General features: G+C 46.8%; 1 protein-coding gene across 3 annotated transcripts; it reads left to right on the top strand.

Moving 5' to 3' along the window:
• The first annotated feature begins 78653 nt into the window (after positions 1 to 78653).
• Positions 78654 to 223423, top strand: LOC144766777 (glutathione S-transferase P 1-like). 3 transcript variants are annotated; one of them, XM_078650520.1, is made up of 7 exons: positions 78654 to 78658; positions 148395 to 148430; positions 182262 to 182374; positions 183120 to 183207; positions 183609 to 183712; positions 219826 to 219927; positions 223087 to 223423. In XM_078650520.1, coding segments are annotated over exons 1-7 (633 nt in total). In that variant the 5' UTR covers positions 78654 to 78657; the 3' UTR covers positions 223276 to 223423. The 3 variants fall into 3 exon arrangements, with proteins under 3 accessions (XP_078506646.1, XP_078506640.1, XP_078506651.1); XM_078650514.1 differs by lacking the exon at positions 78654 to 78658 and adding an exon at positions 84534 to 84628; XM_078650525.1 differs by lacking the exons at positions 78654 to 78658; positions 148395 to 148430 and adding an exon at positions 84534 to 84628.
• The last annotated feature ends 23214 nt before the right edge of the window (positions 223424 to 246637 follow it).

The raw sequence follows: 246637 nt of genomic DNA, 5'->3' as shown, positions 1-246637 counted from the left end.
GACAGCCTTCATTCCCTCGTGGAGGTTGGTTTTGGCGGTGTGCGGGTCTTTGATGAGGGAGAGGATCAGCTGGGTGTTGTTGGCGTATGATATGATGTTGAGATAGTGCTGGCGGGCGACGTGAGCGAGGGGGGCCATGTAGACGTTGAACAGTGTCGACCTGAGGGACGATCCCTGTGGAACACTTCAGATGATGTCCGTGGTTTTGGAGCGGAAGTGGGGGAGGCGGATGCTCTGGGTTCTGCCGGAGAGGAAGGAGATGGTCCAGTTCAGGGCCTTCTCTTGGATTCCGGCTTCTTGGAGGCGTGTCTTTAGTGTGAGGTGGCAGACCTTGTCGAATGCGGCTGACAGGTCCAGGAGGATGAGGGCTGATGTTTCACCGTTGTCTAGTTGGATTCTGATGTCGTACATGGCGGCGATGAGGGCTGTCTCTGTGCTGTGGTTTCTTCGGAATCCGGACTGGGATGAGTCTAGGATGTTGTTGTCCTCGAGGTAGCGGGTCAGTTGTGTGTTGACGACTTTCTCTGTGACCTTCGCCGGGAACGGGAGCAGGGAGATGGGCCGGAAGTTCTTGAGGTCCTTGGGTTCCGCCTTGGGTTTCTTGTGAACGGCATTGATCTCAGCGTGCTTCCAGCTTTCCCGGAATGTGGCTGTCTCGAGGGAGATGTTGATTACTTTCCGAAGGTGGGGTGCGATGGCTGCATTTGCTTTGTTGAGTATGTGGTGCGGGTAGGGGTCTGAAGGAGATCCCGAGTGGATGGAGTTCATGATCTTGCGTGTTTCGTCGTCGTTGACGTTGGCCCAGGAGGTCAGGCAGGTTGGTGTTTGCAGGGTTGGTGGATTCTGGTGTCGTTGCGGCGGTCGTGGTGTTGAAGCTGTTGTGGATGTCAGTGATCTTACGGTGGAAGAAGGTGGCCAGCGAGTCGCACAGTACTTAGGAGGGAGGTATGTTGTGGTGTTGGCGCTGGGGTTGGAGAGTTCCTTCACGATGCTGAAGAGCTCTTTGCTGTCGTGTGCGTTGTTGTCCAGGCGATTTTTGAAGGAAGATCTCTTGGCTAATCTGATGAGGTGGTGATGTCTGCGGGTGGCGTCCTTGTGGGCTTTGTGGCTGTCCGGTGTTCGTTCGTGTAGCCAGTTCTTCCCAAGTTTCCGGCATGTTCTCTTGGAGGTTTGGAGCTCTTCGGTGAACCAGGTGGCTTACTTGATGGTGCGGTTGTTGGTTGGCTTCTTGAGCGGGGAGAGGGTGTTGGCGCCCGCGTTGATCCATTGTCTGAAGTTGCAGGCGGTGGAGTTCGGGTCGGTGGGTGGGTTCTGAGCGAGGGTGGTGACCAGCTGGTCTGCAGTGATTTTGCTCCAGTTGCGGCGGGGCAGCTGTTGGGTGCGGTGGTGCATGGTGGGCTTCTTGTAGGTGAAGTGGATGCAGCGGTGGTCGGTCCAGTAGAGTTTGGTGGTGTGGTTGAAGGAGACGTGGGGGCTAGCTGAGAAGATGGGGTCAAGCGTGTGGCCGGCGGTGTGGGTGGATGTGGTGACAAGTTGTATGAGGCCGAGGTTGGTGAGGTTGTCCATCGGGGTGACGGAGTTGGTGTTGTTGTTGTTCTCGAGGTGGAAGTTCAGGTCCCAGAGGAGGATATAGTCCATGGAGGCAAGAGCATGGGTGCTGACGAGGTCATCGATGGAGTCGCTGAACTGTGGTCAGGGTCCAGGGGGTCTGAAGGCACGAGTTCCTCTGAGGGTGGTGTTGGGGTCGGTGTGGATCCGGAAGTGCAGGTGTTCGGTGGTGCTGAGGGTGTCATCGTCTGAGTGGGTGGAGACCTTGAGGGAGGATTTGTGGACGATGGCTATTCCTCCTCCAATTCTGTTGGTGCGGTCTCTGCGGGATATCTTGTAGCCGACCGGGATGGCTATGGCGATGTCGGGTGCCGAGGAGTTGTTCCACCAGGTCTTCTCGGTCAGGAAGGCGACGTCTGGGGCAGAGGTAACGAGCAGGTCCCAGAGCTCGACGGCGTGTCTGCGTGCAGAGCATGTGTTCAGGAGTATGCAGCGGAGGTGGTTGTGTCCAGTCCATGGTGGTTTGGAGGCTCTGTCACAGGTGAAGCTGCATTTGTTGCAGGAGAAAGGTCCATGGGTGCATTTTTGGGCGGCCTGGACGCAGGAGTGGTCCCCCGGCCCTCCCCCCGGTCATATAAATACCGTGCACACCACGAGAGCCACAACAAACGTACGATGACTCACAGTGCCAAAATAAATACACACATGTGGCCAGAAGAACGCGAAACAATCATACAGTAGTGAAGTAACAACCAAAAACTTTATTGAAACACAACACAAAACAGCAATGCGGAAGACTCCTGTCGGCTCTGCCAGGGACAATCTCGATGACACAGTCTGGAAGAGAAAGCACAAAATCAGGACGTGTGTCATGCGCACATCAAAAGAGCGAGACACCGAGAAACAGAGAAGGAAAGTGAGCCAGAGAGAGAAAGAGAGGGAAGGAAATGAAGGTAGAGAGAGAGAGATGGAAGGGAGAGAGAGAAAGAGAGAGGGAGGGGAGAGAGAGAGGGAAGGGAGAGAGTGAGTGAGAGAGACAAGCAAGGGAGAGAGAGAAGAGAGGAGGAAGGGTGAGAGGGTGAGAGGGAGAGAGAGGGAGAAAGAGAGAGAGGGAAGGGAGAGACAGAGAGAGGGAAGGGAGAGAGAGACACAAGGGAGAGAGAGAGTGAGAGAGAGAGGGAAGGGGAGAGAGAGTGAAGGGAGAGAGAGAGAGGGGAAGGGAGAAAGAGAGGGAAAAGAGAGAGAGAGGGAGAGGGAAGGGGAGAGAGAGAGAGAGAAGGGAGAGAGAGAGGGAAGGGAGAGAGAGAGTGAGAGAGAGAGGGAAGGGAGAGAGAGGGAAAGGAGAGAGAGAGAGGGAAGGGAGAGAAAGTGAGAGAGAGAGAGGGAGGGGGAAGGAGAGAGAGAGAGAGAGAGGGGAGAGAGAGAGAGAGAGAGAGAGAGGGAAAGGAGAGAGAGAGAGAGAGAAGGGAGAAGGGAGCGAGAAAGAGAGAGGGAGAAAGAGAGAGAGAGGGAAGGGAGAGAGGGAAGGGAGAAAGAGAGAGGGAGAAAGAGAGAGATGGAAGGGAGAGTGAGAGAGGGAAGGGAGAAAGAGAGAGAAAGAGAGAAGGGAGAGAGGAAAGGGGGAGAGTGAGAAACCACCGCCACACAAATTCAAGGAACCCACCCCTTCCACAAATGAAAAGGGGAGAAGGTCCAGCGCTAACATTTTAACCAGCTTTGCATTGTACAATCGTGCCGTTGAGTGGTTGTGTTCGTACTGACCCTCCAACCTAAGCATGCTGTCAATGGTGGGCTGGATTATTTCCCTTTGTGGTGCAGCTGTCTTCTTGTACCCTGTTAGGCTCAACGGCGACACACTTTTTTTCATTGCCGTACTCGGTTGCCTTGGTGTCTCAGTCTGACTCTGAGTATGACTCTTCTTACTGCGGTGCCACTGAGGTGTTGCTGAGGATGTGGGCGGTACCACTACATTGCTGGGGACAGGGCTAGAAATGTCTCCCTCTTGTTCACCTTCCACCGCGATCATATCGTCTTCTACTTCTTCATCCCCACCAACAGCAACGGGTGCAGTTTTACTTTGTTGTAAGTGAAGTAGGTGAGCCTCCCACTGGATCATGTGGTGTTTTTGAGATGACTTGTTTGGCCTCTGGTACCATAGTTTGTACCAAACTTACACCACCTAGCAGTGTCTTGACAAATTGAGCATCTAGCAATGTTCTCCTCCGTACTGCTGACCGAAAAGAAGTCCCAAACTGGAGAGGTGTACTTACTGGTGCTGCCGGTGCCACTTTCAATGCCAGATGAACTGGAGGGCGGGCATCGAATTTGACTCTGTGCACTCAGTAGCGGACCGATGTGCGAATAGGCCGAAGGCAGCACAACGCGCCAAGATCCGGATGGCACCGAGGTGGTGTCCAGCAAGTTGTCGCATTGGTGTGGCCATCCTACAATGCTGAAAGTCGGCGTGGGGCGCCCCGTTGGCCTGTGAGATGGCGGCAGTAGCGGACCGATGTGCGAATGGGGCCAAAGGCAGCGCAACAATATTTTCTGAATAGAAGACACCACAAGGCGCTGAGATGCCAAGATCCGGATGGCACCAAGGTGGTGTCTAGAAAGTTGCCGCACTGGTGTGGCCATCCTACAATGCTGAAAGTCGGCGTGGGGCGCCCCGTTGGCCTGTGAGATGGCGTCAGTAGCGGACCGATGTGCGAATGGGGCCAAAGGCAGCGCAACAATATTTTCGGAATAGAAGACACCACAAGGCGCGGAGATTCGGTTAGCACCGAGGTGGTGTCTAGCAAGCTATGCAGCTGAGTTGCGTGCGCACTTGCGGCGAATAGGTCGAAGGCAGCACAACAATGTTTTCTGAATAGAAGACACCACAAGGCGCTGAGATTCGGTAGGCACCGAGGTGGTGTCTAGCAAGTTGCCGTACTGGTGTGGCCATCCTACAATCCTGCTCCGAATAACGGCGTGGGGTGCCCGAAGGGGGGGGGGGAGGCGGCGTGAACGGGCCTTCCTAGGTGGAGGCTCGTCTGCTGTAGTGGGGCGCCCCTTTACCGTTTCAGTTGCCATTCAGCTGAGTTTCGGCCGCTCTTGATGCTACAGCGACAGGCGGCTGCAACAGGACTCTCAAAATGGCGGCCTGTTCTTTGGATTTGGGCCTGGTCCACTAAAATGGCCCTGGGACACCTTAGAACTCGGACGCTCGAATTTTTTTTCCTTTCCTCTACATGCAAAAAAAGGTAAATGCCCGGTACGTTACACGCTTCATCTGCCACGATGTACTCTCCAGAGGAACCGAAAAAAAATATAGTTATAGTAACTATACCATGCATCGTCATATGGAGAGGTGGCACCGATTAATTATAGTGCTGCATAAAAGAGAGATTTGGAGGAGAACCCCCGACCTGCCAGTACATTCATCAAAGAAGTGGCACTGACAGCATCAGAGGCAAGGGAAACGGTCCCAAATATTTAGAAGAACTTTGGAAAGATTAAAATGACATGTTTAGATTGTGGCAAACTAATTTCATGTGGACAGATGAGTGTTACTCTAATAAATACAGCATATGAACATCATCATAGTCGATGGTTGGTAGAGACATTTTGACTATATCCTGGACCTGCCCGTCCTCGCCCAAAATGGCGCCGGAATAAATGGGACTCGTAACTCCTTGTTGTGTACTGGTTGCACAACCTTGATATCACGAGATACGTATGCAGTTTTGAAGCACATGGCGGGCGGGGACGAGAATAGATTGAATATTTCGATATCCCTATTGATATTAAGTTCTGATGTGTTATTGATTACTGTACTATTGAAAGTTCGAATTAACGTCACCCATGGTACTTGCCCGCAAATGTATATCTAGATAATTTTATTGTAACTGGCCCTGTCGTATTTTAATTATAAAATGTACGTCCACCGATTCCGCAACTGTTAGACACTTTAGTTCTTGCAACCTAATGGCCCGCCCGTAACGTTTCTTTACAGTGTAAATGTCTACTCATCATATACGATTACAGTTTGCTCCGTGGCCGGCGCACGTGGTTATAGGCCCGTATTTGTATAATAACATTTTCACAATAAAGGTTTTTAAAAGAAAACATGGTAGTAGTATATACATTGGTAAAGTTTTTAATAATAGTCACTGTTTTAGAATCAGTAAAAGGCAAGTGAAATAAAGCAGACCAATTACATGAAGGGTAAAAGGTATAATACGCAGGAACGCAGTAAAGATAAATGGTCAAGGGCTGTTGTGTTTTCTACTCCTGCAACATAAAGTGATCGATAAGAATCTCATATTCAGGCGTATCGGCGATTAAGACAGCAGGCCGACCCTCTTTTGCTCGACGGCTCCGTCATGGGACGAAGAAACGCCCTTTTTCTCGAAAAAGGAATATATTTTACTTGCAGGACAGTTGTAAATTTTCCGGGAAAGTACATTAGCCTGGATCATTATAACATATATTTAAGAAAAAATAATGTTCGAAAGTAATAAAAAGCGTAATTTTTAGGTCATATGACCAAGCCTTTCATCATTAGAATAAGAAAAGTAAAATGAACCAATGAAAAGTTTTATTAACAAGTCACATGACCTGTTATGCTTACGTTACGCGCTGCGCGTCGCGCCCCGGATCACTTCCGGATGCGCTAACGCGGCGCGTCATATGACGCATTACGCGACAACGCAGGTCCAGAATATAGTCAAAATGTCTCCACCAACCAGCGGTCGGAACACAACCCCTTTCAGCAGGCTAAATAGTTCTGTTAAATGACAACAGAAGGGACAGGCAACAAGAACCATCAGTCAAAGAGGGGAGGGCTAGTTCTTCTCTACCGGGTCACGTTGGGGCGCTACCGGAACTGATCGAATTGGTAGTCTACAGTGTTTCTGGATGTTTCAGACTGAAGCTGGCGTTAGCATGAGAGCACCACCATTTCGTAGCTCCGTCGTGGCCATTCGACGAGCAATAATGCTAGCCGCTCCCCACCAGAAGCCTGCGGGAGTCGGGGACCCCCAAGACTTTTGTAGAATCTTCAAGGCTGAGGGGACGCTTTCGAGAATGGAGCCCAATCTCTAGCAGACAAGCGTCCGAGTTCCAAGGTGTCGCAGGGCAATTTTAGTGGACCACGCCCAAATCTGAAGAGCCGGCCGCCATTTTGAGAGTACTGTGGCAGCCGGCTATCGCTGCACCGCAAGAGCGGGAGCAACTCAACTACATGGTGAGCGAGACTCTGTAGTCGAAAGAGCGGGCGGTAAACAGCTGAATAGCGGAAGAGGCACAGTGTAGCAAAAGCGGGCGGAATGGCAACTGAAATGGTAAAGGGGCGCCCCACTACAGCGTGTCTTTAGGTGAAACGGATTGTGGGACAAGGTCAAGAATGGAAGAGTTACCAAAAGGCAAAAAGTTCCGCTTGATCCCGGGAGCCGGCCACCTATGTCGGGGGCGATCTCAGGCTACACCAGGAGAACACGACTTGGGGAGGGAGCCGGAGCCAAGCGCCCCCTCCGAGTCTGCGCCATCACACCGTCCCTCGGGGGCCTCCGTCAAGCGGTTCAGGGTGGCACCGCATTACATTGTTCACAAATGCAGTCACGTCCTCAAACAGCCCCCACTTTACTTTGAGAATAGTGAAGCTGAAGCAAGTGCAAATAGGCTTCAGACAGTGTTACAAGCACTCCTCAAAACTTTGAACCATCAGAGTGCATGAGTTTCATGCTCGATCGATTGAGCTAGCCGGATCGGGCAACAAAAAGTATAAAATAGTTATGTAAATAGTTGTTTAATAAAATGTTTTACCCTGTTACTTTGCTGGTGTGTTGTATATATTTGTAATATTTGCATAGAGTTTATCGTTATTTTGGGCGGGGTGGGTGGCGGAACCGAGCTGTATTGCAGCCATCATGGTGTGGAGTTCAGTTCATCTCAATAGTTTCGTGTTTGTCATGAGGGGTTGTTCCTAATGTTTCTATTTTAGCGAGGTCAAAAAGAGATCCCATTAGTGGCCTACTGATTTTGCTCGATTCCTTTTGTTTTTTTACACGATTTTTCGCTATCTGCAAAGACTAAACAGAGTATTGCGACTCTGTGCTTGTTTGTAAATAGAGAATGAACCAAAGAGAACCAATTCTAAAACAGTAAATGCTTGGATAACAATCAATCAAATGGAGAGAGAAGCAGGCACGACGGATTACAACGGGGGCAAAGGCCTGCGTTAACTACCCTTCACTATCTGCAAAGAGAGAGTACTCCTAATAGAAATGAGGGGGAGGGGGGGGCAGCATTCAAAGCAGATCAGTGTGCATAAACACGAAAATGTTTTTACTTACCACGTACTTGACATTCGACAGCTTATGATATTTGCTATTAAAAAACCATTGAAATTCACTGAAAAAACCATAGGTTATAGACCATATATAGTTAGGAATTAGCATTTAAAAAACCTTGAAAATTCACTGAAAAAACCATAGGTTATAGACCATATATAGTTAGGGATTAGCATTTAAAAAACCTTGAAAATTCACTGAAAAAACCATAGGTTATAGACCATATATAGTTAGGGATTAGCATTTAAAAAACCTTATTTTACTCACACAAAACCATTGAAATTCCATATATAGTTAGTTGCACTAACTATATATCGCGCACCCGCAATCCACTGCTGATGATGTCACATATTACATCATTCATGACATGGTCAGTGACATCACTGATGACATCACTGATGACATCTCAAATGACATCACTGATGACATCACTGATGACATCTCAAATGACATCACTGATAACATCTCAAATGACATCACTGATGACATCTCAAATGACATCACTGATGACATCACTGATGACATCTCATTTGACATCAATGACCACATCACTGATGATATCATTCATGTGACAATACAATGCATCTCCTCACACTTTAATATAACCTCTGTTACACCCAGTGTTAAATACAGAGTATAATTTTTGAAACCATTGACACACCAATACTAGTTACTACATACGCACTCAGTGATTCCTATGTTTACACACACATTCACTCATTTACCCATACAATCATTCATACATACAATCACTCATCTTTACAACACTATCATATGCACTCATACACCTATACAGACACTCACAGTCTGTCACTCATCCATGGAGTTACTCACACACCTAGTCAGTCCTGTAAATAATCAATCACACTTCCATTTTCTAATCTATACAGTTAAACATAGAGCACCTTACATTTTGAAACATATACTAACACATACTTACTCTCTTATACAATCATTGATACAAGTACACATTGATCTGCACAGAGTCACACACCTCCCAGCTAGCCACACACACACTCAGTCTCCCATACAAATACTTGGGCAATCAATCAATAACCCATTTAGTTACTCATATAGCTACTGACCAACACATGCAGCAGTTTACAGAACAACAGACATAATGATGCACAAATTAAGACAGTTTAGTCACTAACCCATGCACTCAGTGAGACACATTTAATCACTCACTCATACAGTCAGTCACGCACCTACTAAATCCTTCATCCAGACACTTCTACATCTACTCATTCTTCAATATGTAAAACATATTTAAACTTTACAGAAACATACAGTCACTGGATGATGCCATCAGTGATGTCATTTGAGATGTCATCAGTGATGTCATCAGTGATGTCACTGACCATGTCATGAATGATGTAATATGTGACATCATCAGCAGTGGATTGCGGGTGCGCGATATATAGTTAGTGCAACTAACTATATATGGAATTTCAATGGTTTTGTGTGAGTAAAATAAGGTTTTTTAAATGCTAATCCCTAACTATATATGGTCTATAACCTATGGTTTTTTCAGTGAATTTTCAAGGTTTTTTAAATGCTAATTCCTAACTATATATGGTCTCTAACCTATGGTTTTTTCAGTGAATATATATATATATATATATATATATGATTCCCTCATCTTCATTGCTTGATTTTGCTCACAAGAAAGTGTCACTCATATTTGTTGGAATGGCCGCTATGCATGTCGTCTTGAGGCACGCCTGCACGCACTAAGCACTAGCCAGCAGTCCGGCACAATTAACTGAAGTAGTAGCATGCCGTGCAGCGTGCAGCCGCAAGCCTGTTGAAAAAGGCATTAATCAAGTAATAACTAACTCTGCTTTTACCTGAGCGTGCCACATAGGCAATTGAACGGTGGAATCTGCTTGTTCCAAAATGTTTTCTGACCGTAGTTTCTTCACGGGCACCTGAAATGTGGCATCTGTTTATTTTGCAATGTTCAGTGTCTGCCATGTCGGTACAAGTCAATGAAAGGTTTGATTGGTTTGTCCTGGAAGCTTCGGTGTGCAGCTAGCGCTCGGTGATGCAAGTTCGTTTTGCACAATGTGACTGTCACAGACCAATTAGTAGCAAAGACAAATGCCCACATGCATCAACGTTTTTTGCATTCGCAAACGGTGCGATTCGGAAAAATCGGCCGTTTGCGAATGCAAAAACCGTTTTTGGGATGCATCAAACTTTTGTGCACAATTCGCATTTTTTAGCATTTCTAAAAAATGCGAATGCATTTAAGGAATCGCATTTGTGCGATTCCTTAAATGCAATGCATCATTTTTAAAAAATTTGCGAATTTGAAAATTGGAAGTGCAAATTAACACGAGGTTGACCCTCGTGTTAATTTGCGAAAATTGTTAAAAAAGCAAAAAAATTCATTTTTAAAACTTGCATGTTACAGACACACATGTCCATAGGACATGTGTGTGTGAAACATCCACTTAAAAATACATTTCAGGGGTGCAGGGGGGGGTCCTTTGGACCCCCCCCCCTGCACCCATGGAATGCATGAAGATTATGCGAATTCTAATTTGCGAATTCGCAATTCCCATTGATTCCTATGGGCCTTTTGGCCCATAGGAATCAATGGGAAATGCGAATTAGCAAATTAGAATTAGCATAAAATTAGCGATTCGGTAAAAAAATGCGAATTTTACCGAATCGCTAATATTATTAGAAAATATTCATGCATCCCGTTTTGCGAATTCTAAATTGCGATTCGCTATTTTTCGCAATTTAGAATTCGCAAACGGCCGGGATGATGCATGTGGGTGTACGAGCCTTATTTATGAAGGCCTTGCACCGCCGTTGCGTCACTTTTAACATGGGAAAAAGTGACGCACCGGTGGCGCAAGGCTTTCATAAACGAGGCCCAAAGTATCTAAGTGGTCTAATGCTGGAGCGAGATATTAAATTTATGTGCAAATTAATGGTTTCCGGCAGTTAGACCACGAGCCCGAAAAAGAGAGATATAAACAGAGTGATGGGAGGTGTAGGATGAGGACGAGTCCTCGCACTTACCTGGTGCAAGCTTCTTGTGGTACCCTCTGGTGCCAGCTTGTCACACTGCTTATCAATGCCAGACTAGGGATTATCCAGAAAATGAAAATACCTCCCTCTTTGACCATCCCTGTAAAGCGCCAATGAGCAAAGAGGGACCCCACCATCCCTTGAAGTTTTTAGGGGAGTTTGTGCTTAAGAAACCTTTTGTCGTAGTTAATGATAAAATAGGGTTTTAAAGAAATTCTCCAAACAAAAAATGGCTTCTGAATGCTTTCCCATAAAAAAATACAAAACGTATTTCCAGTTTGCTGAGGCTGACTGTTGGGGTTTCCTTCCTTTTGTCACCCTTTCTCCACTTTTCCTTTCATTAATGTTTTTTTTCCTTTTCTCACCTCTATACTTTTTGTTTCCTTTTTGAAAATTCCAGCCTTTGTGACCGCAAAACTCTTTCAAAATCAGCCTTATATGGGTAAATGTAAAGTCTGGAGTGCTAATAAAAACGAATGCTGACAGCAGCCGCGGTGCGTCCATTGGGGCGTAGCCCCTCAGGCCACATGGACCCACCGTCGGCGTGCATCGTGCATTAGCAATTTAGCAGCAATCCCATTCCCCTAATAATTTAAATTGCAATCCATCCGCCTGACCGCCGGGACACACCTGGCGATTTCGGAGTGCGCAGGGGGGGTGGCCTCAGCCTGCTGCAGCTTGAGTGACAGTCACTCAGTCACACCCTCAGGCTGCAGCAGACCAGTCCAGACCGTAGTGCGCAAGTGCAAGTTGATGTAAAACTTGCCCGCGCATGCGCACTGTTGTACATTCCCTTACAGTGCGTGACCAGAGGGTGCTGGTTTACCCGGCCGCAGCGCCCGGGGTTTACATGGGGCGACTGGGCGAGCAGCATATATGCCCCCCTAGCCAATCCTGGTGCTGCAGCAGTACTTTGATAACCAGTAACCGGCTGCCATGTACCCCTGCAGACAAGGTAAAGAAGGCTTACATTGTAATAATAAAAACCGCGGGAGCGCTGAAAACCCCTGCTTCTGGTAGACACTATATAACGACAAGAGCCCTGGGGCAGCGGGGAGGCAGGGCAATGACGTAGCAAGGGAGCCATGGCCCCTGTGGAAACAATGGAAATGTCTTCCCTTTTCTTCTGTTTGGATAATGAATACAACGTCATCAATGTTCTGTGGGCCCTGGTGCCACGGTACCTGCTGGACGACTGATAGCCGCATCCTTGAGGAGAAAAAAACTAAAAGCGTGGCAGGGTCTTTCGACGCACATTCGGCTTCCCTTGCCCGTTCCTTCACTGAGCATAGTCACCGCAAGGAGTAAGCCGGAGTTTATAGGCTCCCGTTCCCCTGCTCTTGATTTACAAGTCTAAGCGTCGGATCGTCTCCCCACGCTTCGGTGACGCCATTTATTCCACTACCAGACAATCCGATCTGGGCTGGAAGGGGTTGGCCCCAAACTAGAAGTCACACCAGGGAGTCATGAAATAACACGCACGGGGCACATCTGCCCATGCAATGATCGTTGGTTCTGAAGCACGGTCAGGAGACAGATACAAAATGTACAATTAGCACGTGCTGCGTGCAATCAAGCTAGCAGCCTAGTTATTTGGGAAGGTTATCTATAACGGTATAATACCTTGCCTCACAAGGTTGGCAGAGGACAAGCTAGGTTTTCAAGTCTAGACAGCTACCAGAGCTCCGGCATAAAACAGGGACAGAACATGCATTTCAGGGTAATTATGTCCCCATTACACAAGGGGAGGAAGGCCTAGTAGGGTGGGCGAGAAGCATTTAACTCTACAGCCTGATCTGAGTGTATTTCCTCATGCAAAAGGTAGGGTAGAGCGCCATCTGAGGCAGGCTAACTCCAAATGGCAGGCGAGCGAATTCTTTGCCGCCTAGCAACCACCGATTCTTCACCATGTTATGCTCACTGGCATTTTCCCTAGAAAGCTTGCAGGAGGCAGGAATATTTACGCTGGAGCTCCTGCGCAGAGGATAGCCCAATGTCACAGGACCCATCTCGCCTTCTGCAAGAGAAGCAGACTGTTACACTTAATTTAAAAACACACAGTATTTATTCATTTGTGTGCATTGTCAGCGTCCGTTTGTTTACCGTCACAACAGGCCACAGAGGAAGGGTGTCCTAAAAGGGTGGGGAGAGCGGCCCATTAGCTGTCTCCCCACGCCAGGTCTGTTAACACCTCTATAACACCGCTGTAAAAGGGTGTCACATCGCAAGCCATGAGTCATCATCATGTGTTCAATATAGATACATCCAATATTCAGGATGGCTGCGGCCCTCGATATTGTGTAGTACCACAAGCGAATTCGAAACGGGTTTATGGCCAGGTCTGCATCTTTGGTTTTAACTGTTTTCCTCTTTGGAGTGATATGCTAGTTGTTACCTGCTCTTGATGTGTGCACGACTGTCCCCAATTTGGTGGTATTGGGGTCTAGTTCGGTCTAATTACAAACAACTTGTTTAGTCAAAGGTTTTTTTAGAAATCTGAAGAGGTCGCGTCAGTGCGCTTCACATAAAACATAGAGCCAAGGACAACCGGAGGCGCTTTAAAAGAAATCTTTACAGTACTGATGTGTGTCACGGCACTGCCTGGCATCGAGGCATGGTGCTTACAACATACATGTGCTAGGCATGCATGGTCGGGGGGTCATGCCAGCAGGAGAAGGACTGGTGCCGCCTAGCCCTAGACACAACTCGCAGAGGTGGGTTCCGGGGTTCCTGGGGGAGGGAGTGGGGTCTTTCAATCCGGTGCTGGGGAGTTCTGGACGGTTTTAGCCGTCGCACTGATGGCTTGGTCTGTACTGTGACTGTCTGAGCTTGTGAGATTCTGAACTTGGGGTTCGAGATGCAGGAACGTCTGCTCCTAAGGCCTCTGCCCTCCCGAGAGGGTGAACAGCTCAGACAGGTAAGTGCCTGTGCCACCCTGACGGTGAGCCGCCTCGGGCGCACTTACCACCGTGACTTTCACTACAGCATCCAAGGGGAAGCAGTGGTGACATTTCAGTTTTGAGGTTTAGAAGTTTATGGCTTTTAATTTTTTAATATTTAATACGTTAATAAAAGTTATTGTAATTTATAATGGCAATAGCTTAAACTTTTGTAAATAACTTTTGTGAAGGTTATGTTCAGTGTATTTTATTGTGACACAAATCCAAGAACAGAAGTGAAATATTAACATCTTTTGGTGACATTTGTAATATAGCTTGAAACATTGAGAGAACATATTTGAACCAGTTGTTGTTGAATGGTTGCACAGATGGATGCTGTGGTGGCACTTGAGTCTTGGTTACCTGGTAGCGCCTTAGTTTGCAGCTCTGCAGCATTACTCAGGCCAGGAGTAAACGCCCCAGCTCGTCTGCTGCAGCTTTGACAGACTTGTCAGACCGCATGAAATTTATATGTAAATAATTAAGGGAGAGGTGCTTTGGTGGAGCCCTTTCACTCGTTTTTTGGTCCAGTCTACAATTACAATACATAAATACAGATTTCTAAGTATGCTTTCACCAAATTAGCTTGTTGTTTTCACAAGGTTTAAAACACCTGAGTCCTGTAAATGGTTTGAAATAAAGGAGATGAAAGAAGTTAATTTGTTCGTTGTGTTTTGCTCGGCCCATCACTAGATAGGTTTTCCATGCGCTCTGCTCCCTTAATTATCACACTGAATGAGTTGCTATTTTCATCATGTGGCTGAACCTGTAATCTGTGTGTAGCAAAGGGGTGCTATGCTGTTGGAAACCTTGCTGAAGCTGATAAGCTGGAGGGTACTTTTAATGCCAATATCGGAGTCTGTAATAGGACGGAATGTATGAAGCTCTGTGGTTATACTGAATAAGCAGCTACCTATGTTATGCCATCTATTAATGTAATAACTGCACTTTCACAATTGCTTTATTAACCTTCCTGCTTTCTCAAATTTGCTTGAACATGCACGATTTTTCTTCTTTTTTTTCAAAAATTTCTTGGGGGTTCACCCCCCAAAACCCCCCTTTTGGGGTTCGGGCTCGGTCGCTGCGCTCGCTCACTACGGTGCTGTATGCAAATCACTTTGCAGCCCACCACTTTCAAATGTCACCCACAGTATAACACCCGATGTAACGCCAGGGAACATTTCCAGTCCTCAATTCAAATATTCATTTGTTTCAAACACAAAGTGTTGAAGTTAAATTGTATTATATATTTAATGGCAATCGAACTTTGATACAGAGTAAACAACACATGTCTTGTGTTGGGCTGCAAATAATGAACATGGAGGGAGCCAGTAAGTGCATATTTTGTTACATTTGTCATCTCAAACCATCAACCTCCTTGATGCTTTTCAAATACATAATGATTAGCATTCACCACATTTTAACTCAGCTACCTTTTAGGTTTGACTTGATGACACCTGCACCATTCATGGCAGATGTTTCCATACGATATGCACGAATGGACTAGGACACAGGTTTGTAGAATTGCTTGCATTTGTTTGAAAGAGAAATGCAATTATGTCATCCAGGTGTTAGATATGTCAGCACGGACAAGCTTGAGGTAACATAGAACGTTGTGACAACTAACTTTCTCAACTAGGATGGCACTGAAGCCTTACTGGACAATCTATGCCACAATACATCACTGCTTTCTGCAAGTTGGTACCAACCAAAACAAGACCCACTACATTTGGCATTAAATCCACTAAAAATGGTTCCATGTGGTGCCAGTGGAGGTAAAACAAACCAGTCTCAACATGTAATGCAAGTTGCACAAGACTATTTTAACTGAAGATAGTCCCTCTCTAAAAGATACCTGTAAGGCCTCCATAGTGCCATAAGGAGAGCCAAAAAGTCTTAATTTACAAAATTCATCTAGCTGGTCTGACTGAATAAGAGAAATCTTCAACATCTTTCCAGAACTGTCCAACCCAGATACCCAGAAGAACAACCCCTGCGCATCAAAACAATATTGTCACAAAACTCCTGGATTCCTTTTGTTCAAAATTAGCACCATCAGTGACTCCAACATTACTGCCCTGTACCATCTGCCTGACGCTCTCTCTCCTTTCTTCACAGTTTTCATCCTTTCTCTGCCTTTGTCTATCGGTGCTATATTGCTATTGCTTCACTTGCAGCACTTAACCTTCATTGTTAGCTCTGGCATGGCATTTTAATGGCATTTTATTTAGGAGCGTAGGCATGAACAATAGGAAGATGGGAGCTCATAAGGGAGTAATTATAGGTGTCCCCTTTAAGTGCATTAGTCATTTCAGCCAAATTATTCCAAAATTGTGCTTTAAGTGCCTTTTTGATTTAATTTGTCTCAAAAAGTTTTCAGGCTTGGGGAACCTACTATCAAACCCTTACTTAAGGAAGGTTCCGTTGCTGAAAATTCAGATGCTGTATTACATCTGGCTTTCAGCAGTGGCAGTTGAGGATGTGGGTGGAGACATGTGGGTGGAGCCAGTGGAGGAAGTGGGTGGAGCCGGGTGAAGGGGTGTGGTCTACTAAAGAATTTGAGCACCTGCACTTAATATTTTACAAATTAAGCACTGTCAGAAAGAGTTGATTGCTCCTCTTCGTCTGCAGGAAGCTCGATTTCCTGAACTGCCCCTACTTCAGAAGGAACAACTACTATTGTGGGCTGTTGTTGCTGCTGTTGTTGCGGCTGTTGTTGAGGCTGTTGTTGCCCACTTATCTGCTGATTTTCCGCCTGTGTCGATTGGGTACTACTTTGCGAGAATGACATTTCAACATCACTGCTCGTTAGTAGACTGGCTACCTGTGTGGCACTCATGGGCTTGGCCCTAGGTTGGTGGGGCTGGCCCACTGATGCGGAGGTGCTGCTCCCAGCTTGCTCCCCGCCGGACACCGCTGCTGCAGGCGTACGTTTTCTTTCCCCAAAAACAACGAGGGCCGCTCACCAGTCTTGGAAAGCGCCACTTCCTTCTTCTGTTCCTACTTCTCATTGGCAACTTTCTTGGTACTGGAGAACCTGGTAACTTTCTTTGGGGCCATCTTCTTCAGATGTCAGCAGAACGCTGTTGCACAAGTTGCAGAGATGTCTGTGGTCACTCGTCACGTGACGCTGTGCGCAGCAGGACTTCTGTCTGGCAGTACAACGGGTGATGATGACACCTCCTCCTCTGTCTTTTTGTGCACCGAAAAGCAAAGAAGCCAGGAGAAGAACATCAGTGAAATGTTGCAGTTGTTGTTATGGTTCAATTAAGACCAGTACAAACAAATATATATAACTTAGTGTGTGGTGGTCACACTTGTTAGTTTTATATATTATTACATTTTATTAACTCAGTTTAAGTTATAAAAAAACATAACAGTGTAGCCATTTGTGAGACTTTGACAACGAGGGCTATCGTGGTGTACTGTGTACACTCAGGAAGGATAGGAAAGAAGAACAAAAACAAAAATACAAATGTAATGGAAGTGGAACCTGTTTGTTTGGCTTTAAATGATTTGCTCATCACGTCATTCCGGGAGCTGCAGCTGGCAAAGGGGATGGATGGAAGCAGTAAAACAAGAGGAACATGGGTAAGACATGCAACCCTATGTCAAAAGCACACTGCCTGGCTTCAAAATGGCCACCAGCCACATGGCCAAGCACAAAACAACAACGAGATAGCAAAGATAGACAATGCAGGCCTATGGCAAAAGCACACTGCCTGGCTTCACAAAGGCCACCAGCCACATGGCCAAGCCCATAACAACAACAAGCCTAGGCCAAAAAGGAACAAAGGAAACACATGCAGGCCTATGTGGCAAAAGTAGCACACTTGTATAACTACCACCACAAAATGGCGACCAGCCAAATGGACACTCACATTCAAGGTGACCAAACAAGGTGTGCAAGGAAGGTACACAACACACCACACACACACACAACAAAGGCATGTATTTAACACACACTCAAAAACTGAAATAACCCAAAAAATACACATTTTGCAATTCAATCCAATGCCATCCATGCCCTAAATGATGTTTAAAATAAATTCAACACACACCAAAGGAACAGTTGTTTCATCATGCACCCATGACTAGCTCTGGGCCTACTGGCTACCCACAAAAAATTGTATTAAAAAATTATGAAATGTACCAAAATTGTACTTGCCGCAACTGCTATGCCCCAATCAAACAAACAACAACACCAACTTACTTGTAAAATCTCAAATCCAAAAGTCTTCAAATCCAATGATAATGATGCAGAAGACACAAAGAGTCATACTTCCTGCTCCAAATCCAAATGAAAAATGAACAGGAGATGGACAATACACGGGGAGGAGCCTGCTGGGCAGGAACAGGAAGTTGTAGAAACTGTGGCACTTCCTCCCTTTCCCCCCACATTTATTTTAAAAATAGGACTCCTTGCATAAAAAAGTACAGCCAAATGTCAATCTGAGGAGTTTTTTTTATCCATATCAATATTTTAGAGAAGGTTGTATGCTGCTCGAGGTATTATTCGTCTCCAGATTATAAATTTTGCGTCTTCGGCATCTCGAGCTTCACCAAACTTCCGCCAGGTGTCCGATGGCGTGTCTAATGATATGTTCGCGATCTCACACTCTCGCGGGATCACGCGGCTGGCTACCAAAATCCCGTGGCGCACGCGAACGGATAGTAAAACTCATCGGTGAATGCAGGGATCCCAGTAAGTCGCTACCGTGCACGCAAAAATGCATTTTTAAAGCGCGAGCAGGTAAATATTTCCGTGACACCGCGGATCGCGGAATTTCCAGTAATTCCGCATACTCCGCGAAACGTGGAATTTCCGAAATTCCGCAAATTCTGTGAGCGGAGCGGATTTTACTGCCCAGGGTTAGTTTTATGAAAACCACATGGGCCCTGGGTACCTGATTAGCAGGAGCCCAGGGCACACTCAGCAAAGCACAGCAGCAATTCAGCAAAAAGTGGGGGCATACCATGCAGAAAGAGGGCACTTTCTCACATAACCCCACGCCCCCCAAACGAAAGAGGATGAGAATATCCTCTGCCTAGAGAGTCCACATTTTCTAACTGGAAGAACCTGGAAAGTCCATCTGCATTGGCACGGCCAGTCCCAGGTCTGTGTTACACTACAAAGTACATTCCCTCTAGGGAGATGGACCACCTCAACAGCTTAGGATTTTCACCTTTCATTTGCATTAGCCATCTGAGAGGGCTGTGGACAGTTTGACCTAGGAAGTGAGTACCAAAAAAGTATCGTCTCACCTTCTTCAGGGACCAAACCAAAGCAAAGGCCTCCCTCTCAATGGCACTCCAACGCTGCTCCCTGGGGAGAAACCTTCTGCTTATAAAAGCAACAGGTTGGTCTTGGCCTTCATCATTGGTTTGGGATAGGACCACTTCTATCCCTAGCTCAGAGGCATCAGCCTGCACAATGAACTGCTTTTCATAGTCTGGAGCTTTGAGAATTGGTGCTGAGCACATTGCTTCTTTCAGGGTGTCAAAATCCTTTTGACAAGAAACTGTCAAGTTTACCTTTTTGGGCATCTTCTTGGAGGTGAGTTCTGTGAGGGGAGTCACAATGGACCCATATCAATCAATCAATCAAGACATTTATTAAGCGCGCTACATACCCGTGTGGATCTCAAGGCACTGGGGGGTGGAGGGGGGGGGGGGGTGCTGCTACTGATCGAAGAGCCAGGTCTTGAGAAGTCTTCTGAAGGGCAGTAGATCTTGGGACTTCCGTAGGTTGGTGGGGAGGGTGTTCCAGGTCTTGGTGGTGAGGTGGGAGAAGAATCTACCACCAGCGGTTGTTCTTCGGATGCAGGGGACTGTGGCGAGGGCGAGGCCGGTGGAGCGGAGCTTGCGGGTAGGGATGTGGAAGCTGAGTCGTCTGTTGAGGTACGCTGGGCCGGCGTTGTGGGGGGCCTTGTGTGCTTGGATGAGGAGCTTGAAGGTTATCCTCTTGTTGACGGGGAGCCAATGAAGGTCTCTCAGGTGGGGTGTGATGTGGCTGCGGCGGGGGATGTCGAGGATCAGTCGTGCCGAGGCGCTCTGGTTGCGTTGCAGCCGTCTCAGGAGCTTGGTTGACGTTCCTGCGTAGTGGGCGTTTCCGTAGTCCAGCCTTCTGGAGATGAGGGCCTGGGTGACTGTTCTTTTCATTTTGGTGGGGATCCACTTGAAGATCCTGTGGAGCATTCGTAGGGTGTTGAAGCAAGATGAGGAGATGGCGTTGACCTGCTTAGTCATGGAGAGGGTGGAGTCGAGGATGACCCCCAGGTTGCGTGCGTGGTCGGGGGTGTCGGGGCTGTTCCAATGAGGTCGGCCACCAGGAGTCGTCCCAGGTTGAAGGGGTGGAGCTGAGGATGAGGACCTCCGTCTTGTCCAATCGCTGATGGTCTTCATTCCTTCGTGGAGGTTGGTTTTGGCAGTGTGAGGGTGTTTGGTGAGGGAGATGATCAGCTGGGTGTCGTCGACGTAGGACATGATGTTGAGGTCGTGCTGTCGGGCGACGTGTGCGAGGGGTGCCATGTAGATGTTGAACAGCGTTGGGCTGAGGGAAGAGCCCTGGGGTATGCCGCAGATGATCTCGGTGGCGGTGGAGAGGAAGGGTGGGAGGCGGACGCTCTGAGTTCTGCCGGAGAGGAAGGATGTGGTCCAATCCAGGGCTTTCTCTTGAATCCCGGTGTCATGCAGGCATGTTTGTAGTGTGCGGTGGCAGACCATGTCAAAGGCGGCTGACAGGTCCAGGAGGATGAGGGCTGCTGTTTCTCCATTGTCGAGCAGGGTCCTGATGTTGTCGGTGGCAGCGATGAGGGCGGTTTCGGTGCTGTGGTTGCTGCGGAAACCGGACTGGGATGGGTCCAGGAAGTTGCTGTCCTCGAGGTGGCGGGTCAGTTGTTTGTTGACGATTTTCAAGGTGACCTTCGCCGGGAACGGGAGTAGGGAGATGAGGCGGAAGTTCTTGAGGTCCTTGGGGTCCGCCTTGGGCTTTTTGAGTAAGGTGTTGATCTCGGTGTGCTTCCAGCTCTCCGGGAAGGTTGCTTTCTCGAAGAGGATGTTGATAACTTTCTGGAGATGGAGGGGCGATGATTGTGCTGGCTTTGTCGAAGACGTGGTGTGGGCATGGGTCAGACGGGGATCCGGAGTGGACGAAGTTCATGATCTTGATGGTGTCATCATCGTTGATGTTGGACCAGGCGATCAGGCAGCTGGTGGTCGTGGGGGTGGAGGTCTTGGTGGTCGGCGGCACGGTCGTGGCATTGAAGCTGTTGTGGATGTCGGCGATCTTGTGGTGGAAGAAGGTGGCCAGTGAGTCGCACAGGTCCTGCGAAGCGGGGATGCCATTGGTGTTGGAGCTGGGGTTAGAGAGTTCCTTCACGATGCTGACGAGCTCTTTGCTCTTGTGTGCGTTGTTATCCAGGTGGTCCTTGAATGCGGTCCTCTTGGTGGTTCTGATGAGTTGATGGTGTCGTTCTTGAGGGCTGTGTGGTTGTCTGGTGATCGTTCGCGTAGCCAGTTCTTCCCCAGTTTCCGGCAAGTATGCTTGGAAGCCTGGAGGTCATCAGTGAACCAGGTGGGCTTTTTGAAGGTGAAATGGACGCAGAGGTGGTCAGTCCAGTGGGGTTCGGTGGTGTGGTTGAAGGAGACGTGGGGGATTGCGGAGAAGATGGGGTCAAGCGTGTGACCGGTGGCGTGGGTGGGTGTTGTCACCAGCTGTCTGAGTCCGAGGTTGGCGAGGTTGTCGATCAGGGTGGCAGAGTTGACGTCGTTTTTGTTCTCGAGGTGGAAGTTCAGGTCCCCGAGGAGGATGTAGTCTGAGGAGGCGAGGGCGTGGAAGCTGATGAGGTCGGCGATGACGGGACGTGCTGCTGCTGTGGCTGTGTGGTGTGTGTTTTTAAACTGCGCATTGTACTTTTACTTTATTCTTACCACAACTGACTTAGAGCTGCTTTGTTATTTTTAAAATTCGCTCGCATTGCTCCCTTGCCTTTCCTGTGTGTGGTGTGCCGCTGGACTCCCCGTTCCACCGCGAGCTGACTACTAGCTCGATTGATGTTGAGGGAGCCTATTGGCCCCGACACTTGCTAGGGGTTACTCACTTCCGGTTGAAGGAGGTGAGCGGTCTAGCGCTCCTCCCTCCTCCCCCTCAAAAGCAGGCTTGAACAGACACGCGCCGGACGTGCTGCTGCTGCGGCTGTGTGGTGATGTGTTTTTAAACTGCGCATTGTACTTTTACTTTATTCTGACCACAGCTGACTTAGAGCTGTTTTGTTATTTTTTAAATTCGCTCGCATTGCTCCCTTGCCTTTCCTGTGTGTGGCTGTGCCGCTGGACTCCCCGTTCCACCGCGAGCTGACTACTAGCTCGATTGATGTGGAAGGAGCCCATTGGCCGCAACACTTGCTAGGGGTTACTCACTTCCGGTTGAAGGAGGTGAGCGGTCTAGCGCTCCGACCTCCTCCCCCTCCTTATAACCCGATGCAGTACACGAAGCGCAGCGGACGTGCGCAGCGGGCGCGCCGGTGGCACGCTGAAGGCGCGCCTAAGGCAAGCCCGTCTGCGCCCGTCCGTGCCCGGCCGGAACCAGGAGCCAGTCCCCCTGCCGGGCGGGCCTCCACCTGGGTATATTCGGCGGAAGAATTGCTCTCACTACGTTGTACAGTACCCCCTTCAACGTCTACGTCGGCTATAGACAATTATGCATGCCTCAGATTAGGACAACACTCCCCTCATCTCTCGGATACTGCCACGCCGCTTCCCGGGGATTTGGACTTGGATCCCTCACCAATTACTCTGCCCCCAGACTGGTCAGGTGTTAGACGTGACTGTTTATCCATCTGGTATCTTAACACCAGATCGCTGGTTAAACACCAGGTCGAGATATTCCATCTCCTCGACACAGTCAGGCCTGACATACTCCTACTGTCCGAGACTTGGCTCACTGCAGAGTCCTCGCCTGATATCTTGGCAGCCGTCCCTAATGGCTACTAAGTTCTTCCGGCTAACCGTCCCCAAGGGAAGATTGGAGGGGGGGTTGCTGCCATTATCTCCCATTCCCTTATATCCAAATCGCTCATTATGGTCCCTATACCCTCCGCCGACTATGTTCTTTTCAAGCTAGAGCTGGAAACCCTCCCCCTTACTTTTGCCCTATTCTACCGTCCCCCTGGCCAGGCGCCCAGTTTCCTGCACCACTTTGGTAGCATGATAGCTGAATTAGCAATAAATCATGCCAGCATCCTAGTAATTGGGTATTTTAATTTCTGGCCTAATGACCTGCATGAAAGCGCCCTCTCTAGGGAGTTTACTAACCTGCTAGCTGGTCTCAATTTTTCTCAGTTCATTCATGCTCCCACCCATGCCAAGGGACATATCCTGGACCAGGTCTGGTCACTGAATCAGGACATCTTTGATGTACTGATCTCCCCATGTGCCTGGTCGGACAACTTTTCCATCTCCTTTTTGGTCCCCAAGTCCTCAACCACGACTGCACGCCCCTGTAAACCCCCACTTAGTAGCAATTGGGGCAGAGTCGACCTTCCTTCGCTCTGTCTCTCACTTGCCACTACGACTCCCCCTCTGACTGGGGAGGCTGGTCTTCCCCTGCCCGTCAACGTTCAGGCAGAGAACATTCATAACTGGCTGGCAGATGCTCGTGACATGTTTGCCCCACTAAGGAAACTCAGGACTAAACGCCCCCATGACGCCCAGCGTTGGTTCACTGTTGACCTCTCCAACATGAAGCTTGCTCTTCGACAAGCTGAGCGTAAGTGGAGGGTCCATTATTGTCCTGACAAGAAGCTGACCTTCATTGCCGCACTGAAAGAATATAAAGCCGCCATTCTCGTAGCCAAAACAGAATATTTATCGCAGAACATCCTCAGCTCCTCTAACAAATCAAGAGAGATTTTCACGATAGTCAACGAGCTAGCTAAACCTGACCGGGTAACAATGCCCCCTCTACTCTCCCAGACTCTTTGTGACTCTCTCAACAACTACTTTGTCGATAAGATAGATCTTATCAAAGCTAGTATCCCCACCCCTGATCCGTAATTCGACACAGGTTGTTCCCCAATTAACCTCGCTTCTCTGTTGAATTTTCCCCCAGTCGCTACCGACACTTTCCCCCCGCTCCTCTGTAGAGTCCGCTCTGGCTCTCCCTCCAACAGCTGCCCAGCTCATGTTGCTCGGAAGGTTTTCCTTGACCTTCCCGAGGTTCCCCTCTCTTTGCTCAACAATTCCCTCAGCCAGGGTACGGTTCCCAGTCCCTTCAAATCAGCCATTGTCACACCTATCCTGAAAAAACCAGGGGCGGACCCGGCCGCCCTCAGCAACTTTCGACCAATATCTCTGCTCCCATTTCTGGGGAAACTGCTGGAGGCCCATGTCTCCAGCTATCTTTCATTGAGAGTTCCAAGTTTCTGGACCAACACCAGGCAGGATTCAGACCTCAGCACTCAACGGAGGCTGTCATGGTGGCTGTCCATGATGAACTCAGAAAGGGAGCGGATCGGAACATCTCCCAGGCCCTGGTGCTCCTTGATTTGTCGGCGGCTTTCGATACTGTTGACTATTCCATTCTTATTCAGCGGATCGAGAACGCCGGCATTAGGGGTACCCCGCTCAGGTGGCTCATCTCTTTCCTGAAAGACCGCAAGCAAGCAGTTCGCCTCGGCTCCTTCAGGTCCGAGACGAAGGACCTTGCTTGCGGGGTCCCCCAAGGCTCTTCCATTTCTCCCCTATTATTTATTCTTTACATCCTCCCGCTGATTGCTAAACTCAGAGAGAAACCAGTGGTCATTTTCAATTATGCGGATGACATGCAGCTCATCTTTGACATTGACACCTCCCCCTCCTCAATAGAGAACTTTCAAAGCACTATGTTGTTCATCAGCAGCTGGATGAGTGCGAACCAGCTTAAGCTCAACCCAGACAAGACTGAGCTGGTGCTTACTGGACCCTCGAACAACCCATGGAATCCCAGCTTCTGGCCACTCTCGCTGGGTGGAGCCCCTTGCCCAGCGAGTTCGGTTAAGAGTCTTGGAGTTACCATCAGTAAGGATCTGTCCATGAAACATCAAATTAAATCTGTGATGTCGGCCTGCTTTTTCCATCTGCGCCGCATCAGGAAGATTAGCAGATTCCTTACCCACGATGCCCTGGTTCACATCGTACTGGGCTTAGTAGTGTCTCGCATAGATTATGCGAATTCCCTTTACATTGGGATTCCTCTTTACCAGTCCCACCAACTCCAACTCGCCCAAAACCAGGCTGCCAGATTGATATTCCGGCAGCCGAAGTCTTGCTCTGTGAAACCGCTCCTGAAAAGTCTACACTGGCTCCCGGTAGTCCAGCGCAGTCTTTTCAAGGTGGCCTGCACCACCTACCTTGCCCTCACTAATCAAGGTCCCTCCTTTATTGGCTCTCTACTCCATCGATACACCCCCTCCCAAACACTTCGTTCGACTGGCCTTAATCTCCTTTCCACCTGCACGTTCAAGCGTAAAAGGCTTGGGGGCCTCAGATTTGCCTCACAAGCTTCCTGCCTGTGGAACTCCCTCCCCCTTGACCTTCGCCACATCTCTTCCTACCAGGTGTTCAGGAGAGCCCTGAAGACGTGGCTGTTTGCACAGGCATTTGATTAAAATCCTCCTGCTCTGTTGGCACTGTCAGTCAGTCCCAAAGCTCCAAGAAGCCGCTGGTGAACGTGTGCTGCAGCAAATGTCATTCTTCATTTGATTCTTCATGGAGTCACTGAACTGTGGTCTGGGTCCAGGGGATCTGTAGATGAGGGTTCCTCTGAGGGTGGTGTTGGGGTCGGCGTGGATCTGGAAGTGCAGGTGTTCGGCGGTGCTGAGGGTATCGTCGGTGTTGGTCGAGACTCTGAGGGTGTTCTTGTGGACGATGGCAATTCCACCTCCTACTCCGTTGTTGTGGTCTCTGCGGGAGATCTTGTAGCCTTCCGGGATGGCGATGGCGGGTGCTGAGGCGGGGTTCAGCTAGGTCTCCGTCAGGAAGGCGACGTCTGGGGTGGTTGAGTCGAGGAGGTCCCAGAGTTCGACGGTGTGTTTGCGGGCGGAGCGAGTCTTGAGGAGGATGCACCTCAGGTAGTTGGCTTGGTTGGTTGGTGGTTTTGCGGGTTGGATGCTGGTGAAGCTGCAGTACCGGCAGGTGAAGGGCCCTTGGGTGCGCTTCGGGGTGGCCCGGTAGCTGGTGTGTTCTCGTCCGGGGTTGAGTGCGTGGAGGGTGCTGGCATCGTAGTGCAGACGGGTGTTGTGGTGTCTTTGGAGTCCAGGGGTTCTGGTGCTGGGCGCGGTCCAGGCGCGGATGGGTGCAGACGGGCTTGCCTTAGGCGGACTTTGGCGCAGCGGCCGCCATAAGAAGGGGAGGTGGGAGGGGTGAGCAGCTGGGTAGGGTGAATGGACGATTGGGGCGGGGGGCAACAAAGCAAGAAACAAGGCAGCAAGCAAAAGGCATGATCAGGACCAATACAAAGTAAAGTACAGAATTTAAACAGTAGGGCACACAAACAACAGTGCGGGCAGAAATAAACCTACGGGCCTACCACTGGCCACCAGGGATGAGGTGCAGGTGGCAGCCTGCGGGTGGAGGAGGGCATCGAACTCAGCACTCAGCAGCCGCTTGGTCAAGGGCAGGCGCAGTCCGGTGGAGTGGCGTGGGGTGGGGAGCAATCTCCCTACTACAGGGTCAAGGGTCGCTCCCACTGCCGCGCAGTGGCCGTCATAAGAAGGGGAGGTGGGAAAGAGGAGCAGCTGGGTGGGGGGAACGGACGAATGGGGGCAGGGCCGCAGGGGACGCAGCAGCGGAAACGGGACTGGCAAAGGGAGTAAACAAGCACAGGCAAAGGCAGGGGAGCAGCGAGGCAACAAGGCAAGAAACAAGGCAGCAAGCAACAGCCACAATAAGGACCAATACAAAGTAAGGTACAGAATTTAAACAGTAGGGCACAAAAACAACAGTGCGGGCAGAAACAGACCTACGGCCCTACCACTGGCCACCAGGGATGAAGTGCAGGTGGTAGCTTGCGGGTGGAGGAGGGCCTTGAACTCAGCACTCAGCAGCCGCTGGCTCACGGGCAGGCGCAGTCCGGTGGAGCTGCGTGGCGTGGGGAGCGACGTCCCTACAACAGGGTCAAGGGTCGCTCTCACTGCTGTGCAGCGGCCGCCATAAGAAGGGGAGGTGGGATGGAGGAGCAGCTGGGTGGGAGGAACGCACGAATGGGGGCGGGGCCGCAGGGGACGCAGCGGCGGGAAGCGGGACCGGCGAAGGGGGTAAACAAGCACAGGTAAAGGCAGGGGAGCAGCGAGGCAACAAAGCAAGAAACAAGGCAGCAAGCAACAGGCACAATCAGGGCCAATACAATGTACAGTACAGAATTAAAACAGTAGGGCACAAAAACAACAGCGCGGGCAGAAACAAACCTACGGGCCTACCACTGCCCACCAGGGATGAGGCGCAGGTGGCAGCCTGCGGGTGGAGGAGGGCCTCAAACTCAGCACTCAGCAACCGCTGGGTCAAGGGCAGGTGCAGTCCGGTGGAGCTACGTGGCGTGGGGAGCGACCTCCCTACAACCGGGTCAAGGGTTGCTCTCACTGCCACACAGCGGCCGCCATAAGAAGGGGAGGTGGGAGGGCGGAGCAGTTGGGTGGGGGGAATGGATGAATGGGGGCGGGGCCGAAGGGGACGCAGCGGCGGGAAGCGGGACTGGTGAAGAGGGTAAACAAGCACAGGCAAAGGCAGGGGAGCAGCTAGGCAACAAGGCAAGAAACAAGGCAGTGAGCAACAGGCACAATCAGGACCAATACAAAGTACAGTACTGAATTAAAACCGTAGGGCACAAAAATAACAGCGCAGGTAGAAAAAAACCTACGGGCTTACCACTGGCCACCAGGGATGAGGCGCAGGTGGCAGCCTGCGGGTGGAGGAGGGTCTCGAACTCAGTACTCAGCAGCCGCTGGGTCAAGGGCAGGCGCAGTCCGGTGGAGCTGCGTGGCGTGGGGAGCGACCTCCCTACAACAGGGTCAAGGGTCGTCCAACACCTTAATTAGGAGACTCTTGTGGCTCCTTCACGGAAGGGAGTGAGGTTTCGCAACCCTTGGGTACCGCTCCACAAAATCCTTTCACAAAACTCCTGTAGTATCCAGTCAAGCCAAGGAATGCCCTGACTTGGGTCTGGGTTATGAGAGCTACCCAGTCGAGGATGGCCTGGATCTTGGGCTGTAAGGGCTGTACCTGGCCTCACCAACAAGGTGGCCCAAGTACACCACAGTCCCCTGCATTACCTGGCATTTGGATGCCTTGATAGTTAGGCCTGCAGTTTGCAGGGCATTTAAAACCTTCCCAAGGTGGATCAGGTAATCCTGCCAGGTGGAGCTAAAGACAGCACTATCATCTAGATAAGCTGCAATAAAGGACTTCAATCCAGCAAGGACTTGATTCACCAACCTCAGAAAGTCGCAGGGGCATTCTTCAAACCAAAGGGCATAACAGTAAACTGATAGTGCCCATCAGGTGTGGAGAATGCTGTCTTTTCTTTTGCTCCTGGGGCCATGCCAATTTGCCAGTACCCTGTAGTTAAGTCAAAGGTACATAGAAATTTGGCTGCACCCAATTTGTTTATCAACTCATCTGCTCTTGGGTTAGGGTGAGCATCTGTCTTGGTGACAGAGTTGAGCCCTCTAGAGTCCACACAGAACCTCATTTCTCTATTTCCACCCTGTGGATGAGGTTTGGGACTAAAACCACTGGCTGGCCCAGGGGCTCTCAGAGGGTTCAATAACCCCTAACTCCAGCATCTTGCTGACTTCCGCTCTGATGCTTTCCTTGACTTGATCAGAGTGTCGATAGATTTTATTATTGACAGGTGCACTGTCACGGTGTCCACATCATGGGTACACCAGTTTGTCTGACCAGGGGTCAAGGAAAAGAGCTTGGTATACTACTGCAAGACTTGCTTGCAATCGGTTTGCTGTTGGGCAGAAAGGGTGTCCGAAAAGACAACTCCATCCACTGACCCATCTTTTGGGCTGTAGGAGAGGAGACCTGGGAGAGGTTCACTCTCTGTCTCCTGATCCTAATCAGTCACCATCAGCATGGTGATGTCAGCCCTGTCATTGTAGAGTTTTAGGTGGTTCACATGGATAACCCTATTGGGTGTCCTGCTTGTGCCCAGGTCAACCAAGTAAGTGACCTCACTCTTTTTCTCTGGGATAGGGTAAGGGCCACTCCATCTATCTTGGGGATCCCTTGGTGCCACTGGCTCCAAAACCCACACCTTTTGCCCAGGTTGAAATTCAACCAGTGCAGCTTTTTGGTCATACCAGTGCTTCTGAAGCTCCTGGCTGGCCTCCATATTTTTGGATGATTTTTCCAAGTACTCAGCCATTCTGGACCATAGGCCAAGCACATAGTCCACAATATCTTGTTTGGGTTCTTGGAGCACCTTCTCCCACTCTCTTTTACAGGACAGAGTGGTCCCCTCACAGGATGGCCAAACAGAAGTTAAAGGGGGAAACCCCTACTCCGTTCTGTGGCACCTCTCTGTAAGCGAATAGCAGGCATGGTAAGAGGACATCCCATCTCCTTTTGAGTTTTTCAGGGAGCCCCATAATCATGCCTTTCAATGTCTCGTTGAATCTTTCAACAAGGCCATTGGTTTGTGGATGATAGGGTGTAGTAAACTTGTACTGCACTCCACACTCTTTCCACATGTGTTTAAGGTAAGCAGACATGAAGTTAGAACATCTATCTGAAATCATCTCCTTAGGAAACCCTACACTGGTGAAGACACCAATGAGGGCCTTGGCTACTGCAGGAGCTGTAGTAGTCCTAAGTGGAATTGCTTCAGGGTACCTAGTGGCATGATCCACTACCCCTAGAATTTGTTCCCTGATGCTGTGGGAGGTTCAAGTGGACCCACTATGTCCACACCTACCCTTTCAAAGGGAACCCCCACCACAGGGACTCATTGGTCCCTGCCTTTTATCTCTAAAGTGGAGGACCTTCTGACTACAATTAAAGACACGCCACAGCTCCCGTGTCCCCTGGAACCTATTCCCGCATGTTCTACCGTAGAGGAGGTCCTTACCTCATTTGCCCCGCTTGCGCCTGAAGCACTTGCCTCACTTCTGGGGCGTGTGAAGTCTGGTTCACCAGCAGACCCCTGTCCGCCCAGGACCTACAAGATGGCCCTCCCAGGGATTGAAGACGAGATCCTATCATTACTGAACTCTTCCCTCGAAACTGGAGTCGTCCCGAGAAACTTCAAGGAGGCGCGCGTGATCCCCCTCTTGAAAAAACCTGGGGCAAACATTAAGAATCTAAAGAATTTTCAGCCAATCTCCCAGCTCCCTTTCCTCTCCAAAGTCCTCGAACAGCATGTGCTCACCTCACTCACATACCATCTGGAGACCAACTACCTTCTACAATTCAACCAGTGAGGCTTTCGAGCGCATCATAGTACAGAACTTGTCATGCTATCAGTACTAGATGGACTGAGACTTAGGGCCGACTCTAAGGTTCCCTGTGCCCTGATCCTCCTAGACTTATCCGCGGCTTTTGATACCGTAAACCACGAGCTTCTTCTATCGCGGATGTATGACTTTGGGGTTCAGGGCATAGCTCTGACATGGCTCACCTCCTTCCTGGAAGAGCGCTCCCAGAGAGTGCAACTGGGAGATGCGGTATCCAGGCCGGGCACACATCCATGTGGAGTCCCGCAGGGATCCGCGTTGTCACCCCTCCTGTTTAATGCATATCTCCAACCATTGCTAATGGCACTGAATCAGATGGAGTGTCAAATATAAAATTACGCGGACGATACCCAAATTATTATCCAGATCGATAACTCCCCTTTAGCCCATACTAGCGTTCAGAATATTCTTAAATACATTGTTAATTGGATGACTGCCAACTCTCTGAAAATCAATCCAGATAAGACGGAGGTGCTGGCCGTCACCTCCTTTTTTTTTTTGTCCTCATATGCCATAAGGATATTCTCAGAGTCACCGATTCCTACCACCCTCTGCAGAAATACAGAAGGGCCCCTTCTTAAACTCTGACGATCTTTATGGATGCACTTTCTGCAGATACCCAAGTGCGTCCAACACAGAACTGCACAATATCCATTCAATTCAGTTCTTCCGAGTATCCAGGCCCATGAACTGATCTTAGGGTAACTCCGTCTGCAAAGAGGCATAATCATTGAACGTAGTTGTTCACATCCTATCCAACCAATTAATACACGGGTTCCAGAAATGCTTTCTTCTCTTCCAAAGTACCTTATCTAAATTAAGTGTATGTCTGATTGCTCTAATCCAATCAATATACAAAGGTGATTTATCGCTCACCCAAAGTTTACATATTTCTCTACGAGCAAGAATTATTAAATAAAGAGACAGTTTGTTAGTATCTAGAGAGAGTTGCTCATAGTTATCAAACAATCCAAAGAAAACTAATAATATACTAACCTGTATGTCAAAATTGAAAAGTGTTTTCATACCTTCTTCAATCTCGGCCCAAAAAATCCTTAAATTAGGGCAAGTTAAAAACATATGGAGGTCATCCGCCTTCTCCAACTTACACTTTGAACAGCATGGGAAAGGGCCTTTAGAAAACTTGGCCAATCTGGCCGGTGACCAATAAACTCTATGGAGGGAAAAGAGATGATTTCGCTTTAAATTGGCAGGTGAGACTGTCAGGTGAAGTAAGTCAAAGGATACTTGCCATATATTCTGCAAGTCGACATCTGGAACTAGATTTTCCCAAAGAAGCTCCGGTAAGCAGAAATCCCCATCCTCTGCTTCTAAGACTGTCCAATAGAGCACCGATGTTTTAATTTTCCTTGCTTTGTTCAATACGAGTTCTTCCAAAGCCGACTTTAGACCAATCTGAGCTAACTTATCCTGAGCCCAACTTTTGATTTGTAAATATTTAAACTTAGATAAGTTATTGTCTGTAAGCATGGAGATCTCTTCCCAGCTCAAAAGAACTCCTCCCGGGATTATCTGGCCCCATGCATTTAAGTTTGCCGCCCGTAGGGGCAATGCTAGAGAGTCTTTAGTCCATTCTGGCGAGCCCAGTGAATCTCAGATTGGGGCCATCGCAGAGTAATATGGGATATTCAGCGCCTTTCTCATTCTAATCCAAACATATGCCATATCCCTAAGGACTTTTAACCGAACTTTTTTGAAGAAGCGAATATCTCCAAACTTAAACAAAAATCCCTGAGCTCCATCCTGGATCTCAGAAAGCATAATCTGGAACATAATATCTATTTCTGTCATGGCTGGAGAGTCGAATAACCTGATTCCTGCCTTAATTAATAAAGTCCAAGCATACAGTTTCAGATCCGGGGCACACAGACCTCCTTTACATTTCCGTCTGCGCAACTTCTTCCATGCGATTCTTATGCCCTTTGAGGCCCAGATAAAGGTGTTCCATTTAGCTTGAATCTTATTGAGCCGGGCTTTTCTAAAGGCGAGTGGAATATTCTGGAGAATAAAAATGAATTTGGGTAACAACATCATTTTAATCATATTGACCCTGCCAATTAAAGTCAAAGGAAGAAGTGCCCAAGCTTTCAATGCCTCCTCACTTTCCCGCTCTACTTTAATAAGATTTGTTTCCGCTATTGAGTTTATATCCTGCGTAATTTGGATTCCCAAATATCTTATTTCCTGCTTAAAAATTGGGATATTTGATACCGTTATAACATTCAAATTCATGCCTTCTGTTTTGGCCTGATTGATCTGGTAGCCTGAAATTTGACCAAAATGAACTGCGGCACTATAGATAAGGGGAATAGCATTGATCGGATCTGCTGTACATATCATCATGTCGTCAGCATATAGAGAAACCTTTTTTTCCCAATTGTTGAATTTAAATGGTAAGATGCGCTGGTCTTGTCTTATATTTTCAGCCAATGACTCTATATATAAGTCAAAGAGCAGGGGTGAAAGGGGACAACCCTGTCTTGTACCTCTATTGATGTTTATGGGCGAAGATAAATTTCCATTTATTAGAACTCTAGCAGTCGGTGCTTGATAGAATGCTGCAATAGATCTACAAAAGTTCCTACCTAAGTTGCACCTTTCTAAGACCCTAGTCAGAAAAACCCAGTTAACACGATCAAATGCCTTAGTGGCATCTAATGTTATAATCGCGAGTGGAATTTTATGCGTGATGGCGAGATCAATTACGCCTACTAATGCTTGCGCCAAGTCTTGTATAGACCGCCCTCTAACAAATCCCTTTTGGTCTATATGTAACAGGCTGTCTGCTACCCCATTTAATCTCTCTGCCAATATTTTCGCCATCAGTTTGTAATCAGAATTAAGCAGAGAGATGGGTCTATACGAATCACACTGCGATGGTACCTTCAATGGCTTAAGAATAAGAACTACTGTAGCATCATTCCATGAAGGAGGAATATTACCCCCTTCTTCAAAAATATGAGCGAAAAGCTTTTGTAGAACAGGAATGATTATAGGAGCCAAAACCTTGTATATCTCCACCGGCAGTACGTCCGGACCTGGAGCCTTACTTTTTTTAGCGGAATTTATTGCCGCCGTAATTTCATTTGAGCTAATTCCCCTATTTAAATTCTCCGATCTCTGATCATCTATACGACGAAGAGCATATTTATCTAACCATGTCCGGATATTATCATGGCCAGGGACTAAGTCCTCCTTATACACTGAGTGAAAATGTTTGAAAAAGGCCTGTTCAATGTCAGTGCTGTTTTCTGAGACCTCAGCCACGGTGTCTGTCTGAACTCCCTTAATGGTGTTCCTCTTCTGCTCTTTCTTTGCTTACCAGGCAAGCAACTTACCGCTGGTCTCACCATACTCAAAGTGGGCCAGAGAACTAGCCTGCCAGCGTTGCCTAAGCCTTTCATCCAAGACCTGCTCAAGTTGTGATTTACAGGCTATCAACTCTTCCTTAATACTGCCTGGAGTTGCTGAGCTTAGGTACAATAGCCCACATTCTAAAGCTTTAATATTAGCCTCAATCTGAGTAATCTTCGCTCTATATGTTTTATATTTAGCAGATTGTAAAGCTGATAATAGCCCTCTCAAAAAAGCTTTATATGCGTCCCAGACCATAGGAAGCGTAGCTGTTTCTAAATTGGTTTTAAAAAACGCATCTGATTCAAGAAGCAAAGTCGCTACTGTTTCTTCATCCAAAAGAATACTCCTATTCAAGGTGTATCTCCTGACTTTCTGTGTGTCTGGTAATTTAAGAGTTAAAGAGACAGCCGAATGATCTGAGATATGAGCACCAAGGTGCTTAACCTCTTTGACGGACTGACAAAGTTGCTGTGCTACTAGGAAGAAATCTAATCTAGATTTATGACGAAGCTTCTTGTTATGAAAAGTATATTCCTTATATCTTCCTGATCTCTTCCTCCATATATCTTTCCACCCAAACTGATTTATTGCATTTAATAGTAGTAATCTGGTTTTAGGATTATGCAAAAATTTAAGTTTAAGAGATTTATCTAAATGTGGATCCAGAACTAAATTGAAATCCCCTGCAACAATTAGAGGATCATCAAAATCTAAGAGTTCCACCAAAAGCTCTTTCAAAGGGAGTGTGTCATCTAAATTCGGGCCGTAGTACCCTACAACAGTGAAATTATGTGTGTTATGTTTAATCTTAGCTATCACCCACCTCCCTTTTTTATCAACTCTTGACTTCATTAACGATATATCAAGGTTCGCCTTGATCAATAACGCAACTCCTTTATTTGAAGTCTGGTGCGTGGTCGTTATCACATGCTGAATCCATTTCCTATTACTACACATATCTCTCAACTCCTTTGCAGTAGAATGTGTCTCTTGTAAAATAAAGACATGTTCCGGCACGTCCTTCAAATATTGAAAAATCCTCTCCCTTCTATATTTCACTCTCAATCCATTCACATTCCATGATAGAAACTTGATATATGCTGACGAGGCTGCCATATCCTGTGACATTTTCTCCTACTAGATATAGACGATTTAATATCCTATTTGGCATGCTTGGAACTTTTTTGTTTTTTTCCCCAAATGCTCCCCACCCAGTGCCCCTTCCTCCCCCACCCCTGTCTAAAACTACTCCCTCCCGTGCTCCCCTGGAGAACCCCCCTCCTTTTCCTTGGCCAACTCCTGGCCATTAAGACTCCCTCTCCGATGTCCGGACGACGAATAGTTTGTTGATTTACACAGTCTGGCAAAACATAATGATAATAGAGTCTTTAGTAGTTCATTGCTCGCCCAGAGTGGTTTTACTATCCTGTATAACTAATTGGAGATATTCTTCAGCCTCCTCGACCCTTTTAAAAATTCTCATTTTGTTTTTATACATCACTTTCAAAGATGCAGGAAACTTTAGTTGGGCAGTGGCGCCTAGCTGCTTAAAGGGATCCAATAATTTACCAAGCTCCCACTGTCTAGAGGCTGTGATCGAGGAAACATCTGATCTGATCTGGAAGGTACTACCTTGTGCTGACAATGAATTTGCTTTCAATGCTCTATTGAGTATCTCCTCTTTTATCGTATATGTCAAAAAGTGAATGAATATTTTCCTAGGCCTAGTCTTGTTGGGGTTTTGTCTGAAAGGGTCCCTATGTACCCGTTGAATGTCTCTCAATAGTTCCTCTTCTGAGATCTCAATCTGTGTTGCTTGTTTTATCAATTTAACAACAAACTCTTTTATATTTCCCCCTTCTGCCCCTTCGGGAATCTTCAATAGGCGCAAATTGTTTCTTCTTTGCGCATTTTCGAGCGACTCCAATTTATCTTGGTATACTAATTCGCCATGGGTGAGAGCTTCAATTTTCCTGGTATGCTGCACAGCAAGTAGTTTAAGATCAGAAACAGTGCTCTCCAAATCTGCTGTTCGTGTTGAAAATGCATCAAATTTTCCTTCCAATTTTTCGAAGTACACTTTTATATCCTGCTGATTCTTTTGAGACTCAAGGAAACCGTTTCTAACCTCGTGACTTAATGCCTGTAGCATTAATAAAACAGACTGGTCAGAATTGTCTAACCCCCCTATATCAGGAGGTGTAGCAGTTAAGTCCTCTCTGCTGTTACTTCTTGCAGTACAATCCAACCCTGCCTCCTTACGGGCATCTTCCTCATTTCCCTCATTAACCACTCTTTCCTGCGTCTCCATCCTGGTCAGCTCTAAGACGTCTGCCTGCTCCAGCCCGAGGTCCTCTCCTAAATTTTCCAAAGGATGATATCTATTAAATGTCTGGAGGCCCCCTACAGCTCCCTGTGAAAAGAGCTCGCCAGAATGCTTAAGTTCCAATACAGTGGGAATCGTCTTAAAGTACGCTTTCAATGAGGGTGTAGGCTTGGTCCTTATCACTGCCTTCTGTGCCTTGGAGGTGTTCTTTTTCCCAGTCCTCTTAGGAGGCTTAGGGGGCTTCGCCTTAGATTTTGCCACTACCAATGGTGAGATATCTGTGACTGCGGTAACAATGGCTGGTTTCCCCCCTTTGCTCCTTAAAGTTTATCCGGAAGCCGAGCTTCCTTGCACCTCACTACTAGACATACGCAATTCTGGTACCGTAAGTATTCTCCTACCATTTGCTAAGCAGGCAGCTTTATTCTGATACTGGTTTAATACATTTTGTTGTCCAATGCATTGTGGTTTATGTGGTTTTATGGAGAGCTCCTGCAGGTTGCCTGACGACCTCCAAAAATTTGGAATCCTGTATCCAACCCTTCTTCCTCTTTTAACTTCCCAGGCCGCCTTAGTCCAATGAATTAAACCCCCAGAGAACTTATGATTACTCCCCTTTGTATTAGTGTCAAAAAAGTACCTTACTGCAGCAACAGCGGTGCCTCTCGCCGTATCTGCTTGTTGTGCCTCCTCCAGAATGAATGCTGTTGTGATTTACACTCCGGGGGGAGAAAACAATTCATCTGCCAAGGAACCGTTCCAAAAAGGGCGCAGGGAAGGAAGGCAAACGTTCTCCTGGTGCTACCACCGCCGTTTTGAGTTAATTGAAGCACTCTGCCTGCTTTCTGAACTCGTATGCCTGCAGGAAAGTCCAGCCGTACTCACTCCAAACTCGTACGCCGGGTGCCTGACACAAGTTTCAATCGTGCTGCTCACTCTGCGTTTCTTGTGCATTGCCCGACATAACAGCAGATTTCTTTTTTTTTTTACCGAGCAAACAAATGTCCAACTTAGCGGTATCTAACCGCCCGAGCACCCACAGCGCTACTGCTGCCGCTGCTGCTGCCGCTGCCGCTGAGTGATTGAGGCAGCCCCGCCTGCTTTCTAAACTCTTACACCGAGTGCCTCCAGGAAAAGTTCAACCGTGCTCACGGCGCCTCTCCCGTGTCTTCTCCTACATTTCCAGACACATTAGCGAACAACTGTGAGTGAAAAAGAAAAGACAAGGCAAAAAATGCCTAGTCTAGCAAGATCAAGCTGCCCGAACACCGGAGCTTCTTGGAGCCTTGCGACTAGCCGCGTCCGCTAGCCGCCATGTTCTCCCTCGCTGGCCGTCACCTCTGTCACCAACCCATGGAGCAGCCTTTCTTGGCCACAAGAATTGGGCAAATACCCCGAGCCAGCCTCGGCAGTAAAAAGCCTAGGCATTAAGATCGATGACAAACTAACTATGGCCCTGCAAGTCTCGACTACTGTAGGTGTCTGCTCAAACCTATTAAGGCAACTGCGGAAACTGGCCCCCCTTCTTACCTTGGATACTCTTAAACGAGTGGTAGTAGCACTCATCATATCCAGCTTTGGATTATGGTAATTCAGTCTACTTAGGGCTACCAGACTACCAATTGGCCAGACTTCAGACTATTGTGAACGATGCGGCTCGCCTGGTGTTCAAGGTCCCCCGCTGCACCCATGCCTCCCCCCTTCTGCGTCAACTCCACTGGCTGCCGATTAGGCAACGTATAAAATTCAAAGGACTTTGTATCGCACATAAAGCCATCTTTGGCCAGGCACCAAAATATATCAAAGACAGCCTAGCCAACTACGTCCGAACCAGAGTACTCCGATCCTCGGAGGCGAGGCTCTTAGTCTGCCCCCGCTCCCCTCTGGTTTCCCTTGGTGGCAGAGCTTTTTCCATCAGTGCTCCACAGATCTGGAACAGGCTCCACGCTAGTATCCGAAAGGAACGTGCCCTGTTCCCATTTAGGAAACAACTAAAGACCCTACTTTTTAAGGAAGCCTGGGCCTCACAGTAAGCACTGTCTCCTTACCATTAATTCAAAGCAGCTGCCTTCTCTCAAACACTTAGACACCGTTGGTGATAAAGCGCTATATAAATATAAATTACAATTTTACCTACTCGTAACACCATTAAATCTAGTATTTAGGGGCACCCCTGAACCTTGCTTCTTCAGACAAGAAGAAACTACAAGAAGAAGAAGGACCGAACAGCTGTGCAGCAGCTAACAAGAGGACGATGCCCACTGACATGGCCCCAGCCCTACCAGCCTGTCTCCACCTCAAACCTGCTCCTGCGAAATCCCGGTGTGTCCTGCAGCCAGCAATGTCAAAAACCCAAGAGGACCTGCCTGCCCAAAGACTTTGACTCCTGCGAACACCGGATTTGTTCATCTTCAAACTCTTGCCCTGGCCGGAAACCGCAAATCCGTACCACTCTGCATCCGCCGTCCACGACTCGAGCTCGAGTGGGCAAATACCGTGATTAGGTCTCCTGGCAATCCTGACCCGCGATCCAGTGACCCCTGCCCTGCCTCAGCCTCCAGCTGATGCCTGCAGTCTTAATACAGAAGGCCGCCCCAACCGCGACCAGGAGCTGGTAAGAAGATCTGACTGCAAAAGGCACCCATGCATCGACACCCCTAAGCCTTGTGTGCCCAAACCGACGGTGCCTAACCAACCCTTCACTTCCCAACTTACCTCTCGAAGTGGTGGTCGCACCCAGAAGACCTTCGTCCCCAAGCCTGCAGTCCTTTTTCAAACCAGAGGTTCCCTATTGCAAACAACAGGGCCCCCCACTTCGAAACAGCACCCTTCAAGGGTGATAGTGGGTGTTCGGTCTCATTGGTGTCTAGTCCCACGTCTGAACATCTGCACACTCTGGACCAATCCAAAGTAGTGGAATCAGCCTACAACTGGATGGCTGCACTGCTAGCCAATCGCATTGTGTCTCTCGCTTGCATTACCTCCTTGTGCTCTAGTCGCTGGAGGCCCTGCAGGCATCAACACCCGCACCCCAGCCCCATCGGCCGGCATGGGAAACATAGCAAACATTCCCTCTCTGTGGTGTCCTCAGACTCTTTCTGCTTCTAGTTCAGTGAGCTGAGAAATGGACATGGAGGAGGCAGAGCCGGATCAAGACGCATTTGCATATGGCTGGGTCCAACTGATGAGGCATGGTGGGAAAAGAATGAGGGTTGAATGCTCCCTCAAGCAAATGCCAATTGTTCAATGTATTGCAAGCTTCCCCCCACCACCTCCTGTGTGTTTGATTATATGGTGCGGGCCTTCTTTTTCATTTTTACAATCCTTCGGTTTCTTCTGTCGATTAACAGTTCTTTCTATATCAAAGGTACCATGTTCAGGGGAGGACTTCCTGTGCCCTCGTGAGTGATCCCCACCCACTCTCGAGTGTGTCATATTGTTGGTACTTACTATGGGCAGGACTCCCTCTAGTGGGGGCTGGCTGCATGAAGACGGTCCGCCCCCCGTGGCCATTTCTGGTGGTTCATTCACCCGCGGGTAACCGGGAAAAACCCTACAGCAGAGGTCTTCAAACTTTTGTAGGTTGAGCCCCCCCAGCTGATTTTTTTTAGATGTTGCCCCCCCCCGCCCCCCCCCCCCCCCCCGCCCCCCCCACCACCTGACAAATTTCTGGAATCGACCGCCACGCGTACATTTCGGGCATATCCAGCAAATAATGTTCAATACAATAAGAGTGTTTAGTAAACTGCAGGTTTGTGAGTGAGTGTGGTGAAATGACAGAGGCTTATTACATAGCTCAAAACACCACTTTCCAAGATAAAATGTTCACAAACTGTTTTTACTAAGATGCTTTTTACACAAGACATGGATTGATAATAACACCACCAACATAAGTGTGCCTGATTACTGTGAGTGGAGGGTAAGTGGGTGAATGGTGTGAGTGCAGGGTGATCAGTGTGAGTGCAGGGTGAGGGTGAAAGTGAAGGGCGAGAATGAGGAGTGAGTGGTCTGAATGCAGGGTGCATTACCACACACTTGAAGTAACTCAGCATGTTATTGGTGGCAGCGAAGGGTTTCAAATGTTTTAAACTATTGCTATTATGGCCGTAACCAGGGATCAGGGTGGAGGAAATAATGTACTGATCCCTCAACAAACTTCCAGTCTTATGATTACGGTTGCCAGCTCATTATTTTGATGTCACAGATAGTATAAAAATAAGCAGTCACCTAAAGCTGTATTTTCAGCACTTGTCTGAGCATAATTTGAACAGCAAATATAAATAGAAAGAACTTTTAATTGATTTCTAGAGCTGCCTAAATGATCCATGACTGATAATAAAAGGGAACGAAGATAGAAAAGTAACATTAAAAATGAATACATACTTCTTATTTATAACCATATTTAGCAATTTGCAGGCCGTTTAAACACATGGCTGGCTGGCATTTTGAGTGCCTGCCAATTTAATTTTAAAAGAAACTTTCAGGGACGTTATAGGGATTTTGGGGCCTCTGGGCCAAATTTATTTTGGAGTCCCCTGTTCGGACCAGCTTTGATTTAAAGATCCAGTCTCCGCTCTTTCATGCCTTCTTTGGTCAAATACTAAATGTGTGTACATCTAATATTCAGGGATAGTGATGTGTGTTTTCAGTAGGAAACACAACAGTAGTTCACTAATATTACTGCAAATAATCTGTCACACCCTCCCATTTCTCAACTTTTTTAATGGATGTTGCATGACACATAAACACATTTTGTCTGCAAAATGTCTGTAATAGACTCTTACATGTTAAAAATGAATAATAGTAAAACGCTATTTACAACATTGTGTTTGAAAATTATTCAAGGTAATGAGGGCAAGACTCTGTAGAACAGAGCTGACTCTTTCAACGACCCCCCCACCCCCCTCACCCCTCTGTGACAGGCTGGGGCCCTGGGCTGCCTTAAAACTTCTACGGAAACTTTGTCTGCTTTCTGGGAAGATAACTTTCCCAGGAGGGGGTTAATTCATACAGCTGAAATGCTTCAGCTGCAGTGGGAGGCAAGGGGTCTCCTCTGCTAATAACCCCCGGACTCCCCCATACCGTGGGAAGTATCTACCCCGAGACCAGTACCCCTGTTATCCGTGCGGCATCCCAAAATGAGTGGCCTACTTCTACACACCGCCCTGTTGGTGTGTCTCCTTAGCCATCCGTTGTAACAATTTCCGCCAATGCTTGTGTTGCTGTCCAGCACTGCGACAACTGCTGGTTCCTAGGAGTGGGTGGGTGGGTCCAAAAATTCAGGTGCGCCGCTTCCCCCGCTCCACGAAAATTAGGAGCTATCTGGGGGGAGCGGCGGCTTATATCCCCCCCTTCTGCTCGTCTGCTCCTTGCAGCTGCCCCCCCATTGGGGGGTTTGTACCATGCTGTCCCCCCTATTGGCTGGGGGTTCCTTGGTGCCAACAGGATGTTCCCCTGAGAGGTGTTGAGCCTTCCTGCCGCTTCTGGGCGCCCAGAACCGGTTCTTCCACTGGGGCTCGGCGTGGGTTATGGCGCCGGCCCTTGAGCCTCCCCCCCCCTTTGGGGGGGGTGCGGCGGCCTCTGCAATAACCCCCGGACTCCCCCATACCGTGGGAAGTATCTACCCCGAGACCAGTACCCCTGTTATCCCAATACACTTAGCCAACAAGGTCGTAGTTGTTGTGGTGGTTGTTGGCCGCAGTTTTCTTGGGGTCATAAATCATATCTGGGTCATAAACATGTCATACGTCATATCTGGGTCATAAATCATACATGTCATCATCGTTGTCATAAATCATATCTGGGTCATAAACGTGTCAATCATCATATTGTGCAGATCATATCGTGGTACATTCAGTTCGTAGATGGCCCGCCTACCAAACCAGTTCTTTTGTTAGTCCTTGGTAGTCCTCTTTGTCGTGTTACCTCTGGGATCACCATTTGGCTGGTCACCCACGCCCTTTGCGTGTAGGGAGGGGTAGCTTCTCCAAGGAGTTAGGCCCATCTCGCTACCTTTTTTGTGCCCTGCCGTCCGGCCGGGTCTGGGCCGCGAGCGCCGTCTCCATTTGCTACTCCCCTCCTTGGCCCGGCCACCTCACCCTGCCGTGCGGCATCCCAAAATGAGTGGCCTACTTCTACACACCGCCCTGTTGGTGTGTCTCCTTAGCCATCCGTTGTAACAATTTCCGCCACGCCGCAGGGAGGCGCACGTCTTCCTGCGGCTCCCCCCAGCTCTCGTGATTATTGTGGCTTACGTGCACAATTGCGGCACCAGAAGGCACTTCACTGACTCTCATCCTTCCTTCCGCCAGCTAGACTTGGTCGTGGCCAAATGGCTCTAGGCGACCAGGGCAAACCCAAGGCAAAAACCGCCATAGATATTCTGAGCCGGCCTTGTGCACTTGTCGTGACACCGGGCGAGGGTGAGGCTAATGCTGCGGACGCAGTGATTTCAGCTGCAACCTCAGAATGGGTACATTGTTGTGTCCTTAACCTTGAACGATTTTTACTCCACGGACACCACTGCATCACTGGTTTGTATACAAAGAGGAATGTAGAAATCTGCCCTTATAAAGTCCTTTGTATACAGCCGAATTCACTTAGTTACAGGCGATTCACTTTTATTGTTTTTATTTATTTATTTATTTATTTTTTTGCAGGATAGGTTGCATATCTAACTGGGTAATCGGGTTACTTCTTTCAGAGCGAGGAAGTGGAACAGGACAGGTAGCCATTTAAAAATAACTTCTCCAACTCCGTCACGCGTGACAATTATGTTTTAGATGTTCAATTACTTCTCTCAAACCCCACAAAGTCGGCAACCCTCAAGGACAAGATAATACTTTTACGCCCGACTGACTTGTGGATGTTGCACTTTTTATATTGGGTCTCGCTTTTTTATAAACTTATAAAGTTTATTCCTTTCGTCCTGTGTCCTGTGGATTATGTCTTATGGGTTTTTTTTCTTTTTTTTTTTCATGTAGATGGACGAGTAAAAAGTAGTTCACCACAGTTGGTGCAAGTAGTTACTCGTTATATGGGAGTCGGGCAGAAACCACCAGAGGAAATCACGGAAAGCATGGCTGACATTTTTCCATAGCGCAGTTTTAGAACTTGGATGGGATGTTACAACAGCCTTCACTGTGCTAGTTTTAAGCGGATACGCCAAGGGCTCCTGAGTTTGGTTTTTAAAGACAAGCTTAAATTTCCATAGTGTGTCAGCTCGGTAATGCCCGGGGCAGACCCGTGTCGCAAAGAAAATGATGCCCCCCCCCCCCGCAGGAAGTGGTGGGGTGGACCTGCCTCAATATCACAGGGCCAGAGTATTAATGCCAGGCACGGCCACAGTGCCGATCAAAATGCACCCGACCCCGCCCCGTAACGGAACCAGTTTGAACCGGTTCCAACTAACTGGAGGGATGCAAGGGGGGGGGGGGGGCTGTGCTCACGCAGTGGTAGGGTACAACACCAGCCACCAATCGCGAGTGGGACAACCGTTTGCTTGTGAGCCAAATTTGTTTTTCCGCTTGTAAGCTTCAGTCCTTAGGGTTGAAACTGGTCCTATGTACAGCGCTCTGACACCTTCGGGTAAAGTTCGCGCTATATCAAATCGCATAAATAAATAACTAAAATAAATAAATAATCTACACATTCGGGAGGGGCACTGGGGGTTAACTAATTTGCCCCGAAGCGCATGGAGTGTACGGGACCCCCCGGGGCTGAGCCCTGGCCGACCGGCCCTCCTCGTGGTTAGCCCGCGAGCCTCCTTATTTCCTTTCGTTACGTCTGCTCCGACCCTTCGGGCTGGTAGCTCTGGGAGAGAGGAGGATTCTGTGACCTTGCCGGAGAACGGGATTGATCTGAGAACCCTCCAATCCTCCGTCTAACGTCTCGCCACCTGAGCTATTTAATCCAAAGTAACTGGCGGCGCTGGCCCCTACAGCATGCCTCAGGAGAGACAGGGGCCTCAAACCAGTAGTTTTTTTTTTTTTTTGACCGGCAGGCCACTTTCTTTTCGACCTTGGCCTCCCATAAGGTAGTATGGAGTTTGAAGTGATAATTATTCCGTTACTATTCTCCCCCATCCCGCTTTGAAGTGGTCCGATTGTATGGGGCAAGTTTTACTGGCGTTTGTCACCTATTGGACGATGCCTCTCACAGTGTAAAAGACGAAGATACTTTTCAGTTTAGGGCGACCCTCCCAACGGGTATACCACCCATGGTAGGGACACACATTCGTTATGTTAGGCACGGGAGGATTGAGGACAAAAAGGTGCAGGTTTGAGTTACCTTTTGTTTAGCGTGCGCCGGCCGCCGCCCGCACCCTTCACCCCAAAACGAAACCAGATCTAATGCCTCTTTTGATCTCCCGTGTGCTCCTGTCTTTGATCCCTTACCTTGCCGGTCCGTGCCTTGTATTGACCGGAGCTTCCTCTTCCCCTTTGCGTGGGGAGCTGGTATGGGGGTCTTTAAAAACGCGTCCCTTGCTCCCGACCACCTTTTCACCTGCATTTCTCCGCTCCAGCGGCGGCGGGCGTGGCTAGCCGGTTCGCTGAGCCAGTTTGAGGCGTGGGGAAACGCGGGCATTCTGCGCCACTCCCGGGTGGAACCCCCGTTCCGTTCTACTGCCCTACGCCCCCGCCCATAACCTGCTTCGCTGCGAGGTTCGAGGGATCTTCCATTGTTGATAGGCAGGAGGGGATTACGAAAGGCTCTGCTGGAAAAACCTTGAGCGGGCTGTAAGCGGGCGCACCTCCATTGCTTCCGTCGTGTCCCCGGCAGCCAGGCTTCCAAAAATTCGGGCTTGTCTTCGGTCGTCCCCCGCAGCGCTTCGCCTCGTGACGATGATTTCACTGTCTCTGGCTTATATCCCCCCTTCTGCTCGTCTGCTCCTTGCAGCTGCCCCCCCATTGGGGGGTTTGTACCATGCTGTCCCCCCTATTGGCTGGGGGTTCCTTGGTGCCAACAGGATGTTCCCCTGAGAGGTGTTGAGCCTTCCTGCCGCTTCTGGGCGCCCAGAACCGGTTCTTCCACTGGGGCTCGGCGTGGGTTATGGCGCCGGCCCTTGAGGGGTGCGGCGGCCTCTGCAAAACCGGCGTGTCTGTTTCTTTTCTTTCGGTTTTAGCAGAGGAGACTCCTTGCCTCCCACTGCAGCTCGAGCATGTCAGCGAAGAATTAACCCCCTCCTGGGAGAGTTATCAAGACAAAAGAACTGGTCGATTTCCCCTCCCTCCCCCCTCCAACCATACCGGCTCTAAGAAGGCTTGTGACGGACGCAGGAAACAAAGATAAGGTTGGTGTGGAGTGCGCGCCCCCCTGGGATGGTGTCGCGCCCCCCCAGGGGGGGCGCGCCCCACAGATTGAAGAACTCTGCCTGAGCCTGCAGCGCGCTCCATCCAATGGAGACCTGACAGAGTCCCCTGCAGTTATGTTTCTTCCAACTGATCTCTTGGAGTGAGGGGGGTTGTATCACACACACACACACTGAAAGATCTCCTTGCAAAGAAGTGGGCTTCAATAAACACTTCGGTGGGGGGTAGGCGCTCATGAAAGGGTCAGGAGGGCCAGATCACAGGATCTCTTTATTTTACGAGCTCATCTGTATGTGCCGGTAGCGTGTGACACGTATGTTAGTAGGGCTATGTGCAGAAGTGGCCCGTGAACGAGAGCGATGACGCCCCACCCCTCCAATTTACATATCACAACAATTTAGGGCCTTATTTATGAAGGCCTTGCGCCGCCGGTGCGTCACTTTTAACATGGGAAAAAGTGACGCACCGGTGGCGCAAGGCCTTCATAAACAGGGCCCTTGTGTCTGCCTCGCAGTGATGCAGGCGGCCGCCCATTCGGTGTCTGCCTCGCAGTGATGCAGGCGGCAGTGCCCGTTCGGTGTCTGCCTCAAAGGGATGCAGGTGGCAGTGCCCGTTCCCTGTTGTAATGTAGCTCAATGACCACAGGCAACCAGTGGTTATGGTATAACTTCGTTTAATATGATATTTATATATCTGATCCGAGGAGCGCCGGCCGGCGCTGCTCTCCTTACAATTCCCCGGCGCGCAATCACTGCGCGCGCATCGCCGCCAACATGGCCGCCGCACGTCACGTCTACGTGACGTGCATAAACTAGAACGCTACATATCTCCCCCTTTTACTGAACTTTAAGCAGTCACTTACAATCGTTGTCCAATTCAAAGTCTCGAAATCTGGACGGCCTCACCACCTGTCTTCCGCTCCTGGTAACCCTGACGGGGTTCCCGAGAGTCCCTTGGTACTGCATACCAGTTCCTTCCATTTCTTCACTCACCACTCCGTCATCGTTCACGCTTCTCCCTGGCCGGTCCATCTCAGCTCCTTGACTCTCGCTCACTTCTTCACTTTCTCTCACCTTCTCTGTACTTGCTCCATCGCATTGTTCACTTCCTTCTTGTCCCCTTTCCATATTCAATTCGTCCACTTCTTCCCATTCTGTTTCAGGTCGTTCCCATCTCAATACCTTGTTGCACCGGGCCATGCGGTCCTGGGACCACACGTTTCCGTCACTCAGCAGGGCCGCTCGATCATACACTTCCTTTACTTGCATAGGCTTGCTATACTTGCTGTCTCCTTTCTTCTGTAGGGTGGCTAGCTTTACTCTCACCCACTCTCCCTTTTCCAGGCCTGTCCCTTTCACATTCCTTCGTTTGTTGTAGTGGTTGGTGTAGATTGTCTGTGCTCTTTCCAGATTGGCCTGTACCACTGCAGGGGACCATTCGCTGGTGACGACCTTTTCCTTCCAAATCCTGTTGTCATGCGTGAATGGTTCTCGCCCCCTCAATATTTGAAATGAGCTGTACCCCGTGCCAGTGGGGGTTATTCTGTAGGCCCACACCATGTTCTCTAGCGCTTCCTCCCAGTTTTTTTCGCTGGATATGGCGGCTTGTATGGCTCCCATCACTACCCTGTTAAATCGTTCCACTAGGCCATTTCCGGCTGGATGGTAGATGGCCATATGTTTGATAGTGATGCCATTTCTTTGCATAAACTTGCTCCACCTTTCCGACGTGAACTGGGGGCCATTGTCACTTAGGATGGATTTGGGGATTCCTTCCCTTGTGAAGGTCTCTGACAGAAACTTTAAGATGTTCTCTGTGTCCATGGACTCGTCCACTTTCAACTCCGGCCACTTGGAATATCGATCCATGAGTACACACACGTATTTCTGTGTGCCCTGGTCATCTAGGACGGGTCCCAAAATGTCTATAGATAGTTCTTCCCACGGATTTAAGGGAGGGTCAAACTTCCCTAGCGCTGGCCTCAAAGGTTTTAGGGTCTTGTCTGCTCCTTGACATGGTGGACACTCCCTGACATGCCTTTCGGCCCTTAAGTCCATGCCTGGCCACCAGTAGTTTTGTTTAGCTCTTGCCTTGAGTTTCCCTATGCCTAGGTGGCCCTCGTGTAGCAGGTCCAAGAGTTTTGTGGTGAGGTTCCTTGGGGGAATCACCTTGTCTCCTCTGTAAATGAATACCCCCTTGTCTCCTACCGACAGTTCTTCCCGCACTTCGTAGTATGGTCTGAGGCTCACCCTCACATTTCTTTTGTCTGGCCATCCTTGTATGATGTGCATCTTCACTTCCTTCATGTCGGTGTCCTCCTCGTATGCCTCAGCCCATTCTTGTTGGCTGATTAACTTCTCCTGGTCTTCTATGAGAGCTACCAACTCCCCTCTGCCTGCAGGGTCTTCCTCTCCAGGCTCCATGGCGGCTGCTCTACTCAGGTAATCCGCTACTCGGTTCCGGTTCCCGGGGATGTACTCCACATCATACCTGAACTCGAGTAACTTTAGAGACATTTTGGATATCCTGGGTGTGGCACTGGCGTGTCCGCTCGATGTTAGTACTTTTACCAGCGGCTTGTGGTCTGTTTTGAGTAGAAATCGGGTACCCCAAAGGAATTGCCGGAATCTCGTCATGGCCCTTACCACCGCCAGCATCTCCTTCTCAATCACGCTGTATTTGCTCTCTGTATCCGTCAATGCTCTGGATGCGAAGCTGATTGTCTCCATTTCCCCTCTTCCTCGGTCCTGCATGAGCACAGCGCCCAGGCCCTTGTCGCTGGCGTCAGTCGTGAGCACAGTGGTGCCTTGTGGATCGTAACCTTTGAGAGGTACGGCTCCTGTGACGTCCTTTTTGATGGTTTCGAACTCTGCTTGAGCTTCCGGTGTCCACTGGAACGCAGTGCTCTCCCTGGTCAGCAGCCTCATGTTGTGGGTCTTTGAAGCAAAGTGTACCACAAACTTGCTGTAGTACTCCGCCATCCCCAAGAACGACCTGACCTCTTCCTTGTTCTTGGGGGGCGGTGCTTCAGCGATGGCTTTTACGTTTTCCGTCTTAGGTGTGACGCCCTGTTGTCCAATTTCATGGCCTAGGTACGTTACCGATTGTAGGCCCAATCGGCACTTTGTCCACTCCGCTGTGAGACCTTTGTTTTCCAACGTTTGTAGCACTTTTTCCAGCTTCTGATCGGGATCCAGCCTGTCACACCCCATCACCAGGATGTCGTCCTGGAAATACTGGACGCCTTTGCAGTCTCTGAACAGTTGGTGCATCATTTTCTGAAAGACTGCAGCCGCCGAGGCAAGCCCAAACGGCATGCGACAGAATTGGTAGCACCCAAACGGAGTGATGAAGGATGTAAGGCTTTTGCTGTCCGGATGAAGTGCTATTTGGTGGTAGGCCGAGGTCAAATCGATGGTGGAGTACCACCTTACTCCTCTGGTCTTGGCCAACATCTCCTCGATTCTGGGGAGAGGAAATTTTTCCACTACAATGTTTTTATTCAGTTCTCTCAGGTCCACACAGAGCCGGACCTTCCCATTGGGCTTCATTACAACCACTAAGGGCGCCAGCCATTCGGCGCAGGTGATCGGTTCTATTATACCCTTCTTTTCCAATTCTTGGAGTTCCATCTGGACTGCCTCTCTTACCGCAATTGGTACGTTCCTCACTTTGTGAGCTACCGGGATGGCTCCTTCCTTGAGCACAATCTTGTGTTGGAATTTCTCCATCCTTCCCACCGTGCCTCCAAACACTTTTGGGTAGTTCTCCTTCCATTTGTTCAGGTCAGGCCATTCCTCTTGCTCTGTGAGTAGTATTTGCTCCTTCCCTCCTGGATCCAGCTTTATTCCTAGGTCGCCCTGGTCTAGCCATCCTAGGACGGAGGGTCCTCTCTCTGCAATGTACAGCTTGCACCATGCTGATCGGCCCCTAAATTCGAACAACAGGCGTCGGAACCCTACCATTGGAATGCGGTCGCCATTGTAGGTGACCGGCCGAATGTCTAATTTCTCCAACTCTGGGCCCAACTCGGGTCTGAACACTTCTTCCCACACTGCCCGTTGTACAATGGTGAATGGGGATCCGGTATCTGCCACCACCGTGATGGTGATCCCGCCCATTGACATGTCCAGGACGGGTTTTGTTGATCTCTTCCCTTCCACGCTCAATACCTGGCCATAAATGCATAAGACGGTGACCACCTCTTCCTCTGCAACCTCCTCCTGCTCTTCTTCGCCTTGGTCGACACATTTCACCATGCCTTTGGGTTGTTTCTTCCTACACACTTTCTCATAGTGGCCTAAGATGCCACAGTGTAGGCACTTGGCTCGAAACGCTGGGCATCTTCTATCATGTGCTTCGTGGGACCAACTTCCGCATCTGTAGCACGTTTTCTTGCCGTCATTGCTCATCTGCTTCCCTTGCCATCTGTTGGTTCCTTTGGTCACTGGATTCTTGCCTCTCTGGTCTTTGCGGTGGTCTCCCTCTTGTATCCTGTTCACCATGGTTGGGGTGGCTACGTCTTTCTTGGTTGCGTCAGCGCACCTCCGTGCGAGTTCCGCCCTCTTCACGATGACCAACACGTCTTTGAGTGTGGTGTCGCCGCTTGCCCATAACTTGTCTTGAACATTTGTGCTCGTAGTGTGCATCACGATCTGATCCTTGATGAACTCGTCTTCCCACAGTGTATACTTACACGTGGCCGCCAACTTCCTCAAGGCCGCTACGTATTCTTCTATGGTTTCTCCAGCCCGTTGTTTTCTCTGCTGGAAATTAAATCTGTCCACTGACACGCAGATAGTGGGACGATAACGTTCATCTAGGTCTTCCACTGCATGGGCATACACGTCGTCATCGGTGTCATCTCTCTTTTTGGGCACCAGACTCTTGTAAATTCTGAGTCCCTCCGGTCCCAGGTTCAGCAACAGGATACGTTTCTTTCTTTGGGGGGTGAATTTCTCTTCATTTTCGTCCTCCAGGACCCCTATGAAATTATCAATATATTCTTTCCAGTCCTCCCACTTCATCAGTGGTTCGCCGGGTTTCGGTAGAAATTGCACAGGTGCTATTGCATACCCCGCCGGTGCGCTCATTTTCACCTCCCTGGTGGATTTTGTGTTGGCGTCTTTGCCGGAAGGGCTACCTAGGGTGCTGTCCTTGAACCCTGTGCTCGTTTCTCCCTGGGGACTCTTGGCGTCGGTCCCCACCTCCTCCCCTTTGGTAGCCAGTGCTGTTCCTCCCTGGCGTCGTCACTCAGGAGAGTCGTGCGTGTCTTTGCAGCTGTGGGGTGTTCGCGCCGCCGCTCTGGCCTATTCGCCGCCTCTTTGTTTAGCTGTGGCACTGCCACGCTCCTTGGATTCGCCGTACCTCATGCGTGTCCTGCTGTGGCCTGGTGAGAGATCTCGTCAGCAGGGCAGTGCAGGGAATCTTGCCCAGGTCTGGATGAGCCCGATAGCTGTGTCCGGATTTGTGCTATCCTTAGAGGTTGCCCACGTGGAGGGTCCGTTTTTTTTTCCGTGTTGTGGTCGTCTGGAAATGCCTCCCGACCTCGTCGCCACTGTAATGTAGCTCAATGACCACAGGCAACCAGTGGTTATGGTATAACTTCGTTTAATATGATATTTATATATCTGATCCGAGGAGCACCGGCCGGCGCTGCTCTTCTTACAATTCCCCGGCGCGCAATCACTGCGCGCGCATCGCCGCCAAGATGGCCACCGCACGTCACGTCTACGTGACGTGCATAAACTAGAACGCTACACCTGTCTGCCTTACAATGAAGCAGGCGGTTGCCTGTGTGTTGCTCTCAAGCAAAATCTTGCAGCCTGCGGCCCCCTCTCTTGGGCAGTGCTCCGCTCACCTCAGGTCTTACCTTTCACAGCGCTTTGTTGCTGTACTAATGGTGGCACGTCGATGACGCCGATGGAATTGAGTCAGACAGGGCGCTGAGCGTTGAAGCCCTGAGTAATGAGGCACACGTAGAAAGAGGAAAAAGCCTCAGGCTATTGTCTTTGTGCAAGAAGGTGCCCCCTCCTGCACAGCCCACTCCTGGCTGCAACGCAGGCGCTGTGGTGCCAGGGGGCCTGCGTTGGCGCTGGGTGCGCTCAGTGCGCAAGCGCAGGGCGAGGGAAGGAATGCGCTGCCTCTCAGTGTTGATATCCACCCACCAACAATTAATTAAATCCCCCTGCTCGTAAAATCAGGGTTAAATGTCTTTGGTTTAGTTGTCCATTAAAAAATTAACTCCATCATCAGTTTTGTAACAGTAATCTGCAACATCACCTCATGTTTGTGTGCCTTTAAGTGTGTGCATGAATGTTACCTTTTCTGACTTTTGCGGGATTATTGTGGACAAGGGGTGTCCACCATAGGTCCAGAAGGGGCAGTTCAAGTCCCTGTTTTCTGGCTATTAACATGAGATAATATGTGCAAGCTAATGATCTGAATCAAATTGTGTGCGAGTGAATGTGTGTTTTTTTATGTGATGGATGAGTATTTGTGTATAAATGTGTTTAGTCTGGGAAGACGAGTTCACAACCTCCTAATGGAGTCCAGCCATGTGTGTGTGAACCAGAGGCAGCATGAGTCCATGCTACTTGGTTTTCCAAACAGATGGTGCGAGGCAGAGGCCCAGAACAACACAAGATAAAGATGCCCCATGCGTAGGAGCGCAGGAGTCACTGCACACAACAGGTGAGAACGCAGGTTGGAGTGGGGAGGGGGGTCACTCATGGATGCTAGAACTGAACAGACAGTGGATAATAAACATGTTTCCTGGGCTCTGAAATAGAGATGCTGAATACAGTCTCATGGATTTTGAGACCTAGAAGGAGCTGGCCAAGAAAACAAAGGGACATGAGTGGTTTGACAAACACTGGTCATGCACACTTCCATGATACATACTGACTTTGATCTTTGTGACTCGTGTGATTGTGTCCAGGTGTAACCATCTCACATGCTGTCTTCTTGTTAATGCACTTCCTCAAACCCCCTTTTTTTAAAAACATGTTGGCTTAGCTGAGCTTCTCCCACCGTAGGTGATCTTGAACTGTTGTGATTATGCATTAATTGTGGTGTTGTCTGATTTGTGAAAATCTGATGACCTCCTATCCCTTAAAGGGACTCTCTAGTCTAAGAAAAAACACCATTCTCTCAGCCCAGGCCAGCATCTCTCTCTAAAAAAAGGTGTGTTTGTTGATTTCAGGAGGGGTTTTGAGATCTAGTGTGCAGTATTCTTTAGACGGCCCTTTACTTTGTTTGTGTGTTTTTCAATGTGACGTATCAAGGCACAGAGGTGAGTTTGCCTGTGCTTCATATTGCAGTGAAGCAAAGCTTTAATTACATTTAGTGAAAAGCAACACAGTATTACAGTCAGAGTCTCTGTTGATGTATGAGGAGGTCAGACCGCACATAAAGTCCAAACCCCACTGTTTTAGAAAGAAGAGAATCAGGGGTGAACCCTTTTTTTGCACGCACCTTTCATATACAGCTCTTTTCTGAAACTAAAATGTTTTCCCAATGTCTACGCATGTGCTAGCTTGAGGGATGTTTTAGGAGACACCCAAATGCTAGAACATTGGACTAGCATCTCTTTTGCATCTCTCCAATGCTCAGGAGGCCTGGTCCACCCGACAAGATACACTTGAAAACCCTATGGTCTCCTGATCTTTGGGTGTCCACAGTATCTACAGTGCGCATGATTCATCCAGCCTGCACATCCCGTGCACATCGTCTTCTGCCTCATGGAAGCTGTGCTTGCCTCTCCCACAGACTCAGATCACTTGCTTTACTTCACCGGTCATTATCCAAGCCACCGTGTGCTCACCTCCTTTATTTACCCAGCCAGCCCTTGCTTACATCATGCAAGATGTGCTCGGCTCGTCCACTCTGCACCGACCCTCCTTGTTTGATTGACTCAACCTGCCTGAACTGACCCATCCTTTCTCTACTCCGTTAATTCTCGCTGAACCCAGCCAGCTCCAGGCACCTTCGCCCTGTGCTTGCCTTGCACACCCTGGTGTGCCTCGTTGTTCTTTTTATTTACTTTACTTTGACATATGCAGGCTCAACTCATCCCATTGCGTTCATCTCAGCCATTTACTTAAGCCCTTCATCACACGTGTCGCCGCTCTAGCGCCCTGTAATCCCTTCGCTTGCCCCCTGCTCACATTAGGTACCCTGGGGCAGATTTACAATGCGGCGCACCATGGGGCAAAAATGGACAGATGCGTGACGCATCTGTGCCGTAAAGGCAGCGCATTGCTGGAGTTGCATCACAAGCACGACGCAGCCCCAGCAAGGCTCGGGGGTGCCCTTTCCTTAAAATGCAGCGTCAATCCATACGCCTGCTTCAAGCAGGCACAGGGTTTTGACGCAGCATGGGCTCAAAAGTGACTGAGTGAAATCTTGAAGATTTCACTCAGCCACTTTTGGGAGGCGTTCCTGCATTGGAACGCCCACCCCCCCGTGCCGAAACGCCCACATGTGGCGTAGGGCTTTACATCTAGGAGCTGCAACAGATTGTAAATACCCTGCAGCATGGCGCTGGCGTTGCGCCGCCCCAGCGTCACAAAAGTGATGCAACGGCGGTGTAAAAGAGGCGCAAGGGGCTTGTAAATCTGCCCCCTTGTGCTCTCATTGAAGGAGCTGTGGATGATTTGTATTAACCGTAGTAGGCACCTGCTGTACAGTGATGGATGAGACAGTCTTGTAGGCTGCATTGTGTTGGAGGCCAGATTGAAAATGTTCCTTTCCTTTGGGCTGGTTCTGTGACTTCAGTTTTGATGTTTGCTGTATCAAAAGTGGGGGAGGTCTCAGAGAGGAAAAGGATGTAAAGATGCCCGGTGGCAGGTGCACCCTAAGAATGGAGGACAGAGGGAATAGGCTTATCGTTATCCAGGTCTCTTAGTCCAATGGCCTACAATAGCTGTAGTTGTGCGCCATGAGAAATATGCGCCTAGGCTCAGAGACAATCTGCATTGCTATCAAACTACCAAAATAATAAATGTGTCCTTTTGCACTTGGGAGGAAAAACAAATGCTCTGCAGATTGCAGAAATATTTCTGTATTATTAAGCACAATTGATAGCAAGGAAATGTGTCTCTCATTAAATGACTGCCTCTAAGCTCCGCCTCCGGTCCTGCCCACAATTGCCCCACCCCCTTTCGCTGCTTAAATTGATGAGTCCCGGCACTTATTTTTTCCCACTTAAAGCACTGGTTTGATATCACCGCGATGGTGAGCTTCACATAACTATGGACGCTATTACAAAACACGTATAAATCACAATCAATGTTCAATTGAAGTTTTGTCGAATGACGCAGGTGCCTCGTCTGACCAATGGGAGGAGGCTGGGACTGGAGTCGGTTTGTGCTTTGCAGACAGAGCTGTCATTGTCTGTGAGTGACAGGCGGCGCAGTCCTGCTGTGTTTTATATAAAGAAACTGAAGATTAATGAAGAGAGAGGGTTCACTGTGTCTGCGTCAGAATCTGTGGGGCTTTTCTGGGTCTGAGTGAACGGATCTGTTTCATGTTGATGGTTGGGTTGCGTCCCCTTGTTTTTGTTGTATCCTTGTGAGTCTGTGGGTCTGACCCATGGAGGTGGGACAAGTATATTGTAGTGACGGTCTAGTCTACGCACGTCATGTCGGTGACGTGACGTGCTGGCGGCCATCATTGGCTGCGCGCGCATCAGTGCGAGTGGCGCGAACAGCGCGAATTGCGAGAGCAGAGCCGGTAAGCAGCAGAGGCTCGGCGCTCTTTAGGAGTATCATAGAAATAAACGTGGTTACCGTAAACTGGCTCCTGCGTCCTTATTGGTGGCAGTAACATCACTACAATGGCGACGAAGGTGGGATGAAGACCCCCCAGCAAAGCAGAACCACCAAAACGACCACAGGACAACAAGGAGAGCACCAGTGGCACCAGGACCACCAAACAAAGAACACAAAGGACAGAAGGTCAAGAATACCCTTGAGCACAACAACAGGTACCCTAAAGAGCGCGGCAGAGCCCAGGAACACCCGAGGGGGCAGCACAGAGAAGCGGAAAAAGGGGGGACAGACCCCAGGGACAAGCAGGAAGTGCGCCAATCCACACCGCGGCCCGCAAGACAAGGGAACACGCGCTGGATAACTCACTGGGGACCGAGGGGGCTGACGCAGATAGTCCCCACGCCCAAGCAAGCGAAGAAGAGCAGGACGACGCACCAGGGAGTCCCAGAAGCCAAGGGAGTGCGCAACCCAAGATCAAGAGAGGGAAAATGAGCGCGCAAACTGGATATGCGATGGCGCCGGTACAGTTTTTGCCTCGCCCCGGAGAACCCCTAATGAAGTGGGAGGACTGGATAGAATATATAGACAATTTCATAGGAGTCCTGGAAGACGAGAACGAAGAAGTGTTCAAACCCCAGAGAAAGAAGCGCATTTTGCTACTGAACCTTGGCCCGGAGGGTCTCAGGATTTACAAGAGCCTAGTTCCGAAACAGAGAACAGCCACAGACGATGATGTGTATGCGCACGCACTCGACGACCTTAACGAACACTTCAGACCAGCAGTGTGCGTGTCGGTGGACAGGTTCAATTTCCAACAGAGAAAGCAGCGACAAGGAGAAACGGTGGAGGAGTACGTGGCGGCACTGAAGCGGTTGGCGTCCACGTGCAAGTACGACAACTGGGAAGAAGAGTTCATCAAAGACCAGGTGGTGATGCACACCACGTGCACGACAGTGCAGGACAAATTATGGGCCAGTGGAGACACCACACTGAAAGAGGTGTTGGTCATCGTCAAAAGGGCCGAATTAGCACGACGATGTGCTGAAGTAACGAGGAAAGAAACAGCGTCCAACGCTATGGTGAACAAGGTAGACGACGAAGAACCTCGCATTGAGTATCAGAACAGGAAGCCAATGGAGAGGGGGCCCAACAAGTGGCAAAGCAACGCAAGTACATCAGGGAAACAAGCAGGGAGCAACAAGAAGCCATGCTACAGGTGCGGGAGCTGGTCGCACGAGGCGCCCGACAGGAAGTGCCCCGCATTTCGCGCCAAGTGCATGTACTGCGGAATAATCGGCCACTACGAGAAGGTCTGCCGGAAGAAGGCCTCCAAAGGCACTGTGAGATATGTGGGTCAAGGCAACGAAGATCAAGACGACGATACAGAGGAAGAGGTGGTCACGGTGATCTACATCGATGACCAGGTGCTGAGCACGGACGGCCAAGTCCTGGGCAGAGACGGAAGAAGGACGATGAAACCTGTCTTAGAAATGACAATAGGAGGAGTCATGATCAGCGTGGTGGCAGACACAGGATCGCCCTTCACTATCATCCAGAGAGCAGTGTGGGAGGAGAAATTCGCACCGCATCTAGGCCCAGAGCTAGAAAAACTAGACATCCGCCCCGTCACGTACAACGGAGACCGCATACCAATGGCGGGGTTCAGACCTTTGAACTTCGAATTTCGAGGCCGGTCAGCATACTGCAAGCTTTACGTATCGGAGAAAGGCCCATCGGTCTTAGGATGGCTAGATCAAGGCGACCTGGGCATCAAGCTGGATCCGGGAGGCAAAGAACAGATACTACTAACTGACCAGGAGGCGTTGCCCGGTCTTGACAAATGGAGGAGCGAATACCCCAAGGTGTTCGGAGGCACAGTAGGAAGGCTGGAAAAGTTCGCCCACAAAATCATCCTGAAGGAAGACGCCGTACCTGTGGCCCACAAAGCAAGAAATGTCCCGTTAGCAGTAAAGGAAGCAGTACGGGAGGAACTCCAAGACTTGGAAAGGAAGGGGATCATCGAGCCCATCACATGTGCCGAGTGGCTGGCGCCCCTGGTAGTAGTTAAGAAACCCAGCGGAAAGGTCCGGCTGTGCGTCGACTTGCGGGAACTGAATAAGAACATTGTGGTGGAAAGGTTCCCCTTGCCCAGAATAGAGGAGATGCTGGCTAGCACCAGGGGAATTAAGTGGTACTCCACTATAGACTTGACCTCCGCGTACCATCAAATAGCTCTGCACCCGGAAAGCCGGAAACTAACATCTTTCATCACCCCGTTTGGGTGCTATCAGTTCCGCCGGATGCCATTTGGACTGGCCTCAGCAGCGGCGGTGTTTCAGAAGCTGATGCACCAATTGTTCAAGGATATCACCGACGTTCAATACTTCCAGGACGACATCCTGGTGATGGGGAGAGACAGACCTGACCATGACGTGAAGCTTGGAAAAGTATTGAAGATCCTAGAAAGAAAAGGACTCACGGCAGAATGGTCCAAGTGCCGGATAGGGATGAAGTCGGTGACCTACCTAGGGCATGAGATAGGAGTGCAAGGAGTGACTCCTAAAGCAGAAAACGTAAGGGCGATCTGCGAAGCACCACCCCCCACCAACAAGGAAGAGGTCAGGTCATTCCTGGGAATGGCAGAGTACTATGGAAAATTTGTGCAGCACTTTGCCTCCAAGACTCATCACATGAGACAGCTGACAAAAGAAAACACGGAATTCTGCTGGTCAGAGGATACACAAAGGGAATTCGAGGTCATCAAAAAGGAAGTGGCTGGAGCAATACCACTCCAAGGGTACGACCCTCAAGGAAAGACCGTACTGACCACTGACGCCAGCGATAAAGGATTAGGTGCTGTTCTCATGCAAGACCGAGGACAGGGAAGGCTGGAAACATTAAGCTTCGCCTCACGCACACTGAGCGAAACAGAAAAAAAGTACAGCGTGATAGAGAAAGAGATGCTGGCAGTGGTGTGGGCTACCACGAGATTCAGACAATTCCTGTGGGGCACACGGTTCCAGTTGCGGACTGATCACAAACCGTTACTGAAAGTGCTAACGTCGAGCGGACACGCAGATGCCACGCCCCGAATATCAAAAATGACACTGAAACTACTTGAATTCAGGTATGATGTGGAACATATATCAGGCAGCAAAAACAAAGTCGCAGACTATTTGAGCAGAGCGGCGGCTATGGAACCGAGTGAGGAAGACAAGGCAGGGACAGAAGAGTGGGTAGCACTAATGGAAGATCACAAAAAGGTCATCAGCCTTCAAGAATGGAAACAGGCGTATGAGGAAGACCAGACATTAGAAGAGGTGAAGGTATACATCACCCAAGGATGGCCTGATAAGAGACACACCCGTGGGGAACTCAACCCCTACTTCGAAGTCAGGGAAGAACTGTCCATGGACAACCAAGGAATATTCATGTATAGAGGCGAGAAGGTCGTCCCCCCAACAAGCATCATCCCCAGACTGCTGGACATGCTACACGAAGGACACCTGGGTATTGGTAAACTCAAGCTGAGGTCCAAGCAAGACTATTGGTGGCCAGGAATGGATATAAGAGCAGAACGGCATGTAAGAGATTGTGCAAGGTGCCAAGGTGCTGACAAGACACTCAAACCACTACGCCCAGCACTGGGTACATTCGAACCTCCGAAAAATCCGTGGGAAGAGCTGTCAGTCGACATCCTAGGCCCGATCCTAGACACACAAGGAGTCCAAAAGTATGTGTGTGTCCTAGTAGACAAATATTCGAAGTGGCCAGAAGTGAAGATAGAGGAAACAATGGATACAGAAACAATAGTTAAATTTTTGGCAGACACCTTTGTGAGGGAGGGCATTCCGAAGTCCATCCTCAGCGACAACGGGCCCCAGTTCAGATCGGAAAAATGGAACAACTTCATGCAAAGAAATGGCATCCTGGCGAAGCACACATCCATATACCACCCAGCGGGGAATGGCCAAGTAGAACGCTTCAACAGGGTAGTGATAGGGTCAATCCAAGCAGCCATCTCGGACAACAAAGATTGGGAGAAGGACATTTGGCACATGTTGTGGGCATACAGGATCACTCCCACAGGCACCGGCTATAGCCCCTTCCAGGTATTGCGCGGCCGGGAACCATTCACCCAAGACAATCGGGTGTGGAAAGAAAAGACAATAGTAAGCGAATGGTCCCCTGCAGTGGTGCGTGCTAACATAGAGAAAGCACAAGCGGTCTACACAAAACATTACAATGAGCGGAAGAACGTGAAAGACACTGAACTCAAAGAAGGGGAATGGGTGAGAGTAAAGTGAGAGTAAAGTTGCCCATACTACAAAGGAAGGGAGAGAGCAAATACAGCAAGCCTATGCAGGTGAAGGAAATTAAGGGCAGAGCGGCCAGATTGAGTGACGGAAATATATGGTCACAAGACCGCATGGCAAGATGCAATAAGATCCTAACGTGGGACTATGGAGGAGTAGACGAAGAGGAAGGAGAGAATGAGCTCGGCCAACAAGAACATCAGGAGGATGAACCTGCAACGAGAGGAGAAGAACAGGGACAAGTGAAAGCGAGAAGCATCGAGCAAGAGCAGAGGGCTGGTGAGAACCGGAGTGATATGAATGGACAAGGAGAGGCACGAGGAAGCAGAAGGAGTGGCGAGGAAGAGAACCACACCACCCCGGTAAGACTGACCCGGAGCGGCAGGGCGGTGATAAAGCCCACAAGGTTCAGAGACTATGATCTGAGCGACGGACTGTAAGTTACAAATGTTTGTGTGGAAAAAGGGGAGATATGTAGTGACGGTCTAGTCTACGCTCGTCACGTCGGCGACGTGACGTGCTGGCGGCCATCATTGGCTGCGCGCGCATCAGTGCGAGTGGCGCGAACAGCGCGAATTGCGAGAGCAGAGCCGGTAAGCAGCAGAGGCTCGGCGCTCTTTAGGAGTATCATAGAAATAAACGTGGTTACCGTAAACTGGCTCCTGCGTCCTTATTGGTGGCAGTAACATCACTACATATATGAACTCATGGAAAGTCATTGGATGGCGGGGTTCAAATGACCTCAGCTGTTCAATGTTTGATGAAGTCTAACTAGTGATGTGTTCACCGCGCCCCTGCCTGGTAGAGTCGAAGACACAGCAAATGATGCAAAATCTACTTGGGACGGATGGACGGGAGAAGGGAAGAAAGAGAGACCCCTGAATTCTCCCACATGAGGTCATCCTCGCTCGCATCACACCCTGAAGTTCCCTGAGGGTGTTTACGCCCCACCACTTTCAAGGATGACCAGCCACCACTGGTCCTGTGTGCAGTGAGAGCCTGAGGCCTGGGGCAGTGGGATCCTTTCCAGATGGCGCCTGGTTTACCACCGCACATGATGGGGAGCGTTTACAGCGTCCCCTTTGGCTGGAGGGTGGGGACCCCGCAAGGATATGAAGGGGTGGAGGCAGCGCTACCCTTATAAACTCCATGAAGACTTTGTCAACAAGGGGCCACTCGTTGGTCCTTCCTGGGCACTGCCCTTTGGAGAGTGGGAGGGACAAGAGGGGGACTGCAGTTTCGGTTGTTCATTCCAGCACAGCCTGCCCTTTGGCTTTTCTCTGATGATTGCTTGAGGCTTCTGGTGACTGTCACTTCAGTGTGCCCTGTGGGTGCTCCTGCTTGGACCAGCATCTTTGGTGAGAGCATCATCTCGGGCAAAGCCTGTATCGAAGGACCAGCCAAACATGTCCTGTTCCCGCGGGTGAGGGTAAGTACGCTGGTCAATACATCTCCCCTGAGTCCCCGGTCTCCCTTATCACAGCCCACAGCATCCAGATGTGTCCATCTGAGAGAGAAGAGCTTCCACCAGAGGTGGGGTCTCTGCAGCAGCATCTGCCCAACATTGACAGGGAGGCTGTCTTCGATGTTGTCACAATTTATAAACTCATGGCTGGAGGGACCCATCTTTATCCAACTTTGAAGGCTGAGAGGGAGCCTGAGGCCAGCAAAGCTCTGCTTCTTTCAAAAACGAGTGCCCTCCCCTAATGAAGACGCAATGTCTTCTGTCCAAGCGCCCTGCCTTCTGCTGCTCCTGGAGCGTGCACGCACTGCTAGGAGTCAGCAAAGGGTGTGTTGTAGACACAGTCAATACTTCTATCTCAGTTTAATCTACTTCTGAAAAATAGTCTAAGTTACAGAAACTACTGACAAGGGGCACACCACACAATAGCCATGGGGAACCTTTCTGCAATGGCCACATATAGAGTCAGGGTCTTCATATATCATCATAGGTGGTCAGCTGGAGGCCTTCTCATGCCTCTTCTGAGCCCCTTTTCAGAGGCAATCTAGACTTGGACAAGACTCCCATCGCTCAGGCTGGTCATCACTACATCCTTAAGAGCTTCACGTATATTATTCATCCATTCATCAACACCTACCGAGGCGTCAGGAATATAAGCGACAAGATTCGACACCGAGAGCTGCAGAGAAGATGAGCCGTTAACATGAAGCTAAGGCCCAGTGGGCGCTGTAAAATCACCGTCCTTTTGTGCTGCTCCTTGGGTAGTTATGAGCAGCCACATTGGCCGCTTCACCAGCCCCTTGTTGACTCTCTCCATCGATCAGCACACGCCATGGTTTTCTATTACGCGCTGGTTGACATCCTCCTGGGTAATGAAAAGACCTTAAGTCAACTCATCAATATGTATAGTATTATGTCAATTTGAGACAGTGGTGAGATGTTATCATCAGTCCCAATGACAGAATATTAAAGGATTGGAATAAGGATTCGTGCACGCGCTCATGACCAGGGGCGCGAGGAGGTCTACTCCTGGTTTCCGGGCACCCCTCCGAATGTTCAATCCCTTTAATATTGACTCTGTGTTCACTAACCCAGAAGAAGTTGTGCTTGGTCTGGGCGCCATCTTGGATTGGGAAACCCTTACTGGAGTAACGTCTGAAGGCCACCATCTTGGCAAAGGTTTGACGCCGTGGCTGAGGTGTGATGTAGAACTCACCCAACACAATTGCAATTCATATTTCCTTTTTATGAACTTTCAAAGTAATTTGTTCTGTTTTTTCATCTTGATATCACTGGTCCTGACAATATATATGAATGTAAATATGTAGATGGCATTTCTATAGCACTAATCAAAGCCAAAAGGCAGCGGAGAGCTGTCCACGGTCAAACACAAGCATAAAGTCAAGACGTAAGAAGAGAGGAGGCTGAGTTGTCGATGGTTAATGTATTGTGATGTAGTGTTCTTTAAAGAGGTGCGTCCTCAGCTCTTATCTAAATTGGAACAGCTCTGGGACAGTCCTGATTGAGTCAGGGATGTAGTTCCAGATCCTATCCTAGCTAGAAAATACCTGTTGTTTTGTTTTTTCTTTCTTTACGCTTGTTACCCGCAGTCAGATGGCGTCCTGGCTGCGGGTGGACGGAGACCCACCAGCGACAGTGAGCGGTCATGCAAGATAGGCGCAGGCGCCTGTCGTGATAACTTTGTAAATGATGCGGTCAGGTTGGAAGATGGGGCTGGATGGGACGTGCTGCGGCCTGTAGGGTGTCCCTGAGGGGTGCCCCGGTGAGTCTGGGAGGCCCTGGCGTTGGACATTACAACATCCAGAGTCAGAAAGCTTGAACAGCAGGTCTAAAGGTGCTTTCTGGAAGAAATGGTCTGACTTTCTTTGGAACAAAGAGCTAGTGCCTGGCTGTGTTTGTATTCTCGGCAATGCTTGGGTGAGGTTGGGGTCCAGGTTGAATCCAAGTGACTCGGCATTCGGTGAAAGTTGGGGTTTGACGCCATAAAGGTTCATTGAGCCTGGTTTTACTGCATCTTGTACAATACCTTGTGCAATATGTTCGATATTTTGCTTTTCTCCTCCAAGGACTCAGGTTGAGAGGCACAGTATCAGATTCCTAAAGCTTTAAACAGTTCATAGACTACCAATGACAGGAAATGTGTCCCTTTCTCACTTCCAGTCTTAAGCAGGATTCTGAACCTAGAGACAAAGGGCCGGTTTTAGAGTTTGGTGAACGCAAAAATGTGACGGATATCTTGTCCGTCGCATTAATGGTCGCATTAACGGTGCGTTATATCCAATGGTACTGGTAATACAGCGGACTGGATATCAGTCTTGTTTGGGTGGGAGTATCCCTTGCACCGAACTGTAAATCAGGTCCTAAGTTGCCGCTCAGTCTTTTCGCTGACCAGGCTATCGTAGGTTCCCACCCACATATACAAAATACAAGCTAGAACCAAAGCATAGAAACAAGAGAATCGTGAGGCCATCTGGACATTCACTAAGAGAATCAATGGAGTCGGACGGCAAGTTGGGGAGTGTTTGTGCCCTAACCAACACTGGAATGTCAAGAGCTCAGTTGAAGACAATCGAGTATCTCCGGGCTTACAATGGCTGGTATAAGCTCCAACATTCCAATGTGTGACTTCATGTTTCTCCCTTTTTATTCTAGAACATTCTACCCTTAGTGGGAGGAGTGTTTTAATAGCCGTTTACCCCTTTTGCCTCCGGCTATACCGGTTGTTAAAGGGTGACTCCCTCACTATAACTCAGGTTCAGGGCCTTTAACAATCGGTATAGCACTTGGCTGAGGGTTATAAGGCTATATTATAACCGGGACAGGCATTGCATGAGTGACAATATTGCTGGACAATGACTGATGTGTAACACTATCATACACATGGCCTAGATTGGGTAACCGTATTCCAGGAGCAACCAGCTTAGAATCCATTTAAAGCCGTAAGGTATCTGCATAGCGGGGGCACCTGCTCCATGTCTATACCTTCTTTGCACCGTCTGAAGGTGGAAGATCCTTTAGGGTGGGCTTCACGGGTTCATCATTCTTTGTAGAGTCACATCAGAACTGGATGGCAAAGCAGCGTGTTGAGCAGGACTGTCCTCCTCGACGCTTCACCTTGGGTGGGCTGATGAGCCGCGCAGCTACCAGTCTCTACCACCCTTGAGTGCTGGTGAGTCTCGGCAAACGGATTACTCTATCACAGCTGTGACAGAGATCCTGTCCAAATATAAATCCCCTAATGTCCTATGGCTTATATTTCTGCAGATGGGATATCCGCCACCGTTGTGATGGAGTAACCTGTCCACCAAGACCTAAATCAGGCCCTAGGATACAATAGCATTCATACTTCAGCGGACGGGATATGCGTCACCGTTGTCACGGAGTAACCCGTCCGCCGAGACCTAAATGAGGCCCTTAGTCCCTGTCGACTTCGTAGATTATCTCAGAAGCGCGTCTCACTCCAGCATTGCTCAGTACGTTGCCGGGGGTGCAGTCCAGCTGGCTTGCTGCCTCTGGTTGGCACATTGCCACAGTCCTAAGTGCCAGGGGTCTAGAAAGCCTACTTTGCGGGCTGTGTTCTAGAAAACCTTGGGTAGGATGTTTCTACGCCAGGGAGGAATTCTCTGATTGAAAGTGATTCATTCATGACTGGCCTTGCTTGCTTGGCTGCGGAAGGCACCAGGGGGGATATATTTGATGGCAGGGACTCCCACGTCACCGAGCAAGGGTGTTGATTGGCTTCTTTTATGATGAGTAGCTTGAAAGAGCAGAGATAAGGTTATGAATTATCAGGAACAGAATGTGGCCCAATTGGCAGTGAGATGTGGCCAAAGACCACCTTTATTAGGAAGTGGATGTCCAGATGTTTGGTCAAGTGTTCAGGAAAAGAGTTACAGAATTCCCCAGAGTGATTCCCTCAGGGTGAGACGCAGCTTTTTCTACTTTGCATGTGTGCTGCACAGTGCAGCACACATGCAAAGTTGGACAAGAAAGGCGAAACAAAAACATTTTTCCTGTTAGCTTCTCATTTGATGTGGCATTAAGTTTTGGTGCAAACCCCAGTCTGCATTTCTTTGTTGATAGGGTTTTGCGTCAAAAGGCATGGGTGGGTGCATGGGAACACCCATATACCACCCATGTAATACCCCCTTGGCGCTAAGTAACGCAAAGTAGTGCATCGTGCTACTTTTAGGGTACTTTACCGCGCAAAACAATTTTTGAGCTGGAAAGTAAATTCCCCCAAAAACATTTTGTGCTGGTTAGCGTCACTTCTATGATGCTAACCCAGTGCAAAATATTAAAAAATGTAGCGCTACGTTGTAAGATAATTTTGAAGACCTCTTAGGTAAGAAGTGAGATTGCATTCCTTTGTTGATGTCTGTTTTGTAGATTCTGTACTGTAGCTGTACAATTTTTTTTTCTCTTTTTGCATTTTTCTCCCACTTTTTGTCAAGGGCTCCGATTTTTCTTATTGTAGTTTTTGCGTCCGCTGTGAGCCTTCAACTTTTTCGTCCGCTGTGAACCTTCCCCTTTTTCGTCCGCTGTGAGCCTTCCACTTTTTTGTCTGCTTTGAGCCTTCCAGCCGCCTGGAATGGTTGCTTTAGAGAGAGCCACCATGTCAACGCCTTGGGTAGGCACGGATGGGCTCAGTTGATGACAGTGTTTAATTTGAGCTGGTGGTTTCCGGTGCTCGGCACCGGCACTTAAATGTCCACACTGGCACTTATGACAGCTGCATAGTCTGACTTGTCACACCTAAACTTAGAAAATTCCTAACTTTAAGACTTTCTGTATTCACAGAAGACATTTAGGAGTCCTAAAGTTAGGAGTCCTAACTTCTGTGAATACAGAAATGAGTAAGTGCCTTCTGTGAATACCAAAATGGGAGTAAGTTTAGGATTTTGTCTTAAGCTAGTTCTGTGAATCGGGCTCACTTTGCCACTGGATTCAAGTTAGCCTGGCTGATGAGGGGTGAAACCCCCAAACCGGTCCTAGGATGCTTGTTTCTGGTCCAGGGAGGACCTAGCTTGGCAGCTCGTGCTGGACTGTTCCCATGCGGCACAGGGTCAAGACTAATTTGCATATGGCCAGGTCTAAACTGGGGACGCAGGGTGAGCAAAAGAATGATGGATTTTACCCAGATCTCTTGACTGGGGGTGAATGTTTTGATTTGTTCTGCATTCCATCCATCAATGGTGTGTCTTTTGAAGGAATCTATTAAGCAACAACATTTTAAATCCTTTTTTGGAGGATATGGTCAAAGGATTAGATCTTGTATCAGGAGTAATTGCGTTCCATATTCTTGGGGCAAGCCCAAAAAAGGAGGGGTTATAAGTTTTCTTTTTGTTGAAATCCTGTGGGTTCAACAACAGAGAGTCAAAGCTTCTTAGAGAACGACTCCCACCTGACAGTTCAAGTTTTATGCCAGGAAGACTGGAGTATTGTGATGAAGAGCCTGATGGGTCAGGCAGGCTATCTTAAACTGAATTGCGGATTCAAATGGGGGACATTTGAGATATTTCACATCCTGTGCAATGTGATCGAGTTTACAGGATCCAGTGATGAGAATCGCAGGTTAGTTTAGAGTGGCCCTTAATGGAGCCCACCGACCTTTGGGCAGTCCTGCAAGAGTGGCTCTCCCGCAGACTAGGCAAGAGAGGTCTCGCGATTAGACTGCTAGCTGAAAGTCATCTGGGGTAAGAAGGGTTGAATTTTGCATAGAGAGCTCAAATGGTAATTAGCTCCTCTGGCAGCTGCACTGATGGGATCTTGCATATTGAGGTAATTGTCCAGTATAACACCTAAACAGCTAGTAGAATCAACAACATGTGGGGCGCAGTTGAGCGCTGTAAGGTGTTTGAGCATTCATTGATGGGAGAGGAGAGATTGTTGGGGCGAACAAAAGAAATTCCGTCTTGAGCGTATTTAGCACGAGGTGATTGTGGGTTGACCAGTGTTGGGTTTCAGTAGGACGAGGTTCAGAGTTTTGATATTTTCAGGCGAGGACATTTTCATATATAATTGTGTGTCATTCATGTGGTATTGTATATTTGAGTCTGTAAGAATTTCAGTAAGCGATTCCATGAATAGGTTGAATAGCCTGGGTGAGAGAGTGGATCCTTGAGGTACTCCAGTCAATACTGGAGTAATGTCTGATAGGGTTTGATTGATTTCGTTTCGTTGAGCTTCATCATGAAGGAAGGAGGAGACCCGGCTTAGGACCGGGCCACATAAACCCTTCCTTTTCGCCAAGAGATTTATTGAGTTGTCATGTTTGATCGTATCAAACCCAAGGGAGAGATCAAGGAGTATAAGCAGGCAGGGTTCATTCTGATCGAATAGTCTCAAGGAGTCATGTGTGTCAGAGCCGTTTCAGTGCTATGCCCCGTTCTGAAACCAGATAGGCAGTGGTCAAGGAGCTGAAACTGTTCGATGTGGTTGCAGAGTTGTAAGCGTGTACATTTCTCTAGAAGATTTGCATGTGTCATAATGTTAGTGATAGGACAGAAACTTTGAGGTCAGACAAGTCCGCAGTTGACTTTTTTGGGCTAGGCTTAACCTGACCTATCTATAGGCAATCAGGAATTGTGCTCTGGGATAGAGAAGCACTGAGTGGGAGTTGGGTAGAGGATCCTTGAAGTGATTAGAAGGTTTAATTGATATTATTGTTTTGAGTATCTGTTTCGTCAAGAGATTTGAAGTTAGACCATACAGCACTTTTTTTGTAGTGAAATCAGACAGAGGAGAGCCTATTTTAGGAGGGTTGAGGATGAGACGAGACTGGGCCTGGCTTAGTGGTTGTTGAGCAATGAATTGTAGATGCAATTAAATTCTGCTCGTTTTTTCAATGAAATGAGCGGAGAAATCATCACCACTTAGGAGTATCACATAATCTTCTTGATGAAGGTTAGATCTCCCACTAGCTTGCTCTTTGAGGATTTCGAAGAGCTCTTTGGGTCTGTTTTTGGTGTTGTCCACTTGCGTCCTGCAGTAGATTTCTGCAGAACTAAGCATGAGCTTATTATTATGACTTCTTATGGACCTCGGTGCTGAAGGTGTGTTGTGGAAGGAGAGATTGTTGCTCATGAAAGTTTGTTTGGTTATGTTGACTTTTCTAAAGTATCTGAACCAATATTTTGTCTTGCGGGGTTGGCCTTTTCTAATCAGTACATTATCCAAGATGAAGAAGGAGATTTGGTAGTGATCTGACAAGTCACAAGGTGATTTGGATTCTAGTTGTACGACATTATCCTTAGTGATTATTAGATCAAGGGTGGAGCCTCCATTATGGGTTGGGCCATCACAAAACTGGGTAAGGATGAGGTCAGCATGGACGGTTTTGAAGTTGTTCAGTAAGGGGTCATTTGAGTCATTCCAGTGAATATTGAAATCCCCAAGGAAGATCTGGTTAGGGGATTTTTATCTGTGTAAGATGAGATGGTCTCCATTAATTGTTCAATCAAAGGTAGCTTATTTACCAGGTGGGCGGTACATTTTGTGGAGTTTACATAACATCTTGTCATTGTTCCTGTTAGAAATGGGGGTCTCTAGTTGGCAGTGGTTTACACGTTTGTCCAAATAAGGACCCTTGCTTCTAGTCAGGGAAACGGGATACACTCCCAACGGTGCACAGACATAATATCGACTCCAAAATATCGTTTGGACATAATATCGACTCCAAAATATCGTTTGGACAAAATATCGACAGGACAGAATATAGACAGCCAAAATATCGTTTTTAAGGTAAGTGAAGTAATATCGACTGTAAATAATATAGAAAGTGAAAATATGTAAGTATATAATATAGATAGTAAAAAAAATTGTTTTTATTTTTAGGGTTCAGGGTCAGTTTGGGGTTTTTGGGTAAAGGGGTATTTTTAGGGTTCAGGGTTAGTTTTGGGTTTTTGGGTAAAGGGGTATTTTTAGGGTTCAGGGTCAGTTTTCAGTTTTTGGGTAAAGAGGTATTTTTAGGGTTCAGGGTCAGTTTTCAGTTTTTGGGTAAAGGGGTATTTGTAGGGTTCAGGGTCAGTTTTCAGTTTTTGGGTAAAGGGGTATTTTTAGGGTTCAGGGTCAGTTTTCATTTTTTGGGTAAAGGGGTATTTTTAGGGTTCAGGGTCAGTTTTCAGTTTTTGGGCAAAGGGGTATTTTTAGGGTTTAGGGTCAGTTTTCAGTTTTTGGGTAAAGGGGTATTTTTAGGGTTCAGGGTCAGTTTTGGGTTTTTGGGTAAAGGGGTATTTTTAGGGTTCAGGGTCAGTTTTCAGTTTTTGGGTATTATTTTTATTATATTTTGTTACTATATATATATATGTTTTAATAAATATGAAATAAAAAAATATTTATTTAACTTTCATTAATTATTTAATTATTATAAGTTAATTTAAGTAATTTTAAGTATATTTTAGTAATTAATTATTAATATTAATTTAATTTAACACTGTTTTTAGTAAATACGATATTTTTTACAACTATATTTTTGTAAACGATATTTTTAACTCGATATTTTTGTACTCACCTGTTTGTAGATAGAAACTCGATATTTTGACTGTCGATATTTTCTCAACGATATTTTTGATGGTCGATATTCTGTCCCTCGATATTATTTCAGTGATCCACTCCCAACATAACCCCTGCTCACCCCCTTGGTAGCTTGGCACGAGCAGTCAGGCCTATCTCAGAGGCAGTGTGTAAAGCATTTGTGAACACATACAGTAATACAGTGAAACCACTACAAATGAACACCACACCAGTTTTGAAAAATAAGTAATATTTACTAGACTTAACACAAGACCAAACAACAAAAATCCACAAAACACTATCAAGAATATGACTTTAAAATGGTAGAAATAGCTTAGTTCTATGCTGATGGTAAATGCAACATTTTACTCTCAAAGAAATTTAGATGCGTCATGCAAAAAAGACAAAAGGGTCGCAGGGAAGGACATGCACCTTTCCTTACACTCAGGGGAGTGGATGCGTCAGTTCCTTACTGTTGCGCAGGAGGTTTGACGTGACGCTTCCTTACTGCATGTGGAGTTGATGCTCGGTTTCTTACTGCTTCCCGGTATGATGCGACAAGATGGCGCCTCAATGCGATGCAACGATCCGGTGCGATGCGACAAAATGGCGTCTTTGATGCGATGCGACAACTTTGATGCGATGCGTGCACGCCGACAGCCCTGCAGAGATCCGGTGGACTCTTGAGCCGCACAGGCTCTGCGACATGCTTCTCCAGTGATGCAACGGCGACCGCGACCTCTGCAGTGGCGACACACTTCTCCGGCGATGCAACACACTTCTTCGGCGTTGCATCGGAAGACAGCTGCAGCAGCACGCTTCTTTGGCGATGCGACAGCAACAGCTGCGGCTGCGACACACTTCCTCCTCGTTGGGTCGCCCTTCCAGCTCTCAGCAACACGCAGTCCAAAAACAGCAGAAGTCACCTCTCTGCAGGCAGAATTCCCAACAAGTAAATTCAGGGGAGCTGGTGATGAAGTCTTTGTGTCCCTGAGACTTCAGAACAGGAGGCAAGCTCAGCTTCAAGCCCTTGGAAATCTTCCTCAAGATGACAACGTACACACATAGTTCCTTTTCTCCTTTCCTTGGCAATAACTAACCACTGCAGGCCAACCCCCCAAAAGCACACAGCACAGGGGCAGTCTCCTCCTTAAGCTTCCTTGTTTTCTCTCCTTGCCAAAGGTTTGTCTTGATTCCCAGAAGTGAGCTAAAGTTCTGGGCCCCAATATTTTTTTCTTCTAAATCCTTTGTTCTCTGAAGGCAGAGAGTGTCTGTACCCAGCCAACACCAGTTCTGTCCTCCCTGGTGCAGCTTCGTGGCAAGAGGTGTAGACAGCATTGTTGAAAGTAGACCTGGCCCAGGTAGCTGAAGGGAAATCTCCTCCCCCTACGCTCTATTCTATGAAGGCTCTGGCAAGTGAAATGAAATCTTTCGCTTTGGGATGAAACCATTGTGATCTCCATGAATCATGGAGCCAATGAGGGGCATAGTCAGTCTTCTAGGGTTTTGCTGAGAATCTTATTATCAAGGATCGGCACAGACAATGGTTTGTACAAGACTGCATCAGAGAGGTCTTTATGAGGCTTGAGGATGGAGACCGAGAGTGCCTCCTGAGCAGCGTCTACTAGAAGTCGCCCGTTATAGGCCTACGTGTATAATGCTGCCAGGCAGCCAACTAGGATTGCAGGGAATTGCTGGACTAACTCCACAAGAAGCCATCAGTACCCAGTGTTTTCCCTTTGTTAGGGGTTTCAGGACCACCCTTATTTCAGCCACTGTAATGGGTCCCACTTGAGCTTTGCTATCATTTCCCAGCAGACATGGCAGTGGTGTTTGGTCCAGAAAAGCCTCAGTCTTCATCACTGTGGCTGACAGAGCTTGCAGCAGTGCTGGGTAAAGACCTCATGTACATCTCCTTGCATTTGCACCAGTCCGCCCCCCTCAGCCATAAGCTATGCTATGGGGCTGCTCCTGTTCTCTGAGCAGACCAGCCCGGCCAGCAGGCTGCCCATCTTGCCTACTTCAGTGTAATGTGCAAATAGTGCCGACTTATATGTGTCCATAGTCTGTCCTGGTATCTACCTTCTTTATCAATGTGGGTAGAGGATGCCAGGAAGGGGAATCCAGGTTTAACCCAGACCATTGCCTCCCAGGTGAACGCTGAGCATCCCCTGGCATATACTACTCCCCTCCACCACCTCCTCAGCGTGGAGTTCCCGAGTGGTCTAGGTGTGCTTCTTGTAGAAGGGCTAAGTCAACCCTTCCACGTCTGAGGTATGCCTGCACTTGGTGTTGTTTTCTCATGGATCCCATGTCTCTCACATTCCATGACAGGATAGTGTATTTATTGAATGTATGACATTACAACGCATACATTTACAACGCATGCCTTTACAGCGCAGTTTTTACATCGCAACATCCATTACAACCCATGATTTTACATCGCATACCATCACAACGCATTTTTAGAAACTACATTTACAACGCATTCCATTACAACGCAGTATACCATTACAACGCTTACCATTACATTGCATGTAAGGTAGGTGTTGGATAGCGGCAGGGGTAAAAATGACTATTCCCACTCCAGTGAGTGCAACAGTAGGGAAAGTGTTGGATAGTGTAGGGGTAAAAACTATGCATTGTAATGGTATGCGTTGTAATGGTATGCGTTATAGTGACATGCGTTGTAATGGTATGCGATGTAGTGACATGCAATGTAATGGCTGCGTTGTAATGGCATGCGATGTAAAGGATGTTGCGTTGTAATGACTGCGTTGTAAAGGTAGTGCGATGTAATGACTGCATTGTAAAGGATGTTTCCCGTATTTATCTGGGGCAGTGTCAAAAAGCTATGGGTGTTGCTGGGAACGCCCCCAGCAACACCCGTTGCACGCCCCCAGCAACACCCGTGGAACGCCCCCAGCAACACCCGTTGCACGCTCCCAGCAACACCCGTGGAACGCCCCCAGCAACACCCGTTGCACGCTCCCAGCAACACCCGTGGAACGCCCCCAGCAACACCCGTTGCACGCTCCTTTCACGTAGTTTTCTGCGTGAGATGGGCACAAATTTATAAGGTCTTGAAAAGCCACGTGGCTTAACATGGCCTTATAAATATGCTAGTGGCACATTGCGACACCGGAATGTCAAAAAAATTATGTTCCAGCGCCGAAAAAGTGCCGGTAGAGCCTCAACGAGGCCCTAATTGTCAAATACCAGGACAGGTATTGCCGTTGAGAAGTAGTCACATCAGAATTTAAAATAATTGCAGCACTAAACTACTGCACAGGTTCAAGCGCCATATTGAAGTTCTTTTTGGAAGTGTGGTCTAGTCTTTGTGCAGTGATGTGTTAAGCTAAAGTCTTTTGGGAATATGAACAGAAAGGGTGCTCTGCAGGGTTACCAGATTGGGCTATTTCCCGCACAAATGAGCGACATTTTTCCAATTTGTACTGGAAATAACTCTCCAGGCGGGGGCAGAAACTTGGGTTTTACTTGGCCCTGTGTGCGCAAAACCTCGGAGGCGGGCGGTGCAGTCAATTAAAATCCTGCAGAGCTCCCGGATTCGTCAAAGCTGGGCCGTCAATCTTTCACATCGCGAAAGCGCCACCTATGACGGCCCTGCTAAATGCTTCTGGCCCGCCCCCACGAAGACTGGACCAATGAGGGCTCTAGGGGCAGGCCTTGTTTGCTAGATGTCCGCGTAGTGTGGGCGGCCCCCGCGGGTCTTGACTGTCTCAGCGCACTGCCGTGCAGAGAGCATGTGCGTGTCATCAAATTTACACAGGATTAAAGCCAGGTAAGATATTTTGTGATTAAATAGAATCAGGGCTTTAAGTTTTCCAGCAGTTTTAAAAGCAGGTGCTGAGACAGGCCATTTTGAGAGACCCCCAGTTTTTTCATCCCACTTCAAGCCCTGCATAAAATCCAATGCATCCATTTTTTGCCTGGGGAGAATAACTGCCTTTTGGCGATTTTGCTAATTTTCTACCAACTGGGACCAGAGTTACCTAGTTTTCATCCTACTTATGTGCGAAATGTACATGTTTGCACAATGCCTATGCGTGACATATGTACACCTGGAATAACGCTTCACTGCAAGTTTAATTATGAACTCGAACCATGTAAACTGCCAGAGCAGTGCAGCCGGGTGCCCTCCACATGTAATCCCTCCTTGCAGTGCCAGCAGCATGCCAGGAGTGAATACCACGGAGATGGGAGGTGGCTCCAAAGCTGCCCTTTACTGTTTCCATGCGGGAAAACCTCATCCAGAAAAGGACTTTCCTTTGCTCTCTCGCATTCATCATTAAATAAAGAATTCTATTGGCACCAAAATAAAAATGAAAAGCCTGGACTGGAATCAGAACACTTCAGAACTCTGTCCCGCATTAATTGAGTGCATGCAGTCTGTATCGGCACCAGAGATCCGCTGCCATCCGGACAGACCTGCTGCCAACACTGCTTTTGAACAGCTGATGTAAGTCTCTCACCCATCCTCCAGATCCCCGTCTCCCCGTCTCCCAGGCACCCACTGTCCACTCTCCCTCCAGACCCTACAAGGCTGACTGCTTTCATCCCGGTGCAGGGTCCACCCGTCGCACTGCAGACCGCTCTCCCTTTTGGCTCCAGCAAAAGCACTCCCTCTGGTGACAATCAGACCCTCAGGGGCATTCCCTCCAAAACATGCCAGCACAGGAGTGTTCCCCCCCCTCCATCATCTTGTGGCGGTGCCTCCTTTCAGACTCACACAGCCTGACGTCCCTTTGTGCCTCTGCAGGACCCCCTCTCATCAGTCTAAGCCGCACTTCTTTTTTCTCAGGATGCAGCAACACAACCCGCTGGCTTGCTCTAGTATTCCCGTCACAAGCAGTGGTACAGAGTCCCCGCTCTCTGGGTCTGCGTACTCACCTCATTATAGCAGTCAATCGACCCAATGTCATGGTGAATTCCACCCAGGGCTGCTTTAGTCAGTAACACTGGGCCATAAGTATCAAGCAAATTCGCATTCGCAAACGCCAAAATTCGCAGAATTTCAGCGTTTGCGAATGCGAATTTGCTAAATAGAATGTATCAAAGAAAAGCTGGTGCAAAACAAGGAATCGCAAATTTTGCGATTCCTTATTTTGCAATTGCATTTAAGGAATCGCAAATTTTGCGATTCCTTAAATGCAATGTATGAAGCCCCAAAAAAATGCAAATTGTCCTTAAGGAATCGCAAATTACCATCAACTTCAAGTTGGTGGTAATTTGCGAATCCCTCCATTTTTGCATTTCAAAGTGCCATGTGACGCACATACATGCCCTTACGGCATGTATGTGCGCCACATGTGCACCCATGCATATTTCAGGGGTGCAACAGGTTGTCCTTTGGACACCCCTGCACCCTTGAAATTATTCTCAATTTGCGATTCTCAAATTGCGAATTGCAAATTGAGAATAACTTCACATTCATTCCTATGGGCCTCCTGGCCCATAGAAATGAATGGGAAATTCAGCCTGATTCATAAACGGGCCGTTTTGCGAGCCCCTAATAGCGATTCATAGCGAATCGCTATTGAGGACTCGCAAAACGGTATTCATGTAGGAATTGCTAAATAAATAGCGATTCCTACACATTCCTTATTTGCGAGTAACAATTTGCTACTCGCAAATAAGGAATAACTCCCCATTCATTCATTTCAGTCTTTAACTTCTTTTACAATAATTCCTTGTCTTAGCTCAGGCTTGTTTTCTTTTACAGGAGAAAAATTCTTCCCAAATGAGAAGCCACAAACGCTAAAACCTCTCAGACAGTTTATGATTTCTCCTTGCCTTTGCCTAGGCTTGTTTTCTTAAGTCCGCTTAAATAATTGAATGTCTTTTTCCTTAAAACGCTGTACTCGGATTCAATTACCTTCACGTTGAACTCAAGAAACGTTTAAGTCTATTGTTTCTCCTTCGAAGAGGGAAACGTAACTCGATCTTTCTTCTTGCGCGATGAAAAGGGGCATTGTTAAATGCAATTTCCTAAGCAGTATTTACATTGACCTAAAACAGAAAATCATCTACTTAAATTATTCCTAAGTTTCATACTATCATTAAATTGAACTGACAGTTTATTAAACACATGAACAGAACCTAAATCCCACTAGATGAAGTAAGACGACCAGTAGCACCCCTAACACCCTCCCGCTGTCCCTCCCTGGGCACGGCGCGGAAGCAGCGGGCTGTCTGAGGTGTGCTGGGATCCACCCTGTAATTAGCAGCTCCCTGGCAATATAAAATCCGGGATTCACCGACTTCATGTTCGCGCACTGAACGCTATAGCGCCATGTCCAGGTGCACTAGGAGCTATAAACAAAAGCGTTGATTTTACCGGTCACCTGAAAGACCTCCACTGGCTCCCCATCAACAAGAGAATAACGTTCCGTCTCCTCACCCACGCACACAAAGCCCTCTACAAACTAGGACCCGAATTCCTCAACACACGACTGTCCTTCTACACACCCACCCGCCAACTAAGATCCTCCAATCAAGCCCTCGCCGTAGTTCCGCGCATCCATAGATCCACCATGGGAGGAAGATCCTTCTCCTACCTGGCGGCCAAGACCTGGAATTCTCTCCCCACCCACCTCTGCCTTACACAGAACCACATTTCCTTCAGAAAGGAACTTAAAACATGGCTATTCGATAAATAATACACCTCCTCCCACAAGCGCCTTGAGACCCTCTGGGTGAGTAGTGCGCTATACAAATTCCTGAACTTGAACTTGAACTTGAAATAGAATTCCAAGGCACTGCCATTGTATATACTATTGTCGCGTACCCTCAGGGTGGCAATATAGCTGTCTGGCGGTTCCATAAAGCAAAATAATATAATGATATGCTTTAGCATCGCTTCATACCACACGTATGATTTGTGTAAACTGCTGTAAATCACAGGTGCCAGTCACAGTTCTGGAAGTAATTGAACTCTTGACCTGCCCAACCACCGCATGTTCCACCTAGGAACGTTCACCTCACTGAGCCATTGTGGGTTCATATCGTTAAAAATCTTGCAGCCTCCCTTGAAATCAAGCCGGTGTCATACTCTGCAAGAATGCATTGTATGGAGGCGTTGAAGACCCTCTGCTGCAGGGGTACCCGGATGTAGTTGGTATATCCCGGTCTCAGGGCTGCATTAATGCACTCACTGAGAAATTAAACCAGTGGCGTAACACATGTGTCAGGAACACCAATGAAAACAAACAAGTGAGGCCCCAGCCAACCATGTCCAATGCTACAATAAAGCTCTCATGGAGGATGCAGGCCCCGGTGTCACTGCACCTGCTGCACTACTGATAGCCATGCGCCAGAAATAAATGGCTACCGAACGTGGAAGATACCACATAGGGGGGGGGGGGGTCCGGCTCACTGTCAATCAATGGTCACTGGCAGGTCTTTGTGTGGGGACTGCGAAGCTTACTCTCCGAATGGAGGGCACTTGGGCAGGTATGCTGCCTGGAAACGGCAGGTGCCCTCTGGATAGCTGACTCCCAGTGTTGTTGTTGCAATGTTGAAAAGTATTTTGTATGGTAAGAAGATCCAGTAGACGTTGGTATTCTTAAGTTGGTATTTATTAGTTTAATTAAGTAAAAGGTAGATAAAAAAGAGTAAGGAATCAGGCCCCACCGGGAGCAGCATCCAGCTGCTCAGCCCACTCAATCAAACTGACCACACATTCAAATCATGCACACAGTAACATTCCAATGACATCACACACACACAGGCTGAGCAGCAGGGAAGGAGATGATCAGGATATAACATATCTCCCTCTTTTAAAACAATTAAAACAAAAGAGAAAAAGTGAAACTAAATATAGTATGTCCTGATGGTGACAAAATCAGGATTACGAATAAGTAGTACATAGAAAATGATTACTTGTAAATAATATCATGAAATGAGCAGTCAACATAGAAAATGAATAACTGTAAGTAATATTATGAAATGGCAATATATCATCATGAAAGATGAAAAGAGGAATAATATCTTCTCGCACAAAATCAGGAATAATATCTTCTCGTACAATATCAGAGAGTAATCACATAGATCCATCCCCCATCTCAAAGAAAAACCCAAAATATCACTAATCATGGCAGTTGGCCAGACTGTCATGAAAAGCAATAAAAGGGAAACAAACTAATCAAGGTGGTGTCCCTATAGAATAACCAATTTAGGACGTAGGAGTTACCACGCTATTCGAAACACACTTAAATAAAGTATAAATAACAAAGCGCATAACACCTAATGTATGGGTACATGGCTACTTAACGACTCTCTGTAACTGAACTCCTCTAATTGAAAAGAGCACTTGCGTGGTTCAGGAAAATAAAACATGAATAAACATAACTGAGGACTCTGCAGCCTCATATAATTTGATCACAAAGAAATGGAGCACCTCAAACCATGAGCACGTATGTGGCTCCGCAACATATGCATCATAAAATTCCAACTGGAGAACTAAACTTCAGAAAATACAGGAGCGCCTCAAACCATGAGCACCTATGTGGCTCCGCAACAAATCTAAAATACACACTAGCATTGAAATCCTCAAAGTTCAAGAAAATACACACCAACATTGAACTCCTCAAAGTTCAGCAATAAATGTAGACTCTGTATAACTAATCGCAGTAAAGTGTGAACTCCTCTATTTAAAGTAGAGCACTATTAATTAAGTGGTTCATCAAAATTCAGCATATATGAATATCAACAACTAAATGAACACCTCAATTTAATTGAGCACGAATGTGGTTCATTTCCATGAATAAATTCAAACATTTCTATAACTCCGCATATCAAAACTTGACCTTTAAAATCGACCTTTAAAGTAAATTGTACATAAATTAATTCATCAATTTCAGGATATAATAGTTCCTGCAGTAACAGTAAATAAGAACATCACTCAGAATATAATTAAATTAATCAATCAATTTCAGCAAATAACAGTTCCATTAATCATTCAGAATACAACATGTACATCAAAACAAATATTATGTAGTGACTGATAGAACATAAGAAACTAAAATAATAAAAGTAGTCACCGTTGTCATATCAATTACCTTGTCTCTTGAAATATAAATGAAAACATCTCAGGGACTTGCAGGGTTTATAATAATATAGCGTGCCAGTCGCTGTGACACGATGATGAAAACGATGGCAGAAAACCACAAAAGCAAAGCATTAAGACAGAAACGCTGTAGAAATGAAAGCGTTTGATCCACGACCACCTCAGCGCATTAAGAACTCATCAGTGTCCTTCACATCGGGAAGCGCTTGATCAACGACGACAGCACGCAGTAAACATCACGCTGTCAGTCACGTCTTCGCCCGATGGCTCATGGCGAAAATGCGCTTTAACAAAGGCGGTGACTCTCTAGCGGTGACTCATCGGCTGACGTCAGCAGCAGAGCGCGAGGAGAGCTTCACATCGCCAACTCCTCGGAACCCTCAGAAGACGTCATCACAAAGGCTGAAGCAGGGAAAGGACAAGGATGGCTGCAGACCAACTGACAACTCAACTGTCATCTCCAAACAGGACGGTGAGTGTCAGAGTTTTACATGAAAGAGTTAGAGTTTCACATGAAATGCTCCGTTAAGTTGAGCGCGCTGGCATTCAATTATGTTTTAAACACTGCTCGCAGCTTGTACACCATATTTGCATGGAATGAGTTTATAAACAGCTTTCTTTCCTTAAAAGCGCCGCTCATTTGTTTCACAGCTGCAATTTACTTTTAAATAGTCCAGATATCTGTCACAGTTATCTTCACATGTTATAGACAAAATGAAAGCAGCTGCCTCAAATAAATTGCTTAAAAGTTCACATCTTTGCCCTTGAATTATAAATAGTCATTTTAGATTGCTGAAAGGTTCACATTTTTGCCCTTACAAAATAGATAGTCATTTAAGTTTGGTTCTGAACACCGTAGCACGAAATATATTTAAGTTTTCCACCGTTTTACTCTGACACTTGTGATAACTTGAAATTTTGACGCTCTTGCTAATAAATTCGTCATTTTAAAATTCAAAGAGTTCCACCAAGTCCAACGCTTGAAACATACCTTTATAGATGTTTCTTGTAGGCTGTCAGATGTGACATGACACCGGTGGGGCATCAAAAAGCGTTGCTTGTCTTTATTTAAATATTCTTCTTCATATCTTGTAGTTCCAAATTGTAATTTTAGTTCCTTTACGCGTAGTTCTTTCTCCCTCGTCGCCATTGTTGCAATGTTGTAAATGTAATTTGTAAGGTAAGAAGATCCAGTAGACGTTGGTATTCTTAAGTTGGTATTTATTAGTTTAATTAAGTAAAAGGTAGATAAAAAAGAGTAAGGAATCAGGCCCCACCGGGAGCAGCATCCAGCTGCTCAGCCCACTCAATCAAACTGACCACACATTCAAATCATGCACACAGTAACATTCCAATGACATCACACACACACAGGCTGAGCAGCAGGGAAGGAGATGATCAGGATATAACAGTTGTCTTGCGCAGTTTTCCTATCGGCGGTGGAAGGAGCTGATTTGGAAAGAACTGTGCACGTTCAAGCATCTCTTCCCTGCCTCTCACGCGCATCGTCACCCGCAGCACCTTGAATGCCATGCCTGACCGAGCCTCCTCCTGTAAGCTGGCATCCGTCTTACATAATGCAAGGCTGTAGGCCCCTGCTAGCACACACAGCTAGCCTGCACGGCTCTAGCCTTCTTGCAAAAACCTACCACCTACTGACTCACTCACAACCACCACACACCTGTACTCTCAGAGCCCCTGTGCACTCTCTGATCTCTCTCCTCCTGCAGAGTGTTTACAGACAGACAGACCCCTCCAGACTGCTTGGTGCGGTCTCTTGAACTCTCTCACATCCTGCAGGGTGCTTACAGACAACATGCCCCTCCAGACTACTTGATGACGTCTCTTGCTGCTAAACTCTGGCAGTATTCGTTCTTTGCAAGAAAAGCATTGCCCATACTTGCTGGGCACTTGTCCGCAACACCATGCTGCCACTACGATGTGTGGCTGACGACCAAACAGAGTACAGGACCAGCTCTCCATCCAAGTCTTCAGAGCTTGAAATGCACCACTTCTCCTAGCTTCCCCAGCTGATTGTATGCTAACTCACTCTCTATGCTCCGACCAATTAAATGTCTTGGCTGTACCATTACCATCTTGTGCTCCCTTTAAGCTACTCGGACCCCACCTCTGCAATGCAGAGCCCACTACCCCTTAGAAGTTAACGAGCACTCAGCCTAGGTCTTTCAGGCCCACAATGACACAGTGACCCCATACCGTCTCCAAACAGCCAAATTGCCATAAAACCATCACGTTCTGCACAACCTGAATATGAAAGATGATATCAGCGATTTCTTGTTTTCTTCATTTTTTACTGCTTTTTACTGCTGGCTATAAGTATTTTGCTACCCACTGAACACCCACCATCACCATCTCTATATGCACCTCCCCACACCGGAAACTTAAAGCTTATTTTCTGTGTGCCTCACTTATACTTCACATACTCTCTAAAGCTTTGGTAATTATTTGAGTTTGCAGATCATAACTAGTAAAACATAAAGTTAAATGCATATCCATTTTCTGTGGCAGTGATTGATCTTTTGAAAATGTTCGAGGGTGTCTGTTTTGGTAAAATTACCATACGTATAAGGATTTGGACGTGCCATGCGAGCAAGCTCTAATCTGTCCAACAAAAAAAAACGTGTGGACTGCTACCACCTTGTGGGCAGGCTAGAAACTGTTTTAATCGAAATGGTAGTGTTTAGGTTTCGACCTGGCGGGAGCACTGCAAAACAGTGCTCCGCCCAGGGCGAAATCTTATGTCTTACACTGTGTGCTTTAGTTCAGCCTCTCTCTTCCATTGGCTAGCTCCATAAATGGAGGCTAGCCATTGGAAGAGAGAACTGTCCGTCATTTCCCGAGGCGATTGGTGGGCGTTCCCGCCGATTCTTTCCCTCTCCACAACGTCATGAAGACGTGGCCACTGTGGGCGTGTACTTTTTTTTTTACCACCGATGTTTGTGTTCATTGTCCGTCTTGTCCCTGTCCCGCTGGCTGTTTCCTGATCACCCTCCCGCTGTCCGTGTGCCTGCCCGCCCCCCTCCCGCTGTCCGTGTGCCTGCCCGCCCCCCTCCCGCTGTCCGTGTGCCTGCCCACCCCCCTCCCGCTGTCTGTGAGCCTGCCCGCCCCCCTCCCGCTGTCCGTGTGCCTGCCCGCCCCCCCTCCCACTGTACCGTGGCGCTGTGGGGTCATCATTTATTGTGGGTCTAGAGAATCACTTTGGAGTAACTCACATTTTTTACTTTGTATGACTGTGACAATATGAGTTTGTCAGCCCTTGTCTCGTGGGTCGCAAAGGTTGGGGTAGTAGTAATTTGTTATACTCTTCGCTTGCGGCAGCACCCTGCCATAGCTTTGTGTATTTTGTCTTTATTCCTCATTTTCGATTCAATTTCCTTTGATGTTGTCACTTGAGTAGCATAGAAACAGGAACGTATTATGTGCTTTTTTCGAGTGTTTAGGGCAGAATGCGCTGAGAGTCTGTTTTCCACCTTCCCGAGTTCCCGGAGATTTGAATACTTTGTGAAGGGCAGAGACTAGTCGCTGGCTGTTTCCTGATGACCCACCCGCTGTCCGTGTGCCTGCCCGCCCCCCTCCCGCTGTCCGTGAGCCTGCCCGGACCCCTCCCGCTGTCCATGAGCCTGCCCGCCCCCCCTCCCGCTGTCCGTGAGCCTGCCCGCCCCCCTCCCGCTGTCCGTGTGCCTGCCCGCCTCCCTCCCGCTGTCCGTGTGCCTGCCGAAATTATATGTATTTCAATTAGGAAACACCATCACCCATGAGATAGATACCCACCACCACAGCCCTCTCTCTGCAAGGCCGGTCTCCTTGTTAAGCCAGTAACAGGGGTTATTGGGAATATAAGGAAAGTGGGAATACCGCACCTCTACTGTTTCCCATTAGGACACTTCCTCCATTAAAAGTAAGTGAAGGTCACGGGCAGGAAAGCGGTGGAAAACGCAAAATGATTTCAGCATTCATGTGATAACTCTCATTTGGCACGATCCACTCAGAGTCTCTTTCGAAGTGCAGTGGTACTCCCACATCTGGAAATGACACTGGTATCCACAGTAACAATAATTCTAGGGGGAGGAATACTGCATCCGTGTTTCTGCCACTCTCATGATGAGGGCCAAAGTCTGGACACTGCATGTGTCTGTGTCAGTTACTGCACAAGGCGATCCTTTAATGGCATTGTGTCTCTTAATGCATGTATTTGTGTCAACGACTTTGTGTGCGCTCTTTAGCTGGTCATTTTTTAATTCAAAAGCTTTCTTTACAGTGTGCAGCTGCCTGCAAATGTGTACTCATTAAAGAGCGTTGGTGCACAGTCCTCAACTTATTTTCTGCTCTGTGTGTGTTGGGGCTCTGTGTGTGTTGGGGCTCTGTCTGTGTGGCTAGCTTTTTTTGTAGGTGGCTCTATGTGTGGGTGGCTCTGTGTGTGTGTGTGGGTGGCTCTCTGTGTGTGTGCGTGTGGATGCAAATGCAATAGGTCTCGCATTTGCGAGAGATTAAGCTATTGGCATTGTAAATGACAATGCCATTTATTTATAGGTTTTCAAAACCAACACATAAATAAAAAAAATAGTCATTTACAATGCCAATAGCTCTAACTTTTACAAAGGCGAAACCGTTGCATTGTAAATGCTTGTTCCTTCAAGCTTTCATTATTCCAAGGTTGCTAAAAAAAAAGGGTTAATTTGGGTAATAATGAGGTCTTCCCAGCACCTGCAACTGCTGCATTATGTTTTAAAACCAGACTTTGTTTTTCTCCTAACCAGGTACTCTTAGCATATAATGCCTGACAGTCTGGCGGTGTCCATTGATTTACACACTTGTACAATTCATTGTCTATGTGCGATATGTTTGTCTGCAGTAAAGTCATTTGACACCTTATATTAGGATTTACAGCGCTTCCCTGGTGGATCCAGACTTCAGAGCCCGACGAGACCCGGACTTCCAGACCTCTCCGACCTTTACCTACATCTGCAGCACAGCTGAGATCTGTGGGTACGACGAGACACGTGGGACCGGCCATCTTGGAGAAACTGCACTTCGCTTCCAGCATGACTTCAGAGGCATCCTCGACAAAGTGCTTTGGGGATTGAGAAGCCCCAGCCCCGAGCAGCTCCTGCATCGAAGACCAGCCCTCCAGCATCCACGAGATCTGCGTGGGGCCCTTTTGCCTGATTGCTGCTTGACGTGTTGTCTGGTCACTTGCCGGCTGGCTAGTTGCCTCCTAGACGACGATCCTTGAAATTTACACTGCTGGTCTGGTTGCTCCAGACTGGCCCTTGCTTCCCTGCAAAGAAGAAGCCCCCCGGACCCTCCTGGTCCGCACCAGACGCCTTTTCCACTCACCGCGTGGGTTGCCTTTGCCAAGGCCTGTTGACACCAAATCCGGAACCAACACCGCCGACAGCGAGAGCCTGCGTGGGACAGCTCGTGCCTCCATCCTGGTTGTCAAAGACACCTCCTGGTCCACGTGGCTGCAGAGTCAAGCGTCCACTCTTCACCTGATCGCGACGACGACATCTGGTTCCTTCCTGGTTCCACACCGGTCACTGGCTAGTGACTGTGAACACTGTCCCCTCTGCTTTCAGGTCCTCTTCTTCCTCGATCCACCCGTGGATCGCACCGGACATCTTCCACTTGGTCGCCTGCAGCAACTTTCCTCAAGGCTCCATTGACTTCGACGCGGAAACCCGACACACGTTGACACCTATGCGCCCGTGGGTGAGGTAACAAGAGAATTTCGGTGCTCAAGGGTAGATTAGCTCTCCTAGTGTCCAGATTTCCAGTCGTTTTAGTCCTAGCTAGTCGGAACTGTCTCTCCTAGCTCCCTCTCCTCCAGTTCCCCCTTCACCCTCTGTCTCCTTCTCGTGCCCTCCTTCTCCCAGTCCCCCTCCCTCCCTCCTCCTGGGTCTCTCTCTCTTCCCTCTCTCCCCCCTCCCTCCCTCCCTCCCTCTCTGACTCAGCAGCTCCCAGGGCAGGTAAGGTCTGGCTCAGACCCTCAGAGCTGCACTTTACTCTCAGATTGCAGGGACTGGACAGGCTGGAGAGACGAGAACCACAAGTAAGTGCATGGATGTCATTAGGGGCCCCCAGAGGTTGCAGCTGTGGCCCCTGGCTTGCCCCTTGCGACCGCTGGCACTGCCTTTGCGATCCCTGGCTTCAGAGGAGGCAGAATGAGTGCCAAGATCACAAGGGCAGCCCCACTTTCCTTTTTTTCTGTCAATGTTTTATTACTTTAATAGTGAATACAATGTTATTATTCATTATTAGTGTAATAAAGAATTACAGTTTGCAGGAATATGACCCTCCCTGGCAGCTGAGGAAATGAAACATTTATTTTAAATGCATGCATGCGTGCTTGTGGGTGAGAGGGTGTGTACGTGTGTGTGTTAGGGTGACCAACTGGCATGGGTGCAAATTCAGGACGCTGAGTGTAAAAATTCAGGACAAAAATTCAGGACAAAAGGTAGATTTTACAGAAACATCAGAGGAGGTTGCGCAATAGTATGTAAGTAAGTAAATAGACAACCATTTAAGCACTAGTCAAAATAGTTTTTTTATTAGGTTGAAACAATCGTGTACTTCACGGTTTTTCAGTATGCACGCAGCTTTGATCAACTGTGCAGGTCTTTTGTGGTGTTTCATATGATAATAATCTATATATATGGTTACAGCACTGGGTTGTCCAGTCTGATATTTTGTATACAATTCATGTTGGTGAGCAGGCATGTTTGGTGTGAGAAATGGCGGGAAGATCTGCTCGGATAGACATTGTGAGTTGTAAAGTGGCTAGCACAAGATGCAGCTAATCCAGATCCAAACACATTCAACCATTTGCAAACCAATCCAGCATGTATCCTTCCATTTATCATTTCACTCAATCATTCCTCCATCCACCCTTTTACTCATCCATCCATTATCCATCCATCCACCCTTTCACCCCATCTATCCGCACACTCATCCATCCACTCTTCTACCCATCTATCCATTCACTCACCCATCCAGTCATTTACCCTTTCACCCATCCAGCCACCCTTTCACATGCTCATCCATCCACACAGTAACTCACCCTTTCACACATTCACCCTTTCAGTCATCCACACATCCATCCTCCCTTTCTCTCTCCATCGGTCGTTTCACTTAGCCATCCATCCTTCCTTTCATCAACCCAACCGTCCATCTACTCATCCAATCATGAATCCATCCATTGACCCTATCACTCATCCATCCTTTAAATCATCCATCCATCTTTTCTCTGATCCATCCACCCTTTCACTCTTTCACTCATTTATCCAACATTTTGCCCATGCACCCTCCCCTTCACTCACTCATCAATCCCTACATCCACCCTTTCACACATCTGTACATCCATTCACCCTTTCACTTATTAATTCATCAATCCACCCATCATTTCACTCATCCATCCACCCATTCTTTTTCTCATCATCCGTCCATTCACTATTTCATTCATCCATTCACCCTTTCACTAATCCATCCAGATATCCACCCATCCCTTCACTTACTCTCTCACCCACCTTTTCACATTAATTGTGAGCCGAGCGTTCGTCTGCAGAACAGAAACTCACCGCGTGCTGTGGCTCACAAAGCAAAGGGAGGGGTTCAAGGTTCCCTGCACATAGTCAATCTGAAACCTTGGAAGTCGTGCTTGATGCACAGTGCTAGGACGTGAGGTGTCTGTGACATGGTGTTGTTGTCAGGGCTTTAAGTGGGATCACAAAACTGTGGGTCTCTCCAAAAGGGGTGTTCGATGTAATGAAGGCGTAGCTTAAAACACCTAAGCTAAAAATATGTGCTGAGCATAGTGTGCCAACGGACTTGTTTTCTGCCACGTCTGTTATTGCACCCAGATATATAATAAATAACACCTACAACAAGCCAGGACTGCTGGCTTTGTCAGTTATTGTTAGTTTCATTTTTTTTTAAAGCAGAAACAATGCCTTCCTTGAATATAATATTTAAAATGCAGCAGTTCTACAATGATGGGACTGTGAAAGAACTATTATCCTTTTTTAAAGATCTTTCACCACCTTATTTTAAGGAACTGCATTCTCTCGTAGCAGAGTGGGCATTTTCCTACATTGCTTCCAGGATGCCCGAGGCTGGAGGAGGCCCACCACGTGCTTTTCAAGGCAGACTGGCCGATTGTCATTCTGTATGTGGCAACCAGCCTCATTCAGAATGACAATGGGTGGGATGGGGCTGCTCTTGCGCTCCGAGGAGTGCGAGGCGCCCCCATCAGGGAGTAGAGGGTTCTCACAGGGGAACAGCGCTGTTCCCCAACAAAGGCCCAAATTACGGACAAAAGGCGTCCGTAAAAGGGATCCTCACGGACAACGGACGTGAGGTCCCAATTACGGACGGTCCGTGAAATTTACGGACGGTTGGTCACCCTAGTTGTGTGTATGTGTAAGAATGAATGTGTGAGTGAAAGTAAAGGTCAAATACAGGGCACTAGTCGGGGGGTGGGGGGGGTGGGTGGTGCACGCGGGTGGACGGCGTCCACCCACTTCTTTTCCCAGGGTGGACGCCATCCACCCTGCGAAGACGTTGGGCCCCACAGAAATATGTTGAACTCGTCCCGGTGTAATTTCCAAACATGGGGCACTTTCAGCAGCGCCCGCACTTTGTTATCTGCTTTCGATCACAACATCCTGCAGGGGCGGGGCTCTCTTTCTCACTCCTGCTGGGGCCGTAGCAAAGGCCGAGTCTGAGGGGTCCTCGGGCCTCCTCTTGTTGGAGTCTCCTGGCTGGGAGCAGTCCGGAGCCTCACACCTGATGCAAATGATGCGGAGGGAAAACAAAGGCTCGCACCTTGTTAGCGCTTCACACATACTTAAGAGCGGCAGCTTTTCACTTTGTCCACGCTCTGTTTAGGAGATATGCAGCACTGTAAGAATGTTAGATGTGTTGATCTTTCCCACTATTTGCACAAAATAAATAGCATTTCTATACGCTTATTACCCTTGAGGAGGCCTTGTAATAATTTAAATATCACTATTTCTTTCAAAGCACCATGGCTCTAGGAAGCTTAACGCTGACAAAAGATAACATTGTTTTACGTGCGGCGTATAAAAGTGTGAATCTTCTGCCCAAATCAGGAGGGTTTGCAAGTATGCGCGAAGTGTGCTCCAATGTACTCGTGATGCACCTGCTAAACATATATGTGAGGGCTTAAGATCTGATGTCACTTCCTGTGATGTCACGTGCTGTGATGTCACGTGCTGTGATGTCATGTGCTGCGATGTCACGTGCTGCGATGCCACGTGCTGCGATGCCACTTGCATACTGATTAACTTGGTTAGTCCCCCAGTTCTTTTTTTAGGACTTGTGCCCTGGTTAAATGGCCTATGATGTCACCTCTGCTAGCCCCGGCATTGTGGTGAAGTGTCGTTCATGAGCGGGTGCAGCCAGTGGCGTAACGAACCTTGAGGGGCCCCCCCTGCAGGGTAAGTGAAGGGGCCCCCTCCGGACTCAATCTAGAGCTCCCCAGCAGAAATGCGGTGCTGACGGGGCCCCCTGGAGGGTGAGGCCCCCCCCCCCCGCACTGCGGGGGCTGCAGGGGCCTGTGTTACGCCCCTGAGTGCAGCGACCCTTCCATCCGCGGATTTACCACCTAGACGGGGTGTTCCCGACACATCGGTATTTTACTGTCCAGACAAGTGCAAAAAAAATAGTGACAATATCAAACTGCGAAATTAGTTCAAAGGCTCTGTTTGCACCATCTCATGTTTAATCATTACTGAAGCAAGCAGAAGTAGAATCGCTATGTTAAAGAAGCATTGGCAAAGCCATCAGGGCTCAACCTTTGAGTTAGTCAATGCAGAACTAATGGCTTTGCCACTGCTTTTTGATGATGCTTTTCAGCATCGAGAAAAAATGGTTTTCAAGACCGATAAACACCTGCATTATCAAAATCAATCGATCTGGCTTTGCAGCTGAGCAGTGGACTCTGTCAGTGCTTGTTTTCTTGGAATGTTTTCTGTGCAAGTGTTACAAAACCGATTCAGAGATGGACACCTGGATGTGCACAGTGATTTCTCTAGCAGCTATTTTGTAATATTCTTTTTTATAAAGGATAACAAAATTGATGACATTATATCTGCTTGTGGATCCACAAACATGAGTGGTCATCTTGGAATGGTATACATTATTCCAAAAACCATTCAAAGATGGCTGCCCTTGACTTTGTTTCTATGAGAATAAGTTTTCCTAAAATATGTTCTCGGTGCGAAAGGCACAAATGTTGTGCTTCTAGTTATGAGCGCCACCAGCGGAGTGAACCATCGCTACTTTACTCCTGTTCCTTCAGCGTGTAGGGGTACAAAAATATGTACATTTGCGGCACGTCTTCAGTCGCCATAAACATAGGGGCACTGAGTACTTTAAAATAAGGGAAATGTTATTTGCTTCATTTTACAACTTTTGTGAAAAGCCGTGAAACCTATACATTCTGCAGTAATCCTAGATTGCGCCAAAGGGGAGGAGCATAGACCACATACTCGCTTCCTGTGTGAAAAAGGCCGCTTTATTGAAGACAGGTGCAAATCACAGCAATAAAACCCTAGGTCTTCGACTCCCGAAACTACATCTCGCTATACAATAATTCACCTACTTTCACCTACCCCACCGCTAGAACTCCCGCCCCCTTTACATCGCCATCTTGAACTGCGTAACTCTCACCCTGTTTTTGAACTGTTGACCTTTAAATTCCTCGACTCTTTAACCAACTTCCGTTAACAGCTCTCTCGGTATCCGAAATCTTAACTTTCCATTTGTTGCTTCCTCCAGATGTAACTTTAGTGCCTCCCCGCATTGTCCTGATTCACGTATGTTCACAACAATAATCTTAATCTAGAACCATGGCGACTGAAACTGCCAACCGCCATTCAGAAAAGGCCTTCCCCCAACTTATCTGACCCCCACACTCCCCTGGAACCTCTGTCGTACCAGTTCACATTCAGGGCCTCATTTACTACAAAATGACACAGCACCGCACGCCATTTTGCCGCATCGCGCCCCATCATTTTAACCGCATGCGCGCTAGCGGTTTTCCCGCTGCGCGCTGAGATTTTAAAAATCCCGCGTTACGTGACAAGGTCAGCTCGTCATCCGTGTAGCGCAGGTTACGCCCATGACGAGCTGAGCTCGTCATGAGCGTAGAAGGGGTTAAAAGCACTGGGGTAAGTCGTATTGACAACAATATCACGCATCCGTGCACTTTCCCCTGCACTGGCATACAATGGGCTGCCATGCACCAGCATCCGGCGTGACGCTCCAGCAAAATACACGGAGCTACCATGAAACCCCGGCCTGAGCCGCTTTGCCACCACCTGTCCTCCTCCTCCTGACCCTCCTCATCTACCAGTTCACCTTCTACCAGACCCAATGCCTCATAATCCAGCTGCGGATGAGCATCCACATCCCTGGGGGCACAATGACCTGTGCATCAGCACCGCAAAACACATTTTACTTGAGCCCTACTGCGCTCCCGGAGGTAAGCCAGGGGGCCGTGGTATGCCCTCCTGGCCGTGCCCACACCTGCTGGTGCTCTGCGCGCTGCCCGCCATCCCAGGGCTCACACTGAGCCGTCCAGGTTGATGCACTGCCGAGGCCACTCTAGACCTTCATGCGGCAGCCTTGTCGCTGTCCCGCATCGGCATCCAGCTGGCCGCAGGAGACCCTTCCATTTCTTTCACCTCGGGGTCTGTGAGCCGCATAAAGCTCTTCCGAGTCTGCATGTCCGCTGTGGTGCTGAGCTTGGAATAAACAAGCAGTTGCAATGCAATAGGTTTCGCATTCACACGAGTTTGAGCTATTGGCATTGTAAATGGCAATGCATTTTATTTATGTTTTGGGTTTTAAAACATAAACAAGGCATTGTAATTTACAGTACTAGTAGCTTAAACTTTCGCAAATGCGAGACAGATTGCATTGCAATAAAGGGCCTTCTCGACTGCTTGTTAGATTGCAAATATCAGAGGAAGAGAGAGGCCTGCGATGACTTCAAAGTAGTGATAAACAGTGCAGTGAAGAAGATGTGCAAGTGTTGAAAATTACACAGACACAAAGTGTAAAGTGAGAGTTACATATGATGCGAGTTATAAACACTAACAAAGCGCTCCAACACTTTTCACTCTGTGATTACACTGTTGTGAAAGAAGAGCAGGAGGGTGGCTAGTTTCTGTCCTCTCCACGGTTTGAGTGTGCCGTGTGGCATTGCGTAATGTCATTGCTATTTTTGGCCTAATAAAAAACACTCCATCTATAGTAGGGTCCTGGCTTCACCTCCTGGTGCAGGGAGCGCTGTGCTTTATAGCAGGCATGGAGGGAGGGATGGTCTCGGCTGCAGCTCCGGCCTCGTACAGTGCCCCTGCTATTACAAGTGAGCGACAGGCACTTAGTGGTATAGGGTAGTGGTATTGGTATTGGCGGTGGTGCTGGTATTGGTATTGGTGGTATTGGTATTGGTATTGGCGGTGGTGCTGGTGGTGGTATTGGTATTGGTGGTGGTGGTATTGGTATTGGCGGTGGTGCTGGTGGTGGTATTGGTATTGGTGGTGCTGGTATTGGTATTGGCGGTGGTGCTGGTATTGGTATTGGTGGTATTGGTATTGGTATTGGCGGTGGTGCTGGTGGTGGTATTGGTATTGGTGGTGGTGGTATTGGTATTGGCGGTGGTGCTTGTGGTGGTATTGGTATTGGTGGTGCTGGTAATCAATCAATCAATCAAGACATTTGTAGAGCGCACTACTCACCCGTAGGGTCTCAAGGCGCTAGGAGGGGGGGTGCCGTTACTGCTCGAACAGCCAGGTCTTGAGCTTCTTCCTGAAGGAGAGGTGGTCTTGGGTCAGGCGCAGGTCGGTCGGGAGGGAGTTCCAGGTCTTGGCGGCCAGGTAGCAGAAGGACCTTCCTCCTGTTTTGGTATTGGCGGTGGTGCTGGTATTGGTATTGGCGGTGGTGCTGGTGGTGGTATTGGTATTGGTGGTGCTGGTATTGGTATTAGCGGTGGTGGTTGTATTTGTATTGGTATTGGTGGTGGTGCTGGTGGTGGTATTGGTATTGGTGGTGGTGGTGGTGGTGTTGGTATTGGTGGTGGTGCTGGTATTTCTATTGGTATTGGTGGTGGTGCTGGTGGTGGTATTGTTATTGGTGGCTTTGGTGGTGGTATTGGTATTGGTATTGGTGGTGGTGCTGGTGGTGGTATTGGTGCAAAAAGAACAATTGATGGACAGAATGCAGAACAATGTCATACATCCACCCCAGTACAGAGATCTGGGCCAAGTTCCCGGTGCCAGACCTCTTTACCAAACACTGTCACATGATTGGCACCACTTCAGTAACCCCTGTATGTTCCTAGTAAATGTTACTCCTGGTACCCAGGTCATTGGTTGTGAAGCGGGTCCTTTAGGGCTGCAGCACGGGTTGTGCCACCCCAAGGAGCCTTCACCAAGGCTATGCGCTCTGCCATTGCAGGCTGCGTGTCTTGGTGCAGAGAAATCCGAAGATCCAACATGGCACAAAGCCCTGTGTGCCATGCTACCCATACACTGCATAAGATATATAGGTTAGTCACCTCTACTACAGGCCTTTAGGCCAGAGGCAAGGTGCATTATATCCCATGTGTGGTCATATCAGCATGAGCAGATTTGCCCCTACAATGTGCCATCCATTCTGAGATGTTGGAGTGCACGGGGAAGCCATGAAGAGTACCAGAGCTGCATATTTGTCAACACAAGTTTCCGAGCTCCATGATGGCCTCACTGATTTATAATTTGGTTCTCAGCCTCTCGTCTCGATAAATCCTCACTGATGCTCCTTTTGAATTTATTAACAAATGGGCACAGAGACCCTTGTAAACCTACCAAGCACTGGTGTGGTCTTTGACTTATTTTGCTCAAGGGGTTGCAATCCATGCCCCCTCCCCTTAATATTTATGTTTTGCCCCTGGAGATGTGCATGGTTTGCGGTTGGCCGCAGGGTCGGACAGCGGGCTAATCTCTGTTGCCGACTCCTTGCTTGCATGGCCAAAGGCTGAAGACGGCTGGAATGCCAGAAACTGGTCCTAGGATGCTTGTTTCCGGTCCAGGAAAGACATGGCTTGGCAGTTCGGGCTGGACTGTTCCCATGAGGCACAGGGTCAGACTGATTTGCATATGGCCATGTCTGAACTGGGGTGGCAGAGTGGGCTAAAGAACGGTGATGGAATAAACCCAGATCTGTTGACTGGGTGTGAGTGTTTGATTGGTTCAGATGCTCCGTCCATTACCACCCTCTTTTGTACCGCAAAGGCTGTGTACAGCATGGGGTTGGCAGCCTGCAGGGAGTTGGAAGCATGGCCTGGCTGGAAGACAGACCCTGTCGCTATCCCCATGTCACGCCACGCACGACCAAAGGTTACGTGCGACGTGGCGTTGGCTACCTTCAGGGTGCTGCCTACGAGGAGGTGGATGCAGGGCCTGCGGCCAGCCCCATTCTGCACACAATGAAAGGCCAGTGCGCAGCGGCGGGTTGGCGGCCCGTAGGTGGGGTGGCCACAGGACCCCCTGCTGTGCAGGCACCTTGAATTCACAGATCCAGAGGTGAGGGTTAGTGCAGTAGCTCTTCGGGGGTCACAGATCTGGCAGTTTGAGGCTATTAGAGTAGCCCTTTGGGGTGGGAGATCTGGGGGTGCAGAGTTAGTGCGGTAGCACTTTGGGGGTCACAGATCTTCGGTTGCTGGGTTAGTGAAGTAGTTGTTGGAAGTCACCGAACTGGAGGTGTGAGGTTAGTACCATAGGTCGGAAGTTTAAATTTACAGATGAACCAGGCACAGGAGAACCAGACACAGAAGAACCAGGCACAGCAGAACCAGACACAGAAGAACCAGGCACAGAAGAACCAGGCACAGGAGAACCAGGCATAGAAGAACCAGGCACAGGAGAACCAGACACAGGAGAACCAGGCACAGAAGAACCAGGCACGGGAGAACCAGACACAGAAGAACCAGACACAGGAGAACCAGACACAGGAGAACCAGGCACAGAAGAACCAGGCACAGGAGAACAAGGCACAGGAGAACCAGGCACAGAAGAACCAGACACAGAAGAACCAGACACAGGAGAACCAGACACAGGAGAACCAGGCACAGAAGAACCAGGCACAGGAGAACCAGGCATAGAAGAACCAGGCACAGGAGAACCAGGCATAGAAGAACCAGGCACAGGAGAACAAGGCACAGGAGAACCAGGCACGGGAGAACCAGACACAGAAGAACCAGACACAGGAGAACCAGACACAGGAGAACCAGGCACAGAAGAACCAGGCACAGGAGAACAAGGCACAGGAGAACCAGGCACAGGAGAACCAGACACAGAAGAACCAGGCACAGAAGAACCAGGCACAGGAGAACCAGGCACAGCAGAACCAGGCACAGAAGAACCAGGCACAGGAGAACCAGGCACAGGAGAACCAGGCACGGGAGAACCAGACACAGAAGAACCAGGCACAGAAGAACCAGGCACAGGAGAACCAGGCATAGAAGAACCAGGCACAGGAGAACAAGGCACAGGAGAACCAGGCACGGGAGAACCAGACACAGAAGAACCAGACACAGGAGAACCAGACACAGGAGAACCAGGCACAGAAGAACCAGGCACAGGAGAACAAGGCACAGGGGAACCAGGCACAGGAGAACCAGACACAGGAGAACCAGGCATAGAAGAACCAGGCACAGGAGAACAAGGCACAGGAGAACCAGGCACGGGAGAACCAGACACAGAAGAACCAGACACAGGAGAACCAGACACAGGAGAACCAGGCACAGAAGAACCAGGCACAGGAGAACAAGGCACAGGAGAACCAGGCACAGGAGAACCAGACACAGAAGAACCAGGCACAGGAGAACCAGGCACAGAAGAACCAGGCACAGGAGAACCAGGCACAGCAGAACCAGGCACAGAAGAACCAGGCACAGGAGAACCAGACACAGCAGAACCAGACACAGAAGAACCAGGCACAGAAGAACCAGGCACAGGAGAACCAGGCACAGAAGAACCAGGCACAGAAGAACCAGGCACAGGAGAACCAGACACAGAAGAACCAGGCACAGAAGAACCAGGCACAGCAGAACCAGGCACAGGAGAACCAGACACAGAAGAACCAGGCACAGGAGAACCAGACACAGAAGAACCAGGCACAGCAGAACCAGACACAGCAGAACCAGACACAGAAGAACCAGGCACAGAAGAACCAGGCACAGGAGAACCAGGCACAGAAGAACCAGGCACAGGAGAACAAGGCACAGGAGAACCAGGCACAGGAGAACCAGACACAGAAGAACCAGGCACAGCAGAACCAGGCACAGGAGAACCAGACACAGAAGAACCAGGCACAGCAGAACCAGGCACAGAAGAACCAGGCACAGAAGAACCAGGCACAGAAGAACCAGACACAGAAGAACCAGGCACAGAAGAACCAGACACAGGAGAACCAGGCACAGGAGAACAAGGTACAGGAGAACCAGACACAGAAGAACCAGACACAGGAGAACCAGACACAGGAGAACCAGGCACAGAAGAACAAGGTACAGGAGAACCAGACACAGAAGAACCAGGCACAGAAGAACCAGGCACAGATGAACCAGGCACAGATGAACCAGGCACAGAAGAACCAGGCACAGGAGAACCAGGCACAGAAGAACCAGGCACAGAAGAACCAGGCACAGGAGAACCAGGCACAGATGAACCAGGCACAGAAGAACCAGGCACAGGAGTACCAGGCACAGAAGAACCAGGCACAGAAGAACCAGGCACAGGAGAACCAGGCACAGGAGAACCAGGCACAGGAGAACCAGACACAGAAGAACCAGGCACAGAAGAACCAGGCACAGCAGAACCAGGCAAAGAAGAACAAGACACAGGAGAACCAGACACAGGAGAACCAGGCACAGGAGAACCAGGCACAGCAGAACCAGGCACAGAAGAACCAGACAGAGGTGCACCAGACACAGGAGAACCAGGCACAGGAGAAGCAGGCACAGGAGAACCAGGCACAGGAGAACCAGACACAGAAGAACCAGGCACAGAAAAACCAGGCACAGCAGAACCAGACACAGGAGAACCAGACAGAGGTGCACCAGACACAGGAGAACCAGGCACAGCAGAACCAGGCACAGAAGAACCAGGCACAGGAGAACCAGACACAGGAGAACCAGGCACAGGAGAACCAGACACAGAAGAACCAGGCACAGAAGAACCAGGCACAGCAGAACCAGACACAGGAGAACCAGACAGAGGTGCACCAGACACAGGAGAACCAGGCACAGCAGAACCAGGCACAGAAGAACCAGGCACAGGAGAACCAGACACAGGAGAAGCAGGCACAGAAGAACCAGGCACAGAAGAACCAGGCACAGGAGAACCAGGCACAGGAGAACCAGACAGAGGTGCAGCAGACACAGGAGAACCAGGCACAGCAGAACCAGGCTCAGGAGAAGGAGGCACAGGAGAACCAGGCACAGAAGAACCAGGCACAGGAGAAGCAGGCACAGGAGAACCAGGCACAGGAGAACCAGACACAGAAGAACCAGGCACAGGAGAACCAGGGACAGGAGAACAAGGCACAGAAGAACCAGGCACAGGAGAACCAGGCACAGAGGAACCAGGCACAGGAGAACCAGGCACAGGAGAACCAGGCACAGGAGAACCAGACACAGGAGAACCAGGCACAGAAGAACCAGGCACAGAAGAACCAGGCACAGGAGAACCAGGCACAGGAGAACCAGACAGAGGTGCACCAGACACAGGAGAACCAGGCACAGCAGAACCAGGCTCAGGAGAAGGAGGCACAGGAGAACCAGGCACAGAAGAACCAGGCACAGGAGAAGCAGGCACAGGAGAACCAGGCACAGGAGAACCAGGCACAGAAGAACCAGACACAGGAGAACCAGACACAGAAGAACCAGGCACAGCAGAACCAGGCACAGCAGAACCAGGCACAGAAGAACCAGGCACAGAAGAACCAGGCACAGAAGAACCAGACACAGAAGAACCAGGCACAGAAGAACCAGACACAGGAGAACAAGGCACAGGAGAACCAGACACAGAAGAACCAGGCACAGCAGAACCAGGCACAGGAGAACCAGACACAGAAGAACCAGGCACAGCAGAACCAGGCACAGAAGAACCAGGCACAGAAGAACCAGGCACAGAAGAACCAGACACAGAAGAACCAGGCACAGAAGAACCAGACACAGGAGAACCAGGCACAGGAGAACAAGGTACAGGAGAACCAGACACAGAAGAACCAGACACAGGAGAACCAGACACAGGAGAACCAGGCACAGAAGAACAAGGTACAGGAGAACCAGACACAGAAGAACCAGGCACAGAAGAACCAGGCACAGATGAACCAGGCACAGATGAACCAGGCACAGAAGAACCAGGCACAGGAGTGTGGTATATAAATAAATAATACCGGATCTAGGTTTGTCTGGACTTAGCAATAACAGATAGCTCAATAAATAAGAGTCAAGATTCGAGGTAGTAGGAGTTTGCAGGTTTATTACAGCATAAAGGACAGGAACAGGACAACCTGCACGGGAACAGGATGGCAGCGCTGCCGGGGGCAGGGTCGGAATCGGCGTAAGGGAATGGGTAACATTTAATAACAGTGCACGATCATATATACTAAAACAGTTGCATTACAATACATACGATAGGCGGAGCAGTGGGTGTGGTCAATAGCAGTCGCGAAAGATAAGGGTGAAAGTAGGTGTAACAGAGGCGTGTACATAGACATGTGATGCAAACGTAACAGAATATGTCATGAATGGGGCGGAAACATGGAGGGGGCTACCTAAGGAGCCGGGACCTCTGACCTAATGGTGCGCGCAAACTGGCAATGACGTGTTACTAGGAGAAGCTGGGGGCTTCGAACTCTGTGCTAGGAGCAGAGACTGAAGTCTGGAGAGTCAGGGCGACATGTACCTAAACAGTATCTAGTATCTGATGTTTTGAGAACATGTTGATATGAACTAAGAGTCAGGAGGGGAGAGGCTAACGGACTCTAAGACTGGAGCATGCATTATTCTACATGTAGTGCGTGATGAAGAATATTAAATGACCATTAAATGCAGTATTTCTCTTACATGGAGACGTAAAGGCTAGACAATGACGGAAACTATTGATGCAGTTCAGTAGCTTAGGAATGCAGAGAAGGAGGACTGAACTGATAACTGGAATCATAACATACTCTTGGCAGACTCAGAGGCAGAGCCAGGCTGAGCCGGGCACTGCGAGGCAGGAAGTAAGTGAAGGGTCGAGGATACAGGTGGGGGCTGTATCGCTCTTCAGCGAGGGCTCAGGAGACAGGAGACAGGAGCTGAATCTGGTGTCCAGGCCCTTTTGAGGCCTAGAAACGGGGACTTTACAATGGAATAACGTGCACACTGAGAAACGTGGCAACGTAACTTTACATAGGCCTGATATTCGTAGTATTCACGAGAACTGGAAACTGGCATACTAGAGGTGGACACAACTGTAATTGCGTCTTTAATCGAACATGGGGAATAACATATGCATATTAATCATGCACAGATAACATATGATGGATGACGCGTAGGGACACAGAACATGGCAAAATTTACTTTTCCACATTCCCTCCTTGTCACTACGTTTCCATCAGGAAACATCAATATTCATGATACCATCTATCATTTCATACAGTATCATTTGCTCGTCTCGAATTTTCTGGGAACGGGTTCTAGAACGGGGCTTGGGACTAGGAATACAAGAGGTAGCACAAATGCCGCAAATCGCAGGGCCACATTGTATACAGAGGCAGCAGCTGAATATGATCGCTACGGCAATACCTAGAAAGGACAAGACTTTCCATCCCCAAGCGGAAATTATATTCCAGAACCAACCGGACCATGTCCAGGTGCCTGGATCTTGGTGTAACAGATGGGCAATTTTATGGAGTCTGGTTATAGCTGAATAAACAGACGGCGCGTTATTTGGAATGAAAATGCAGCAACTAGATCCGATGACTCTACAGGCCCCGCCCCTATCGGCCAATATGACGTCAAGGACGAGACGATTCTGTAAAACGACAAATCTCATAGCAGATTGCTCTTCGGTTAAGTTACCTAGAGCAGAGGCAGTCTCATTTACTACAGCTTCAAGGGTTCTGGTTAACCTACGAATTAGTTTACTATTCTGGATAGGGCCTATAAAGAAGAAGAAACCTCTATTGAAATCTGTATACTGTTCTAGAGCAGTTTCAGTATAATCGACAATGGGGGACTCCCTTCTATGTCTAAGGTGTACTAGATGTGTGTTTCTATGATAATCAGATGGGGCTAGGAAAACAGGTGGCAGTAGGAAGGCAATGTAACAGGTTCCCTCCCAATCGAGGGGCAGACGAACATATGCAGTTTGACCACAAATAAAATAAGAATGACGGGAAGCTTTAAAAATAGATTTCCCACTGTCACTGTACTTGACAATAGTAGTACAATCGCTATGTCCTACATGTACGGAACCATTATTTCTGACACATAATTCGCCTTTGACTGGTAGTACTGAAATAGCAGGTAAGTCTGGAGTGGAATCAGACTGAACATTCAGGACCATAAAATTCGAAGAATAATTACCTAAGTTGTAAACTTCGTTTTCTAGATCTAACCCTGTTCTGTGGGGAAGACCTTGCTTGTCTGGGAAACATGTACTGTTAAGAAAAGACATATCTGTTGAGGATGACGTTAACATGGACCATGCTCCACACGAACCATTATGTGAAAATGGATAAGGAAAGAGTGGCAAAACTCCCTTCGGTGTCTGGAAAGGGGGGAGTCGACCACACACCCAACAATTAGTGGCATTGCTGGTCTGGTGTGAATAATGTAACATGCGGATGAAAGAATTATTACGCATAGCGAGGCGGTAAGAGAGTTCATGAGGAGGCAGATCACTAAACATGTGCTCTACTGTAACATTAGAAGACGTATTTACATGAGAAACTGGAGAATACAAGTAAAATGCATAACTGGTGCAGGAAATCATGATGCTGAGGAACAATATGAAACTTAGAAAAACGATACATCGGATTGAGTTTTGACTAACTCTCTCACTATGGGGGTCTATTTTATACATGTCAGAAACCGGTCTAACCGTTTCACCTAGGGGAGGACTTAGACAATCAAACTGGCTGACTTATTTTACTAGACCTTAACTTGAGTTTATACTCCTGTTGCGGAGTTTTCTCTAACAGGGAAGGGTTCGTAGCAATGTCTTTTGCGGGACAGTCCTTAAGAATAGTACTTTGGCAGTCCTTTGAATCCTGGGAAATGTTCTTTGAGACTGGCTTCAATCCATAAAATTTTTTGATATGCGAAAGATGCACCCAGCCTTTGCGTCCCTCCAACTTCACGGCTGTACGGGTGGCCAGGAGGACCTGTAGGGGCTCCTTCCAGCGAGGCTCCAGCGGACTTGAACGGTCGAAATTTCGCACTAGGACCATGGATCCTGGAACGATTTCATGCGGTGCCACCTCGGTATTGTCTGGAAATGCGGCGGCAACCTGTGAACGACAAGAGTTGAGGGCAGACATCAAGGAAGCTAGGTAATCTGTCAGCATATTACTTGAAACATCGGTAATACTTCGGGGTCTAGGAGTACCCCACATGTTAGGGGGGCGGCCGAATACGACCTCGTACGGGGACAGACCTGATCTGGAATGTGCGACCATGCGCATATAGAACAGAGCAACTGGCAGAGCTACTAGCCAGTCTACACCTTTCTCTTGACAAACTTTTGCAATACGGATTTTCAAAGTCTGGTTATGTCTCTCTACGAGACCGGCTGCTTCAGGATGGCGTACACAATGGAACTTCCACTGGTACCCTAACAGAAGGGACACATGCTTCATGAGTTCAGATGAGAATGGCTGGCCGTTGTCAGAATATACGACTCTAGGGAGTCCGTAACGGGGGAAGAACTCACGAACCAACTGCTTGGCAGTGGTCGCGGCTGTGTAGTCTGGAACTGGATATGCCTCCGTCCACCTGGACAAAGCGCATACAACTACAAGGACATACTTGAAACCTCGACATCGCTCCATCTGAATGTAATCCATCTGGAGGACTTCAAAAGGGTGGTCAGGGGGCTGGAAACCACCTTGTTCCACCGGGACACTTTTACCTGGATTAAACTGGCAACATATCATACAGGTACGGACTTTCTGCTTGGCTGCAGCTCGTAAATGCTTGTTGAACCAAATGTTCTGGATACTGCCTAACATAGCTTTTTCTCCTAAATGTGCTGGACTATGTGCGGTATTAATAATGACTTGAACCATAGAGTCGGGGAGAAACCATGTGGCTCTACCCTTTCGTTAACCATCCCTGATCTGTCTGGACCCCTCCTTGTTCGGACCATTTCTTGATTTCATCGGGAGTAGCATGTAACTGGATATCTATGACATCTTGAGTAGGATCCTTAACTGTCATACATGTAGTCGGATCTGGAGTATGTGTCAGTATCGGATTAACTGAAATGTCTGGAGTCTGTGCTGTAAGCTTGGCTGTGCGATCTGCTAGATCATTACCCTGGGAAATAATGTCAGTAACTTTCGTATGTGCTTTGCATTTCATGATAGCAATGGATGTCGATAAGTGTATGGCATCTAACAGAGCCTGAATAAGGAGACCATGCTGAATCTTGGTTCCATGAGAAGTCATGAAACCTCTCTCTTGCCAGAGCACTCCGAAGTCGTGTACAACTCCAAATGCGTAACGTGAATCTGTGTAAACATTAACTTTCAGGTTCTTAGCGTGTGTGCAGGCTTGAGTCAGAGCAACTAGCTCTGCTGCTTGAGCAGACAGGGTGTCAATGCGGTGTGTCTCAATAACTTCAGTGTCAGTAGTCACTGCATACGCGGCTACTAGTTCTCCTGTACTAGTTCTCATGCATGAACCATCCACATAAAGTGTCAGGTCGGGATCTGGTAATGGAATATCTGTCAGATCTTGTCTTGGCTTGGTCATAATGTTAACTACTTCCACACAGTCGTGTGTGGCAGAATTCGAACTAACTGATGGTAACAGTGTAGCAGGATTTAAAACGTTGCAGCGTCTGATTTCTATGTGTGGCTGGAACAGTGTCAATTCATAACCTGTTAAACGTGCAATTGTCAAGTGCTGAGTTTGTGTTCGGTTTAAAAGAACTTCCACGGAGTGTGGAACTTGTACTGTCAAGGAATGTCCTAATACTATGGAATCACTTTGTCTGATAGCTAGTGCTGTGGCTGCAACTGACTTGAGGCACGCAGGCAGAGCCTGGGCTACAGGATCTAATGTGCTCGAAAAATAAGCACAGGGCTTGTATTGTCCTGCTTGATCTTGTGTGAGGACAGATAATGCTGTACCTTCGCGTTCAGTGACGAAAAGTGTAAAAGACTTACTGTAGTTCGGTGTAGCTAGAACAGGAGCTTGGCATAAAGCTTTCTTTAACTCATTAAAACTAAGTGTATGTTCAGATGTCCAAGGGAGGACAGTCGATACGGCTGCCTCCTGTGTCGTTAACTGTATCAGTGGTTTAGCTAGAAATGCATACTGAGGAATCCATTGTCTGCAATAAGAAGTAAGGCCGATAAAAGCACGTACCTCCTTCTGGGTCTTGGGCTGAGGAAGACTCGCTATTAACTGGATACGGTCTGGTGTCAACTGCCTACCCCTCTTGGACAGTAAGTGTCCTAAGTAGACCACTTGCTGGACACAGAATTGAAGCTTCGAAGGGGACACCTTGTGTCCCATCTCGGCTAGGAAATACAAGACTGTAAGTGATGCTCGCTCGCAAGCACATTCAGAACGGGCTGTGATCAGGAGATCATCGACATACTGGAGCAGGGCAGTGTCAGTTGGCATGTGAATGTTGTCTAGTTGTCTCTTGAGTGCTTGACTGTAAATACTAGGACTTTCTGTGAAACCTTGAGGAGCGCGTGTGAACATATAGCTCCTTCCATTTAAACAAAATCCGAAAAGAAACTGGCTGTCTGGATGAATGGGGACACTAAAAAATGCGTTCTTGAGGTCTATGACAGTGAAAAATGAGGCTTCGGAATCAATGGCTGTCAATAGGGAAGAGATATCTGGGACAACTGGGTACTGGGGAATAATACATTTATTAAGTTCTCGGAGATCAATCACTAATCGATATACTGGAGGTGCATTTGGATCAGTACGTTTCATGACTGGAATGATCGGAGAATTGCATACATTGGAGCCAGTTTCTACAACTACTCCTTGAGCCATGAGCTCGTCAATAATTTTGGATAAGGCTGCTACAGCCTCAGGTGGCAATCTGTACTGTCTGATTCGTGGCAGGACTATACCTGGCTTGAGAGTCACACGATGGGGTGTGATTTGCATAAAGCCAACATCAGTTGGACCTTGCGCCCATAGATGCTGCGGAACATTGGACAATCTGGGATCAAAATCTCGTAATACATAGTGACCCTTGAAGTCACGTAGGAACAATCGTATTCCCTCTGGGGAACAGCATATAACTGCACCTAACTCTTTCAGTGTCTTAATGCCTAATAGATTTTCTGGACATGACTTAGTAAGTAACAGATCAGTAGTGCGGGACAATGGACCTACTTCTAGAGTAACTGGCTTTGATATTTCATTTACAATAGGCTTTCCTGAAAAACCAAGGGAAACATTTCTAGAGCCTGAGAGCGGAGCCCCTGGAACTTCGGCGTGACTTATAGTGGTCCTACTTGCCCCTGTATCAATCAAAAACTTTCTATCTTTCCCTAATACTTGACTATGAACATAGGGACCTTCTTGATCTACAGGTATCTCGATGAGAGGCAAGCCTACCTCCCTCTCTAGGCTGTTTCATGAATATGGCTGATACTCTGGATACTCAGACTGTGCATACTGGTACATCTGCTGTGTAACATGCTGTGTTGCAGCGATAGGCTGCGGAGCTGTAACTGTCTGTGGTGCATTCTGTGACTGAGGAGTCTGTGAAACTTGCTCTTGTCTAGGCGGACGTGGTCTTTCTTTAGTCTTACCGGTAGCTATGTTGTGTTTCAGAACTGCACACTCGTTTATAAAATGACCTGGCTGTTTACAATAATTGCAGTTTCCTTTAACGGGAGACTGCAGGATGACTGGCTTGATTTGGACCCCTCTTCTGACTGTCTTGAGGAACAGATTGTGCAACTAGTACTTTCATTTTCGTGTCTTTCATACGTTTTCTCTCGTGATCTTGTTCTTCTCTGATTCTATTCTGGTGGTATTGAAGCATCTGTAACATCTGGGACGGGGTATTAGCTTGCCAGGTACTTTCGACTTTCAAAACTCGGTTTTTAATTTGTGGACTTGAATTCTCGACTAGTTTAGTAACAAAAAGATGAGGGTATGACTCGCTACTCGTTTTGAGGCCACTGTTAATGCTAAAACATTTCTCAAATCTAGAATAAAAATCACTAATATCTTCGTCTTGTTTCTGTTTACAGGCTGAGATTGCATCCCAGTCTTCCTTTCTAGTTGTCAATAATCTGGGTAAAACTTGTATTAACAATTCTGGTAATTCTTTACATTTATCTCCAAGACCGGTACCTGGTACTCGTGCCTTGTCTTCAGCTTCTAGAACTGCCCAATCGATCTTTTTCTCTCCCACCTCCCATTCTTTTTCCTTGAGTTTCTCATATACCCCTGCGGGCAACAGGACTTTCAACATTTTAATAATATCTGGATACGTGTATTCTCCCATACGGAGCATGTCTTTTAATTCTCGGTAGAACCCTGCTGGATCTTTATCATGACAGGGAATTAACTTTTTCATCTCTAAGAGTTCCATCTTTGTGATCGGGGTGTAAACAAACACTCGTTGCATTTCACCACCCTCTGTCTTAACTGGATGTACTTCTCGTAACGGATTCTGTCTGTCTATGTAAAAGGGTTTACTTTCTGGGGGTGAGACATGAACAAAATGTGGGTTCAGAAACGTTCTGTATTTGTGGCGCTGTTCTAGAATGACACTAATTAAATCGGTACCTAAACCTTTCCATCTATACTGGAGTAACTCGTTCAGGACATCATGTAACGGACCTGGATCAGAATGTTGACCCTCATACAGTGTAATGAGGTGCTGGATCATATACATACCAGCCAGTCATTGCTCGGCTGGGGGCATTTTCAGAAACATTTGTGCCACTATTTCGTCTGGAAAAGTGGTAGAATCAGTAATCCATCGGACTGCTGATCGGACTAGTTCTTGTTCATGCATAGTACTTAACTCGCTATAACCGATTCGTGATTTCAGAATGTGATCGGTAGCTTGGAATACTTGTTCCAGAGAACCTTGTTCTGGTGCTGGATGGTGAAAAATTGACTTGTGTTCTAGGCGCAAATGGCGATCTGGAAATCTAGATTTTCCTACATACGCTATTCTGTCGGGATTCTCGTCCTCTACCTCTTCTGTAGAAGAGTCGTTTTCTTTCTCGCTTACTTGTGCTGCTTTGCGTTGTTCGTGTATCCTTATTATTTCTTTACGAATCTTCTTGTACATACTCTCTATACTACTGATAGTTCTGTGCTTACCCTCGGCTATATTATCACTCCACCTTGTCAGGACTTTCATTTCGGCTCGATCTTTGGTCGGATAATCTTGTTCCCTTATTAGACAATTAATCAGAAACTTTAATATCATGAGCTGGACTTCAACTTTTCTTTGGCACATGACGTCACTAATACTTTCTGAATCATTCCCTGTACGGATGAAACGATATATTCTGTCTAGATCTTCTTTCATATCTGGTAGGGTGACTAGATACTCGGTCACCTTTCTCACGCGTAATGAATATAAAACCATATTATCCTCGCCTGGGACTGGATCATAGCCACATTCGGTAAGGGCTTTTCTTATTTCTGCAACAGACTGATATCTGGGCGTACGCTGTGACGCTTGTGCATGTAATTCGGCTAACGTTAAACGCTTGTGTGGCGGCGGGGTTCGAGGAGGACCTCCCCCTGCGGCCCCTAAACTAGAGTCGTCTACTGATGCTCTTCGTCCTGGCAGAGTGGGAAATGGAAATGCAGGCTGGACTTGTATGGCGGGCTGGACCGGGGGTACCGTAACAGGTACTCCGGTGTCTGGAGGAGCGGGAAGTGCCTGATTTACAGGGACTGGCGGAGCGGGATTTGCATATTCTGGGACTGTGTCGTCCAAATAGGACGAAATGAAAATATCAGCTGCGGTCGGTTTGTGACGTAGCTTGGTCGGAACTAATGGTGGCGGGAAATTACTGGATGCCTCCGGGGTCGCTTTTGGCAAGCCCTCGGCAAGAAGAGGATACATACCCTTAATAAGGGCATGCCTCTGTCTGTCTGACTGTTCGGTTTTGACTCGTTCACCTATCTCGATTAATTCCCTTTCTTGGGCTCGTTCTAAAGATTCTCTACTTAATTCTGACTTTCTGATTTCTTTTTCGGTTCTTTTATGAGATTCTTTGCGCCATAACTCGATGGCATCTTTCTGTGACTGTCTGGCTTTCTTTTTCCATAATGCTTCTTCTACTCGCATGATGCACTCGGCATCCCATGTACCCGATACGGGCCATCTATACTTTTCCTCTAACTGTTTGGTATACTCTACCCATAAATCTAGATACAATATGGCGCTTATGCCATGCTTCTGATACATAAAATGACCTGGACTGTCCCTAGGCGGGACAGGAACTGCTGCTTCTAGCAGACCTTTTCTGGTTTTTAACTGACGCAGTTTTGAAAAGAGTGGCATGACTGAACTATAATCTGGACACAGTACAATACACAATAAACACGATAATTACTTCGCACTCATACCACGACATTAAAATACATGAATAACATTTAAAATAACAGTTCGAACAGAATACTACCTGGAATACGGAAAACAGAATACATGAATTTTCTCGAGAACAGAACTGACTAGAACAGAAACTAGATGCACTGCTGAAACAGTACGAAACTTACCGGTCTCATACAGAGACACGTCAGGACCCGCATCCACCGAAGTGGACACTTCGTTTGTGGGTCTGTGTACCACCAACCCACGGACCAGAGTCAATTAGATTGACCCTGTCTAGATACTACCCCAGCAACGGTACTCACCGGGCAGCAAGAACGGAAGGCCTCGGACGGGACTGGACTGCTTCGACGCCGGACGGACGAACTTCGGACTTCTGTTACGGGTGGGCCTCCGGATACCTCGGACCTTGGACTCTCGGCTTGGGCTCTGGTCGGGACTCGCCGCGTTCCTCCACCGTCTCGTCTGGATGCTGGACCGCCTCCTCCGTCTCCTCCGTGGGCCTGAGGGATACTTAAAGCAGAAATATCTGCCGGTGCGCAGAAGAGTTCCGTCACGACTGCAGAGGGTCAGGGGGTCGGCGTGGCTTCACCGGCGCGTGGGGAAAGGGCAAGTCCCTGTTCGGGCGCCATTATGTGGTATATAAATAAATAATACCGGATCTAGGTTTGTCTGGACTTAGCAATAACAGATAGCTCAATAAATAAGAGTCAAGATTCGAGGTAGTAGGAGTTTGCAGGTTTATTACAGCATAAAGGACAGGAACAGGACAACCTGCACGGGAACAGGATGGCAGCGCTGCCGGGGGCAGGGTCGGAATCGGCGTAAGGGAATGGGTAACATTTAATAACAGTGCACGATCATATATACTAAAACAGTTGCATTACAATACATACGATAGGCGGAGCAGTGGGTGTGGTCAATAGCAGTCGCGAAAGATAAGGGTGAAAGTAGGTGTAACAGAGGCGTGTACATAGACATGTGATGCAAACGTAACAGAATATGTCATGAATGGGGCGGAAACATGGAGGGGGCTACCTAAGGAGCCGGGACCTCTGACCTAATGGTGCGCGCAAACTGGCAATGACGTGTTACTAGGAGAAGCTGGGGGCTTCGAACTCTGTGCTAGGAGCAGAGACTGAAGTCTGGAGAGTCAGGGCGACATGTACCTAAACAGTATCTAGTATCTGATGTTTTGAGAACATGTTGATATGAACTAAGAGTCAGGAGGGGAGAGGCTAACGGACTCTAAGACTGGAGCATGCATTATTCTACATGTAGTGCGTGATGAAGAATATTAAATGACCATTAAATGCAGTATTTCTCTTACATGGAGACGTAAAGGCTAGACAATGACGGAAACTATTGATGCAGTTCAGTAGCTTAGGAATGCAGAGAAGGAGGACTGAACTGATAACTGGAATCATAACATACTCTTGGCAGACTCAGAGGCAGAGCCAGGCTGAGCCGGGCACTGCGAGGCAGGAAGTAAGTGAAGGGTCGAGGATACAGGTGGGGGCTGTATCGCTCTTCAGCGAGGGCTCAGGAGACAGGAGACAGGAGCTGAATCTGGTGTCCAGGCCCTTTTGAGGCCTAGAAACGGGGACTTTACAATGGAATAACGTGCACACTGAGAAACGTGGCAACGTAACTTTACATAGGCCTGATATTCGTAGTATTCACGAGAACTGGAAACTGGCATACTAGAGGTGGACACAACTGTAATTGCGTCTTTAATCGAACATGGGGAATACATAGGCATATTAATCATGCACAGATAACATATGATGGATGACGCGTAGGGACACAGAACATGGCAAAATTTACTTTTCCACAGGAGAACCAGGCACAGAAGAACCAGGCACAGAAGAACCAGGCACAGAAGAACCAGGCACAGGAGAACCAGGCACAGATGAACCAGGCACAGAAGAACCAGGCACAGGAGAACCAGGCACAGAAGAACCAGGCACAGAAGAACCAGGCACAGCAGAACCAGACACAGGAGAACCAGACAGAGGTGCACCAGACACAGGAGAACCAGGCACAGCAGAACCAGGCACAGAAGAACCAGGCACAGGAGAACCAGACACAGGAGAACCAGGCACAGAAGAACCAGGCACAGAAGAACCAGGCACAGGAGAACCAGGCACAGGAGAACCAGACAGAGGTGCACCAGACACAGGAGAACCAGGCACAGCAGAACCAGGCTCAGGAGAAGGAGGCACAGGAGAACCAGGCACAGAAGAACCAGGCACAGGAGAAGCAGGCACAGGAGAACCAGGCACAGGAGAACCAGACACAGAAGAACCAGGCACAGGAGAACCAGGGACAGGAGAACAAGGCACAGAAGAACCAGGCACAGGAGAACCAGGCACAGAGGAACCAGGCACAGGAGAACCAGGCGCAGGAGAACCAGGCACAGGAGAACCAGACACAGGAGAACCAGGCACAGAAGAACCAGGCACAGAAGAACCAGGCACAGGAGAACCAGGCACAGGAGAACCAGACAGAGGTGCACCAAACACAGGAGAACCAGGCACAGCAGAACCAGGCTCAGGAGAAGGAGGCACAGGAGAACCAGGCACAGAAGAACCAGGCACAGGAGAAGCAGGCACAGGAGAACCAGGCACAGGAGAACCAGGCACAGGAGAACCAGGCACAGGAGAACAAGGCACAGAAGAACCAGGCACAGAAGAACCAGGCACAGCAGAACCAGGCACAGGAGAACCAGGCCCAGAAGAACCAGGCACAGAAGAACCAGGCACAGGAGAACCAGGCACAGAAGAACCAGGCACAGAAGAACAAGGCACAGGAGAACCAGGCACAGAAGAACCAGGCACAGGAGAACCAGGCACAGGAGAACAAGGCACAGAAGAACCAGGCACAGGAGAACCAGGCACTGAAGAACCAGGCACAGGAGAACCAGGCACAGAAGAACCAGGCACAGAAGAACCAGGCACAGCAGAACCAGGCACAGAAGAACCAGACAGAGGTGCACCAGACACAGGAGAACCAGGCACAGCAGAACCAGGCACAGAAGAACCAGGCACAGGAGAACCAGGCACAGAAGAACCAGACACAGGAGAAGCAGGCACAGGAGAACCAGGCACAGGAGAACCAGACACAGAAGAACCAGGCACAGAAGAACCAGGCACAGCAGAACCAGACACAGGAGAACCAGACAGAGGTGCACCAGACACAGGAGAACCAGGCACAGCAGAACCAGGCACAGAAGAACCAGGCACAGGAGAACCAGGCACAGAAGAACCAGGCACAGGAGAACAAGGCACAGGAGAACCAGGCACAGGAGAACCAGACACAGAAGAACCAGGCACAGAAGAACCAGGCACAGGAGAACCAGGCACAGGAGAACAAGGCACAGAAGAACCAGGCACAGGAGAACCAGGCACAGAGGAACCAGGCACAGGAGAACCAGGCACAGAAGAACCAGGCACAGGAGAACCAGGCACAGGAGAACAAGGCACAGAAGAACCAGGCACAGGAGAACCAGGCACAGAGGAACCAGGCACAGGAGAACCAGGCACAGGAAAACCAGGCACAGGAGAACAAGGCACAGAAGAACCAGGCACAGAAGAACCAGGCACTGAAGAACCAGGCACAGGAGAACAAGGCACAGAAGAACCAGGCACAGGAGAACCAGGCACAGAGGAACCAGGCACAGGAGAACCAGGCACAGAAGAACCAGGCACAGGAGAACCAGGCACAGGAGAACAAGGCACAGAAGAACCAGGCACAGGAGAACCAGGCACAGAGGAACCAGGCACAGGAGAACCAGGCACAGGAAAACCAGGCACAGGAGAACAAGGCACAGAAGAACCAGGCACAGAAGAACCAGGCACTGAAGAACCAGGCACAGGAGAACCAGGCACAGAAGAACCAGGCACAGGTGAACCTGACACAGGAGAACCAGGCACAGGAGAACCAGGCACAGGAGAACCAGGCACAGAGGAACCAGGCACAGGAGAACCAGGCACAGGAGAACCAGGCACAGGAGAACAAGGCACAGAAGAACCAGGCACAGAAGAACCAGGCACTGAAGAACCAGGCACAGGAGAACCAGGCACAGAAGAACCAGGCACAGGAGAACCAGGCACAGAGGAACCAGGCACAGGAGAACCAGGCACAGGAGAACCAGGCACAGGAGAACCAGGCACAGAGGAACCAGGTACAGGAGAACCAGGCACAGAAGAACCAGGCACAGGAGAACCAGGCACAGAAGAACCAGGCACAGGAGAACCAGACACAGAAGAACCAGGCACAGGAGAACCAGGCACAGGAGAACCAGGCACAGAAGAACCAGGCACAGCAGAACCAGGCACAGGAGAACCAGGCACAGAAGAACCAGGCACAGGAGAACCAGGCACAGGAGAACCAGGCACAGAAGAACCAGGCACAGCAGAACCAGGCACAGGAGAACCAGGCACAGAAGAACCAGGCACAGGAGAACCAGGCACAGAAGAACCAGGCACAGGAGAACCAGGCACAGATGAACCAGGCACAGCAGAACCAGGCACAGGAGAACAATGCACAGAAGAACCAGGCACAGGAGAACCAGGCACAGAAGAACCAGGCACAGGAGAACCAGGCACAGGAGAACCAGGCACAGAAGAACCAGGCACAGCAGAACCAGGCACAGGAGAACCAGGCACAGAAGAACCAGGCACAGGAGAACCAGGCACAGAAGAACCAGGCACAGAAGAACCAGGCACAGGAGAACCAGGCACAGGAGAACCAGGCACAGGAGAACCAGGCACAGAAGAACCAGGCACAGGAGAACCAGGCACAGGAGAACCAGGCACAGAAGAACCAGGCACAGAAGAACCAGGCACAGGAGAACCAGGCACAGAAGAACCAGGCACAGCAGAACCAGGCACAGGAGAACCAGGCACAGAAGAACCAGGCACAGGAGAACCAGGCACAGCAGAACCAGGCACAGAAGAACCAGGCACAGAAGAACCAGGTACAGGAGAACCAGGCACAGAAGAACCTGGCACAGGAGAACCAGACACAGGAGAACCAGGCACAGGAGAACCAGGCACAGAAGAACCTGGCACAGGAGAACCAGACACAGGAGAACCAGGCACAGGAGAACGAGGCACAGAAGAGCCAGGTTCAGGAGAACCAGGCACAGCAGAACCAGGCACAGAAGAACCAGGCACAGAAGAACCAGGCACAGGAGAACCAGGCACAGAAGAACCAGGCACAGCAGAACCAGGCACAGAAGAACCAGGCACAGCAGAACCAGGCACAGGAGAACAAGGCACAGAAGAACCAGGCACAGGAGAACCAGGCACAGAGGAACCAGGCACAGGAGAACCAGGCACAGGAGAACCAGGCACACGAGAACCAGGCACAGAGGAACCAGGTACAGGAGAACCAGGCACAGAAGAACCAGGCACAGGAGAACCAGGCACAGAAGAACCAGGCACAGGAGAACGAGGCACAGAAGAACCTGGCACAGGAGAACCAGACACAGGAGAACCAGGCACAGGAGAACCAGGCACAGAAGAGGCAGGTTCAGGAGAACCAGGGACAAGAGAACTAGGCACAGAAGAACCAGGCACAGAAGAACCAGGCACAGGAGAACCAAACAGAGGAGAACCAGGCACAGAAGAACCAGGCACAGGAGAACCAGGCACAGGAGAACCAGGCACAGAAGAACCAGGCACAGCAGAACCAGGCACAGGAGAACCAGGCACAGAAGAACCAGGCACAGGAGAACCAGGCACAGAAGAACCAGGCACAGAAGAACTAGGCACAGGAGAACCAGGCACAGGAGAACCAGGCACTGAAGAACCAGGCACAGGAGAACCAGGCACAGAAGAACCAGGCACAGCAGAACCAGGCACAGGAGAACAAGGCACAGAAGAACCAGGCACAGGAGAACCAGGCACAGAGGAACCAGGCACAGGAGAACCAGGCACAGGAGAACCATGCACAGGAGAACCAGGCACAGAGGAACCAGGTACAGGAGAACCAGGCACAGAAGAACCAGGCACAGGAGAACCAGGCACAGAAGAACCAGGCACAGGAGAACCAGACACAGAAGAACCAGGCACAGGAGAACCAGGCACAGGAGAACCAGGCACAGAAGAACCAGGCACAGCAGAACCAGGCACAGGAGAACCAGGCACAGAAGAACCAGGCACAGGAGAACCAGGCACAGGAGAACCAGGCACAGAAGAACCAGGCACAGCAGAACCAGGCACAGGAGAACCAGGCACAGAAGAACCAGGCACAGGAGAACCAGGCACAGAAGAACCAGGCACAGGAGAACCAGGCACAGATGAACCAGGCACAGCAGAACCAGGCACAGGAGAACAAGGCACAGAAGAACCAGGCACAGGAGAACCAGGCACAGAAGAACCAGGCACAGGAGAACCAGGCACAGGAGAACCAGGCACAGAAGAACCAGGCACAGCAGAACCAGGCACAGGAGAACCAGGCACAGAAGAACCAGGCACAGGAGAACCAGGCACAGAAGAACCAGGCACAGAAGAACCAGGCACAGGAGAACCAGGCACAGGAGAACCAGGCACAGGAGAACCAGGCACAGAAGAACCAGGCACAGGAGAACCAGGCACAGCAGAACCAGGCACAGAAGAACCAGGCACAGAAGAACCAGGCACAGGAGAACCAGGCACAGAAGAACCAGGCACAGCAGAACCAGGCACAGGAGAACCAGGCACAGAAGAACCAGGCACAGGAGAACCAGGCACAGCAGAACCAGGCACAGAAGAACCAGGCACAGAAGAACCAGGTACAGGAGAACCAGGCACAGAAGAACCTGGCACAGGAGAACCAGACACAGGAGAACCAGGCAAGGAGAACCAGGCACAGAAGAACCTGGCACAGGAGAACCAGACACAGGAGAACCAGGCACAGGAGACCCAGGCACAAAAGAGCCAGGTTCAGGAGAACCAGGCACAGCAGAACCAGGCACAGAAGAGCCAGGTTCAGGAGAACCAGGAACAAGAGAACTAGGCACAGAAGAACCAGGCACAGAAGAACCAGGCACAGAGGAACCAGGCACAGGAGAACCAGGCACAGGAGAACCAGGCAGAGAAGAACCAGGCACAGGAGAACCAAACAGAGGAGAACCAGGCACAGAAGAACCAGGCACAGGAGAACCAGGCACAGGAGAACCATGTACAGAAGAAGCTAATACAGGAGAACTAGGTACCTGAGAACCACACACAGAAGAACCAGGAAAAGGTGAACCAGGGACAGGAGAACTTGGCACGACATAACCAGCACAGAAGAACCTCATACAGAAGAACCAGGCAAAGGAGAACCAGACACAGAACAACCAGGCACAGAAGAACAAGCACAGGAGAACCAGGCACAGGAGAACCAGGTACCAGAGAACGAGGCACAGGAGAACCAGGCACAGAGGAACCAGACATAGGAGAAACATGCACTGAAGAACCAAATACAGAAGAACCAGGCACATGAGCACCACCTCAGAAGAAGTAGACAGAGGAGAACCAGGCACTGAAGAACCGGGCAGAGGAAAACAAAGCACAGGGTCTTCTGTAGCCTGGACAGGGCAAGGGGCATAACAAGGGAAGGAGTGAGCTGGTGGGGCATGATAACTACATGGAGTGAGCTGGTCGGTCATGGCAAAGGCCTAAGGAAAGCTGGTCGTGCATGGTAAACTCATGAGGTGAGCTAGTCGAGCATAGTAAAGACATACATGGGAGGTGCTGGTCGGACATGGTGATGACATTGGGTGAACGGGTGAGGTGGTCAGAGGGCTCGGGGGGGAGAGGTGAGATAATCAAATTCTGCGAAGAAGCGAGATGGCCAGGAGGTCATACCCAGTTCTGGGGCGAGCTGGTTGGACGGGTTAAATTCATGGGGTGAACGGGTCTGATTTTGAAATATCTACTGGGGTATGGCGTGAGTAGGCCAGATATGGTATAACATTAGTGGGGCAATAGGGTGAGCTGGTGAGATATTAAAAAACGTACAAAACGTAAAACGTACAAGGGCCTGGAGTGAGATAGTCTTATACAGTTGTTCAGATATGGAGAAAGTGAATTAAGTCGTTGAGATGGTGAAATATGGTAAGGTCACTGAGGATGAAGTGCTTCAGATGCTCGGATATGGGGAAGTCACTGAGGATGAAGTAGTTGAGATCAGTGGTCGAAGTGGGGAATAAAAAGTAGGGGAACTGTGGAGAATCAGGGGGCGGGAATAACCGAAGATTGGATCAGTGGGCGGAGTCAGGGGTGTGGCTAGAAATCGCAAAACAGACCAATTTTTAGCACGTTTAGCATTTCACTGACCAGTTACAGCTTATAACGTTATTTAATTCAAACAATGGATAAACATGTTTATTTGAAGTTTAATTCAGGAAAAAGCAAATACTCATACGGAACACAGGTTTATGTAACACATGCGAAATGTAAGCAGGAACAATGGCATGGGCGCAAATTCAGGATGGTGAGTGTAAAAATTCAGGACAAGGGGTCAAAATTCAGGACAAAAATTCAGGACACGGAGTCAAATTCAGATATGCTTTGCAGACATATCATTGGATGTCATGCAATAGTATATAAATAAGTAGGCAAGGAACATAAGTACAAGTCACTTCTCCTACCCCATCACCGCTCCTTCCTTGTCATTTCCCATGCCCCGTCACAACTTCTGCCCGTTCACCGTTCCTGCCCGTTCACCGCTCTTGCCCGTTCACCGCTCCTGCCCGTTCACTGCTCCTGCCCGTTCACTGCTCCGACCCACTCACCACTCCTGCTCATTCACCACTCCTGCTCATTCACCACTTCTGCCCGTTCACCGCTCCAGCCCGTTCACCGCTCCTGCCCGTTCACTGCTCCGACCCATTCACCACTCCTGCTCATTCACCACTTCTGCCCGTTCACCGCTCCAGCCCGTTCACCGCTCCTGCCCGTTCACTGCTCCGACCCATTCACCACTTCTGCCCGTTTACCGCTCCTGCCCGTTCACTGCTCCTGCCTGTTCACCGCTCCTGCCCGTTCACTGCTCCTGCCTGTTCACTGCTCCGACCCATTCACCACTCCTGCTCATGCCTAATCACTGCTTCCGCCCAATCACTGCTCCCGCCCAGTAACTTCTCCTGCCTCATCACTTCTCCTGCCCAGTCACCACTCCTGCCCGTCACATCTCCTGCCTGTTACTTCTCCTGCCCCCGTCACATCTCCGGCCTGTCACCGCTCCTGCCCGTTCACCACTCCTGCTCATGCCTAATCACTGCTCCCGCCCAGTCACTTCTCCTGCCTCATCACTTCTCCTGCCTCATCACTTCTCCTGCCTCGTCACTTCTCCTGCCACGTTACTTCTCCTGCCTCGTCACTTTTCCTGCCCCGTCACTTCTCCTGCCTCGTCACTTTTCCTGCTCCGTCACTTCTCCTGCCCCATCACCACTCCTGCACCGTCACGCTCCTGCCCTGTCCACCGCTCCTGCCCCGTCCACTGCTCCTACCCGTCACTTCTCCTGCCCCGTCACTTCTCCTGCCCTGTCCACTGCTCCTGCCCTGTCCACTACTCCTGCTCCGTCCACTGCTCCTGCCCCGTCCACTGCTCTTGCCCCGGTCACCTCTCCTGCCCCATCACTTCTCCTGCCCCGTTACCACTTCTGACCGGTCATCACTCCTGCCCGGTCACCTCTCCTGCCCGGTCACCTCTCCTGCCCCGTCACCTCTCCTCCCCCTTCACCTCTCCTGCCCATTCACCTCTCCTGCCCCGTCACCTCTCCTGCCCCGTCACCTCTCTTTCCCTGTCACTTCTACCTGCCCCTTCACTTTTTCTGCCCCGTCACTTCTCCTGCCCGTTACTTCTCCAGCCCGTCACCTCTCCTCCCCCATCACCTCTCCTGCCCCGTCACCTCTCCTGCCCCGTCACCTCTCCTCCCCCATCACCTCTCCTGCCCATTCACCTCTCCTGTCCCATCACCTCTCCTTTCCTGTCTCCTCCTCTGTCCCTTCATTGCTCCTGCCCAGTTGACTATGTGTATAACATTGACAAATTGCACATGGTGGCAAGTTCCCCACAGTCCTCTGTCTGGGGAAAGCTCCTCTGTAATCACTAACACAGCATGAAATGCTAAAGGCAGAAGGCGGAGCATTGTCATTCGAAAGGGGATAATCAGCCTCAATCGGAGTGACAATGGGCCGCCCTCAGTCTGTGAGAGCTCAGGGCGGGGCTGCTGCAGCCTCTGGGGTTCAACAGAGAAGTGCGAGCCGCCCCTGAGAGCTGAAAGAAAAAGTTATCGTTTTTAAGTTGGACTATTCTTGCCGTCCCGGGATGCTTTTTTGAATGAAAGAAGTAGGGGAACGGACTGAAATAATTTTTAAAAGTAGGGGCACGCTGTGCCCTTCCGATTCCGCCCACTTCTACCAAATATGGTAAAGCCACTGATGATGAAGTGCTAGAGATGCTCGGATATTGTAAAGCCGTAGAGGATAAAGTGCTTGAGATGCTTGGATATGGTAAAGCCACTGAGGATGAAGTGCTTGAGATGCTTGGATATGGTAAAGCCTCTGAGGATGAAGTGCTTGAGATGCTTGGATATGGTAAAGCCACTGAGGATGAAGTGCTTGAGATGCTTGGATATGGTAAAGCCTCTGAGGATGAAGTGCTTGAGATGCTCGGATATGGTAAAGCCACTGAGGATGAAGTGCTTCAGATGCTCGGATATGGTAAAGCCACTGAGGATGAAGTGCTTCAGATGCTCGGATATGGTAAAGCCACTGAGGATGAAGTGCTTGGGATGCTCGGATATGGTAAAGCCACTGAGGATGAAGTGCTAGAGATGCTCGGATATGGTAAAGCCGTAGAGGATAATGTGCTTGAGATGCTTGGATATGGTAAAGCCACTGAGGATGAAGTGCTTCAGATGCTCGGATATGGTAAAGCCACTGAGGATGAAGTGCTTGGGATGCTCGGATATGGTAAAGCCACTGAGGATGAAGTGCTAGAGATGCTTGGATATGGTAAAGCCACTGAGGATGAAGTGCTAGAGATGCTCGGATATGGTAAAGCCGTAGAGGATAAAGTGCTTGAGATGCTCGGATATGGTAAAGCCACTGAGGATGAAGTGCTTGGGATGCTCGGATATGGTAAAGCCACTGAGGATGAAGTGCTAGAGATGCTCGGATATGGTAAAGCCACTGAGGATGAAGTGCTTCAGATGCTCGGATATGGTAAAGCCACTGAGGATGAAGTGCTTCAGATGCTCGGATATGGTAAAGCCACTGAGGATGAAGTGCTTCAGATGCTCGGATATGGTAAAGCCATTGAGGGTGAAGTGCTTGAGATGCTCGGATATGGTAAAGCCACTGAGGATGAAGTGCTTCAGATGCTTGGATATGGTAAAGCCACTGAGGATGAAGTGCTTCAGATGCTCGGATATGGTAAAGCCACTGAGGGTGAAGTGCTTGAGATGCTCGGATATGGTAAAGCCACTGAGGATGAAGTGATTCAGATGCTTGGATATGGTAAAGCCACTGAGGATGAAGTGCTAGAGATGCTTGGATATGGTAAAGCCACTGAGGATGAAGTGCTAGAGATGCTCGGATATGGTAAAGCCACTGAGGATGAAGTGCTAGAGATGCTCGGATATGGTAAAGCCACTGAGGATGAAGTGCTTGAGATGCTTGGATATGGTAAAGCCACTGAGGATGAAGTGCTTGAGATGCTTGGATATGGTAAAGCCACTGAGGATGAAGTGCTTGAGATGCTTGGATATGGTAAAGCCACTGATGATGAGGTAGTTGAGATGCTAAGATATGGTAAAGCCACTGATGATGAGGTAGTTGAGATGCTAAGATATGGTAAAGCCACTGAGGATGAAGTGCTTCAGATGCTCGGATATGGTAAAGCCACTGAGGATGAAGTGCTTGGGATGCTCAGATATGGTAAAGCCACTGAGGATGAAGTGCTTCAGATGCTCGGATATGGTAAAGCCACTGAGGATGAAGTGCTTGGGATGCTCGGATATGGTAAAGCCACTGAGGATGAAGTGCTTGGGATGCTCGGATATGGTAAAGCCACTGAGGATGAAGTGCTTGAGATTCTCGGATATGGTAAAGCCGAAGAGGATAAAGTGCTTGAGATGCTCGGATATGGTAAAGCCACTGAGGATGAAGTGCTTGCGATGCTCGTATATGGTAAAGCCACTGAGGATGAAGTGCTTGAGATGCTCGGATATGGTAAAGTCGCAGAGGATAAAGTGCTTCAGATGCTCGGATATGGTAAAGCCACTGAGGATGAAGTGCTTGAGATGCTCGGATATGGTAAAGTCGCAGAGGATAAAGTGCTTCAGATGCTCGGATATGGTAAAGCCACTGTGGATGAAGTGCTAGAGATGGTCGGATAAGGTAAAGCCACTGAGGATGAAGTGCTTGAGATGCTTGGATAAGGTAAAGCCACTGAGGATGAAGTGCTTGAGATGCTTGGATAAGGTAAAGCCACAGAGGATGAAGTGCTTGAGATGCTTGGATAAGGTAAAGCCACTGAGGATCAAGTGCTAGAGATGCTCGGATAAGGTAAAGCCACTGAGGATGAAGTGCTAGAGATGCTAGGATATGGTAAAGCCACTGAGGATGAAGTGCTTGAGATGCTCGGATATGGTAAAGTCACTGATGATGAAGTGCTTGAGATGCTTGGATATGGTAAAGCCACTGAGGATGAAGCGGTTCAGATGCTCGGATATGGTAAAGCCACTGAGGATGAAGTGCTTGAGATGCTTGGATATGGTAATGCCACTGAGGATGAAGTGCTTGAGATGCTTGGATATGGTAAAGCCACTGATGATGAGGTAGTTGAGATGCTAAGATATGGTAAAGCCACTGAGGAGGAAGTGCTAGAGATGCTCGGATATGGTAAAGCCACTGAGGATGAAGTGCTAGAGATGCTCGGATATGGTAAAGCCACTGAGGATGAAGTGCTTGAGATGCTCGGATATGGTAACGCCACTGAGGATGAAGTGCTTGAGATGCTTGGATATGGTAAAGCCACTGAGGATGAAGTGCTTGAGATGCTTGGATATGGTAAAGCCGTAGAGGATAAAGTGCTTGAGATGCTTGGATATGGTAAAGCCACTGAGGATGAAGTGCTTGAGATGCTTGGATATGGTAACGCCACTGAGGATGAAGTGCTTGAGATGCTCGGATATGGTAAAGCCACTGATGATGAGGTAGTTGAGATGCTAAGATATGGTAAAGCCACTGAGGATGAAGTGCTTGAGATGCTTGGATATGGTAAAGCCACTGAGGATGAAGTGCTTGAGATGCTTGGATATGGTAAAGCCGTAGAGGATAAAGTGCTTGAGATGCTTGGATATGGTAAAGCCACTGAGGATGAAGTGCTTCAGATGCTCGGATATGGTAAAGCCACTGAGGATGAAGTGCTAGAGATGCTCGGATATGGTAAAGCCACTGAGGATGAAGTGCTTGGGATGCTCGGATATGGTAAAGCCACTGAGGATGAAGTGCTTGAGATGCTCGGATATGGTAAAGCCACTGAGGATGAAGTGCTTGTGATGCTCAGATATGGTAAAGCCACTGAGGATGAAGTGCTTGTGATGCTCAGATATGGTAAAGTCACTGATGATGAAGTGCTTGAGATGCTTGGATATGGTAAAGCCACTGAGGAGGAAGTGCTAGAGATGCTCGGATATGGTAAAGCCACTGAGGATGAAGTGCTTGAGATGCTCGGATATGGTAAAGCCACTGAGGATGAAGTGCTTCAGATGCTCGGATATGGTAAAGCCACTGAGGATGAAGTGCTTGAGATGCTTGGATGTGGTAAAGCCACTGATGATGAGGTAGTTGAGATGCTAAGATATGGTAAAGCCACTGAGGATGAAGTGCTTGAGATGCTTGGATATGGTAAAGCCACTGAGGATGAAGTGCTTGAGATGCTTGTATATGGTAAAGCCGTAGAGGATAAAGTGCTTGAGATGCTTGGATATGGTAAAGCCACTGAGGATGAAGTGCTAGAGATGCTCGGATATGGTAAAGCCACTGAGGATGAAGTGCTTGGGATGCTCGGATATGGTAAAGCCACTGAGGATGAAGTGCTTGAGATGCTCGGATATGGTAAAGCCACTGAGGATGAAGTGCTTGTGATGCTCAGATATGGTAAAGCCACTGAGGATGAAGTGCTTGTGATGCTCAGATATGGTAAAGCCACTGAGGATGAAGTGCTTGAGATGCTCGGATATGGTAAAGCCACTGAGGATGAAGTGCTTCAGATGCTTGGATATGGTAAAGCCACTGAGAATGAAGTGCTAGAGATGCTTGGATATGGTAAAGCCACTGAGGATGAAGTGCTAGAGATGCTCGGATATGGTAAAGCCACTGAGGATGAAGTGCTAGAGATGCTCGGATATGGTAAAGCCACTGAGGATGAAGTGCTTGAGATGCTTGGATATGGTAAAGCCACTGAGGATGAAGTGCTTGAGATGCTTGGATATGGTAAAGCCACTGATGATGAGGTAGTTGAGATGCTAAGATATGGTAAAGCCACTGATGATGAGGTAGTTGAGATGCTAAGATATGGTAAAGCCACTGAGGATGAAGTGCTTCAGATGCTCGGATATGGTAAAGCCACTGAGGATGAAGTGCTTGGGATGCTCAGATATGGTAAAGCCACTGAGGATGAAGTGCTTCAGATGCTCGGATATGGTAAAGCCACTGAGGATGAAGTGCTTGGGATGCTCGGATATGGTAAAGCCACTGAGGATGAAGTGCTTGGGATGCTCGGATATGGTAAAGCCACTGAGGATGAAGTGCTTGAGATTCTCGGATATGGTAAAGCCGAAGAGGATAAAGTGCTTGAGATGCTCGGATATGGTAAAGCCACTGAGGATGAAGTGCTTGAGATGCTCGGATATGGTAAAGTCGCAGAGGATAAAGTGCTTCAGATGCTCGGATATGGTAAAGCCACTGAGGATGAAGTGCTTGAGATGCTCGGATATGGTAAAGTCGCAGAGGATAAAGTGCTTCAGATGCTCGGATATGGTAAAGCCACTGTGGATGAAGTGCTAGAGATGGTCGGATAAGGTAAAGCCACTGAGGATGAAGTGCTTGAGATGCTTGGATAAGGTAAAGCCACTGAGGATGAAGTGCTTGAGATGCTTGGATAAGGTAAAGCCACAGAGGATGAAGTGCTTGAGATGCTTGGATAAGGTAAAGCCACTGAGGATCAAGTGCTAGAGATGCTCGGATAAGGTAAAGCCACTGAGGATGAAGTGCTAGAGATGCTAGGATATGGTAAAGCCACTGAGGATGAAGTGCTTGAGATGCTCGGATATGGTAAAGTCACTGATGATGAAGTGCTTGAGATGCTTGGATATGGTAAAGCCACTGAGGATGAAGCGGTTCAGATGCTCGGATATGGTAAAGCCACTGAGGATGAAGTGCTTGAGATGCTTGGATATGGTAATGCCACTGAGGATGAAGTGCTTGAGATGCTTGGATATGGTAAAGCCACTGATGATGAGGTAGTTGAGATGCTAAGATATGGTAAAGCCACTGAGGAGGAAGTGCTAGAGATGCTCGGATATGGTAAAGCCACTGAGGATGAAGTGCTTGAGATGCTCGGATATGGTAAAGCCACTGAGGATGAAGTGCTTGAGATGCTCGGATATGGTAACGCCACTGAGGATGAAGTGCTTGAGATGCTTGGATATGGTAAAGCCACTGATGATGAGGTAGTTGAGATGCTAAGATATGGTAAAGCCACTGAGGATGAAGTGCTTGAGATGCTTGGATATGGTAAAGCCACTGAGGATGAAGTGCTTGAGATGCTCGGATATGGTAACGCCACTGAGGATGAAGTGCTTGAGATGCTTGGATATGGTAAAGCCACTGATGATGAGGTAGTTGAGATGCTAAGATATGGTAAAGCCACTGAGGATGAAGTGCTTGAGATGCTTGGATATGGTAAAGCCACTGAGGATGAAGTGCTTGAGATGCTTGGATATGGTAAAGCCGTAGAGGATAAAGTGCTTGAGATGCTTGGATATGGTAAAGCCACTGATGATGAAGTGCTTGAGATGCTTGGATATGGTAACGCCACTGAGGATGAAGTGCTTGAGATGCTTGGATATGGTAAAGCCACTGATGATGAGGTAGTTGAGATGCTAAGATATGGTAAAGCCACTGAGGATGAAGTGCTTGAGATGCTTGGATGTGGTAAAGCCACTGATGATGAGGTAGTTGAGATGCTAAGATATGGTAAAGCCACTGAGGATGAAGTGCTTGAGATGCTTGGATATGGTAAAGCCACTGAGGATGAAGTGCTTGAGATGCTTGGATATGGTAAAGCCGTAGAGGATAAAGTGCTTGAGATGCTTGGATATGGTAAAGCCACTGAGGATGAAGTGCTAGAGATGCTCGGATATGGTAAAGCCACTGAGGATGAAGTGCTTGGGATGCTCGGATATGGTAAAGCCACTGAGGATGAAGTGCTTGAGATGCTCGGATATGGTAAAGCCACTGAGGATGAAGTGCTTGTGATGCTCAGATATGGTAAAGCCACTGAGGATGAAGTGCTTGTGATGCTCAGATATGGTAAAGCCACTGAGGATGAAGTGCTTGAGATGCTCGGATATGTTAAAGCCACTGAGGATGAAGTGCTTCAGATGCTTGGATATGGTAAAGCCACTGAGGATGAAGTAGTTGAGATGCTCAGATATGGTAAAGCCACTGAGGATGAAGTGCTTGAGATGCTCGGATATGGTAAAGCCGCAGAGGATGAAGTGCTTGAAATGCTCGGATATGGTAAAGCCACTGAGGATGAAGTGCTTGAGATGCTGGGATATGGTAAAGCCACTGAGGGTGAAGTGCTTGAGATGCTCGGATATGGTAAAGCCACTGAGGATGAAGTGCTTGAGATGCTCGGATATGGTAAAGCCACTGAGGATGAAGTAGTTGAGATGCTCAGATATGGTAAAGCCACTGAGGATGAAGTGCTTGAGATGCTCGGATATGGTAAAGCCGCAGAGGATGAAGTGCTTGAAATGCTCGGATATGGTAAAGCCACTGAGGATGAAGTGCTTGGGATGCTCGGATATGGTAAAGCCACTGAGGATGAAGTGCTTGGGATGCTCGGATATGGTAAAGCCACTGAGGATGAAGTGCTTGAGATTCTCGGATATGGTAAAGCCGAAGAGGATAAAGTGCTTGAGATGCTCGGATATGGTAAAGCCACTGAGGATGAAGTGCTTGAGATGCTCATATATGGTAAAGCCACTGAGGATGAAGTGCTTGAGATGCTCGGATATGGTAAAGTCGCAGAGGATAAAGTGCTTCAGATGCTCGGATATGGTAAAGCCACTGAGGATGAAGTGCTTGAGATGCTCGGATATGGTAAAGTCGCAGAGGATAAAGTGCTTCAGATGCTCGGATATGGTAAAGCCACTGTGGATGAAGTGCTAGAGATGGTCGGATAAGGTAAAGCCACTGAGGATGAAGTGCTTGAGATGCTTGGATAAGGTAAAGCCACTGAGGATGAAGTGCTTGAGATGCTTGGATAAGGTAAAGCCACAGAGGATGAAGTGCTTGAGATGCTTGGATAAGGTAAAGCCACTGAGGATCAAGTGCTAGAGATGCTCGGATAAGGTAAAGCCACTGAGGATGAAGTGCTAGAGATGCTAGGATATGGTAAAGCCACTGAGGATGAAGTGCTTGAGATGCTCGGATATGGTAAAGTCACTGATGATGAAGTGCTTGAGATGCTTGGATATGGTAAAGCCACTGAGGATGAAGCGGTTCAGATGCTCGGATATGGTAAAGCCACTGAGGATGAAGTGCTTGAGATGCTTGGATATGGTAATGCCACTGAGAATGAAGTGCTTGAGATGCTTGGATATGGTAAAGCCACTGATGATGAGGTAGTTGAGATGCTAAGATATGGTAAAGCCACTGAGGAGGAAGTGCTAGAGATGCTCGGATATGGTAAAGCCACTGAGGATGAAGTGCTAGAGATGCTCGGATATGGTAAAGCCACTGAGGATGAAGTGCTTGAGATGCTCGGATATGGTAACGCCACTGAGGATGAAGTGCTTGAGATGCTTGGATATGGTAAAGCCACTGATGATGAGGTAGTTGAGATGCTAAGATATGGTAAAGCCACTGAGGATGAAGTGCTTGAGATGCTTGGATATGGTAAAGCCACTGAGGATGAAGTGCTTGAGATGCTTGGATATGGTAAAGCCGTAGAGGATAAAGTGCTTGAGATGCTTGGATATGGTAAAGCCACTGAGGATGAAGTGCTTGAGATGCTTGGATATGGTAACGCCACTGAGGATGAAGTGCTTGAGATGCTTGGATATGGTAAAGCCACTGATGATGAGGTAGTTGAGATGCTAAGATATGGTAAAGCCACTGAGGATGAAGTGCTTGAGATGCTTGGATATGGTAAAGCCACTGAGGATGAAGTGCTTGAGATGCTTGGATATGGTAAAGCCGTAGAGGATAAAGTGCTTGAGATGCTTGGATATGGTAAAGCCACTGAGGATGAAGTGCTTCAGATGCTCGGATATGGTAAAGCCACTGAGGATGAAGTGCTAGAGATGCTCGGATATGGTAAAGCCACTGAGGATGAAGTGCTTGGGATGCTCGGATATGGTAAAGCCACTGAGGATGAAGTGCTTGAGATGCTCGGATATGGTAAAGCCACTGAGGATGAAGTGCTTGTGATGCTCAGATATGGTAAAGCCACTGAGGATGAAGTGCTTGTGATGCTCAGATATGGTAAAGCCACTGAGGATGAAGTGCTTGAGATGCTCGGATATGTTAAAGCCACTGAGGATGAAGTGCTTCAGATGCTTGGATATGGTAAAGCCACTGATGATGAGGTAGTTGAGATGCTAAGATATGGTAAAGCCACTGAGGATGAAGTGCTTGAGATGCTTGGATATGGTAAAGCCACTGATGATGAGGTAGTTGAGATGCTAAGATATGGTAAAGCCACTGAGGATGAAGTGCTTGAGATGCTTGGATATGGTAAAGCCACTGAGGATGAAGTGCTTGAGATGCTTGGATATGGTAAAGCCGTAGAGGATAAAGTGCTTGAGATGCTTGGATATGGTAAAGCCACTGAGGATGAAGTGCTTCAGATGCTCGGATATGGTAAAGCCACTGAGGATGAAGTGCTAGAGATGCTCGGATATGGTAAAGCCACTGAGGATGAAGTGCTTGGGATGCTCGGATATGGTAAAGCCACTGAGGATGAAGTGCTTGAGATGCTCGGATATGGTAAAGCCACTGAGGATGAAGTGCTTGTGATGCTCAGATATGGTAAAGCCACTGAGGATGAAGTGCTTGTGATGCTCAGATATGGTAAAGCCACTGAGGATGAAGTGCTTGAGATGCTCGGATATGTTAAAGCCACTGAGGATGAAGTGCTTCAGATGCTTGGATATGGTAAAGCCACTGAGGATGAAGTAGTTGAGATGCTCAGATATGGTAAAGCCACTGAGGATGAAGTGCTTGAGATGCTCGGATATGGTAAAGCCGCAGAGGATGAAGTGCTTGAAATGCTCGGATATGGTAAAGCCACTGAGGATGAAGTGCTTGAGATGCTGGGATATGGTAAAGCCACTGAGGGTGAAGTGCTTGAGATGCTCGGATATGGTAAAGCCACTGAGGATGAAGTGCTTGAGATGCTCAGATATGGTAAAGCCACTGATGATGAGGTAGTTGAGATGCTAAGATATGGTAAAGCCACTGAGGATGAAGTGCTTGAGATGCTTGGATATGGTAAAGCCGTAGAGGATAAAGTGCTTGAGATGCTTGGATATGGTAAAGCCACTGAGGATGAAGTGCTAGAGATGCTCGGATATGGTAAAGCCACTGAGGATGAAGTGCTTGGGATGCTCGGATATGGTAAAGCCACTGAGGATGAAGTGCTTGAGATGCTCGGATATGGTAAAGCCACTGAGGATGAAGTGCTTGTGATGCTCAGATATGGTAAAGCCACTGAGGATGAAGTGCTTGTGATGCTCAGATATGGTAAAGCCACTGAGGATGAAGTGCTTGAGATGCTCGGATATGTTAAAGCCACTGAGGATGAAGTGCTTCAGATGCTTGGATATGGTAAAGCCACTGAGGATGAAGTAGTTGAGATGCTCAGATATGGTAAAGCCACTGAGGATGAAGTGCTTGAGATGCTCGGATATGGTAAAGCCGCAGAGGATGAAGTGCTTGAAATGCTCGGATATGGTAAAGCCACTGAGGATGAAGTGCTTGAGATGCTGGGATATGGTAAAGCCACTGAGGGTGAAGTGCTTGAGATGCTCGGATATGGTAAAGCCACTGAGGATGAAGCGGTTCAGATGCTCGGATATGGTAAAGCCACTGAGGGTGAAGTGCTTGAGATGCTCGGATATGCTAAAGCCACTGAGGATGAAGTGGTTCAGATGCTCGGATATGGTAAAGCCACTGAGGATGAAGTGCTTCAGATGCTTGGATATGGTAAAGCCACTGAGGATGAAGTGCTTCAGATGCTCTGGTATGGTAAAGCCACTGAAGATGAAGTGCTTCAGATGCTCTGGTATGGTAAAGCCACTGAGGGTGAAGTATTCTCGATTCCACTTCAATAGGATCCACCTTACCTAAACCACCTTTAGGGGGTGTTGCCTTGGCAACATACATGATATGACACTATATTAGGACCAAACTGTGGTGCAAGAGAATAATGGGCCAGTGAAGCCAGGAAGCAGCCAGCTCAAGACCTGATACCAGGTTTCCAACTCTTGGGGTTCATCCTGCAAGGCCTTGACCCCACACAACTGCCTGTGAGTGGAAATCATTAACCACCTGTAGGGGCGGGGGGGGGGTGCAGGGCAGGCCTGGCCCCCCCTTGGGGAGCGGCCAGTACTCCAGTGCGTCCTTAGACAAGGCCAGGTCCATCCTGCAGACGATATCCCAGAACCCTTCACTTCCACCCGCATCAAGCCTCAGACACATCTCCCCCCAGCATCCACAGACACATTCTTGCCGAGCAGCAGCACTTTGGACCCAGCTGCCAAACACCAACAACAGTAAACACAGCCAGAGTCCAAAGTCACTCAGTGCTGGCTGCAGAAGGAGTGGGGGAAGGGGAGGAGGCAACATCCAAGGCTGGAGACACACAGACTGCTGCATGACACACACACCTGCATGACACACACACCTGCATGACACACACACCTGCATGACACACACACCTGCATGACACACACACCTGCATGACACACACACCTGCATGACACACACCTGCATGACACACACACCTGCATGACACACACACACCTGCATGACACACACACACCTGCATGACACACACACCTGCATGACACACACACCTGCATGACACACACACCTGCATGACACACACACACCTGCATGACACACACACACCTGCATGACACACACACCTGCATGACACACACACCTGCATGACACACACACCTGCATGACACACACACACCTGCATGACACACACACACCTGCATGACACACACACCTGCATGACACACACACCTGCATGACACACACACCTGCATGACACACACACCTGCATGACACACACCTGCATGACACACACACACCTGCATGACACACACACACCTGCATGACACACACACCTGCATGACACACACACCTGCATGACACACACACCTGCATGACACACACACCTGCATGACACACACACCTGCATGACACACACACACCTGCATGACACACACACCTGCATGCCACACACACCTCCATGACACACACACCTGCATGACACACACACCTGCATGACACACACACCTGCATGACACACACACACCTGCATGACACACACACACCTGCATGACACACACACCTGCATGACACTCACACCTGCATGACACACACACACCTGCATGACACACACACACCTGCATGACACACACACACCTGCATGACACACACACACCTGCATGACACACACACACCTGCATGACACACACACCTGCATGACACACACACACCTGCATGACACACACACCTGCATGACACACACACCTGCATGACACACACACACCTGCATGACACACACACCTGCATGACACACACACACCTGCATGACACACACACCTGCATGACACACACACTTGCATGACACACACACCTGCATGACACACACACACCTGCATGACACACACACACCTGCATGACACACACACCTGCATGACACACACACCTGCATGCCACACACACCTGCATGACACACACACCTGCATGACACACACACACCTGCATGACACACACACCTGCATGACACACACACCTGCATGACACACACACCTGCATGACACACACACCTGCATGACACACACACCTGCATGACGCACACACCTGCATGACACACACACACATGCATGACACACACACCTGCATGACACACACCTGCATGACACACACACACCTGCATGACACACACCTGCATGACACACACACACCTGCATGACACACACACACCTGCATGACACACACACCTGCATGACACACACACCTGCATGACACACACACACCTGCATGACACTCACACCTGCATGACACACACACCTCCATGACACACACACCTGCATGACACACACACACCTGCATGACACACACACCTGCATGACACACACACCTGCATGACACACACACCTGCATGACACACACACCTGCATGACACACACACCTGCATGACACTCACACCTGCATGACACACACACCTCCATGACACACACACCTGCATGACACACACACACCTGCATGACACACACACCTGCATGACACACACACACCTGCATGACACACACACACCTGCATGACACACACACCTGCATGACACACACACCTGCATGACACACACACCTGCATGACACACACACACCTGCATGACACACACACACCTGCATGACACACACACCTGCATGACACACACACCTGCATGACACACTCACCTGCATGACACACACACCTGCATGACACACACCTGCATGACACACACACACCTGCATGACACACACACACCTGCATGACACACACACCTGCATGACACACACACCTGCATGACACACACACCTGCATGACACACACACCTGCATGACACACACACCTGCATGACACACACACACCTGCATGACACACACACCTGCATGACACACACACCTCCATGACACACACACCTGCATGACACACACACACCTGCATGACACACACACCTGCATGACACACACACACCTGCATGACACACACACCTGCATGACACTCACACCTGCATGACACACACACACCTGCATGACACACACACACCTGCATGACACACACACCTGCATGACACACACACACCTGCATGACACACACACCTGCATGACACACACACCTGCATGACACACACACACCTGCATGACACACACACCTGCATGACACACACACCTGCATGACACACACACACCTGCATGACACACACACACCTGCATGACACACACACACCTGCATGACACACACACCTGCATGACACACACACTTGCATGACACACACACCTGCATGACACACACACCTGCATGACACACACACACCTGCATGACACACACACCTGCATGACACACACACCTGCATGCCACACACACCTGCATGACACACACACCTGCATGACACACACACACCTGCATGACACACACACCTGCATGACACACACACCTGCATGACACACACACCTGCATGACACACACACCTGCATGACGCACACACCTGCATGACACACACACACCTGCATGACACACACACCTGCATGACACACACCTGCATGACACACACACACCTGCATGACACACACCTGCATGACACACACACACCTGCATGAAACACACACACCTGCATGACACACACACCTGCATGACACACACCTGCATGACACTCACACCTGCATGACACACACACCTCCATGACACACACACCTGCATGACACACAAACACCTGCATGACACACACACCTGCATGACACACACACCTGCATGACACACACACCTGCATGACACTCACACCTGCATGACACACACACCTGCCTGACACACACACCTGCATGACACACAGACCTGCATGACACACACACCTGCATGACACACACACCTGCATGACACTCACACCTGCATGACACACACACCTCCATGACACACACACCTGCATGACACACACACACCTGCATGACACACACACCTGCATGACACACACACCTGCATGACACACACACCTGCATGACACTCACACCTGCATGACACACACACACCTGCATGACACACACACCTGCATGACACACACACCTGCATGACACACACACCTGCATGACACACACACCTGCATGACACACACACACCTGCATGACACACACATCTGCATGACACACACACCTGCATGACACACACACCTGCATGACACTCACACCTGCATGACACACTCACACCTGCATGACACACACACCTGCATGACACACACACCTGCATGACACACACACCTGCATGACACTCACACCTGCATGACACACACACCTCCATGACACACACACCTGCATGACACACACACACCTGCATGACACACACACCTGCATGACACACACACACCTGCATGACACACACACCTGCATGACACTCACACCTGCATGACACACACACCTCCATGACACACACACCTGCATGACACACACACCTGCATGACACACACACCTGCATGACACACACACACCTGCATGACACACACACCTGCATGACACACACACACCTGCATGACACACACACCTGCATGACACTCACACCTGCATGACACACTCACACCTGCATGACACACACACCTGCATGACACACACACCTGCATGACACACACACCTGCATGACACACACACCTGCATGACACACACACCTGCATGACACTCACACCTGCATGACACACACACCTGCATGACACACACACACCTGCATGACACACACACCTGCATGACACTCACACCTGCATGACACTCACACCTGCATGACACACACACACCTGCATGACACACACACCTGCATGACACACACACCTGCATGACACACACACCTGCATGACACACACACCTGCATGACACACACACACCTGCATGACACACACACCTGCATGACACACACACCTGCATGACACACACACCTGCATGACACTCACACCTGCATGACACACTCACACCTGCATGACACACACACCTGCATGACACACACACCTGCATGACACACACACCTGCATGACACACACACCTGCATGACACACGCACCTGCATGACACACACACACCTGCATGACACACACACCTGCATGACACACACACCTGCATGACACACACACCTGCATGACACTCACACCTGCATGACACACTCACACCTGCATGACACACACACCTGCATGACACACACACCTGCATGACACACACACCTGCATGACACACACACCTGCATGACACACACACCTGCATGACACTCACACCTGCATGACACACTCACACCTGCATGACACACACACCTGCATGACACACACACCTGCATGACACACACACCTGCATGACACACACACCTGCATGACACACACACACCTGCATGACACACACACCTGCATGACACACACACCTGCATGACACACACACCTGCATGACACTCACACCTGCATGACACACTCACACCTGCATGACACACACACCTGCATGACACACACACCTGCATGACACACACACCTGCATGACACACACACCTGCATGACACACGCACCTGCATGACACACACACACCTGCATGACACACACACCTGCATGACACACACACCTGCATGACACACACACCTGCATGACACTCACACCTGCATGACACACTCACACCTGCATGACACACACACCTGCATGACACACACACCTGCATGACACACACACCTGCATGACACACACACCTGCATGACACACGCACCTGCATGACACACTCACACCTGCATGACACACACACCTGCATGACACACACACACCTGCATGACACACACACCTGCATGACACACACACCTGCATGACACACACACCTGCATGACACTCACACCTGCATGACACACTCACACCTGCATGACACACACACCTGCATGACACACACACCTGCATGACACACACACCTGCATGACACACACACCTGCATGACACACGCACCTGCATGACACACACACACCTGCATGACACACACACCTGCATGACACACACACCTGCATGACACACACACCTGCATGACACTCACACCTGCATGACACACTCACACCTGCATGACACACACACCTGCATGACACACACACCTGCATGACACACACACCTGCATGACACACACACCTGCATGACACACGCACCTGCATGACACACTCACACCTGCATGACACACACACCTGCATAACACACACACACCTGCATGACACACACACCTGCATGGCACACACACCTGCATGACACACACATCTGCATGACACACACACACCTGCATGACACACACACCTGCATGACACACACACCTGCACGACCTCCACACTCTGGGATACAGGGAAACATGGGTGAGAATCCTTCTTACTACAACACTTAAAACTCTCACACCGTGAGCAACATCACAAGGTTTTAAGAAATGCACCGAACTTTGTATTTCACCTTCTATGGTTTTAAGATATCAAAATTATAAAGTGAATTACTACTTACTAACTTACACTAAGTTGTTGAATAATGTAAAGACATTTGTAACCCCGACTGAGTAAAGAATGTTTGTTCACAGCCTGATGACGCAAAGGCACCGCGTGCTTCTGCAGGGCGAGGACAGGCATGTCACATGCAGATCACACCCACCATGGGAAGCGAGGCGCAGTGGATGATGGGAAGACTCATTTGCATATGCCCCACCCCCGTTTGTAATGACTCTGCGAGCTAAGAAGGGCCGGGGGTGTGATCTAAAGGCCACTCTGCGATTCTGAACCAGGGACTTGGCGCTTGACTGAAACTTGTGCGATTCTGTGCAGCTCGCCCCGGGCCACAAACATGTGAAGATGTGAAATGTAATTGTTTAAAATTGTGAGATTCAGTAGTTAATGTATCACCCACAAGTAAACCCTTTCCTTCCATATGCACCGCTGTCCTTTGCTCCACAGTGATGTTCGTGAATATAAATGCAGACACCCATAAATGATGGAATGGAATGATTCCTAGAAGATTCGCGTGGAGAACAAATGTTGCTGTGCCATCTCTGTACGGTGGGTTGTCTCAAACATTGTACTGTGGGTGTCTTTAGCAGGTGCTCGTCATTTGGTGGGGGGCGTCCTCATATTCCAGACATAACAGGTATTACAAGGCACGTGACTGCTGGCGTGACGGTGTGGGGTTAGTGGGGCTTTGGCTCTTGGTGGGGTCTGTGGGGCGTGGACGGAGTGGGTGGGGGCGGGCTCTGTCCACACTCCTGCCCCCTGTCCAAACTCATTTTTATCGGGAACAAGCATGCCCCCGGTAAAACCAAGGGGCATATTAGCAAGAACCTCGTTAAAATTATCGCCGTTTTAACGGCGATAATGGGCTTGCTAATATGCGTTACAGAATTCCAATAGAACCCCAGGATAGATGTCCTGCACATATAACCTGGGCTTCTATTGGCATTCTATTACGCATATTAGCAAGCCCATTATCGCCGTTTTAGCTGCAGTTTCCTGTCGCTAAAACGGCGATAATTTTAACGAGATTCTTGCTCATATGCCCCCGTGTCAGGAGTTCCAGACTTGGTCACTTCTGGTTCAGAAGCCCAGGATCACTCGTGGTGTGCAGCAGCAGACACAGCGCCTCCCAGACTCACAGCGCTTCATTTGTACATTTCTCCCTGTCAGCGCCGCCAATGCCAGTCACACAACGTGCAGCCATCATACAAGTGTGGCAATCTGGACTATTCCAGGCCCTAAAAGCTATAAGATTGGCCTGGGAGGAGGATATTACTTTTTTTTTAATACATTTTGAATTATTAAACACTCTTGTGATAGGCTCACCTCGAAAGAAGACAAACACCGCCACCAAGTGGTGGGCGGTCATAACTGCTGGTGCTGAATTTAAATACCGGTGACCAGTATTGGAAAACACCGGCTCGAATTAAGCACTGCAAACTATATCATCGGCCAACATTGAAGTGGATAATCTGTCTGCTGGGCAAGCTCAGGACACTCAAATAAACAGTTTTAAACCTAAATTGACCCTGTGGATTATGTGACCTGGGCTAGAAAATTTTGCAATAAGAAACAGCAAATATTGCGAAGAGAAAAAGATAACATTTGCAGTATTTTTGTGACAGACCCTGTCAGAAAAAGACTGTTTGCCTTATGGTTTGTTTTGAAAACCAGACACAAAAGGAGGGGCAGGGTAGATTTTGAAACCAGTAGTTATTCACTCCCAATTTATAAATTACTCACACCACGATATACAGGGGTCTGACAGAGAAAATTAGGAACCTAGATTACCAAGGAATATTCTTTTATTAGGATGGAATCCCTCACCCTCCAGAGGTGGCGGGCTTCACCCTAGGGCTTTCCTTACAAGACTGCAGGCTTCTGTTCTGCAATAATTCCTTAATTGCAGCCCTTTAAAGAACATTAATATATCACAAAGCAAACAGAATGTTCAGATTCCATTAATATCCGGAGCACGCAGACATCCTCCGCTTTTATTCGCTGCTCCTCGCAGGATAACTGCTTCCTACGTATATGCTTTGTTAACTGAGTGCTTTTTCCATACATTTTATTATAGATTGTATTGTATGCCCTTTCTAATGTGCCCCTCCAATTTACGGTCTGGCCCCCGTGCCAGAACGCCTACATGTGGAGCAGGGCTTTACAACGTGACGCATCTCTCAGACGCGTCATGTTTTAAATACCCACCAGCATGGCGCCGGCTTTGTGCCGCCGCTGCGTCACAAAAGTGACGCAACAGCAGCGTAAAAGAGGCACAAGGGGCTTGTAAATCTGCCCCTGAGTCCCTTACCTCTTTGAAGTTTCTGTCAGCTCCAGAACCTTGCAGGTTCCTGTGAAAAGGCCCTCGGCTTGCGGTTACGAGCAGCAGCGCGCAGTGATTTCACGGGCCTTGGGAGTGGCGTCGCCCAGGAACGAATGGGCAGGGTATGGTATTTTGGGTGGTGCCTTGGCATTATCGGAGAGTTCGAGAACAAAGGTGCAGAGTTGCTCACACCGCCTCACTTAGGATCCGTAGCATCTTTGTGCATCTCGGACATTCTTGTTGCACTTTTCAAGCCCATGGCACTTTAATTGTGTGGCTCCGCCCCCTTATCACCCCAACACTGCAACAGCCTAACGGCTGCGATGCCCCTACACGCAAATCAGTCGGCAGAGTAGTCTACTCCGCCGATTGATTTACGTCTAGGGGGCATCGAGTAGTCGTTGAACATTTCACTTGAGTGCACTTTAAACTTTAAGTTCACATCTGAGTGCGTTTTACGATCGAGCTAAGATCCTCACCCGCATTGCACCTTTCAAGCACTTGGCACTTTAACTGGCTGGTATCACACATCCGTGCTCCGCCGCTGCAACTGTTTGATGGCGCTCAGTCGGTTATGAGTGCAGTTACCATGCACCCCGATTTCATGTGAGTGCACCCCAGACTTGAACTATTGCCCCGTTGGGTGCTTCGCGCGTCCCTGGTGTCGTGGCGCTGCGCTGGTGCAAGCCTTTCACTGCGGTGGCGCAGTGGAAACCGGTAATTATTGAAATGCATAATCAGCTGGCAGAAGAGCCTCTGGGGAGTGAGTGGGTGAGTGAATGTCACTTGAGGACAGATGTGAGTTCACCTCAACGTCGTGTGCGTGGAAGTCTAGTGCTTTGATGCAGGGAGCCCAATGCTGGTTGAGGGGCGGTGTTCCTTGAACAGCATTAAAAGGGTGAACATTGCACGGAACCACCATATAAATGTGCGATGTATGAAATGTGTGTAATCTGCTTTTGTGAAGGTTTGCAAAGATTGCACAAAAGCATGCAAAACCAGCACTAAGCACTATATTTAAGCATGAAATGCAAATATAAACACAAGTACACATTTCTTGATTCAAAATTGCAAAAAAACACAGTAACTCATTAAAAAAAGCATTGGCATAGCCAATAGGTCTCACATTTGGGACTTTATAAGTGTTTAGTTATCCAGCACAATATCCTTGGTGCAACAACATCAACTGTTACATGGCCAAACACTTATAAGGTCCCAAAGGCGAGACCTATTGGCTATGCCAATGCTTGTTTCAGCTTTTCTGTTGCAACTCTTAAGGAGGACTCCTTGCGTCTTGGGAAGTGCCCCTCCCTTTGCCACGGCCTCCGTTGCCTTCTCGGCTTCTGTAACAAGCGTGGCGCGGTCACGGAGGGCTTCCCTCCGGTCGGCCGCCTGCTGAACGGGGAGTATTCTTAAAGGGGAGTATCCCCTCTGCCAATTTTTTCCCTGAAAAAGGGAGACCAAACAACGACGCCCGAGCGCTTTGCTAGGCAACATCCCTGACGCTCAGGGGCGTAACACAGGCCCCCGCAGCCCACGCGGTGCGGGGGGGCCCCTGGATCCAAGGGGCCCCCTCGGCACTGAACTCTGGCCGGGGGAGCTCCTGATTGAGCCCGGAGGGGGCCCCCCCCTAAGTACCGTGCAGGGAGACCCCTCACTTTTCGTTACGCCAGTGCAGACGCTAGGGGCATGCTAGGCCTCAACGAGCGAGCAACCAAGCCGCACAGACAGCTTGAGTTCGAACACCCAGGCCCATCAAGCAGTGGCTTTCATGGGGGGATCGATTACAAAAGTTCTAGAAGAGGAACTTAGGTCCTCAGTAAGAGAGGTGGTGGACGCCGCACTGGCTAATCGGCCGAGGACATCCCAGCCGAGGCAAAGTATTTTTCGCTCTGAGATGGGGACTCCCCTTCTACCTCTGAAGCCTGTGTTGGGGGAATGGTTATGCCACATCTACGGCACAGGAAGCCTTTAGGCAACAATCGAGCCTGGGGCTCCTAGCAGCGCAAGAGTAAGGGCCTCCGTGATAGGGGACAAAGAAAAGTTGCCCTTCGTGGCATGTTTGAGAAGAGTGACCTTCATGTCACAAAAGAGTTGGGAGACAGGTTGAATTCTACTGAGGATCAGTGGCGGCTGGCATGTACGGAGAGGGGGGGTGGACACGCGGACAAATAAAATAAAAACATTGGATAAAGAAACACCTACCTTGCACGTCTTGCACTCCTGTCTTCTTCTTTCCCGAATACAGGGCTGTGGGAACGAGCAAACTCCCTTGCCCAATCCAGGCGCTGATCACATGCAGCATGTAAGCAGCGCCCTGATTGGAGAGAGCGGCCTCACTTGGAGCATGTGAGCAGCTCCCTGATTGGAGAGAGCGGCCTCACTTTGCGCATGTGAGCAGCGCCCTGATTGGAGAGAGTGGCCTCTCCTGGAGCATGTGAGCATCGCCCTGATTGGAGAGAGCGGCCTCACTTGGAGCATGTGAGCAGCTCCCTGATTGGAGAGAGCGGCCTCACTTTGCGCATGTGAGCAGCGCCCTGATTGGAGAGAGTGGCCTCTCCTGGAGCATGTGAGCATCGCCCTGATTCGAGAGAGCGGCCTCACTTGGCGCATGTGAGCAGCGCCCTGATTGGAGAGAGCGGCCTCACTGGGTTTCACAGCTTACTGGAGGTCTGCACTAACTCAACCCAGCTGTCTTGAGACCGCTGGGCTGAGAGGTTTAAAGTGCACATGTCCGGCTGGACATCTCAAGACGGCCGGCCAAAGAGACATGCGCACTTTAAACAGTGCAAAGTCAGCCCTCTGCTCACCATTCCTTGCTGCTGTCACTCTGCAAGTCCCGCTCCGTCATGACACTCAGTTCGGGACAGGATGACGAAAAATAAAATGCAATGAATTACTATTTTATTTTTCACCTCAGGAGGGGGCTTCAAGGGTCATTTGAGTGGGGCGACGCTCCTCAGCTCCAACGGAAGAGCCCCCCCTGCTGAGGATAACAATGATTACGACAACATGGAATGGGATGAGTATATTTCTGATCCACAACGGTGAGTTGTTGAGTAGCTTAGATGAGGACCCGGAGCATTCCGCTGGCTCCAGTGAGGTGAAAGACCCCTTCGAGGAGAGATGATCAACACTGCAATGATGAAGCGTCTGTGCAGCGCAGAATGGTGGCCAAGAGACCACGTTGGCAAATACTTAAGCCACTGCGTAAGGAATTCTCTGCATAAGGAGACCCGCACTTTGATTCGGACGGAGTGTCCCAGACCTTCTATGGAAGAAAACATTATAACACCCCTAACTTGGAACCAGAGCTGATAACGTTTTTTTTCAAATTTGGGAATTACCGGAGAAAAAGAACTGAAAAATGCCTTAAATAATGTCAGGACAAGATCCTTGACGTCCTGGGTCTGTTCCCCATATCTTAGAGATGGCAGAGGAGGCCAGAGGGAAGAGTGGTCGGGTCAATTTGGATATGTTGAGAGGTTGGGCACAACTTGCCATCTGCATGTTACGTAACACCAATGCGAGCCTAAGAACTAAGAGGCAGAAAGCCGTACTGATGTGAATGGACCCTAAACTGGCCGACCTGGCCACTAGGGAGGACATGAGAGATTCCAAGGGACTTCTCTTTGGCGAAAGCTTTGTAAAGTCATTGGGAGAATGCGTCTCTACTTTCACTGCTTTCAGTAAGGCTCAGACCAGTACGCGAAGAGTATTTGGGTCCAGGGCTGTTTTTGGAAGGGCTGACAGGAGGGCACTTGCTGCCGGCCGTGGTGCTTCCAGGTCCGAGTCTTATACACAGGATCCATGAAATTATAATAGCTATGGCAGAGGGTACTCCGATACTCAAACTTCTACCCCAAGAGAGGGAGAAACTTGAGAAACCGTGTGTGTGTGTGTGTGTGTGTGGGGTGGGGGGGGGGGGGTGAGCTAGATCTTCAGGCTCCCGATCACAAGGTGAGAAGTGTGGGTTCTTCCCAAGTAAAGTTCAAGATTCTTCAATCTCAATTGCGAGAAAATCACAATGGCCTTTTGAGTTTTTGAAGAGGCTTCATGATAGAGTTTTGGGAATACCCAGTACAGATCGGCTAACAGAGGGAGTTATCTTTAGATGCAGAGAAGTTGTTGCTGATATTCAATTAAATTCAATTCAGTTGATTTATATAGCGCACTATATACCCAGAGGGTCTCAAGGCGCTTGAAGAAGGGTGGGGGATTACTTGTCGAATATCCAGGTTTTAAGTTGCTTTCTGAATGCTAGGTGGTTCTGAGTGAGGCGAAGGTGAGTGGGAAGTGAGTTCCAGGTTTTAGCTGCCAGGTAGGAGAAGGATCTTCCTCCCATGGTGGTTTTGTTGATGCGAGGTACAGCAGCAAGGGCTTGGTAGGCGGAGCGTAGCTGGCGGGAGGGGGTGTAGAAGGAAAGTCGTGTGTTGAGGCATTCGGGTCCGAGTTCGTAAAGTGCTTTGTGTGCGTGGGTTAGGAGTCGGAAAGTAATCCTCTTGTTGACTGGGAGCCAGTGGAGTTTTTTCAGGTGGCTAGAGATGTGGTCATTACGCGGGATGTCTAGAATGAGTCTGGCTGAAGCGTTCTGGATGCGTTGGAGTTTTTTCTGAAGTTTTGCGGTGGTACCGGCGTATAGGGTGTTTCCGTAGTCCAGGCGGCTTGTAACCAGTGCGTGGGTGACCGTTTTTCTGGTTTCGGTGGGGATCCAGCGAAATGTTTTTTTGAGCATGCGAAGAATGTTGAAGCAAGATGAAGAAACGGCGTTGACTTGTCTGGTCATCGAGAGTGAGGAGTCCAGGATGATACCCAGGTTCCGTGCGTGGTCCGTTGGGATGGGTGCTTTTCCAAGGGCCTCTGGCCACCAAGAGTCGTCCCAGGCGGAGGGGGAGGAACCTAAGATAAGGACTTCTGTTTTGTCTGAGTTCAGTTTCAGACGGCTGTGTTTCATCCATTCAGCTACTTCTTTCATTCCTTCATGTAGGTTGGTTTTGGCGGTGTTAGGGTCTTTGGTGAGTGAGAGGATCAGTTGAGTGTCATCAGTGTAGGAGATGATGTTGAGGTTGTGTTGGCGTGCGATGGCCGCGAGGGGGCTCATGTATACGTTGAAGAGGGTGGGGCTGAGTGAAGATCCTTGTGGTACGCCGCAAATGACTTCAGTGGCCTCTGATTTGAATGGTGGGAGGCGCACTCTCTGGGTTCTTCCGGTGAGGAACGAGGTGATCCATTCCAGTGCTTTTCCTTGGATTCCGATGTTTCTGAGGCGTTGTATAAGGGTGCTATGACAGACTGTGTCGAAAGCTGCGGAGAGGTCGAGGAGGATGAGGGCGACTGTGTCACCATTGTCCAGTAGAGTTCGAATGTCGTCTGTTGCTGTGATGAGTGCGGTCTCAGTACTGTGTTTGGCCCGGAAGCCGGACTGTGAGGAGTCGAGGGATTTGTTGGTTTGAGGAAGGCGGCGAGCTGGTTGTTGACAGCTTTCTCGATGACTTTGGCCGGGAATGGAAGGAGCGAGATGGGGCGGTAGTTTTTGAGTTCGGTCGGGTCAGCTGTGGGTTTTTTCAGAAGGGCGCTGAGTTCAGCGTGTTTCCAGGTTTCCGGGAATGTGGCGGAGTTGAGGGAGCAGTTGATGACGTCTCAGAGGTGTGGTGCTATGATGGAGTCAGCTTTGTTGAAGATGTGGTGAGGGCATGGGTCTGTGGGGGATCCTGAGTGGATGGAGTTCATCAGGCGGATGGTGTCCTCAGTGGAGATTGGGTCCCAGTCCTTAAGGATGTTCAAGGGGGGAGAAGGTACTGCAGAAGGTTGGGTGTGTTGGTCTCCGGGTTGGTTGTCAAAGCTGTTGTGGATGTCTGCGATTTTGTCGTGGAAGAACGAGGCTAGGGAGTCGCAAAGGGCTTGAGAGGGAGTGATATCGTTGGAGTTGGCAGTGGGGTTGGTGAACTCTTTGACGATGTTGAATAATTCCTTTGAAAGCGGCTTTCTTGGCAGTCCGGATCAGTTGGTGGTGTCTGCGGGTGGCGTTTTTGAAGGCGTCCCTGGTGCTGGAGTTTGGGTCTTTTTTCCAGGCCTTCATAAGGGAGCGGCAGAGTTTCTTGGATTTCTTAAGATCATCGTTGAACCAAGGGGTGTTTTTGCTGCCTAGTTTGATTTGGCGTTTTTTTCAGGGGTGCTAGGTTGTCAGCGCTGTTAGTTAGCCATTGAGTGAGGTTAATGGCTGCTTGGTTGGCGTTTGAAGAGTGGGCAGGGGGGTTTTGGAGAAGCGATGAGGAGATTTGGTTGGTGGTGATTTTGTTCCAGTTTCTTCGTAGAGTGGGTTGAGGGTGGTTGTGGGTTGTGGTCTTTTTGTAGGTAAAGTGAACGCAGCTGTGGTCCGTCCAATGGAGAGCTGTGGTGTGACTGAAGGAGATATGTTTGCTGAAGGTGAAGATGGGGTCGAGTGTGTGACCTGCATAGTGAGTGGGGGTATTAACAAGTTGTTTGAGTCCGAGGTTGGCGAGATTGTCCAGAAGGGTGGTGGAGTTGTTGTCGTTGCTTTTGCTTTTCTCCAGGTGAAAATTGAGGTCTCCCAATAGAATGTAGTTCTCGGAAGGGAGGGCGTGTGGGGTGATAAAGTCAGTGATGTCTTCACTGAATTGTGCACGGGGTCCTGGTGGCCTGTAGAGGAGGGTGCCTCTGAGTGTGGTCTTGGGGTCGGTGTGGATCTGGAAGTGAAGGTGTTCGGCGCTAACGAGGTTGACGTCTGAGTTGGTTGAGATGCGGATGGAATTCTTGTGGACGATAGCGATGCCTCCTCCTGTTTGTTTGTAGCGGTCTTTTCGGATGATCTTGTAGCCTTCCGGGATGGCGATGGTGATGTCAGGGGCTGAGGAGGCGTTCATCCATGTTTCTGTTAGGAAGGCGACGTCCGGAGAGATGGTGTCTAGTAGATTCCAAAGGTCGATAGCGTGTCTGTGGACCGAGCGGGTGTTGAGCAGGATGCATTTTAGGTGGTTGGTGTCAAGTTTCTGTTTGGTGTTAGTGGATGAGGGGTTGGTCTTGGTGCCGTCAAACTTGCAGGAGTTGCATGTAAATGGTCCATGGGTGTATCCAGGAGCGGCTTGGGCGCATTTGGGGAGGCGGCCGGGGTTTAGGGCTAAGAGGGTGGAGGCGTCGTATGTAATGCGGGTGGGATGGGTGGTGTGGGGGCCAGGGGGTATGGCTCTGGGCGCGGTCCAGGCGCGGACGGGCGCAGACGGGCTTACCTTTGGCGCGCCTTCGGCGCGGATGGGGCGCGACCGCTGCGCGTTAACGCTGCACGCTAAAGCATCTGTCATATGTGGGTAGTGGAAGGGGAGGGGCGAGGGAGGGTCAGCCTGGAGGCGGGAGCGGGGGGGAGCCACGAGTGACCAAACAAATGGAATGCCAGGAATCGAAACTGGGGCGCAGTTACACGACGCGACCACAATGAGGAGTCTAAAATAAACAAACAAACCAATGCGGCGCAACTTCTAATAAATGAAAATGAAGAAGCTATGCAACGATACCAGGCGCTGTTTTCGCTTCGAGGCGCTAGTGGGCGAAGTCGGGAGCAATCACGATACCAGGCGCTGTGGTAGCTTCGAGGCGCTTGTGGGCGAAGGTAGGATCAATCTCTGAGGTAGGTAATGGGTAGGTGAGTCAGGGAGCGTGGAGGAGCGACCGCTACGGAGCTAGTCCAGCTGGTCACCAAGATAGAGTCAGAGGGTCCCAAATGTTAGAGATAGGGGCATTGATTCGAGTACCAGATCAGGAAAGATCGAGGGGTTACTTGACTACAGTGCTCCTTGTAAAGAAAAAGGACAAAGGATGGCGTCCTGTCATAAATTTAAGGGAGAGTGAGCAGCTTGAAGGTCACTCTCTTTTTGACGGGGAGCCAGTGGAGGTCTCGTAGGTGGTGAGTGATGTGGTCTTGTTGTGGGATGCAGAGGACAAGTCTGGCTGTGGTGTTCTGGATGGTCTGGAGTTTGAGGAGTAGACATTTGTTGATTCTGGCATAGAGGGCATTCCTCCAGTCTGCTGGTTATGTGTGTGATGGTCTTTCTGATTCAGGGGGATCCATTTGAAGGTCCTGCAGAGAATGCCAAAGGTATTGAAGCACGTGGAGGGTAAGGAGTTGACCTGTCGGTTCATGGTGAGGGACGAGTCGAGTATGATGCAGAGGTTGCTGGGATGGTTTGTAGGTGTAAGAGGATTACCAAGGGGGGTGGGCCACCAGGTGCTGTCCCATGCGGAGGGGATGGATCCGAGGACTAGGACTTCGGTTTTCATCGAGCTCAGCTTCAGGCATCTGCTGCTCTCCCAGGATGCGGTGTCCTTAATTCCTTCCTGGAAACTGTGGGGCATATTATCAAGACAGGTGATACAATTATCGCCGCTTTAGCAGCAGAAAACGGCGCTAAAACGGCGATAATGGGCTTGATAATATTCTCTGTGGTATTCCAATTGAAGCTCAGGTTAGATGTCCTTCCTGTCTAACATGCGCTTTAATTGGAATTCTATAGAGCATATTACCAAGTCCATTATCGCCATTTTAGCAGCAGTTTTCTGCCGCTAAAGCGGCGATAATTTTATCGCCTGTCTTGATAATATGCCCCTGTGTTTGGTAATGTTGGGTTCCTTGGTGACGGAGCGGATGAGTCGGGTGTCATCAGTGTAGGAGACTATGCTTAGTCCATGTTTTCTGATGATGGTAGCGCGGGTGCCATGTAGATGTTGAAGAGCGTGGGGCTGAGCCAGGATCCTTGTGGTACTCTGCAGCTGATCTCTGTGGACTCGGAGCGGAAGGGCAGGAGTCTAATTCTTTGAGTTTGGCTGGTGAGGAAGGAGCAGATTTAGTCTAGGGCAGTTCCATGTATGCCGGTGTCCTGGAATCTGGCAGTTAGTGTGCGGTGGGAGACGGTGTTGAAGGCTGCTGAGAGGTCTAGTAGAATGAGGGCTGCGTGTGGCCTTGGTCGAGGAGAGTGCGGATGTCCTCCGTGGCGGCTTGGAGGGCGGTCTTGGTGCAGTGGTTGCTGCGGAATCTGGATTGGGAAGTGTTGAGGATCAAGTTGGATTCTATGAAGTTCGTGAGCTGGTTGTTGACGATCTTCTTAGTGACTTTGGCTGTGAAGGGGAGGAGAGAGAAGGGTCTGTAGTTCTTGAGGACCGTCAGGTCTGCGGAGGGTTTCTTGAGGAGGGGCTTCACTTCTGCGCGTTCTCAGTTGTCGGAGAACATGCCTGTTTCGAGGGTGCAGTTGATAGTACGTCGTAATTTTGGTGCTATGGCGGAGGCCAATTTGTGGAAGATGTGCGCAGGGCAAGGGTCGGTGGAGCTTCTGAGTGTATGCTCCTCATGGTCTTTGCGGTGTCTACTGTGGTGATAGGGGTGCAGGCGGTGATGGTGGGAAGGGTAGAGTTGCCAGTGATGGTTGTAGTGTCGGTGCCTTGGTTCCGTTCATCGAAGTTGTTGTAGAGCATCCTGATTTTGTGAAGGAAGTAGAAGCAGAGTTTATTACAGGAGTCCTGGGAGGGAGGGACACCAGGGGTTTCGCTGGGGGGGTTTGGTGAGTTCTTGTATGATGCTGAAGAGTTCCTTAGAGTTGCAGGAGTTGGAGAGGATTCCGTCCTGGATGAAGTTCCTCTTCGTGGATCTGATGAGTTGGTGGTGTTCTGTCATAGTGGTCTTGTAGGCGGTGCGTGCTTCTGAGGTTTTGCTGTTCGTCCATACTTTCTAAAGTCGTCTGCATGTGTGCCTGGATTCTCGGAGGTCCGTGGTGAATCAGATGGCTTTCGTGGGGCATTGCCTGTTGGAGTTCCGGTGGGGGGCGAGCGTGTTTGCGCAGTCGGTGATCCAATCGCAGAGTTCGTTGGCTGCAGAGTTGCCGTCGGTCGTGGTGGGTGGTGGAGCATGGTTGAGGGCGGAGTTGAGGTGCTCTTCGGTGATCTTGCTCCATTTCCTGCGCGGGGGCATGGTGCAGACTTGTGTGCAGTTGGTTTTGAAAAGACGCAGTGGGCACAGTGGTGGCCCGTCCAGAGGGGATGCATGGTGTGGCTGAAGCAAATGTTGTTTCCTCCTGCGAAGATGGGGTCGAGGGTGTGTCATGCCTTGTGGGTGGGGGTGGTGACGAGCTGTTTCAGTCCGATGTTTGCAAGGTTGTCAAGGAGGGCCGTGAGTCGCTGAGGTTTTCGAGGTGAAAATTCAGGTCTCCGAGCAGTACGTAGTCCGTGGAGGTGAGGGCGTGGGACGCGATGGTTGTGGTTAAAGTGGCGCGCAGTCCAGGAGGTTTGTAGGCAAGGGTTCTGCGTAGAGTCATTCTGGGGTTGGTCTGGATCTGCAAATGGAGGTTCCATGGGGAAGGAGGAGCCATTTGTGCTGGCTGCAGTGAGTCGGAGGGAGTTTTTGTGTACAATGGCGAGTCCACCTCTCGGGTGGTTGGGGCGGTCCTTCCTCTAGATCTTGTACCCATCGGGGATGGCGGTTGCGATGTTGGGTGAGGAGCTGGAGTTGCTCCAGGTCTCTGTGAGGAAGGTGACGTCGGGAGATAGGTTGTTGAGGAGGTCCCAGTTTTCTGCGGTGTGTCTGTGTAGGGAGCGTACATTGAGGAGGATGCAGTTCAGGGGTTTGGGCTTGCTGGCCTCCGGTGGGTTGGAGGTAGCAGTGGGGATCTGGAGGTGAGTGAAGGTGCGGCATCAGTATCAGCAGGAGTACTGGCCCTGGGTGGTGTTCGGCATCGACGGCTGCCAGTTGTTGTTTCTTCTGACGTTGAGTGCGTGGAGGGTTGCTGAGTCGTAGCAGATGATGGTTGGAGGACCAGAGTCCCTGGCGCTGGTCGCTGGTCGCGGTCGGCTCATGGACAGGCACAGTCTGGCTTGTATTTGGTGCGCCAGCGCCCGCCATTAAGTAGGGGTCAGAGGAGGGAGAGTAGCTGGGAGGTGGGGACACACATGGGGGGAGGGGCTGCGGGGGCAGCAGCAGAGGGGAAGGGAGAGAAACTGCATAGAGGGCAAGTGGGCAAAGACAGTGAAAAGAGGCACAAAGAGAGACAAAAAAGGCACGAAAAAGGCAGAGAGAGGCACAAAAAGGTACAAGGAGAAAAGAAGGCACAAAAAGGCACAACGAGGCAAAGAGAGACAAAAGACAGCGGCGCAACGACGGAGCTGCACGAGGGGGGATCAGTTTCTCTGACCGAGAGGTCAGAGGTCTTGCTCACCCTGTCATGCAGCAGCTGCCATTAAGTAGGGGTCGGGAGAACAGCTGGGAGGAGGGAGCGGGAACAAGCTGGGGGAAGGGGCTGCGGGGGCAGCAGCGGCGGGGAAGGGAGTGAAACAGGTAAGTGGGCAAAGACAGTGAAAAAAGGCACAAAGAGAGACAAAAAAGGCAGAAAGAGGCAAATAGGAACAAAAAAGGCACAATGAGAAAAGAAGGCACAACGAATCACAGACAGAGAAAAGGCAGAGCCACAGAAAAGGTAGCAAGAGACAAAGAGGCACAGAGAAGGCACAGGGAGCAAAGAAGGCACAGAGAAGCCACACAGAGAAAGGAAGGCGCAACAAGGCCCAGACAGACATAGGGCAGTGGCATAACAAGGAGCTGCGCAAGGGGGTAGCAGTTTCACTGACTAAGAGGTCGGATGTTTTGCTCGATCTAAGATCCGTGAACTATGTAAGTTGTGCGGCATAGGATGGCTTTAAAAATACATATTAGCAGTCCCCGGTCTTGTAATGAAAGGGCGATTCTCAAATTAACATGAACAGAGAATCTTCATTTCATTAAAGGCAAGGAAGGCTAGCCTCATCCCACCCTCCTCATCCTTGAGGAGAGGGCATAAGTAATGGTGAGTACAATAGATTTGAAGAAATATGATGTCATAATTAAGATTATATTGAATGTTTTAACCTTTACCATGCTCATGCCGAGCTGAGCTCGTCATGAGCCGTGGAACGCTCACTCGCGGGGATAATTCCCCTGCTGTGCTGAGCGTTCCACGGGAGCCGGTGCACCTGTGACGAGCTCAGATCGTCATGAGCACAGGAGCGCCGTGCCTCATTACGAGCTGAGCTCGTCATGAGCATGCTGTGCTGTGCGCGCCCCCCAGTACAGCGGGGGAATTTACCCCCGCAGCGAAGGGGTTAAGGTTTCTGCATTGACCCCTTTTATTATCGTATATTAATTTAGAGTTCGACGGTTCCTTTCAGACAATGCTTTGTGAAGTTTGTCAAACAGTTGTTTTCCTGTTTTGTCGCAGCCTAAAAGAGGAGGATGTCTTGTGCTCCAGATATTTGTGTATTCTGAGCATTCTGTTTGCTTTGTGATGTGTTGATGTTCTTTAAAGGGCTGTATGTTGGGGCAGCAATAAAGAATGATTGCATAATGGTAGCCTCTATTGTCTTTAATGAAATCGAGATTCTCTATGCATGTTAATTTGAGATTCGCCATTCTCCTCACACCGTGACAACAAAGTACGGTGCAGGCTTCAACTTCCTCTCTCATCAGGAAGGAGGAGCTCTTCAGATGTTTTAGTATATGGTAGAACCCACTATGGCAATAACAGGGTTGTGCGGCTAGCAGAGTGCACAGTGTGTGCAAAGAATGTGACCAATGTGATTAAAACTAACTCCAAAGCAGGCGTACAGCTTTATTCTTGTAGACCTGGGTCAGGATTAAAAAGAGTGAAATGACACAACTGCAGTGCTGCCCCTGTGAAGACCGACCTGCAGGGTGTATGCATGGGCAGTGCTGCCCCTGTAAAGACTGCCCTTCAGGGTGTACCCTTGGGCAGTGCTGCCCCTGCGAAGATTGGCCTTCTGGATGTATCCTTGGGCAATGCTGGCCCTGCAGTGTGCTGTCTTTGTGTATACGTGTACCTTACACTCTGATTCTTTGTTTTCCTTCTTGCAGTGGCACAGTACACCATCACCTACTTCGACATCCGTGGTAAGTCACCTATTGTTTCCTCTTTCACAGAGTACATAGAGAAAGAATTAGTACTGAAACTTTGCCATGCTGTTCCCTCTCTGCCAGGGAAGCCCCCTGCTGCTACTCCATCTCTGTTGGGGTTTGATCTGCATGTCTTCATTAGTTCTACACCATGACGTTGTGTTCTCTCGGGGGCCAAGGAGTAGGCGTGCTACTCTAGAGAGGAGACCTATAACTATATTGAACCCTGCGTTGCCCTCTGTTCCTCAGAATTTACAAGCTGCCATTGTTAGAACCTTCATTTTCTGGTTGGCTGAAGGGATTCACCGAGCCAGGAAGAACCTACCTCTCATGTCAAGGGTGGAAGATTTTACTCACCGTATAACCCGTGGTCACCCTTGGACAGCTTGACACCGAGGAGTCAGGCTTTCCTCCGAGGCAATGTATGAAGCAAAGGCACAGCAGTCACACACGAAAAATACACTGAGCGTCACAAAAAAGGCCTAACACAGGATGTATGTAAATAAAATGTATATTCAATACACATAGTTAATCACTATGACATGAACATCGTATACTATTGGACATTAACACATTTGGAAATAGTACTACCAGTACGAGGCCCACTTGTATCCTTATGATATCAATTGTATTCCACTTCAGACCAACACTAACAACCCTGATAATACAGTCCCACATAGTATTAGGGGAAACCCTAGGTCACAATGATATCAAAGATGTGTACATACCTGAAAATAGAACAAGTTTTAGCGGCACCATGTACCAGAGCCACGCGGGTAAACCCAATGTCACGTGTATTGTGCTTTTGGCATGAAATCAGCATATTAAGTGGCACCGCCGGCCAATGTTGTGTAGCACAGACCGTCCACGATCTGCCGCTCCTACTCACACCCTTTCTCTCCACACTGCTACACGGTGCAATAGATACCAGCCCGGTCCGTACGGAGCACTCTCGAACTAATGCGGTGCTACTGGTATCCAGCAGGTCAATGGATAACACCCTGCAGACTCCGTGGCCCCTGTCTCCCTCCAGCCTATGGTTCACCCCGATTTTATTATACCCCGGATAGAAGATAACCAACCCTGTCCTATCCACTCTCTATGGTCATTTAGTAAATCTACAGTTATGTCCTGGTCCCCGCTTTATGGTTATTGCGTAAATCTACAGTTATGTCTGGTCTGAGTAAATCTACAGTTATGTGTTGGTCCTCTCTCTATAGTCTTAGAGTAATTCGCTAGTTATGTCATTGTCTGCTCTCTATGGTCATTGAGTAAATCTACAGTTATATCCAGGTCCGCTCTCTATGGTCATTGAGTAAATCAACAGTTATGTCCTTGTCCGCTCTCTATGGTCAGTGAGTAAATCTACAGTTATGTCCTTGTCCGCTCTCTGGTCAGTGAGTAAATCTACAGTTATTTCCTGGTCCGCTCTCGATGGTCATTGAGTAAATCTACAGTTATTACCTGGTCCGCTCTCTATGGTCATTTAGTAAATCTACGGTTATGTCCTGGACTGCTCTCTATGGTCATTGAGTAAATCTACGGTTATGTCCTGGACTGCTCTCTATGGTCATTGAGTAAATCTACAGTTATGTCCTGGTCCTCTCTCTATGGTCATTGAGCAAATCTACAGTTATTTCCTGGTCCGCTCTCTATGGTCTTTGAGCAAATCTACAGTTATGTCTATGGCCAATGAGTAAATCAACAGTTATGTCCTGGTCCGCTCTCTATGGTCATTGAATAAATCTACAGTTATGTCCTGGTCCGCTCTCTATGGTCAGTGAGTAAATCTACAGTTATGTCCTGGTCCGCTCTCTATGGTCAGTGAGTAAATCTACAATTATGTCCTGGTCCGCTCTCTATGGTCATTGAGTAAATCTACAGGTATTTCCTGGTCCGCTCTCTATGGTCATTGAGTAAATCTACAGTAATGTCCTGGTCCGCTCTCTGGCCAGTGAGTAAATCTACAGTTATTTCCTGGTCCGCTCTCGATGGTCATTGAGTAAATCTACAGTTATTACCTGGTCCGCTCTCTATGGTCATTTAGTAAATCTATGGTTATGTCCTGGTCCGCTCTCTATGGTTATTGAGTAAATCTACAGTTATGTCCTGGTCCGCTCTCTATGGGCATTGAGCAAATCTACAGTTATTTCCTGGTCCGCTCTCTATGGTCTTTGAGCAAATCTACAGTTATGTCTATGGCCAATGAGTAAATCAACAGTTATGTCCTGGTCCGCTCTCTATGGTCATTGAATAAATCTACAGTTATGTCCTGGTCCGCTCTCTATGGTCAGTGAGTAAATCTACAGTTATGTCCTGGTCCGCTCTCTATGGTCAGTGAGTAAATCTACAATTATGTCCTGGTCCGCTCTCTATGGTCATTGAGTAAATCTACAGGTATTTCCTGGTCCGCTCTCTATGGTCATTGAGTAAATCTACAGTAATGTCCTGGTCCGCTCTCTGGCCAGTGAGTAAATCTACAGTTATTTCCTGGTCCGCTCTCGATGGTCATTGAGTAAATCTACAGTTATTACCTGGTCCGCTCTCTATGGTCATTTAGCAAATCTACAGTTATGTCCTGGTCCGCTCTCTATGGTCATTCATTAAATCTACAGTTATGTCCTGGTCCGCTCTCTATGGTCATTGAGTAAATCTACAGTTATGTCTATGGTCAATGAGTAAATCAACAGTTATGTCCTGGTCCGCTCTCTATGGTCAGTGAGTAAATCTACAGTTATGTCCTGGTCCGCTCTCTGGCCAGTGAGTAAATCTACAGTTATGTCCTGGTCCTCTCTCTATGGTCATTGAGTAAATCTACAGTTATGTCCTGGTCCGCTCTCTATGGTCATTGAGTACCTTTACAGTTATGTCCTGGTCCGCTCTCTATGGTCATTGAGTAAATCTACAGTTATTTCCTGGTCCGCTCTCTATGGTCAGTGAGTAAATCTACAGTTATGTCCTTGTTCACTCTCTATGGGCATTGAGTAAATCTACAGTTATGTCCTGGTCCGCTCTCTATGGTCATTGGGTAAATTCATACAAAGTGACGCTCCGGTGGCGCGAACCCCTTGTAATATGCCCCTGGACAGGGTTTTGTGGCAAAAATGAATGGTGCTGAAAAGCAGACTTTAAAAAAGAAATGTTTTAATTTCTTCTATCTTTTCCGACTTTCCATGTGTGCTGCACTGTACTTATCTAGCCACAGTTTTTCCACTGGAAGGGCACCCTTCCTGTACAAAACCTATGCTAGGCTCAGACACAGACCCTAGAACTATGGCACTAAAGTGTGTGCCTGCCGCCAGCAGCACACATCAGCACCAGTGCCAGGGAGAGGGGAGGAGAGAGCCATATCTTTGTAGACATGGCACCTTCACTCTCCCTCCCTGTCATTCAATGCAGTGCGGCATTTTTGGCTGCTGAGCTGTGTGTGATTTTTTTGAGAATCTGAGCCTAAGTGTTTTATGCTCCAGGTTCCTTCTCACGTTCGATCTTCTACTTGGGCAATACTTCCTACGATACCATGGTATATCAAAGAAAGTTAATTATAAATTACAATTAAAAACAATTCACAATTTGTGATTTCTTATATAGTATGGACTGAAATGTATCCTGAAAATGGTAGTAATTCGCGCACCAACTTCTAGCAAATGTAGTGGTATTTTGCTAACTGACCGATGCACGGAGATTGGCCGCAATCACATGGATAGTGGCCTGCTGGGCTTAGCAGAGCACCATGTCTGTGATTGCATTTAAATATGGCAATAAAGTTGTTATTTGTGGCCCATTGTCCTTGCTTGTTTAGAAAAACAATTAAAAGATACACAACCCTTTTTGTCAGGGGAGGCTTTGGTGCATAGATCACTGCCTACTACGTATAGGTGTTTTTGTCAATATTCACAAAGGGAAGGTGACCCTGTGGGGCCTCTTCCCCTTTGGGTTTGGATTACCACCTCCTTTAAGTTGCTGGTAAAATATAAATGTATTTTTAACATTCGTACGAATGAGTATTTGAAGGAATGCCCATAAAACTCCTCTTACACATAGTGATTCCGGATGGTTTCCTAAACCTGTCTAATGGTTTGAAAAACCTTTTCTGAATTGTTACATTTGATTTGTACCCTTGCAAACGCTCTGATGTACTGAAACACAGGGTTTCTGAAGGCTAAAACCCTTTGTATAGGAGGCCTTTATTTATTGCATTTGTCTGTCTACATAGTAATTACCTTAGTATCCAGGTCACATTGCACTTGCCAAACAAGGGAAATTAAGGCACCCTCCTATAATATTTCACTTTTTTGATCAAATATATTTATTTGGTTTTTAGACATATAAAACATACCTGAAAACACAGCAAGCATAGCAAACCTAAAGGCAAACAGAGATTACCCCCCATCATGGATCAGCAGAAGGATTAGATTCCCATGGCCCAAAATGATCTCATCATATACTCCATATTTTACGGTGTCCTGGGGCTGCTAGGGGCGGAATTCACTGGCGCTTCCATCTTTGAGCGCGAGTTCATGGAATGGTGCCAAAGTGGCAGATCTGGGGCAGACATTGAGGTCCAGTTCCAGGTGATATCTCGCTTCCCAACCGAGTCCTCAAATCTTCCAAGTATCTCAGACTCTTTCCATCCACTCTTCCAGTAAACCCAAGACCACAATCCGAGGCGAGCAGTCGATCGGCCTCCTCAGCACATGCGACAAGACCCCAGGAGTTTGGACGATTATTAATGTATAATGGGACACAGCCAACTTACATGATAAAAACGGTGTTGTCTGCACCACATCTATGCAAGCGGGTGTTGGTAGTTTACCCGCCTTCCACAGCCACACTGGCGTTAGGTTGGTCATATGAAGAACATTCACTTGGATCCTACAAAGCCAGCAGGAGATGACTGACTCCTGGAGCACCATAAGCGCGTCTCTCCTGTCCCCATCCTCCAAGGCTCCCATTCAGGACTCCCAGCGAGTGTCGATGGCCAGGAATAAGTCAGGGGTGTAGATGACCAGGGAGCGATAGATCTGGGAAACTCCACCCCGTCTCAGAGAAGCGGGATCTCTACGGGGCTAAATCTCGGGGACCTCCATCAGAGCTGGTTGATGATGAGACAAGGCGTGACGAATCGTAGAATGGGGAAGAACTAGGAGTGGTTTAAGTAGTAATTGGCTTGTAACTCGGAGAAGGGGCATAGAGTAGAACTCTGCTATACATCACCTTGATGAGAAATTCCAATCAAATCGCACTTCGCAAGCCCTTCCAGGTTCGCCACATGATGTAGTGTGCCCCCCCCTGATGGGAGTCTATAGCGTGATCCAATCACCCCCAACTAGATACTGTGGGGGACATTTTTCAAGATATAAAAAACGGGGTAGCACCATCATTTCAAAAAGCCCGATCCTCCACAAGAGATTGAGGGGCAAAGAAGAGCAGCGCTCAAGATCTTTTCTCATTCAAGCTACTAAGGGCGTCCGGTTCAGCAACCATGCCAGGGTCGGGTTTAGGGAGACGTAAGTGCTGAGGTAGAGAAAACCCAGCCTACTGAGGTGTATCAGACCCCGCTAGCCATGATCCTGCAGAAAAACCTAATCAGTAGGATCATCAGGGATTTGAAATGATTCATTTGGAGTTCGAACGCCTGCCCGTGAGGAGCTAGCATAGCGAGTGCTCGAGGGCTGCACTCAATGGGCTCACGTAGAAAGAGGACTAGATAGTCAGCGTATAGCGAAATGCGGTCCTCATCGTTGTCTCTCTTCTGCCAGAAGCCCTGGATCGGCGCATTGCAATGGGCCCACATCTCCAGGGGTTCTGTCGAAAGTGCAAACAGGAGATAGACCAGAGGACATCCTCGTCTGCTGCCCTGATGAATCTGGAACACCTGGGAGAGGGACCGGTTCACCAGATCCTAGTCGAGACGACTGTGTATAAAGTTCGCACAAATCTAATGTACCAGAATCTGAAGCCCAGCTGAGCCAAAACATCCAAGAGGAAGTCCCAATAAATAGAATCGAAAACTTTGTCGACATTTTATGAGGAGAAAGGCATTACAATCGGGCAGTAGATGATGGTATGCTGCGGCTACCTGCAACCCCCAGACACAATGACGAGTCCCCTGATGAGACATACACCCTCCTTGGTCCAAGTGGACCAGCGAAGGAACGACATGGAGGCGGCGATTGACCAGCACCTTGGCGTACAGCTCAAGTTCGGTGTTAATGAGGGAGATCGGTCGGTAGGACACACAAGACTTTGGAGGGCGCCCGACTTATGAAGGGCTTCGATTGTGGCTTTGTTCAATTCCACTGGAAATCGGGCATTATGGATGGCATCACTATGAAGTGTTAATAAGTGAGGTACTAATGGTGTCCGAAGCCTCTTATAATATTCTATGGGGAAGCCTTTGCAACCTGTCGTCTTGCCCTAGTTCATATCTGAGACGGCAGGCTCGAACCTCAGTAACGGTAAAGGATCCATCTAGTGCAGTTGCATCTTTGGCCGTAAGTGAGCATAGAGGCAGGTCTGCGATCAAGGGGGAAGAGTATCCATGCTGGGGGTCGTGGGCGGCACGCATAGAGTGCACTATAAGAAAGCAGCCACAATAGCACCAGACTCCGGGCCCGATTCACAGAACTAACTTAAGACAAAATCCTAAACTTACTACCATTTTGGTATTCACAGAAGGCACTTACTCATTTCAGTATTCACAGAAGATAGGACTCCTAACTTTACTACTCCTAAAATCAGAAAAATCCTAACTTTAAGACTTTCGGTATTCACAGAAGGCATTTAGGAGTCCTAAAGTTAGGAGTCCTAACTTCTGTGAATACCGAAATGAGTAAGTGCCTTTTGTGAATACCAAAATGGTAGTAAGTTTAGGATTTTGTCTTAGGTTAGTTCTGTGAATCTGGCCCATCGTGAGTAGGGCGCAGTTGGGAATTGGAAACTAGGAATTACTCTGTCGACAAGACTGCAAGAGGACAGCCAGTATAAAGCTTGCTTGATGTATCGCCCCAGCCGTATACTCTGCCCTGAGAGGCAATGCAGCAATGTTGCTCCTCACTGAGGCTCAACTGCTGCAGTGAGAGCCAACCCAGGGCAAGTTTGCAAACTTCTGTCACTTCTTCCGCCTGAGTGATGCGGAGTTCAAGCCCATCGATCCTTAGCAGCCGTTGTTGGTCATTGTTGGTTCCTCATGTATGATTTGCCGGAAGCCCAGAGAGTCCCGGGGACCCCACTGATCCGACATTAAGTTGAAGGAAAGCATCCAGCTCTTGCATCAGATGCTCAACCACAGCCTTGTCCATGTGACGCCACCTCGGGTGCTCCTCTTGAACCGCACGGCAAGGGTTGATGGTAACAGGGGCACGGTCCGAGATGCCTCTCGGCAGGGTCCCCTCAGTGGTAAGGAGCATGTCTGTGGCTGGCATGAAGATGTAATCAGTGTGTGAGCTAGTTTTATAAGCGAAGAATGTGCGATAGTTGAAACAACTGTCACTAAAGTGCGCGCTCATATACACATGAAATAATTAAATTTCTTCTTAAATTCAAATTGTCAAGTCGTGATTTCGTTACTCAAATGATTCTCATTTATTTGCCATTGTTTCTTTAAATGTTCATATTTCATTCATATGAATAAATCATTAATTCATCAAATGGTTAAACTTTGTACATTATTCACGTTGCCCAATGCATTTCGGGTCTATGAATAAGACCCTTCGTCAGGGGCCTGAAAATGAAATAATACAGGACCTTAGTGTTCACAGTAATATACATTATCAATGATAAATACACAAAACATTTTTGAGCTTCATTGCACATAAAAATAAAATACACAGTAATGCGACTATACGGTTGTATTAACCGATATCCAGTGGTAAAGACATGATAGTAAATATCTGCATGTAATCTGTAAATCAACAGTGTATTGAACGGTATGTCAAGCACATTAACGCAACCAGTCAATGAGAACTTAAAGAAATAACTTAAGAATTAAGGAGAAGTCGTGCTAGTGACAACTAAATTATGAATGCATCGAGAGAAAAGCAACGGCGCTACTATAGCGGGTGTTTGCGTGCCAGAAAATTACTTACAGTTCAAGAAAATGCAAAGGGTTGTGGAAAATACTTCAGTCTCCTCGGCGTTTGCCGGCGGTTATCGTGTGTTTAAAGCTCTAGAGGCGTGTCAGTGAGGATCATGTGACACGGGTACTGCGGCTTCAATGGAAGTCGAAGACAGACTTTCCGTTAATGGAATTTTTACCGATAATCATAGCAAATGATATCTGAGTGGGTGGAAATGTATATGAAGTATATGCTGTTGAAAGCAACGCCTTAATGCGATGTGTAGATCTAATAAATGAAAATAGGGATGTGTTAAACACAAAGTGCAAAGACTGAGGAAGTAATAAAAATAGACAAGGGGCAAGAGTGATCTATAGGAATACGTGGTGCTGACAGTTCTAATGTGTATCAACAGTCTAATATAATCATAAACATGGGTATAATAATAATCATGATATATATGCAAAAATAAATGTGAATATAAATGCACATAAATATAAATGCACAACATACTCCAAATGTACAAATGCTCAAAAATACGTGATTCAGGTCGATAATCTCAGGGAAATGGAAAGGCTCTCATTAGATGCTGATTCATAAAAAGCACGAATATTCAATGCGATCATTCATTCCAGTAGGTTGAAGCGAATTCAGTTTTTTTATCCCAAAAAATTCTGCTCTCAGTCTCTGTTTAGAGGGGTCCATGTCATTGCGTGGCGGGATTACCTCCAAAACTGTAAATTTCAATTGCGAAATTTGGTGCTTCGCTTCAATCCAATGCATAGCAACAGTTGATTTAGAGTTGGCTAAACGTATATTGCTTTTGTGCTCTGTTATGCGTACCTTAAGTTTCCTTTCGGTTTGACCCACATAAACCTTTCCGCATGGACATTTGATTGCATAGATGGTGTTTTTAGTGTCACATGTACTGGTATGTTGAAGTTGAATTTCATATCCTTGCGTGGGATGCATGAATTTGTTACCAACTAGCACATTGTTGCAATGGGTACAGTTTTGACATTTAAACATCCCTTTGTGAATGATTTATTGCTGCTTTACGGTTGTTAAAATTTCCTTCAGATTTTTTGAACGTTGGTATGCAAATGTGATTTTTTTGTTGAATAAGTCTTTTAGATCTGGTTCTGTATTGATCAAACCCCAATGTTTATTGATTATGGCTTTAATCCTCATGGCTTCTGTAGAGTATTTTAGTACGCAAACTGTTTTTTGTTCTGGATTGGCGATTTTTGGTTCCAATAGTTTTTTCCTGGACATTTTTTGAGTTTTCTTCATGGATTCTTGAAGTATATCCATCGGATACCCTCTCACTTGGTATTTCGTTATTTGATCTTTCCGTGTGTTCTCAAGTTATTCTGAGTTCGATGTGATCCTTTTTAATCTTATGAATTGTGAGGTTGGTAAATGTTTTTTAAGGGTGTCAGGATGAAAGCTTTGGAACAAGAGGCTGGAGTTTCTGTCAGTCGATTTTACATGTACTTGAGTTGTGAATTCAAAATCGGTCATATTGACTTTTACATCCAGAAAACTGATGACGTCATGATTGATAATGTGCGTGAATTTTATTCTCTCATTTCTGGTATTCATTAGAAGAATGTTCTGTTCTAACTGCATTCGATCTCCCTTCCAAAGAATAAAGATGTCATCAATGAAACGTTTAAAAATCACTGTGTTGTTTTGCCAGCCTGGATTGTTCAGAATGAAATCATTTTCAAATTTTGACATGTAAATACAGGCATACGAGGGAGCCCCCCCAAATCCCATTGATGTTCCATTACATTGGTTATAGAACTTGTTTTGCCACTCAAAATAACTATGATATAGAGCAAAATGCATTAGTTCTAAAAGAAATAGTTTTTGATTGTCATCTGTATCTTCGTTATTCAGTAAGCTCCATTCTAAGGCTTCTAGTCCTTCACTATGAGGAATTGAAGTATAAAGTGAGATTACATCAATTGTACACAGCCAGTACTCACAGTTCGAAGATAGTATTGTGTTTTCCAAAAGCTTTAAAAAATCGGTGGTGTCTTTTATGTATGTAGGGCCTTTTTGTACTATGGGTTGAAGGTACCAGTCGATGTACTTGCCTATAGGTTCGGAGATTGATCCGCACGCAGAGACTATTGGTCTGAATGGTGGTTTTTGGTGATCCTTATGAATTTTGGGTAACATATACAGTTTTGGGCGTCTTGGGTATTTAGTTTCCAAAAATTGATGAGTTTTTTTGCTGATCCATTTCATATCGAGTGCTTTGTCGATTATTTGTTGAAGAATTGTCTTGAACTCATTGGTGGGGTCAGCTTCTAATGGAATATATGTTTGAATGTCTTGAACATGTGTGTTCACACTTTGCAGATAAAACTCTGTGTCCATTACAATTAGCGCTCCCCCTTTATCTGCTCTTTGAAATGTAAGATCATGATCTTGATTCAATGTTTTTAAAGTGTTCCATTCACGTGGTGATAAATTAGTTTTTTTTTTGTTTTGTTTTTTTTTTGTTTATTGAATTTGATCTGTTGTATTTCTGTGGACACTAACCGTTGAAATGCTTCTATGCTCTTATGGGTTGTAGGGGCACAGAATGTACTCTTTGGTTTAAATTCTTTAGTTGAGGTTACAGGTTCGATTGTGACCAGATTTTCATTGGTTTTGAAGAAATAGCGTAATTTAAGGTTCCTAAAGAATTTAAATAAGGCAATTTCAGTTTCTGGTAAATTGGATCTGTATGTAGGAACAAAAGAAGTACCTTTGTTTAAAACCCTCATTTGGGTATTAGTGAGTTGTTTTTTTGAAATGTTAATGACTAAGTCGCTTTCGATTGGCTCCTTGTGACTCGCCTTACTCGTTCTTCCTCTGATTCTCTTTCCTCTCCTGGTTTTTCGAGTTGAGGTGGAGCATTTGAGGCTGGACTTATGTCTAAAAAAGACGGTTGTTGTACTTGATCGGTTGTTTTTTGTACTTGATCGGTTGTCTTTTGTATTGTCGATGTTTTTGAGGTTGAGGGTATTGGTCTTCTTGTTTGTGATATTTCGGATTCTGACACCACACTTTCTTGTGACGAATCTGTGGTTGGTTTTTGTTGAGGTTGTTGCCATTTTCTTTGATTATAAATTTCTGCCCATGTATATACTTCTTCTAATTTATAATCAATTGTATCGCGTCTATATTTGCGAATTTTGCGGTCATTGACTTCTTTAGTATATTTGTCTAGTTTGATGTTGATGTCGTCCAATAATTTTTGAATATCTTCTTGTTTGTTCAATTCTCGTTTGATCCCTTCAAGTTCTTCCTCTAGTTCTTTTAATACCTTAGACAGTTCCTCGATAATAAGTAGAATAAGATCCAATGAGCACTTATTTAAGATCTGATACCATTTCTCAACAAACTTTTTATTGTTTTTACATAGCATCGGTTTGAGGGCTATTCGTAGTCCCCGAGGAATTCTTTGGTTCTTATGATAATGAATCAGTGTAGTGGCGTGTAGTCTTTGGTTAATTTCCCTTTTGCTTATGTGTTCAAATTGTCGTAGCAGTTGTGCCACTGTAGATACTTGGGGTGTGAACGCTCTGGTCTCCTGTATTAAGCCATATATATCCTTAGCCACTTCTGGTGAGAACGCCAAAGTTTCAGCTTTATTTACTGTTATCTGTGCTATTTCGTCGAATTGCATATTTTAACGTTGGTGCACTGGGAAAGGGTAGGCAACAATATCATACAGGTATCACGTGGATCCCTATGCACTCACTTAGTTTATCTCCTAAACTAAAGTATTTATATTCTTTAGGGTGGCGTCGGCACTTGTCGCACAATGCCCGATTGTGCCTTGAAATAACTGAAGAATGTGCGATAGTTGAAACAACTGTCACTAAAGTGCGCGCTCATATACACATGAAATAATTAAATTTCTTCTCAAATACAAATTGTCAAGTCGTGATTTCGTTACTCAAATGATTCTCATTTATTTGCCATTGTTTCTTTAAATGTTCATATTTCATTCATATGAATAAATCATTAATTCATCAAATGGTTAAACTTTGTACATTATTCACGTTGCCCAATGCATTTCGGGTCTATGAATAAGACCCTTCGTCAGGGGCCTGAAAATGAAATAATACAGGACCTTAGTGTTCACAGTAATATACATTATCAATGATAAATACACAAAACATTTTTGAGCTTCATTGCACATAAAAATAAAATACACAGTAATGCGACTATACGGTTGTATTAACCGATATCCAGTGGTAAAGACATGATAGTAAATATCTGCATGTAATCTGTAAATCAACAGTGTATTGAACGGTATGTCAAGCACGTTAACGCAACGAAGGGTCTTATTCATAGACCCGAAATGCATTGGGCAACGTGAATAATGTACAAAGTTTAACCATTTGATGAATTAATGATTTATTCATATGAATGAAATATGAACATTTAAAGAAACAATGGCAAATAAATGAGAATCATTTGAGTAACGAAATCACGACTTGACAATTTGAATTTGAGAAGAAATTTTCTTATTTCATGTGTATATGAGCGCGCACTTTAGTGACAGTTGTTTCAACTATCGCACATTCTTCAGTTATTTCAAGGCACAATCGGGCATTGTGCGACAAGTGCCGACGCCACCCTAAAGAATATAAATACTTTAGTTTAGGAGATAAACTAAGTGAGTGCATAGGGATCCACGTAATACCTGTATGATATTGTTGCCTACCCTATCCCAGTGCACCAACGTTAAAATATGCAATTCGATGAAATAGCACAGATAACAGTAAATAAAGCTGAAACTTTGGCGTTCTCACCAGAAGTGGCTAAGGATATATATGGCTTAATACAGGAGACCAGAGCGTTCACACCCCAAGTATCTACAGTGGCACAACTGCTACGACAATTTGAACACATAAGCAAAAGGGAAATTAACCAAAGACTACACGCCACTACACTGATTCATTATCATAAGAACCAAAGAATTCCTCGGGGACTACGAATAGCCCTCAAACCGATGCTATGTAAAAACAATAAAAAGTTTGTTGAGAAATGGTATCAGATCTTAAATAAGTGCTCATTGGATCTTATTCTACTTATTATCGAGGAACTGTCTAAGGTATTAAAAGAACTAGAGGAAGAACTTGAAGGGATCAAACGAGAATTGAACGAACAAGAAGATATTCAAAAATTATTGGACGACATCAACATCAAACTAGACAAATATACTAAAGAAGTCAATGACCGCAAAATTCGCAAATATAGACGCGATACAATTGATTATAAATTAGAAGAAGTATATACATGGGCAGAAATTTATAATCAAAGAAAATGGCAACAACCTCAACAAAAACCAACCACAGGTTCGTCACAAGAAAGTGTGGTGTCAGAATCCGAAATATCACAAACAAGAAGACCAATACCCTCAACCTCAAAAACATCGACAATACAAAAGACAACCGATCAAGTACAAAAAACAACCAATCAAGTACAACAACCGTCTTTTTTAGACATAAGACCAGCCTCAAATGCTCCACCTCAACTCGAAAAACCAGGAGAGGAAAGAGAATCAGAGGAAGAACGAGTAAGGCGAGTCACAAGGAGCCAATCGAAAGCGACTTAGTCATTAACATTTCAAAAAAACAACTCACTAATACCCAAATGAGGGTTTTAAACAAAGGTACTTCTTTTGTTCCTACATACAGATCCAATTTACCAGAAACTGAAATTGCCTTATTTAAATTCTTTAGGAACCTTAAATTACGCTATTTCTTCAAAACCAATGAAAATCTGGTCACAATCGAACCTGTAACCTCAACTAAAGAATTTAAACCAAAGAGTACATTCTTTGCCCCTACAACCCATAAGAGCATAGAAGCATTTGAACGGTTAGTGTCCACAGAAATACAACAGATCAAATTCAATAAAACAAAAAAAAAACAAAAAAAAAACTAATTTATCACCACGTGAATGGAACACTTTAAAAACATTGAATCAAGATCATGATCTTACATTTCAAAGAGCAGATAAAGGGGGAGCGCTAATTGTAATGGACACAGAGTTTTATCTGCAAAGTGTGAACACACATGTTCAAGACATTCAAACATATATTCCATTAGAAGCTGACCCCACCAATGAGTTCAAGACAATTCTTCAACAAATAATCGACAAAGCACTCGATATGAAATGGATCAGCAAAAAAACTCATCAATTTTTGGAAACTAAATACCCAAGACGCCCAAAACTGTATATGTTACCCAAAATTCATAAGGATCACCAAAAACCACCATTCAGACCAATAGTCTCTGCGTGCGGATCAATCTCCGAACCTATAGGCAAGTACATCGACTGGTACCTTCAACCCATAGTACAAAAAGGCCCTACATACATAAAAGACACCACCGATTTTTTAAAGCTTTTGGAAAACACAATACTATCTTCGAACTGTGAGTACTGGCTGTGTACAATTGATGTAATCTCACTTTATACTTCAATTCCTCATAGTGAAGGACTAGAAGCCTTAGAATGGAGCTTACTGAATAACGAAGATACAGATGACAATCAAAAACTTTTTCTTTTAGAACTAATGCATTTTGCTCTATATCATAGTTATTTTGAGTGGCAAAACAAGTTCTATAACCAATGTAATGGAACATCAATGGGATTTGGGGGGGCTCCCTCGTATGCCTGTATTTACATGTCAAAATTTGAAAATGATTTCATTCTGAACAATCCAGGCTGGCAAAACAACACAGTGATTTTTAAACGTTTCATTGATGACATCTTTATTCTTTGGAAGGGAGATCGAATGCAGTTAGAACAGAACATTCTTCTAATGAATACCAGAAATGAGAGAATAAAATTCACGCACATTATCAATCATGACGTCATCAGTTTTCTGGATGTAAAAGTCAATATGACCGATTTTGAATTCACAACTCAAGTACATGTAAAATCGACTGACAGAAACTCCAGCCTCTTGTTCCAAAGCTTTCATCCTGACACCCTTAAAAAACATTTACCAACCTCACAATTCATAAGATTAAAAAGGATCACATCGAACTCAGAATAACTTGAGAACACACTGAAAGATCAAATAACGAAATACCAAGTGAGAGGGTATCCGATGGATATACTTCAAGAATCCATGAAGAAAACTCAAAAAATGTCCAGGAAAAAACTATTGGAACCAAAAATCGCCAATCCAGAACAAAAAACAGTTTGCGTACTAAAATACTCTACAGAAGCCATGAGGATTAAAGCCATAATCAATAAACATTGGGGTTTGATCAATACAGAACCAGATCTAAAAGACTTATTCAACAAAAAAATCACATTTGCATACCAACGTTCAAAAAATCTGAAGGAAATTTTAACAACCGTAAAGCAGCAAAAAATCATTCACAAAGGGATGTTTAAATGTCAAAACTGTACCCATTGCAACAATGTGCTAGTTGGTAACAAATTCATGCATCCCACGCAAGGATATGAAATTCAACTTCAACATACCAGTACATGTGACACTAAAAACACCATCTATGCAATCAAATGTCCATGCGGAAAGGTTTATGTGGGTCAAACCGAAAGGAAACTTAAGGTACGCATAACAGAGCACAAAAGCAATATACGTTTAGCCAACTCTAAATCAACTGTTGCTATGCATTGGATTGAAGCGAAGCACCAAATTTCGCAATTGAAATTTACAGTTTTGGAGGTAATCCCGCCACGCAATGACATGGACCCCTCTAAACAGAGACTGAGAGCAGAGTTTTTTTGGATAAAAAAACTGAATTCGCTTCAACCTACTGGAATGAATGATCGCATTGAATATTCGTGCTTTTTATGAATCAGCATCTAATGAGAGCCTTTCCATTTCCCTGAGATTATCGACCTGAATCACGTATTTTTGAGCATTTGTACATTTGGAGTATGTTGTGCATTTATATTTATGTGCATTTATATTCACATTTATTTTTGCATATATATCATGATTATTATTATACCCATGTTTATGATTATATTAGACTGTTGATACACATTAGAATTGTGAGCACCACGTATTCCTATAGATCACTCTTGCCCCTTGTCTATTTTTATTACTTCCTCAGTCTTTGCACTTTGTGTTTAACACATCCCTATTTTCATTTATTAGATCTACACATCGCATTAAGGCGTTGCTTTCAACAGCATATACTTCATATACATTTCCACCCACTCAGATATCATTTGCTATGATTATCGGTAAAAATTCCATTAACGGAAAGTCTGTCTTCGACTTCCATTGAAGCCGCAGTACCCGTGTCACATGATCCTCACTGACACGCCTCTAGAGCTTTAAACACACGATAACCGCCGGCAAACGCCGAGGAGACTGAAGTATTTTCCACAACCCTTTGCATTTTCTTGAACCGTAAGTAATTTTCTGGCACGCAAACACCCGCTATAGTAGCGCCGTTGCTTTTCTCTCGATGCATTCATAATTTAGTTGTCACTAGCACGACTTCTCCTTAATTCTTAAGTTATTTCTTTAAGTTCTCATTGACTGGTTGCGTTAATGTGCTTGACATACCGTTCAATACACTGTTGATTTACAGATTACATGCAGATATTTACTATCATGTCTTTACCACTGGATATCGGTTAATACAACCGTATAGTCGCATTACTGTGTATTTTATTTTTATGTGCAATGAAGCTCAAAAATGTTTTGTGTATTTATCATTGATAATGTATATTACTGTGAACACTAAGGTCCTGTATTATTTCATTTTCAGGCCCCTGACGAAGGGTCTTATTCATAGACCCGAAATGCATTGGGCAACGTGAATAATGTACAAAGTTTAACCATTTGATGAATTAATGATTTATTCATATGAATGAAATATGAACATTTAAAGAAACAATGGCAAATAAATGAGAATCATTTGAGTAACGAAATCACGACTTGACAATTTGAATTTGAGAAGAAATTTAATTATTTCATGTGTATATGAGCGCGCACTTTAGTGACAGTTGTTTCAACTATCGCACATTCTTCAGTTATTTCAAGGCACAATCGGGCGTTGTGCGACAAGTGCCAACGCCACCCTAAAGAATATAAATACTTTAGTTTAGGAGATAAACTAAGTGAGTGCATAGGGATCCACGTGATACCTGTATGATATTGTTGCCTACCCTATCCCAGTGCACCAACGTTAAAATATGCAATTCGACGAAATAGCACAGATAACAGTAAATAAAGCTGAAACTTTGGCGTTCTCACCAGAAGTGGCTAAGGATATATATGGCTTAATACAGGAGACCAGAGCGTTCACACCCCAAGTATCTACAGTGGCACAACTGCTACGACAATTTGAACACATAAGCAAAAGGGAAATTAACCAAAGACTACACGCCACTACACTGATTCATTATCATAAGAACCAAAGAATTCCTCGGGGACTACGAATAGCCCTCAAACCGATGCTATGTAAAAACAATAAAAAGTTTGTTGAGAAATGGTATCAGATCTTAAATAAGTGCTCATTGGATCTTATTCTACTTATTATCGAGGAACTGTCTAAGGTATTAAAAGAACTAGAGGAAGAACTTGAAGGGATCAAACGAGAATTGAACAAACAAGAAGATATTCAAAAATTATTGGATGACATCAACATCAAACTAGACAAATATACTAAAGAAGTCAATGACCGCAAAATTCGCAAATATAGACGCGATACAATTGATTATAAATTAGAAGAAGTATATACATGGGCAAAAATTTATAATCAAAGAAAATGGCAACAACCTCAACAAAAACCAACCACAGGTTCGTCACAAGAAAGTGTGGTGTTAGAATCCGAAATATCACAAACAAGAAGACCAATACCCTCAACCTCAAAAACATCGACAATACAAAAGACAACCGATCAAGTACAAAAAACAACCGATCAAGTACAACAACCGTCTTTTTTAGACATAAGTCCAGCCTCAAATGCTCCACCTCAACTCGAAAAACCAGGAGAGGAAAGAGAATCAGAGGAAGAACGAGTAAGGCGAGTCACAAGGAGCCAATCGAAAGCGACTTAGTCATTAACATTTCAAAAAAACAACTCACTAATACCCAAATGAGGGTTTTAAACAAAGGTACTTCTTTTGTTCCTACATACAGATCCAATTTACCAGAAACTGAAATTGCCTTATTTAAATTCTTTAGGAACCTTAAATTACGCTATTTCTTCAAAACCAATGAAAATCTGGTCACAATCGAACCTGTAACCTCAACTAAAGAATTTAAACCAAAGAGTACATTCTGTGCCCCTACAACCCATAAGAGCATAGAAGCATTTGAACGGTTAGTGTCCACAGAAATACAACAGATCAAATTCAATAAACCAAAAAAAAAACAAAAAAAAACTAATTTATCACCACGTGAATGGAACACTTTAAAAACATTGAATCAAGATCATGATCTAACATTTCAAAGAGCAGATAAAGGGGGAGCGCTAATTGTAATGGACACAGAGTTTTATCTGCAAAGTGTGAACACACATGTTCAAGACATTCAAACATATATTCCATTAGAAGCTGACCCCACCAATGAGTTCAAGACAATTCTTCAACAAATAATCGACAAAGCACTCGATATGAAATGGATCAGCAAAAAAACTCATCAATTTTTGGAAACTAAATACCCAAGACGCCCAAAACTGTATATGTTACCCAAAATTCATAAGGATCACCAAAAACCACCATTCAGACCAATAGTCTCTGCGTGCGGATCAATCTCCGAACCTATAGGCAAGTACATCGACTGGTACCTTCAACCCATAGTACAAAAAGGCCCTACATACATAAAAGACACCACCGATTTTTTAAAGCTTTTGGAAAACACAATACTATCTTCGAACTGTGAGTACTGGCTGTGTACAATTGATGTAACCTCACTTTATACTTCAATTCCTCATAGTGAAGGACTAGAAGCCTTAGAATGGAGCTTACTGAATAACGAAGATACAGATGACAATCAAAAACTTTTTCTTTTAGAACTAATGCATTTTGCTCTATATCATAGTTATTTTGAGTGGCAAAACAAGTTCTATAACCAATGTAATGGAACATCAATGGGATTTGGGGGGGCTCCCTCGTATGCCTGTATTTACATGTCAAAATTTGAAAATGATTTCATTCTGAACAATCCAGGCTGGCAAAACAACACAGTGATTTTTAAACGTTTCATTGATGACATCTTTATTCTTTGGAAGGGAGATCGAATGCAGTTAGAACAGAACATTCTTCTAATGAATACCATAAATGAGAGAATAAAATTCACGCACATTATCAATCATGACGTCATCAGTTTTCTGGATGTAAAAGTCAATATGACCGATTTTGAATTCACAACTCAAGTACATGTAAAATCGACTGACAGAAACTCCAGCCTCTTGTTCCAAAGCTTTCATCCTGACACCCTTAAAAAACATTTACCAACCTCACAATTCATAAGATTAAAAAGGATCACATCGAACTCAGAACAACTTGAGAACACACTGAAAGATCAAATAACGAAATACCAAGTGAGAGGGTATCCGATGGATATACTTCAAGAATCCATGAAGAAAACTCAAAAAATGTCCAGGAAAAAACTATTGGAACCAAAAATCGCCAATCCAGAACAAAAAACAGTTTGCGTACTAAAATACTCTACAGAAGCCATGAGGATTAAAGCCATAATCAATAAACATTGGGGTTTGATCAATACAGAACCAGATCTAAAAGACTTATTCAACAAAAAAATCACATTTGCATACCAACGTTCAAAAAATCTGAAGGAAATTTTAACAACCGTAAAGCAGCAAAAAATCATTCACAAAGGGATGTTTAAATGTCAAAACTGTACCCATTGCAACAATGTGCTAGTTGGTAACAAATTCATGCATCCCACGCAAGGATATGAAATTCAACTTCAACATACCAGTACATGTGACACTAAAAACACCATCTATGCAATCAAATGTCCATGCGGAAAGGTTTATGTGGGTCAAACCGAAAGGAAACTTAAGGTACGCATAACAGAGCACAAAAGCAATATACGTTTAGCCAACTCTAAATCAACTGTTGCTATGCATTGGATTGAAGCGAAGCACCAAATTTCGCAATTGAAATTTACAGTTTTGGAGGTAATCCCGCCACGCAATGACATGGACCCCTCTAAACAGAGACTGAGAGCAGAATTTTTTGGGATAAAAAAACTGAATTCGCTTCAACCTACTGGAATGAATGATCGCATTGAATATTCGTGCTTTTTATGAATCAGCATCTAATGAGAGCCTTTCCATTTCCCTGAGATTATCGACCTGAATCACGTATTTTTGAGCATTTGTACATTTGGAGTATGTTGTGCATTTATATTTATGTGCATTTATATTCACATTTATTTTTGCATATATATCATGATTATTATTATACCCATGTTTATGATTATATTAGACTGTTGATACACATTAGAATTGTCAGCACCACGTATTCCTATAGATCACTCTTGCCCCTTGTCTATTTTTATTACTTCCTCAGTCTTTGCACTTTGTGTTTAACACATCCCTATTTTCATTTATTAGATCTACACATCGCATTAAGGCGTTGCTTTCAACAGCATATACTTCATATACATTTCCACCCACTCAGATATCATTTGCTATGATTATCGGTAAAAATTCCATTAACGGAAAGTCTGTCTTCGACTTCCATTGAAGCCGCAGTACCCGTGTCACATGATCCTCACTGACACGCCTCTAGAGCTTTAAACACACGATAACCGCCGGCAAACGCCGAGGAGACTGAAGTATTTTCCACAACCCTTTGCATTTTCTTGAACCGTAAGTAATTTTCTGGCACGCAAACACCCGCTATAGTAGCGCCGTTGCTTTTCTCTCGATGCATTCATAATTTAGTTGTCACTAGCACGACTTCTCCTTAATTCTTAAGTTATTTCTTTAAGTTCTCATTGACTGGTTGCGTTAATGTGCTTGACATACCGTTCAATACACTGTTGATTTACAGATTACATGCAGATATTTACTATCATGTCTTTACCACTGGATATCGGTTAATACAACCGTATAGTCGCATTACTGTGTATTTTATTTTTATGTGCAATGAAGCTCAAAAATGTTTTGTGTATTTATCATTGATAATGTATATTACTGTGAACACTAAGGTCCTGTATTATTTCATTTTCAGGCCCCTGACGAAGGGTCTTATTCATAGACCCGAAATGCATTGGGCAACGTGAATAATGTACAAAGTTTAACCATTTGATGAATTAATGATTTATTCATATGAATGAAATATGAACATTTAAAGAAACAATGGCAAATAAATGAGAATCATTTGAGTAACGAAATCACGACTTGACAATTTGAATTTGAGAAGAAATTTAATTATTTCATGTGTATATGAGCGCGCACTTTAGTGACAGTTGTTTCAACTATCGCACATTCTTCAGTTATTTCAAGGCACAATCGGGCATTGTGCGACAAGTGCCGACGCCACCCTAAAGAATATAAATACTTTAGTTTAGGAGATAAACTAAGTGAGTGCATAGGGATCCACGTGATACCTGTATGATATTGTTGCCTACCCTATCCCAGTGCACCAACGTTAAAATATGCAATTCGACGAAATAGCACAGATAACAGTAAATAAAGCTGAAACTTTGGCGCTCTCACCAGAAGTGGCTAAGGATATATATGGCTTAATACAGGAGACCAGAGCGTTCACACCCCAAGTATCTACAGTGGCACAACTGCTACGACAATTTGAACACATAAGCAAAAGGGAAATTAACCAAAGACTACACGCCACTACACTGATTCATTATCATAAGAACCAAAGAATTCCTCGGGGACTACGAATAGCCCTCAAACCGATGCTATGTAAAAACAATAAAAAGTTTGTTGAGAAATGGTATCAGATCTTAAATAAGTGCTCATTGGATCTTATTCTACTTATTATCGAGGAACTGTCTAAGGTATTAAAAGAACTAGAGGAAGAACTTGAAGGGATCAAACGAGAATTGAACAAACAAGAAGATATTCAAAAATTATTGGACGACATCAACATCAAACTAGACAAATATACTAAAGAAGTCAATGACCGCAAAATTCGCAAATATAGACGCGATACAATTGATTATAAATTAGAAGAAGTATATACATGGGCAGAAATTTATAATCAAAGAAAATGGCAACAACCTCAACAAAAACCAACCACAGGTTCGTCACAAGAAAGTGTGGTGTCAGAATCCGAAATATCACAAACAAGAAGACCAATACCCTCAACCTCAAAAACATCGACAATACAAAAGACAACCGATCAAGTACAAAAAACAACCGATCAAGTACAACAACCGTCTTTTTTAGACATAAGTCCAGCCTCAAATGCTCCACCTCAACTCGAAAAACCAGGAGAGGAAAGAGAATCAGAGGAAGAACGAGTAAGGCGAGTCACAAGGAGCCAATCGAAAGCGACTTAGTCATTAACATTTCAAAAAAACAACTCACTAATACCCAAATGAGGGTTTTAAACAAAGGTACTTCTTTTGTTCCTACATACAGATCCAATTTACCAGAAACTGAAATTGCCTTATTTAAATTCTTTAGGAACCTTAAATTACGCTATTTCTTCAAAACCAATGAAAATCTGGTCACAATCGAACCTGTAACCTCAACTAAAGAATTTAAACCAAAGAGTACATTCTGTGCCCCTACAACCCATAAGAACATAGAAGCATTTGAACGGTTAGTGTCCACAGAAATACAACAGATCAAATTCAATAAACCAAAAAAAAAAACAAAAAAAAAACTAATTTATCACCACGTGAATGGAACACTTTAAAAACATTGAATCAAGATCATGATCTTACATTTCAAAGAGCAGATAAAGGGGGAGCGCTAATTGTAATGGACACAGAGTTTTATCTGCAAAGTGTGAACACACATGTTCAAGACATTCAAACATATATTCCATTAGAAGCTGACCCCACCAATGAGTTCAAGACAATTCTTCAACAAATAATCGACAAAGCACTCGATATGAAATGGATCAGCAAAAAAACTCATCAATTTTTGGAAACTAAATACCCAAGACGCCCAAAACTGTATATGTTACCCAAAATTCATAAGGATCACCAAAAACCACCATTCAGACCAATAGTCTCTGCGTGCGGATCAATCTCCGAACCTATAGGCAAGTACATCGACTGGTACCTTCAACCCATAGTACAAAAAGGCCCTACATACATAAAAGACACCACCGATTTTTTAAAGCTTTTGGAAAACACAATACTATCTTCGAACTGTGAGTACTGGCTGTGTACAATTGATGTAATCTCACTTTATACTTCAATTCCTCATAGTGAAGGACTAGAAGCCTTAGAATGGAGCTTACTGAATAACGAAGATACAGATGACAATCAAAAACTTTTTCTTTTAGAACTAATGCATTTTGCTCTATATCATAGTTATTTTGAGTGGCAAAACAAGTTCTATAACCAATGTAATGGAACATCAATGGGATTTGGGGGGGCTCCCTCGTATGCCTGTATTTACATGTCAAAATTTGAAAATGATTTCATTCTGAACAATCCAGGCTGGCAAAACAACACAGTGATTTTTAAACGTTTCATTGATGACATCTTTATTCTTTGGAAGGGAGATCGAATGCAGTTAGAACAGAACATTCTTCTAATGAATACCAGAAATGAGAGAATAAAATTCACGCACATTATCAATCATGACGTCATCAGTTTTCTGGATGTAAAAGTCAATATGACCGATTTTGAATTCACAACTCAAGTACATGTAAAATCGACTGACAGAAACTCCAGCCTCTTGTTCCAAAGCTTTCATCCTGACACCCTTAAAAAACATTTACCAACCTCACAATTCATAAGATTAAAAAGGATCACATCGAACTCAGAACAACTTGAGAACACACTGAAAGATCAAATAACGAAATACCAAGTGAGAGGGTATCCGATGGATATACTTCAAGAATCCATGAAGAAAACTCAAAAAATGTCCAGGAAAAAACTATTGGAACCAAAAATCGCCAATCCAGAACAAAAAACAGTTTGCGAACTAAAATACTCTACAGAAGCCATGAGGATTAAAGCCATAATCAATAAACATTGGGGTTTGATCAATACAGAACCAGATCTAAAAGACTTATTCAACAAAAAAATCACATTTGCATACCAACGTTCAAAAAATCTGAAGGAAATTTTAACAACCGTAAAGCAGCAAAAAATCATTCACAAAGGGATGTTTAAATGTCAAAACTGTACCCATTGCAACAATGTGCTAGTTGGTAACAAATTCATGCATCCCACGCAAGGATATGAAATTCAACTTCAACATACCAGTACATGTGACACTAAAAACACCATCTATGCAATCAAATGTCCATGCGGAAAGGTTTATGTGGGTCAAACCGAAAGGAAAATTAAGGTACGCATAACAGAGCACAAAAGCAATATACGTTTAGCCAACTCTAAATCAACTGTTGCTATGCATTGGATTGAAGCGAAGCACCAAATTTCGCAATTGAAATTTAAAGTTTTGGAGGTAATCCCGCCACGCAATGACATGGACCCCTCTAAACAGAGACTGAGAGCAGAATTTTTTGGGATAAAAAAACTGAATTCGCTTCAACCTACTGGAATGAATGATCGCATTGAATATTCGTGCTTTTTATGAATCAGCATCTAATGAGAGCCTTTCCATTTCCCTGAGATTATCGACCTGAATCACGTATTTTTGAGCATTTGTACATTTGGAGTATGTTGTGCATTTATATTTATGTGCATTTATATTCACATTTATTTTTACATATATATCATGATTATTATTATACCCATGTTTATGATTATATTAGACTGTTGATACACATTAGAATTGTCAGCACCACGTATTCCTATAGATTACTCTTGCCCCTTGTCTATTTTTATTACTTCCTCAGTCTTTGCACTTTGTGTTTAACACATCCCTATTTTCATTTATTAGATCTACACATCGCATTAAGGCGTTGCTTTCAACAGCATATATTTCATATACATTTCCACCCACTCAGATATCATTTGCTATGATTATCGGTAAAAATTCCATTAACGGAAAGTCTGTCTTCGACTTCCATTGAAGCCGCAGTACCCGTGTCACATGATCCTCACTGACACGCCTCTAGAGCTTTAAACACACGATAACCGCCGGCAAACGCCGAGGAGACTGAAGTATTTTCCACAACCCTTTGCATTTTCTTGAACCGTAAGTAATTTTCTGGCACGCAAACACCCGCTATAGTAGCGCCGTTGCTTTTCTCTCGATGCATTCATAATTTAGTTGTCACTAGCACGACTTCTCCTTAATTCTTAAGTTATTTCTTTAAGTTCTCATTGACTGGTTGCGTTAATGTGCTTGACATACCGTTCAATACACTGTTGATTTACAGATTACATGCAGATATTTACTATCATGTCTTTACCACTGGATATCGGTTAATACAACCGTATAGTCGCATTACTGTGTATTTTATTTTTATGTGCAATGAAGCTCAAAAATGTTTTGTGTATTTATCATTGATAATGTATATTACTGTGAACACTAAGGTCCTGTATTATTTCATTTTCAGGCCCCTGACGAAGGGTCTTATTCATAGACCCGAAATGCATTGGGCAACGTGAATAATGTACAAAGTTTAACCATTTGATGAATTAATGATTTATTCATATGAATGAAATATGAACATTTAAAGAAACAATGGCAAATAAATGAGAATCATTTGAGTAACGAAATCACGACTTGACAATTTGAATTTGAGAAGAAATGTAATTATTTCATGTGTATATGAGCGCGCACTTTAGTGACAGTTGTTTCAACTATCGCACATTCTTCAGTTATTTCAAGGCACAATCGGGCATTGTGCGACAAGTGCCGACGCCACCCTAAAGAATATAAATACTTTAGTTTAGGAGATAAACTAAGTGAGTGCATAGGGATCCACGTGATACCTAGTTTTATAAGCAGCAGAGGTCTGAGGTCTATGAGGGTGCCAGGGGCACCGAGGCCAGATACCCAATCTGTTAGACCACGTCTTTCCTCTCCGGCAGAACCCAGAGCATCCGCCTCCCACCCTTCCGATCCGAAGCCACCGACATCATCTGCGGTGTCCCCCAGGGCTCATCCCTCATCCAGATGCTGTACAACGTCTACATGGCCCCCCTCTCACAAGTGGCCCGCCACCAAGACCTCAACATCATCTCCTATGCCGACGACACCCAGCTCATCCTCTCCCTCACCAAGGACCCACACACCTCCAAAACCAACCTCCACGCGGGAATGAAGGCTGTCGCCGACTGGATGAGAAGCAGCCGTCTGAAACTGAACTCGGACAAGATGGAGGTCCTTATCCTCGGACCCACCCCCTCAGCCTGGGATGACTCCTGGTGGCCGACCACACTGGGACCAGCACAGACACCCACCGACCATAGACGCAACCTAGGATTCATTCTCGACTCCTCCCTCTCCATGTCCAAACAGGTCAACGCTGTCTCCTCCTCCTTCTACAACACCCTCCGCATTCTGCACAGGATCTTCAAGTGGATCCTGACCGAAACAAGAAGAACGGTGACACAGACCCTCGTCAGCAGCAGACGACTACGGCAACGCACTCTACGCAGGAATTCCAGCCAAACACCTACGACGACTACAACGCATCCAAAACGCCTCCGCCCGACTGATCGTCAACGTCCCCCGCCGCAGACACATCACCCCCCTCCTGAGAGACCAACACTGGCTCCCTGTCAACAAGAGGATCACCTTCAAGCTCCTCACCCACGCACACAAAGCACTCCACAACGCAGGACAGCCTACCTGAACAGCAGACTCAGCTTCTACACTCCCACCGGCCAGCTCTGCTCCGCCAGCCTCGCCCTCGCCGCTGTCCCCTGCATCCAACGAACGACCTCCGGCGCAAGATCCTTCTCCTACCTCACCGCCAAGACCTGGAACACCCTCCCTGCCCACCTACGGCTGACCCAAGACCTACTCGCCTTCAGAAGACTCCTCAAGACCTGGCTCTTCGAGCAGTAGCGGCACCCCCCTCCCTCAGCGCCTTGAGACCCTCACGAGTGAGTAGTGCGCTCTACAAGTACTCTGATTGATTGATTGATTGATTGATTGATTGACGAGTAATCAAGGGCGAAGCGCCAACAAAGTCTCTGAACCATCCACAGCGGGGTCATCAGCGTGTCCAAGTCTTCACCCAAAGGGTGACCCTCGGGAGTTCCCAGCCAGCGCCTAGCGTGGTGCCAGGGAGTGTGGGAGGGATGTTGGCGCTTAGCAGATTGTGTGCCTGAGCATTCATCATCACCCCAACCACGACATACCTACCCTGCGGGTCAGAAGCGCTATGAGCGACCCCTATGGGAAGGCGCTTGTGGATTAGGATAGCCACCCCGGAAACCCTCAGACCCACATAGAGCCACGAAGCGGCATCAGGTACCCAGGAGGTGAGTCTCTTGCAACAGGAGGGTATCAGGCGTGCGGTGTTTCACAAACCCCAGGCCTGCAGTGCCTTTAATACGGTGATCACGGTGTTGACATTCCAGGCCATTAACTTAGGAGCTAACAATGAAACACCACAGGGCCGGGGTGGGGGCAGGGGGCGTCCAGTGGGAAGGAAAAGACAAGAGGTTGCAGCTCACCTAAACTATACACAACTTATTGCCAAATGGACCCAGAGATTCCCGACACCCCCCCACTCCACCCCACACTTCACCCAGAAGCATCTGTGGCCCCCCCACTAACATGGCTACAATAAAAGAAGTCGACCTGACAGGGCACAGACGCCCCCCCCCTCCATCGCAGGACGAGGGATGCAATGCCTGCCCCCCCCCCCCCCCCGATCCTGGGGTCCAGGGTGCATGGGGGAGGGGGGGGCTGGTGACCCTCCGACCGAGGAGGGGGGGGGGGAGCCTCGGCCGCACCCCGCTGGGTCACGAGGGCAGGGTGGGCTGTGCATTTATCAATTAATATTACACTATTAAGGCCTCACCATGCCACAGATCAGCTGTGGGTCAAAGGTTATTTAATTATGGTGGTCATTTCCCGAGCAGCTGCTCCTGTCAAGAGTTCATGAACTCTCAAGAACTTACAACAACCAGAGACAAGATGAATCTTATATATTCTCTTCTTTTGTCCTGCATATGATAAGGCCAGGAAAAAATGGATTAAACCGATTTGTTTAAATCTAGGAATAAGACCATGCAAAGAGGTGGAAAGAATCTTAAAGACAGAAACTGCACAGATTATTGTCTTTGGTGTTAGTAGATTCTTGTTAGCTGTCAGCTTTTTAAGAGCTAAAGCAGGTCTAAAGCTATAGTGTATTGTCCGTGTTTTCCTGAAACGCTTGTAATAATGTAATAATATAATTGTCCATAATGAAAAGACACAGGGAATTGTATTGTACCATGTATTAGCAAGCATAAAGCTATTAATTGTCTCATATTTATTAATATTGGAGTTTATCCAAATGGTTGGGAATTTAGGCCTAAAACCATGAGTTTTCCTCTTTTTTACTATTGATGCCTTTTCAACGTATTTATAATTGTATTTATGTTTTAACATAGAGGCGTAAGGGACATACAAACCCCTTTCCATACTATTTCTTATGTATAATTGCTCGCATAGGTTTTTACCTGGACTATCTGTATCTGTATTTAAAATTCTATGTGTTTTTATGCATCTTTTATGGTTTAAAGGAACCGAAATAAAGATTTTGAAATGAAATGAAATGAATCTTATGTGATGTGTAAAGCAACAGCAGACTTTATTGCACATATTGTGTAATACAGCGGGATTTTAGGTCCTTCGAGAATATTCATTGAGCAACAATCGAACATGGAGAAGGCGCCCCGGGGACTGAGGAAGGGTCACAGCACATCCTGTGACTCGGAAAACAAGTTGTAAACGCCTGACCCCAGCCTAGATGGGGGGGGAGGGGTGGGGGGGTGCAGAGCGTCTGAACCCCCAGCACCGGATGTATGACGTTACAACGCATACTTTTACAACGACTACCATTACAACGCATTTTTTACAACGCAAAAACTTTTACAACGCATACAATTACAATGCAGGATTTTACAACGCAAGTACCTTTACAACGCATACCATTACAACGTAAATATTGGTAAGTATATAAAAAAATTTTTTAATTTAAATTATTAAAATATAATTAAATGTAATGTAATTTTATTTAATTAATTTAATTTAAAAATAATTTTAATTTATTTTTACAAATTAACCCTGTACCCCAAAAACTGAAAACTGACCCTGAACCCTAAAAATACCCCTTTACCCAAAAACTGAAAACTGACCCTGAACCCTAAAAATACCCCTGTACCCCAAAAACTGAAAACTGACCCTGAACCCTAAAAATACCCCTTTACCCAAAAACTGAAAACTGACCCTGAACCCTAAAAATACCCCTTTACCCCAAAAACTGAAAACTGACCCTGAACCCTAAAAATACCCCTTTACACAAAAACTGAAAACTGACCCTGAACCCTAAAAATACCCCTTTACCCAAAAACTGAAAACTGACCCTGAACCCTAAAAATACCCCTTTACCCAAAAACCCCAAACTGACCCTGAACCCTAAAAATACCCCTTTACCCAAAAACCCAAAACTGACCCTGAACCCGAAAAAATACCCCATACCCAAAAACACAAACATATAATATTTTAAAAATAATTATATACTTACCAATACTTACGTTGTAATGGTATGCGTTGTAAAAGTACTAGCGTTGGAAAATCCTGCGTTGTAATGGTATGCGTTGTAAAAGTTTTTGCGTTGTAAAAATTTCATTGTAATGGTAGTTCGTTGTAAAAGTTGCGTTGTAAAGGTTGTTTCCCCCCAGCACCTCATGCTGCGAGCAGATGCTTTCATTTTTGCAACATACCTATAACACAATGGAAGCAAATCGTACATTGCAAAGAAAGTTCCACTTTCAGTATCTGATTTTAAAAACATACAGTAGATAATTCAGATACATGGGACTTTAAATGCAGTTTCAAACAAATCACTGGCGGTAACCTTTTAAAACACAGGCCACAAACTGACATGGGTAAAACACCTGAAGTATACAGCTGCTGGAAGAAAATGCAAGGCAAAGAGGCTGCTGACGGAGGACTACGTAAACAAAGATGCCGGCACACCTCTTGAGGGCTGTGGGGCATATTATCAACAACTAGCGATATTTATTGCTAAATAAGCTGAGCGAAAATTTTTTCGATCGACGTCCATCGCCGGATTTTATCACAGAGATAACGTGCTATTAGCAACGTTTATCTCAAATGCGATAAAATATCCGGCAATTAGCGGCTTAAATTATGAATATTGCTGGAAATCAAGCTATATTCGGCATTAACGCCAATGGGGTCTTACCCTGAATATCTAACTCCCATTGGATATACAGGTTAAGAAGTGGTCTGAGCAGGCGTTAGTTTTCAGCGAATTTTTTCATCGCTACGCCTGAGTTGATAATAGGCGATAGCGATGTTAGCGACTGCTTTCAGTTGCTAACAGGTTGGGTACGCCGACTTTGCATGTCATTAGCGATAAAAATCGCTGACACGCAAAGCGGGCCCCAAACCGCTCACTATCTCCTACAAACTGTCACTAACTTCAGTTAGCGACAGCTTGCTAATAGGGCAATGAAATTATCGCCGCTTCTCGGCCGCTTCTCGGCCGCTTCTCGGCCGCAAATGCGGCGATAATTTCATATCGCCCACCTTGCTAATATGCCCCTGCGTGACGACAGAGGGGGCCTCCATCTGCTGGGACCAGGAGGCTAGAGCAGCCCTTCACTAGGGGTTTAACATAATTTATTGTGGAGGCCGGAGGTTGCTTTTCCCACAACCTGTGGGTGAGATTTTCTCATCCAATACTTAGCACAGATCTGCACCACCGAGGGCAACAGGCTCTTGACCCAAAGACGGAATAACCTCCCCACACCATCCCATCGTCCTGTGATTTCGCACATTGTGGGGAAGGAGGACTCCTGAGTGTTTACTAAGGGGAGCCCTCAGAGCCTGGCATCGCTGGGGCCCAGGCACCAACTCCCAGGACAGGGAAAGCGGGTGCTTGAAGGCAAACACATTCTAACAAGGAGCGATACTCAGTAAAACTTTCCAAGCAATCTAGACCCAACAACCCCCCCCCCACACCCCCTCACTGCGGAAGGACGCCTCCAGCGTGGCCATTGGACAGGGCTCTGTCGGTGTGCGTTCATTTGCCATGCTCAATACGTCAGCCGATTCATATAGCACTGCTTATCACCCGAGTGGGTATCCAGGCACTTGCAGGGTCTGAGGGACTCAGTCAAATCGCCAGGTCTTGAGCCTCCTTCGGAATTCCGACAGGTAAGGGTGGGTCTGAAGCTGCAGGGGGGGTTCATTCCATGTCTTTGCTGCGAGGCAGAAGGACCGTCCTCTGCTCCTGCTGCGGTGGATGCGGGGAGTGTGGGCGAGAGAGATGTGGAGCACAGAGCCCTGGGTGGATGGTGGAAGTTCAGGTGGGGGTTGGTGTAGGCTCGTCCTCGGTGGTGTAGGTCATTGTATGTGTGGGTCAGCAGCTTGAATTAGCTTCTCTTCAGGGCTGGCAGCCAGTGGAGGGCGCTGAGGTGAGGGGTGATGTGGGGTCATCAGGAGAGGTCGAGGCCGAGTCTGACTGCGGCGTTCTGTATGGGCTGGAGTCTCTGGAGGAGATAAGCAGTGATCCCTGAATAGAGAGTGTTGTCGTAGTCCAGTTGGTTGGTGAAGAGGGCTTGTGTGACAGTGTGACTTGTTCTCTGGGCAAGCGCTCTGAAGGTTTTGCGTAGACTTCGGAGAGTGAAGAAGCAGGCGGAAGAGACTTGATCTGGGACTTCATGGTCAGCCAGCTGTCCAGGAGGTAAACAACCTTTACAACGCAACTTTTACATCGCAGAGCCTTTACAACGCAACCATTACAACGCAAACTATTACAACGGATTGCTCTGGGGGCGCTCTAGGATAGGGAATAGGTTAATTTACTATCCAATAACCTTCCCTAGTGTCCACGGGGACTGGAGTTGGAATAGTAAATTAAACTATTCACTATCCAGCACCCCAAAGCACTATGCGTTGTAATGGACTGCGTTGTAATACTTGCGTTGTAAATGCATGCAATGTAAAAGCATGCGTTGTAATGTCATACATCCGTCCAGGACGATGCAGAGGTTTCTGGTGTGGTCTGACATGGTGGGGTGAAGGTCCCAGCTCTGAGGACCACCAGGAAGTGTGACAGTGAGGGGTGTTGTTGCTGAAGATCACAACTTCTGTTTTGTCAGTGTTCAGTGTTGAGCTAGAGGTAGTATTTCATATTCAAAAGGTGACGCTCGCCATACACGTATGGAAGTTGGTTCTGGTGGTGGTGGTCCAGAAGCCGAAACACAGGCGTGCACTTGCGTGCGTTTAGTGTGGTCATTTCTGTGCTGCAAATGTGGGTAAATGCAATCTCATGTCTAAATTGTAGTGTTCCGTACCTGCTATAATGAAAACTAAGAAAACAACCATGAAATAAAAACTCTGAAAGTCAAGAAACAACAATGGATATTCATGTGGTGGTTTGACGGTAAACAACATATGTATTGAATGTTGCCGTCAGGTGGGTAAAGAGCTTCTTATAAGTGCAAGTTTTATGACTCGGGTTGTATGGCTTGGTTATTCGTATCCACTCCACCCATGTACTTGTTGAAATCAAGTATACAGGTGGGCTTGTGAACTTTGGCCATCTGACCCCAAACTGTGATGGGGGAGTGCTCTCATCGTGAATGGTAGGGAGCACATACACATCATACCTATCAGAGAACGTGACTGTGAGCTCTAGTATTTCTACAGCTTCTCACAAACAAGCTCCTGCGGGAATCCTTTGTGGCGACAACAAACTGCACCCACAGCCCACAGTGCAGCTTTGAACAGTTCACTAAACATGTACTCCTGGATGGACGTTGTTGCTGGACATGCTCCGATACAATATTTCCAGTTACTCCAAGCACACGCCTAAAGGTTTTACAGTGGAGTCCTTCCCTGTACACTCTCACCCTGCATAAATAGCACGTAGAGCTCGCACACAGCATGTACAGCTTGACGCCATAGCTCACAATGTACTTCCTGAACATCACCCGTCCATTGTACAGAATGAAGGACTCATCAATGGCTATATTCTTTTCAGGAAAATAAATCTCTGGAACCTGGCAAGCAATTGTTCCATGACAGGCTGAATTTTGAACAACCTGTCATGGTCTGGATGGTCCTGGGGCAATAAAGCAGAAATATCCTTGAAATGCAGCATACTCTGCATAAAAAAAGGATCTCTTTTTATGTACGGTGTGAAGATGGATGTTACTCAAACTGTGCGAGTGGACCAGTAGGACTGAAAGCTTAGTTTGTGCACTTACCCCATTTTGAGCATAAGAATGTCTCAAGTGAAGTGGGAGTCAACCTGAGTGCCCAGGAATGAGGCTTACCTTAACTTAAGACCAAAACTTACGTTTAACTGAGACAAAATCGTACCTTTACTACTCCTAAATGCCCTTTGTGAATACCAAAAGTCGTAAAGGTAGGATTTTGTCTCAGATTTCTTTTGTGAATCGGGCCCAGGGTGTTTGTGGTTTCCTAACTCTAGGGTATCTCCTTCCCTCCAGGCCGGACAGAGGCCATGCGGTTCCTGCTGGCAGACCAAGGCTGTGAATGGAAGGAGGACAAAGTACCCATCGAAGACTGGTTTGGTGGAAAGGTTGAGATCAAAAAGACAGCGGTAAGTAATTATGAGTAAAGATTTGGTTCCTATTAAACCTCTCGCTCGTAGGGTAAACCCGTGTCCAGCACCTATGACAGGTCTGTTAGTATCTTCAATGCCAGCTACTCACTATCCACTCACTCTAAGATGTCACCTCAGAATATCCAGTGGTAGTTTCTGTGGCGTCCTAGGTCCTATGTGAGGACTGGAGGTTGTGAGGATATCCTGGGCTTTCAAACTGGGACAGGAGCTGGAGATATTAAGTTATAAATTTACTGGAATTTTGGAACCTAAATACTGTATTTAGGGGTGGAGTAGTAGTGCTGACACTAGGGGGGAGAGCACACACTTGCCCAATGGAAGCTTCAGCAATGGTCATTGGGTTTGGAGTCTCTTCCAGAGATAAAAGGATCATGACCTTGGAAGGCAGAGAGTCACCTTCTGTCAATGTACGGTGTTGTTTTTGGAATCATTGCATTGTACACTGAGACTGTACCATATACCCCTGGCTCTCACAGATGGATAGGGAACCCAGGCATCCTTGCCTCAATAGGCTAGGTGGTTCTTTGAGGTATACATTGATAACAGCACACGCAGGTACTCATGGGGCTTCCACGCTGGGGATGTCTCAAGTCATCATCATGGGCTGATCGGCTGAAGCTCGATCTAATGTGCTCTACTCACCAGAATCCTTTCACTAGTGCCGTAAGCTCCATACTGTGCCCAATGTATTTACTCTCACTTCTTTCTCCTCCTTTTTTAGCTCTTTGGGCAGTTACCCATGTTTGCTGATGGTGATTTTATCCTGTTCCAGTCCAATACCATCCTGCGATATCTGGGGCGCAAACACGGTGAGCACCACACAAGGAGGTGGGGGGTACGGATTGATGATTGTGGGGTTTATGGAATCCATTTTTTGGTAGACATAAGCAAGAAGTGAGGTGAACTAGATATGAGTTAGAGGGAGTGGAAGGTCTCACAAAAGTTTAGTTCAAAGACATTTTCAGTGCCTCAGGAGCGATGAAGCCCTCAGTACACCAGGGTTCAACGAAGGCTTTAGCACCAGGACGTGAAAGAAAGAAGCCCAACAGGGTAAGGTTTCCAAACTGCTTTTTTGTCCTCATAAGAGGCTGAATAAGCATTGACTGGTTGTGAAGCCTACATCTCCCAGACCTATAAATGTCTGACAATTCCCACCCGTGGTGCGTGTTGCTCCCATTCTACCCTTCTAACACCTCTCCTTCCCTCACAGATCTCTACGGGAAGAACAGCAAGGAAGCCGCGCTCATTGACATGGCCAACGACGGGCTGGAGGACCTGCGACAGAAGTTTGCCAAATTCTTTTTCCAAGAATGGGTAGGTTTGTTTTTATATTTACTACAAGATGGCCGTCAGAGTGCTGGGTCCTCGCCTTTTAGGGTTCAGTTCATGGCACCAAGAGAGCCACCTTCAACAATCTTCAGAGTAAGGGTTGAATTCCTTCCACTCGATCCCTCTGGAGGGTGCAGAGGGATAGTCCGCCTCTGCCACATGTTTCGCTTCATGTCTGTTGAACGTAAGTTGACCAGGTAGTTGGGAACTCTCTAAGGACAACACCAAAGCGGATCTTAACCGTGATTTGCTCAGCCCATTACCTCTGTCACCGGTGTATGTCAATCTATTCTTGAGGGTTCCCCATGTATTCTTTTGCGTGAGATGGTACTGTTTGTGAGAGTGTGGTATGAGAGGTGAGATTGCTTGATGCAAGTTTCTTCTTTTGGGGGGGTGTGCCTGTAGAATTAAGAATAACACTTGTTTTTCTATGTCTTTTTAAAACTGCAAATAATATTTGTCACATATGTTTATTGTATTAAAATCTGTTGTAACTGTATATTATGAATTTTTAAAATCTTTTATAAACAGATACATCACAAAAAGAAAAAAGATGAATACAAATTAATATATTTGTGTTAAGTTACGTAGGGCATGATTGATTTCTATGAGACAACCCAACTTGAGCCCCGTGCAGGCCATCAGATTACTAGATATAGCTTGGACAGGAGTATTGGTTATAGCAAATTTCCATGTGTCTTTTCCCCCTGGCTCCTGGACCTCTAAAGTATGTTGTAGGGGGCACCTTTCTTTGAGGATCCTCTGAATATAATCTGGTCGACGGGGATTGAGCTGCTGGTATCTGTACAGGGCGGTCATCATATTGGCCTGCTACTCCAGTGAGAAACAGTTGTGAAAACAGCGAGCCTCTAAAGCTGCCTCCCACACACTCATGGGAGCTCCTTTTCCTTGTTTCATTTGAAAGAGATCAATAGCATCACCAATGACTTCTTTAGAATGCAGGAGACGGATGCTGTAGGTTCATAAAGTTCCTCTGATTTGGATTGATCCACCTTTTCAACCTGCCCCCTGGATGGTAATGTTTCATCCACCATACACGTTACATCCTTAACAACAGCAATATTTTTGTAATAAATATTATTTTGTACTAGGTATAACATTTCATTTTTAGGTCTCGCGTTTTAGCGCATGCGCTGCAAGCGCTGTCTCAGCGAGACCTATTGTAATCTGTATGTTGACTGAACTTAGTCTAATTTGATTTCCACTTGTGAATGGTTTACCTGAGGCATTGTGTTGTGTTCGTGCTTTCTGTTGGCTATTGATCCTCCAGTTACTTCCGTGTAGTTCCAAAGCAGCGGCGCCTAAGTACAGTTTTTGTCCGCAACTCGCACTTGCTTTAATTAACTGCAGTGTGCCATCTGTTTCTCACGCCGCGCTTGTTTATTTATTTAAGACGCGCTCCCTGTGTTCGCGATAGAACGGCGGCATTCCTCCAGCCCAACATTTTACTTCCAAGCGACTTTTCCTTACCCTGTCACCTCCACGGAGATAGCTTGTTTCTTTTCCACTCTCCTTTAGATTTATAACACGACGAAATTTATAGCAAGAGCTGTAACCGCGATAAAACACTGCTCTAAAAGGGGAATCCGGCTGAGCTGGCATTCGGAAAACAAGTTTCTTCTAAACAACAAAAGGAAAAAGAAATTGAATGAGGATGCATGCGCGTTTGTGTTTATTAGAGTCAATTGTTGTGTCTCGACTTAATATAAAGCTAATCTAACAGGTTTTAATACTTGTCCCAGAGGTGTTTAGCATTCATCCACTACAGGCGCAAGTTAAATTCCAAAGGTTTTTTTCAACTAGTATGATTTTTTTGCATCCACTGAAAAGAAGATTGTGCGAAACACTTGTATTATTCATTGCTCATTTGCCTTACTCAAAGCAGACTATTTTGCTGATCTTTTGCAGTGCGGGAACACTTTGTATTTCGAAGTGCATTCTCGTCCCAAATACTGTATGTGTTTTATAGGACGTGGCAGAGTGTCAGAGCTTTCAACAGATTGAAAGTGCCATGCAGTGTTAACCTTTCTACTTACCGAGCCGAACCTCACAGGCTGAGGCACACTGCAGTGTGTCAGCTCTTTGTAGCGCGGAGTTGTCTGGAGATGTTTAGCGTAGGAGTGTTGCATTTTATTTAGGTTGATGCATTGCCTTATGAAGCCTTTTCTGCAGCGTGCTGCTGCTATTAAAAGCAACACAAACTACACAAAGAGACGTGCTACATCTCAGCACTTGCATCTTGTAGTGTTTCGACTTCAGCTCATGACTCTTTTGGAAGGTTGTAGGCAGTGTCGCCCTCGAAAAGCTTACCATACACTTGGTCAAGTATGTATGTAGCGGTTTTTGTATAGCGTGCCCATAACAGGGGTGAAAGCTTCCTTGGTTACGTGGACAAGTTAGGTGTTGCTTATGAATCCCCTACCATTGCAACCAGATTTTTTATTTTGCACACACACTGCATGGGTTCATGTTTTCCAGCTGTCTCTCTTATGTACAGTGCTTCTCTCCTCCAACCTGCACTCCCCACGTGTTTCTCCTCCCATTGCCCTAGCTCACCTGTGTGCTTCATTCCCCAGGTCCACAATGCTCTCACACACACTCCCATGTGCTCGCTGCTCTCTATCGCCTGTGTGCTTCTGCTCCACCCTCTGTGTTTCGTCCCCCTCCGTTGCTCTCTCCTCTGTGTGCTTCTCACCCCGTGCTGCTCCGTTGCCTGCGTGCTTCTCACTCCATGCTGCTTCTCCTGTCCTCTCGGTTGCTCTCCCAAACCCGTTTAAAATAATGCTGCTGTACTCATTTTTTTTTACTGCGCCCCCTTCGATCGCTAAATAAAAAATAAAAAAACAACACATGTCATAATATAGGCTCGTGCATGTGTGGTGATGGCGCAGCCGCTACTTCTCATTAGCCATGCTCCTCTGCACTGGGGATGCTGTGCAGCATCACTAACAACCAAGTAGTGAAGCCCATAGCCCCACAGGCGAGGCCTATTGGCTTTGGCATTTGCAATGCAATATGTCTCGCAGTTACCCAAGTTTACGTTAATGGCATTGTAAATGACAATGCCTTTTATTTATGTTTTTAAAACGAAAACAAAAATAAAAGGCATTGGGGCATATGTAGGTAATTTACATTTTGCGATTCTCAAATACTGATTTTTAAGGAATCGCTATTTGAGAATTGCAAAATGGAATGTAGGTAATAAATCGCAATTTTTTTGCGAATCTCTAAAATTCCTTAATTGCGATTAGCAAATTGCGAATCGCAATTAAGGAATGAGTGTCCCATTCATTCCTAGGGGCCAAGAGGCCCTTAGGAATGAATGGGGATACATTATCAAATTGCGATTTTCTCTGAGACAATTGCAATTTGAGAATCACAATTCCAAGGGTGCCAGGGTGTCCAAAGGACACCTGTTGCACCACTGGAATGTGCCTGTATGTACAAGTGGCGCACATAAATGCCCTAAGGTCATGTCTGTGCGCCACATGGCACTTTGAATTAAAAAAAACAATGCATTTTGACAGGAAATCGCAAAATACCATCTACTTTGAGTAGGTGTTATTTTGCGATTCCTTAAGCCAAAATCGCAATTTAAAAGGCACCCCTACATAGCATTTAAGGAATCGCAAAATTGCGATTCCTTAAATGCTTGAGCAAAATAGGGAATCACAATTGTTGCGATTCCTTATTTTGCTATGTGGCACCTACACACCAAAAGGCTGTTTGCGAATCGCAAACGCCTTCCTACATATGCCCCATTGTTATTTGCAATGTCAACAGCTCAAACTCGCATAAATGCAAGACCCACTGCCAGGCCAAGGAGTACATCTCCACACACAGGCTGTGCAGTAGCAGGCCCAGCATGTTTAAAAGGCTAATTGTCGGCATAGGTGACTTAGAGTGTCACTACTTGAGTACATACTTGAATACGTGTATCAGCCCCTCTCTGTGTGTGTCACTGGATGTGTAAGTAACTATCTCACTATATGACTTGCTGAATGATTATGTGTATGGGTCTCTATATGTATATGCAAGTGGCTGTATATATTACTTACTGGCTCTATTACTGAGTGTTGGGGTTTATAATTATGGATGTAACCGACTCTGTTCCTACTGGATACATAAGTACTGTATGAACAGGTGACTGAATGTGTCAGTGTCTCTATCTCTGTCAGAATGGGTAGGCGAGTGCCTCTATGCTTTTGTATATATGTGGGTGAGTTGCAGTATGGGTGGTAGACTGGCATATGGGTCTGGAAGTGGGCATGTGATACGCCATGCACTTGAATGTGCATATCTTAGTCTAAGCACCTAGCACCCTCCCCTGTGGCCTACCTACACCCTACCTTAGGGATTACTGTTGTGCAGTAGAAGGGAAGTTTAAAGCTTGGCATGGGGTATCAAATCAAAAACTCAACTTAACAGTAAACCTGCACACACAGGCACTGCAGTCGCAGGCCCAACACATGTTTAAATGCTATTTGTCTACATGGGTAAATAGTAGTGAACTGCATGTGCAAATGGCTCTGTTACTGCTGGATACTTAAGTGCTGAATGGGCATGTAACAAAAAACCCACACGTCTCTGTCTCTCTCTGGCTGGCTAGGTGAGTCACTCTGCTGTTGTAAATATGTATGTAACTTATAGTACGGGTAAGACACTGCATATTTAACTGTGCCTGATGGTCTCAAACTACACATGTGATTGCCTGAGACTTTAAAGTGCATGTCTTACCTTCTAAGCACGTAGTACCCTGCCCGATGGCTTACCTACACCCTACCTAACTGGGTAACTAGTACATAGTGTAATGGAATTTTAAAGCTTAGCAGGCAGTGTTTAATTGCAATTCAAGTATAAAGTAAAACTACACATGCTTGCTGTACAGTTCCAGGGCAACACGTGATTAAAGGACTGCTCACAAACCTATTCTTAGACACAGACAGACACTCACGCACCCAAAGACACATCCACACACCCATTCATAAACCTACAAAAACAATCACACACCTGCTCACAAATCCCCACTTATACTCTCAATACCTTTGCATATACCAAACACACTTTCATCAACCTCATGTACACATGTATCTTTTCACTCAAATTTTTTTAAAACTACACTTTAATTCACATACCAGTTAATTGAGTTGGTTGGTCAGTGATATATTTTACGTTGTCAGTTGCACTGTACTCTCACAGACAATGTGAAAATTAAACATAAGAATAGTACACCACTCTCATACAAAGCAACCATAAATGGCAACCTTTACAACTTTTCTCTCAGTGATACTGCCGTAGTTAGCAAATAAAAATGACAGTTTCATATTTTACTTTTGTTATTCAACTTCGCAACGGTCAATACTTCTGAACCCTTTCTTGCACTTTAATAAAGAAGCCCAATCTGGTAGTGTTTTTGGTCATATTTGTGAATTCATCATGACCCTCAGCACCGCCCCATGTAACTTCGCTGCAAATGTATGAATAACTGTGGGTGTTCAGAAACATATTTAGGTTTGTACTCTTAATACATTACAACTACACGACACTTCATGAGAAACTCCTGACTAGGAATATAAATCCTCCTTCATAAATAATGAGTTTAAACTACTCTAATAGTAACTATACAATGCAGTCTGTTTAATACCCTTCCCCCCACAGTATCTTATCTCAATTTCCATAGCAGCCCCCTTTGGAACACTCTCCTGAACCAGTTGGTCAATTGTTCACAACCCATTCTAGAAGCAACATACTAGTTTCAAAATGTATTGCAGTGGCTGTGGTTGACTATTCAGAATTAAAAGCATATCGAAGCTTGCATTACATTTAATTTTTTTCACCAGAGCCAATCATATATCTACTTACTAATCATTTAAACGCACTACCTAATTTTATCAATCAATCAATCAATCATATTGATTGATAAACCTGCATATTTACACAATCCAATAAAATATGTATTTTTTAAACAGATCCTGCCCACCATTTTAACTGCCTTTCATTTTGAAAACTGCCTCATTCAGCTCCAGCCTTCTCCTCTGTGCTACTTCACCTGAACGCCATTTCGCGGGAGTTTCGGATGAAGTACAACATATCCTGCGGTCATGAACACGTGACTTATTTATCATCTATACAGATCAGATTAACTTTCAAATATTTACAAAAGGTGAACCACGAGAAGACGTTACTCTACCTTATCAGTTCGTATGTAGTGTGTAAACAAAGCCCGACACGATTTAATAATTCAACACTTGCAATATTCAACCAGAAAGTGTGAAGATATTTCTGTACGCTGACAGTTTTGGAAGTGGAATTCGGAATCTGATGCAGTTAGACTTATCTTCGCTTGCAGTTAGACTTATCTTCACTTGCAAAGAACGATTTAGCGAGTGTTAAGGTATTGGAGAACGTCATACACTCTTTTCTCGAACATTATTTGTGGAGCATTATCACACTTTGCTATCAGCCCTGAAGAAGTCTTCTGTGCTTAAGGGCACACGACGTAACACGTGTTGGCTGCTTTTTGCGAAGACTGCTTCCTGTGAAGAATTGTAATATAAAGACAGTATGTGATGTATTATACCACGACAAGCTGTGAAGATTTTGCAAGAATAATTTGAAATAAAGAACATGAACTTTTCAGAACAACATGTGAACATTCTACATTGAACCTTAACGTTATAATGTGCTCAGGGTAGACCTTTTCTTCTTGGAAATTACCTGTATTGACCAGAAAGGGTTAAAGTAGCATCAATTGCTACCTTTGGTTCAAAGCATTGCAGATTGCCAACACCCTGACCTCATGATTGTGCACTGTGGTGGCAATGGCCAAGGCATACTTACTTGAGTAGGAGTGAGAATCCAAATGAAGGACACCGTTGCTAAATTAATTGAACTTTTTCCTCAAACTACCTTGGTATTCTCGAACATATGCCAAAGGCAGAGATGGAAGTGGGAAAACAAGTTCTATCCACAGTTAGACAAAGCAAATAAAACTGTTTCTGCATTCCTCAGAGATCATAACATGGGCTCTATCTACAACAAAAACCTATGCTTTGACATGGATGATAGCTACAGAACTGATGGAGTTAATTTCACAGAGAATTTCAACAGGGTGTTCCTCACTAACTTGAAACACTGCATCCTGTTTTATGTGTAATTACCTTCTATACACAAAAAACCACAAAGGCTCTTCTCAGAGCCACCCTATTTCCAACACTTGTTCATTTTCTTTTAACCCCTTCGCTGCGGCGGCTATTCCGCCGCAGCACTAAGGGGGAGGCGGGGCCGCGCGGCGGTCCAGTGCTTGTGACGGAACCGCTCCGTCACGGCCCTAAGGTGAGCTGTGCTTGTGACGGAACCGTTCCGTCACGAACCCGCCCGCCCATTAAAACGCCAGCGCAGGCGCGGAATTCGCGCCGCGCAGGCGCGGCTAGCGGGCCGTGACGGAACCGTTCTGTCACCAGCACAGCCCACCCGAGGCTCATGACGGAACGGTTCCGTCACGAGCATGGGAGGGGTTAAACTCTCTACTCTACTTGTTTTCAAATTTGTGAATATGTTGCAAATTCACAAAACAACAGCAGATATTCAATAGATCCCAGCACATTTAAAGTTTCCAAATATATAAGTGACTCTGTGCATCTAACTAGGTGCATGAGTGTCTGAATGGTTCTGTGATTGGATCCATAAGTCTCTGAGTAGGTGAGTGAGTGGCGGCATGAGCGTCTGAGTGGTATGAGTGAGAGCATGAGTCTCTGTGTGGGTCTTTAACTGGGGGCATGAGTGTCTGACTGGTTATGTGAGTGGGTGCATGAATGTTTCAATGAATCCAAGAATGGATGCATGAGTATGTGAGGGAGTCTGTGAATGGATGCATGTGTGTCTGAGTAGGTCTGTAAGTAAATGAATGAGTGGATAAGTGTGTCGGTATGTAAGTGTGTGAGTCAGTCTCTCTGTGGGTGACTGAGTATCTGACTGACTCTATAAGTGGGAGCATGAGTGTCTAAGTGGGTCTTTGAATGGATGCATAATTGTCTGTATGTGTCTTTGTGTGGGTGCATGGGTGTCTGAATCAGTCTGTGAGTGAGTGCATATGTCCCTGACTGGGTGAGTGAGTGGGTACATGAGTATCTAAGTGAGTCTGTGAGTGGGTGTGTGGGTGTCCATGTGGGCCTCTCACTGAATGTGGCATTGTCTGTGTGGGTCTGTGAGTGGCTACGTGAGTGTCTTAACGATTCTGTGAGTGAATGGGTCTCTGAATAGTTCTGTCAGTGGGAGTAGGAGTATGAGAATGGGTCTCTGAGTGGATGCACGAGTGTCTGACTGGGTCTCTAAATAGGTGAGCGAGAGTCTGAATGAGTCTGTGAGTAGGTGTGTAAAAGCAGGAGTAGGTCAGTGAGTGGGTGTGTGAGGACATCAATGGGTCTGAGAGTGAGTATCAGAGTGTGAGTATGTGGGAAGTTGGCCTGATGTGCAGTGTTCACTATTCTAGTGATCACTATATATCAGTCCAAACAACCCTTATTGATGATTGGTTGTAAGTCAACCTTATAGACCCTACTCTCCTACATGCCCCCCCCCCAAACTTTGGGACAATAAACTAACCTTGACCAGGTGAGTCTTCTTGCTCTAAGTGGAAATACCTGGAGAGCCCATCAGCATTGCTGTGATCAGTACCAGGTCTATGCTCCACTGTAAAATCCATCCCCTGTAGGGAAATGGACCACCTAAGCAGTTTGGGGTTTTCACCCTTCATCTGATTTAGCCACAAGAGGGGCTTATGGTCGGTCTGAATGGTGAAGTGAGTGCCAAACAAGTAGGCCCTCAGCTTCTTCAGGGCCCAGACCACAGCAAAGGCCTCCCTCTCAATAGCTGACCAATTTTTCTCTCTGGGTGTCAACCTTCTACTAATGAAAGCAATAGGCTGATCATTACCATCAAAATTCAGTTGAGACAGAACAGCCCCCACACCCAACTCAGAAGCATCTGTTTGGACAATGAATGGCTTGGAGTAATCTGGACTCTTTAGGATAGGTGCTGTGCACATGGCCTGCTTTAGGTCATTGAATGCTTTCTGACAGCTTGCTGTCCACTGAACTTTCTTTGGCATCTTCTTGCTTGTCAGGTCATTAAGAGGGGTCACTATGGACCCATAATTTCTGACAAACTTCCTATAGTACCCAGTCAGGCCCAAGAAAGCTCGAACCTGAGTCTGGGTGATTGGAGGAGTCCAGTCCTTGATGGCCTGTATCTTACTCTCCAGTGGCTGAACCTGGCCTCCACCTACAAGGTGGCCCAGGTATACAACCTGTGTCTGCCCTATCTAGTGGCCTTGATAGTGAGGCCTGCCTTTTGCAGAGCCTCTAACACTTTCCTCAGGTGGACCAGGTGATCCTCCCAGGTGGAGCTAAAGACAGCAATATCGTCTAGATATGCTGCACAGAAGTCATCCAGCCCAGTGAGGACTTGATTCACCAACCTTTGGAAGGTGGCAGGTGCATTTTTCAGTCCAAAAGGCATTACCACAAATTGATAATGCCCTCCAGGGGTAGAAAATGCTGTCTTGGGTTTGGCCTCCTCAGCTAACCTGATTTGCCAATACCCAGCTGTCAAATCAAATGTACTTAAGAAGTTGGCAGAAGCCAATTTATCTATAAGTTCATCTGCTCTTGGTATTGGGTGGGCATCAGTCTTAGTGACTGCATTGAGGCCTCTGTAGTCTACGCAAAACCTCATCTCTTTCTTACCACCCTGGGTGTGAGGCTTTGGCACTAGAACTACTGGGCTAGCCCAAGGGCTATCTGAGGGCTCAATGACTCCCAGCTCCAACATTTTCTGCACTTCAGTTTTGATGCAGTCTCTAACATGATCAGGCTGTCTGTAGATTTTACTCTTGACAGGCAGACTGTCTCCAGTGTCAACATCATGGGTACACCAATCAGTTTGGCTGGGTGTCAGAGAGAACATATGTCTGTAGGATTGCAGAACTTGCCTGCAATCCTGTTGCTGATGTTCAGTGAGGCTGCCACAAAAGACAACACCATCAACTGATCCATCATCAGGATTCTGAGTGAGCAGGTCTGGGAGAGGGTCACTCTCTTCCTCCTGTCCCTCATCTGTGGCCATGAGCAAGCTCATGTCCTTCCTGTCAACATATGCCTTGAGCCTGTTAACATGGAGCACTCTGAGAGGGCTCCTGGGAGTTCCAAGGTCCACCAGGTAGGTAACCTCTCCCTTTTGCTCAATGATGGTGTGGGGCCCAGACCATTTGTCTTTCAGAGCTGCTGGGGCCACTGGCTCCAGCACCCACACCTTCTGTCCTGGCTGGTACACAGTCAGAACAGCCTTTTGGTCATGCCAAGCTTTTTGAAGTTCTTGGCTGGCCTCAAGGTTTTTAGATGACTTTTCCATATACTCAGCCATCCTGGAGCGGAGACCAAGTACATAGTCCACTATGTTGGTTGCAGGCTTTTTGAGAGGTCTCTCCCATCCTTCCTTCACCAAACACAGGGGTCCTCTTACAGGATGCCCATACAGAAGCTCAAAAGGGCTGTAGCCAACCCCCTTCTGTGGGACCTCTCTGTAAGCAAACAAGAGGCAGGGGATCAGGACATCCCATCTTCTCCTAAGAGTTTCAGGTAGTCCATGAATCATCCCTTTCAGGGTCCTGTTGAATCTCTCAACAAGCCCATTGCATTGTGGGTGGTAGGGTGTGGTGAACTTGTAGTTCACACCACACTCCTTCCACATTGCAGTCAGATATCCTGACATGAAGTTTGTACCTCTGTCAGAAACGACCTCCTTAGGGAAACCCACTCTGGAGAACACTCCAACTAGGGCTCTTGCCACTACAGGTGCTGTAGTGGTCCTAAGGGGAATAGCTTCAGGATACCTGGTGGCATGATCCACTACCACCAGTATAAACTTGTGCCCTGATGCTGTCTGGGGTTCCATTGGGCCAACAATGTAAATCCCCACTCTTTCAAAGGGAACCCCCACCACAGGTAGTGGTATGAGGGGGGCCTTTGTTGTGCCACCTGACTTACCACTGGCTTGGCAAGTGACACAGGAGCGATAAAACTCCTTGGTATTCTCATTCATATGGGGCCAGTGAAAGTGTGAGACAAGCCTGTCCCAAGTCTTTGTCTGACCTAAGTGACCTGCAAGGGGAATCTCATGGGCCAAGGTGAGAAGGAAACCTCTCAGAGACAAGGGGATGACCAGCCTCCTGGTTGCACCAGGCTTGGGGTCTCTTGACTCAGAGTACAGGAGTCCATCTTCCCAGTATACCCTGTGGGCACCTGTGGCATTCCCTGCAGCCTCAGCAGCAGCCTGCTGTCTGAGGGGTTCAAGGGAAGGGCAGCTCAACTGTTCCTTCCCCAGGTCTGCTCTGGAGGGTCCCCCTGAGCCCAGAAACTCAACTTGATCAAGTTCAAGCTCTTTAGGCTCAGTTTCCCTCAGCTCTTCCAGATCAGCCTCCTCAGAGACTTGATCCTCAACCTGGGGCAAGGGGGAAGGCAAAGCCTTACCCTTACTGCTCTTCTTCTTGGAAGGTGTCTGGTCCATCATTTCAGGATCCAGCACCTGTTCAGTGGGGCATCTTCTGGCCTGTGACCTAGTCACAGCAAGCACATGTGCTGGCAAGCCTAACATTTCCATGTGAGTCCTCTGCTCCACTTCTGACCATTGTGATGACTCCAAATCATTGCCCAACAAACAATCAACTGGGAGGTCTGAACTGACTACAACTTTCTTTTGTCCCTTCACTCCACCCCAGGAGAAAGCCACAATTGCCACACTATGACTAGTAGTGACATTGCTGGCATTGGTCACCAGGAAATCAGTACCTGGCATGATCTGTCCAGGGTCCACAAAGTTAGGTGTCACCATGGTGACACTGGCACAAGTGTCCCTATAGGCCTGAGCCATTTTGCCATTTATCAAAGGTGTCTGCCTGTATTTGCCCAAAGTATTGGGACTTATTTCAGGGGACATATCCATATCCCCTGTACAGACAAGGACAGCCTGAGTGAGTGTGCCAACTAAGTTGTCAGACCCCTCAGTACCCAAGGTTAACCCAACTAATGCCTTGGGAGGTACACTACCACTACTGACTGTACTAGGGGGTGCAGTTGCCTTAGGGGCTGTAGTGGCAGGAGTTTGTCCTCCTCTTTTGGTGCACTCACTAAACCAGTGAGATTTACTTTTACAGTACTGGCACCACCTTTTTGACTGGCCTTCTTGAGTCTTCTTCTTCTGGGAAGCCTGACCCCCACCCTCTTTGGTTTGTTGGGGACCTGGTGAAGACTTCTGGTCATTTTGCTCATTCTTAACATTACCCTTCTGGTCTGCTTTCTTCTGACCACCCTGGTTCTGGTTCTGGTTCTGCTTGATCCTTGTCCTGACCCATTTGTCTGCCTTCTTTCCCAATTCTTGGGGAGAGGTCAGATCTGAATCAACAAGGTGCTGGTGCAACAACTGGTTCTGACAATTGTTTAAAATTTGTTCTCTCATCATTAGATTATACAATCCTGTGTAATCTGTAACCTTGCTACCCAGCAACCAGCCCTCCAAAGCCTTAGTGGCACAATCCACAAAGTCAGACCAGTCCTGAGACTGAGTTTTCTGGGTGTCCCTGAACAGCAACCTGTACTGCTCAGTGGTTAAACCAAACCCATCAACCAGTGTATTCTTCAGGACCTGGTAATTGTTAGCATCCTCTACTCTTGTAGTGAGGAGCTTATCTCTACCTTTACCATCAAAGGAGAGCCACAGTATAGCTGCCCACTGACTCTGGGGAATGCACTGCACAGTGCAGGCCCTCTCCAGAGCAGCCATCCATTTCTGGATATCATCCCCTTGCTTAAAGGGGGGCACTATCTTAGTCAGGTGTTTAGTATCTAAACCCTTCTCTCTATCTCTTGGGAGATTGCTGCCACCAGTGGGAGCTAACCCACTCATCTGCTGCTCTCTTGCCAGGGCAAGCTTCTCTTTGGCCAGGGCAATTTCTTCCCTTTCAATCCTCAGCTCAGCTTGTCTCATCCTAGCTTCATGCTCCCTTCTCTGAGGGGAAGTAAATCTCCTCTGTGGAGGATTCCTTCTCCCCTGAGAAGAGGCATTAGAGTGCAGAGATCTATTGGAGTCCCTAGAAAGAGATCTATCTCTCCTAACTCCAAGGTTAGGCCCGCTTCGGGTTAGTACTGGGGGTCCCCCAGATCCTAGCCCAAGTAAGTCTAAGTTGGTCCTGGTTAGCCTTCTGACTACCTCAAGACCTTTGTCTACCTCATCCCCAGAGAGTTCCTCCTGATCCTCCTCCTCCTCAACTGCAGTAGCAGTGTTGGGGAGGTCTGGATCCCCAGAGGTTCCCTCTAAGGCTGGCATGTTCTCATGTAACTGAGAAAGCTTTCTGGCATCATATGTCTCTAAGAGACCTATCAGAAAGGGAATGGTGGGGTTAGACCCCTGCTTCAGTTTTCTGGAGACACAGATCTGTCTCATCTCCTGGAAACTGAGAGCTGCATATCTTGAAGTGACCTGTGGAGGGTCAACACTGACCAGGGGAGTCTCAGTAGAATCTCCCTGGGTAGACATGCTTTTCTAGTGAGGTGTAAGTGGTGCACTTACCTACACTATATGTTTGCCTACTGATCCCTTGCTAGAGTTGTAGTTTAGGGTGTGCTAGGCCCTAGGAGCTACAACAGCTGGTTCAGTAGAACTCAGAGTATTCTAAGCTAAGTTATATGTACCTTTAGTACTTATGTGATCTTTCACAAGATATTCTTAGGGCATGTGTGGTAAAACAACAGCAAGCTCAAATCCCACCGCTGCCACCAATGTGGGAAGTTGGCCTGATGTGCAGTGTTCACTATTCTAGTGATCACTATATATCAGTCCAAACAACCCTTATTGATGATTGGTTGTAAGTCAACCTTATAGACCAGCTATCCTAGTAGCATGGATACGAGCAGTCTAAGGCTAAGACTCTAGAGGGCGTGTTAAGCCAGCTGTTTTACCATCACATTACCCCTTGAACACCCAGTGAAAGGACACCACACAAGTGTTATGAAAATAAACAGTGTATTTATTAGAATCACAACAACCCTGTACTCTTTATGAGGACAGGGTGCTAGGCACACAACAAAACTCTTACGAAAATACTTAAGTTAGCACGTTATACACAAATGCCCGAGGGGCACGAAAAACCATATACTCTAAAAGTGGAATGCGAAATTACTAGCAGGTAAGTACAGTACTAATAGGCTTTGGAATCGCTAGGACTTGACTATAGAATCGTTAGATTACTTCTAGGAGGCCTAGGGGACTCGGATGCAGAGTGTGCACTCTCACGCGGGATGCGGGACAAAGTCTATGGGAGCTAGTAAAGGCAAAGTTAGTGTTCACGGGCGAACCCGACCTGGTAGGAAGAAAACGACAGTGGATCCTGACCCTTGGATAGTGAGGCTATGCTGGGACACCGAAGTGCCGAAGTTACCTAGCCCAGGGGCTGCAGCTGCATAGGTCTGAAAAGACGTCGGGAATCTCGTTGCCGGACCAGGAGCCTGGAAGAAGGAAGTTGCTGGCAGGCGACCAGTGAAGAAAAGTTCGATGGATCCAAGCCTGGATCAAAGAAGAAGGAAACCTGAAAGCAGAGGGGACCAAGTTCTTGAATCACTAGCCAGTGATTAAGTGGGCACCAGGATGGCACCGGGCGAAGTCACCGCAGTCAGGTGAGTGGGCGCTGCTGGGCTCTGCAGTCTCTCAGACCAGGAGGCGTTGTCGGCGACCAGGATGGAGGTGCGAGCTGTCCCACGAAGGTTCTTGCTGTCGACGTTGCTGGACCCAGGATTGGGCAACAAGTCTTGGCAAATGCAAGGCCCACGCGGTGGACCTAAAATGGCGTCTTAGCCGGACCAGGAGGGTCCAGGGTACTTCTCCGATGGAGGGAAGCAAGGGCCAGTCTGGAGCAACCAGACCAGCAGCAGTGATGTCGTCGGGCGTCGTTCAGAAGGCCACAAGCCAGCGGGCTAGTAGCCAAACAACGCGGTGAGCAGCAAAAAGCAGAAGGGCCCCACGCAGATCGTGGAGATGCTGGGGGGCTGCTCTTCGGTGCTGGAGCTGCTCAGGGTGGGGGCTTCTCGGACCCCAAAGCACTCACCAGAAAATTACTCGGTGGGCTTGCTGTGCAGAAGTCGTGCAGTCTTGGCGATGGTCGGTCCCTCGAGGTCTCGTCACACCCACGAATCTCAGCGTGACTGATGATGTAGGTAGAGGTCAGAGGTGCCAGGGAAGCCGGTTCTCGTCGAGCTGGGCAGTCTTGATCCGGAGGAGAGACTTGCAGCAGACCGCAGTGTTCTTAAGATGGTGCCTGCGGATGCAGGGTGACTACTCCTTAGTCACAAGGGAGAAATCTTAGGAAGAAGTCTTGAGTTCCTTTCGTGGAAAGTAGTTTCAGGATTCAAAGATGATCTGATTTGGAAGGGGGCCAGTTCCTACCTTTATCCTGTAAAAAGGGGCTGGCACGCGACTAAGTCCTGCCCTAGGGGTGGGACTAGGAGGGGGGTGGTTACACACACTTCCTTGGCGGGCTTTTCCCCAGCACAGGGTCTGGAGTGACCCTGGAACTGGTTCCAGCCAGCCTATGCACAGTGAGCACCGGGGTGCCACGTGCAGTCACCTTCCTTTGAAGCCCTGCCTACCTACAATACACAAAACCCTGTCTGGGACGGTGCTGGCACCGCCCCTGGCAGGAAACCCTTTGTCCTTATCTCCTGCTCTGGCAGGACTCCCAGCAGCAGGAGGGCAGACGTGTGTCTCGGTGACAGCATCCATTTTGTGGAGCTGAGGCTCTGTTTGACTTTAACCGGGGTCAGGGGTTACATACATGTCGTGTCCCTCTAGAAGGGTGGAATGCTAACCCCGTCGCCAGAATTGGCGAGGGGTTAGTATTCCAATTCGTATGACACCTTACTCGACATGTTTTGATAAAGCGATACCAGAGTTGGCATATAACCGCGAGGATTATAATGCACTTAAGAGTATATGGTATGCGATATCATGGAAACGGCTAAGGGATGGATCCCGAAAGCCGCAGACAGGCTCAGCTCATGCCAGAGCACCATCTCACACGATTCCAAGCACTCTGCCTTCAGGATTGTTAAGGCCTGCCATAGGAGTGACTGATAGGAGATCTGTGTGTCCATTTAGGTTTAGATATAGGGATACTATATCTAAAGCAAAGGGTGAGTACACCACCTTGCCCCAGCTGTCGTGCAGCCAGTTGTGTCTGTTTGGTTAGTCAGTCCAGGGGTGGCACAATACATGCTGCAGCCCCTGGAAGACTTCTGGGTACACCTCAGCCCTGGGTACAGGGGCTTGAGAGGGCCCAGTGCCAATTCAGTACCTGAGTACAATTTGGATAGAGAGAACAGCTAGGCTGTGGGTCTGATTAGCAGGCCCACAGCCAGGGAAAGTCGTAAACCAGTGCAGCAAAAAGCAAAAATCTGGGTGATCATAGGATTGCAGACCCTACTCTCCTACAGAGTACCTCTGTGCCTGGGTGTGTGAGTGTCTGAGTGGATCTGAAAGTGGGTATGGGAGTCTCCGAGTGGGCCTCTGAGTGGGGGTGTGAGTCTTTGACTGGGCCTGTGAGTGAGAGTGTGGAGTCTCTGAGTGGGTCTGTAAGTAGAAATGTGAGGGTCTGCATGTGTCTGTGAGTGTATGCAAGGGTATCGGGTCTGTGAGTGGTGCATGATTGTCGGAGTGGGTCTGGGAGTGGCACTGTGAGTGTCTGAGTGAGTCTGTGTGTGGGTGAGTGAGTGTTTGAGTAGATATGTGAGTGAGTGTGTGTTTCTGAGTGGGAAAGTGAGTGCATACCTTAGTCTCTGAGTGTGTGTGTGTATGGATGTCTAAGTGTCTGTGTGGGTCTGTGAGTGGGTGTTTGAGTGTCTGAGTCAATCAGGGATTTGTAGAGCACACAGCTCACCCGTGAGGGCCTCAAGGCGCTGGGGGAGGGAGGATTTCGGGCAGCTCTGGCTCATCCAAAAAGCCAGGTCTTGATGATCTTCCTTAATGCTTGCAGTGTGGGGGGGTTTCTGATGTTCTGGTTATGCAGATGTGTGGGATTTCAGCCAGGGCAAGGTCGGCGGAGTAGAGGTTCCTCTTGGGGGTGTAGAAAGATATTCTTTTATTGAGTTATTACTATTCTGCGTCGTGAAGTGCTTTGTAGACATGTGTGAGTATCTTGAAAATCACTCTTTTTTCGACAGGGAGCCAGTGGAGATCGTAGGTGCTGGGTGCCGTGGTCTTGTCTCCGCCACTTTTGAAACGCAGGGCTGCACAGTATGTACAACAATGCGGCTCAGTCCTATGTTTCACCCTGCGCTGGCACTAAATGTAGCTGCCTAGCACCAACGCAGGCACTTTTGCACCATTGTGCAAAGGTGCCTGCGTTGTGGTAAATGATTGATTTGTGTACATGAAGGGACACCTATCTGCACAAAAATAATCATGCATGCTGTTTAGTTGTCTCAACATGCACTGCACAATGCAGCACACATACAAACATCACAAAAGAGGCCAAGTCTAGCATTAAGGAGTGTTGTGCAATGTCAATACCCTGTTATTACTGCTCTTACTGTTGGCCTAGCCACATATTTTCCCCATTCTTGGTACAGGGCAGCATCAACATCATTGGCTGTTGTGCTGGAAGGTCCACTGCAACACCCTTTGCATCCCCCTTTCAAGTGAAGTTGAGCATGTGCCTCACATGATTGAAACATTCAGTCACATTGGGCCCGATTCACTGAACTAACTTGAGACAAAATCCTAAATGTACTATCATTTTGGTTTTCACAGAAGTTAGGCGTCCTAACTTTAGGACTCATAAATGCCTTCTGAGACCGAAAGTCTTAAAGTCAGGATTATTCTCAGTTTAGGAGTAGTAAAGTTTAGGAGTCGTAACTTTACTACTCCTAAACTGAGAAAAAACCTAACTTTAAGACTTTCGGTATTCACAGAAGGCATTTAGGAGTCCTAAAGTTAGGAGTCCTAACTTTACTTCTCCTAAACTGGGAAAAACCCTAACTTTAAGACGTTTGGTATTCACAGAAGGCATTTAGGAGTCCTAAAGTTAGGAGTCCTAACTTTACTACTCCTAAACTGAGAAAAAACCTAACTTTAAGACTTTCGGTATTCACAGAAGGCATTTAGGAGTCCTAAAGTTAGGAGTCCTAACTTTACTACTCCTAAACTGAGAAAAATCCTAACTTTAAGACTTTTGGTATTCACAGAAGGCACTTAGGAGTCCTAAAGTTAGGAGTCCTAACTTTACTCCTCCTAAACTGAGAAAAAACCTAACTTTAAGACGTTTGGTATTCACAGAAGGCATTTAGGAGTCCTAAAGTTAGGAGTCCTAACTTTACTACTCCTAAACTGAGAAAAATCCTAACTTTAAGACTTTTGGTATTCACAGAAGGCACTTAGGAGTCCTAAAGTTAGGAGTCCTAACTTTACTCCTCCTAAACTGAGAAAAAACCTAACTTTAAGACGTTTGGTATTCACAGAAGGCATTTAGGAGTCCTAAAGTTAGGAGTCCTAACTTCTGTGAATACCGAAATGAGTAAGTGCCTTCTGTAAATACCAAAATGAGTAAGTGCCTTCTGTGAATACCAAAATGAGTAAGTGCTTTCTGTGAATACCAAAACGGTAGTAAGTTTAGGATTTTGTCTTAAGTTAGTTCTGTGAATCGGGCCCGTTATGTTTCTTAAACCCACTTTGAAAATCTGGAGAGTGGGAGTTAGACATCAAAACCTTACTAAAAGTGACGTTCTGTTTGCGGGGTGCACTGGTAAATGTAGCCCTGAGTGGTTTCAACACACGTTATACCTGTCCCTTTACATGTGATAGGATTTAGATTTGTGTTGTGCATGCTGTAGAAATGTTTGCTTATGTCCCACTATGTGTCAGAGGACATATGTGCATGAATGTGTGAGTAGAATGCACGATTGGATGATGTGACACACATGTACATTTGGGTATGTGTTCATGAGTGTTGTGTACATTCCTGGAGACATACAATGGTTTGTGACATGACCAGTGTTCCCCCTAAAGTGCGCGGCTGCGCTCCCGCGCACCTTCAAGGCATCGAGCGCGCAGTGTGCAGTGTGTGGCGCGCACACGTTCTTGCCGCCGCCCGCTTTTAAAATGCGAGCGGCGAAAAACGGCAATTTACTGGTTGCTTGAGACCTTTGGGAACGTATTCCTGTTAATCAGAGCGCCCGTCATGCGTTGTAATTAACAGGAATATTTTCAGAATGGCCCATAATCGGCACCCAGCAGCGCTGTATTTAGAAAAGAAATGAAGCAATTCTGAAAGCACGATGTGTGCTTTACACATCGTGCTTTCAGACTTGCTTCATTTCTTTTCTAAATACAGCGCTGCTGGGTGCCGATTATGGGCCATTCTGAAAATATTCCTGTTAATTACAGCGCATGACAATACTTTCCCAAAGTCGTCGTGCTTTCAGACTGGTGGTGGCGAGATGAGGTTTCAAGGCCGGCTGTGAAAAGCAAGCACTGTAAAGTGAACTTTACTAAACAGTCTAAGCAGGGGGGTTCTTGGAATCTGCAGTAAAGTTCACTTTGCAGTTTTTGCTAGGGCAGGCTGCTACTATTTCAAAGCTCAATTGTTTTTTTAACAGAAATGCTTAGAATAATGACGTCGAGTACAGGGCAAACCAAGAACGAGCGTAACATTATAATTGCTATGTATTCTCAGGAACACTTGCGTATCTAAATATTTATACTTGGCTTAGTCTTCATTTGTGAGGGGTAAAGCCAAGAATTGTGTTATCCCCGTTCCATGTTATCCATGTTCAATAAGGTGTGTGCTTGGGGAAATCTTGGTTTCCCGTTCTAGATGTTATACCCCTGAGAGCCGGTGGGAGAGAGTTCAAATTATCAGGAGCTTGCAAATAGAATGAAAGGAAATGAGATGTGCACAGGAACGGTTAGCTTTTACTAAAAGGTGAAAGTTAGTTTAATGTATGACACTGTACTCGGATACGACCTAATATAGGGCAAGATAGTTAATAGATCGCGTATTGCTTTAGACGCTATAGTGAGGGTTTAAAATAATATTTAGTTGATAAATTGCCAGTTTGCAACCGTTACCTAGCGCTGAGATTCCAGCTAAGGAGACAGAAAATAACACAGGTGGCAAAGTGTTGTGACATGAGCTCCTTTTAATTACCTTTATTGCCCTGGTTTCTTCCTTCATATTCCGTGTTATTCTTCATCTACCCCTTACACTAACCATCGGAATTGTTTGAGCAGATATATTAATTAAAATTATGTTTTTTTAGTTGTCGTTTTAAGTTAACATCACTAAAACTTGAGTTGACATTTTTTTAGACTCCCTCTACTGACATGCACATTTGTAATTACGAAAAGAATAATATTTTATTTTCCATGTATGAAAGGCCTGCTGGAGTTCTTTTCCATTAGCAGAAATAGGGTTTATTTTGTGGTGTGCTGAAATGAAATGTCATTTCTTTTGTAGCATTGGAAGAAAATTTGTCCTATCTGTACTTCTCTTGCAACAAATCAATGACTTTTACTGGTCCTGTGGATAATTCTTACCCAGCGAAAGTCACGCAACTCTCTGGCACTATGCCAGGGTGTGTGGGACTTCCCTGAGAGAAAAATTTCATTTAGACAACTAGACAAGGCTTCTACATCTACCTGCCAAAAAAAGTACTTACTGTTCTATTATATTTACATTCAATAGTTTTCGTCAATGTACATTTTTTCAATAAGCATATTTCCACTATATTTAGGGGGCATCACACTTCTTTAACGCCTTAACCGCCGCAGTGCGGGCGTTCTGAAGAGTGGGCGGGGCTCCGTCGGCCAACACACGGGAGGTAGTGCTCCAGTAGGCCAATGGCCGATGGGAGCACAGAAGGGGTTAAGCCAGCCCCCTTCTGTTTTCTAAAACCCCGCCCCGTCTGAGTAGATAAAGGGGAAGGCCCAAAAATTCACTGAGGCTCAACCTTTAAAGTGCCACAGGCTTTATTATATAGTGCAGATTTGCAAAGCGTAGTAGGATATGCACATTGCAGAGTGTGGACAAGAAGCCAATGGTCACAAGAGGTGAAGCATTTTTGGTTAGGATATATTTCCTTCCATCAACAATGGTAATAGTAGGCTGCTACCTAATATGTACAGGCAGAGTTTGCAGCTTGTTATTTCATGGGCTGAACTTACAAGAAGCAGGAACATAAGCGGACAGACCTATGGAGTGAGACCAAATCTCATTAGATTGGACTTTTGAGTAGTGGTGCTGTAGCTTTGGGGCAGTAGGAAACGGTGTCTTTACTTAATCAGGCTTTACAGTGGTCACCACATGGAATTTGACCTGTGCACTTTGCACTGTAGTAATAAGCGTGTGAATGTAGGTCTATTAGCACAACTGTTTTCACAACGCTTTATTTGTCAGAATTTACTCGGATATTGTATAATATTTAGACTACAATGCTTTAGAACTTCAAACTCACATCAACATTTGTGACTTTGATGTAACGCCCCAAGTCCCTAGACGTGGGTCCAGTGCTCACTATACCACTGGACCCAGGCTGTACCCCGCCTGATGAGTCCATAACCAGGGCAAAAGCAGAAGCAGCAAAATATCAGTAGGGTGGCACACTATGCGATGCACATATTTTTAGCTTAATTGCTTTTAAGCTACACCCTTAATTGCATCGGTTACGCCCCTTTGAAAGATCCCCGAGTATTTTCATCCCTCTCAAAGCCCTGGTCTACACGCGCGGTCAGGTTCTTGGCGCACATAGCCTTGGCTGCAGCGCACAGAGACCTTACTCTGCCGCACACAGAGGAAAATAATTAGAGGGAACATTGGACATGACCACTTCCTAGAAGATGGATGCTCTTATCTGTGTTCAACTATGCTTGCAAAAAGAGTGATATATTGATGTGTCATAGATTACATGCATTATCCAATTAAAATTTGAAATGTTGGTGTGGCATTATGTAGGTGGTTGATGCCACTTCATTGTGGTACCATATTGTTTGTGGTAAATCTTGAACAAATTCATTAGCCTTTGAGGTTGTGATAGTTGTAGGTTACTTGCATGTATTGTGCATGCTTGTTTCTATCACTGACACACTTTGCTGATGTGTTTGGCATACATTCTTTTGTTGGTTGTAGACACACAGTCAGTGTGCTGGCATGAGGATAGAGCCAGTTGTCAAAATTACTTGCCATGCTACACATATAGTGGTGGACATAGGACATCCACAAATTGTTGTCATTGCACTGCCATCCTATGTGTCCTACGTACACAATAGTGAACGCTGATGCTTTCTGGGAAACATCCTTTACAACGAAACTTTTTCCATGCAGTACCTTTACAACGCAACTTTTACAACGCAAGCGTTACAACGACTTGCGCTGGGGGGCTCTGTAGGATAGGGAATAGTTTAATTTAGTATCCAACTCCTTCCCTACTATCCACGGGGACAGGAGTTGGAATAGTAAATTAAACTATTCACTATCCAGCGCCCCTGTTGTTGTTGTAACGACTTGCGTTGTAAAAGTTGCGTTGTAAAGGCATGCGTGGAAAAAGCATGCGTTGTAACGACATACATCCATGCTTTCTCAGTTGTCCCGTGGCGAACCTATGTGTCAGTGTTTGTGCTGCGAGTTTTACGGCACTGTAAGGTCAGTTCAGTGTTGAAAGATGAGTCATACACAGTGTTTGTAATGCAAGACATTTACAAATGTATATTTACAGTGACACGTCTGAGCTTTGGTGTTAGCATGGTGTTAGTATCACGGACAATATGTGTATGATTGGTGAAAGATGCAGTCCCTGCACTGTATTGAATTATCCGTTACTCTGGCGTACTTATCCTTTAAATCTTTAGCTTCCCCACCTTCAAGTTGATCCTGCTCGCCATTATCATGCATCTTTGTGACAATCTGGAAGTTGCATGTGGAGTGCCACAGGGCTCGGCCCTCAGTCCTACCCTGTTCAATCTACGAATGCAACCTCTGGCTGGGATTGTCCAGGAATTTGGGCTGTCAATCATATCCTATGCTGATGACACCCAATTAGTAGTCTCAGTGGCAAAGGACCCCTACTTGAAACACAAATCAGTGGCTGCTTGCATGGAAAGGGTAGCTAGATGGATGACAAGTTGTAAATTGAAACTAAATGGTGATAAAAACGGAACTTATGTTCCTAGGTAATAATCTGCCACCATGAGTCACCATTGACTCGCCAAAAGGTTTGGGATGCCCACGGGTTCATAAAAACTCCATAAAGAACTTAGGAATGTGGATAGACCACAACCCTACGATGGGGTCACAAATCGCATGGCTCATGCATTCATGAGGCACCCGCAATTTGCGACCCCATTGGGAATGTCTGGCCCTCCCAGGGATGGTGGCCTGCTGGGCTCAGCAGACCTCTGTCTGGGACTGCTTTTAAATGAAGCAGTTTTTTTTAAAAGCAGCCCGTTTTCCTTAAAGGAAAATGAGATGCATTTTTTAAAAAATGAAACGTTTTTGTTTCATTTTTTAAGGCAGGTAGTGGTCCCTGGCATCACTGCTTGTCCCTAAAAAATATTTTCCCCTGCAGTTGCCTATGTGTGAGAAGCTGTCCCCTTGGGAGATGCGTGTTGACCATGAGTTCTGCGAATGATAGCAGCTGACCGTTTGCAAACAGGGAACCTGCTTCTGTGATTGCGTGTTCTGTCCTTGCGTGCAGGGCTCGTCCTGTCATAAGTGCCTATATTTTTGTGTGCTGTTGTGCACAACTGTCTATATGTCTGCTCTGTGTATAATGATGTCTGTGGTTGATTTGTATTGTAGTGTGTTTATATAGGGACCTATATCGATACTCCAATTTCTGACCCTTGTCCGGTTATAAATCACTAATATCCATACAACGGCACAGAAACCCGTTTCATAAATCAGTCAAAGCGCATGCTGTCACATTAAGCAAGCACTATTGCTCTAGCCCCCTAGAAAGCACACCGAGTTCTCTAAACAAACCAAGCCTCCAGCAAACCTGGGAAATCCCCGCTGCTATTGTTTTGATTTCGTTCGAGAACTCCTGCAAAGAATGTAAGAACGACCAGTTCTTAATTGACGTCTTATGTCCATCCTTACGTCAAACCCGGCACCTCTCAGGTATAAATATACCGACACTGCCCTAAGTAAGCACACGGTGGTGATGAGCTTGGAGCAGCGACTACTTGCCGGAGACCCCACGGACGCTACCCCTCCCTTTTGACGCGCTGAGGAGAAACGCTGCCTTTCCTCTTGCCGAGGATTCCAGCCTCCAGCGTTTCCAGCTTGCCCTCGCGGGTGACTGGGATACCGAGTCCTGAGAAAGAGATACCAGCCCTCTTGCCTTCTAAATCCCAGGTACTGAACTGACTAACCCCTTACAGAGAATTCTTGAGTCAGACTCTTGGCAAACCAAACTTAACTTGAACTGCTACTTACTCCTTCCCATGTATTAGGCTTAGGTCAGGTACACCGGGGTAGGCGTGGTTAGAAGCACCAGTTGAGTACGATTAGTCAATGTATATATGTATGTATATCTTTTATCCATTTTAAGTAACATATGGCTAAGAAACCATATCGATGCTTTTACAGTATTATTTTATACTCCTGCTTTTACTGTATGCACTTTACTTAACCATAAGTATTGCAATTGTAGCGATTCATTTCTCTTGTATGAGAAAAGAGACTGATCAATAAATAACACCTTTTATTGAAAACGCCCGTCTCTCCTTTTCTCTGCAAATCTGGTGATACTAAGTATGCACGTACTGACTGAGTAAAATAGCTGTCTTTTGTTTTCACACGACTCTAGAGATATACTCTTGATCAGGGAGAGCAAAGTTGTCATGTTCTATGGTTGTCAGAAACTAAATCCCTTTTTGTCTATCCAGGGAGGTTAAACTCCTCCTCGCTTATTCGAGAAAGTTTCTAGTGAACTCTGAGCTAGCTGGCACACAAAACTTAAGTCTAATATCGTCAGTAAAAGACCTAGTTAACCTAAGTCCTACGTCTACACTACTGAAGATATTATTCCAATGCGCAGAGCCTATTGGGAATATAGGAACTACACTACATGGCGCCCAACGTTTGGTAAGGCGATAAATCTAACGCAAGGCATTAGAGTAACTCAGTCGTGCTTTTTCACACAGACCCTTTCTCCCATAAATACTCCAAAGACGTCTGGAGTGGGTCAAAGGTTAAAATCCGCCAAACTTAGTAGGAGGAGACTCCTATGTAGGGTTTTTGGTTTATTCAACGTTGAAGGATACAGTGTTCCAAAATATTGTGCACCTAATCTTTGTTTCCTTGAAACCTGATCTGTAAAAAAAACAACAACAAAAAACTTCCTGTCAGTAAAATGTCAGACAGCGAAGGAGAAAGGGAGGCGGCTAGAATAGCAGCTCAACTCCTAAAGGATGACACGAGTCTCCTACATCAAGACCCGGACGCAATACTCATCCCGGTCAACATAAGGAAAACTATAACTTTAAAACTTATAGAAAATGGACTGACATCGAGAGGTGGTACAGTCATATTCGTAATTGAGGCACATGAATATCGGCAGACAGAGGTATTCTATTCATGGATAAACTTTCCAGCAGCGAACGCTGTAACAAAGGAGTTCCACTATTACAAAATAGAGGAACCTCCGGATGAGTACACTCCTTTCGAGGAGGTGGAAATACCATTAAAATACCAAGAGCACCTGCTCTGGTTCAAAGGCGCCCTAAAACATAATAATCACATCACCAGGCTCGGTCCACTAGGTAGACCAGGAGCAACGTGGCCGGTTCTAGCCGGATACACACCACATCCAGACATTGAAAAAATGTCAATACCAGAACTTTTAGCACAGCTAAAACAACTGATTAAAATACACAGACAATTAGTCCAATATGTAATGCGGACTTCAACAGTCCAACCAGCTATTAAAATTCCACAGCTGACCCCTCATCAGGGGAACACAAATAAAATCACGCCACAGAACATACAGTCCTGTCTAGGCAAAGTACCCATTAAACGGGAACAAATTCCATTCTGGTTAGCACAGAAAATCACCCAAATAGAGGCAGTATTTCCGGATACTACACCTACTGAGAAACACAGAATTCTGACTATCTGCCTTCCAATGGGGATCGCACCACATGTGGAGGACTGTGACACTTGGGGCACAGTCTTTGCTTCCATTTACACAAAAACACATGGTGTTCCGTCCATGGCGGTAATACCAGATGTGCTAAAACAGATTCAAAATGAATACGGTCCAGAACCTGCTTTAACTCTGGGTATGAAATTACTGAAAGACTTCAAGTAGGTCTCAGCTTTATTATTATCCAACATAAAAGGAGAAGCAGCATCTGTGGCGATCCGCCAGAAGTTGAAAGAAACAGATATAGCAGAACAACCATTTGAACTTGCCAGAATCATAGAAAAATCCTAGGAAGAACTAGGAAGAGATAGTTTGGGTGAGAAACCAGTAAAACCCCAACTAACTGAAAATCCTGAAAAGGCATTTATTAAAAATAATGTGAATACTCCAAAAAAGAGCTGGGATGGAAACAAACAATCCACTCCCAAAGAAAAAAGATTCCAGTCCAGAGGAAGGTCTCCTCGGCGGAGAGAAAGATCTCCGGACCAAGGACACAAGTCTCCCCAGAGGGAGCCCTCTGAGAAAAAATACAACCTTAGAAATAGGGATAATTTGAAAAAACCTGATAGATATCAAGATATTGATACACGTCCCTCTCGATCTTTTCAGACTTCCTCGCAGAAATCGGAAAGAAGAGGACGGTCAGAACAAAGGGAAGAGCACTTCAAGTCCAAAGACAAGGAGCCTGCTCACCAAAGTAAAAAGTTACAATTTCCAAAGAAGAAGGTAGCTAGTATTAAAGTAATCAAACATGCAGAGGATCCTGAGGACACAGCTGAAAAACGGAGAGTGGGCTCAGACAATGCTAGACAGCGCAGCAGAAGTGAGCATAGCTCGCAAGATCCTGATGAATCATCTGGAGACAGTGGATACGAATGAATACATTCAGGTGGAAACTGCAGAAACCAGAGTTAGCAAACCTCATAAAATATACGAAATAACACTACGTATAGAGGGAGATAAGACTAGGAAAATAAGAGGTCTATTTTGGGATAATCTCTCCAAAGGCTATGACATCCTTTTAGCTGAAAAAGACTGGCCACCGGAGTTTGTCAGGGAATGCCCTCATGGCGAAGAAATGATTATGCCTGCCTTCTCAAATCATATTCCAATACATAAAAAATATACACTTGCAAGAAAGTGGGCAGTAGCTCAAGCTCCTGCATTATATAAAAATCATGTGGGATGGGATGAGGACTCTCCTCCTCACAAAATCCAGTTAAAATGTCAACCAACTGCACAGAGGCAGTACCCAATTAAGCAAGAAGCAAAAAAACAGGTCAGGGAGATCTTAGATCAACTTGAATACCAGGGGGTGATTGAAACATGCACCTCACAAATGAACAATCCTTTGTTTCCTGTATCCAAACCAGATGATTCATATCGTCTAGTTTTGGACTACAGACACCTTAAACTCATGTTGCAAAACTTTTGCAGTACAAAACTCACACAGTGCAGCACTAATGAATAGCATAGTGCGCAAAAAATACAAAACAACATTAGACATCTCTAACGGATTCTTTTGTCATAATATAGCACCTGAAAGCAGATATTTGACCGCTTTCTCAATAAATGGCTCGCAGAAAAATTTCTGTTGTTTGCCACAGGGGTTCAAGAACAGCCCAGGATTATTCTCAGCGAGAGTAACAGAGTTACTACAAATATATGATGATGAGGCATTATCTTATGTCGATGACATCTATCTAACAGATGATGACTTGGAGACTCACTTGAAAAGAGTGAACACCATAATACTTGGGTTCGCAGCAGAGGGTTACAAATTCAACTTTAAAAAGTCAAGAATTGCCCATCTAACTGCCCTGTTTTTAGGATACGAATTATCAAGTGAAGGCAAAAGCCTGGCTGACAATTTCTTAGAGAAATGCGCTGTAATCCAAGCACCAAGAACGCTGAAAAACTTACAATCAATCCTAGGTTTCCTGAATTTCGGAAGAACTTATATTCTAAATTATGCAGAGAGAGTTAAACCTCTCTATGACCTAATAAAACCAGATTTTAAAGGAATCAATTGGACTCAAAAACACACAGAAATTTTGAGATCTTTACAAACAGACATGTTAGCTAAAACAAAATTGCAAACACGCGATAACACACGCAACCTTGTAATCCGAGTCATCCCAGGAAGATGCGGATTCACATACCTGACCTCTAATGAGGGAGAAACGGTACCAATAGCATACAAATCACATTTGTACACAGAAGCGGAAAAAACATTCAGCATTAAGGAAAACATTGTACATGCAGTTCAAACAGCTATAGCAAAGGAAAGAGCCCAGGCCCAAGGCAGACAGATTACTGTTATAACAGCAGAATCAGCCTTTGAGGCGTTAACAAGCCCGTGTAATCTAACTACCGTGGCATTAAATCCAAAATGGATACAATGGGAAAATTCCCTTGCTACAGACAAAGTGAAATACTATTTTGGACCGAACATGAAAAAATTAAAAAATCTAGAATATGAAAGAGAATACCCTCTGCCAATCGACATTCTACCCATACGACAATACGCCTGTGTAATATATACAGACGGACATGCTCAACCCTCAGTTTGGGGAAAACTAGCCTATAACGCCACATGCGAGATTGTAAAAAACGTGTGGCGCGGAGGTCAATTGAGACCTCTGGTAACAAAATCACACTCAGTAGAAAATAATTCAGAACAACAAACTGAAATAATAGCGTTAAAAATGGCGCTAGATAATGCCGATCGCGAATTCCCGACACTAATAGTGTGCGATTCGTATTACTGCGTCAAATCATACAATATGGATTTACAGAAATGGATTCAAAAAGGTTACAAAGATGACACAGGTGCCACAATCAAGCAAAAATCGCGTTGGGAACAAGTAGTTCTTTTACAGAAAGAACTACCAAAGACTCACGTGATACACTCACTGAGTCATCCGCGTGATGGCGTTCACGCTGCAGGGAATTCATTGGCTGAGACAGCCACAACGGAAGCAAATAAATCGGCTTCCGTAGCTACAAAAAAGCGTTCAGGAAAATACATTGACGGGGAAACAATGCTGGCGGTGAAAACGTCATCAAAAGGCGACTGCTCAGCACTACCCATCACCTATCCACTCAATTATACATACATAATCGATGCAAACTCCGTTCCTTTTGCTCAAATACCTGGAGTGGGGGATAGAGTAATTCCAAACACGAACAGGAGAGGCTTGTTAATAGCAGACGCACATATGTGTGAGGGTCTTAGACACCTCAAGCTTAAAGATTCTCTGGAAGAATTGCAATCTACATACTGGTGGCCAGGAATGAGCCTGCAACATCACATATTTGCAAAAAACTGTCCAAACTGCAACCGAGATCGCAGTGGCGACCGAGACGGTGTTTTGCCATGGCGTTTCGCTCAAAACGGGATTAAACAATAAATATATAAAAGCCAGTATGATTAAGGCGTCAAATTAACATATAGAGACTATCATCACTTAAAATGTAGACCCCAGCTCTCGGCTGACGTCTGAACTGTTATAAAAAGATTTGCGAGTCTAAAATGGCATATACGCAAGGGGCATGCTACATTCTGACCATTGTCCTGCTCTTAGCTCTCGAGCTTATGGGGGGGGCATGGCCAGCATGGGCATTGCATTGTGGGACTCTTGTCACTTCCTTCCTGAGGGAAACGGGATGGTGTAAAGAAAAAACCAAGGCATAAAGCAATCTATAATGGCAAAGGTATTAGGTTAAGGAACTGGGTGGGTCAAACATTTAATAAGTGTCCAACGTAGTCTTAATAATCTGACAAGAAATTCTCTGAGAGGTCTCAGTCCGTACGAACTATTGTTTGGGACTAGAATGTTAATCCAGGAACTCGATAGTCAAACTTCAGTGGTTAAAGAAAAATGCTTTGATATCAAAGATCGTTTGGCTATTTTACAGGACTTAAATGAAACAAGAAAAGACCTGAGCAACATAAAGTTGAAACAACAGCCAATAGCCACTGAAGAAAAACCACCTGTCCCAGCAAGGCCTGTCTGGATTCCAAAAATCGGGGATCTGGTCAGAGAGAAAATAGCGGTAAAGAAGGAATTTGGGCATTCTTACAGAAAAGCAGTACCTGTCTTAGCAATCAACGGAACAAGATCAGTTGTACTACCGCCCCTTGCTGGTAAAAAGGAGAACCGAGTTGTATCCATCGACCTGGTTAAACCACAATCATGTGGCCGATAATAAGTAGTAGGCCAAGTGGACTCCCAAGAAACAGCAGAACACCAAAGTTTGCTACAAACACAGAGGTTCAAACTGAGAGACTAATCACATTTGATAAACCTGCAGTAAATCAACAAGGACTATGCAACAAAGCCATGGAACTTAAACCTCTTGAAACACAAATCCAAATCTTACATCAAGAATCACCAGTCTACAATGATGTAACCACAGACTATGCTAATGAAACAAAGCAAATTCCAAAAACAAAAAGGAATCCAGAAGCAATTGAAACAATTGACAGAACAGCATCAGGCTACTTCATCAACTTCGAAGATTTTTCTGAGGATCCGAGTGAACATGAGGAACAGCCAACATCAAAGACTTTTAAAGACAAAGCAAAAGAACTCTTTCATCAACTAGAAGAAACACATCTGATTTCTCCATGGATTGAATTTTGGGTGGCACAAGGTGTATTTGTCCTCATACTTTGGCTCATCCTGGTACTATACTTGGGACATTTTATTGAGTGAAAATATGTTACAATGGACACAGCAAGTCAGAAAATCAACTTGGTCCTGAAACCACACAAGTCTTCACACATCGAGAAAAGAGAACTTTCTTCAGTAAACTTCACAGCCAATCCTATACCCGGTGGGGTAGCATGGGACAAAACTGATTACGAAATCTATGGCCCGGTCGAGCTCCTGAAGTATCCTCACCAATTCAAGATTTCATTAAGTGACTTTGTAAAATCAAGCACATTCGCTGATGATTGGGACTTTGAAAGTATTAATGATATGATGTCTGATCTAGTGATGTCAGCTAAATTTACAGAACATGATTATTTACAGGGTTCATCTAATTATGACAAGATGTTCTGCTACAACCACTATGGTAACCATTATCTGCATAAATCTGCTCAACCTAGAAATGTTTTTAATTTTAACCAATGGGAACATTGTGCAACTCCACCTAAAGGCAGTTCAAATTTTTTTTTTTTTAATTTCCTTATTTTTCAGGGTTTAACACAAGTAATGCAGAAACGTTTTATTTCTAACTGTTAAATAAGACAGGAATGAAAACCATGCTTACAAATACAAAATTAATCTATTCAGAATCATTTTTTGACAAAATGAATACAATCGGTTTTGATTTCTGGAACAATACCATTGAAACGAAAACAATCTGGGGTACAAGTGATTGGCAGGTAAAAGGTATAGAATCATTGTTTAGAGCCTGCATGATCCCAGAACAAATAATATTCTTGAATGATACAATTCAACAAACAACCTGTTTTGGCCTAGCCAAAATTAAAGACTTAAACAAACCGTCTATTCCAAAACCAACATCTGACAGTCTTAACACTACAGATGATGAGATAGACGTATCCCATATTTTAAACCAAAACAGAACATATCCTGATTGGAAAAAATGGTTGATCTGGCCAACAGACACAAATAACTGTCAATATAGATTCCTGAACAAAATACAGGGGTTAAAAATGTCCAGGCCAGACCCTAGATATTCCCAGCGACAACATCCAGGGATTGTACCAACATACAGTGTGGGTAAACTCTGCCTCGAATGGCTACGAACATCCACACTGGCAGAAATTAAGCAACACTTGACTTTACTTAAAGAAGGTGCTGACTTGCGTGATTTCATTATGGGACCACGCAAACAGCGTCAAAAACGTTTCATAGCGGCCTCTATATATGCAGCTTACAACGAAGCTTGGAAAGTAACTCAAATTGAGACAGCAGAAAACATACGGAAAATTGACCGTGTTAATTTGGAAAAATCACTTTCTGTTGTGGACAATGGGTTAATGACTCTGTCTTCCAGAATATATTCACTGGACAGTATTGTATCATCTGCAATCGATATAATAGAGCAAGACTTACTGATGTTACAACACGGTCAGTCCCAATTGCGTTCTATTGTACAGCTTGGCTGGACGTTACAAAATCTGCGTTCAGGCTACGTGCCTTGGCGTTTAATCAACACAACGTCATTATTCGGTATCTTTAACCTTACTGATACACAAATCAGCTTGGCACAAAAGGGTGCAGAGTATACAATTCTGAGCATTGAAAAACTTGAGAGATTACCATTGACAATGTCAGAACGACCTGTCATTGAATGGATAATACATGGGATAATAACTATTCCGATAACGACTTTCCAATTTCGATACTGCCAAAAATATATACAGGCAGGCCAGTATGAAAGGTTGGGTAAAGGATACATTAAGTCAACATGGAACCTACCTTATACACACACATGTTATAGTGAAAAAGGACAGAGTGTATTTCTCAGTGGTAACAATTGTGAAAAATCACTGAGTGGTATACTTCTGTGTTAGGGTATAAGTTTACATGGGGCCTGCGAGGGGACTTCAAATAACCTTTCATGTCACCAGCTCGGCACACCTGCAACAAAAATAGAGCCATTCCTTAGACGGCTTTCTAACAGGAGCTACATTCTAATTGTGGATCACAGATGTTGTGGCTTGCTGCCAGGAAAACCTTATCTAGTAAGCGTTAGTTCCATGGTCATTTGCTGTGAGCGGGTATTGTTCCCAAACGACACTCCAGACAGGGAGGGAAAAATTTGGCCCAGTTTGAATATCTCTTCTATTCGAATTGATACTTTAAGCAGAATGAAGACTGTGCTCCTACAGACGCCAGTTCACTTGACGTCATCAAAAGAAACGTATGATCTCCAAGTTGCAAGGACAACGGGAGAGATACATGCATTGTTATCAACAAATTGCCCCCTACACTTCGCAGAAATGCTAAGCAAAATCTTAAATATTTCTGATACATATGGTATCACGAATGTGTATTTAAGTCCGTTTTTTCGGGACTGTTAACCCCATTCAAAGCAGTCCTGGGTATATTTCCCAATTTCATCCATTCTGTCTTTGGCGGACTTCCACTCCTGTTGGGACTCGTAGCAGGCATCTTATTTTTGCTACTCCTGCTTCGTTATGGCAAGCCATGTCACAGACAAGACTCCAGCAACAATGGAAGAAACGATCCTAGCTATACGCTATCGGGACCGCATAACTAAAGTCCTTGGATTAGCCTGGCTACGGGATCTAAATATGACCTGGTTTCTTTCATTCAGACCCATATGGCAGAATTGTGTCTTACCTGTATTGAGATGCATGCTATGCGGCGAGGAATGCGTGTTGGACACATGTCTTACACTACGAAGTACCATTGGATGCAGATACTTTGTTGGGTCCAGTAAAGGCTCACGCATTGTGCTGTCCCCAGCGGCTACCAATCCTGATGACGGCATTCGTGGAGACTTCACCACTACGATTGAAGGGTAGTGAAGTACAAAATGAGAGCAGCATCAACCAGGTACGGCCTTCTGTAAGCAATGCTGATCAGAACATCACTGAAAGCGAACATGCACACGACTGCATGGTAGCGACATTTTCCAACTTGGTCGAACTATCACCTGAAGCGGTAAACTGTTTTTTTGAAAGTCTGTCTGAAATGATGTTTTCACCAGAACAGAGAGAGTGACTTTAAGCAAACGTGCACACAGCGTTCCCTGAACTCTGAATTTGGCCTTCAGCTTTAAAAACAAAGCTACTGAGAGTTTTTTTCCTTCTTCCCCTGAAAACGAAAACTTTTTTCCCAAATCCAAAATATTTACCTTTTTTGGCACTTATCTTCTGCTTAGAGTAAAACTATTCTTAGAGAACAGAGCTTCTATTTTTAGGAACTCTAGAGACGATAATTTACCTCAGCTTCTAGCACATTTACGAGTAAATGTATTTATATGTGATGAAGTGTTCTCGCACTTTTTCTTCTGTATTACAGAGCCATTTCATGTGTTATTTTCGCAAATCATTCATGCTGTGATATATTGTGCTTCCTTTTTGAATGATTACACTGCTTGAATGCATACAGTACCAATACTCATTTTCATGTATTTCGAATATGCCATTTTTTAAATGCAGAAAAATGTATTTTGGGGTGGTCCGGTATACACATACACTTTTAGTTATGTTTGCTATTGATAGGTTAGTAAATATGGACATGAATTCGTGGAGTGGGTGTAGTGTGTTTATATAGGGACCTATATCGATACTCCAATTTCTGACCCTTGTCCGGTTATAAATCACTAATATCCATACAACTGCACAGAAACCCGTTTCATAAATCAGTCATAGCGCATGCTGTCACATTAAGCAAGCACTATTCCTCCAGCCCCCTAGAAAGCACACCGAGTTCTCTAAACAAACCAAGCCTCCAGCAAACCTGGGAAATCCCCGCTGCTATTGTTTTGATTTCGTTCGAGAACTCCTGCAAAGAATGTAAGAACGACCAGTTCTTAATTGACGTCTTATGTCCATCCTTACGTCAAACCCGGCACCTCTCAGGTATAAATATACCGACACTGCCCTAAGTAAGCACACGGTGGTGATGAGCTTGGAGCAGCGACTACTTGCCGGAGAGCCCACGGACGCTGCCCCTCCCTTTTGACGCGCTGAGGAGAAACGCTGCCTTTCCTCTTGCTGAGGATTCCAGCCTCCAGCGTTTCCAGCTTGCCCTCGCGGGTGACTGGGATACCGAGTCCTGAGAAAGAGATACCAGCCCTCTTGCCTTCTAAATCCCAGGTACGGAACTGACTAACCCCTTACAGAGAATTCTTGAGTCAGACTCTTGGCAAACCAAACTTAACTTGAACTGCTACTTACTCCTTCCCATGTATTAGGCTTAGGTCAGGTACACCGGGGTAGGCGTGGTTAGAAGCACCAGTTGAGTACGATTAGTCAATGTATATGTGTATGTATATCTTTTATCCATTTTAAGTAACATATGGCTAAGAAACCATATCAATGCTTTTACAGTATTATTTTATACTCCTGCTTTTACTGTATGCACTTTACTTAACCATAAGTATTGCAATTGTAGCGATTCATTTCTCTTGTATGAGAAAAGAGACTGATCAATAAATAACACCTTTTATTGAAAACGCCCGTCTCTCCTTTTCTCTGCAAATCTGGTGAAACTAAGTATGCACGTACTGACTGAGAAAAATGGCTGTCTTTTGTTTTCACACGACTCTAGAGATACACTCTTGATCAGGGAGAGCAAAGTTGTCATGTTCTATGGTTGTCAGAAACTAAATCCCTTCTTGTCTATCCAGGGAGGTTAAACTCCTCCTCGCTTATTCGAGAAAGTTTCTAGTGAACTCTGAGCTAGCTGGCACACAAAACTTAAGTCTAATATTGTCAGTAAAAGACCTAGTTAACCTCAGTCCTACGTCTACACTACTGAAGATATTATTCCAATGCGCAGAGCCTATTGGGAATATAGGAACTACACTACAGTATGAGTACCTGTATGAATGTTAGTCTCTGTACACAGATGCCTGCATGCTTGTTGGTCTCATTGGCTGAATACCTCTATGCTTTCTGCCTGTATGTACGTTAGCCTGTTTGCAGGGTAGTTGCTGCTGGTGCCTGTAGAACTGCTGTTCTGTGTTCATAGGAGTCAGCACATATATATCTGCATTTTGTGATTGTATGCCTCTATATTGGGTGTCTCTGAGTGAATAAGCTATGCAGAGGCCAAACCTATTGGAGTTGTCAATGTTTGATTTATTTCGATCCAGGACACTGGCAAGGAGAAGTACATGGAAGATCTGCCCAATCAGCTGAGGCCTTTTGAGCGTCTTCTCTCCCAGAATGCATCTGGATTCCTTGCTGGCAGTACGGTGAGTAGCATGACTGCCCTCTGGAGGGGTGATAGTAAACTGCACGTTAAAGAGGGGTTGTGCTTTGGAAAACCACTGTGCTGGAGACTTCCGGTGCCGCGGGCCCATGGACGGTGCCGCGGGCCCATGGACGGTGCCGCGGGCCCATGGACGGTGCCCCTCATGAGGGGTTACGGTAACAGAGACATAGTGGGTCTGTGGAGCCTTCGCCAGCACAGTGTACAAGATGACAGAGCATGGCTGGTACCAAGGGGCATGTGGTCTGAGTTACTGGTCTCAGACAGTGGCAGAGACAGAGCGGCAGAGACAGAGCGGGCACGGAGACAGAGCGGGCACAGAGACAGAGCGGGCACAGAGACAGAGTGGGCACAGAGACAGAGCGGGCACAGAGACAGAGCGGGCACAGAGACAGAGCGGGCACAGAGACAGAGCGGGCACAGAGACAGAGCGGCAGAGACAGAGCGGGCACAGAGACAGAGCGGGCACGGAGACAGAGCGGGCACAGAGACAGAGCGGCAGAGACAGAGCGGGCACAGAGACAGAGTGGGCACAGAGACAGAGCGGGCACGGAGACAGAGCGGCAGAGACAGAGCGGGCACAGAGACAGAGCGGACACAGAGACGGAGCGGGTGTATGGGGTACATGTTCCATCAATACCTCTGGGCGTAGGGAACCTGAAACAGAGGCGCTCAGGGGAGGTTGGTTGGCAGTGGATGGTTCTTTGGGTTCATTCATGTTTTCCATCTCTCCCCGGTCCCTTCGACCGCTCCTTCTCTGCAGTTTAATCTCCTGATAAATAGCCTTTGCCCGCCTCCTCTGTTCCTTCCCCTACTGCGTCTGGTCCATATTGAAAGTTTCTTCATCTCTGCCATTTCTTCTCCTCCAAGCAGGGATCTTTGGCTGTATTTCTCTTCCTTTCTCCTCAACTCCCTTCTCTCATCGGTGCTGCTTCAAGACCTTCGTGTTCTCTTGTTCGGAAAGTCTCCTTTACTTAACGTACCTGTCTCTTTTGTCCACTTCTTCGGACAGGTCCCCTTTCCATTTGCCTCTTGCTCACGCTTATCCCTCGCTGACTCCTTCTTCTCCGGTGTCCTCTTCTTCGGACGGGTCCTCTTTACTTTTCATGTTACTCACTTTTGTCCCTTGGTGATTCCTTCATCTTCTGTGTTTTCTTCTTCTCCAGACGAGCCGCCTTGTCCGTAGTGTTCTTCCTTTCTCTTCTTCCCTTTGTGGGGTCATTCTTCCTTCTCTTTGTCTTTTCCTCTTGACAGCTCCTCCCCAAAAAAGAAAAAATCAAGGATGAGGATTAGTTTGGCAGCATCAAAAGATTTTAGTAGTGGGATTCACATAAAGGAATTGTCTGAGATGTAATCAATTAAAAAAATTGATTATAGCAATGCCTTGTGTGGTGAATTGCTGACTCCATGATACAGCATTTGATCTACAGACTTGAATACACTGATCTGATCTCTAATCTTAGAGAGGCAACACACTAACTCCAGGTACAAGGCAGGATTGATTAAGATTTGTGATTCTGTCTCTTTGGTGTATCCCCCTAGAGGCTCAGATAAAAAATCAACAAGTGCCGCCTGACTAAATCCTTCAGCCTACCTCATGCTTCTAAGAAAAACCAAAGGTGGTGATGGACGGAGCGTTGACAATACAAACACTCACCCCCAGTCAACTGATCTGGGTTTAATCCATCACCGTTCTTGAGCTCACTCCGACACCCCAGTTCGGACATGGCCATATGCAAATCAGTCTGACCCTGTGCCTCATGGGAACAGTCCAGCCCGAACCGCCAAGCCATGTCTTCCCTGGACCAGAATCAAGCTTCCCAGGACCGGTTTCTGGCATTACAGCCGTCTTCAGCCGGGCTTGCTTGACTCCAGTGGCAAAGTGAGCAAGGGACTCACGTCTGAGCATACCCTGCCAACTTAGGGCGAACAAAGAAAAACCAAAGGTGGTGTTGGACGGAGCGTTGACAATACAAACACTCACCTCCAGTCAACTGATCTGGGTTTAATCCATCACCGTTCTTTAGCTCATTCCGCCACCCCAGTTCGGACATGGCCATATGCAAATCAGTCTGACCCTGTGCCTCATGGGAACAGTCCAGCCCGAACCGCCAAGCCATGTCTTCCCTGGACCGGAATCAAGCTTCCCAGGACCGGTTTCTGGCATTACAGCCATCTTCAGCAGGGCTTGCTTGACTCCAGTGGCAAAGTGAGCAAGGGTCTCACGTCTGAGCATACCCTGCCAACTTAGGGAGAACAAAGAAAAACCAAAGGTGGTGATGGACGGAGCGTTGACAATACAAACACTCACCCCCAGTCAACTGATCTGGGTTTAATCCATCACCGTTCTTTAGCTCACTCCGCCACCCCAGTTCGGACAAGGTCATATGCAAATAAATGCTAGAAACCGGTCCTCGGAACCTTGTTTCCGGTCCAGGGACGGCATGGCTTGGCAGTTCGGGCTGGATTATTCCCATGAGGCACCGGGTCAGACTGATTTGCATATAGCCATGGCTGAACTGGGGTGGCAGAGTGGGCTAAAGAACGGTGATGGATCAAACCCAGATCTTTTGTCTGGGTGTGAGTGTTTGATTGGTTCGATGCTCCGTCCATCACCACCCCCTTTTGTACCTACCTTATGCTTCTGGCATTCACTGAAGAAACTGCAAAGTACACAGAAGATTTGTGGTGCTCACACCTAGATTATGGGTGCTCTGACTCTACATATTAGAAAGAAATGGTCACTACTGCCCCTTCGCCTGACTTACAAGGCCTGGCTTTTCCAATCATTTTCTCCACCGTCCTTGAGCCCAGAGTGGTTGCTCATTCAGTTATTGTTTTGAGGGCACTGTTAACAAACACACAGATCTCCTCTGTTTTTCCTCTTGTCGTTCACTCTGGTCACACAGGGAATGTTATGTTATGTTATGTTATGTTATTTATATTTTTATAGCGCGCAGCTGCCCCAGCAAAGGGGCGTCCTGGCGCTTTTGACAGATGCTATAACATAACACACAATAAAAGAAAGGAATTCCTTCTCTTCTCCATCTTCTCTGGAAACGTCTCTTTTGCTCAACCCTCCTACTCTCTCTTATCCCGTGAGTCATCCCTTCATCACCTGGATGTCTTTTCCTCTGGACAGGTCTCATATGCAGATTACAATCTTCTGGACCTTCTCCAAAGCCACCTGATCTGGGCCCCGGACTGCCTGAGCAGCTTCCCCCATCTGAAGGCCTTCAAGGGAAAGATGGAATCTCGTCCCAAACTCAAGGCCTACCTGCAGTCGGATGATTACAAGAACCGCCTCTTCCACCCCACCAGGAAGGTGTAGTTGAACCATTGACCACCATTGGCCACCTCCTCCGACGCCTCATCCTCCTCACCAGGAAGCTGCGACCGGCCGCTTCATTCAATGGAAGGATCTGATCAACCTCTGACTTCATCGGAGGATGCCAAAAATAAAAGAAATTTGTCAAAGATTCTTGTCTGCCCATCTGCAAGACTGTTTTTAATTTTACTTGTATTTATTCAAATCAGAGCACTTTGAAAAGAAGTAATGCACCTTGTAAATGAGGGAACAAAGGAAGATTGAAGGTTACATATAGAAGTGATGCTACAGAATAGTTAATGAGAACAGACATATTTATTTATTTATTTTACATGTTTTATATAGCGCTAGCTGGACCCTGTGGTATCAGAGCGCTTTACATGAGTATACATTGTACTATAGCAACATTTACAATGAGGTAGTATTCAGAAATTAATACAGACGACAGAAAGCAATTTAAATATTACACAATCGAATTAAACGAAATAAGTTGCCAAGGGTTACAGCAAATCATGAAGGTTTAGGCTAGAGAGAGAGGGAAAGGGTGTAAAATAGGGAGGAAGGGCACGGAAGGGGAGAGGTAAAGGAGGGGGATAGTTAAGGCAATTTCAAACAGCTATAAACAGATACAATTATTTGCATATAACAGGTTTACAATGAGGTGGTATTCAAAACCCCACAAGAAGGTGAAAACAACTCGAGTTTTATACCATCACATTGCATGAGTTGCAAAGGGTCACAGCAAGTCTTGAGAGATTAGCCTAGTGCAGTGGGGAGAGGATGGAGAAGAGGGGGGAAGTGTAAGGGAAAGGAGAGAGGCTGGGTGGGGGAGGTTTCGGTAATACCAGGTGTGACGAGGCAGGTCATATAGGAAAGACTGGAGCGAGGAGTTAGTGGGCGAAGGAAGATGAGATGGGGAGGAGAGCAATAGGAGGTAGGGGAGGGAAGAGAGCTCATGGGGGATTTAAGTACCCCAGTATTTGGTAATCAGGAGAAGTTGAAGGTCTTTTTTGAAGCTGGCGTAAGAGAAGTTGCAACGAAGATCTTTGGGGATGGAGTTCCAGAAGTAAGGTGCGTTCCCAGAAAAGGATCGAGATTGTGTGGTATTCTTGTTTAATAGAGGAGGGACAAGAGCGAGGGTGTCGGAGCTTCTCAGTGGTCTAGAGCCGCCGGCTAAGTGAAGTTTATCTGTGAGGTACTGCGGGGTGCATTGATGCAGGGCTTTGTGCGTAATCCAAGCTGTCTTGTAGGAAGCTCTTCCTTCAACGGGAAGCCACTTAAGGGCTTTAAGGGCAGGGGAGATGTGATCAAACCCTTTGAGGTCGCTAATGAGCCTAGCTGCAAGGTTCAGAACTGATTTGATTGGGGCGAGGTGGGCTTTAGAAGTACCAGCGAGGATGGCGTTACCATAGTCGATTTTTGACAGGACCAGCGATTGGACAACTAATTTAAAGTCGTCAGCTGGAATGAAGGGTTTTATTTTCTTTAAGTGATGGAGTGTGAAAAGAGCGCTTTTGGCCGAGCTTTTTATGTGGGGGATAAGAGTGAGGTTCTGGTCAATGTTAAAACCGAGGGATTTAACTGAGTTAGAAATAGTGAGAGAGGAGTTGAGTGCTGTACGGTCAGAGATCCAGGATAGAATAGGGAGAGAGTTGTTCTTAGGGGAGAAAAGAATGATTTCAGTCTTTTTTGGGTTGAGTTTGAAGTGGTTGTGGTGGAACCAGGCTTGAATCTTACTCAAGGCATCATTGAGGTGAAGGACGTCTGAGCGGGATTGAATCTTATAGTAAAGTTGTTTGTCATCGGCGTATAGGTGGCAATTGATTCCTGCTTGTTTAGGGATGAGGGTGAGGGGTTCCATGAAGAGATTAAATAGAGAGGGGGAGAGGATAGAGCCCTGAAGGACCCCTAGGGAGACTGGCAGAGGTTTAGAAAGGCAGTTGTGGATTTTAATTTGCTGGGTTCTATGTTGGAAAAGGAGGGGAACCATTTGAGGACTGAACCGTTGATGCCAAAACAATCTTTAAGTTTGTTAAGAAGCGTAGAGTGATTAACAGTGTCGAAAGTAGCCGAGAGATCAAGGAGAATGAGTAGGGAGGAGTCGCCTTTGTCGAGGGCGTGATGGATGTCATCAATTATGTTTAGCATTGCTGTTTCTGTACTACAGCCCTTTCTGAAGCCTGATTACAGCGGGTCTAGAAGATTGAAAGAATCAATGTGTCTATCTAGTCTGAGCAGGGCGCATTTTCAAGGGCTTTTGAGAGAAGCGGGAGGTTAGAGATAGGACGAAGGTTATTAGGTCATTAGGGTCAACAGCGGGACTTTTGAGGATGGGAGTGACTTGTCCCAGTTGGAGGGACGCAGGGACACGGCCAGAGGTAAAGGAGGAGTTGATGATTGAGGTCCAATTGGGGGCAATCATATGTTTTAGATCTTGTACACGGTTGGGAGGGAGAGGATCTTTAGTGTGAGATGATGGTTTCAGTCTGGAAATGACGTTAATGACATCAAGTTCAGTGATTGGATGGAAGTCCTGCCAAGAAGCATTATTTTTTAGTTTAAGTACGATGGGGCCGGGTTCAAGAATAGGGAAGATAAGAGGGATTGATAAGGAGTCTTGAGGGAGCGTAGAGAGTGAAGGAGAATTTGAGGAAAAGTCTGATGAGGGTATTGGGTTAAGAAGGAGGGGGGTTATGAAGAAGGATTGATCAATTTTGGAGATTTGTTTCTGAAAAATAGTTGTCAATTTCCTCGCATCTCTCAGTGGTAGCAATCACCTTGGGGGCTGCAGAGGAAGCTTGGTTTTTCACAATGCTGAAGAGTTCCCTAGGTCTGTTTTTGGCCCTGTCGAGTTCGGGACGGAAAAATTATGTCTTAGCATTGAGGATGTGTTTTTTGTAGTTGGATCTAGCGGATCTCAGGAGAGAGAGGTTAAAGGGGGAAGGGTTTTGCCTCCATAAGCGTTCGGTCGATCTAAGTGAACACCGCTCATTGTTGAGCTCTGGATTGAACCAGGAATTGGAGGAGTTTTTCTTTCATTTTAGTTTGGCTGGGGCAATTTGGTCAAGGACCTCAAGGATGGATTTGTTAAAGTGTTCGGTGAGGTCATTAGCATTTTGGGAGGGAGGAGAGAGTTGAAGTTGAGCTTTGACTTTGGCCTCAAGTTCGCCTGGGGGGATAAGGTGAAGATTCCTGGTCAGTTTCATCTGGTTGATGGTTTTGGGTGGAGGGGGTCGAACCGAATTGGTGATCGTAAAAACGCATAGGCCATTCAGTAATATGTGTAGGGATAGACGTTCATCTACACAATATAAACGACCAGTATCTATTGTATCTGAAGAAATTGTAAATAGCGTCAGAAATGACGAAAATGTTATTAATTCTAATATAGAATCTGGTTTTGTAGTTTCCATTGTAAACAACTATACAGAGATACAACGTAATTCTCCAAAATGTATTTTTACTATTTGTAATGTGGATTTGTCTCTTATGGTAGATTCTGGTTCGCCATGGACCATAATCACGCAAGAATATTTTCAGTGTATGTTATCCCATTCCAATAAGTTAGGAAATATGAATGAATCAGATGTTGCTGCTGTAAATTTCTCAGGTACAAAAATTGAGATAATTGGATTCTTCAATGTTGAAATTCAATTTAAATACAGGAAAGCTTACATCAAATTATATATATCCATTAAGGGTATCAATGTATTGGGATGGTTTGACCAATGGAAGTTAGGCATTGTTTTAAATCCCAGAGCAAAAGAACCAGTATCCTTGTGTGATGATAATCTTATGAATACCATTTCTGTAGTTGAATTATCCAATGATCCTACACTAAATACCAAAGGAGATAATCTTATCAAACGTTTTGACACAGTGTTTTGTGATAAGTTAGGCAAACATAAAAAATTTTCACACAATATAGTATTCAAAAAAACTCATACGCCAGTTGTACAAAAACTTAGAGGTGTTCCCATAAACATCAGAGAAGAACTCAAATCCATGCTAGATGATTTATTGAAGGAGAAAATCATTGAACCCATAGAATCATCAGAATGGGTTTCGCCCATAGTTTTGGTCAGAAAATCTGACCAAAAATTGAGATTATGTGTGGACCTAAGAGCATTGAACTCTAATATCGTAATTGATTGCCACCCTTTACCAAACATAAATGAATTTGTTTCATTATTTGATGGTGCAAAGATCTTCTCTACATTAGATTTAAGATCTGCCTACCATCAGATAGAATTAACTGAAGAATCCAGGAAACTCACGGCATTCATAACACCTCAGGGCTTGTTCCAATACATCAGAATGCCTTTTGGACTTGCGTCCGCCGCATCAGTCTTTCAAAGAGTGATGTTTCACATTTTCAGAGATATAGATAAATATGTGAAGTGCTTTCAAGATGATATTTTGGTATTCTCAAAAAACACTCAGGAACATGAAATTCATTTACAAGAAGTATGTAAAAGGTTACAGAACAATGGGTTAACCGTAAAAGCACACAAGTGCAAATTGTTTCAAGAATCAGTAGAATACTTAGGACATACTTTGTCTGGTAAAGGAGTATTCCCGAAAAAATCCAATGTAAAAGCCATTGTCAAAGCTCCTATACCAGAAAATAAGGATCAGTTATTATCTTTTGCTGGCATGTGTGAGTATTACAGTAAATTTGTAGACAATTTTGCCAATAAGATGGAACCTTTAAGAAAATTGTTGAGACATGGAGTAGAATACGTTTGGTCTGATGCCCAACAACAAGCTTTTGACGAAATCAAAAATAATATAGTTAAAGCCCCTAATCTCAAACCTTTCAGGATCAACAAGGAATGTATCATTACCGTTGATGCCAGTCAATATGGTTTAGGTGGAGTATTATCCCAAAGAGAGGGTAATGAGGAATGGAATGTAGCATTTGCTTCGAGAACTCTAAATGACTGTGAACGTAGATATGCTGTGATAGAAAAAGAATTATTAGCATGCGTTTGGGCCATTGAACATTTTAGACTTTACATTTGGGGATCAAAATTTACCTGAGGACAGATCACAAGCCTTTAGTTAATATTTTATCAGTAGGAGGAGGATGGAACTCCACAGCCAGAATTGCGAGACTAACTTCGAGACTACAAGAATATAATTTTGTTACAATCTACGTTCCTGGAAAGAAAAATGTTACAGCAGATTGTTTATCACGTTTGCCATGCAAAAGTGAGGAAGTTGGTGTTATCCAAGGAAAATTTGAAGTTAGTGAATTTGTTCTAGCTATTGAAGATGTATTACAAGGGAAATTCAAGAATGTGTCTGAGTCAGATTGGAAAGACTGTATAGAAAAAGATTCCAGATGGAAAAATTTAGTAAATTACATTCAAAATGGTTGGCCGAATAAGAACAATGTTAATTCAGAGTTAATGCCATTTTACAATGTTATGGACGAGTTAGAACTAGATTCTGGTTTTATTTTTAAATCTGGAAAATGTATACCTCCAGAAGGCATGCAAAACATTATTTTACATATTGCCCATGATACGCATCCTGGTATCTCTTCCATGAAAAGATTAGTTCGATCTGCATTTTGGTGGCCAGGGATTGACAGATTTGTTGACAAAACAGTTAGAGAGTGTCAAGAATGTGTATGTAAAGAAAGAATGTTAAAAGTATATACTCCACCTCTCAAAGTTGTTAAATGGCCTTCAGAACCATGGCAAAAGATTGCTTTTGACATATCAGGTCCTTTCAACATGTTACCTGAATCTTCGCGTTATGCTTTAGTTATAGTAGACTACCACTCCAAGTGGCCGGAGGTGAAATTTGTCCCTAAGGCTTCTACTGAAAATGTCATTAGTTTTTTAAAGAAGTTTTTTACTAGAGAAGGATGTCCTTCTATTTTAGTATCTGATAATGGAGTTCAATTAACATCAGGTGAAATGGCACAATTTCTCAAAAACTGTAACATTGTTCACAGATTTACTTCATTATATGAACCTCATGAGAATGGTCAAGTTGAGAGATTCAATCGAGTACTAAAAAATTTTGTGGTAGAATCTGTCAAATTCGGAGTTTCTTGGATAAGTGCTTTAAGGGAAAGACTATGGACATACCGTATTACACCTCACACAATTACTGAAGTACGTCCTTTTAAATTATTTAAAGGTAGAAATCCAGCCTCAAGAATGTTACCGTGGTGGCTAAAAGAGAAATTTAATCAGTTTTCTTTTGACCAAATTAATATAGATGAAGTTGCCAAACGTGTAGAAAGTAAACAGTTCAAAACAAAAGAATGGTATGACAAAAAGTGGAACACAAAAACCCAAGAATTTCAAGTGGGAGAATGGGTGAGAATCATCAGACCTGGTTTGTTGTCCAAAAGTACTAACAAGTTTAGTGACCCAATTCAGATCAAAAAGATTTTTACCAATAGTGTCATGACTCAGGATGGCAAATATTGGAATATAAAGAAATTAGCTAAATGTACAGTCATGAATGATAAAGATAAATTGTCTAATGAACCAAAAGTTTTGCTAACAGATAATTCCATTGCTCAAAGAGTAAAAGATACTAAACGTATTATCAATATTCCAAAAAGATTTGTCAATTAATGTTACTTATATTTCAAGGTTATCTATTATTCAATAATTTGTCCTTTTATTAATTCAAGACCATACAATACTATAATCATAGAAATTATTGTTGTTTAATTATTTTATTTATAAAAAAGGGAGATGTGTTATATTCTGCCTGTCACTTTAAATGTATCTTTAGGTCGCATGCTAGTGCATGAGACATAGCATGAGACATGCTTTCTTTCAAGTGTGATCTTAGTTCTAGAATTGTTATTATAAGTTGTTAGATGTACCAGCTCAGTGAAGACTTGACTGGGAACTAAGAAGGATGTCATTCGTGCTGCTGAATAAATTATACTTAAAACTATAATCTTGACTGGAGAATTACTACAGGTGGTCGGACCAGTCGATGGGAACTATGGAGGAAAGGGAGGCCATCTCATTGTTAGTAATGATAGCGTCAAGAGTTGCTCCTTTAGAGTGAGTGGGAGTGTGGCACAGTTGTTTTAGGTCATTGATGTCGAGTAGATCAGTGAGGAGGTTGACCATAGGATCGTTGTTTTTGTTCCAATGGAGGTTAAAATCTCAGAGGAAGAGGTTTTTAGAGTTGGAAAGTGAGGACTGGGTGAGAAGGTCCGACAACTCTTCAACGAAAGGAAGAGGGTCACCGGGAGGATGATAGATGTTGTGTAATCTAATTGGAGGGGAGCCTAGCACTTTAAGTTCTGCTCCGAGGTATTCAAAAGTAGAAAGATCGGGGATAGGCACAGGGGAGAGTTGGAGTTCGTTTTTATAGATTATTGCTAGACCGCCTCCAGTTTTGACAAGTCTATCTTTTCTGAGGATGGAGTAGCCAGGGGGGAAGAGTATATCAAGAATGGAAGAGGAGTGATCTTTAAGCCAAGTTTCAGTAAGAAAAGCAATGTCAATGGATTCGCTAAGGATGGTTTCTGAAGTTTCAATTGCATGTCGGACTGCCGAACAACAGTTAACCAGCATGCAATTCAAAGGTATGGGGTTGCTTGTAGGGGGAGCAGGGGTGGATTGTGGTCAATTGCAGGGGAAATCTTGGTGAAGTTGGGGAAGTTGGAATTCTGTTAGTCCCAAGGATCACGGGGATAGGAGCTTGTGGGTTCAAAGGGTCGGGAGATAAAGAGCAGGGGGGTAAGGATTACAGGTGTCAGGGAGATCAGAGGCGGGGGAGGGTCGGGGTTCAGAGGGTTCTGAGTGTATCGTTACCGAGGGGGGTAGTGTCCTGTTGCTGGGTGAATGTAGAGTAGTTTTGATCAGTGCACAGGGGACTAGAAGGATTGGGGCGGTTAAGTGAGGAGAGGGAGTTAACATCTTTTCTGAGAGAGGAGGGTTCAAACGATAGGTTAGCGAGATGGAGTTCTATGTAAATAAGCGTCTGGGGAATGAGGGAGAAGGGTATGGGGGTTGCGAGTTCAGGGGGACTCGGAGGATTATTTATGTTAGTCAAGACGAGAGGCCTGGGGAGAGGGAGGGAAGGGAGCCTGGGTGGGGGGTGTAGAGGAGAGTTCTGATTTATGGCTGAAAGGAGGGAGGTGAAGGGGGATGGGTCAGTCAATGGGGGCACAGGAGAGTCAGGAGAAGGGAAGGGAGCTCGGTGGAAGTGAGGATAGTGGACCTCCTGGTTAAGAAGAGAAAGGTCGGCTAGGGGGGAAGAAGTTGGAGCAGGTGCTTGAGTCGGAGGGAGGACAAATTGAGGGGGCTGGGAGGAAGAAGAAGATGGGAGGGGGGCTGCTGTGAGATGCTGGAGCCTCAATAGAGAGAGTAAGGGTGGTTGTGTAGGCAGTTGGTGAATCATTAGGAGGGACCGTAGTTACGGTAGGGGATAGACTGGGAATCTGTGTTTGGGAGACCTCCATGGTGTTTTCAAAATCTGTTAGAGGGGGGGTTAGAGTAGGTGACAGAGGAGGCGTAGGGTCCGATTGTGATAGGGAGGCTGATGGAAGGGGGGACTGCTGTAAGATGTTCGAGTCACAAGCAGGGGAGAGAGAAAGGGTGGATTCGAAGTCAGTTGGTGAATCACTAGGAGGGACAGTTGTTAAGTTATGGGAAAGATTGAGAGTCAGTGCTTGGGAGACTTCCATGGTGTTTTCACAGTCTGTAGGAGGGAAGGAGTAGGTGAAAGAGGAGGCGTGGGGTCAGATAGTGAATGGGAGGGTGATGGGTCAGAGGGTGATATCGAGAGTAGGTAAGTTAGGGCGCTAAAATGGAGTTCAAAGATGGTGAGATGTTTTTCTGAGGCTTGAATGAGGATGTTTCCAGATTTGAAAATGGAGATGTCTATTTCGCCACGAAAAGTAGGAGAAGGGGAGGTAGATAGTTTCAAGCCATATGGGATTTTGCATGACTTTGTGATAGGGAGGTGGTGAAGGAAGGTGCTTTTCCATTTAGAGGGGCGCTTGGAGTAGAAGATATAGTTGGTTTTTATGATAGAGGTGAGACTGCGGTAGTTATCTACGAACAGCGTTTCTTGGTGAAGAATTAGTAGTTTGTGCTTAAAGTTTTTCTTGCCATTTTTGGAGAGGTGTGGGGGATAGAGGATGGTCCAAGAGTTTGGGCCGTGCCCAGTGATAGGAGCATCCAGCGAAATTGGGGGATGCGTGAGGGGGGCATTGTTAATCTGGGAAGGGCGGGTGGGTGATTCTAGTAAGCAAAGTGCGAGTGGCCTGTCAATTAAAGGAGATCGCAATCATCTAGTACGTGGGGTAGTGTAGACCAAACTAGGATGGCCGTCACTAATAGAGGATAGACCGTTGCTCTTTTATTACCCTTGTCATTGGTGTGAGGCTCAGAGCAATGTGTACGTTCCTCTTTTATTTCAGTTAATCTCAGAGGCAGAAGAAAGTGGATTTAGGCAACTAGGAGATTTAAAATTCAAAATTCAAAAATTCAAGAATACCAAAAATAGGTATCCAGTACATCTGGAGATCATTTGGCAGCGAACAGAGGGGCACCATAGTGCAACAGAGAAACATATAGCATTTAGTATTAAGAACATTAAGGTAACGGTGAGTGCACAAAGACAGTCCACGGAGATTAGGGAGAGTCAAGGGTGCACGTAGTGCAATTAGGTTAAAGATGAGCAGCAATTCCGAGAAACAAAATGACAGATTGTCTAACAACGGGTAGGGGCCACATTATGGTGTATGACTATTATGAACATCAGAGAAATAATGAAACCAAGGTGAGGAGGGGTGGCTAGGACGGACTCAAAGATTGCATTTTGGAGTTTCGGGCCGTGATTCAGCCTCAACTACTGTGAGCAGACATTAAGAGTGAAGAAGGGCAAGATGGGTAGCTAATGGAGCTTAAAAACCCAGGGTGTGGTTGGAAAACAGATAAGTAAATTACGTTTAAGGCATGCCATATGCTACAAGAACATAGGGTCCGATTCACAGAACTAATTTAAGACAAAATCCTAAACTTACTTATTTTTTATTTATTTATTTATTTGTGCATTTTTATATAGCGCGGACTTTACCCGAAGGCGTCGGAGCGCTTCACATTAGGAACAGAAATGAAACATAATGAGAAACATTACAAAAGAACAGATTGCAAAAACATACGTTACTTACATAAGGTAATAGTGACAATTGTGAGCAAACAAAATACATGAGGCAGTAAAGGTAATAGTGACAATCGTGAGCAAACAAAATACATGAGGCAGTAAAGGTAATAGTGACAATCGTGAGCAAACAAAATACATGAGGCAGTAAAGGTAATAGTGACAATCGTGAGCAAACAAAATACTTGAGTAAAAATTGTGAGCAACCAAAAATACATGAGGTAGTCAAAAGTGCACAAGAGGAAAGTGACAAGTGTGCAGTTATAAGAGAAAACAGAGTATAATTTGAGGTATAGTACTGCAATAAGTGCTAGACACTCAGGCACAAAAACAAACGTTACGTGGGCAAGGTGGCACTTGTGCTTACTACTTTTGGTATTCACAGAAGTTAGGATTTTGGCTTAAGTCTGTCTTAAGACAAACTTAAGACAAAATCCTAACTCTGCGAATACCAAAAGTAGTAAGTTTAGGATTTTGTCTTAAGTTAGTTCTGTGAATCGGGCCCATAGATCGGAAATAAAATGAATAAAATTGTGTGAGAAAGTAAGGGCTGCAGTTATAATTACAGAACCCGTTACAGTAACAATTTCGTACGACTAGAGGGCCGGGGCGTGACGCCATGGTGACATATGGAACATGACTTTAAGTATTAAACACTCATAGGGTAGAGAGTATCAGCATACATACCAGAGGGCCAACAAGATGCTCACAATTGATGTTAATGTAATGATTTGGAGGAAAAGTTCAACAATATATATAGAATACAAACTCTGTCACAAATGCCTTCATGTAGCTAAACTGGGAGTAATATCCAGACAGAATTCTGGGCGTGGAGCAGGAAGGAGGCGAAATCATGGCTAACACGGTTTAAGATTGTTTGACTGGCAGATGTATGAAAAGAGGCCAGTAGATGGCGCTGATGCCTCATGATTATTCTTGCTTTGCTCTTACAACAGTGAGCAATGTTTTCGAAGCCTGGAAACCAGGGGCCTCATTTATGAGGGCTTGCGTCAGTTTTGCGCTTCTGATGCGTCACTTTTTGTGACGCATCGGCGGCGTAAAACATGCCTCCTGTTGCGCACTATTTACAAAGTGACGCATCTAAGCAGGTGCGCCACTTTGTAAACCCCACGATACACAAAAAGGTGTAGGGTCCAACTACTGGTCAGCCTAGACCTCAAATAGTTGCAAAACAGAACAAAATGGCTGATCAGGATGATTAATGTCAAAATTTGGAACTACACAACCAAAGCATGCAGTGTAGCCACGGGATTAATTAATACCCAACAAATTTAATACATTTTCAAAAAATGATTTTGTATTATGACACAAAAAGCACATGACATCAAAGACACTCCATCATAACAGTTAGTGCAAAAACATAGCAGAATATATACAGATATATACAACTATATGGCGACGGAGTAACCATACATTAAAGGAAAAAGAAATTATCAGAATCTTATGGTGACACCAACAATACTCTATACACTTGGTTGAATGACCAATAAATTGCAATTTACACACATTCATAGCAATTAATAAAAAACAAACAACAAAAGCCAGTCCTTTAGTAACAAAAACCTGTGAAACAGGCGGAACTTAGATGGAATAGCCTGCCTGTCACATGACACCTGTGATTAATAGTTTTCAAGAAGTTGCAGACAGGGCCCACGTGAGTGGTCTAAGTATATCCCTAGCTGCACCCTTTGGTTTTTAACACAGGCTGGCTAACACAGGACACCTGGCTGACCGGACCGGCAGGCAAGCACGACTTTGTTTCAGAGCAACTGAGGGCTCCGACTCACAGCGAGAGATCCATTCCCGCTGAGCCGCTCGGAACGTCTAACTGAACTTCCCCGCCCTACCGTGCATTTTTCAGTGCAGCCTCCTATATACACATGCATTTAAAGCAAGCAGGATGAAGAGAATACGAGGCTGTAACAGATAATTAAGTCTACCCAGGGCGCCTCGGATCTAGGCATCTCGGACACCGATTCCAGAAACAACTGAGTGGTTTTGTCGACTTCTCTCCACGCAGCCCTTGTGTAGGCTGAGAAGGTACATCTTTACCCAGTCCTTGTCCTGAGGAGAACCTAGACTCAATAAGGTTCGAAACGCGTTGACCCCCAGCCTGTGTTAAAAACCAAAGGGTGCAGCTAGGGATATACTTAGACCACTCACGTGGGCCCTGTCTGCAACTTCTTGAAAACTATTAATCACAGGTGTCATGTGACAGGCAGGCTATTCCATCTAAGTTCCGCTTGTTTCACAGGTTTTTGTTACTAAAGGACTGGCTTTTGTTGTTTGTTTTTTATTAATTGCTATGAATGTGTGTAAATTGCAATTTATTGGTCATTCAACCAAGTGTATAGAGTATTGTTGGTGTCACCATAAGATTCTGATAATTTCTTTTTCCTTTAATGTATGGTTACTCCGTCGCCATATAGTTGTATATATCTGTATATATTCTGCTATGTTTTTGCACTAACTGTTATGATGGAGTGTCTTTGATGTCATGTGCTTTTTGTGTCATAATACAAAATCATTTTTTGAAAATGTATTAAATTTGTTGGGTATTAATTAATCCCGTGGCTACACTGCATGCTCTGGTTGTGTAGTTCCAAATTTTGACATTAATCATCCTGATCAGCCATTTTGTTCTGTTTTGCAACTTTGTAAACCCCTGCGCTACATTATACCTTCGTCAGGTATAATGTATGCAGGGGGGGGCGTTCCCCCGCATAAAGCTTCATAGAAGTGACACAGTGAAATCTATGAGATTTCACTGCGTCACTTCTAGGACGCTGTTGCATCAAAAACTTGCACCTGCCTCATGGCAGGCGTAAGACTGACGCAAGCCCTTTCACATGGGGCTTGCCCCATGTGAAAGGACGCATTGCTGGAGTTGCGTCACTTTTGTGACACACTCCATCAATGCGTCACTTTTGCTCCATACAGATACGTCAGAAATACTGACGTATCTGTAACTCCTTGCGACATGATGCGTCATACATTAAATATGACGCCTCAGGTATGTCCCAAGTAGTGCGCACTGAGAAGTGACGCATCACTGCTTTCACGCAGCGATGCGTCATTTCTCATAAATGAGACCCCAGATGTTTAGGTGTTGGGGACGCTGAAGAATTATTGAAGGGTGAGCCTCATAATTGGTGACCCGCTGCTTATGAGCTGCTCTGTGAAAAAGATTCTTCAGCGCAGGGTGTTCCATTTGTATAGAACCGTACAGCGGCCGTGTATCACCTGTAGGACGAAGGAGGCATGAGTCTAAGGAACTTTAAAGACCGAGGGCCTGATTCACAGACTGCATGTTGTAGTACGTTTTGTGGCAGTTCAAAATGTAAAACAACGTACTACAAAATGTACGTTTTACCTATACTTATGCGTGTGGACTGCCCCATCCCGACTACAGTTTCTCCGCAGTCGTAAACTTACTATCAACTTGCAGTTTGTGAATAGCAAGAACATTGTAAGTTTACACAAAAGAGTCACTTTACCTTTGTAGAGTTTGTGAATACTAAAAGTAGTAAACTTACTCCAAAGTATTAAATGAATTAAAAGTGTAGGTTACCGTTGTGACCAGGCCCAGCATGTTGTGCAAAACGTATTACGTTGTAAGTGGGAGGACAGCCGCCTAAGGAGCTCAGACTAGAGGCTGTGTTCGAAATCTAACCTCCTCATGGTCAGTTTGTTGATCAGTGGTCTGGTGACTGGAGGGGGGCATGAGAGTTTGTGTCCTGGTGCTCAGCAGCGGGAATCTGACCTCAGTTACCCTTTGAGATCAGTTATTGCAGTTCAGAGCTGGGGTAGAAGTCCCTGCCAGCCTACTTGGCGAAAAGTGATGATGCTTCAGCATCAGGACAGGGATGGGACCAGGAGGTAGAGAGCGAGAGGTTGAGGTATTTAACTCCAGAGAAGGAGGGCATTCACTGCTTGATGACTGATAGTCAGTCAGAGATTCCCATTCAGAGGGAGGGGGGGAGAATTGGAATGAGGTCACTTGAGCACTGTGGGCCCGATTCACAGAACTAACTTAGGACAAAATCCTAAACTTACTACCATTTTGGTATTCACAGAAGGCACTCAGGGGCATATTATCAAGGGGGTTTATCTCCGCTTTTTTGGCTTTAAAAGCCAAGAAAGCGGAGATAAAATTATCTCCCTATTACCAAGCTGTCGCTAACACCAGTTAGCGACAGCTAGTAGGAGATAGCGACCATCTTGGGCCCCGCTTTGCATGTCAGTGATATTTATCACTAATGACATGCAAAGTGGGCGTGCCAAGATGTTAGCGACTGGAAACAGTCGCTAACATCGCTATCTCCTATTACCAACTTTTGGAGATATTCGCGCTAAGCGCGAATATCTCCAAAAGCTAACACCTGCCCTGAGCAGTTCTTCACCATGTTATCCAATGGGAGGTGGATAACATGGCTAAGAGCATTTGCTCGATAATGCATGAATATCGCTGACTTTTCAGCGATATTCATGCATTGCGGCCGTTTTTTATCGCATTAGCGATAAACCTTGCTAATAGCAAGGTTTATCTGTGATAAAAACCGCCGATGTGCGGCGATAATTTTTGTCTCTAAACAAGTTAGAGACAAAAATTATCGCTAGTTGTTGGTAATATGCCCCTAATTTCGGTATTCACCGAAGTTAGGACTCCTAAATGCCTTCTGTGAATACCGAAAGTCTTAAAGTTAGGATTTTTCTCAGTTTAGGACTCCTAACTGTACTACTCCTAAACTGAGAAAAATTAAATTTTTAAGACTTTCGATATTCACAGAAGGTATTTAGGAGTCCTAACTTCTGTGAATACCGAAATGAGTAAGTGTCTTCTGTGAATACCAAAATGGTAGTACGTTTAGGATGTTGTCTTAAGTTAGTTCTGTGAATCGGGCCCTTAGACCCGAAGTGACATCAGAGATGCTCATGTGTAGAGAGAGAAGATGCTGGTACCCAAGACTGAACCTCCAGGGACTCCTTCTGATAGGGGTGGGGTCAGAGGTCATGGGAGCACCAGACACAGGCATAAAGTGGGTGCTCTGATGGGACGAGAACCAATGCAGTCACTGCTGGTCATGTCTAGAGGCCCAAGAGTGGCTAGCATGGCGGGGGCGACTGCGTTAAACACCAAGAGAAGTTCAAATGATAAGGGAGGGTGGAGAGGCGGTGGTCAGCAGTCAGAAAGTTGGAGTCATGAAGTAGAGCTGACTCTGTGATGCTGACTGCAACAAGAGATTCAGCTGTTGGGTAGGTTATGACTTTGTTCCAGGTCTGGGGTATCCAGATGTTACTGGACAGGATCTCTCTTGTGTGCTGTCAATTGCCACTGGTGTGCCAGGGCTCTGGGTACTGTCACCTGTAGTGGTGCGCCCCCTAGGGGTGTCTGCTAGATCCCTGGGGGAGAGGTTCTGAAGAGACTCTGTCACTGCACCTCAACGTGCCCTTCTCTGAGGACGCCCCCAGCTGCACTCCACTCACAGATGCCAAGGTACCTGCAGGTCAGTTGACCTCTCTTGTGCTCCAGAGAGGGTCTGGGTCCCATGTGTGGGTGACAGGACCTGTCTTCCCTCTGGCCATGTTTATTGAGGGGTTTGGAAACAATCTAAGCTCCTAGGGCCCGATTCACAGAATGAACTTAAGACTCAATCCTAAACTTACTACTATTTTGGTATTCACAGAATGAACTTACAACTTTTGGTATTCACAGAAGTTAGGATTTTGTCTTAAATTTGTCTTAAGACAAACTTAAGACAAACTTAATACAGACTTAAGACAGACTTAAGACAACATCCTAACTTCTGGGAATACCAAAAGTAGTAAGTTCATTCTGTGAATGCCAAAAAGTTGTAAGTTTAGGATTGAGTCTTAAATTCATTCTGTGAATCAGGACCCTGGTGTTTGAGGACTGAGTTCAACCTTCTCAAGGTGGACGGATAGAGCATTGTACTCCAACTGCCTCCTGGCATCAGGTGGCTCCCCTGAAAGATTCACAACATTACACTAGGGGAGAGGAGGCTCACTGAGGCGCACAGCAATCTGATTGGACAATGAAGTTGACCTTGCTCAGGGCAGCCTGTCATTGGTGGGGTGTCCAGAGCCCTGCAACCAGTGCAGCTCTCTGCTCCCACACATCGAGGGAGAGAGGAGGGGGCGCGGCTTCGCTGTAGACCTGGTGACTTACCTCAGACACCAAACCCTGCAGCGTGTCCTGGGACAGGCTGGACCTCACAGCAGTGGTGGGGCTACTCTTCTGCAATCTACATGTGAGAGGCCCATGGGCCACTCACGTCCTTCATCCTGCACACGCTGCTGCCCAAGTTCACAGGGAAATAGCCAGGACGGGTTCCCAAAGCAAGCGCCTTGAGACCTTGCGGTGATAAGGCGCTATATAAGAACCTTTGACATTGACATTGACACAAACCCGCCTTGCACCAGTGCAGACCACAGGATTCTGTAGTAACTTCATGAAATGAAATGAATACGTATTTGTATAGCGCACGACTACCCCGAGGCATCTCGGCGCTTGTACGAATACCGCTGAGGAACCCTTCCTGGCTTTTTCCTGTGAAATGTCCACTCCTGGGCACCCCCAAGGTGAAGCCAGGCATCCCAGCGCTGTTGGGGCCATTGTGGAGATTAAGCGAGCTATTGCCCAGAGTGGGACTCATGATTAGAATAGGCACCGAGGCGAGAATTATCAGGTCCGAGGAAATTGAGCCCAAGACCCGCCGAGGCGGGAATTGAAACCTGGTCCCGGGCTAGACCTCTGCATCAGGGTCTGCCGCTCTAACCATTGAGCCACACTTCTCCACTTCATCCTTCCCTTCCCTGTCAAAGAGGGACCAATGAGAACCTCTTACCTGTTTTAGTGATGGGGGAAGGTCGTCCATCCCACAAGGGATCCACAGACCCAGAGTCTGCTGAACTGGTGCCTTCACCCACTCATCATCACCTCAGACTGACATTCACTTCACCACTGGATCCAAGCCTTCTGTGGTCCTCGACTCTCCAAAGGGTGGCTCCCTGTCCTCCAGGTGTTTGGGAGGCCCAGTTGCCTCAGCCCCCCCCCGACAGGGCTTGGGTTCTGTCATGACCAGCAGCAACCCCGGTGCAGTCGTTCCTTTCTAACTCTTCACGACTGTGGCCTCTTGTCCTACAGTCTTTGCTCAGCCCCCCAGGGCCCAGTACTTATCACCCATGGCCACAACTGCACCCTGCCACCTGATCACTTGGGGTGGAGGCCACCCCAAGTTAGGACAGAGTTCAAGGGTCGACGTGGTAGGGTAGGCATTTCTTGATTCTTTACATGCTCTAGTATTTCTTCACCTACAGGGAGTAAGGAGGGGCCGGCTTCTATGATTTGGTTCAAAGTGGATCTTTGGTGCAAAGTGTGAGACGTATTGTTCCTGATGGATACTTCTAATCGCAGATTCCTCACCTTAGATTATCCCCCCAGGAGCCAGATGAGATGCTGAGGTTTTTTGCCGCTGCGCTCCTGCGTGCCACTAGTGGCATAACGGACTCTACGTTTCCTCCAAACCGCCCCAGTAGTAGTGGACCAGAGCCGCAAAGAAGGACCATCATTGCATGCTGATGTCAATTCAATTCTTTCTGCTCCCGACTTTCTCAATTTTCTGACTCCAAACTTTTCTACAATGCTCTAGGGAGCGACGTCTCCACTGAAAATGATAGGTTTCAAGCCAGGCCACGACTACAGGAAACAGGCGTGGGTCACGGATCTGGACTTAGTGTGCCTTTGGAGCCTGAGCTCAGGATATGAGTCCTAGTCATGTGACACGTGTGTCCTAATGCACCCAAAGGCTATTCGAGACCCAGAAGTGACGTATGTCACTGAACACAGCAAGAAGTCATGGCCCTCGCGCGGATCCTGGTCCACTCCAGGCTGCAGACCTGGTCTCGGTTCCGGGGACATTCCTGTGACCGGTCCACTCCGGCTCGCCTTCACCTGGTAAGTCGAAGTCCAAGTCAAATCATAAACATACAAAATGAGAGGTTGGATTCAGCCACGTCCCTGCATTCTGAGTCCAAGAGAAGGCGCAAAGGTGTTGAGATGTCAGTCCGACTCCACTGAGGTCACCCGCTACAGAGCCAATTCCTCAGTTGATTCCGATGCACCCTGAGTTTTCTGGGCCGTCATCGACCCCGCAGCAGATCGAGACCATCAAAGAAGCCAGGCTGAACATTTCCAGTAGACTGCCAGCTTTCTCTGGTGGCCTTTGGGGCCCAAGGCTCCACACACTCCTCCAGCTGGGTTAAGGCTGCAGGTCCACCCCTGGCTCTACTGTTCTAATCAATGCGTGAAGAAGCTGGAAATGTTGTCCCCCTTCTCGAAGCGCGCATGTCGGAGTATGGGGAGGTGAAGGTTCCAGCTGTGACAGCTGCAAAATGGAAGATGGAGGATGGAGGCTGGAGGCTGGAGGCTGCAAACTGGAGGCTGCAAACTGGAAGCTGGAAGCTGGAGGCTGGAGGCTGGAGGCTGGAAGCTGGAGGCTGGAGGCTGGAGGCTGGAAGCTGGAGGCTGGAGGCTGGAAGCTGGAGGCTGCAAACTGGAGGCTGCAAACTGGAAGCTGGAAGCTGGAGGCTGGAGGCTGGAGGCTGGAGGCTGGAAGCTGGAGGCTGGAGGCTGGAGGCTGGAGGCTGGATTCTGGAAGCTGGAGGCTGGAGGCTGGAAGCTGGAGGCTGCAAACTGGAGGCTGCAAACTGGAAGCTGGAAGCTGGAGGCTGGAGGCTGGAGGCTGGAGGCTGGAAGCTGGAGGCTGGAGGCTGGAGGCTGGAGGCTGGAAGCTGGAGGCTGGAGGCTGGAGGCTGGAGGCTGGAAGCTGGAGGCTGGAGGCTGGAAGCTGGAGGCTGGAAGCTGGAGGCTGGAGGCTGGAAGCTGGAGGCTGGAGGCTGGAGGCTGGAGGCTGGAGGCTGGAAGCTGGAGGCTGGAGGCTGGAGGCTGGAGGCTGGAAGCTGGAGGCTGGAGGCTGGAGGCTGGAAGCTGGAGGCTGGAGGCTGGAGGCTGGAGGCTGGAGGCTGGAAGCTGGAGGCTGGAGGCTGGAAGCTGGAGGCTGCAAACTGGAGGCTGCAAACTGGAAGCTGGAAGCTGGAGGCTGGAGGCTGGAGGCTGGAGGCTGGAAGCTGGAGGCTGGAGGCTGGAGGCTGGAGGCTGGAAGCTGGAGGCTGGAGGCTGGAGGCTGGAAGCTGGAGGCTGGAGGCTGGAGGCTGGAGGCTGGAAGCTGGAGGCTGGAGGCTGGAGGCTGGAGGCTGGAAGCTGGAGGCTGGAGGCTGGAGGCTGGAGGCTGGAAGCTGGAGGCTGGAGGCTGGAAGCTGGAGGCTGGAAGCTGGAGGCTGCAAACTGGAGGCTGCAAACTGGAAGCTGGAGGCTGGAGGCTGGAGGCTGGAGGCTGGAGGCTGGAGGCTGGAGGCTGGAGGCTGGAGGCAGGAAGCTGGAGGCTGGAGGCTGGAGGCTGGAGGCTGGAGGCTGGAGGCTGGAGGCTGGAGGCTGGAAGCTGGAGGCTGGAGGCTGGAGGCTGGAGGCTGGAAGCTGGAGGCTGGAGGCTGGAGGCTGGAGGCTGGAGGCTGGAGGCTGCCCTACACGGTTGGCGTCTTCTTACTACTTGATACTTCTTCAAGGCACTCCCTGGGTGACGATTCAGTTCAGGAGACTTCATCATAACAATTTTCCATCCTTTGGGACGCGCCAGGACACTCTTGAGTAGCAGTGCGCGATATATAAATACCTTTATAACATATAACATTATGGGGTCAACAGGGACTCCTGTCCAGACGTCCACCCTGGTCCTATGATTCACACCGGTTCCCAACGCCCGATGGCGGTGCTGGTGCCGCAGGATGATCCGGAGATGACACCGATGACAGAACCTGAATCTACAGATCCTGAATTGCCAGAGCCTGATTGTTGCCGCGCTTTGAGACACGAAGGTGTCTTCCATGGTCCTGCACCCTGTCCCTCACCCCGAACCTCTACTGCACAGCAGCTGCAACAAAGACTCTATTACATTCATGGCTTTGTAAGATGTAGATGCCAGCATTTGTAAAGCGCACAGCTACCTCCGGAGAGGTGTCCCGGCGCTGGGGGCCGTCGGGAAGATGAAGCGAGCTATTGCCCAGAGTCACATGGTGCTGGGCTAACCTGCTATTGCTCAGAGTCACATGGTGCTGGGCTAACCTGCTATTGCCCAGAGTCACATGGTGCTGGGCTAACCTGCTATTGCCCAGAGTCACACGGTGCTGGGCTAACTTGCTATTGCCCAGAGTCACGTGGTGCTGGGCTAACCTGCTATTGCCCAGAGTCACGTGGTGCTGGGCTAACCTGCTATTGCCCAGAGTCACATGGTGCTGGGCTAACCTGCCGCCGTAGCCGGGGATCGCACCGTCAACCCTGTGGTCCGGAGTCAGCCACCCTGGCCGCTGCGCCACACCTCTTCCACGCCTATCATGCCTCTCAACGGGGGCCAGAGGGGGTGCACCCTGGTATATTTATAATGATGATGGTCAGGAGGATGGCTGGCTCCCCCCTGATGACACTGATGGTGCCTTGTATCTTGATTTTCAAAACGCCAGTGAACTTGACACCTCCCCTGAGACAGGGCTTGACCCCTCCCCTGAGACAGGGCTTGACACCTCCCCTGAGACAGGGCTTGACCCCTCCCCTGAGTCAGGGCTTGACCCCTCCCCTGAGACAGGGCTTGACCCCTCCCCTGAGTCAGGGCTTGACCCCTCCCCTGAGACAGAGCTTGACACCTCCCCTGAGACAGGGCTTGACACCTCCCCTGAGTCAGGGCTTGACCCCTCCCCTGAGACAGAGCTTGACCCCTCCCCTGAGACAGGGCTTGACACCTCCCCTGAGACAGGGCTTGACCCCTCCCCTGAGACAGAGCTTGACCCCTCCCCTGAGTCAGGGCTTGACACCTCCCCTGAGACAGGGCTTGACCCCTCCCCTGAGACAGGGCTTGACACCTCCCCTGAGACAGGGCTTGACACCTCCCCTGAGACAGAGCTTGACCCCTCCCCTGAGACAGGGCTTGACACCTCCCCTGAGACAGGGCTTGACACCTCCCCTGAGACAGGGCGGACCCCTCCCCTGAGTCAGGGCTTGACCCCTCCCCTGAGACAGAGCTTGACCCCTCCCCTGAGACAGGGCTTGACCCCTCCCCTGAGACAGGGCTTGACCCCTCCCCTGAGACAGGGCTTGACCCCTCCCCTGAGACAGGGCTTGACCCCTCCCCTGAGACAGGGCTTGACCCCTCCCCTGAGTCAGGGCTTGATTCACCACATGGACCACGAAGGGATAAAAGTGCATTTTTTTTGTGGTGGCTTCGAGGGCCGCAGAAGCGCTAGAATCACAGCTGCCTCCACTGAGACTAATACGAATTATTATGACAGGAATTCTGCAGCCTGGGCCAGGACCAGCCGAGCCCTGACTTCCATTTAATGACCCCCTCATGCATACTCGAGGATACTGTGAAAAATGCACCTTTTTGGCACGGTTACCCTATTTTTATCTGAACTCGATTAATGGTTTTAGAATGTGCATACGTGGGCACCTCTGTTCCGTGCCCTGTGCACGTGCTCTGACCTCTATAACATGCAGCAATTGGATGATCCATGAGGGACGTAGTCAACATTTCTGTAATGCCATAAAATAAGGTGTAGAATTACACCCATGCGTGACAAGTGAACCGTCACCTGTGGATTGCGGCGCTGATTGTGCCAACGTCTAGTGTGATAAAAGTAGTTTGACTGCTGCAGTGTAAACCCGCAGTGCGTCCTGGTGAAAAAAAAAACTTTTTAACAGGTAAAACCCTCCTTATAAATATTAAGGGGCAGATTTAGAAGCCCCTTCCGCCTCTTTTACGCCACCGTTGTGTCACTTTTGTGACGCAGCGGCGGCGCAAAAGATGCGCCATGGTGCGGAGTATTTACAACGTGACGCATCTCCCAGATGCGTCACGTTGTAAAGCCCTGCATCAGAAGGAGACGTTCCATCGCAGGGGGGGCGTTCCGGCGCAGGAACGCCTCCCAAAAGTGGCTGAGTGAAATCTACAAGATTTCACTCAGCCACGTTTAGGCCCACGCTGCGTCAAAAACCTGCGCCTGCTTGAAGCAGGCGTATGGATTGACGCAGAATTGTGGAGATTGGGCCCCCGGAGCATTGCTGGAGCTGAATCGCGCTTGCGACGCAACTCCAGCAATGCGCCGCTTTTACGGCACAGATGCGTGACGCATCTGTGCCGTTTTTGCCCCATGGTCCGCCGCATTGTAAATGCGGCGCATCCAGGGTGGCGGAGCTGCGGCGCACAATAACTGGTGCATCCCTGCCGATATGCAGGGATGCCCCTAAGTATGCCTGTGTAGACGTTGCTTCCCACAAGGTAGGGTGCATGGTATTTAAAATAAATATCACACATCCCACATGCACGTGCACGTGCACATGAGTCCAAGTTTAGCGTGTGCAAAGCCTTTTGCTTTATTTGAAAATCCCACTGCGCGTGGCGTTTTGGGCCTGTTTGCAGTAAGGCAAACAGGAAATGCTGAAAAAGTGGCTAGGGTTGCCCCCAGGAACGTTTACCCCATTGGTTAGAAAGTGCCCAGAAGTCATCCCGACCCATGAGCTAGTGTTGGATCTCCAAGGACCATAATGCTTTGCGGCTCCAGGAACCTAAAAAAGCTGAAGAGACATTACTGTGAAGAATCCCAGCTGACCAGGGGCAGCTAAAACTTGACTGGACTTTACTCTCCGCCTGACACCCCTTTGACTCTAAGGGGCATATGTATCATCCTTTTTTAAGTCGCAAACGCTGCGATTCACAAAAAAAAGCAGCGTTTGCGACGAAAAAAACAGAAAATGCGATGTATGGTTAAAATCGCATCGCAAAATTAAGGAATCGCAAAATTTGCGATTCCTTAATTTTGCGTCAGCATTTAAGGAATCGCAAATTGCGATTCTGTAAATGCTATGTATGAAGCACCCAAGTTGTGGGATTCAAATGCACTTTTTGGCATGTGTAAAGGTGCCATGTGGCGCACATACATGCCCTTTTTGGCATGTATGTGCGCCATATGTGCACACACGTACATTTGAGGGGTGCATCAGGGTGTCCTTATGACAACCATGCACCCTTGAAATTATTCTCAATTTGCGATTCTC

Source organism: Lissotriton helveticus, chromosome 1_1 (genome assembly GCF_964261635.1).
Source record: "Lissotriton helveticus chromosome 1_1, aLisHel1.1, whole genome shotgun sequence".
Lineage (NCBI taxonomy): Eukaryota > Metazoa > Chordata > Amphibia > Caudata > Salamandridae > Lissotriton > Lissotriton helveticus.
Note: the sequence above shows the minus strand (reverse complement) of the source record. Positions and strands in the feature narration are given on the sequence as shown.

Bases quoted from the DNA above. Each gene is read 5' to 3' on its own strand.
- LOC144766777 (XM_078650520.1), top strand. The intron at 182,375-183,119 runs GTAAGTAATTAT...CTCCTTTTTTAG, and splicing joins TTGAGATCAAAAAGACAGCG to CTCTTTGGGCAGTTACCCAT. The intron at 183,713-219,825 runs GTAGGTTTGTTT...ATTTCGATCCAG, and splicing joins AATTCTTTTTCCAAGAATGG to GACACTGGCAAGGAGAAGTA.